The following is a 203507-nucleotide window of genomic DNA, read 5'->3' as shown; positions in this document are numbered from 1 at the left end:
CACCAGGGCCATCCTCATGGCCAAATCCAAGAGCGGCTCCACACACCTGGCCTTATACAACCTCTCTGCTGCTTTCAACACTGTGGACCACCCCGCTGACCTGTTATTTTAAATCAAAACACTTAACGGGGGCCCGGGTGGCTGTCAGTTAAGCGTCCAACTTCAGCTCAGGTCATGATCTCACAGTTGGTGGGTTTGAGCCCCACACCGGGCTCTGTGCTGACAGCTCAGAGCCTGGAGCCTGCTTTAGATTCTGTCTCCCTCTCTCTGCCCCTCCCCTGCTCATTCTCTCTCTCTCTCTCTCTCTCTCAAAAATAAATAAACCTCAAAAGAAATAATAATAAAGCAAAACATTTGGGACCACCTCCTCTTGAAACTCTTCTCCCTTAGGTTGTAAAACTTGGTCCAAGTGTTTGAAGTCTTTCCAGCTCTTTCCTTAGTCTCTGCTCATGGGTTCAAAGACAGGATCCTGCCCAGGCCCGCATGCCCTCCACCTACTGCTATCCCAGAGTGTCCACAGCTATACCTGTGACTACCATCTTGCTAAGCACCAGGCACACACAGTTATTCATCTGTGAGGTAAATGGCATGCATGTTATTTGGATACGTTCGGTGGGAACTCAGAAAATGCTGTGATTCACCAAGCATTGGCTGAGTCTATCTACTTCAGTAGACTGAGTCTACTTCTCAAAGTGTGGTCCAGGAAAGCTCGGGGAGTGGGGGTGGCCCAAGACCCTTTCAGGTGGTCTTCAAAGTTAGAACTATTTTCATAATAACACTAAAGTGTAACATGCTTTCTTCCTCTCTCACCCTCGTGAGTGTGTCACGAAGTATTCCAGAGTATTCCAGAGATGGCGTGTCGTGGGATAACCCCTAGCTGACCTCTGTTAACCCAGATATTAATTAGACACTTGCAAAATCTAAGTCAGTGCCAGTTTTCCTACAAATTTTTTGTTTGGGGAAAAATATAGTTATTTTGCATAAAAATACATTATTTATATTGATGTAATGGTTTATTATTATTCAAAATAAATAAATAGTTTTAATTTCTTAATTTTCATTTCTAACCAGGTGCTTATCAGTGGATGGATAGAACTCACGTAAACGAAAGCTCTTCGGCATCCTTAATAGTTATAAAAAGGAGTTCTGAAACCAAAAAGTTTCTTCTTCTTCTTCTTTTAATGTTTATTTATTTTTGAGAGAGAGAGAGAGAGAGAGACAGAGCATGAGCAGGGGAGGGGCAGAGAGAGAGGGAGACACAGAATCTGAAGCAGGCTCCAGGCTCTGAGCTGTCAGCAAAAAGCCTGATGCAGGGCTCAAACCCATGAAGTGGATTGTGAGGTCACGACCCAAGCTGAAGTCGGCTGTCCAACCAACTGAGCCACCCCAAAAGTTTCTTCTTAAATCCAGAGCTTTCCAGTAGGTATTTCCAAGAAGATGGTCCTCTGTAGGACAATGTACAGACATGTCACCCGGGGCCCCAGGACAGAGGCCCAGGATCTTTTCCTCCTTCAAATTTGACTTTTCTCACACCATCCGCCCACCTGCTGCACCCACACCTTTTTCATCCCACAGCTAACTCACTGCTACAGCCTTCTTACAGGCCTCCCTCAGCAACCCCATTAGCCCAGCCTCCGTTTGCAGCCAACGGGATATTTCTAGAACAAGTATGACCATGTCACCCCCTTCCTTAGAAATATCCTCAGAATGTGGTGTCTGGGAGGTTCAGTCGTGTGGGCCTCCGATTCTTGGTTTTGGCCCACAGTTCGTGGGTTCGAGACCGGCGTGGGGCTCTGTGCTGATTGCACAGAACCCGCTTGGGATTCTCTCTCTCCCCCTCTTCTTATGCCCCTCCCCTACTTATGCTCTCCTTCTCGAGAGAGACAGAGAGAGAGAGAGAGAGGAAGGAGGAAGGAAGAAAGGAAGGAGGGAGGGAGGGAGGGAGGAAGGAAGGAAGGAAGGAAGCTCCTCAGACCCCTTGTTGACTACAAGAAAGACACCGAATTCCTAAGCAGCCTGCTGAGCGTCACCATGCAGGGCTGACCCCTGTGCACTCACCACCCTCCCTGGCCCACCTGGCCCTTTCTCTTGAGCCATGATGCAGCTCTCTGGGCTCCCCAGCCACTCCAGGAGGTTCTCATCGCTGTGCTTCTGCATACACCTTCCTCGAACTACTCGGAATGCACTTTTTGGTTTGGCAAACTTCAAGATTCAGCACAAATGCCACTCAAAGCAGTCACACCTGAGTCCACAAACAGAGGGGCTTGGTCATCCCATCTACCAGGCACTGTGCTCACACCTCTGTAATGACACGTTGGATTCTCACTTATCCATCTCAAGACACTGTGGACTGTGTTCCCACCTCTTTGCCTCAGAAGCATCAGCACCCGACAGGGTGCTAGTATATCCGAGGACTTTAATAGATCTTTCTTCAATAGATGCCCAAAGCTAAAAATAATCTTCCCTCCTCAAATATTCTTTCTTGGGTTCCCATCTCAGTGAATGACGTGCCCCAGACCCCAGGAAGAAGTCTCAAGGTCATGTGTCACTCTTCCCTTTCCCTCATTCTATGTCCAACAATCTGTACTCCCTGGACATCTTCCATAAGCACCTGTCTCCTTTACACTCACACCAGCACCCTAGTTCATTTGTTCATTCATTCATTCATGTAATAACCACTGATCACCTACTAGGCACCAGGCACTGAGCTGGGACCCAGTTCCATAAAAACTAATAGCCCAATTTCAATTTGCTTACAACCTACTCAGGAAAACAGACCAAACAAATAAATAGCACGCCGTAAATCATGACAGTAAGCACAATGCTTGCAATTAGAAAAAAATGTGCTTTCAAAACTCAGGGAAGGAGTGACTTATCTTCCTTTGAGGGGAAAGGGAAGGCCAGAAAGTTTCTCACAAAACTGGGCAAAAAAGGATGAGCTGGCTTTTCCCAGCAGGGGAAGGGCCCTGGCCTCTCTCCCGGGGGGTTCTGGGAGGGCCTCCTCACCACACTCCCACCCACCACAGCACCCATCTAGCTAGTCCACTGACAAAGATTTCTGTCACTCCACCCTGTACAGAGGAAACGTCACAACTCATGAGCAGAAGAGAGAAGGCCCTGGCAAACCAGGCCTGGCCCACTCTCCTGTCCCCTCCGCCATGATCTCCTAGCCCAGCTTCACCTTCTACTCCTTGACTGGTGTCCAGTCCTTCTCCATGGGATGGTTATTCTCTCAGGCTGGGGTCCAGCTTTGGGCCAGTCTCCGTGGAGGAAGAGGACACCCACCCAGCCAGACAGGCCCGCCTCACACCAGGAGCGGCTCACTGTCCCTGAAAGACCCGTGGGCTGGCTCTCAGGCCTGCAGACCTTCATCCGGGCTCTTCCCTCTGCCTGGAGGCCTGTCCCTCCTGCCCCAGGCCTGATCCCTCGGTCACCCCCAAGTCTAGCTACACCCCCACCTCCACCCCTCTTTTGTTAACACATACAAGTGGCTCTTGTTTTAATTTGAAAGAAAGAGGAGAAGGGAAGAGAGGCGAGGGGTGTGAGAAAGACAAGGGAGAGGGAATGAAGGTGAGAGAGAAGGAAAAAGAAGAGAGACTGTAACAGACGGCATGAATGTTCCCGTTGGTGCTCACATAGCTCCTCACTGTTTCCACATCACGTTCACTGAGAGCCTCTTCCCTGAACGTGCTTTACCCTCGGTGGGTAGACTGTGGATAAAGGTAGTCCCTTTTCACAGGTGACGAAGCTCAGACTCAGAATGGCACAGAGGAAAGGTTACTACTGAGTTAGTAAGTGGCAGAGGCCGGCAAAAAGTAGATGCCAGAAATAACGCGTTGCTTTGAGTTGTGCTCGAGATGGAGGTAGCATCTTGTTTTTGCAGAAATGGAAAAACCAAAATACAACCGGGCCGGGTGACTTCTCTTTCGTCCCAAAGTAACAGGCTATGAGGAGAGCCTGTGTCTGTGTTCTAACAGTGCAGTCTGAAATGTGCACACAGAATCAGAGAGATTTGCACAATGAAGAAACTTGGGGCTTCGGCCTGGGGCAGGGCAAGGAGAGCCGCCCCGTGAGGCCTGTTCCAAAAGAGCTGCCTTTCTTTTCTTTTTATTCTTTTTTAAGTTTATTTACTTATTTTGAGAGAGGGAGGGAGGGGCAGAGAGAGAGGGAAAGAGAGAATCCCAAGCCAGCTCCACATCATCAGTGCAGAGCCCAGCGCAGGGCCGCATCTCATGAACCGTGAGATCACGCCCTGAGCCAGAGTCAAGAGCCAGAAGCTTAACCGACTGAGCCACCCCGGTGCCCCAGAGCTCCCTTTCTGAGGAAACTTTTGAAAGGTTATGCGTGGGACCAGAGAGCTGTTTTTACACAAAATTTACTGAAAGAATTCACCCACTTCAGAGGCTCTCTTTTGCCCCCCACCCCCTTGAGACTTCAAAATCAACTTCATTTCCTTTTAAAAGTTCTAAATAAGGGAGGAACCTGAGGTGGGGGCCTGTCCTCAGGAGCCTCCCCCCGGCCCTCAGGCCAAAACCCTCCCCTCGACATGCGATGGTCTTTGAGCTGCAACATTGCCAACAGTTTCTCACTGCTTTCTATTTTTAAGTCCTGAAAGTACGAACTATTTCATTTTAGTTTTCTTCCTCAAGCTTGACTGGAAGTCACAAATAACACAGATGACTAGTAACACTTTAAAAATCTTCAGTCTCCTCAGGAGCTCTTACAACTGTCAGCCTTGCAACACTCCCCATAGTCAATAGTCAAGGGGGCCGTGGAGAGGTGTTCAGGTAGAATCCAAAGTGGGAGGTGGCCTAACAAAGCAGCAGGAAAGGAAGGGAGAACGGGGGAGGGAGGAAAGGCAGAACTTTATTAACAATGAGCATTAGGGGAGCCTGGGTGGCTCAGGCAGTTAAGCATCTGTCTTCGGCTCAGGTCATAATCTCAACATTTCATGAGGTTGAGCCCCCCATGGGGCTCTGTGCTTGTCAGCATGGAGCCCGCTTTGGATCCTCTGTCTGCCCTCCTCTCTCTGCACCCCCCCCAACTCTCTTTCTCTCTCTCAAAAATAAATAAACATTTAAAAAAAGGAAAAAAACAATGAGAATTGGATCAGACCGGTGCCTCCTGGAATCAGCCAGTCGAGGTTGAGGGCCTCTGGGCCCGAGGTCTGTAATCTCTGACTGGAAAATCCCCTGAGGAAAAGAATACGAGGTTAACTGAAGAAGGAGAAAAAGAGGAGACCTTAGAGGGATAAGCAGAGAAGCCAGAGCTCACACGCGCCCAGTATTTCACTGGTGAGCCCTTCCATATTGCCTTTGAAGATACTAACATCTGTGGGAAGTGGAAAAGAGCTTATTACTCATTACTCATGTTACAAGTAAGAAACCTGAAGAAAAGAGAGGATTTGCCGACTTACCCAGGGTCCCACAGCTAATCAATGGGAGGGACTAGACTCCCAAGGAGTTTCTCCTACCGTCTGGCCCAGAGGGTGCTGCCCAGGGCTGCTGAGGGGGCCACAGAGCCAGGTGAGCCCAAGCCTCAGTCCCAGGAAGAGTGCAAGCATCACGCTGCCCTTGACCCTTAAGTCTGTTCCTGGTCACCTCCGCCAGTTCCAGAGCAATCCACCACATTAGGACAGCCAGACGTCGCCCCCATGATGAGGAGACAAGTTCTCACAAACACAGTCTGTGCAGTTTTCTGGCTCAGCTCAGCCCAGCGGGGTTGTCAGTTAGATTTTGGGGAAGTCACAGACAGGCAGCGACTTCAGCCCACGAGATTTGTGTTTTGGGGCCTGGCTTCAGGGGAATTTTTTTTTAAAGGAATTATAATTTTTAAAAAATTGTGGTAAGTCATACATAACATAAAATGGACCATTTTAACTATTTAAGAGAGCAGTTCAGTGGTGTTAAGCAATCATTACCTCCATCCATTTCCAGAAATTTTTCATCTTGTAAAACTGAAACCCGGTCCCCATTAAACGCCAACTCCCCACCCTCTCCCCCTCACCCACCCCGGGTAACCATACTTCTACCGGCCACACCTATGAATTCGACTACTCTAGGTACTTTCTAGAAGGGCAATCAGAGAGCACTTGTCCTTCTCTGAGTGGCTTCTTTCACGTAGCATAATGTTTTCAAGTTTCACCCTGTTGCAAGCATTTGTCAGAATTTTCTTTGTTTTTAAGTCTGTGTAATAGTTCTGTATATGGGCCACCCTCTGTCGGCCCATCCACCTGCTGATAGACACTTGGGACGCTGCTCCCTTTAGGCTATTGTAAATAGTGCTGCTGTGAGCATGGGTGGCCTGGTCTTTGGTTTTCTCCTTGAACTTGTCCTTTGCTCTTCTGTATTGCTATAGGTTACTTCGGATACACACACAAGTATATATACACAAGCCCTGACCCATACCCCAAGGCAACTCTGAGTTTAAAAAAACAAAAAACAAAAAACAAAATCAGGGGCGCCTGGGTGGCTCAGTCAGTTAAGTGTCCGACTTTAGCTCAGGTCATGATCTCACAGTGCATGGGTTCAAGCCCCACGTCAGGCTCTGTGCTGAGTGCTAGCTCAGAGCCTGGGGCCTGCTTTGATTCTGTGTCTCCTTCTCTCTCTGCCCCTCCCCTGCTTAGGCTCTGTCTCTCTCTGTCTCTCAAAAATAAATAAATGTAAAACAAAAACCAATCCTCCACTATCTTCTACACCCAACCCATTCACGCGTCAGCTATCGGCTTTCCTGGCTTGGCATCAGCCGGCCTCGCAGAGAAGTTCATTATCCTGGAGGCGTGGCCGAGGTTTCTTACAACCAAGGGGAATGAGCTAAAATTGTCTCATTGCCTCCGATTAAGACTTATTTCCAGGTCTTCCTGGGCCTCCTTGACGCGTGCGGAGCCATCCTTTAGGAGGGACGGGGTTTAGGACTGCTGCCGAGTGTTCCTGATCTGCCAGGAAACTAGACACCCCCAAGTCAACATCTAGTCTAAAAGGTACACTTTCGAGAGCGTGGAGACAGGTTGAAAATGTGCCCAAGCGCATTTCATAAAATAAAGATCTTCAAAAACCACAGGAGGAGTTTTTCCTTAAACTGAAGAGTTCCCCTGATGAATCTTTCTCCCACCAAAGCCCTCTTGAAATTAAATACAATTGTGCTACAGGAAGCAAGGATTTCACCGTTTTTTAAAATCTGTGCACTTAAAATCCTGTGAGGTGCCGGAAATCAGATTGCCCCGAATAATGCTAATCCAAGAACGTCTCCCCAAGCTGCTCCCCACCCTTGAGTCTTTGTCTCCCTCCTCCAGCCCTGGACCCAAGTCTGCCCAGCGCCTGTGATACTGAGCGATGGCCAGAGCCAGGCACTCACCAGCAGGGCGCGTCGCTCCGGCCTCCACAGTGGACACCAGGGCTCCCCCTGGGCACCCCCAGCTCCTGCCACAGCCAGCCGGGTGTCACCCAGCCTGGGGGAGCCCAGCCGGGCTGGGCCACGCAGCCATGAGGAGGCCCTTCATGCCAAAGCTCCCCTTCCTGGATGCCACGGTCACATTCAGCTGCCAAGGTAGTTTTGCTCTGAGTTGTTTTTTTGTGTTTTTTTTTTTAAAGGAAAGGAAGAAAGCAATCAAATGAGGGAGGCAGACTTGAAGGCTTCGCCCCAGTATGAGTCACCGAATCAAAGTTTAACAACCACATGCAAAACAGACTCTCTGGGGGCATGGGCTGGCGGCACAGCAAAGCCAGGAGAGACTCAGAGAACAAAAGTAGTCACAGTAAGAGGAGGAAACTTCCGTTCCAAGTTTCCACTCATGCCTTCGGCTGAGAAGAGCATCTGATCCAAGGGGCTCCCAACTTCACAAACAAAATGAAAGCGTGCAGGAGCGAGGAGTGTCCGGAGAGAGGAAGAATCGAAATGCCCACTAGATAAGGGGGCGCAGGGGCCCCGGCATGGAGGAGGCCCTGTCTCTTCCATCGCAGAGTCCCAAATGAGTCCCAGAGGCCTTCGGGCTAGGGGAACTGGCCTCTGTCAGTAACAGGACGCTGAGCTGTCCTCACTGCAGCTCTGGGGGCGGCGGGCGGCTGCTTGTCTCGCTCTGGCAGGTGGAGCCTGACCCCAGGCCCACCTGACCATGGCATTCTGCAGCCGGCTAGCTGCCAGCGACAGCGGACATGGGCGGCAGACCCTGAACCCTGTCGTCTGTTTCCTGCATCGCAGACCTCCCCATCGGGGGTCAGAGTAGGGGGAGAGAACACCAAACCACAGCAGCCCACCTCCCAACAATGACAGGGCTCTAAAGTGACTTGCCCAAGGACACAGTGAGCCAGCAGGTACAACTGGGTTTAGTTTAGGAAACTGGACTTTGCTGCTCTTTGCTGCTCTTCTTGATTTTCCCCATCTGTCTCCTACAGAAGATGGGAGGCAGTCTAGAATATTAAGATGCAACAGAATGGGATCGTTGAAATAAAAGTACAGACAGAAATGATTAGAACAACGACAACAAAAAAAGCAGATGGTACTAGAACCCAGATTAAAATAGTCATTTCTGGGACGCCTGGGTGGGTTAGTCAGTTGAGTGGCTGACTTTGGCTCAGGTCATGATCTTGCGGTTCGTGGGTTTGAGCCCAGCCTCGGGCTCAATGCTGACTGCCAGCTCAGAGCCTGGAGCCTGCTTCGGATTCTGTGTCCCCCTCTCTCTCTGACCCTCCCTCGCTTACACTCTGTCTCTCTCTCTCAAAAATAAACATTAAAATTTTTTTTTCTTTAATAGTAACTTCATCCAAGCACTAATTCTAGCATTTTCCAGCACAATGGGCTTTCTAAGAACAAGTGGGATTTGTGTAGCACCTCCAAGTGTAATCAGTGGCTTCCATCAGAGCGTCCTATCCCCACGACGCCTCTATGGCCCTGAAATTGTTAACCTCACTTTTGAGATATGATCATGGGTAACTAAACTCTGAGTTCCCTCAGCAAGTGGTTGGCTCAGGACCGAAACCCAGGGCCACAGCTCTAAAGTATACGCTCTACACGTGGCCTCTCAGTTCCCAAATCTTGAATGAAGCACACAGGGTTTCCAAACGAAATAAACATTCCCCGGTATTAAATTTTAGGGGAAACTGAAATGCTTATGCTGAGTAACACAACAGACACCATCTTCAATTCAAGTCCTATAGAAGCTCAGAGGCCGGTGGAGGCGAAGGGTAGCAACCAGCCAAGGAGGGAATTCTCTGAGGATATTGCCCAGTGCCACGCTGCTGTGCACTTAACACGACATGGGGCTGGGCCATGAAGCTAAGACCCCTGATCTGTGTCCCTCCCCCGGCGAATAGCGCCTCTGCACACGAGGGACCACCATGGCCGGCACCCAGCAGTTCTGCAGAAAAGACATTTGAATGTGCTCACCTATCAGACAGGTAAATGCTTGCCAGAGGCCCCAGAATGCTGTGGCTGAAGACTCAGAGACATTATTTAGGCCAGAAAAATTGTGACTCGGCCATGTCTCTAAGACAAAGACCACTATATGGGCGCCATCGTAGTATCTGATCTAGAGAAACCCCAGCTGATTCCTCCACAGCTAAAATGACTTAGGGGCACCCGGGTGGCTCAGTCGCTTAAGCATCTGACTCTTGGTTTCTGCTCAGGTCATGATCTCACGGATCCGTGGCTTCAAGCCCCGCACACTGTCAGTGCGTTGCCTGCTTGGGATTCTCCTTCTCCCTCTCGCTCTGCCCCTCCCCCACTCCTCTCTCAAAATAAATAAATACACTTAAAAAATTATTAAAATGACTTAGTTGCCATGACTTTGAGAAGCCAAAAGAATTAAGCCACGATTTAGGCTATTTATTCCCAACTGAATGAGAAATAAGGTCTCCCAGGGGTAACAATTTGAGCTATGATATCACTGACCCAAAACTAGCCTCTACCCACGAGAGACCTAAGAGAAGGCAGAGGCCTTCCATTTGGTGCCTGCATCTCTTCAAAGCTGTTAGAGGAGCGCCCGGGCGGCTCCTTCCATTGAGCGTCTGACTTCCGCTCAGGTCGTGCATGATCTCGCGGTTTGTGGGTTCAAGCCCCGCGCTGGGCCCTGTGCTGATGTCTGGGAGCCTGGAGCCTGCTTCGGATTCTGCGTCGCTCCCTCCCTCTCTGTCTGTTCTTCCCTCGCTCATTCTCTCTCTCTCTCTCAAAAATAGATAAATATTAAAAAAAAATTTTTTTTTTAATAAAGCCGTTAGAGCACTGGCAGGCCGAGCATACTTCCCCCTTCTCCTCCGCTTACAGCTGGCGTGGGATCTGCCCACTCGGGGCCTGAGNCATCTGCGTTTCCTCAGGGAGCTAACGCGGCGCACGCGAAGGCCCCGCCCCCAGCGACACGGCGGCCCCGCCCACTCGCCACCAGCAGCGCGTGGGGGCTCTGTCCCCGGCTCCGCGCCAGCGTTTGGGAGGGTGAGGCATTTTGCTTTTTCCCTGTCCGATGTGTGAGAAACGGTACATCACTTCCCATGGTTATTTTGACTTTCATTTCCCCCATTACCAGGGAATGTGGGGAATCTCTGTATGTTTCCTGTATGTTTCCTGGCCGGGCAAGTTCGCTTCATTCCCCTCCCCGCCACCGTCCTCTCCTAGAGCCTTGTTTTTATTAATCGCTACCAACCTTCACATGGTCTTCGTGTTAACCCTTTACTGGGGCCCCTGGGTGGCTCAGCTGGTTAAGGGTTCGACTTCGGCTCAGGTCATGATCTCACGGTTCATGGGTTCGAGCCCCGCGTCTCAGGTCATGATCTCACGGTTCATGGGTTCGAGCCCCGCGTCTCAGGTCATGATCTCACGGTTCATGGGTTCGAGCCCCGCGTCGGTCCCTGTACTGACAGCCAGCTCAGAGCCTGGAGCATGTTAACCCTTTACCTTTCGTGTATGCTGCAATTGTTCCTAGTCTAACGCTTGTCTTTGAGTTTCGTTTATGACATTTTAGGGGCCCGAAAATGTTTTGATTTTTGCATAGTCAAAATTATAGGCTTTTCCTTCTTCATTTGTGCTTTCTGAATCTAGTTTCAGAAATCCTTCCCTGTCCTAAAAATAAATAAATACATAAAAGTAAGAAAAGAAAGAAGGAAATCCTTCCCTACCCTGAAATTGTATATCTTCGCTGAAGTTGTAACATTTTGTTTTTTAGAATCAGGTCTTGAATCATGATCTGGAATTTGTTCTGATACCTAAGGTTATATCAAAGTTTGGTGTCATACTCAGAGTCAGACTGCCCTGTCCCTTATTAGCGGTGTAAGTAAATTTGAACAAACTGTTTCATCTCTCTGTGCCTCAGTTTCTTCATATGTAAAATGGGGATAATAATCATATCTATCTCATGGGACATTATGAGAATTAAATTAGTGCATGCATGAAAAGTGCTTAGAACAGTGCTTGTATTAATTGCCAACAGACGGCTGTTGTTATTTTGAGCACAAACTCTAATGAAGAATAGGATTACTAGAAGGAATGATGGCAAAGTCTAGCACCCAGGAAGCACTGAGCCACCGTCAGAGGGCTACAAAGACAAGGGAAACACTCTTCTTGGTCTCTGAGAGGAATGAGTGTACCCACAGCACACCCAGAAGCAAGGGGAGAGGAAGTTGTCGTTGTTCTGGCTTAGCCAATAATCTTTTTTTAAAAAAACATATTTTTTTCTTTTTGAGAGAGAGAGAGAGAGAGAGAGACAGAGCATGAGCAAGGGTGGAGGAGGGGCAGAGAGAGGAAGACACAGAACTTGAAGTGGGCTTTAGGCTTCATGCTTTCAGCACAGAGCCCAATGTTGGGCTCGAACTCATGGACCGTGAGATCATGACCTGAGCTAAGTCAGACGCCCAACCCACTGAGCAACCCAGGCGCCCCACTGGCTTAGCCAATAATCTAATTCAAAACAACTGTGCATTTAAAACAATTTTAGTTTAGGGACACCTGGGTGGCTCAGTCAGTTGAGCATCTGACTTTGGCTCAGATCATGATCTCAAGGTTCGTGACTTTGAGCCCCCTGTTGGGCTCTGTGCTGACAGCACGAAGCCCACTTTGGATCCTCTGTCCCCCTAGCTCTCTGCCTCCTCCCTGGCTCTTTCTTTCTTTCTCTCTCTCTCTCAAAAAACAAAAACAAAAAAACAATTTTAGTTTAGGGGACCCTCAGTGGCTCCGTTGGTTAAACATCTGACTCTTGATTTTGACTCAGGTCATGCTCTCATAGTCATAGGATCAAGCCCCATGTCAGGCTCTGCACTGGGCTTGGAACCTGCTTGGGATTCTCTCCCCCTCTCTCTCTCTGCCCCTCCCCCACTTGCACACATGTGCTCTCTCCAAATAAATGAATAAATAATTTGGGTTTATTAAATAATTATGCATCACTCCTCTGAGTTCCACTTGAGATGTTATATCTTCACTACAGGGACAGAGGCAATTAAAACCGTTAAGTACCTCCCAATTTCATTGCACACCATGCACCGGGCCGAGAATCTAAGCACCAGCTGACTGAACTTTCTGGCCCTGAGTGAATGGATGCCTGTAACCAGAGAGTTAGAGCCACATGGTAAATGCTAGACTAGAGCAGGGTTTTTCTCCATCTTGGCACTACTGACATTTGGGGCTGGCAAGTTCTTGGTTGTGGGGCCTGTCCTGTGTTCACCGGCTTCTCTGGTCTCTAGTCACTAGACAGCAATGGCACAGCCCATCACGTTGGGACAACTAAAAATATTCCCAGACATTGTCAAGTGTCCCCTTGGGGGCAAAAGCACCCCAGACTGAGCACCGCGGGACTAAGTTCCATCAAAGAGGGAATTCCCACTTTGTGTGAGGAGGCGGAGGAGGCTTTGTAGAGGAAACAAGGGCTCAGCTGACTTTAAAGGACAGTCTGAGGGCGCCTGGCTGGCTCAGTCAGTAGAGCATGCACCTCTCAGTCTTGGGGTTGTGAGTTCAAGCCCCACATTGGGTGTAGAGATTACTTAAAAATAAAATCTTTAAAAAATAATAATCATAAATAAAGTACATGCTGGAGTTCCCAGGAGAAGTCTGGGTTCTCTGGGACGTTCCAGGTGGAGGGAAAATCTAGGCCAATGCTCAGAGGCACAAGGAAGCTTGACAAGATCTGTGTGGTCGGCACTTAGCCTCAAGGTGAAATAACTTAGCTCAGGAAAATCTTTAAAAATTTCTTTAAGAAGCATTTTCAGGGCGCCTGTGTGGTTCAATCAGTGGAGCGTACGACTTTGGCTCAGGTCATGATCTCACGGTTTGTGAGTTCGGGCCCCGCGTCGGGCTCTGTGCTGACAGCTCATAGCCTGGAGCCTGTTTCAGATTCTGTGTCTCCCTCTCTCTCTGCCCCTTCCATGGTTATGCTCTGTCTCTGTCTCTAAATGATAAATAAATGTTAAAAAAAATAATTTAAAAAAAGAATAATTTCATTGTAAAAGTAAGAGTAACTGAATCATTAATATGTCCTCATACAGGATGTTTTGTTGTTTTGTTTTGTTTTTTTAAGCAAAATGATTTTCATTTCTGGGCCATCGTGAAGCTACTGGGTTGGGAAAACCAACACTACTCAGAGCGTTCAAGGTTGAAATACAAGCGCCATCATCAAGGGCTTGGCTTCCAAAGGTTGTCTAAGCTCTGAGGGATCTCAGACCTTCTTATCAACCAACGGCAAGGAGAGTAACGATCTTCCAGCCACTCTCAGATTTCCATTATTCGTACTCCAACCTTGGCTGCTGAATTCATTGCCCTGTTGTTTGGTGCCTGGTTTGCTAACCCAGGGTTCCGGTGCTTCTGTGTTTGGTCCTGGAGATGCTCTCTACTTAGACAGCGAGACTGTTTCTATATAGCCTAAGTGCGTCGGCATGCCGGGAAAGCTCCCGAAAGCCGCAGCAGCACGTAGCTCCTATGGGTGTGAGCTGACTCTGGGGAGCCCTGCTTTTCTGGAGGCTGCGGTTCTCTCACAAAAGCCCTGAGGGAGATGTGAGATGGTCTACCCCTCTCTCCATTGCCAGAAAGAGAGATTGAACCAAAAGGTGTGAGGTTTCTGAGAATCGGGTAGAGGATCATAGGCTGAGGACAAAGAATGAGTGATAAGACTTATGGTAAACTGAGGCACCTTCTCCTGGGCTGATGCTCAGGGATTGTTTAAGTGGCCACATTTGAACACTTGGAATGCTCTGTGTCTGGAAACTCAGGCCCTGAGGCTCAGCTTGGTATCATCTCAACAGCATCATTGCTGGTCTCTGGCCAGGCTTTTCTTGAACTTTGCAAATACCTCACCCCTCATAGCAGGTTGAATGTGCGCCCCCAAAGATAAGCTCAAGTCCCGACCTCCAATATCTGTGAATGTGGCTTTATTTGGAAACAGGGCCTTCACAGATGTAATCGAGGTGAGTTGTTATCCCGGATTAGGGTGGGCCCTAAATCCAAAGTCTTTGTGAGAGAAGGGACAGGGCGAGTTGGATGCAGAGACACAGAGAAGCCATAGGGAAGGCTGGATGAAGAGAAGCAGAGATCAGAGGGACGTGACCACGAGCCAGGGAACACCAGCAGAAGCTAGGAAGTGGCAAGGAACGACTTGTGCCCGGAGCCTTCAGAGGGAGCGCAGCCCTGCCAACACGGTGGTTCTGGATTTCTCCAGAACTGTGAGGATGCATTTCTGTTGTTTTAAGCCACCCAGTTTGTGGTAATTTGTAGTGGCAGCTCTAGGAAACGAATATACTCCTCAGTCCCCAAACCACCTTCCTTCAGAGCTCTTTGGTGTGGCAACCATTTACCCAGGTGAGCACGCGTCTCCATAATGGGAAGCCAGGCAGAGGGGCCACAGGGGGGCTACAAGGGGAATCCTTGTGCCCGAGGGTGGGCTGGCAAGCCGAGACGCACCTGTGCTCCCTGGTACAGCATCTCCTGTGTCCGCACACCTAGGGCAGACCCGAAAACCAGCGAGCTCTACGGTGAGGCCCTTCACATTATTTCCCATAAGCATATGTGAGGGGGAAAGGCCACAGATGTGTGCCTTGGGTTTGTTCTCAGAGAACAAGTCGTAGATAATTATCAACAGAATAATGAAACAACACTTATGATAAAGTTCAAAATAATAACTGCCGTCTGCTGAGATTGCAGAATTTGTGAGGCTGCTTTCCCACTCGATGTGAGGCACTCTTCTGCTCGCCAGATGTGCCAAGATGAATCAGACAAAGTGCCCATTCTCAGGACGGCTCCGTGCACCCCACCAACGCAGCACGAGGGGAACCCCCGTCAGCCAGGCGGTCCCCATTCTGGCCCTGCACCATACTGAAGTTTTACTTAAGCCTGTCCAGCCCTGACCATCCTAAGGATATCAGAGATATTACCCATAATGCCAAACGAGTGGCTAAGTAGCAAGGATGGTGTGACTTACAAAAACAATGTTTATAGTTGTGATGCCCATTCCATGTTCTAGTGCTATATGCCAAGTGGATATCGGATGCAGGTTCTGGCTTATACCTCACCTCCCCTGGGAAGCCCACTTGGATGGGAATCTGGATTAGGGACTATGTGTCCAACAGATGTTGAATGAATCATAGGAATCTGGGGCCAACCCCCATGGAAGATCCTCTGCCCGGCTCCCAGAGTGACTTTCCTCCAAGACCCCAGTGCCACTGCCTTTCTCAGGAATCAGATCTGATTTTCCACCGCGTGGCAAATCAAAGCCTAGCTTCTCAGTTTTACATTCAGTGCCCTTCGTGTCCTGGTTCCTCCTCCCTTTCCACGCTCCTTTTCCCTTCAGGGTCTTCTGCTTCACACACTGTCACGTTGCTCTCCCCTCCCAGCCCACCCCTGCTCTCAAGTGTTCTAGCTCGGAATCCCCAGCTCTCTCTCCAAAAGACCAAGCTGCCTTTGGAGGAAACAGCACAAAGGAGCCCGAGGTCACTGTGGTCTTGCTCTCGGTTCACAACAGGCACACCTTGTCTCACTTTCCGTTTCGTACAAGCTCTCTTGTGTAAAATAGTCCCGTGTGTGTCTCGAGCTTCCTAGTGTCCTTGGAAAAATAACTAACAGCGATATAGCCTTTTTAGTGCACACGAAACACCTCTCAAAAACCCTGTCCATCTGCCCATTTGGAACACAAGGCAGAGGAGAGGAGGCAAATACAAAATTGAACCTAGTGAGCAGTCCCATGTGGGTAAGATAAGGTGAGAATGAAGATTGTTCCATTAGCAAGAATAACTGAGATTATTTGCTTAAAAAAAAAGACAATTTTGAAAATGAAGGGGATCTCCATATTCTATCACTTAACAACAGGAAGCACAAGCTTCTCTAAAATTTCCCAGCAAAACAATTTCATAGCAACAGCCACTGAAAGGTAAGACTTCTGTGATTTCGATTTTACTTATCTATTATTCATTCTTTGTGACTCAATCTAGATGGGTAAGAAATGTCAAACTTGAGATTAGAAATTTCTTATGATGAGTGGAAAACCTAGATATGAAATCTCTCAGTGACTAAAAAACAACCAATTTATTGAAAGGCACTTGTGAAAATATAAGCCTATTTAAAGTTTCTTTCTTTTGCTGTAATTTTCTTTAATTTTAGCCTTTAATGGTTCTCATTGAAATCTTTGAAAATTCAATAGGTAAGGCAGATCAACCTGAAACTTGACAGCAAAGTTATAATGAGTGAGCAATTTTAGCCTCAAAATAACTTTTTTCTTCCTGTTAATGAAAAACAATCTGACTACTACATCTTGCTCAATTTTTCCCCTCTGGTTTTAAGCAAAAGCGAGTAAGATATCTAACTGGAGCCTGGTTTTGAGTTCACCTAAAGCCTAGAGAAGCAAAACAGAAGAAACAGGGACACGGTCACTTCATCCTAGATGTTAGTGGTAGTAACGTAGCACCACGACCCTCCTGCATCTAGTCAAGGATACTTGATGGATCCACTGTCCGGAGAGATCGCCACTATTGAAACCACATTCTGACTAACAGAACTCTGTGTTTCGGTACACACATCTTTGTTACAACTAGTTTTTCACACCTAAAATATCAGCTTCTGCAATTAAGGACAGTCTTTCCTTGAAATGCTAGGTTCAGAAATTTGAACTGAACCTACTGAATTCAAGATTTACGTGCCCGTAAGTTATTTCTTCTTATGACTCCTATCATAGTCAACCATTATTTTTCTCTTGTCCATTCATTCTTTCAGATATTTTAGAATCTTCTGTATGGAAAACATTTAGTTTTCTATATTAGGAGTGATAGTTTCTTCTGTAAGGGCATTACCATGTTTTCTATTGATGGCTAAGAATTATGAACGATAGTGGAGAGATATCTGCGCTTAGCGTTATGGTGGACCGGATACTCTGAATTATGACCCCCTATACCATCCTCCCCTCGCCCCCCCCCACATCAGCCTTCTGTAAAACATCCACATGCCAGATAAATTATAGCAGTCATACTCTAAATACACTGATGAGATTGGAAGAGAGGGATTTCCTCAAGACCCAAAAATATATTAGCAAGTAGGTAAACCACCAGTCTTCACATAGAGCTTGGGGAGTAAAGGCCTCGGGCCACAGGGATGTGGCATGCCAATGAGGACCAGCCTTTGGACTCTAGGAGAGTTGGAAACCTGAGTCTAAGATCTTCACCTAAAGCCAGGGGCTAGAAACACTCCCTATTGGACAAAATGTAGGCTACAAGAGAATATATGCAGGCATCTTCCCAGGTCTGTAATGATGGGAGATAGCAATAGACAGTAAAATAGATTCCTTTCCCTCATATCTTGTTCTACAAATATTATGGTCATCACTATGCATGCACATGGAAACTATAAGCCAAGAAATCAAAGTGGCTCCAAGTGATGTGATTTGCCTGAAAGGCAAATATAAATTCTCTTTGGAGAAAAGTATTCTCAAGTCAGGTTTCTTAGGAGTCCCAAATTATGTATTCCCAATTTTAAAAAAACAACAACAACAACTGAAAACATACAAGGAAAAAAAGCCACTATGCACAGAGTTAGCAGGAGAAAAAAAAAGATTTAAATTCTCAATAAATTAAGATATTGGAATTGTCAAAAAAAAAAAAAAAACATAAAGTAACCATGTAGGTGCGCTTGGGTGGCTCAGTCAGTTAAGCGTCAAGCGTCCAACTCCAGCTCAGGTCATGATCTTACAGTTCGTGAGTTTGAGCCCCACGTTGGGCTCTGTGCTGATGGCTCAGAACCTGGAGCCTGCTTCAGATTCTGTGTCTCCCTCTTTCTCTGACCCTTTGCTGCTCACACTCTGTCTTTCTCTCTCAAAAATAAATAAAATTTTAAAAGATTAAAGTAACAATGTAAATAAAAGAGTGGAAATAAATGATCAAAGAAATAAAGGGAATAAAAAATAACCATGTGAACTTGAAAAAAACCGAACAGAACTTGTAAAAATGAATCACTGAAATTGAAAATTCAGTGAATGGAAAAAAATTCAGTGATTGGGTTAAATAGCAGATTTGGCCAATTTGAAGAAATAATGGGTGCCCTGGGATACAGATATGAAGATATTATTCAGAATGTACCATATGGAAAACATAAAAGTTAAGATACAAAAAACAGAAATAAGGAGGTCTAACAAAACTGACTGAGGTGGCAAAAGAATAGAACAGGGGAGAGGCAATATTTGAAGAGAAAATGGCAGAGAAGTTTCCAGAATGAAAAGTATCTGAAGCCATTAGACACAATATACAAGACAGGCATAATAATCATAAGACAAATGACATACTAAGAAAGCTAAGTAAATCTGTATGTAGACATATCATACTGAAACTCTTATTACACCAAAGAAAAACCAAAACTTTTTTTTTTAATGTTTTTTATTTATTTCTAGGAGAGAGAGAGAGAGAGAGACAGCGTGAGCAGGGGAGGGTCAGAGAGAGAGGGAGTCACAGACTGAAACAGGTTCCAGGCTCTGAGCTGGCAGTCAGCACAGAGCCCAACGCGGGGCCTGAACCCACGAACTGCGAGATCATGACCTAAGCGAAAGTCGGACACTTAACCGACTAAGCCACCCAGGCGCCCCAGAAAAACCAAAACTCTTAAGAGCAGCCAGAGAGCTTTCAAGAGCTGCTCCTAGAGCAAGTGGATGTCCATAAGGACAAAAACCCAAAACCTTGACCTACATATTACCTCTTACTCAAAATTAACTCAAAATGGATCACAGACTTAAATGTAAGACTCTGAGACTTTTAGAAAAAAAAAAAGCAGGAAAACCCCAGGATCTAGGGCTAGACAAAGAATTCTTACTCTTGACACCAAAAGCATAGTCCATTAAAGAAAAAACTGATGCACTCAGCTTAAATAAAATTCAGATCTTTTGCTCTGCAAAGACCCTGTAAGAGAATGAAGAGACGAGCACATAAGCTACACACTGGGAGAAAATATTTGCAAACAATAAATCCAACAAGAACTAATATCTAGAATATATAAAGGACTCTCAGGGCACCTGGGTGGCACCAACTCTTGATTTCAGCTGTCGTGACCTCCGCATTGCGAGATCAAACCCTACATCAGGCTCTGTACTGAACATGGAGCCTGCTTAAGATTCTCTCTCTCCCTCTCCCTCTGCCCCTCCTCCCCTGCTCATGCTCTTGCTCTCTCAAATATATATATATTTCACCAGGATACGAAGATAGAGAAGTGAATACATGAAAAGATGCCCAACATCATTAGCATTCAGGGTAACAGAATTAAAACCACAATCAGATACCACAATACATCTATCAGAAGGCCAGAATTGGAGCGCCTGGGTTGCTCAGTTGGTTGAGTGTCCAGCTCTTGATTTGGGCTCAGATCGTGATCTCAGGGCCGTGGGATCAAGCACCATGTCAAGCATGAAGGCATGAAGCCTGCTTGAGATTCTCTGTTTCCTTCTGCCCCTCGTCCACTCAGGTACTCACACGTGCTCACTCTCTCTCTCAAATTAAAAAAAAATTTTTTAATAAAATAAAATAATCTGACTACATGCTTCAAAGACACACTAAAACATAAGGTGTAAGATAAAAAAGGAAGGATAGTAAAAACTCTACCAGATATATTATGAACAACTTCATGTCAATAAATTGAAAACTTCAAAGAAAATAAATTCCTAGAAAAATGTAATAACAAAAATAAGCACTTGCAAGAAACATAAAGGCTAGTAATTCCATAATCATTGAAATCTAATCAGCAGTTAAGAACTTTTTTTCACAAAGGAAATACAAAGTTCAGATAATTTCACAGGCAAGCTCTATCCAGTTTTCAAGGAATGGATAATCTAAATCATTTTCTTCTCTTTGAAGATAATAGGAAAAAAGAGAGAGAGAGAACACTCACTAACTTATTCTATAACCTGGACATCAAAGCCAGACAAGAGCAACACAAAAAAAGAAAATTATAGGCCAACTTCATCACTGTACTAGAAATTCTATTTTCTTTTAAGTTTGTATTTATTTATTTAGAGAGAGAGAGAGAGACAGATAGAGAGAGAAAATCCCAAGCAGGCTCTGCACTGTCAGCATGAGCCTGTGGCTGGGCTCGAACTCATGTAGCGTGAGATCATGACGTGAACCAAAATCAAGAGATGGACACTCAACTGACTGAGCCACCCCGGTGCCCCTGTACTAGAAATTTTAGCCAGCAAACACTAAGAGAACACCACCACTACAACTAAGAGAACACCACCACTACAAGTAAGTATACAGTAAAGCTTTGGTTTGCAAGCATAATTCATTCTGGAAACATGCTCATAATCCAAAGCACTTGTTTATCAAAGAGAATTCAAGAACTATTGGCTCAGTGATCATGTGACGTTTGGCATCACGTACTGCTTGTATTGCAAGACATCGCTCCTTTATCAAGTTAGAATTCAGTAACTTGCCAACAAGTTACTTGCAATCCAAGGTTTTCCTGCATACATATTTTTTAAAATAATTTTAAAAACAGGAAGGCGGAAAGGAAAAACAATGTATTAGCAGGTAACATCATTGTCTACATTAAAGACCCCCCCAAAAAAAACCCTGGAGATAAATTTTATATATAAGCCTTTAGTAAAACGACTGGATAGAAGAGCAGTAATCAAAAACATAACTTGTATGCTCACTTAAGAAGCACATATGCTGGAATTGGAACTACACAGATCAGCATGTCCCCTGCACAGGGATGATATGAAAATTAGCAGTATTCCATATTTTCCTTTTTGCACTATTTCTGTAAATCTAAAATGATCTCAAAAGTCGAGTGATATGTGTGAGTTCTTAGCTCAGGAAACAAATTTATAATAGAACAGAATAGAATAAAATCTTATAAAATATATGGAAACTAAGTTTAAAACTAACAAAAGAAGTACAAAAGCTTTATAAGGAAAAATTCTAAGAGGTTCAAGAGGTTCAAGAACTAACCGGAGAGATATGCTATTTTATTAATAGGAAAATTCAACATTATGATATTGTTTTTTTCCACAAAAGTTCCTATCATTTGAATGCAAATGCAATTAAAATCCCAACAGTATTCTTTGGGAAACCAGGTAAATTGATTCCATAATTGCACAAAACAAAAGGCAGAGGCATATTTAATAAAACAGACGGGGGGACCTGCTTAAATAAAGACTTACTACAGTCATAGAAATGTAGATGTTTGGTATTGGTGGCCGGATAAACAGTAAACCAATGGAAGAGAGAGCCCATGAAACAAAATCCACACATATATGGAAACTTACAGACAGAAAATCAACAGGGAATATACATGATCCATTCACTAATGTTTTGGACAACTGGTTATATCCATGTTTTAAAAAGTGATTTTTTTTTTTTAGCTATATCACACCATATACATACACACATACAATGTGGATTAAAGATTTAAATGTAAAAAACAAAGCTTTATTTACAACTTTTAGAATATTGGGGGGTATCTTTATTAAGGATTTCTTAAAATATAAAAAACACAAAAACACAGAGAAAGGTTAATAAATTTGACATTCAACTTAAACATTTCTGCCCAAAATATATAACCTAATTCTAATCAAACATTTAGACCTAACTTCTAGTTTATGGGAAATAGAGAAGAGTTAGAAGACACCATGAAGATACCGTCAACTTCCAGCATCTGAAACACTCTAAGAAATATTCTGGCCTAAACACTTCAAAAAGTCAACGTCATCTGAAGTGGGAAGGATGGATAAGAAACTCTTCTAGATTAAGAGAATAAAATGACAAGAACAAGATGCAATGCATGAACTTTGGGTTTGGGATTAAAAACAAATCAACACCTAAAAATGACATTCTTGAGATACTCAGGGAAGTTCAAATGTAGACTATATATTATTTACTATGGGATTATTGTTACTTTTATCTTCTCTATACCCAACATGGGGCTCCAACTCACAGCTCCGAGATTAAGAGTCTCATGCTCTATAGAATGGGCCAGTCAAGTGCCCTTATTCTTAACTTTCTTAAATGTGGTAATAATATCATTGTTATATAGGACACTTGGTTTTTAAGAAATGCATGGTGAAATACTGAAAGGTTAAAGTTCATCATGTTTTCAATTTACTTTCAAATTGATCAACAAGTTATTGTTAAATCTGGATGGAAGGTATATAGATGTTCATTGTTTTTGTGTTTATATGAATGAAAAAAATTTTAATCTTTTAAATGTTTATTTTTGAGAGATGGTGTGCTAGTGGGGGAGGGGCAGAGAGAGAGAGAGAGTATCCAAAGTAGGCTCTGTGCTGACAACAGAGATCCCGATGCAGAGCTTGAACTCACAAACCACAAGATCATGACCTGAGTCAAAGTCGGATGAACCAACTGAGCCATCCAGGTGCCCCTGAAATTTTTTATATTTCAAAGTTGAAGGACTTTATAACTTGTGCTCTTCCAAGCGCATCAATAAAAACGTGAGGAAATAAGCCACAAACTGAGAAAAAAATGTTTACAACATCAAATAGTAAGCATGGATTAGTATCCATAGTCCATAAGAAAAACTCCTCAAAGAAATCTGTAATAAAAACACAACTTCACATAAGATGGGCAAAAGACAGGTGAAACTTTTCACAGCAAGCAATCAAGAATGAATAGAACACATATGAAAAGATAACTCAACCTTTCGCATTTAGGAAACACAAATTTAAACAGTGAGATTTCCACTCTGGCCAAAAAAAAGTGACGGGAGCAGAATTTACCTTCCCCCATCTTAATTAAAACAACTAAAAACTTGTACAAAAAGTATACTACAAAGTTTTTCAGGCGCCGGACAACAGCCAGTGCAGCACAGGGACTCTTGAGAGAAGCACAAACAAGGCAAGTCCAACAACTGTCTGAGGTCCCCGCACAGTGTCCACGCTGTGGCATGATGACAAAGTCTCCGTGGATAGAGCACGCAGGGGGGCCAAGATACAGTGTGTAGGGCAGAGGACTGGAAAGGGGGGAAACTACAGACGGAGAGTTCCAGATCTGCAGAGGGTCTGCCCGAGTCTTCAGCTGAATGCTAATCAGTGTATGCCTATGAGGAAACTACCCAAAGGTGGCAAAGAACCACCAGAAAAGAACAAGCAGCACAATTTGGGAGTTCATGTAGAGCTCAAAATAGCTCTTGTTCCCATCGGCAGACGGGAGACATCTCATAAAAGACAGAGCACAGATGGGGCGCCTGGGTGGCTTAGTCGGTTAAGCGTCCGACTTTCGCTTAGGTCATGATCTCGCGGTTCGTGGGTTCGAGCCCCGCGACGGGCTCTGTGCTGACTGCCAGCTCAGAGCCTGGAGCCTGTTTCAGTCTGTGACTCCCTCTCTCTCTGACCCTCCCCTGCTCACACTGTCTCTCTCTCTCTCTCTCTCTCCTAGAAATAAAAATTTTAAAAAATTAAATAAAAAAAAAAGAGACAGAGCACAGAGGAGATCCTTCAGAAGGGTCTACTCCCGTAATGGCCAAATTAGCCCCAAAGGCTATTCTGGTCCTATCTTATTAAGCTTAAAAGCAAGCTATGAAAGGATCAGACTGTTCCCAAGTAACTTCATTATGTTTCAGAAAAAGCTCAACATATTTAAAGGAATACAAAAACTCTAGTACACAACAATGTAAAATCCAAAAATTACCAGATATACAAAGTAAATTACAATTCAATGGTGGGTGGGGGGAAAAATCAATCAATAGAAACAGACCAGAAATGATACAGATGATAGAATGGTCAAGTACATTAGAACAGATATTATTAATGTACTCTGGGTGTTTAAAAAAAAGGGGGTGGGGAGCATAAGCATGTTAAGGAGGGGCATGGAGGATATAAAAAAGATCCAAATGGAACTTCTAAATTAGAAAATAATGTCTGAGGTGAAAAATACACTGGATGGGATTAACAGAAGATTAAATACTTCAGAAGAAACGATTGAATGAATGTAATGTATGTGAGGACACAACAACGGAAACTATTCAATATGAACAGAGAAAAAGACGTAACCCAAATGGAGCATCAGTATAACGTGCGACAACTTCAAATGGCCTAACATACAAGTAATCGGGAGTCTTAGGAGAGGGCTGAGAGGAGGGGAAACAGAAAGAAGTTACTGAATAAATAACAGCCCCAAATTTTCCAAATCTGGTGAAAACCGTAAACCCACAGGTAAACAGCCCAAGCAGAAGAAACATGAAAAGAACTACACCGAGCACATCATAATCACATTTCTTAACAGCGGTGAGGAAAATCTTAAAAGCAGCCAGAGAAAAAGAACAAGTTACACACAGAATAAACAGAAGAATACCAGGAGTCTTCTTGCTGGATAGCATAGGAAGGTACCACTAAGCACCCACTAAATTGACAAAACTGGAAAGTGTGAAAGTAAGAAGTGTTGGAGAGAACGTCCCAGAACGCGAGTCGGGGAATACGCCGGTTCGGCCACCGCAGAACCCAATTTGGCATAATCTGGTAAAGATGAGGATTTCCACACCGGCCGGGAAAGCAGTAGCACTCTGAGACACAGAATGGTCACAGCAGCACTGCTGGCAATGGCAACAGCAAAAACAAAAACCAACCAACCAACCCCAAATGTCCGTAACAGAAGAATGGGTAAATTGTGGTCTGTTCATACGACACTATAATGCAATAAAAATGAATGACTCTCAAAATATACTAAGCTGAAAAAAGCAAGTCACAGAAAGTAAACATACATTATGCTATTTATATAAAATTGAAAAACATACAAAATTTAACATTTTATTTAGGAATACATACATATGTTGTAAAACTATAACAAGCAGGAGAATGCCAACTATAAAATTCAGAATACTCCTCACTTGGGGAGCGAGCACACAGAGGGTTTCTAAAACGCAGGTGATACTCTATTTCTTGAGCTGGCTCACGGTACACAAATATTTACTATTCTTTGTACCTTATACATACACATCTGTGAATTTCTGTAGGTATGAAAGACTTCATTTAAAAAAGAGAACAGTGGAAAATGTGAAAGACTTGAAAAATGAAGACTACTGTTTATGTTGAACAATAAAATTAGTGTACAAAAAGTATACAAAGAAAATGTTCAATTTTTTATTGTCTTTCTGTGCCCTATACAATCGGTATTAATTGAAAAGGGTCATAACCCTAGTGTGAAAAAAATAACAAGCAGAGTCCTTGACACAGTATCTTAGTACCTGGTGCTCTAAGTTAGACAACAGTAAATACGTTAGCCACCCATGTCTGACTCTTTGTCTTTCATCTGTACTTAGATTTTTCTTTATCTTTGGATTTCCTGGGACTCCTACTTCGGTCTCTCTTTTTACTCCGTTCTCTTTCGTAGGGGTCTGCTTGGTATTTGGCTTTGTGACTATTACTGTAGTGGCCATCCCTTTCTCGAGATCGGCTACGACTTCGGTTTTGAGGTCGGTCTCTCTTTTCACACTTTTGTTTCTCCCAACAGCTTTCTTCTTCTTCATAGTGACCAAACCCCATTTCCCTGTAGATATCCTGTCAAAGGAATGGGGAGAGAGTTAGAGGTGAATGGGTAAAAGAACCATTTTGCAGGCACTGACAATTAATAAAACTCAGCAAGCAGCCATACCAGCTCAGACTGGAAGACTACCACTAATGCCAAGAATCTTGTAAATCAGAAAGCAAAAATAATTCAGAAAAAGCCTTAACCATTTTTCTTATCGATCTCATTGCTTTGTATCTACTCTTTCAGCTGAACTAAAGGATCAGATCCAAAATCAAGGAACTGAAATCACCCAACTGAAATCAGAACAAGTCTTTAGAGAAAATCGTGACACCTAGAATTCTGGTTGTGGCTGGTCACCTTTTCTACCTCCCCCTTCCTCATTCCCCAACTGATCTGCAATGGAATTACTAAAATTCCCCTAAAAACCCTACAAAGAAGAGATAGCCAGGAGAGGTTTTAGACAAGTCAATCAGTCTAAAAGGAAAATAGATACTGCATCCTTTGGTCTGATTATTTTTCAGGTGTTTATCACAGCTCCTCTCAAAATCTTCAAATAAATTTTCCTTGTTTACACTAGACTGATACATATTTTTACTAAAATCATTTACTTACATCTATCTTTAAAAGGAGTTAAGAAATAATGGAAAACTCCATTGCTCTTAAGAGTAGGTACATTAAATTCTATTCTTAGTAATTAACAGTAGTAATTTTCACATATAGAAGAGGGCTACTTAACAATTCTATTTTTACTTGTATTCTAGCCCTAATTAAAATGACTATCTTGGCAAGTAGCTGAATCTAGAGACGAGAGCCAGTGCTCTTTCAAGAGAGAAGTTCATAAAATTCAACTTCCTTAACAGATTTCTCTCAGAGGAAAGGTAAAATCCTAAGGATTGAGCTCCCAAGGGTCCTAACTCGATCACCACAGAGATTATAATAAATGCAAACATCAAGGCTTAAAATCTAGAATGATGAATGCCCATGTTAAGGACTGGGTTTTAAGCAAAGATTCATAATTATTGCATACACTGTCCAGATACTATACCTTACACCAGCATGGAGATTGTCGTATGTGAAAACAGTTCAATATCTATTACAACCAGTTACTGGTTACCAGTTACAACCAGTGTTTGAGGAATACAATATTATACACTGATTCGTGATTTCTCACACAATCCCAATAGTTCTTGTTCCAGAGGTAGAAAAATGACTATGTGGCTTAACCCTTTACCAACTATTTTCTAGCAAAACATGAAAGCCTCAGATATAAGAATTTTTGGGCTTCTTGTAACATATACAAAATGTAAGTATCTATGTGTTATTCTGTCTGTACACTCAATTCCTGTATTGGTTGAGACAACCAACTTTTAAAATGGAGAGACTGCTTAGCTGATGCATAACTCTTTTAAGTCCTCAGCACATTATTATACAAATAGGCACTTAAGTGCTTTGAGTGTTTAAAAGAACAGAGAAAGAGATAAAAGATTACACAGTACTTAATTCTTTGAAAAAACTGAGGAAGCTGAAAACGTGAAATGGACAGAAGCCTTAAGCCCTCTCCTACCTGAAGAAGTTTGCAAAGCTACACAAGCTTTGAAGTCAGGCAGCTCTAGGTTCAAATGGTCTTTGCCATTGAGGAGATGTGTCAAACAAAAATCTTGAGGTGAGATTTATCAGGGAAGGTTTCACAGAGAAGTTAGGACTGGAGGTGAACCTCAAAGAGTGAGTGGGTTTGGCTGTGGATTGGCTGCAGGAAGACTAATGAGTGGAAGTGAAAACCGAAAAGCAAGGAATAATCAGCACTGTGTGCATGAAAGAGAAAAGTTCAGGTGGCTGGAAGAAGCCACATTAGAACAGATCCTTTAAGTATGAGCTAGCACAGTGCCAAGCACTTTAGGGGTACAATATTATCCTCATTCTAGAAATAGAGAAACTGAGATTCAAGAGATCTATACAGGCTGGAGATCATTATTTAATTGATCAGTAAAACTTCACATGTAAAATTGAAAAGGGGGTGGAACAGAATAATGAAAAACAACTCATACCTAACTGAATCAAAGTAATGTTAAAGTTCTAGCTCCCTCATTAAACGCTGAAGGCTCACAGGCCTGTGGGGTCAGGAGCTTTACACCTAAAGTGAGAGAAACTAATTCGATGAACTCTAAGTCTTTCCAGTACAGACTGTAAAAAATTCAATCATTTTAGGGGCACCTGGGTGGCTCAGCTGGTTAAGCATCCAACTTCAGCTCAGGTCAAGATCTCACGGTTCCTAAATTTGAGCCCCGCGTTGGGCTCTCTGCTGTCAGCACAGAGCCTGCTTCGGAATCCTCTGTCGCCCTCTCTCTCTGCCCCTTCCCTACTCTCTCTGTCAAAAATACATAAACATTAAAAAAAAATCTTAAGAAAACATCCTATCATTTTATACACTTAAGACACAAGACAAAATGATTAAACTGGCATGTGGCTAAAAAGGAAAGAAAAAACACCATAAAATGACCTATTTATGTGTTTGTTTTTTAAGTGGCCAATTTAAAGCAATCCTCTTAACCTGGCAAATGATTTCATGTAAAGCAGTCCAAAAAAAATTCTAAACTAAGAGCCATTCTTGCTCAGGTCTCTAGAACTCAATCAAAGATTTAGTTAAATCTAAATCACTAAAATAATATTAAATGATTAAAATGACAGTAAAAATGGAGTCCCAAATTATAAGAATAATAAACACCTTGAAAGCCACCGAGGACTGACAGCCAGTATGAATACTTCTCAGCAAAGGCAAACCCACAGCTGAGAACTCACTTCCTGGAACCCCAGTAAAACTCAGACCTCAACGACACAGTAACCACTTTGGAATAAAGACATGAGGTAAAATAATTAAACAGAAGTTTTCGAATTCAATAGTAAGTCTGTCACTCAATAAAAAACAAAGAACTTCAGAAAATACGTTAAAACATTCTTGGAGCGCCTGGGTGGCTCAGTCAGTTGAGCATCCGACTTCAGCTCAGGTCATGATCTCACAGTTCATGGGTTCAAGCTCTGCGTCAGGCTCTGTGCTGACAGCTAGCTCAGAACCTGGAGCCTGCTTCAGATTCTGTATCTCCCTCTCTCTCTGACCCTCCCTGCTCATGCTGCCTCTCTCTCTCTCTCAGAAATAAATAAAACATTTTTTAAAAAATTAAGACATTCTTAGGGAACTAGGCTTACCAAGCAAAATACCAGTAAATAGGAAGATCTAAGCTATACCTGAAAATAACCTAGTACTGAAAATGCCCTTTAGTGATTATATGAAATCAAAAGGATAAAAATCAGAATAATACAAAAAATTCTGGCCCACTAAAATCTTTTTTTTTAATGTTTTATTTATTTCTGAGAGACGGTGTGAGCAGGGGAGGGTCAGAGAAAGAGGGAGATACAGAATCTGAAGCAGGCTCCAGGCTCTGAGCTGTCAGCACAGAGCCTGACGCGGGGTTCGAACCCACGAACCATGAGATCATGACCTGAGCCGAAGTCGGACGCTTAACCAACTGAGACATCCAGGCACCCTTCTGGCCCACTAAAATCTTAAATACAGATGCTATTTAACTGGAAAAGAGAAAGTAATAAGAGGAATTAGTGTAGTTTTTTACTAAATCAAAGTGCAAAATCAGGGGCACCTGGGTGGCTCTGCGTTTAAGCGTCCGACCCTTGGGCGCGGCTTGGGTTGTAGTCTCAGCGTTCGTGAGACAGAGCCCTGTGTCAGGCTCTGCACTGACAGTGTAGGGTCTGTTTGGGTTCTCTCTTTCCCCCTCTCTCTGCCCGTCCTGTGTTCTCTCTCTAAATAAACCAATAAATACACTTAAAAAAAATAACAAAGTACAAAATCCAAAAAACATTTGCTTTAATATACTTTGAGGGGAGAAATAAAGTTAGGAGATTATTATTTAGAATTTAACAATTTTATAATTGCCAAGTGACTTAAAATTATTTGAAAGATACTAACAGTATTCCCCTCGAAACTATTTGATGTCTTTTACTCCCTGACAAAAAAGAAAAATATTTGCTATTGTAAGTTTTAAGTAATCAAAAAGATGATAAAAAAGATTCACAAAAAGAGGAGGGAATCACGGACTTAATTAAAACGTGGCCAAATTCTGGATTTTTTAGACCTCTGATTATTTCAAACACGCGCACGTGTATCTCGAGCCTAAATTCACTGAAGATTCCATGTCCAAGTGCAGGGTGAGAAACTGCAGCGAAGAGGCACGCATGGTGCGTGCAGTGGGAGGAGGAAGCGGGACAGAGACCAACGAGTGTTAGTGGTAAATATGCTAAATATTCGCAGAAATGTGACATGGCCACCATTTTAAAAGACTGGGCTGGTCTGAGGCTAAACTAATAGAGTACAGAAATGGGTAAGAGGGAGACGTGCCATTCGACCACACTGGCTTATTATACTAGAGGACACACTAGATCAGCATGGCAACAGAATTTAGGAGAGGAAACGGCCAGGAATAGATTCCAGGTAAGAGAAGCAGCAGAGTGGTTAGGAGTGCGCGTCCAGATTTACACTGTGCTTCTGTTACTTATCAGCAGTATAAAACCAGGGCAGGCGCTAAACCTCTTCAGTTCTCACTTTCTCTGTTGTGAAATGGGGAAAATCGTATCCACCACACACTGTCAGCACACAAGAGATGTTAGCTATTACTGATTCATGTGCCTGTTATTTGGAGGACTGAGCAACAGAGTGAAGGTATAACTTAAAGTGAGGGCAGGGCATGAATGATGGCAAACTTTAAACAGAGGAGAGGCTATGGAAAAAGATATATGAGATGACAGCAAGAAGCAGGAATATATGCTATCTAGAATATAGGAAACTAAGAATATATATAAAATATGTATCTGCTGAAATTTTTTAAAAATGAAGAATCCATGAAACACATTAAATGGTTACCTTGGGGGCAGAAGAGAAGGGGAAGGGGGCAGGGAGAGAAACTAGGTTCTCTATGTACTACATCGTAGATCTTACTCTGGAACCATACAAGAAATTTTTAAAACTACAAAACATACAAAAAAAATATTTAAGCAATCCCTACACATCAAAAAGAAACAAACTGAAATACGAATCCGGTTAATGGCCTTACCACAGAAACTATTGCAAGTGACTTTGAAAACAAAGTAATTTGACTGTAACGGTAAAAGTGGTAATACCCTGTGTAGAAAATGTGTGCACACACGGTTTCCTTCACTTAATCTCAACAACACACCTGTGAGGTGAGCACAATCTCAATTTCACAGAGGAGGAACCTGTAGCTCAGAACTTGAGCTCACTAACTTGTGGAGGCCACATCAACAGCCATACAGAAATGTACACCTAGCTTCTCTGAAGACAATCCTTGACTTTGCCAACTGTACACATCTCTCCTTCTCTGTGTCTTTGCTTGACATTCTCACCAGCTTGAATTTTCTCCCTTTTCACCTCTGCCTAAAATCTCTGCATCAACTACGACCTGGCTTAAGGCTTCACGTGGTTAATTATGAGAGCTATTTTTATTTCAGGTATACAAAATGGAAACACCTAAATGTTCCACAGGCCTGAAAACCTCAAGAGCTATCAGTACTATACATAACGCTTAGTAATAAATGAAAATGATAAATGAGCACTTTTTCAGCATAACCACACCAACGGGAATTAGCATCCACAGGTATGGAAATCACACTGGTTTTGTAATATGGAACTAAATGATATACTAACTTACTTTGAAAACAATCTTTTATCATTTGTGATATATGTTCTTAAAAATTAAAGTTCGTTAACCCCAGTGAAACCATTCTGTGTTCTAGAGTTAGGAACATATCCACCCTGTGCAGAACTATACCCTTGGTCCCTAAATTATGTTGCTAAGATGTAATTTATTACAAAGAGATAAAGTATATATCCCTCTACAGCGAAGGCTGGATGGTAGAAATACCTGATTAGTATTTTTGATCGGCACGTAGTCCTCATCTTCTTTTTCTTCAGAGCAGTGACGAGTTTTCTTCTTGTGTTTTTTACTTGTGTGTGAGTGACTTGATTTTGAATCTTCTGCTTGCTCATCCAGTACAAGATCGTATTTTGCACTGCAGGAGCTAGTTAAGGACAGATGTGAGAACTGACACGGATAATACATCCAAACAGAAGAATCTGGGAAACAAAGGGAGGCCAAGAGGCTAAAGGTAACTTTTTAAAACAAAAAGTGTCTCACAAGCACAGGGTTTATTTCTAAAACTCACTCCTAATTTCTTTCATCACATAGTCAGGAAAAATGGAAAGAACCCTGACCTTAAATAAGCAATTAACAATTGGCAAGTAAGTGGGCCAAAAACATGGAGGGCAAAAAAACCGTATCCACAAATGAAAATATAAGCAGCCACAAAAAATAAGGAAACCTATTTGTCAATAATAAAAAAAACTTAAACTTAGAAACTGAGGTACATGATTCATTGGAAAAAAAAGAAGGTATTACAAACCCCAAAGGCCCAGGAGCTATATAAGATGAAAGGTACATTCATGAGACTCTTCCTTTGAAGTACTAATTAGTTCAATCCTGTAGGAGGAAATTTAGCAATGCAGAGCAGCAACTACCAAATTTTATTATTTTTTTTTTAATGTCTATTTATTTTTGAGAGAGAGACAGGGTACGAGCAGGGGAGGGGCAGAGAGAGACGGAGACACAGAATCCGAAGAGGCTCCAGGCTCTGAGCTGGTCTGCAGGGCTCGAACCCACAAAACGTGAGACTGTGACTAGAGCTTAACCGGATGCTTCAATGACTGAACCACCCAGGTACCCACAACTACCATCTTAAATGATAATAAGAATTTATAAAAAATTAAAATACGTTAAATGAACCAAGGCATATATAACTATTTTTAATAACTGTGAGCGACATAAAGCCTAGTAAATGAAAACAGTCTTCAATATATTGTAGAACTTCACCATGACAGATTACTGCAAAGAAAGATACTAGCAATGACAAATGACTGCAATGAAAACACCAGGAAAGGTGTTTATGAAAAATTAAAAGTAAAAAGAGCTGGAAACAAAAACTGTCTATACCATATGGTAATCATTAACCTACAAAGCATAAAAGATGAAGACTTGAAAGGAACAATGAGAGAAGGGATCATTTTTCTAGGTGGTAAACTGTGAGTGAATCTTTTCTTTTTTCTAATTGAAGTGCAGGTGACATACAATATTGCATGAGCTGCAGGTGTACAACACGGTGACTCAACATATACGTGAATGAACCTTGTTTTAATTTCACATAAACATGTTATCAAAATTATGATAATGTATTTTAATTCAGAGATAAGTATGTTTTCTAATAATGTACTATCACATCTTAGAATAAGAGAAAATATAAAACCATTACAATCTCTACTGAAAGTCTATTTTAGAATTTGAGGAAGGCTAGCAAGTGCCAGAATAGTGGTTTTAAAAAAAAAAAGCGTCTGAGGAAGGCCCACACGCAGAGCTATTTCAGTGGCGTGTGGGACTAGAGCAAATCACAGACACACTTCCCTCAGGACGGGAGTTTCAGGTCTGCCTTCACGCTGCCGCAGCTCCGTGCTTTCCTCAGCGAGGTCGCTCTTCTACAGAAGACTGAACAGGAAAACGCTCATGCCCTGGCTTTTCACAAGATGGCTGCTCAGCGGGCAGCAGATACTATTGCTACTCCACTACCCCTAACTTCTTTTCTCCTTTAAAGTATGTCACACTGTTTCCAGAGTAGCTTCTGGAGCTTCTCCTTTTTCAGGAGGCCTTGCCCAGCATTTCACCTTACTGTGCTGCTTTACACATGCTACTCCCTCCGTCCAAAATGCTTGAAGCAGCAGTTTTCAAACTGCTGACTGTACGCAGTCAATGGGGTGCAAAATCTACTTAGTGGGTCGCAGCCAGCACTTTGTAATAATGTAGAAAAGAAAAGAGTATGTGGTACCTCGTACAAATACTATTGCATTTCTGTTTCAATTATGTGTGCTTGCGAATGGCTACACTTGGACTGTGGTGGGTCAAGAGGTAAACTGTATTTCTGAAATGATGGATCAAGTTAGAGTGAACAGCATGCCACGTCCTCTCCTCATATTCAGGTTGCAGCTTTTACGTCACTTCTCTTAGTGTTACCCGAGGGTGTTCCCTCACTCCTTGCCTCCACACGTCCCACATCCCACAAACACAGTGCTTAGCAACACTCTAGACATATTTATATTCGATCCACGGTAATTATTTAAAGTCTGCTCATCCCCCCTCTCCAACAATAAAACATAAGGTCTATAAGGGCAGGGGCTAGGTCTTACTGCTAAGTATATATATAACAGATGCCAAATAAGCATTTGTGGATTATTTATTAGACCACCAGATGTGACACGTGTCACATCTCTTCTCCCTCACTCAGCTACTATCTTCTACTCACTACTATAGTCAATGCCGGTAGATGTCAAATCTTTCCAATTAAACACAAATTTGAGATCTCCCTGTCTTCCTTTTCAGTTACTTCCCCGAGGTTTACCCTGGCCAAGTTAAACTTGCCTTTCCTTTTGTTCTATTTTTTATCTTATTAGTAGTCTAATTTACAGCAATTTCTCTCTCTCAAGATTCATAAAAGTGTATCTCCACCATGACTTTTTAACTTAAAACTTATTATTATAAAAAAAAGTTACCTGATTATTATATTGTCCTCTAAATCTCCTTTCCTTGCCATAGTAACAAAGTAACATGTAATACACAATGATGGAAAAATATGTCTCTTACACATTATACTTTTTGCTTTTTATCTCTTACATCTTATAAACACATGTGCTACCAATCTAATATTGTACCTGAGATTATAAATACCTTGCTGAATTGAAATCTATCAATTACCAACAACATAAAGACCACCATATTTGGTCAGACTCAAGAATTTCCTTTTTCTTGCTCAATACTCTGAGAGTGATTAACAATGGTTTATATCAGGACATGTCTGTCTTCTCCATTAATTTCAGAAGACGGAGGCAAGCACTTTTCAATACTGGCCACATGTGGTTGTATGAATTAATTAAAATTCAACAAACTTTAAAGTTCAGTTCCTCAGTCCATTTCACATGCTCAAAAACCACACGTGGTTAGTAGCTGTACTGGATGGTGGAGATATTTTCCAGCACTGTAGAAAGTTCTACTGGACAGCCTGGGGCTACAGATTTATTCTAAAACATGCATGATTTCCTTTCTTAACTTTCAGTAATTTATCACCTAAAATTTAAAACATTTTAATATTACATATTCTTTCTTTGCAGCCTGACCTACTTACCTCTATGAGGGAAAAGACACTTTCCTGTTTTTTATACTCTATGCCTAGACTTCCTCTTCTTTGTCCCACACACTTCCCTTCTTCCAGCTGCAGTTACTAGCAGGGAAGCCTAAATTTAATTTAAAGATTTGTTAAATAAACCTCAAGTGTATTCAGGGGTGCCTGGGTGGCTAAGTCTGTTAAGCACCCAACTTCGGCTCGGGTCATGATTTCATGGTTAGTGGGTTCGAGCCCTGCATCGGGCTCTGTGCTGACAGCTCAGAGTCGGGAGCCTGGTTCAGATTCTGTGTCTTCCTCTCTGTCTGCCACTCACCTGCTCACATTCTCTCTCTCTCTCTCAAAATAAACACATAAACGTTAAAAAAAGTGTATTCCATCCATACCTTTTACGATTTTAATATTTCAATCAAATCCCTCTAGTGTTCATCTTTTTAGACTGGATCTTAGCTTACTGTTTGGTGTGTTTGCATGTGAAAGCCTCCTCATGTTGATTATGTCAGTATATTTCAGCTTTATCCAGTTCTTACACCTTACAATGTTTTATGTATTATAGATAGTCAACACATTTTTTAAAATGAGTATATAACAAGTCAACCTGATATTCATCTTTCTTTGATGAATACTTGGAAAAGAAATGTCTAAGGCAGTGTGGGAAAAGAGAATCCCTAAACCACTAACAGAAACTAGAAAACAAAGAAACCATTTACCAGAAAGAATCGCAAAAGAAATAACTTTTGCAATGTGTAGAGTGATAGATTTATAATGAGAATATCAATGAACAAATTAAAATGACATAATGTAAGTAGTATGTTCCACTGATTTTTACTTGTCTCAACCTACAACCTCAAAAAAAACTTAAATGGTCGAGTCAATGGATTTCTTTTTAATCCTATAAAAGTCAACTCTTGGGGCGCCTGGGTAGCTCAGTCGGTTAAGCATCCGACTTCGGCTCAGGTCATCTCGCGGTTCATGGGTTCGAGCCCCGCGTCGGGCTCTGTGCTGACAGCTAGCTCAGGGCCTGGAGCCTGCTTCCGATTCTGTGTCTCCCTCTCTCTATGACCCTCCCCTGCTCACGCTGCCCCTCTCTCTCAGAAATAAATAAAACGTTAAAAATTAAAAAAAAAAGTCAACTCTTGCTTACAGTATAAGCCAAATAAATATTTGTTGCTAGACTGACAATGTACTAAGCAGAAAGAAGCAACCTAAAATAAAAGGATTTTGTTAATCTACACACTTACCATCTCTAAAGAAGTTAAACATTACAAGGAAGGTTAACACCAAGAATTTAGCTAAACTATCTGAAGAAAATTTCTGACTCTGGGGAACTGAAAACATTACAATTATATACAGAAAATACAAATCTTACCTGAAGATTTCAGAATAAGTGTTAACCTTAACCTAAGAGTAAGGAGGGAAAAGAATTTGGCTACAGATTTCTTTGAACTGTAAACTCCATACAACAGAGAAAATACCAAAAAAGGAAAAGTGTATGTAAGATGGTAAAAAAAAAGATTAACAATAAAATGAGGTCTTCACAAACCATCTGGATTCATGAACCTTGTCTTCTATGGACTTTGTGACCTTTTACAACATCACACAGTACTCTACACAGAGCGGACGGTCTCTACATATCGACCAATTGGTTCTTGTGAAGGATACTCCTGCTTGGGCTTTACTTTATCTTTCAAAACTAAATTAGATGGTTTATCCTGTTCCTTTTCATACTCCTTGAAATCACTCTTGGTGTATTTCCCACCTATTTATTTAAAAAAAGAAAAAAAAGAATTTAGTAAGAAAACTCACCTAATTTATCCAAGAACAAAAATTATCTTATAAGAGGTATAATATATGAGCTATTTTATGAGTAGCATATATATACTGAGGGACAGAAAACGGCTGAAGATTAGTCATTCATTCTCCTCCATTACTATTGCAAATGAAATCTGATACCCATTTTCTAGGCAGTCCTACGCTGCCACCTAACAACAAATGAGAGTATTACAACATCAAACTTTAAAATCCTAAAGTACACTGGGAATACTTTCACTGGGAAATGACGCAGTGTTTAAGGAGAGCCATTAAATCCATAGTAAATTAGGTCCAAAGGAAATTGAGGGCTTGAGACTGGAGTCTGAGATCTGAGAGACTTAATGTGGAAGAACTTAGGCTTTAAGGATCTCTGACTTGTCAAGAGACAACAGACTAAAATCTCAACAGAGCACCAAGCAGATAGGACACAGCAGGATGTACACAGAAGTTCACTAAAGGGTGTGAGAGGGGAGGGTTGGCAAGAACACCAAAGACAAATGGTCTCTGCTTTGAACTTCTTGCTTAAGAGCACCTTTATTCCTCCAAAGGGCCAAATATGAAATCAACAATCCCTTCAGAAATACAGGACCTACTCTTCTATCATGACCGGCCTTCAGTGGCAGGGCAGGGAAAGAGCATCATCCTCTGCAGCCCCTCGACTCCCAAGCCTACTCTCCTATCAGAGGAAGTTCAGTCCCAGACCGGCTGACCGACCTGCCTTTCCTATCCCCTCAACTGTCATGACAAAGTGCTTCTAGTGGGAGGGCTTCCCACACAAGGGTCAAGTCTGAACGTACAAGTAAAGCAGACCACAGGTACACAGAGGTGCTGTGATTGCAAATCCTACATACACCTTGACTATTATCGGGTTCTTTAAATGAAGGAGAAAATAGGAATAAAAAAAGTAGGTAAGCATCAAAAGCAAGATGAATCTATCTGGTAATTCCAGAAGCTCCTGAAACAAAACTGGCGAATAGACAATATTTCACGTGAATATGAAATAGACAACTGCACATGTTAAAACACTGATAACTGTAACAAACAGGTACCATTTCATCACTGACAGAAGATTCTGTGCTTGTCAGGAGTTTCACTATGGATGAGGCAGTTCTGGTATAATGGAAAGAGCAACGGATTAAAGTGAGAAGCTCTGTGGTCAAATCCTGACTCCAGTGCGAGGCCCTAGGTCAGCCACTTCTTTGAAATTCATTTATATTCTCTTCATTTGTAAGTTTAAAATAATAACTACATTTCACAGAGCTATAAGACCAAGTACTTAGCACTGTGAATAGCAATATAGTATATATTCAGTTTATTTAATATGAATCCATAATATATACAACTATCTTAAAACTATGATTAACAAATAAGCATATTTATGATGGCATATGTGAAGCTAAAGTATCTGTCTCCTATATGACATTTTATTTTCTTTTTTTAAAGATTTTATTTTAGGAGCATCTAGGTGGCTCAGCCAGTTAAGCATTCAACTTCAGCTCTGGTCATGATCTCATTGGTTGTGGGTTCAAGCTCAGAACCTAGANCTGTATCTCCCTCTTTCTCTGACCCTCCCCTGCTGACACTGTCTCTCTCTCTCTCATAAATAAATAAAACATTAAGAAAAACAAAAATAAGAAAATAAAAGAAAGTAAAATATTTTTTTAAAAAAGAAGAAAAAGATTTTATTTTAAATAATCTGTACACCCAATGTGGGGCTTGATCTCATGACCCCAAAATCAAGAGTTGCATATTTTACTGACTGAGCCAGCCAGGAGCCCCTCCTATATAACATTTTATTTTATTTTAATTTTTTAAGTTTATTTATTTATTTTGAGAGAGAGAGAGAACAAGCAAACAGGAGAGGGGCAGAGAGAGAGATAGAGTAAGAAAGAGAAACCCAAGCAGGCTCCACACTGTCAACACAGAACTTGATGCCAGGGCTGAACTCACAAACCAGGAGATCATGACCTGAGCTGAAACCAAGAGTTGGATGTTTAACTGACTGAGCCACCTAGGCGCTCCTTAGAGAGGACTTTTCAGTGAACTTCTTATTTTTTTCTAAAACATTATACAGGAGTGGGTGGCTCAACTGGTTAAGCATCCAACTTTTGGTTTCAGCTCAGATCATGATCTCACGACTTAGTGGGCTTGAGCCCCACATCAGGCTCTGCGCTGGCAGTGCAGAGCCTGCTTGGGATTCTCACTCTCTTCCTCTCTGCCCCTCCCCCACTTGCACTGTCTCTGTCTCTCAAAATAAATAAATAAATTTTTTTAAAAAAAAGTCCTCTGTAAATAAACTACATTGAAACTACTTAGGAAGGCAGTATCATTTTTTCAGTGGATGGATAGGTTAGGAAGAAGAATCAAGAAAAAAAACAAAAACTAAATTAAGTCCTATTTATATCATCCGTTTATGTGACCCTGGATAAATCACTTCACAAGATTCTGCCTCAAGTTCCTTCTCCATGATGAGGGACTGTAATTGTACTGCTTTCATATATATCGGGAATGAGAAAATTAAATCAGCTCTTTGGGGAGAAAGCCCCACAGAAGAGCTCCCTGGCAGCACCACTGGACCAGAACCACAGCGCACTAGGCCACCAGCTCCCCTCGGGTTCTTGAATATACTTGATTCTTTTGTTTACAAAGCTGCAATTACCACATGGGAAAAACACACCATCTTAGTGCCTTAATTTAAGTCTTCTCAAGTCCCTGAAAATAGACAGCAGTGTGAAAATCCAGTCATGCCATCCAGGACAGTCTCATGGGAGAACCAACACTATAAGGAACTCCGGCCCGACACTCTCCCACCATGGAGAACACGGCTTCCGGTGGGCATTCCTCGCCTATTCCGGCCATTTATAATTCCTCCCTTTTCTGAACTCCCACANGGGGGGGGGGGGGTGTGGGTGAAGAATTCATAAAAATCATGAAAATGAAAAAAATCCTGGAATTCCTAGTAAAATTTAGCATTACATGGTAAATGACTATCAAAGAAAATCTTTTAAAAATACTGCATCAAAAATCAAAAACTTGCATTATCTAAAAAATGTTTTTAACATTTATTTTGAGAGATAGAGAGAGAGCATGAGTTGGGGAGGGGCAAAGAGAGAGGGAGACACAGAATCCAAAGCAGGCTCCAGGCGAAAGCCTGTCAGCACAGAGTCTGACGCAGGGCTCGAACCCAGTGACCATGAGATCATGACCTGGGCTAACGTTGGCCGCTTAACCAACTGAACCGCCGGGTGCCCCAAAAACTGACATTATTTTAGCACGCAGATATTCAACCTTAATGCCACTACCAGAACTTCAGTTGACATATATATATATGCATATGTAGACAATGTCATAGACACAGGGACAGTATAACAGAAGAATAAAAGGTTAGAAACTTCACTGTCCAGGGGCGCCTGGNAAACTTCACTGTCCATTAATAGGACTAGTCCAATAAATTACGATGTATACATTCAGGCTGCTGCTGAGAATAAAATGTCATTTTATATACTGATATGACTTGCTCTCTTACATGTATTATTAAATGAAAAATGCAAGATACGAAAGCAGTATGTACAGCCTGCATCCATTTGTCTTATCGTTTCCTAAAGTTAAAAACAATATATATATATAATATATATGCTTCCTTTTTTAAAGGAGAAAACTATAAATATACATAAAATACATATGTGGAAAAACACGTTGAGCGGAAATTCTCACCATAAACACATATGCATGTATATTCAAAGAATGTATGTGGAAAATAAACAAACAGGTAAGAGTAGGCACCTCTCAGAAGGGAAATGGGAGAGATGAGGGGCAGAAGTGGGAGAGTTTTTTACACCACCTTTTCATGGACCTTTCAAACTTCATACCATATGACAACGAAAACAAATTTCAAAAAAACTGTTCAGTTTTGCATCTAGAAGAACCAAGCCACCACAGCCATCATTTTACAAATATGTCATTATCTGCAATGGGTTAAAAGTAATTTATTACAGTCAAAGATAGTAAATACATTGACCATCAGCTTAAAATACACATACACGCATACACACACTCCCCTTCATCTTAGATTCTTGACAGCAGCTACCTGAAACTATAAATGGCAGAAGTTACATCGATGAACATTTCTCCTAATGAGCAGCACTAAGTCAAGGGAGATACATACGCAAGCACGCACACACACCAGCACGCACAGTGAACAGAAACAAAGGAAGATAAACCAACATACCTTTTCCTTTCCATTTAACCTTTGCAACAGACTGGCTAAAATCCACATGTATTCTTCTGTCATCTATAAGGACATTGTCCATTTTGAAGAATGCTTTCTCACAATCTTCTTCCTGACAGTAATTATAAAAACTCAAGTATAAATATTTATGGAAAAAATTTCTGCAGCTTTAACAAATACTAAAAATACAAAAAGGTTTTTGTTACCCAAACCAACATTTGAATGCTTATTACACACGAAATGCCGTCAAATGTTTTGTATCTAACACCCCATTTAACTCTGATAACAAGGGTATGAGGTACTACTACCTGTTATCATCTCTATTTTCTCAAAGAGAAAACCTCAGTTTAGAAAGGCCTAGAAGTTGCCAAAGGTCAGCTGGCAAAGGTGTGAGAGCCAGGACGTGAGCTGAGGCAGTCTGTCTACGGTGGACATACATATGCTTACAAACTGTATTCTGCGAGTCCATAACCGCTTTTACTCAAAGCCCCCAAATACCCCAAAAGTTGTTTTTATAAACTTGGTGTTAAAATCCATTTGACAACAAAAGAGTCTAACAGGAGACTGTGGCCTTAATTTATTCCACTTAGTATGAATATGCTTCAGTGCAGAAACTGTGATCGATTACGGAATGCTGACCCACAGGAGTACAACACAGTCCACAGATGTGTGCGTACACACACACACACACACACACACGCACGCACACTATTACCTTTCTAAGTTCTGAAAAAGCCTGAAATCAGAAACAAAGCTATTCCTAAGGGTATGGATAATGGACCGTGGCCTGAGATACCAAGGTCCTTGTTACATAAGGTTCTTTCTGTCAGCAACTTTGAAACTCCGTATCTCCATTTCTGACGTCTGGAGACTAGAAATGATGCATTTCAACCCAGCACTGCTCAATTATCTCCTATATTCCTGGAAGTATTCTTTGGTCTACTGACAACTTACTTGAGACAATTCAGAGAAGCAGATTTAAAAACCCTAGTTAGAATTATATTTATTTACCATGTAGGTCAAGAATTCAATGGATTATATGCTCCAGGAGGATACAAAGCTTTAGTCATCTTTGTATCTACATCATTTAGAACATCATCTGGCACAGGGTTCGCAATCACTGGGGACATGATTTTAATCAAGTCACGTGACCACTATGTGTCTCCAATTACTTATTTGGAAAAGGAGGACAGTACCTATTCTCACAGAATTCTAAGGATTAAATGCTTGTCAAGTAGTGTAAACCTGGCTTAAAGAAAGCTATTTGAGTAACATAAACTATTGTTATTATAGATCTAGAAGGTACCATCTAATGGAAAATTCAGGTTTTATTTATAAGGAGAGTAATGTCTAGAAATAAGAGTTCTAGATAAACTGCCAAATATCATATAATAGCTAGTCAGTGACAGAGCTCAGATTAACACCTAGAACTTTATACTCAGTCTAGTTCTCTATTACTCAATTACAGACCTATGTAAATAATGATGAAAAATCATTTATACAACACGAAAGACTTAACCTAAAACTTTAAAGTTTTAAAGATACACTAACTCAGACTATACCTGAATCTAAAGTAAAGGTACATATATTAACACCAACAGATGTTGTATTTAACCTCTATTTAAGTATAATAAAATTATTTTTCTTGGGTGCCTAAAGAAAGGGCAAATTAATTTTCTAACCTCAGAGACTAGAAAAATGTTATAATTTTTCAAAATGTAATAATGTAAGAACAAAACACATATAAACCTAAATGTATCTATACAATGACCTACCTTTTCAAATTCAATAAAAGCATAACAAAGGGATTCTCCTGTTTTCCAATCCCGGATAACTTCACAACTGAAAGGAAGTTTGGGAAAAGTGATTATATTTACTTTTTTAAAGTGACTTCAAAGAAAAAGGCTTTACTCTTACTCTTCAAAAGTGAAGAACAAAATAAGCCATTTATTAAAAGGCAAAGTTAAACTAACGGAACTATATTTCTCCAAATTTCTTCGGTAACAATTCAAAAATAGTTCACCAGTGTAGTAACTAATTATCTAAATTCTACTGTGAATGCCCAATTTTGGCCTACAGTCCTCAATTCCTAATGCACTGAAGAAAAAATAAAAGTGCTTACTTTACCGCACCAAAGGTAAACTAAAAAATTCTTTAAGTCATTATTCACTTCTAGCCCAAATATAAGTGAATTATAGAGAATACAATGTTACTGTAGAATAATGTATGCACATTCATACATATACACGTTTAATAAGTTCATGCTTTGTACAGTTTTATTTTTTATTTTTTTTAAGAAAGAGAGGGAGCATGTTGTGTGTGGGGGGTGGGGCAAAGGACAGAGAGAATCCCAAGTGGGCTCCATGCTCAGCACAGAGGCCAACAGGCTTGATCTCGTGACTGTGAGATCATGACCTGAGCGGAAATCAAGAGTCAGATGCTTAATCAAAGGAGCCACCCAGGCGTCCCCTTGAATTTTAATATAAACCAAGCTCAAATTTAGCTTCCTAAGTATAGCTACCAAACAGAACTAATCCATCTTAAAAATCAAGTAAAAGGGCCAATAAGATGGAGTTGAAATCACCTGGCTTGTCCATTTCCTCACATGTCTCATTTTAAAAATATGAAACGAACAGGGAAATAGAACACTGTGAGACAAAGGAAAAGTAATCACATTATAGCATATGGATCAGCTATCACAACATTTACATATATTAAAATGTAAATACGGAATAATGATCTAACCAAAACTACGACACAATCAAAGTAGTAAGAGGTAAGAATGAAGATGGAGACGATAGGAATAGAGGTAAATCCTCACATTCCTCAGCAGGAAGTCAGTATAGAACACCTAAAATCCAAAAATAAAAAGTAGCAACATAGGAGTGCTTTTTATAAATATGATTTACTATAAGTGAGTGGAGGAATAAAGTTGAATAGCCATTTATGGAAAGATTTTTCTTTCAACAGAAAGAATAAAGAATGATTTCATAGGCAAAAAACAAACAAAAAAAACCTCAAAACATAACCTAAAAGGAAATTCTAAACATAAAATAATACTTTTTAATCAATTACAGTTGACCCTTGAACAACATGGTGGTTAGGAGTCCTGACTCCCTCCCCTGCAGTAAAAAATAAGCATATAATTCTTTTTTAATGTTTTTATTTATTTTTGAGAGAGAGAGAGAGAGACAGCGTGAACAGGGGAGGGTCAGAGAAAGAAGGAGACACAGAATCCGAAACAGGCTCCAGATTCTGAGCTGGCTGTCAGCACAGAGCCCGATGCGGGCCTTCAAACCCACAAACCGTGAGATCATGACCTGAGCCCAAGTCAGACACTCAACTGACTGAGCCACCCAGGCGCCCCACAATTTTTTACTCTCTCAGAACTTAACTACTAATAACACAGTCAATTAACATATATTATATATGTAACATATATTACATACTGCATTCTTAGAATAATGTAAGCTAAAGAAAAAAATGTTAAGAAAATAATAAGGAAGAGAATATACATTTATAATACTATACTGTGTTTATCAAAAGAAATCTGTGTATAAGTGGACCCATGTAGTTCAAACCTCCAGTTGACCATGCAGGTCAACTGCATAACTGACCTTCCTCAAGAATATTTCCCTTTCTAACAGAAATACTAGCTTCATAGACTTTTGCATTAATAATATAGGGGAAGAGGGACGCCTGGGTGGCTCAGTCAGTTAAACGTCTGACTTTGGCTCAGGTCATGATCTCACAGCTCATGGGTTCAAGCCCTGCATCAGGCTCTGTGCTGTCAGCTCAGAGCCTGGAACCTGTTTCAGTTTCTGTATCTCCCTCTCTCTCTGACCCTTCCCTGCTCACTCGGTCTCTCTCTCTCTCAGAAATAAAAAAAATAATAAAATAAAATAAAATAAGTATTCTTGGGGCACCTGGGTGCCTCAGTCGGTTAACCATCAGACTTCGGCTCAGGNGTCTCTCTCTACTAGAAATAAATAAAAAACATTAATAAAAAATAAATAAATAAAACAGGTAAAAAAATTTTTTAATAAGTATTCTTTTTTTTAATTTTTTTCTTATGTTTCTATTTTATTTTGAGAGAGAGACAGAAATAGAGAATGAGTGGGGGACGGGCAGAGACAGAGGGAGACACAGAATCCAAAGCAGGCTCCAGGCTCTGTCAGCACAGAGCCCGACGCAGGGCTCGAACCCACGGACTGTGAGATCATGACCTGAGCCGAAGTCAGATGCTTAACCAAATGCGCCACTCAGGTGCCTCTAAAATAAGTATTCTAAATATTAAAGAAGATTACTGAGAATACTACAGAACTAGACTTAAGCTATTCCATTCAGTTCCTGTTTTAGAGTGAAAATGTATGTGTGTTGGAAGTGGGAGAATCATTTGATTATGTGTGTGTGTGTTTTATGTATACATATTTGGGTGTATTTATATATATATGTATAAATATATGTTTTTCTCCCCTGCTGTGCAAAAGACTCAACTGTAAAATTCACTAGAATAAAATTCTAGAGTTCACATCAATACCTAGTTTTTCTAAACTCTTTCACTAATTCTAGAGATTACCTTCTTATTGGCCCAAATCTTGAGAATATTATCTCCAGATCTTCATCTGTGGTCACTGGATTCAATTTACACACAAAGAGCACATTTTCTGGAGGTTTAATATCTGCATCAGGTAGGTCTCCCACCTAAATTGTAAGTAAACAGAAATATAAATCAATTCCTTTGTTGTTTCTATTCTAAATACCCTACCTATGCCCCAAATGCTGATTTCCCTAAACAACTAAATTTATATTAGAAACTATGTGTTCAGGGGCACCTGGGTGGCTTGTGAGATCAAGCCCCACTTTAGGTTCTGTGTTGTCAGATTCTCTGTGCTTGGGATTCTCTCTTTCTCCCCCTCTCTCTGCCCCTTCCCTGCTTGCATGCTCTCTCTCTCTCTCTCAAAATAAATAAACTTAGAGAGAGAAAGGAAGGAAGGAAGGAAGGAAGGAAGGAAGGAAGGAAGGAAGGAAGGAAGGAAGAAAAAGAAAGAGAGAGAGAAAGAGAGAGGGAGGGAGGGAGGGAGGAAGGAAGGAAGAAAGAAAGAAACTATAGGTTCAGGAAATCTAAATAAGACGGCAAAATCTGAAACTATACTGCTCCTGGTAGTAACACTAATAGTCAATACTTGTCTGACTCTGACTTTGTGTGAATACCATGCTTCACACTCCATATACACTACTGCCAATTCTTAAAACAACTGCGTGGTTTCCATTTTAAAAATGAATAAAATAAAATTCAAGAACTTTATATAATTAACTGAAGGTCACACAGTAATCATCAACAGAATTGGGATTTGAGCTGAGATCTATCTGGCTTCAAAGCCCCAATTTTATCTCTGTTTTTCTTTTTTCAAGTATTTGATATATTTAAAAAATTATATAAAGTATATCTAAGTTATGGAGCATGAAAATAAAAACACCCGCAATGCCAACTAGCTTAAGAACTAAAATGTCCCGGGGGAGGGGGGAGATGGGCATGGAGGAAGGCACTTGTGGGGATGAGCACTGAGTGTTATATGGAAACCAACTTGACAATAAACTATTTGTTAAAAAAAAAAAAAAAAAGAAATAAAATGTCCCTTGGGGCACCTTGGTGGCTCAGTCAGTTGGGAGTCTGACTTTTGATTTCAGCTCAGGTCATGATCTCACAGTTCATGGGATTGAGCCCTAAAGGGCTCTGTGCTGGCGCCTGAAACCTGCTTGGAATTCTCTCTCCTCTCTCTCCGTCTCTGCCCCTCCCCTGCTTGCATTCTCTCTCTCAAAATAAATAAACATTAAAAAAAAAAACTAAAATGCCCCCTGATCCCATTACTCTGCCTGTCTCACCAAAATAACAAATACCCTGCTTTTTGGTTTTCTTTTTTGGCCATTCCCCTGTATTTTTAGAGTTTTCCCACATAAATACGTATCCCCAAGCAATATAGTTTAGTTTTGCTTGTTTTTAAACTTTGAAAACTATTATCATTCTGACTCCAGCCTTCTGCATTAGCAATGCTGCATTCTCTCCACACTGCTGCTCAGTATCAGCAACAGTCCCTGGGCAGTGTTCCTCACTTTCTACTCTCACCCTCACCATCATCTTCTACTTCAACCAAAATGAAGTTGACTTCTCAGCCAACTACTGCACTGGGTAGAGCATCCCAGGTCTACTAAAGAACCAGGGAGGGTACCTGTGGGAGAGAACGTGACGGAAACGGTTTCACTGTGGGGACACCGTATTTCCCATGGACCTTTAGATGCGCAAACAATACTCCTTTATACATACATTTGAAAGCGCTCAGAAACGAATTCTGTTAACACTGTCATGTGAAGTGTCTCCTCTTGGATAAACACACTTAAAAAATTTTTTTTTAATCACAAACAGTAACAAGTAACAGAGCCAGTTAGATCTGCTCAGTGCTTCTAAAGCCTCACAAAAGACAACAATCCAGAGCACCTGGCTGGCTTAGTTGGTAGAACATGCCTGATCTCAGGGTTGTGAGTTCAAACCCCACACTGGGTGTAGAGTTTACTTAAAAAAACAAACAAACAAACAAACAAAAAAACATGAAACCTGTTAATAGTGAGAAGCAAAACAACACACAATCACATATAGAATGGCTAAAATCCAAACCACTGACAATACCAAATGTTGATAAGGATCTAGAGCAATAGAAACTCTCAATCATTACTGGCGGGAATGCAAAATGGACAGCTAGTTTGGCAGTTTTTTAGAGATAAACATAATTTTACCATAAATTCCAGTCATTGCATCTTTAGGTGTTCGCTCAAATGAATTAAAAGTTTCTGTCTACACAAAAATCTGTACTCAAATGTTTATAGCAGATTTGTTCATACTTGCCAAAGGTTGGAAGCAATCAAGACATTTTTTTTGAAAGAGAGTATGCACACGCACAAGTGGGAAGGAGAGCATCTTAAGCAGGCTCCCTGCCCAATTAAGAGCCCAGTGCTTGATTTCAATGACCTGAGCCGAAATCAAGATCATGACCTTAGTCGAAATCAAGAGTTGGACACTTAACCAACTCAGCCAGCCAGGTGCCCCAAGACATTTTTTAATAGGTGAATGTATAAACGAACTGTGGTACATTCCATACAATGGAATGTTATTTTGTGATCAAAAGAAAGGAGCTATCAAGCCACAAAAATACATGGAGGAATCTTAAATGCATATGACTAAGTGGAAGAAGGCAATCTTAAAAGGATATGTACTGTATGATTCTGACATTCTGGAAAACACACAACTATGCAGATAGTAAAAAAGATCAGTGGCTGCCAAGGGAGGGGGGCAGAGAGGGATGAGTATGTGGAGCACAGGGGATTTTTAGGGCAGTGAAACTATTATGTATGATACTGTAATGGTAGATACATGTTGTTACACATTTCTCAAAGCTGACAGGATGTACAACTCAAACAGTGAAACCTAATGTAAATTATGGGCTTTAGTTAATAATAATTTATCAATATTGGCTCACCAAGGGTAATATATGTACCACACTAATAATATAAGAGGTTAATAATAAGAGAAACTGTCGGGGACAGGGATGAGTGTACACAGGGAATTTTCTGTAACTTTCTATTCAATTTTTCTATAAAGCTAAGACAGCCCTAAAAAATAAAATCTATTTAAAGGCACCTGGCTGGCTCAGTCATAGAGCATGTGACTCTTGATCTCGGGGTCGTGGGTTTGAGCCCCTGTTCGATGTAAAGATTACTTAAAAAAATAAAATCTTGGGGCAACTGGGTGGCTCAGTCAGTTAAGCCTCTGACTTCGGCTCAGGTCATGATCTTGTGGGTTTGTGGGTTCAAGCCCCACATCAGCCTCTGTGCTGACTGCTCAGAGCCTGGAGCCTGCTTCAGATTCTGTGTCTCCCTCTCTCTCTGGCCCTCCCCCACTTGTGCTCGGTCTCTCAGTCTCTCAAAAATAAATAAAATGTAAAAAAAAATTTCTAAAAAAAATAAAATAAAATCTTAAAAAATAAACTCTACATTTATTAAAATCGAAACAAAAAAGAATCCATGAGTCTTTACTAAAAATGAACATATAATAAAAAGATAAAAGAGGAGGGCCAATTCTTTACAGAAGAAGGCGGGCTGACAAGTGTGAAAGGAGTCATGGAGTTAGAAAATCACCACTTCGCACTCTTCAAAGTCAAGACCGGTTGAGGCGAGAATCGTGAACAGCTGAGAACACCACAGGGACAATTGGATAAGGGACAAGATATTTGAAAGGGGAAAATAAAGTATGCAATGGAGACAGTGGATTACCTTGAGCAAGTGATCAAAACGACCACTTTCCAATGAAGGGCAGATGGATATTGTGCCCCTGTTACTGCAAATGTAACATCTGAGGAGGTCACCTACGTAGTTACTCTGACTGTGTGCAAAATCTGAACCTAACCACAAGGCAACAGTTGCATATTCTACATAACAGATGGCTTGTATTCCTCAAAATTCTTAATAGCATAAAAAATAAAGACAAAGACAGGTTAAGGAATTCTTTAGAGGTTAGAAGAAATATAACTAAATGCAACAGATGATCAATTATGTGCTGGGTTCTAGACTGAATGGGAAAAGCTATAAAGGATAATACTGAAATAACTGACAAAACTGAAACATGGGTTTAATTTTTATCAATTTTAAATTTCCTGATTTTGGGGCACCTGGGTGGCTCCGTTGGTTTGGCGTCCGACTTCAGCTCACGTCAAGATCTCACAGTTCGTGGGTTCGAGCCCCGCGTCGGGCTCTGTGCTGACAGCTAGCTCAGAGCCTGGAACCTGTTTCGGATTCTGTGTCTCCCTCTCTCTGACCCTCCCCTGCTCACTCTGTCTCTGTCTCTGTCTCTGTCTCTCTCTCTCAGGAAAAAAAATATTAACAAATTTCCTGGTTTTGATAACTACACTGTGAATATGTATGATAATATTGTTGCTCTTAGGAAATACACCCTGATGTAAGAGGTAAAAAGAAATGATGTTTATGATTTATTTTCACGTGGTCCAGAAAAAAATAATATGTGTATGTGCATGAATAACTGGGGAGGGGGAAGGACACGCAGAGAGAAAGAGAATGACTAATCAAGCAGATGTGGCAAAAATGTTAAAAATTGGTGAATCTGAGTAAAAGCACAGAGAAGTTCTCTGCACTTGTTAAACTTTCTCATAAATTTGAAATTATCTGAAAAATAAAAGGTTTTGTTATGCTAACCCAACATCTTTCTGGCATAAACTGCCTGTACTTTTGCTTTTGAAATTGTAATGATAATCTAATGTCCTTTCACTTTATAAGTCACATACTCTTGCTGCCCAGTTGTTCAAAAGATTTTTCTTTCAAGTGCAGTAATTTTCTTAGAATTTGTCATGCTGTTGGTTGTTCTGGGTCAATAGTCTCAGATACACAGTGTGCTAATTAAAATGTGTATTTTCAGGGGCGCCTGGGTGGCTTAGTCGGTTAAGCGTCCGACTTTCGCTTACGTCATGATCTCACGGTTCGTGGGTTCGAGCCCCGCATCGGGCTCTGTACTGACTGCCAGCTCAGAGCCTGGGGCCTGTTTCAGTCTGTGACTCCCTCTCTCTCTGACCCTCCCCTGCTCATGCTGTCTCTCTCTCTCTCTCTCTCTCCTAGAAATAAATAAAACATTAAAAAAAAAAATTTTTAAAAATGTGTATTTTCAAAATGTTTTAATTCAGTAAAGTTTTCTTGAATTGTAGCCTTTAATATTTATTCCTGCAGACTTGAGATGAGAATATGAATTTTGAAACAGAGTAAGAATCTGAAAGCTCTACTATATAAAACAATGATAATGGTAAAAACTGAATTATTCATTCAAATATTTATTGATGATCTACTGTGTGACAGGTATGCCTAATCCACAATACATTAACAAATGGAAAAAATGTCTACTAGGTCAATTAATCACTACTGAGGAACGGTTCCCCAAAGGACTTGATACTGTTAGTAATACAAAGGAGTATGTTTCAGAGTGCTCAATTCCTACACAGGTTCCTTTTATCCTGTAACTACTTAACCTCAATACATGAATTGTACGAAGAATTATTATTTAATATACATAAAATTCAGTCCAAAAAACACTTTTTAATAATGAGATAAATAGGGGTGCCTGGGTAGTTCAGTCAATTAAGCATCCAACTCTTGATTTTGGTTCAGGTCATGATCCCAGGGTCATGGGATTAAGCCCTGTACTGGGCTCAGTGATGAACTTGGAGCCTGCTTGGAATTCTCCCTGTCTCTCCCTCTCCCTCTGTCCCTCTCAACAGCTCACATGTACAACACACACTCTCTCTAATATAAAATAAATAATGGTGCCTGGGTGGCTCAGTCGGTTAAGCGTCCAACTTCGGCTCAGGTCATAATCTTACGGTTTGTGGGTTTGAGCCCCGTGTCGGACTCTATGCTGACAGCTCGCTCAGAGACTGGAGTCTATTTCAGATTCTGTGTCTCCCTCTCTCTCTGACCCTTCCCTGCTCATGCTGTGTCTCTCTCTCAGAAATAAATAAAACATTAAAAAAATTTAAAAATTAAATTAAATTAAATAAATAAATAATGAGATGAACATAAACAACTGAAATTCAATCCATATTTCGAAGTAGTATATCCACTGCCCATTTCTGAAAAAGGCACTTAGCACTACATTGATAATGGAACCAAAATGTGTTTACCTTTCACGTGTTATGTCCTATAAAATTTAATCCAGAAAAAAATTCATAGCTAAATTTTTAATATTTTGACTATCAAATAGCCAAAAATAAACTTACAATGAGTTATACATTAAATAAACTGCAGAAAACTATATGACCAAAGATAATTATCTTACCATTTCTAATAGAATAGCTTGAGTTTTGGCTTCTTTTTCTGCCTTTATTTCTTCTACTTCTTCAGCTGATCTTCCTTTAAAATCATCAATTTCTTCATCTGCTCCTATTCGACCACTCTGTAAGGCAGAAGTCACTTAAAACTATACTGAAAGAATTAAAAAATCTGAGAAAAATGGAAGACATGACCTTTATCCTTAGTTCCATCAAATATATTAGAACAGAAACTCAAAAAGAAACTTACAAGCCTCTGAAAATTATTTTAAATTAATTTGATAATATTAGCCAGATGAAGCTTCTAATGTATTGTTAAATCAAGATAAACACTTATAAAGAAACTATCTGGTATCCAACTTAGTGCTGAATGCAGAAGATAAATGATCTTAAAAGTTAAGCACCAAATCCCAACTGTAAAGATCAATTCAGCTTTGAGAAAGCTTTGTAAACAGAAACTTATACCTTAAAATATAAGAGGAAAAAGTCTGCATTATTCCACAAAAATTTCTAGGTTCCAGTATGTAGCTCCAGAGTGTCCCCAGTTGAAAAGCTCCCATACAAGATGCTTAATTTAGCCTTAAAACTATGATCCTACATAGAGTTAGGAGATAAGAAAAACATTTTCACAAAGTGTTCATGTAAACTTCTAGAGCTCAGGCTCCTCTGGTGGAACAGAAATTGAAGAAATAAAATTAGGGAAATGACAAGAAATTAGGGAGAGGAAAAAAGAATTCTAAACTTGGCCTAGTATAATTGATCAAGCAAGTCAGTCATTCCGAAGAAGTAAGTTTTAACAGACTAAAAAGCAAAATCTACGCAAAGCATTAATACGCACATACATTCAGTCACAAGAAGACTCCACTTACATCGAGCTGTTCCCTTGTAGGTTCTGGTGATCGATCAGGAATTAATAAATCAGGAGGGTCATCAAACGGATCATCTAAAATCACTGTGTGATTTATCCTTACAAAATAAACCCAAGTCAAATGTTACATTTACATTATTCTAGAATCCATGTTTTACTTTTTATAAAGATTACTACAAATGTCTTACATATCTCTAATGACCAAAAAACCACAGGCACTTAATTCTAATGCATATTTTAATGCAAATTTTTTATTACTAGTGTATCATTTATCTTTTTTTCATTGTTTGTCTTAGATTTATTACTCTGCATTACTCTAATATGTCTAATAGAAATGTCTAAATCTTAGTAGTTTTGCTGTATTTCTCAATAATACAGCAATTTCTCAATATTCATTTTTCAAAAAACTAAAGGATTAATAATTCTTCCCAACATAAGCAACTATAATTAATTAGTACAAGTTTAAAAATACAAAGAAAAAACTTTTTTACTTTATGGATTTTTAATTAATTCATATTTTGGAGTTATCAAAAAAACAGTCCCGTGCTTGCTATCTCCACTACATGTCAAACATTACAGTATTAAAACATTCTAGAACATTGAGACAGCAAATGTACCTGATATCCTGATATGGTACAAAGTCCTTGTCAACAAAGGTCTCATTAATTTTCTTAATTATGTCCATGCCTTCTGTCACCTCACCAAACACTGTATGAACACCATCAAGGTAATCTAGATTATCTCCTGTAGTAATAAGAAACTGCATAGAAAGACACAGCAAAATATAAATATATATCTATAATTCTAACAAATCAGTTACAGACTGAAAAAAAAAATACACAAAAGTAATACTCTACATTAACTGCATGGATTCTAACCCACCTGTTACTTTTAAAAAGTATTCCCTGATTGTTTAGGATACTTGGAGAAACAAAGCTCAGTTTCTTCACATGTGAACTGTGAGGAAAAAAAAAACATCTACCCCAAAATGGGTTGTTGTAAGGATTAAACGAGACGATGAATGAAAGGTTCTCAGCACGATCTGTGTTGAAGTAAGTAACAAATATCAAAAGGACACAGACCACAATGTCAACAGTGAGGACCCATGGATAGTGGGATTGTGGATGCTGTTTTCTCCCACGTACTGTTCTATAGTTTCTCATCTCCTCACAATGAACATGCCTTACGTTTAAAAGAGCAAAATAAATATTTTTAAAAGATTTTTAAGTAATCTCTACACCCAACAGGAAGCTCAAACTCATAACCCTGAGATTAAGAGTCGCACGCTCTACCGACTGAGCCAGCCAGGCACCCCTCAATTTTTTTTTTAAATTTTTTTGTGTTTATTTATATTTGAGGGGTGGAGAGAGAGACAGAGACAGAATCTGAAGCAGGCTCCAGGCTCTGAGCTGTCAGCAAGCACAGAGCCTGACGTGGGACTTGAACTCACGAGCTATGAGATCAAGACCTGAGCTGAAGTCAGCCACTCAACTGACTGAGCCACCCAGGTGACCTCCCGTATTTTTATATAGAAAAAAAATATAGTGTAATATTTTCCTTCTAACAAATATCTTTGCAATTCTCTTCTTGTTGGATAGTTTCAAAAGATAACTCTGTGTCTCTTTCTAGTCCTTCATTTTAAAATAAAATTCATCTTCTCACTCATTTCCTAACCTGAGACCCATGTTGATCACTGCCATTGTTCACCATGGACACAGTGCCTTTCTTCTTGTGCTTAATTCTTGGTACTTTTTCAGCCTCGAAGAAACTTGCTTGATCACCATACAGTTGACTGAAAAAATATACAGTAAAGTTTTAAAATATAAGTACTCTCAACTATGAAATACAGAAGTACTAGTAACAAATAGGACTGCCATTTCTTTATGGAAATACCATTATGATTCAGGATACTCTTTTTTTTTTTGGCTACAGACATTTAGGGAACTTAAGGAAAAAAATCTATATTTGAACCATATTTTAAAAAGCAGATTGAAATATGATAGCTAACACTGTTAAGAGGCAATTCTATTTTTTCTCATTTAAAAGTAAAAGAACTCACCCAAAAACAGACTCTCCTCCACGGCCAGTCCCTGTAGGATCACCAGTTTGTATAATAAAATCTCTCTATAATAAATAGGATATATTATTAATTCACAGAGTTTGCTAAGTGGTTCTAGTAATAAAGGACATGACTAAAAATATCTACCAACTTACCTGTACATTGTGAATAAGACAATAATTGTAATATTTTATTTTGCACAACTTCAGGAAATTCAAGCAGGCTGAAAAAAAGTAAATATTAAATTTATCACAGTAGTTCACAAATATATTTTTAAGCAAGTATATGCCCAGTTGATATAATTTAATTTCTAAATTACCATATAAATACCTCCCCCATGCTCAAATGTCCAAAGTCATAAAAAAGGAAGTCAGCCTGGAAAAAAGCAATATATTTTAAATTATCTTTGTATTCTCTTTTTCTTAGGACTTCTTGATCATCTGAGCTAATGCAGAAAACTAACATTTGGGATAAGCAATCATTTATTAATAAATTAGTTTTGCAAGAGAAAAAAGGAACAAAGAGTATACTATAATGGGAAGGAATCCAGCAGAATACCTGTAAATAAGGATACAACTTATATAAATTAGAGAAAATCCAGTATCTGAGACCAATTTTTTTCAGAGATTTTATTTTAAGTAATCGCCATACCCAACGTGGGACTCAAACTCACAACCCCAAGGTCAAGAGTCACATATTCCACCAACTGAGCCTGCATGGCATCCAAGACCAATTTTTTTCAACGAGGATTAAATAGTCCTTCACAAAAATCCATACACTGATCACGTACCAGCCTTATCATATAAATTCATTCACTTATTCAGTAAACATTTACTGAGTACTTTTTAGGTGCTTGGCACCACTGTCACAAATGCCATGACACCACGGTACCTGTCCTCAACAAGTCCACAGTCTAACTGTGGAGAGATACACTAACAAGCTCTCAGAACATTAAGCTAGAAACCAGACAGAAAGGCATATGAGGCTGTCTAGAGTGCTTGTACTCAAACAAAAACAGTTACAATACTGGATAAACCCGATAATATCGTCTGTGCCACTTAAATAGTAAATTAGTAAAACGTGGTTTTAAAAAAGCCACAAGAGTTCAAAAGAGAGATTGTTTCTAGCCAGGAAAATTAGAAGACTGCATGGAGGTTTAAGGTGGACATTAAAAGAACCAGACAGGCAAAGAGAAGACCGAGTAAGCATTTCAAGCTGAGAAGACATTATGAGTAAGTCTGGAAGTGCAAATTTAAATGTTTTCTGAAGGATCCGAAAGACCAGCTGAAGTTCTCTGACACCCTGGTAGATCTAGAGTGAGAGAGGGTAGAGAGACTGAAGGGGTAGGATGGGGCTAGTCTATAAAGGTCTTGAATACCAGGCTTTTGATAGTTTTTCTGGAAAAAATAGATTTCTGGGATTACTGTTAAATACAGTGCTACATAGTACATGAGGTACAAATGTACAACGAAGCTACCACTTTGGCAGGCGATACTGAAAATGGGAGAGGTACATACGTGAGGGTAGTGGGTATATGGGAAATCTCTCTCTATACCTTTCCCTCAGTTGTACTATGAACCTTATATTAAATCTTAAAAGATGTAAGAGAGGGGTGCCTGGCTGGCTCAGTCGGTAGAGTATGGGACTCGAGCTCAGGGTTGTGAGTTCAAGCCCCACGTTGGGTGTGTAAAGATTACTTAAAAATAAAATCTTCAGGGGTGCCTGAGTGGCTCAGTCACTTAAGTGTCCGACTCTGGCTCAGGTCATAATCTCAGAGTTCATGAGTGTGAGCCTGCACTGGGCTTTGTGCAGACAGCTCAGTGCCTGGAACCTGCTTCAGATTCTGTGTGTGTGTGTCTCTCTCTCTCTTTCTCAAAAATAAACATTGAAAAAAAATTTTTTAAATAAAAATGAAATCTTTAAAAATTCTTTAAAAAAAGCATTTAAGAGCTGTATCAACCAATATAATAATGGACCTTGTATGGATCCTTATTTAAATTACCAAATATTTTTTTAAAATTTTTTTAATGTTTTTATTTATATTTGAGAGAAACAGAGAGAGAGAGACAGAGTTTCATGGGGTAGGGACAGAGAGATGGAGACAGAATCTGAAGTCTGCTCCAGGCTCCGAGCTATAAGCTGTCAGCACGGAACCCAATGCGGGGCTCGAACCCACAAGCAGTGGGATCATGACCTGAGCCAAAGTTGGACGCTTANTAGATGTTTATGAGGTCATAATAAAATATGAATGAAATTAAAACATTACTGCTAATTTTTTCAGCTATGATAATGATTTGGGGTTATGTTTTTTAAATAATTTTTTATTTTTTTTTAATTTTTATATGTTTTATTTATTTCTGACAGAGAGAGAGAGAAAGAGAGAGACAGCGTGAGCAGGGGAAGGCCAGAGAGAGAGGGAGACACAGAATCCGCAACAGGCTCTAGGCTCTCACCTAGCTGTCAGCACAGAGCCCGACATGGGGCTCGAACCCACAAACTGTAACATCATGACCTGAGCTGAAGTCAGACGCTTAACCGACTGAGCCACCCAGGTGCCCCTTAAATAGTTTTTTAGAAATACAAAATGAGGGGCATCTGGGTGCTCAGTCAGTTAAGCGTCTGACTTCAGCTCAGTTCATGATCTCGCTGTTCCCAAGTTGAGCCCTGCGCCTGGCTCTGTGCTGACCTCTTGGACCCCGGAGCCCTGGGCCTGTTTCGGATTCCGTGTCTCCCTCTCTCTCTCTGCCCTTCCTCTGCTTGTGTTCTGTTTCTCTCTCAAAAATAAATAAACATTAGGGGTGCCTGGGTGGCTTAGTTGGTTAAGCGTCCGACTTTCGCTTAGGTCATGATCTTGCGGTTCGTGGGTTCGAGCCCCGCGTCGGGCTCTGTGCCGACTGCCAGCTCAGAGCCTGGAGCCGGTTTCAGTCTGTGACTCCCTCTCTCTCTGACCCTCCCCTGTTCATGCTGTCTCTCTCTCTCCTAGAAATAAATAAAACATTAAAAAAAAAGTTTTAAAAAAATAAACATTAAAAAAAATACAAAATGAAGTAATTACAGATTAAATAAATCTGATGTAATGGATTTATGACAAAAAATCCAGTACAAATGAAACAATATTGGTTATGTGTTGACGACTATTCATTATAGCTGGTCACTGGCACATGAAGGTTTATTTACATGACTCTTCTACTTCTGTATATGTTTCAAGTTTTCTATAACAAAAAGTAAAAAAAAATGAAAGAAATAGAAGGGAGAGAGGGAGGGAGGAAGGAAAATAAGCCTGGAGAGGTTTACTATAAATCGATAAGTGAGAAGCTTGGGTGGCTCAGTCAGTTAAGCGTCCGACTTCAGCTCAGGTCATGATCTCACAGTTCATGGGTTTGAGCCCCACATCAGGCTCTGTGCTGACAGCTCAGAGCCTGAAGCCTGCTTCAGATTCTGTATCTCCCTCTCTCTCTGACCCTCCCCTGCTCACACTGTCTCTCTCTCTCTCTCTCAGAAATAAATAAAACATTTAAAAAATAAAAAATAAAATAAATAAATCAATAAGTAGTTATACACATAAGTAAATATCCAATCACATGCTTGCAAATACAAATGGGGTGAGCTTATGTTTAGTGTTCCAAACTACCCTTACAGAATCACTGCTAGTCTATTCTGTCGGTGCTCACTAGGTGGGCTAACCCTTCTCCCTCTGCAGCTCCTCACAATCCTGGAGAAAGAGGCCCCACTCATTTGCCAGGTGCTGCCCCACATGAAGAAACAAACTCAAAGGAAAGCAAAACCAAGAGATGAAAAACACAATTCCCTATAACATCATTTGAACCCCTGGATCCCACCATCCTTAAAGCCAAGCTTACCCCAGTAAAGGAGGCACTCAATTCTTTTTCCTGTTTAAGCCAGCTTGAGTTGAGTTTCTATCATCCGCACGGAGAATCCTAACTAATAAACACATCTATATACATTAGTCACTACATGAGCCTTTAGCGTGTGCAAGGGGCAGGCACTGCACCAAGCGCTTAGGATAGAAAGACAAGGAAGGCACAGTCCCTGGTCTCCTGGAGTTTACATTCATGAGAGGAGACAAGATTTGCAAACGGTTACAGGATAACAGGTAAATGAGATAACACAATGTTACATGCTTTTTAAAAAGATCTCAGACAAACAGATCTAACTCTGCTTAGGGACGAGGGAGAGCTTCCCAGAAGAAATCGTGTTTAGATCCCAGGAGTGAGTAATAAGCGGGAAGTCGGGAACAGGACAACAGGAGAGGGAAACGCGGGGTAGAGGCGACAGTATGAGACAGGCACAGACGGATGATGGAGAGTGTAGTGCTGCGGGGCGGGGGCGGGCGGTGGGCTACTGCGCCAAGGCAGGAAAGCACTTGCTGTACCTACTCTGGCTTGTTTCATCCTCTTTGATAGACTCCCGCATTCCAAGGGGGCAGGATCCTAATTGTAACTAATCTCCCTGCTCTGAAATATCCTCCGCTGCTGCCTGTTATCTTCCTAAAACAAGTTTGCCAGTGCCTCAGTGCTGCTTTTAAAACCTTCCAAGACCCTCATCAGTAGAGCACACAAGACTATGCACATCTGGGGGCGCCTGGGTGGCTCAGTCGGTTAAGCGTCCGACTTCGGCTCAGGTCATGATCTCATGGTTCTTGGGTTCGAGCCCCACATCGGGCTCTGTGCTGATAGCTCAGAGCCTGGAGGCTGTTTCAGATTCTGTGTCTCCCTCTCTCTGCCCCTCCCCTGCTCACGCTGTCTCTCTCTCAGAAATAAATAAAACATAAAAAAAAGACTATGCACATCTGACCTAACCAATTTAACCTATACGACCAGACACTGGGTCTGCCATCCCATGGCACATATCATTCTTTCAAGTCATGTCAAACTACTTACTGTTTCCAGAAAGTTTCCAGCAAACTTCAAAAAAAAAAAAAAAACCACCCTCATTCCCACTCATCTCTGAAAGAGCTACTTAAGTGTTCTGCTTTCTTTGCAGCCTTCGCTTCTCCCCGCCCCCAACCAGGAAGAATTACTCCTCCCTCTGGTTTCCATGGCAACTCACACACTCTTCAACTCCACCGCTTACAATGGGTTTGTAAGACTTAACAGCACTTAAAGGGGCTCCCACGTCTATTTCTCTCAGAGGCAAATCAGAGCCTCAAGGACAAGACGCCGATCCCAGAGCTTGGCACGGTCTACACAGCAGGCGATCAATGAGGGTTTGCTATGGCACACCGTGCACACCTCGGGACAGCCCTTCCCCCGCCCACACTGGATGCCCACACTCTCTGCTCCGAACACATCCCTCCTACTTCCATCAGGACTTACAGGTTACACACCAAGGCACACTGCTTGTGTTCCTCTCACAAGTAAAGCTCAGTACAGCCGCAAAACCTAGAGGCATGGTATATGCAGCCCGCACGCACGCACGCGCGCACACACGGGCATTTAATGCCACAAGCACCCGCCACCAGACTGGCCAGCACCAGACACCAGAGAAAGGCCGCTCCTCACAGAAACTTTTCCAATCGCGGCCCGAGAGTCAAACAGCCCAGCCGTGGGCGCCAGGAGCCCAGAAGCTCGAACCCGGTCAAGAGGACCGGGCAGCGAAGCGACAGTGGGGAAAGGAGCTTGCGGCCCCGGCGAAACGTGAGCGGGGCCCGGGCCTCACCGCGCGGCCGCTCCTCGGTGTACAGATCGATGACGACGTCGCCCAAAGTGGTCTCCAGCAGAACCGCCATGGCGCCCGCTGCTCCACCGCAACCAGGCGCGGGTGTGACAGGCGCAGCCCGCCGCGTTCTACGCCACGCGTCACTCTCGGCGCGACGCCTTCCTACGTCATTCTTCCGGCGACCCCGCCCCCGTCCCAGCGGGCCCCGGCAGCGCTTAACAGGCGGGCGCTGTGCTGTGCTCCTGGGTCCCGCCCCTGGCGCGGTCCTTCTGAAGATCCTGGCTCGCCCCGGGCGACTGGCACGGAAGCCTGTCGCCCGAAAGGACAACTGTAAAGGGTATTGGGCCTCTGTTGTGTCCATCTCGAGAACGAGGCGGACCTTCGAGCAGCCGTTTCTTTGCTCCTCGGGCCGCCTGGAGGGCGCCAGTGGCGCCAGCTTCGCCTGTGCTGTGGGTACTACTCCTGATCAGTGTCTTCCCGTCTCCCTAAATCAAAACCTTTAGCCTTAAATGTACGGTTTGTTACCCAGAAAGACAGTTCGCAGGGAGTTCCTCCCTGGCTAGTGGTGCCCAGGCCAGAGCTCTGTTACGGCAGCAGATAGCGACTGATTCTTAGTGCGACAAGCTAAAAACTTTAGCCCCAAGTTTCTAGTGGTTTTAGCCATAATCTTTAACTTTGAAGACTTACAAAATGACTTTTGGTCTCTGTTAAGGGTTTCTATTGCAGTTTATTCTCCTAAATCTGTTCAAGCAGATCACTCACTTTTATTCTCATTTTATATATACTTATAGCTTCCAACTGCTTCACATCTAACTAAAAGCCGACATGGTCTACAAGGCCATACCTGATAACTCTGCTGCCGTATCTACCTGCCTTGTCTCTTATTCTGAACACACACTAGACTCTTGTCCTTTGAACACTGTTGGCCATTCTTCTGCCTGAGGTGTTTGGGCTTGCTGCGCGTTCAGGTTAGAACCCTCTAGATACTTGGCCTGGGTCTCCTTCACCTCGAAGACGTCTCTTGCTCATATGCCGTCTCTCAGTGAACCCTTCCCTGGTCGCCGTAATTAAAATTAACCCCACACACATGCATTTTTGTTTTTTTACCAGACAGCTTTTTCTCCATGGCACTTCTTACTATCTAAATTGCTATTTATGAATTTATTTATATTTTTATATTGTTCCTAAAATGTAAGCTCTAGGGGCGCCTAGGTGGTTCAGTCGGTTAAGCATTCAATTCTTGATTTCAGCTCAGGTCATGATCTCACAGTTCCTGAGTTGGAGCCCTGCATCCGGCTCTCTGTTCTCAGCCCAGAGCCTGGTTCAGATCCTTTGTCCCCGTCTCTGCCCCTCCCCTCATTGCACGCCCTCTCTCTTTCAAAAATAAACATTTAAACATAATAAAATAAAATATAAGAAAGCTATAGCCAATTTTGCCTGACTTATTTACTGCTGTATCCCTAGTGCCTGTGACAGCCTGCCACTTAATGGGTGAATAAATATTAGCTGAGTGAATTAATGAATTTTGGCAATTAATTGTTGTGCCCGATTCGCGAGTCCCCTGAGACCCCCAAGGAGCCGACACCGATGCAAGTACAAAAGGGTCTTTATTACAAGCTCCAGCAGGGGCTCACCCGCCTACCGGTGTAGTGGCAGAAGAGTGAAGCCAAGAACAATAGCGAACAGGGTTTTTATGGGGTAAGGGATGGGGGTGTTACAGTATACACGTTGTACGTATGGCATCATCACATAAGCACTAATTAAAATTGTACAGCAGCACCCATGGTAATAGCTTTGACCATTGAGTATCTGTGAAGCATTCATTACTTTTGGTGGGACCCAATCATGACTTTCGAAAATCCTTTGAAAATGACCAATTGTGAGGTGAGTTCTAAGGGCCCACGTGGGGTTCAGGCAAGCGGTGAGAAATTGGCTAGTTTGTACAGAATAACTGTCTACAGTTCCCAGCCTTGACTCAGACCACAGGAATGTTTTTGATTAGTTGATCTGAGGGCGGTCCGAGGATGGCTTTAACCTTGAGCAATCTGAGGAACTGGGGCTACGTGCAGCCCGAGGTTGCTCTTAATGGAGGCCTTAATTTCAAAATGACATTACGTAGGCTCTTCAATTAAAGAAATGCAGATGAAAATAACAATGAAATTGTTGATGGGAATGTAAAATGGTACAGCTATTTTGGACACTGTATAGGACTCCTCTAATCTTTTCCCAATATAGTAAGACTAGGGATTACAGGGTAATATTTGGTAAAATTCTGTGTCTGCTTAAAAGAAATTTTACAGATCAAGGGGGAAAAAAGAGGATTTGGAAAAATTAAATAATTTTTAATGACAAATTTGGACTATTACAAAAAGAATTAGAAATGGACATAATAAATATGAGGAATCATTTCACATATAAAGTGATTCACTAATGACCATAAATGATGTTGCCAGGCTCTTTCGCAGATTCCAGGCCCACGTGTGTATATCTTACACCCAAGATAGAATACTTACTTATTACTCAGTGTATAATTTGCTAGATCTTTAAATTATGCTATACTGAATACACACACACACACACACACACACACTGACATATCATTAAATATCAAATATTCTACCTTCATGGGAAAAATACCATTTCATGACATTATATACTTTATGCTTGTCATCATATTACACTTGGAATTTCCAATGGTGTAAGTATTTAAGTGGTTTATATAGTAGATACATAGGTGAAAAGAAACAAGATACATCCTTCACAATTCTACCAAAAATAAATACTCGAGTAGATTTAATTTAGAGAAAAGATTAGTAAATTTGTATTGCCTTCCAAATATCAGTATCACCAACCATCATGACTAATTTCTCTGTTGAAATCTTTTCATATGCCTAACCTGAACAACCACATTCAAAAGTCTTTAGCCTGGGGCACCTGGGTGGCTCAGTAGGTTAAGTGTCCGACTTTGGCTCAGGTCAAAATCTCACAGTTCATGGGTTGGGGCCCCGCATTGAGCTCTGTGTTGATAGCTCAGAGCCTGGAGCCTGCCTTGAACTCTCTGTCTCTCTCTCTCTCTGCGCATTTCCCCACTTGTGTTCTCTCTCTCTCTCAAAAATAAATAAATGTTAAAAAAAGTTTTTAAGTCTTTAGCCTTACTAAAATTGTCAAAAGTAAAGTCCTGTTATTAAATGACTAAATATATGAACACCAAAAACACATAGAGTGCCCCGGTTCCTCGGTCAAACATCTGACTGTTGATCCCAGCTCAGATGTTGATCTCAGGGTCATGAGTTCAAGCCCCACATTGGGCTCCATGCTGGGCGTGAAGCCTATTTAAAATACACACACACACACACACACACCACTATTTATGATCATATATGTTGTAGAAGTATTCACATGTTTGACAAGTCCAGCATGATTTCCTTTATTCAACTTCTGTTCCTTTTCCTGCTTTTCTCCCCTCACACACTAAGAAATCTCAGTTTGGTGAACTGAGATTCATCCTAGTCACTTCTGTCATAACATTGACAGTAAGATATCGGGAACAGTGGCAGTCCAGGGGCTTCAGGACAATTTTAGCTGGCTGAAAAGCCTGCTTCTTCATCTGCCTGTCCTTGTCAAGAGCTTTAGCTGCCGTTTCTTTGTTGTGATTATTTTAGCATTGATCTTTTCAGTAGACATTAGTATGGTGGGGGGTTTTTTTAATTTTTTTATTTATTTTTGAGAGAGAGAGAGGCAGAGGATGAGCTGGGCAGGGGCAGAGAGAGAGGGAGACACAGAATCTGAAGCAGGCTCCAGGTTTTGAGTTGTCAGCACAGAGGCTGACGTGGGGCTCCAACTTGAACTGTGAGATCATGACCTGAGCCGAAGTCAGATGCTTAACCAACTGAGCCACCCAGGCACATCTGGTATGGTGTTTTAAAATGCAGGTTTTGGGTCACGTGGGTAGCTCAGTTGGTTAAGCGTCCAACTCTTAATTTCGGCTCAGGTCATGATCTCAGGGTTCATGAGACTGAGTCCTGGGTTAGGCTCTGTGCTGACAGCTTGGCATTTTCTCTTTCTGTCTCTCTCTGCCCATTTCTCGCACCCTCTCTCTTTCTCGCAAAATAAAGAAGTAAACTTAAAAAAAAAAGACCTTTAAAAAAGTAGAATGTAGGTTTTATTATTATTCATGTATGATGAAGCCAAAGGTCAGGAGATGAATGCCATTGAAAAAATAGTTTTGGGGGGCATCTGGGTGGCTCAGTGGGTTGAGCATCCAGCTTCGACTCAGGTCATGATCTCATGGTTCATGGGTTTGAGCCTCGCATCAGGCTTTGTGCTGACAGCTCAGAGCCTGGAGCCTGTTTTCGGATTCTGTGTCTCCCCCTCTCTCTGACCCTCCCCTGCTCATGCTGTCTCTCTCTCCCTCTCTCTCAAAAATAAATAAAAACACATTAAAAGTTGAAAAAGAAAGAAAGAAAAAATAGTTTTGGGGATACCTGGGTGGCTCCATCTGACTCCTGATTTCAGCTCGGGTCTGATCTTGCAGTTTGTGAGATCAAGCCACCATTCAGCTCCATGCTGACAGCGAGGAGCCTACTTGCGATTCTCTCTCTCTCTCTCTCTCTCTCTCTCTCTCTCTCAATCTCTCTCTCTCTCTCCCCTTCCACTGCTCTCTCTCTTGCTCTCTCTCAGAATAAATAAATAAACTTAAGAGAAAAAAAAATGGTTACTCACAGTTCCCAAGGCAGGCAGGAGCACACATGCCATGCAGGGCTGAATAGAAAGATACCAGAGTTGGTCAGGAGGTGGAAGGAGCCAAGAGGAAACTATAGGCAAGAGTTCATATTGTGGTTTCTATGGGGAAAGCGAGACAAGGTGGGATAAACAGACTGAGTTGGCTAGTTTGAATAATTGCAGCGGGCTCTGGGGTATATAGGTTATCTCTAATTGTCTGGTATCTGGCTCTGGGATGATTAGGACAGAGGAATATTGCCTCCTGAACCTTAACAGACCTGGTAAAGGAGGGGACTCAGAATATGGGCTCTGGATTGATTGTTTTGCATATAAAAGGCATGCTGTGAATTAACAGAAAATACGCATTGGTCTCTGCCCCCAGTTCCTGGCATGGAGCCCCGGAAAACTGTGTAATTTCCTAAGTGATAAGAATAGTAGGAGCATCTCTTGTTCTAATATTGGCATTTTTTTTTCTTTTTTAAGTAAGCTCTAGACCCAGTGTAGGTCTTGAATTCATAACCCCAAGATCAGGAGTCACATGCTCCACCAACTAAGTCAGCCAGGCACGTCTAATATTGGTCTTTGACTCTGTTCCTGACAAGAGCTTCTGAAACCATTGTGATTTCCTGGGTGACTGGAGTGTCTTTTGTTCTAATGAAGTAACTCTTAGTGGGCTCCTGGCTGGCTCCTGGCTGAGGGCTGGTCACCAGAATGACCACGATGTGACTAGACACTTGGAATTTTCAGCCCTACCCCTGATTCTCTTCAGATGCCCCAACAGCTGAAAATGGAGTTAGTGATTGACGATGCCTCCCTTAAAAGCCCATAAGTATAGGGTTTGGAGAGCTTCAAGCCTGGTGAACAGGGGGACATGTATGGCATGCTTGGAAAGGGCACGGGAACTCTGCCCCTACCCGCATGCCTTACCCTATGCATCTCCTTCCATCCGGCTGTTCATCTGTACCTTCTATTATATCCTTTAATAAACTGATCAACATAAGTGTTTCCCCGAGTTCTGCTCCAGCATATTAATCTAGTCCATGGAGGGAGTCTTTGGAACCTCTGCTCTGTAGCTGATTGGTCAGAAGTACAGGTAATAACCTGGGCTTGCAACTGGCATCTGAAGTGTGTGTGGGTGAAGGTAGGTGTGGGCTGTCTCATGGGACTGAGCCTTTACCCTGTGGGATTGGATGCCATCTCTAAGCAGATGCTGTCAGAATTAAATTGTAGGACATAGCTGGTGTGGCAGAGAATTGGTTATTGGTGTGTGCCGAAGCCTCCAACAAACGCCTAAGCGAGCAGGGTTTTTTTTACTGTGTTTGGCCAAAGCCTTCCCGGAGCTCAGACCTAGCTATGGAGACAGACAAGTGGAAGAATAATGGATGGTCAGACTATGGGGAGGGCTCTGTTCAAAACCACAGACTACTGCATCTTCCCCATCCACTTTTTCATGTGAAGGTACTTTATAATCTTATACATATGTTACCAGTTAAAATTATGCAAATCTACATGTCATATGTGCTAATCTCTTTTTAATCCTGGCAGTCTGAAATAGAGTGAAAACCCCAGTGGTTGTAGTTGGAATCCAAGAGTGGGTAGGACTTCATTGCAGAAACCACTTGCAAGCTAATAATGTCCTTGCGTATCTCATAGTAGGCAAGGAGTTAGTGGAATGATTTTGTAGTATACCACAAAGATTTTAAAATTTACCCCAGCTAGAAAAGCAGGCATGGGGAGAGGGGTTGATAATAGAAGGGCTAAGAGAGAAAAGTGGCTTGGGTTCTTTCCAAGTCAAAAGTTTTACTTTGGAAAAAAGGCTAAACATTTCTTATTCTGCCTTGAATGGCAATGTCTCCAAGTTTTTCTCAATCAATATGCAAACCTATTAATCTGAAACGCCTGACTTTCTTGGCACTCTCTGCTTTGGAGAGTTGCATAAAATATGTTTTAGTAATACATAAGGGGGAAGACATCATCTTAATTTTGTAGATTAAGAAACTGACTAGAAAGGCCCCCAGAGCCCCTGTAGACTGGTTTCCTGCGGAGAATGTTGTTCCTGTGCGGTCTTCCGTGATACGCTGAATGTTGAACATTCGATGTGTGGTTGATCCTCAACCCTGTCACAATAAATCACTTAGGGAACTTGTTAACAACTACCAACGCCTGAGCAGCAGCCCAGACTAATTAAATCAGAATCTCGTGTGCCCCGGAAGACCCCAGAGTCAGTAATTTTTAAAACTGTCCAGGCAATTCCCAGGTGCAGCCAAGGGTGAGAACTACCGAGCTAATAAAATTTCCCCTCTAAACGTGACATACTGTTTATAATGCACAAGTCTTTACCTACATTACCATTATTTTCATTTTATTTATGCAAAATACATACACACAGCTACAGCTTTGTACATACATATATATACTAATTTTGCTAGAATATACTAATTTTAAAATCACGGCATCGAAAAGCTTTTCACTCCGTTGTCTTATTAGCTCCCTCCAACCCACACCTCCACTCTAAGGACGAATCGGACCTTCCCGGGCTTCACTCCGCCCCTCGACGNGTCCAAGATGGAGGGCTCTCCGCCGACGCCGTGTGCCCTCCGGCTGCTCCTCCTCGCGGCGCTGCCGGCCGCCGGGTGGCTGACGACCGTTACCCATGAGCTGCCCCTGCCGCCCCGAGCCCCGAAGGTAGGGCAGGGCGGGCGCGACTCGGCCGCTCCTCCGCCCGGACCCTCCGGCGAGGCCCGGGCCAGAGCCTTGGGATTGCGGCGGCGTCGTCGATGCCTCCTCAAACCCCCGCCCGACGGGCCAGGGGCGGGGGTCCGGGCGCTTAAGAGAGTTGTGGGGCGAAGCACCCAAGGAAATGGGGGCGGCCCGGGAGGAAGCGAGAGAGCGAAAAGGGCTCTTTAATGTGCGGTTCAGCCTTCTGCAGCGACACTTAGGGATTCTTAACAACAGCCCCAGCCGTTGCCAGCCCGAGGGGGGTTTTGCCGTCGAAAGTACCCGACCACAAGTGCTCTCAGCCTTTTGTAACGGCGCCTTCCCGGGGTAGAGTAGGACTGGGCAAGGCGGTGTTTTTGCCTTATGTGCACGGGAAAGGTAGAAGTGGCTCGGTGAGAAAACGAGAACGATTCCAGGCCACCTGTCTGCCCCGGCGGGCAGGGCCCCGGGGTGCGCCTGCGCCGGGCCGACGGGGCGGGAGAAGGGCTGGAGACCTGACGTCGTCCCTTTGGTGGGTGTTAGGAGGAGTGGATCTTCGAGCGTGGCGGGACCGGCCGCACCAGCATCCCCTGGGAACCTGCTGGAAACGCACTAGTCCCATGCTCTGGGGGTGAGGCCCACCAGTGTCTCTCAGTAAGCCCTCCAGGTGAAGCCGGGGCCGGCCGAGTCGGAGAACCACTGCATCCTTGTACTAGAGGGTGGCTCGTTCTTGCCGTTTCTGCCAGGGGGTCATGCTGAAATAAACCAGCGTTTGCCGTTCATCAAGTGCGTGTTTGGTTGGGAAAAGTTTGGATTTTAAAATGGGAGTTTTCCGGGGCGCCTGGGGGGCTCAGTCGGTTAAATGTTCGACTTTGGCTCAGGTCATGATCTACAGTTCCTGGGTTCGAGCCCCGCGTCGGGCTCTGTGCTGACGGCTCGCTTAGAGCCTGGAGCCTGTCTTCAGATTCTGTGTCCCCCTCTCTCTCTGACCCTCCCCTACTCATGCTGTCTCTCTCTCTTTCTCACTCTCTCAAAAATAAATAAAACATTAAAAAAAATAAATAAAATGGGAGTTTTCCCAAAATGAAAAGAAACAATATAGCTATACCTTTTCTTACTGGGCAAGACTTGAATACTCCACGTCCAGGGGTGACTTACACCATAATTGTCACTTTTTTTTTTTTTTTTGAATTTTCAATGACATTACTCTCCCTGGGAACAAAAATAACGAGTGTATGTCAGTTTCAGTTCTGCTGGGGCATTTCAAGAAGCCACAACAATGCAAGCCCTAAAAACCACTTGTATCTGAAATTGTATGTGGACCACAGTTACAACTGGTCACAATGTGAATGTGATTGGCAAGCACCAAGAGACCAAGTACAAATGAAATGACTCCTGAGATTCCGGAAATACACTGTTTTCCAAATTTTAAAGATTCATCATAATCACTTCTAAGCCCCAAGACGTTTGAGTCCCTATAGTCTGAGAAAAATACATTTTGACTGCGAGCTGAAAGTACACTGCACTGTGGGGCCAGTGAGTTCATTTCAGTTCTCCCTTTTTATGATGATTTCCTTCCACTTTTGGAAAGTCCAGATCTAAACTCAGAATTTCATAGATGAAAGTGCTGAACCGCGAGAGGGAGAGTCTCAATCTTGGGAAAGGAAGCCTTTGCAAGAGCTTTTCAAGAGTTGGAGCTTCTTGGGGTGCCTGGGTGGCTCAGTCGGTTGAGAGTCCGACTTCAACTCAGGTCATGATCTCACAGTTCGTGGGTTTGAGCCTTGTGTGCGGCTCAGTGCTGACAGCTACCTTGGAGTCTGCTTCGGATTCTGTGTCTCCCTCTCTTTCTGACCCTCCCCTGCTCACACTGTCTCTCTCTCCTTCTCAGAAATAAATAAAACATTAAAAAAATTAAAAAGAGGGGCGCCTGGGTGGCTTAGTAGGTTAAGCGTCCGACTTTCGCTTAGGTCATGATCTCGCGGTTCGTGGGTTCGAGCCCCGCGTCGGGCTCTGTGCTGACTGCCAGCTCAGATCCTGGAGCCTGTTTCAGTCTGTGACTCCCTCTCTCTCTGACCCTCCGCTGCTCACGCTGTCTCTCTCTCTCTCCTAGAAATAAATAAAACATAAAAAAAAAGTTAAAAAGAGTTGAAGCTTCTTCAGCTAACTTATTCAGAGTTTCATTGTGAAAATTTTCAAATGTACAGACCATTTTACAGTGGACCCCACATTAGATCAGTGCTGTCCAGTAGACCACTGTGGAGTGATGGTGTTTGCTCTCTGCGTTACAGTAGCCACTGTAACTTACTGTCCTTAATGAGTGTTTGAAATGTGGCTGACCAGGATGACTGAGGAACTTTTATTTGTTTAATTTTAGTGAGTTTAAATGTAATTTAAAGCCACATGTGGTTAGTGGGTACCGTATTGAATAGTGCAAACTTAGACTGACATTAATGTTTCACTATACTTGCTTTTTTTTTTTAATGTTTGTTTATTTTGTGAGTGAAAGAAGGTGGGCTGGGAGGAGACGGATAGGGAGAGAATCCCAAGCAGGCTCTGCCCTGTTAGGGCACCAGTCCCACAAACTGTGAGATCATGACCTGAGCTGAAATCAAGAGTCCCGTGCTTAACCTACTGAGCCACCCAGGCATCCCGGGACTTACTTTACGACATATCGGTTCATCTGTTCGTTTTTGTAGCTAACCTCATTTGAATGTAAGAAAACTGGTTGAAGTGAGGGAAATTTTTGTCATAGCCCCTCTGTGGCTCAGATCTACTGGAGTATAATCATTTTCTGTTTTGTGTACATCTCCAATTGTTAGAACTTGAGGCTACCCAGATTGTAAAATAATACAAATTTTAAAGTACATTCTTCTAATATTAAAGTTACTTGGTTACCAAAGGGAGGCATCCAGAGGACACTTCCTTTTTTTTTTTTTTAATTTTTAACGTTTATTTATTTTTGAGACAGTGACAGAATGTGAGTGGGGAAGAGGCAGAGAGAAAGGGAGACAGAATTCGAAGCAGGCTTCAGGCTCTGAGCTGTCCGTACAGAGCCCAACCCAGGGCTTGAACTCAAGGACCGCAAGATCATGACCTGAGCCAAAGTCAGACACCCAACTGCCTGAGCCACCAAGGCGCCCCTGCACTTATTTTCTTATATGTGTAAATATTTATTTCATGTACTTCCCTCAGACATAATTCATTTATTTTAAGCCAAGTATCTATTATCTTTTGTCCTTAGGAGGCCATTGTGTACCAGNTTCGAAGCAGGCTTCAGGCTCTGAGCTGTCCGTACAGAGCCCAACCCAGGGCTTGAACTCAAGGACCGCAAGATCATGACCTGAGCCAAAGTCAGACACCCAACTGCCTGAGCCACCAAGGCGCCCCTGCACTTATTTTCTTATATGTGTAAATATTTATTTCATGTACTTCCCTCAGACATAATTCATTTATTTTAAGCCAAGTATTATTATCTTTTTGGGCACTTCCTGGGCACCTTGTGAGTGAAGGAATTAGAGGAAGAATTGAAAATGGGTGGGTAGAAACTTCAATTCTGCCACCCACTTTTTAAGTATCTGCCACCCTTGCTCACAAGCTTGAACTTCCAGTTCAGTTAGAGGCTCTCAGGGAGAGCAAGAAATATGACCTATCTCTGAATTTAGGCCCAGGAGGTAGTAAGGGATTAGAATCTCTTCTGAAATGAAATCATTCCGGAGGACTAAAAAATTTAATTGAATTTGGTTCTTTGCAAAATACAACATGATAGCATCTGTTAATTGTCTTTTACAAATCCCAGATTTTATGAGGCAAGTGATATATGTAAGTGCAGTAAATTACAAGTTATATAGTGTATGTTCACTGCTGAAAGGCAGAAGCTATAAAAAGGTTTCTTAGAATACCATCATTGGAGGGTTTTCTCTGGGCTCTTAGAAGAAACAATAGTCTATAGTTAACGGATCCTCTAGTTTGAAAAGAAGAATTCTTGGCTGGAATTAGAACACAAAAAAATATAACCACCAGTTTGATGACTTACTGAATGTTGGTTTGTTCTAAGGATGAGTGTGTTGGTTTTAGCCCTTGCTTAATTCTAGAAAAGCGTGGGCCAGGAGAAAGCCAGGGTGCTTCCGAAGCTTCATAGGCCCCTACGTAAGTTGGCAGGTGTATCACAGTGAGCCTCAATGTTCAGTATAGAATCCTGTTCTTTGGGTAGAATTACCTCAACCTCATAAAATCACTTCAGTTTTATTCTCTCTTTTGTTGGAAATATATAAAGTATTGGAAGTAGTCACAGTGCCAAGAGATTCACTTACATATTATTTTGTGTATGAATAATTTTCAAAGTTAAGAATACCCCACAAAATATTTTTTTATTCTAGATTAACAGATTCTATCTGTGGATAAATTTAGGGGAAGGATTTGTTTTACAAATGACACATTGTAATTCCTTTGAGTATTGGTGAATTAATACTGCTTTCTTCTTTATAGAAAGCATGTCGTTAATAAACTTAAATATTTGGGGCACCTGGGTGGCCCAGTCAGTTGAGTATCTGATTTTTGATTTCGGCTCAGGTCCTGATCTCACAGTTTGTGAGTTCGAGCCCCATATAAGGCTCTGCACTGATGCTGCAGAGTCGGCTTGGGATTCTCTCTCCCTTTCTTTCTCTGCTCTCTCCCTCTCTCTCAAAATAAATAAATGAACTTAAAAAAATAAATAAACTTGGGACACCTGGGTGGCTCAGTCAGTTAAACGTCTGCCTTAGGCTCGGGTCATGATGTCACCGTTGGTGAGTTCGAGCCCCATACCGGGCTCTGTGCTGACACCTTGGAGCCTAGAGCCTGCTTTGGATTCTGTATTTCCCCCTCTGCCCTTCCCCTGCTTACATTCTTTCTCTCAAAAATAAATAAAAACATATAAAAAATTAAAAATTTTTACAAAATAAAAGTAAATAAAAAAATATTTGAGTAACTGCTTTTGAGCATGCCTTGAGAGGCACTAAAACTGTGCACAATACACACTTGTCCATGGGCACTCGGGGACACATTTAAGTAGGGTTAGAGCAATTTTGTTTATGAAAACAAAAAAGTTGGAAACAACTCAAATGCCCATTGATAGTGGAACAAATAATTGGTAATCATTTGATGGGCTTTTTATACAGTACTGTAAATAAATGTTCACAGCTGAATGCATCAACAGTTTTAAATAAAAGAATTTCCAGAAGAATACATACAGAATTGTTCCACTTACATAAAGCTCAGAAACAGATGAAACTTGGGGCGCCTGGGTGGCTTAGTCGGTTGAGCGTCCGACTTTCACTTAGGTCATGGTCTCGCGGTTCGTGGGTTCAAGCCCCGCGTCGGGCTCTGTGCTGACAGCCAGCTCAGAGCCTGGAGCTTGTTTCAGAGTCCGTGATTCCCTCTCTCTCTGACCCTCCCCTGCTCACGCTCTCTCTCTCTCTCTCTCTCTCCTAGAAATAAATAAAAATAAAAAATAAAATAAAACATAAAACATAAAAAAAAAGAAACAGATGAAACTAAACAATATATCGTTTAGAGAGAGAGAGAGACAGTAAAACTATAAAGATAAGCAAAAGAGGCGCCTGGGTGTCAGTACTCTTGATTTTGGCTCAGGTCATGATCTCGGGGTCGCGTCATGGAGCCCTACATCAGGCTCCATGTTCAGTGTGGAGATTCTCTCTTTCCCTCTGCCCCTCTCCCCCACCGCTTGTGAGCTCCCATGCTCTCATTCTCTCTCCAAAAAAAAAGAAAAAAAAGATTAATATGGAAGGCAGTCTAGGGATTCCTTCTGAGAATAGGAGAACATGATTGAGAGGGGGCACTTTATAAGGTGTGGACAGTACTCTAGTTTTTAACCTAGGTAGTAGGTATATGTGTGTTAATCTTTTCTTTTAAAGTTTACATTTGCATATTATAGGCTCTTAAAGGTGATATAGTTCACAGTTAAGTAGAAGAAATACAGATTATGAAAAGTTGGAATTGTGAATAAGGGCATAAAAAATGCTGGGTTTTAAAAAATGTTGATGTTATAAGTGATTATACAATAAATAAAATAGAAGGGAAAAGAAAAAGAATTGAGTTATTCTCATTTTGTGAAATGCATACCTATCCAATTTATACGTATTTTGCAGGACAGCCTCAGAATTAATGTAACTACCTTGAAAGATGATGGGGAGGTGTCTACAGAACAGGTTTGTCTCCTGATTATGTTTTTAATATGTCACTTAGCTAAGGATTAGGTTGCCTCTGTTATTTTTGTCTGCACATCTAGTTTAGTTAGATCATGTATTCTTTACACGAAGAATTTGTCATCATTTATAAACAATTGGAATTAATGTCTGTGCTGCTTTATTTTAAGGTTATTCTTAACGTAACCTACGAGGGTGGACAGGTATATGTAAATGACTTGCCTGTCAATAGTGGTGTCACCCGAATAAGCTGTCAGACTTCGATAGGTGAGTACCACTAAATTATTTCCATAATTGTTCCAGTTTTAGTAATTCTAAAACCAACCCACCCAGGCGCCCTGCGTTTCTTCTACTTTTAAGTCCAGATAACATTTTTCTTTTTAACCTTTTAAAATCTTGAGTTGTGAGGCGCCTGGGTGGCTAAGTCCATTAAGCAGCCGACTTCAGCTCAGGTCATGATCTCACGGTTCGTGGGTTCAAGCCCCACATCAAGCTCTGTGCTGACAGCTCAGAGCCTGGAGCCTGTTTCGGATTCTGTGTCTCCCTCACTCACTGACCCTCCCCTGCTCTCTCTCTCTCTCTCAGAAATAAATAAAACATTAAAAAAATTTAAATCTTGAATTGTTTAAAGACAAGCAGATATGTTACATTGTACTGTAGTATGTGAAGGAAATAAAGAATATGAGAAATATGTATAGCATTACTACCTGTTTTAATATATGCATTTAAAGCAGTAATTTTTTTCCAAACAATTGTATTCTACACTTGATTTATTATGTACTTTCATTGTCGATTCAATTCATAGTGTTTTCAAATTATTTGTTGTGATATTCCCTTGTCCCTGTGGTTCATTTAGAAGTTATAGTACTTAATTTCCAAACATTTTGGAACTTTTGTCTTTACTGTTTCCACCTCTATCATTAGAGTTATACTGTGTATAATTTTTTTTTTAATGTTTATTTACTTATTTGGAGAGAGAGAGAGAGAAAGTGTGCACTGCAAGCAGGGCAGAGGGAGAGGGAGAGAATCCCAAGCAAGACTCCACCCTCAGCACAGAGCCCAATGTGGGATCAATCTCACAAACCATGAGATCGTGATCTGAGCTGAAATCAAGAGCCTCAGCTGACTGAGTCGCCCAGGCGCCCCTATACTGTGTGTAATTTTAACCCTTTGCAATTGGAGACTTGCTTTGTGGCTTGACAGATGGTCAGTGTTAGTAAGTGGTGATGTCCATGTGTCCTTTAAAAGAAAGTCCATCGGGGGACCTGGGTGGCTCAGTCAGTTAAGCATCCAGCTTCGGCTCAGGTCATGATCTCAGGGTTCGTGAGTTTGAGCTCCGCATTGGGCTCGCTGCTGGAGCCACTTCAGATCCTCTGTCCCCCTCTCTCCCTGCGCCTCTCCTGCTCACCTGGGCGCTTTTTTCTCTCTCTCTCAAAAATAAATGCTAAAACATTAAAAAAAAAAAAAAAGGAGGTACAGCACATAATTACTTGGATATGATCTGTGTATGTCAGAGTAAAATTTGGCCAAGCATGTTGTTCATATGTTATGGAATTACATATTTGTTTTGATTGGTTTGCTTGCTTGCCTGGGCAGTTGCTGAAAATGGTATGTTACAATCTCCACTGTGTAGATTTGTCTGTTGTCTTAGCCTTTGTTAATTACTGCTTTTCTATATTTTGGCACAATATTACTAAATTCATACAGATTTACTGTTATGTCTTCCTTTAGATCAACTTTTTTATCATTATACGGGGTTCTTTATCTCTGATATTTTTGTGTTAAAATCAGCTTTACCACTGTTATCTTGACAATAATTGGGTTTTGGCCTGGTGGATAGGAGAGAGGTGGTATCTTTCCATTTTCTTTCAGTCTTTCTTAGTCATTACAATTAAGGTGAATCTCTTATAAGCAGCATACACTGATGTTTTGTTTTCTTAAAATCAGTCTGTCAGTTTGTCTTTTAATTGGGATTTTAATTTATTTACATTAATGTAATAACTAATATATTGGATTTAAATCTTTCATCTTAATTATTTGTTTCCTATTTGTGTCCTACCTGTTCTTTGTTCCTTTTTCTCCTTCTGTCCTCTTCTGGTTAATTTATTTTTGGTTTCATCATTCCCCTCTATCATATTGGTTTTTATCTTATTTTACTATTCTTTTAATGGTTACCCTTAAAACCAGTAAACTAGTATTTTTATCATTTCCCAAACAATATAAGAACCTTAGAACACATAAACTCCATTTATTCCCTTTCTGCTTTTGTGTCGTTATTGTCATACATTTTAACTCTTTGTGTGTGTGTTTTCTTTTTCTTTTTCTTTTTTAATTGTAGAGAGAGAGTTGGGGCAGGAGGAGCAGAGGGAGAGAAAGAGAGAATCTTAAACAGGCTCCAGGCTCAGCACGGAGCCCAGTGCAAGGGCTCGATCCCATAACCCTGGGATCATGGCCTGAGCCAAAATCAAGTGTCAGATGCTCAACCAACTGAGCCACCCAGGGGCTCCAACTCTGTGTTCTCAAGCCCTAATATTATACAGCACACCCATAATTCTGCAGCATAATTGTTCTTATTATTTTGTGTAGTCCAGAACTCATTTATTTTTACCTTAATGGTTACCCTTTCCCTCGCTCTTCATTCCTTTCTGAGTATCTGTGTTCCTCTCTGAGGTCACTTTCCCTTTGCCTAAAGAATTCCCCTTAGAAGGGGATTATGAAATCCCTTAATGCAGATTTGTTAGCAGTGAATTATGTGAGCTATTGTTTGGAAACATCTTTATTTTGCCTTCATTTTAAGAGGATCTTTTTACTGGGTATGGAAATATAAGTTAGTACTTCATAAGTTAGCATTTGAAAGGCTGATTTCATGGTCTTCTTACTTCTGTAGTTTCTGTTGTGAGTCTGTGTCGGGCTCATTCCTCTGTTGGGGATGATATGGGCCTTTTTTCTGGTTGTCCTTGGTACTTTTTTCTGAGTCTTTGGTTTTCAGTAGTTTTACTGTGACATGCCCAGGTGTGTGGTTCTTTAATCTGTGACTTGATACCTTTTGTCAGCTTGGGAAAATTTGGGGCCATTATCTTTTGAACAAGTGCTACTTCCTCATCCTTTTTCTTATTCTCTTCTTGCTTCATATTTACACGTATGTTTGAAACTTTCACAGGGTTCCATGTATATTTTACACTTTTTTCACTATCCTTTTTTCCTTTCCATTCTCCCCACACAAATGCGTCAGCTCTGTCTAATTGAGTTAATTTTATTTACTGAACTTTGCTTCTAGGATTTCCATTTTCTTTCTTCTTCTTTTTTTTTGTTTTTTGCTTTTTCATCTCCCACTTGGGCCCCGGATATGGGCCCACCCTTTATTTATTTTTTATTTTAATTCTTTTTCAATTTTAATTTTTATTGTAATAGCATAGACTAGTCTGGTGAAATTCTCCATCTTACCTTAGATTCTCTCGAACCTATTACTTTCAGTAACTGTATTTTTTTTTATTATTTTAAAAAATAATCTCTTATGTCCAGTGCGGGGTTCTAAGTCACAAGCCCAAGATCAAGTATTGCATTCTCTGCTGACTGAGCCAGCCAGGCACCCCTACTTTCAGTAACTTTGAAGTTCATGTCTGACCAGTCTAATTTCTTTAGTCCCTCTGGATTTGTTCCCCCCCCCTTTTTTTTAAATGTTTATTTATTTATTTTGAGAGAGAGAGAGCACAAGCAGGGGAGGGCGGCAGAGAGAATCCCAAGTGGGCTCCATGCTATATAGGACTCTATCTCACAAACTGTGAGATCATGACCGAAGCCGAAATTAAGAGTTGGACACTTAACTGACTGGGCCACCCAGGCACCAGGGGTTTTTTTCCCTCTTGATGCTTCTTTTCCAGTATGTGTTGTTATTTTTGATACTAAGTAGGAAAAGTTATAAAGGCTCTGGATAATATTATTTTACTCCAAAGAGGATTTACTTTAGTCCCTGGCAGTGATGATATTAAGAAGCAGAGTACCTTAATTTTTAAATTGAGGAGTAGACTGTTTGAAGGCTGGATTCTCATCTTTGTGAGGCTTCGTCTGTTTCTCATTAACTGTTGTTCCTCAGATGTAGCTCATCATAGGTCCCACGTGATAACTTGGGGTGTTTATGAGGGCCCCTCCCTGTGTGGGTGCCGAACACCTGTTTGTGAGTGCTGTTCTGAGCCTTCAAGAAGTTCTCCTCAGTGTCTCAGGTGTGTGCTTGGCTCCTCAACCAGCCCCACTTACTAAGCAGCAAATGTTTCCATGGGGAAACTGCATGGAATGTTGGCTTACTTCCGTGCTTCCCTTCTCTCTAGGGTCTTGTCCCAAGTCCTGGATACCTTTGGAGCCATAATCTTATTTTATAGCCCCTCTACATGAGACTGCCGAGGTCGTCCGGTGTACCTTCTCTGTCACTGCTTTCTATTGAGCTTTCCAGCTCCTCTGCCTGTTCAGCTCAGCCATCAGCAATGCCTTGTGGGGTCACTGGCCATCTTTTTAAAAGCTCTCTGGTGCCTCTGGACAGATTTGAGTTATGGGTGTATATGTATGCCCTTGGGGGGGTGGGGTAGGGATAGAGGATCTCAAGTGGGCTCTGCACTGACAGCAGTGAGCTTGATGAGGGCCTCGAACTCATGAACCATGAGATCATGACCTGAGCCAAAGTCAGATGCTCAACCAACTGAGCCACCCAGGCACCCAGTGTGTTTATTCTTTTTTACACCATTTTTAGTGGCTCTCAGTGAGAAAGTTGGTGTACAACAAGCGAATTGCTCCTAGCTAGGAAAAAAAGTGCTATTACTGGTTTAAGTAATCATTCTATTGATGTTATATCCATTATGGAATTTGCTACAGAGTATGGCCTGGTGCTGTCTCTCTTCCAGCCACCTTGCTGGTCGTCCCAGTCATTGCAGTGAGTTTCTTTGATAGCTGAAGTAAATGCCCATCTTAGCAGTTACAAGAATCTTCCAAACATTAAATACAGCAATAAAAAGTCTTCTTTCCTTAACTCTTTTAATTCTTTAAAAAAAAGTCTTCTTTAGTAGTTGTATTGGTTACTGCTGTGTAACAATGTAATCCTAAACTNATGTTTTATTTATTTCTAGGAGAGAGAGAGAGAGACAGCGTGAGCAGGGGAGGGTCAGAGAGAGAGGGAGTCACAGACTGAAACAGGCTCGAGGCTCTGAGCTGGCAGTCAGCACAAAGCCCGATGCGGGGCTCGAACCCACGAACCGCGAGATCATGACCTAAGCGAAAGTCGGACGCTTAACCGACTAAGCCACCCAGGCGCCCCCTCATTGATCCTTTTGGTCAAGAATCTGAGCTTGGCTTAGCTGGGGCCTCCGGCTCTGGCACTGTCGTAAGGACGCGGTCATCTCAGGGCTCCGCTGGGGAAGATCTGCTCCCTGGCTCGTCCCTGGTGTTGACAGGACATCGTTTTTGTGAACCATTAGACTGAGGCCTCACAGGAGGTTGGCTGGAGGCCTGCGTCATTCCCTTGCCACGTGGACCTCTGTAGGGCATCTCGCAACATGGTGGCTGGCTTTATCAGTGAGAGGACAAGGGAGACTGTCGGCAAGAGTACCAGCAAGACAGAAGTCCTAGCCTTCTATAATCGCAGAAGTGACATTCCATCACTGTTACTGTGAAACAAGTCACCAGGTCCAGCCCACACTTAGTGGGAGGGAATTACACAGGGACATGAATTATCGGGGTCAAGGGTCCTTGAGAGCTGTTTTTGAAAGCTGCCTACCACAGTAGGGAAAGTCAGAATATCAAGGGCTTTTGTCGTTTTTTCTTTAATTGTATTCTGCAGCACAGTTACCAGATTTGGGGACTGAAGACTCACCACTCTGATGTATTTATAAGACTGCGTTTTCTCATCCGTTGACTCCCCTGCGCCCTAGCGCACCAGCCTTTGGACGTACAGATATGCTAACAGGGAGCCTGCTCTTCTCTGAGAAGGCCGATGGGCAAACAGGCAAACAGGGAAGACGCGGAGATGCACCACAAGAGGGGAAGGTTTACAGTTAGGAGCCTTAGAGGATAGGAGGGAGGTGGGCAGACCAGAGAGAAGGGAGCAACGAGTGCCCCCTTACGGAGCCTACAGAAGGACCGTTCAGCGAACTACCAAAAAACTCACAGGGATGCTGCTGGGGAGGCATTTGAGCAAGGAGGCTGTGTAATCAAAACTCTATTACAGAAGGTTAAGCTGGCAGTGTTGTATGAACGGCTTAAAGGGGCAAAGATTAAGGAAGCAAATAGCTCAGGAAGTATTATAACAGTAAGTAGTTCATGAACTACATGTTGGGTGGTGGGGGAGGGGCGATGGAAAGGACAGATATGAGAGAAACTGGATCTGGAATGACCAGAAGGAAGCAACGAGCCGGATACAGAAAATGAGGGTTAAGAAATCAAATGTAACCTAGTAACTTTTGTCTTTGCTGGTTTGGAGATGGGTGAATTTATTCATGGAAACAGCAAAGTCTAGGAGAACCAGTTTTGTGAACGCTTGGGCTGAACTAAAGGGGTAGGTCACTTGGTTCTCAATGGAAATGTCTGTACTATTTAAAAAGTTAGAAATGTTAGTCCGTACCTCTGAGAGATTTTGATTTATTGAGATTAGGATGAGGCTCTGGCTGTCTGTACTGCTTTCCAGTTGATTCTGGTGCATAGTTAGGATTGACAGCCACTTGACCAGGTATTTGAACAGTATTGATAACTTATGAGGGCATATCTAGTTTAAATTACGTATTAGTAATTCTGGGTGGAATCAAAGCTGAACAAAAGCCATAGAACAGTAAACTTAATGCGTTCTGTCAAGGAACATTGCCTAGTTGGGGCGCCTGGGTGGCTCAGTCGGTTAGGCGTACGACTTTGGCTCAGGTCATGATCTCACGGTTCGTGGGTTCGAGCCCCACGTCGGGCTCTGTCCTGACAACTAGCTCAGAGCCTAGAGCCTGTCTTCGGATTCTGCGTCTCCCTCTCTCTCTGACCCTCCCTTGTTCTCTCTCTCTCTCTCAGAAATAAAGAAAAAACATTAAAAAAAAAAAAAAGGAACATTGCCTAGTTGAGGAGACAGGCTGATAAATGAAGGGCTACACTGCGAGAAAGTGCTTTAAAAAAAGGCATGAGGGGTACTTGAATGGCTCAGTCTACTGAACATCTGACTTTGGCTCAGGTCATGATCTCACAGTTTGTGAGTTTGAGCCCCGTGTCAGGGTCTGTGCTGATGGCGCAGAGCCTGCTCTGGCTTCTGTGTCTCCCTCTCTCTCTCTCTGTCCTCTCCCACCCAGGTGCGTACGTGTACGCACACTCTTTTCTCTCAAAAAGAGAAACACAGCACAAACTCTGCAATGTAGGGATACAGGAGCTAGAACTACCTCAGTAGTTTATCAAAAATGGATGAGGAGAGAGGGAGTAGTAGAGAACATTCCAGATAAAGGGAATAGCCCTGTACAAGCACTGAATCGATTTAAAGAGCTAGATTTGCGTGTAGAATATCCTTCTTGGTTCCTTTTATTCTAACAATCCTCATATGATAACATTTGAGGGACTAACAGTTGAGAAACTCAGTGCTCCTTTTGCACTAGTTTCATTGAATTATATTGATTTGTCGTTTTCTGTAGTGTTTTCTGCCTTACTAGGGTACCTGCTGGTTCTGTAGACCAGCTCAATGGTCACACCACACCTCCACTGGTGTGGACTGGGGAGATCTTAGCTCAAGGGGACCATAGCCAGTAGCTAATCCTACCCCATCGTCCATTGGTGGAGAGTAATCGCAGGGCTCTCCCCTCCTCCTCCCCATGCCTGCCCTCTCCAGTAGCAACAGCTCACTTACTGGAGAAAGAATTGAGAAAAAAACTCAGTGTCTTTACCGCCTGGGCCCCTTATATCCCTGGATTTTGTGAATGAGTGAATGGATGGATGAAGGTACTTCCCCCACTAAAACAGGGATTGGCTGTGTCTTCCGGCTGCTTTCGAAGTAGTTATGCCTTGTTCGCTCCTCCTTGACGAGCTCCGTACAGGAAGAGTGATGTTGCTACTGCGGTGGGGTCTATAGACCACCAGGCGCTTTTCCCTTTCCCCGTGACTGTGAACATTGTGAGGATTTGTCAAGTTGTCTTTGTTTTCTTAAATTCTGTAACATCAGTGAAGTTGGAGAGGAAGAAAGGCAAAGAAACTGTTACACAACTGTCTTGTTCCATGCACATGTCCTCAAAGTAATCAAATTCAGTGACAGGTTTGGTGGAATTTTTGTTCAAAGCTGTCACTACTTCTTTTTTTTTATAGTGAAGAATGAAAATCTGGAAAATTTGCAGGAAAAAGAATATTTTGGAATTGTCAGTGTAAGGATTTTAGTTCACGAGTGGCCTATGACGTCTGGTTCCAGTTTGCAACTAATTGTCATTCAAGAAGAGGTAGTAGAGATTGATGGAAAACAAGTAAGAGAGTACGATTATTAATTGGGAATTAAATTGTAAAGATTTGTGCTAAGTGTTATGCCTGTGTTCCATTATTTTATCATTTACATCGACTTGATAAGGAAGAACTGTACCCTAATGTTGCCTGTAGCCAGTCACTTAGAATTTTTTTTTACTTGGTTTAGCATTTATTCACCATTTGAAGTATTCATTTTTAAAACACTGATTATATTTGTACATATTTATATCACTTTAAAATATTGTAAACATTAGTAAACAGAAAAGTGAATGAAAAGATTGAATTTGGTTCATGGCTCTGCTACCTTTGTCCTCTGGCCAAGTCTAAGTAAACGAAGTAGAATGGAGAGCAAGCCTTGTAATTCTGAGGGCTAACACACTCCGATTAAAGCTGCTGGTTAAATGCCTCCAAGTGAGGGGAATACAGCGTGATTGTGAGGGTAAGCGTTTTAGTTAACGAGATCAAGGAGGAAAAGTTAGTTTTAGAGTCTTACGGGGTTGTGCCATTATTGCAAACAAAGAGTCATTGCTCACTTTTTCTTTCCTAGGCTCAACAGAAGGAAGTTACTGAAATTGACATTTTAGTTAAGAACCAGGGAATTCTCAGGCACTCGAGCTACACCCTACCTTTGGAAGAAAGCATGCTGTTTTCTCTTTCCCGAGACAGTGACGTTTTATTTACCCTGCCTAACCTCTCCAGAAAAGGTACTTTAAAAGACTGTTACTTAAAGTATTAAGGAAATTATTATTTTTTTAAGTGGGTAGCTTTTTAATTGTAGTTAATATCTTTGGAAGTAGGCTTCTTTCAGAAATGTTTTACAACGCCTATTACTTTATATGTCCTTCTAAGAACGTTAGGAACCTGTTTTGGGTCTTAATAGTAAGTGATCACAAAAAAGTGATCAGCGATGACTGCTTAGTGACATTTTATGATAATTATCTACTCTTCCTCTGGGCGGTCATCACAAAATACACAATAAGAAAATTGATTATGGGGTGCCTGGGTGGCTCGGTTGGTTAAGCATCCGACTCTTGATTTCGGCTCAGGTCATGATCTCACAGTCCGTGAGTTCAGACCCCATGTTGACCTCTGCATTGGCAGCATGGAGCCTGCGTGGGCTTCTCTCCCTCTCTCTCTGCCCCTTTTCTACTCGCGCTCGTGCGTGCTCGCTCGCTCTCAAAATAAATAAACATTTTAAAAAAAAGAATATTGTTTAGGTTCATTTAGAGAAAGAAGTGTTCATTCTTCCCATTGAAACATGGAACTTTTTGGAGCTTTGACTTTCTGGATAATAGAATCGTAACTGGTGTGGCTCCTCATAGCTGTTTTGGTGTAGGGCTCCTATCTGGCATTTAAATCTGGACAATCAAATGTCCTGTTTTTTCTCCCGGGGCAAAACACGTGCTCTTAGTGTCCCACAAATTTCCGGACTGGTAAGGTTAGAACTGGTAGGAGAGACACCGGCGTGCGCCCGGCGTTCTGGTGACTCGGCTCTGCCTCCTCAGGCGAGAGCGTCAGTGCGCTGCAGACCGCCAGCCAGTACCTCACTGGGGGTGTGGAGACCACCGCGGACGAAGGCGCTTTGCCGGGCAAGTTGCCTGAGACCCCTCTCCGAGCAGAGCCTCCGTCTTCATATAAGGTAGGCCGGGGATTTGGGGTTCTCTGTATATGATAAGCATTTTTGGAAGAAATAGCCTTGCAAGTGAGGCGGAAACCACAAGGGTTGGAAGTATGAAACGTTAATCACGGGCTCATCGCTGTTTTGGTGTGATATTTTTAGGTATCCCTGTTTCCTTTCAAGTTTCATTTAATAATATAGTTACGTGATTATCAAGTCATTGGATTTCATTCTGGGGGGGGGGCTTTTCACATCCAGAGTCATTCCCACGTTCCCATGTATTCTCTGACCGCCACCTCACACGCACGCACACACGCACACACACACGGTGCCCTCGGGATCCTGAACAGTGACGGAGCACGCTTGGTTCAGAGTACACGCCAGGAGTCAGATGGCATGGGGCTGGGTCCTGGTCCTGCCCCTGACTCGTGGTGTGATCTTGGACAAGTTCCTGGTCTCTCTAACCCCACTTTATCTGTACAGTGGGGCATCTCCTTAAATCTGTAAAACCATGCAGTCGTTACTCGGATTAAATAAACTGGGTACAAACACAGTGTGTATTTGTTCCTATTAAGGATTCCTGGATCACTAAGACATTATAAGGCTGCCTGAGTATATATGTACGGTTCATGCTGAGTATCTTGATTTCTCCATATGTATGAGCTAGGTCTCTCTCTTTCTTTTTTTTCTTTTGTTTATTTTTGAGAGAGAAGACAGAGTGTGGGCAAGGGAGGGGCAGAGAGAGAGGGAGACGCAGAATCTGAAGCAGGCTCCAGGCTCTGAGCTGTCAGCACAGAGCCCGACGTGGGGCTCAAACCCACGAACCGTGAGATCACGACCCGAGCCAAAGTTGGACACTTAACTGACTGGGTCCCCCAGGCGCCCCTGAGCTAGGTCTTAGATTCATAATAATTTCAATTTAAGTGAGCAAGGTCTGTGGTTAGTCTCAACAGATTCCAGAGACTTCTTTGAAGTTCCCACTGAAGGTTGAGATTGCTTATTTGGGGTTGCTAGAAAGGGTCAGGTTGCTTTTTGCTGCCTGAATGCCAACACCCTGACCCTGTCTACCTCCCTTCCTCACGGCAAGGCAGCCCACACCATCCACGTGCACCTTAGTGTCGACTCTGACTCTAAGCAAAGTCACTGTATTTGTGCACAGCGAACTCCCATTCTGGGCCAAAGGCTACTTGGGCCAAAGGCTACTAACACGTCTGCCTTTCTCTCCTGCTCTTGTCCTCCGAGTACTGGAAACATAGCTGCCTCTGGTCTGTTTTGCGTAGACTAACCAAGCAATTACTTTCACTTAATTTATAGTATAAATAATTGTAAAGGATAATAAAATAATATTCCTGGGGCACCTAGGTGGCTTAGTGGGTTAAGCGTCCAACTTCAGCTCAGGTCANCTTTATCAAGATACATTTTAAAATAAAATGCACCCATTTAAAATGTACAGTAAAATAAGATTTGATAAATGTAGACACCCATGTAACCAGCATCACCATCAGAATACAGAATTTTATCATCAACCTACACTAGACCGTAATTTTTTTTTAAATTTCTGAGAGAGAGAGAGAGACGGCGTGAGCAGAGGAGGGTCAGAGAGAGAGGGAGACACAGAATCTGAGGACGGGCTCCAGGCTCCGAGCTGTCAGCACAGAGCCCAAAGCGGGCTCGAACCCACAAACCGTGAGATCATGACCTGAGCCGAAGCCGGATGTTTAACCGACTGAGCCACCCAGGGGCCCCAAACTAGACCATAATTTTTAAAGTTTCTTAGATCAGATGATACTTGGCTCATCTAATGAAAACTCCTTTCTTAGGTGATGTGTCAGTGGATGGAAAAGTTCAGAAAAGATCTGTGTAGATTCTGGAGCAGTGTTTTTCCTGTGTTCTTCATGTTTCTGAACGTCATGGTGGTTGGAATTCTAGGAGCAGCTGTGGTAATAACCGTATTAAAGGTGCTTTTCCCAGTTTGTGAATACAAGTAAGTATTTCTTATTTTTGAAACATTAGTATTTTTACTAATTAAAAAGCAAGTTGTCTTTACTGTGTTTTAAAGTAGGAAATCTGTAACTATAAGGAAGGCTGTAAGGCAAGCAGGAGGGAAATAATGTCCGCTTTTGTTTTAGCTCGTCTCCCGCCTGTCGCACGATTAAGGTGCTTACTGGGTATCGACCATGAACAAGACACTGGCCTTGGGCGTGCAGACGTGAACAAGACAGACTGCTCTCTAAGAACTGAGTGTGAGAGAGAGTGGAAGCCTGTGTCTGTACTGGAAAGTGCAGCGTTAGGTTAGCAACCGGAATGAGGGCTCCCTGTGTGTTCCCTACCTCACACCACCAGTCTAAACTGATGTGGATTTGAGAGGACTGGCGCGGTGGCTGGGGCAGCGCCGCCCCTAACAGAACGCGGGAGAGGAGGCGTCCGAACCGTTGATCTGTGGGGAGTCACTAACCAGTGGTTGACACACGCAGCGGGATTCTGTGCAGCTGAGATGCAAACAGCCCCAAGCCTAGTAGGTGGGGAAAAGCGTTGTATAACGGGTCTGATTTCATTTGCATAAAACAAAAGTATTGTGTATATAAAAGCACAGAACATTTCTGAGATGCCAAAGTAATCTCTAATGCCTAAGGATGAGAGCAGGGATCGAGAGAATGACTTTCACTTCTTCCCTTTCTGTACGGCTTGATGTTTTTAACCGTAAGAACTTATCTTGTAAATTTAAAAGTGAATTTGTTGTTAGCATTTTTGCAAGTTAAACAGGGTTGCCTGGCCGGCTCAGTCGGTTGAAGCCTGCAGCTTTGCTTGATTTTAAGGTGTGAGTTGGAATCCCTCGTTGAGGGGAGAGTTTAAATAAAAAAAAGAGAGAGAAAGAAGAAACAAAGAAAGATTACATAGTCATTTTAGTTGTCTTGGTAGAGGTAAATCTCAGTAGATTAGAGACAACCACAATTTTTGGCTTAAATTATATTGTACTATGTTGGAAAGACCATAGGGTTTATAGAAAAAAAAAAGACCCAATTTAAACATTCACTTTCCCACTTGCTTGTCTTAAGGTCTTCAAAGCTCCCATTTCTTTTGTGTAACATTGAACTAATGCCTCCTTTAAAAGGGTTGTTAAGAGGCCGTATTGCAAGCGAAGTGCCTGCTAAGTAAAGAAATGTTAGTACCCCTCCCACATTTTAGTTTGGTTTCCCCTGAAGAATTCACATTTCCCATTTCTTTCTAAAACTGTAAATTCTGGAACTTCATCATTTCTTTCTATTTCCTTTGACTGCTAGGAAGCTCAGGACTTTTTTTGAACGTTATTAGGCAAACCTGCACAGAAAACTGTGTTATAGTTCTTTTTATTGTTCTTTTACCAAATGTTTTGTTATGGGCTTCTCTGTGGGAAAAAGAATGTAAATTAAAAACCAGGTTTGCAGTATACTGTTTTTTTTTTTTTTAAAAAAAAAAGTTTATTTATTTTGAGAGAAAGGGGACGAGAGAGCAGGGAATGGGCAGGGAGACAGAGAGAATCCCAAGCACACTCTGCTCTGTCAGTGCAGAGCCCGACGTGGGGCTCGAACTCACAAATGTGAGAACATTTCCTGAGCCTAAACCAAGGGGACGCTCAGCCGACTGAGCCACCCAGGCACCCTTGCAGTGGTACTTTTTATCAATGGCCGATGTACTAAGGATACTTTCTAGTAGTAAAAGATTTCATCGATGCAGAAATATAGAGAGCAGTTAAAATACCTCTTTCTTTTCCCTGTTCTTTAGTTCTTGTCACTAGGGGGAATCATTGGTAACTTTTAGGGTGTGCATCTTTTATCCAAATTCTTTGTATGTATGAACGTATGCTATGTAATTATATATGTATAATTTGTATGTATAAATGTATGCTAAGGTCATTGTAACTGTTGATCATCCTATCCTAGAGCCGTAACTGCCCCACAAATTGCCTTATTCACTTAATGACAGAAGTTCCTAAACCTTCTTGTTACACAGCACTCTTAGTGTGCCAGTAATCTTTTCCTGGTGCCCCGATCTAGGCCAGAAGAAAAATTAAAAGAAAAATGTCTATTTAATTCTTAATTACATACACACATATACATGTACATTTTCCAGTGAGACGTATGCGCCTGTAGGCCGCTACACAAACCTCTAAGAATCAGACTGGACGCTTCCACCCTATTTCCTGTTCAACACTAGCTTTCGTACAGTATTTGTCTCTTACCACAGTAACTGCCAGCACCCAGCTTTGCGAAGATCTGACTTCACTGAAAGGACAGCGTAGCACAGTCTCACGTCGGAACTGGGAACTACCCCCCGAGGTGGCAGTGCCGCCCCAGGATTGTCTGTGCGTCGGGGCACGTGGGCTTCAGAGCTCTCGTGCCCACACCTAGGGATGCTTCTTGACTCCCCCCGGGGCTGCATAGTGTTCTACGGGATGGATATGCTGCCACCTACCCACCCTTCCACTAGACACTCAGGGAAGCTCCAGTTTCACGTTCTCTCCAGGGCCGCTCTGGTGTCCATCTTAAATGCACACGCATCTCTTTGCACAAGGGTGTTGAATGTAGAATAGATCCCTAGAAGTGAATTTGCTGGGTCGAAGAATGTACGTATTTAAAATCTATGTATTTAATATCTTGTCGGCACCTGACAGCAATCTGCTCTGCTTTTGCTACTGGAGACAGAAGTATCTCATTTCAGTTACTTTGCATTTTCTTCCCACTTGCCGGCCGCGGCCTGGCCGAGTCGAGCATCCCCGGGGAGCGGGCTGGGTGTTTCTCCCGTGACATGCGTGCTTATCGCCTTGGTCATTTTCCGGTTGTGCTGCCCTTTGTAATCATTGGAGCTCCTTTATTTGTTATACACACTTAGTATCTATTCCAATTTTTTTTTTTCTATCTTAGACTGCGATTTATCTTTTGCTCTAAATTCTAGTATCATACAGAAATTTTAAGTTTGGGGGGTGCCTGGGTGGCTCAGTCAGTTAAGTGTCTGACTCTTGATCTCAGCTCAGGTCTTGATCTCGGGATCGTGAGCCAAAGCCCTCAATGGGCTCTGTGCTGGGTGTGAGGCCTCCTTAGAAAAAAAAGGAAAAGGACAAAGTTTAAGTTTGGGGTTAGAGCAATCCATGCCTTTCCTTTGTGGCTCTTAAGGGTTTTACATTTTTCTTAAGTAGACCTTTCCCTTCTTAAAATTATTTGTCATCTTAAAACATTTTTACCATCACTTGTGTATAGATTAAGCTAGAATTCTGAGTTTTTGTTTTCCAGAGAGGCTGTTGTTCCGGCTATAATGTGCCCACTGAGTCGGAACGTTACCCTGTTATGAACTGGATTCCTGCTTACATTACTCTTCTCTCTGGACCCTCTTCTCCCACCGCTTCGTCTAGTACCTTCGTCTAGTACCGTGCCAGCGGCGCACTCCTAAGTACTCTTCTGCCTTCATAAAACCAGCAGCCGTCCCCCCTCACCCCTCCCCGTCCTTCTTTTTCAAAACATGGTTACAACTGTTCTTACAGTTTCTCCTTGTGAACTTGTAGATTCAGCTTGATGAGCTCCATAAACAACTACCTTCTGCTGCCATCTCGGTTGGGATGACACTGAACTTGCCAAAGAGGGTCTAGGATACAATCCAGAGATCTCCTCCCTGGTCAGGCACTTGAGGAGAAAAAGGGAAAATGCGGTCTAAATAGCTAAGGTTGCATCCCAGTGGTACCAGTTACAAAGCTGCTGGGCCTGGTCTTTTAGACCAACTTGCGCACATCTGGGGTGTGTCTGCCCTGGAGACCTGTACTTCCCGGCCCTGTCCCCACCTGCCGTGTAAGTGAGGAACCTCCCCTAACACCTTTCTGTTCGCTCAGTCAGTTCGGCTAAAGCGAGCTTTGGACTCAGAGCTTGCCCAGCTATTATAAACTAAATAAAATGAAGCAAAAGCACTTAACCCCAGGTATACATTTAATTATAACCTTGAAGTAGGTAGGCCTTTCTTACTACCAAACTATAGACAGAGGAAATGGTTAATTTTTATCTTTGTATTTCAGAGGAATTCTTCAATTGGATAAAGCAAATACTGTATCTGTGACAGCTATCAACTTATTTCCAGATGATACTGAGAAAAGAGCAAAAAACCTTGAAGATAAAACATGTGTCTAAAACACCATCTCAAATCATGGACTCTGAATTAGTCATTTGGCTCTAAATTTGCCACCTGAATTTTGTTTAAATCGTTAAGAATCTGCTTATACACCAGGGAAATTGCTAAGCTCCTAAAACTGCCTAAAACTTGACCTTTAAAGTGACATGTTAAAGTTCACCTTATTCTAGAACAGGGCTGGCTATTCAGATGATGAATTGTTAAGAAAAATCTAAATGAAGTGGAAGAGAAGACGTGAAGAAACTTCCAAATTACCAAAAAGAAACAAAAGGGCAAGACGAAACGCCACGTGCCAATACTTTTCAAGGTGCCTTTGTAAAGGATTTATATCCACTTAATTACTAGAACATGAGACTTTATGAAAAGCACTTTATGAAATTCTAATTTAAAAGCTCAAGAATTTAACACTTATTTTTTTATTCAGTAAAATGTGCCTTTATAGTAAGTATGTGACTCCGTATAAAATCACTGAAACCTATCATGATTTGATTGTATCCTGTACCAAGACTACTTAGACCTTGAATGCACGAGGATTTAAAAATAGTGACGTGTTCTCACCCCAAAATAAACTTTTTTTGAGGAAAACAGTATAGAGTTTTGATATAAAAGCATTTCCCAGGCAAGAAGTAACTTCTTGGTAAGAGCTCCTTTCACTGGCTGAAACCAGGGCTCAAGTCGGTGAGTGAGCCCCTCAGCGTGCTGGAACTAGGCGGTGCCCTGGTCCTGGCTCGTGTCGTTCTGAGTGCTGTTGACCCTTCAACAGTGTTTGGTCTCTTTTTTTAAAAAAAAACATCTCTTATATTGACATCTATTTATAATGTGATCTGGAATAGATAGTACCTTTGCTCCATGGGATTGATGTTTCCTATTCTGTTATTTTTTATTGCAACCCATATTTTAAACACTTTAAGAAAGTAATGACTGGTTTTTTTTTGTTTTTTTTTTTTAATTTTTTTTTTTAATGTTTTTATTTATTTATAGGAGAGAGAGAGAGAGACAGCGTGAGCAGGGGAGGGTCAGAGAGAGAGGGAGTCACAGACTGAAACAGGCTCCAGGCTCTGAGCTGGCAGTCAGCACAGAGCCCGACGCGGGGCTCGAACCCACGAACCGCGAGATCATGACCTAAGTGAAAGTCGGACGCTTAACCGACTAAGCCACCCAGGCGCCCCTAGAAAGTAATGACTGGTTTTTAAGACCACCTCAGGGAAGAGGAGGTAAAAGATAAAACCCTAGATTAGGCCAAATAGAGCTGTATGTTGGGGGGAAGGATGACAGGTGGCAGAGTGAAGGCGTGAGGTTTCACTTTGCCTAGCTGTTTTTAATAAAGACTAACCGCCTTGTGAAAATACATGTTCTCCATATTACAGAAGAATAATAACCTGTCATTTAGTTTGATCCTAAAGTCACCCAGCTTAGAGTAACTATGTCCTTCCTCAAAGCTGCTAGAAATTACCAGTTCCACCTCCAAATAATGGAGTCTTCCTGCACCCATTAAGCATTAGTGCCTATAGACTCTAGTAAGGAGAACACTATAGAACGTCACATGGCCATTTGGCGAGTGTAGGCATTGCAGTTAGCAGAGCCCTGTGCTGCCTCCTTACCAGTGACACCTGGGACCATGGAGTGGCACTGAGTCTTTTTTGATTTATGTTTTTGAGAGAGGGAGACACAGAATCTGAAGCAGACACCAGGCTCTGAGCTGTCAGCACAGAACCCGATGTGGGCTTGAACCCACAAACCACGAGATCATGACCTGAGCCAATGCTGGCCACGTAATCGACCACCCAGGCACCCCAGCGCTCAGTGTCCTTGAGGCTCTGTTTTCTATGGTTGAGATGATACAATAAGTTGTCTTTTTAAAAGCAATCCTTGGGGCGCCTGGGGGCCTCAGTCAGTTAAGCATCCCACTCTTGATTTTGGCTCAGGTCATGATCTCATGGTTCATGAGTTCAAGCCCCGCCTCGGGCTCTGCGCTGGCAGCTAGGAGCCTGCTTGGGACTCTCTCTCCGCCCATCCCCTACAGTCTGTCTCTCTCAAAATAAATAAATAATAATTAAACATTAAAAAAAGTAATCCTAAATGAATATCTTACCTAAGATTGTATGCCATTAATTTTTATTTCATTTATTAACTTATAGTTGTACCATTAACTGTTACCTTTTAAAAAATTTTTGAGAGACAGGGAGAGAGAGAACCCCAGACAGGATCCGTGCCACCAACACAGGAGCCCAACTCGGGGCTTGATCCTATAAACTGTGAGATCATGGCCTGAGCCAAAACCAAGAGTCAAGACGTGTAACCAACTCAGCCACCCAAGTGCCCCCATAAACTGCTATTTTAATTGTGCGTGGTATCCATGAGTGAATGGGTTAATGAGTGTCACTCATTAGGGCACACCGAGCAGCACAGGCTTACAAGCATTGACTTTCGCCTATAGGGCAGCCTCATGGGCAGAATAAAGTCAAGCAAGAGTATATATGGAGGCACCTGGGTGGCTCAGCTGGTCAAGTGTCCAACTCCTGATTTCTACTCAGGTCGCTATCTCACAGTTTGTGGGGCTGAGCGCTGTGTCGGCCCCTGCAGTGACAGTGTGGAGCCTGTCTGGGATCTGTCTTCTCTCTCTCTGCCCCACCCTACCCCTCTCTCACACGCGCTTTCTTAAAAGTAAATTTAAAGAAAATGAACATTGAAAGAATTATACGTAGATCTATATTTCTTCCTTTTAAGCGCAGTGTAAAATGAAGGGGCTTTATAGGCTCCCAGGACAGGGAGGGAAGCTACTGGAACAGCATATAGGAAGGAAGGCGCACAATGCGTGGTTCATGTGTCAACTGGCTACTTACGTAAAAATGTTAGGGAACTTCCCGTTACCTGCTGGCGCCCACGGTGCTGCAGCCTGTCTTCTAGAAGGAGGAGCGGCAGCCGGACAGGGCAGATCAGATGCTGTGCCTAGAAGTGCGTGTAAAGACACCTTTCCAAGCTATGTAATCACACTGGTGCTGCCCGCATGGTCAGTGAAAGAGAAATTGGGTAACACTAAAACAAATTTGCGTGCAGCTTTAAAAAATTGCCTTTATTCAGAATCGTATTTTTTTTAAATCTTACCATCATGAAAGTTTAAAAAAATATAGCACTCGGTGCAATGAAATACTACATTTAATTATTATTCAAACACTTAAGGCAGGTTTCTCAACATTTTACATGTGAGAGCTTAGCATGATCCAAACTCAAATATCCATTTCTCGTATCTTTCAATGTCTGCAGCGGAAACTGACTTGGAAACTTTCTTTAAGGCCATTTCGAAGTCCTCCATAGTTGTAGGCATGTGCATTTCCTCTTTTGAAAGATTTCTGATTTCTTCTGGGGTCAGACCTTCAATACGCCTTCTCATTGCCATTAAGGATGCATCCCTAGTTTTTAAATGAAAACACACACACACACACACACACACAAAGCATTATTTTGACTGAATATAAACCTGTGAAAAGAAAATTTTTTCAGTATGTGGTACTCTGTTATCATCCATACTACATGTATGCAGCATTCATAGAATCTTGTATCAGAATACATGGGCTGGTTCTGAGTTGCTCTGTAGCAGTTAAATCCTCCATGATGAAAATAAGGATATTGGTTAAATGAGTGATACTGAGCAGGAAGCCCAAGAAAAAGTAAAAGGATATAACAAAGAAGCTAGCAACTGAACTTCTTTGTAAGTATCCAGTAAAATAAACATTAGAGAGGAGGGAACCTGTTAGCTGAAAAATATTTTTTTCTACCTGTTTTCTAGGAAAAACTAAATGATCAAATTAAGGTGTTTTTTCCTCCTCTGTACTGGTTTGGTCTGTTTGTCTTTTGAGTTTTTGTGTTTTTGTCTTTAAAGAAACTTCAGATTCAAGGACCTCTGCTTTCACCAAGTTTCATCTCTGAAAACAGCCACCATTTATGCAAAGGGACAGCAACAAACAGCTGCTTCACACACACACACACACACACACACACACACACACACGTTCTCACAATCCCCACAACCACCTGCGTGGGGTGCTTGCTTTACGAGTCCTTTGCTAATAAACATATGAACTAGTGCTTAGATTAGAACAAAACCTACTTGAGTCAACTGGATTAGAGGCTGTCTTTTTTCTTTTCTACTGCCATTCCTATCATATTCGGGACACCTGCACTGACAGGGAGACTGTCCTCTCCCTGAGTATGCCCAACCAGTCCCATGGCTCTATTTCTTACAAGTACATGGAAAAGGCACATCAACATGTTTTTCATCCCAGATAATTGCTGATTTTCCATCTTATACCAGTTGTTCTAAAATAGTAAATTCTCAAACTTTTTTCAAATGCACCAGACTATTCAGTGCCATGCGAGACACTCCGATTCTTACCAGTACCTTACCACAAGCTTCATACCAAAGCTGGTGTCTCTGACTAGAAACTATCATGTAGGTCTTTAATCTTCACCTATCTTATTAATTCGGCATAAAAGCTTCATAACATAGGTTAATACCCACAAAAACCTATGCTTTCAAGATAATTCATACCTGCATACGTTGGTAATGTCTGCACCTGAATAGCCTTCCATATTTTCTGCTATACTCGCAAGGTCAACATCATCAGCCAGTTCCAGCTCACGCAGACTTATTCGTAACAGCTCCTCCCTGCCTTTCGCTAATGATGGAAACAAATTTTAAAATGTAAGCCTTCAACATAAACGTAATCAAGTCTACTTTGTATGAGAAGGTGGTTTTCCAATTCTTAGAGCTCCTTTGTTTAAAAATTTAAGTGTCATTCCTCACTACATTTAAAATTTTCTGGTATCAAGGCATTCAAGTTCTAGAGAGAGCCAAACCTATTAATACAAGGAAAGACATCCTACATTTGTCCTTTAAAGGAAAGTCAATTAATACCGTATTTTATTTTTAAAAAAATATTTTTTAATGTTTTATTTATTTCTGAGAGAGAGAGAGAGAGAGACAGCGTGAGCAGGGGAGGGTCAGAGAGAGAGGGAGACAGAATCCCAAGAGGGCTCCAGGCTCCGAACTGTCAGCACAGAGCCCGACGCGGGGCACGACCCCATGAACCGTGAGATCATGACCTGAGCTGAAGTCGGACACTTAACCGACTGAGCCACTCAGGCACCCCAATTAATACCAAATTTTTAAAATCTCTAAGCCAAATGACCTAACAGTTAACATGGCTTTCTGGCAAGAGTTGAATGAAGATACCTGATGGCAATGGAATATAGATTCTTTTTTCAAGGCGGCGTCTTAATGCCTCGTCAATATCCCAGGGAAAGTTGGTGGCTGCAAGAACCATAACCATCTTGGAAGGGTCATCATTTTCAGAAGCACCTCCAACACCTAAGAAGGGCGAGGAGAACGTAAAAAAGATATTAAGTCAGTAAACAAACTAAAGCTCAACTACTTAAAGATCATCACATATTTGGCACTAAATTACGAGGTAGTGTAATTGTTAAGCATCCCTAAGACTTCTAAAGCTAACTGGTACATATATGAATTTGGGGCCCGAGAACACGAAGTTTTAATATACAAAAACAAAAGACAACAATAGCAACAAAATAGGACTCAAAATAGATTTAATCAAAGATAGCTCGGCTTAACAATATACCAATTTCTAAAATTTTTCAAAACATCCATATCCCTGAGGCAATTTATTTGCATTTATTTCAATCTCATTGCTAAAAATAAGAAATCCAGGCATATGCCCATGCGTACTCTGAATAGCGTTTTCTGGAATGTCCCCCTAGTCAGTGTACCCAATACATCGTCAGCCTCCAGGACTGAGTGCCAGCCCCTTCCTGCCGTCNNNNGGGCAGGGAGCCCCCTCCAGCCGTCCTGGGCGGGCACCCGGGGCAGGGAGCCCCCTCCAGCCGTCCTGGGCGGGCACCCGGGGCAGGGAGCCCCCTCCAGCCGTCCTGGGCGGGCACCCGGGGCAGGGAGCCCCCTCCCGCCGTCCTGGGGCGGCACCCGGCAGAGAACCCAGGCAGGGCACAGACGCGTGCATACCATCCATCTGAACCAGCAGCTCGGCTTTCACCCTCCTGCTTGCCTCATGCTCTTCGGAAGTTCCTCTGCGACTACAAATGGAATCGATCTCATCGATAAATATAGTGGCCGGAGAGTAAAATCGAGCCTAAATAAAGAAACCAGGTAACACCAGGCTTTTATTTCATTTAAAAATAATCTAGAGCAATTAGGAAAGAGCTGTGCCGTTTGCCACAATGCGTCTCTCTCGTCCTAATTCTGTGGGGGAGAGGGTAACCTGGAGCAGCTAGCCACAAGATAGCTTCTGATACAAGCTTAGCATATACTTAAACCCTACATGGCAATTTTTGTAACACTCAGTACTTAAGCTGGCAATTTGATTTACTGGTGGGTGAGAGACGTACAGAATTAACTTGTATGTTACAGCAGTAAGGACAACAATGACGGGAAAACATTTACAGATATTCGTAAATGTTCTCAAGTTCTAGAAAAAAAACTGGTTACAGTGAACCGTTACCTTAAATAAAATCATATAGACTTCCTCTAAAAATCCTCATTAAATTGCCATTTTTTATTTGGCAATACACTTACTACAGTAACTAAAGAAGTTCATTGTTAATCTTTTTTTTTTTTTTTTTTTTTCTAGGAGAGAGAGAGAGAGAGACAGCGTGAGCAGGGGAGGGTCAGAGAGAGAGGGAATCACAGACTCTGAAACAGGCTCCAGGCTCTGAGCTGGCAGTCAGCACAGAGCCCGAGGCGGGGCTCGAACCCACGAACCGTGAGATCATGACCTAAGCGAAAGTCAGACGCTTAACCGACTAAGCCACCCAGGCGCCCCCATTGTTAATCATTTTTAAATGAAATATCCAAACTTGGAGAATCAATGTACAAGATGGTTTGAAGCTAAATGATGACAAAGATTTCTCAAAACATGGCTTAGTGAACACACAGCACTTTTCAAAGTTTTTCCAAAAATAAAAGTCTGTAACGGCAAGTGAACATTATGGACTTGAACATGCAGTTACACTGGGTCTATGAATTCCCTCGGACCAGGAGTCACGATCTAGCATCCTCTACGAGGCAGTTCACTGGGTTGGAAGGGCTGTGCCTCCAAAGGATGGATTCAGTTTTAGTCTGTCTGCCTGGAAAATCCTTACTTAAACCTCTGTTTCTCTTCTAGTTGAAAGTCTGAATTCTAAGTCATCAGTTCCCGTCACAGGAACAATTTAATTNTCAGGAACCCTGGGATCATGACCTGAATGGAAATCAAGAGTCAGATGCTCAACCAACTGAGCCATCCAGGCACCCTGGATAATTTAATTTTTAATAAGGTGTCCTTATTTGGATTTTAGGTAGTATGTCCAAAACTTTTTGTACTCTTTTCAAAAAATAGAAAAAGAAAAAAAATGGACAGCAGAGTAAACAAGGAGGGAAAAAAGCACCCAAGAAAATTTTCAATTGAAATTCTATCAAGAAGCCATCTGTCAACAGAGCCTACACTGACAAAAATTAAATTTCAATCTACTTATTTCCATACCAAGAAAAAACCTAGTAGAGTCTTCCCAACTACTGAGGGTCTGCCGAATGGTCTTAGAGCAGAGGCTACATGGCACGTGTAAAATTGGCTTTGGAGGACATGGAATATACTACAGAAAGATTCAAATGCTTTGGCCTGCACAGCATCCCTTCTGGTAAGAGAAATGCGCCTTTTATTCATTAACCATCCCTTTACATTCTAGTTCCGCTACTTCAAGAGACGCCAACTCTTCTGAAGTTCTAGGGGTATGGTTCAGATCTGGCCAACCAGATCACTCCAATTCCCTGACCAAAATGATGGATTCAAGCATGGGCATTTGACTCAAATAGGCCAAACATTAATCCCTGGGATTTTTCTGTAAGAACTGAGAAATGAGGGCTAATTCCTCTGGGATTACCATAAAGAAAATAAAAACAAGGCTTAAGGCTCTGATGGCTATCTTGACCACCACACAGGCCTACCCCAAATCAAAGCCAACCTACAGGTAAACCCAGAGGCAAAGGTCAGAGAGACATTCCTCAAAACATCTGAGTTGCTAGATCCTGGCAGGCCTAAAAAATCTAAAACATAACCTCCCCAAATTCCTAGTTACATGACCTAATATATTATTCTTTTGGTTTAAGCTCATTTGATTAGGTTTCTGACACTTGAAAGTTCTTGACAATGCAACAAAAATTATACCATTAAGTTTTTGTATGTGTTTGTTACCATGTCGTGAGAAAATTCCTGGACAGACTTAAATTTAAGTGACATTATTTAAAACACAAGCCTTGAGGCATGTTTGCTTTGAGAGATTTCCGGGGGGGGTGGGGTGGGCCGTCACGGAGAGGCAAGTCCTCTGTGGAGCAGTCAAATCAAGATATGAGAGATAGGATCACTTTACTCCATGAGAGTCCACATGGTGAACAGGGGAAAAAAACAAAAACAAACAAAAAACCCTTAAGCTAGTTTTAGATCTGAGCCCTAATCACAAGTCACAAGGGCAAAAGCTCCAAACAGGCAGGCGCCGGCTGGAAGTGAGCCCCACTCAAGCAGGCAACTCAAAGCAGCGCACTGCAGATAAGCAGGCATTTATTTAAGGATGGTAAACACCAGCGAAGCCAGTAAAAAACAAGCCATGTGATATGCCTTCATAAACCTCACTATAAAAAATAATGTAAATTAGTACTTTATAAGAGGCTTCCCTACACAGATGAAAATGGTCAGTTTCCACAAATATAAACGCTCCAACAGAAAATATATCAAATAATTCTTATACAGAACAGCTGAGTTCTATTTGCCCCTGTGAATCAGGCTCTGTGTTAAACACTACATGCATTAGCTCGTTTCACAGAGGTAACTCCTGTATATAATGGTCCTCTTTTTATTCTATTTTTTTAAATTTTAATGTTTTCTATTTATTTTGGGGGGGGGGGCAAAGAGAGAGGGAGACACAGAATCTGAAGCTGGCTCCAGGCTCTGAGCTGTCAGCACAGAGCCCCACACGGGGCTTGAACTCACATGGGACTCGAGCTCACACACTGTGAGCTCCTGACCTGAGCTCACTGAGCCATGGAGGCGCCCCAAGGGTCCTCTTTTTAAAGATCAAGCAACTGAGGATGAGGAGCGGAATTTGCCCACAGGTAGCCAGCTAGGACAGTGAGAGAGGAGGGGCTGAACCCAGGCTATCTGGCTCTAAAGACTCCATACTTAGCCAGTCACGCTACTTAGCTTACATTTTTAAAAAGCCTAGTTATTCTAGAATCTTGACAGTATAATCTTTTTCCCCTGAAGCAAATAAATGATCTAAGAGGTTCTCCACTAGATTCCTCTTGTGGTATACATTACTGATAAGCTATTAAGAACCTGTTAGAATTTGCATCCTGCCTTATAAATTATTGAACTTGAAGGACAAAATGGGAATTGAAACAGGAAGAAGACTTCACAGAAAATGGATAACCTGGGGTGCCTGGGGGGCTCAGTCGGTTGAACATCCAACTTAGGCCTAGGTCATGACCTCATGGTCCATGAGTTCAAACCCCACATTGGGCTCTGTGATAACAGCTCAGAGCCTGGAGCCTGCTTCAGATTCTGTGTCTCCCTCTCTCTCTGCCCCTCCCCCACTCATGCTGTCTTTCTCTTTCTCGCTCTCTCTCTCTCTCTCAAAAAGAAATAAACATTTAAAAAATTTTTTTTTTAAAGACAATGGATAACCTGCAATTATAAGGGTTTTCATTTGCTTGTTTTTATTCTGAGCCTAAGGAAGTAAGATCTAGTGTCATATTAACACAGTCAGATATCTAAGATTTCATCTATGATGGACACTTTAGAGTTAAGAATGCAAGTTATTCTCTATATAATAAGTGTATCTCTTTCCTAATACATGTAACTACACAATTGCTTTTTTTTTTTTTTTAAGTTATTTTTGAGAAAGAGAGAAACAGAGTGCAAGCAGAGAAAGGGAGACACAGAATCTGAAGCAGGCTCCGGGCTCTGAGCTGTCAGCATAGAACCTGACACCGGGCTCGAATTCATGAACTATGAGACCCTGACATGAGCTGAAGTTGGACTCTTAACTGACTGAGCCCAGGCACCCCTCCTTTTCAAAAAAAAATTTTTTTTAAGGTTTATTTTTGAGAGAAACAAAACGTGAGCAGGGGAGATGCAAGACATAGATCTGAAGCCGGCTGCAGGCTCTGAGCTGTCACAGAGCCTGACACAGGGCTTGAAGTCACAAACTGCGAGATCATGACCTGATCTGAAGTCAGACACTTAAGCAACTGAGGCACCCAGGTGCCCCTAAACTACACAATGTCTTAGAAAAGGCAAAACTGAAATAATCAGTGAAGCTTACAGCTGGAAGTCTAAAAAGTTGTCAAATTCAATCTAAACACTCTACTAGAATTTGTTGAATTACATTCCTTCTGATATTCAGATTAGTGGGGGTGGAAGAAGGAAAAAGGAAACTCAAAGTAACAAGTGCAGAAGTAACGTTCCAAAGACTGGGGCATTAAACTCAAAGTATTTAGTATATAGTTAATAGATTGGAGATGATCTAAGTTCCATAACTACTTGATTTTCACTGTTCTGCATTACTGTTATAACACTGCATTTACCATATTACAACTGAGCCTACTGATTTAGAAAACAATTTCAAACCCCTACTATAGTAGATTGGTAAGGCAGACCCCATAATGTGAGCATGCCCATAAGCCATCAGAGATGCTCTGCCTCTAGAGGAAAGGAGACACAGAATAAGTCGATTTACTCATGTGATTAAAGGATTCTAGCTTTGAGGGCCCAGAATTATACTCTGGGCACATCTCCCTGACTCACTAGTCTATTATACACTGGAGATAGCTACGACTCACTTTCTCCCCTTTTAGAGGTAAAGAATCTTTACAGTTGGCTCAAACATTCACCATTTCGAACAGAAGACGAACAAGCTTCTCAGACTCTCCTCTGTACTTGGAAGTCAGAGTTGATGAGGACACATTGAAGAATGTTGTCTTGCATTCCGTAGCTACTGCTTTAGCAAGGAGGGTCTTTCCCGTGCCCGGCGGCCCAACCATCAACACTCCCTGTTGGGGAGATAAGGACATAAGTCAAAGGTTTCTCTGCTACTGTTCTAATTCACAAGGATTCCATGACTAAGAATTTTCAACTAATATATAATAGTAAGACAAATAAAAGACAAACAAAAGGATACTTTATCACAAATTTAAATTTTTCATGATAAAAGAGAACTATGTTATTAAAATTTGGAACTCAGAAATGAGAAAAATATAATCAATATTATAATACTGATATTATAATAATCCTACTCTAATACAAATACCAATAATATCTGGATATATTTCCTTCTAGGCTTTTGGTTGGACAAATTAGTTTTTTTGTTACACATTTGTATTCAAAGTAGGTCTAGAACTTTGTAGCTTATCACTTCATATTTCAAGAATTCTTAATAATAAATGCAGCAGAGGGGCGCCTGGGTGGCTTAGTCGGTTGAGCGTCCGACTTTCGCTTAGGTCATGATCTCGCGGTTCATGGGCTCGAGCCCCGCGTCGGGCTCTGTGCTGACTGCCAGCTCAGAGCCTGAAGCCTGTTTCAGAGTCTGTGACTCCCTCTCTCTCTGACACTCCCCTGCTCACGCTGTCTCTCTCTCTCTCTCTCTCCTAGAAATAAATAAAACATTAAAAAAAAAAAGTGCAGCAGAGTTAGCCATTAGCACATTTTCCAAATCTAAGAAAGTTTTTTTCAGTGTCTTTTCAGATCAGCTCATGACTCTTAAGAAAGTACCTACTAGAAGTGGGCGTCTCAGTTTCTTAAAGACAAATGCAAGAAGTAGACAAGTTCCGTAGCATGATATATAAAACAGAGTTTTTCTGCATTAGGCAACTTGTTCATATCTGAAAATACAAGCTCATCTGAAATCAACTCTCCAAAGGTCACACGGTACCTATATTCTGAGAACCTTGCAATAGCTTTTGATCTAAACAAAATCCTGAATAACATACCTTTTAATTAAAAATTTTCCTTACCTACTCTTACTCCCCACTCTTCCCTGAATAAGATAAATACTAGTTTTCTACAGCAGTGTACGTGCCGTTCACTTTGACAATGCCGTGATGGTAAGGCACTTACCTTCCATGGTCGCCTGATGCCCTTAAAGAATTCTGGCATCCACATTGGTAACACCACAGCTTCCTTAAGCAACTTCTTAGCTTCTACTAAATCAGCAATATCATCCCTGAAAGAGGAGATACTTTATCACCGACGTCACAGGTTATGTTTCCGGCTCTATGGGACCTGGAGAGCCGCTGAAGCACACGGCCCCACGGCGCCCACGCAGGGCCGGATGGGCCGCAGGCCCCGGGGAGCCAGTGTGCCGCCAGGAGGCCGCCATGCTATGCAGCCTCAACCGTCAGCTCCTGGCAGGAAAGACCGTCTGCTCAGGGAAGCAGGGTCTACAGGCCCACTCTTAAGATCAGGCCATCTCACTTTAAATTCCTGCTCTGGTGATGCTCATGTCATAAACCCTGTAGTTTAGAAACAACGAACCCGTTAAAAAAAAAAAATCCATAAAGAATAAGAAGGGCAGTAAGGAGACACAGGCTGCAACACTGCTGTCTTGCCTCCAACCCAGAGACAGTATCATAGAGACTGCCACGTAGTCATCTCCAACCACCAGACAGCTCTGCTGCTGCCGCCGCTGCCACATGCGGCACAGTCATGAAAATACACGCTCACTGTATAAATATCAAACACCAAAGATTATTTTTAAAATATCCCCAAAACCATACCTAAAAATCATTAAGGGAGCTTTTAGAACTCAGTGTGATAATTACAGTTCTCTGATTCAACATAATATTAAACAAGCTGAGAACCACTGCTAAAAGTCATAGAAAATAAAAGAAACACCCACGGGATAAACCTGTATGTAACAAGCAACGCGGGCTGCTGGAAAGCTCAGTCAGTAGAATGGGAGGCCCTTCACCTCGGGGTTGTAAGTCCAAGCCCCACTTGGGCACAGAGCTCCCGTAAAGACAAAAACAAGCAACACACATGCAATAAGCGTCACTGCCGTTTCCCCACTGGAGGACGTGCCAAAAGAAGATGGAAATTTCTGTGATCTTCCTCCTGCTCTGTATGGAAGATTTTTTTAATCTAACAAATAATCATTTGTTATTTTATGAAGTTAAAAAAAAAAAAAAATCTCAGACAGAAACTTGGTATAGCCTGAACCAAGTGTTGGGTTCACACCGTGTGTACACTGGGTCCATCCCCAAGGACTAATCTTCAGTGCACGCCCGCACTGGTTCCGTTCTCTTTTCCTAAAAGCCTTATCCCATTATCTTGTTGTGATACAACTTACCATCGAACGTTGGGATTCTGAGAAATTATATCTCTTTCCAAAGCTTCTACTAAGTCCTTATCATATCCAGTGCTATCGAATTTACTGGTCTCCGGTTCCGTAACTGCAGCAGGTGATTTGTTCTGAGTTGGGAGAAAAAAAAAAAGAGCTTCTGATTGCCTCAAAAATTGTATTCTGTTTCTGCAAGTCAGACACAAAGACTGGACTCCAGTGATATTTGTAAAGAGCTAATATAATAGTACAAGTAATAAAGAGAGAATCAGACTGTGACATCGTCCTGCTACACCAACATCAGTGTTATCAGAGTTTCAAATTCAACCTCTACTTTTACATAAAAAGTATGACAAAAGTGTTCAAGAGAAACAAAAATATTATGTATACGAACTGGCAAGAATTAAGAAATCAATACTGAGATGAACTGTGCTTACTACTGATATGTGTGACATTTATCTCAAAGCTTTAGAGGAGATAAGGTTAAAGACAGACAGACGGTGTATGTAGCTACGATTACAGCTCACTCATAAGCACCTCCTCAGCCCTCACCGAGGCTCCAAACACATTCCTTTTCACAGTTCCCACCCCACTCAAGAGACACCGTGGTCCCTAGGTGCGGTCCCCGCCCCTCGTCTGTGCCGCCAGGCCTCGGGGCGCAGCTCCTTAAGCCGTGTACTGTGTCCTGCAGGGCACACGGCAAACTCACAGAGCACTGCAGGGCAGTTTACATTTTTATGGGAAACCCAGCAGTATCTGGTGAACACTGGGTGAACTACCAGTATGGATATTACTTTGTAAATTAAATTTTTAAAAGTACTTTCTTTTATTTTTTTTTTTTAAATTTAAATGTTTATTTGTTTTTGAGAGAGCATGATGGGAGAGGAGCGGAGAAAGAGAGACACAGAATCTGAGAAAGGCTCCAGGCTCTGACCTGTCAGCACAGAGCCCGATGCGGGGCTCAAACCCATGAACCATGAGATCATGACCTGAGCCAAAGTAGGGCGCTTAACTGACTGAGCCACCTAGGCGGCCCTAGAAAGTACTTTCTAGCTGCCTGCTTTCCTCCCACAGAACACAGTGCTGAGGGCAATGTTTGCAGACAAAGCCAAATGAATTTAAGCTAGGCATAAAGGAGAAATAATTCAATAAGAGTCAAACCGAATAAAAGTAAAAAATACTCAAACAGAGAGAATTTCAAATGTTGACATCTCTGATAGGACTTTACTTAGCTGAAACAGCACGATTTCCTTTAAGCACATATGGATTCAATAACTTGCTCTGAGTAAAAGTGCTAGCAACTACTAGGAGGTGAAAGGGGGCAGGAGAGAGACTAAACAGAACATAGCCTCCTTTTTGATGCTCAAAATAAAACTGAAGAGGAACCAATTAACCAGGAGATAAATACCTAGTCAGGTTGAAAATCGGTTAGTTAAAAAAAATTTTTTTAATGTTTATTTATTTTTGAGAGAGAGCGAGAGAGAGAGACAAAGTGCAAGTAGGGAAGCGGCAGAGAGGGAGACACGCACAGAATCTGAGCTGTCAGCACAGAGCCCGACGCGGGACTAGAACTCAGAAACAGAGAGATCATGACCTGAGCCGAAGTCGGACGCTCAACCGACTTAGCTACCCAGGCATCCCAAAACCAGTTAGTGTAAAAGCTGGCAACATTATCAACACAAAATCCAAATCCACTGTCTCAATCAAAAGAGTTAATTAGAAATGACAGCTAGGCTTTCACTCACAGGAAGACAGAGCAGATGTACTTTTCGTTATTCTGCTACAGAGAACTAAAAAACCTGGCATTATACATTAAAAAAGACAGGGCTTTGGAAAGTACAAAGAAAGGCAAACTAGGGAACCTGGACAAAGTGATGCATTCTCCAGGTTTTTTTCCCCTCCTTCATAAATCCAGTCAAGGTCAAAGAAGCCGGAAACCCAGAAACAACAACACGGGCACACAAAAAAACCCCAACAGAAGCTTGCTCTCTCTAGCCAGTACTCCAAGAAAGAGGTAGGCTAGCAAGACGAAACTTCTAGACCCCTATACTCTACTCCAGTCAAGCACCTCAGATAAGGCTGAGCATCACCCCTACGCAGGCAAGCAAAAGCCCAGTGGGGAGCCTAGACTTCCACCCTGGGGAGGCTGTAATGACATACTCTACACCCCCATCACGGTGGTAGCAGAAGCCAATCAGGTAGCTGGAATTTTCATCCCTGCCAACCAGGAACAAGACTCTTCACTCAGTCAGTGGAGATCACAGAGGGAACCTGGACTACATCCACACTGGACAGTATGGGGCACTGGGGTGGTGTCAGAGGAAGATTCGCAGAAAGTCAAGACAAGGTCACTCCCACTACAGTGTCACCGGAGTTCATAAGCAGAACTTGCACCACAGCTCAGCAGTAATGAGAAGACGCCCTCCTCAACTCAGGTGTTAAAAAGAGGCTGGGGTGGGAACCTAGACTTCGCCTTTCACCTGATATTGAGTGATGGCCCCCTGGCTTTCCTGCCACAGCAGTGTTAGAAAACGTCAGTTAAAACAGTAGGTTTAAATAAGATCTAAGAGCCTCATAACATAATATGAAAATGTCCAGATTTCAATCTAAAACTGTCATATCAAGTACCACAAAGATCTCAAACTTCAGGGCCTGGGTGGCTCAGTCAATTAAGTGTCCAACTTCGGCTCAGGTCATGATCTTGCAGTTTGTGAGTTTGAACCCCACACTGAACTCTGTGCTGTCAGTGCTGAGTCCACTTCTGATCCTCTCTATCTCTCCTCTGCTTATGCTCTCTCTCTCAAAAATAAATCAACTTAAAAAAAAAAAGATCTCAAGCTTAACAAAACGAGAATCAACACATGACAAGACCGTGAAGAAAGGATGTCCTGATGGATTTTGAGACCACTATGATAAAATGCTTCAAACAAGCAATTATGAACATGTTTGAAACAAACCAAAAAACAGAAAACTTCAGAAAGACCTCAAATTAATCCATTCCAACACATATCATAATTAAACTTCAGAAAACTAATGACAAAGAAAAACTGAGAGCAATGAGCAAAAACAACACCCTGCTGATAGGGAAAAACTATTCAAATGAAAGCAGAGTTCTCCTCAGAAAAGGAGGCCGGCCACAGGAGATGGCATGAAATTTTCCAAGCGCTAAAAGAAAAGAACTGTCAATCCAGAATCCTCTATCAAGCAAAAATGTCCTTCAGGAATGAAAGGAAAATCAAAACATTCTTAGATGAAGGAAAAGTAAGAGAATTCTGTTGCCAGAAGACCAACCCTAAAAGAATGATTAAAAGAAGTTCTCTAGGGGCGCGTGGGTGGCTTAGTTGGTTAAGCGTCCGACTTTCGCTTAGGTCATGATTTCGCGGTTCGTGGGTTCGAGCCCCGCGTCGGGCTCTGTGCTGACTGCCAGCTCGGAGCCTGGAGCCTGTTTCGGTCTGTGACTCCCTCTCTCTCTGACCCTCCCCTGCTCACCCTGTCTCTCTCTCTCTCTCCTAGAAATAAATAAAAACATTAAAAAAAAAAAAAAAAGAAGTTCTCTAAACAGAAAAACAGTGGGAAGGAGGAAAAAACACAGTACGTAAAAATATGGGTAACTACAACAGACTTTCTTTCTCTTTTTGAGTTTTCTAATTTATTTAACAGGTGAAGCAAAAATTTTAACACTATGTGATGAGATTCTAAATGAATGGAAATATTTAAAATAATTGTAAACAGGGGAAGTTAAAGGGATATAAAAAGATAAGACTTCTACACTTCATTCAAACTGGTAAAATGACAATACCAGTCAACCTGTACAAGTTCTTTTTTTTTTTTTTACAAATAGTTTATTGTCAAATTAGTTTCCACATAACACTCAGTGCTCATCCCCATAAGTGTCCTCCTCTATGCCCATCCCCCCTCCCCCCACATCCATCAGTCCTCAGTTTTTGTCAGCATTCAAGAGTCTCTCATGGTTTGCCTCTCTCCCTTTCCCCCACCATTTCCCCCCTTCTTCTCCCCCTTGTTCCTCCGTCAAGTTCCTCCTAATCCTCCTATACGTGCAAACATATGATATTTGTCCTTCTCTGCCTGACTTATTTCGCTCAGCATAACACCCTCAAGGTCCATCCATGTTGCTACACATGGCCAGATTTCATTCTTTCTCATTGCCATGTAGTATTCCATGGTATAGATAAACCACATCATCTTGATCCATTCATCTGTTGATGGACACTTAGGCTCTTTCCATGTTTTAGCTATTGTGGAGAGTGCTGCTATGAACCAACCTGTACAAGTTCTGTATACGTAATATCTAGAGCAACCATTGAAAAAGCTAATACAAAGGGATATATGCAAAACACTATAGAACATCAAAACATAATTCTAAAACAAAAACAAAAACAAAAACCCTCAGAACAATCAGAAAACGAAAAATAAAATGGCAGGCTTAAACCCTAACATAACAAAATACATTAACTGTATATGGACCATATACACCAATTAAATGACAAAACTTGGCAAAATTAAAAATATGACTCAATTATATGCAGTCACCGAGAAACTTGTTCATATACAGTGATAACAGGTAGGCTGAAAGTAAAAGAATGGAAAAAGGTTTAATATGCAAACATTCATCAAGGGAAAACAGCCATGCCTATTAATATCAGATAAAGTAAATTTCAAACCAAAACCAAAAAAACCCCACAAAACTATGAGAGACAGAGAGGGATATTACATAATGATAAACAGTTCAATCCTTCTAAGAGAAAGCAACCCTAAATGCACCAAACAACAAAGCTACAATATAGGAAGCAGAAACTAATAAGCACATCTTTAGACATACTTGGAGAATTCAGCAACTCTCTCCAACTATTGACAGAATCACCAGAAATAAAATCAGCAAGGATATAGAAAAACTCAATAGTACCATCATCCAGCAAAATCAAACTGACATTATGATAGTTCCACCCAATAAGGGCAAAATACATATTATATTATTTTAAATGCTCAAAGAATATATTTCAAGTACTCATAGAACATAACAAGACAGACATAACCAGGGCCATAAAACAAACTTCAACAACTTTAAAAGAGTTGACATCAAATGGAATATATTCTCAAAGCACAAAGGATTCAAACTAGAAATCAGTAACAGAAAAGCAAGACAATCTCTGTACAACCAGAACTAAATAACACACTGCTAAATAATCATAGGGTCAAAGAGGAAGTCTAAGAAATTTTAAAAATAAAATGAATTAAATGAAAAGGAAGATACAACATAACCACTGGAACACAGCTAAATCAGTACTGAGAGGCAAACTTATAGCACTAAATGCATATATTAGGGGGAAAGTCTTAAACTAATAATCTAAAGTGAGCAAAACAGGGGCTCCTGACTGGCTCAGTGGGTGGAGCGTGCAACTCTTGATCTTAGGGTTGTTAAGTTCAAGCCCCACATTGGGCATGGAATCTACTTATGAAAAAACTTAAAGAAACATAAGGGGCACGTGGGTGGCTCAGTTGGTTATGTATATGACTTCAGCTCAGGTCATGATCTCATAGTTCATGAGTTAAAGCCCCACATTGGGTTCTCTGCTGTCAGAGCAGAGGATACTTCTGATCCTCTGCCTCCCTCTCTCTGTCCCTCCCTCGCCTGTGCTCTTTCTCAAAAATATAAAAACATTTAAAAAATTAAAAAAAAAAAATGGGGTGCCTGGGTGGCTCAGTTGGTTAAGTGTCCAACTTTGGCTGAGGTCATGATCTCATGGTTTGTGGGTTCGAGCCCCACGTCAGGCTCTGTGCTGTCAGCTAGCTCAGAGCCTGGAGCCTGCTTCAGATTCTGTGTCTCCCTCTCTCTCTAACTCTCCCCTGCTCACGCTCTCTTGGAAATTTAGGGGGAAAAAAAATTTTTTTTAATTTTTTTTAAATAAGAGGAAAATTAAAGGAGGAAACAAGAAATAACAGTGATAACAGCAAAAGCTAATGAAATAAAAACATAGGGAAAAATCAATAAAACAAAGAACTGGTTCTTTGAAAAGGTAAATAAAACTGAAAAACCTCTAGCAACACTGAAAATGAAAAAAAAGACAGGGAACATGTATTATCAATGTCAAGAATGACCTCAAGACTTGCAGATACCCAAAGAGTAATAGGGAATCTTACAAAAACTCTACATACATAAGTTAGATAACTTAGACAAAAGGGATCACTACCTTGAAAAACACAAACCACCACAACTCATCTGAAAAAGATTCTTTGAACAGCCTTATAACTACCAAGGAAACTGAACGCATAACTTTAAAACCAAAAAAGAAATATCCAAAGCCTAGGTGTTTCACTGGAGAATTACATCAAACATAGTCTCTTCCAGAAAACAGAAGGAATGCTCTCAATTCATTTTATGAAGCTAATGTTGTGATACCAAATCAAAAACAGTTCAAAAAAACAAGTATAGACCAACATCCCTCATAAATATATTTGCAAAAATCCTTAACAAAATATTACCAAACAGAATATAGCAAGAAAAAGAATTGTATACCATAACCAAGTGATGTTTATTCCAGAGATGCAAGGCTAGTTCAATACATAAATATATATGTGTGTGTGTACATATATATATATATATATCAATGTAATCTACATATTAACACACTAAAGAAGGAAAACTATAGCATCATACAATAGATGCTAAAAAAGCACCTGGCATAATTCAACATCTAGAATAAAAACTCTCAGAAAACCAGGATTCAAGAGGAACTTCTTCAATACACAACAAACCTAGCATTAATGTTTCATTTAATAAAGAAACACTGAATGGTTTCCCCCTAAGACTGAAAACAAGCTAGCATGTCCACTTTCATCACACTTAATTCAACATAGTGCTAGAAGTTTCAGCCAGTGTAACAGAGAAAGAAAAAGGATGAAAGCATCTAAATCTAAAAGGAAGAAATAAAACTGTCCTGTTTGCAGATGACATGATGTCTGCTCAGAAAATGGTAAGGAATCTAGAAAAATTCTCCAAAAATTAATAAATGACTTCAGCAAGGTGGCAGGACACAAGAGTGACATACAAAAATCAATTTTATCACTACAGAAATGCAAATCAAAACCTCAATGAGATACCAGTTCATACTATCATGATGGCTATTAAAAAACACAGAAAATAACAAGTGTTGGCAAAAATGTAGAGAAATTGGAACCTGTGGGCATCATTGATGGAGATGTAAAAATGGTGCAACCACTGTGAAAGTTTGGTAGTTCCTCAAAAAATTAAAAATAGAATTATACATGACTCAACAATTCCATTTCTGGATGAATATATATATATATATCCATATATCTCCAAAAGACTCGAAAATAGGGTCTCGAGATTTTTATACACCAATGATATGGAATCATTATTCACAACAGCCAAAAAGATGGAGGCAACCCAGTGTCCATTAATGGATGACTGGATAAACACCAAGGGAGTTGGTGAAATTCTGATGGACCTTATACGAAGCAGAATAAGCTAAAAGACTGTATGATTCCACTCATAGGAGGTACTTAAAGCAATCAAATTCAGAGACAGAAAGTAAAATAATGGTTGCCAGGGGCAGGGGGAAAGGGGGGGAACAGGGAGTGTGATTTGTAGCAGGCATATATTCAGTCTAACTCCTATTCCTGGCAAACAACTACTACAACTCTTGCAATTTCTTTTTTATTTAAAAAAAAAATTTTTAATATTTATTTTTGTGAGACAAAGTGAGACAGAGTGTGAGCGGGGGAGGGGCAGAGGGAGAAGGAGACACAGAATCCAAAGCAGGCTCCAGGCTCTGAGCAAGGGTTCAGCACAGGGCCTGACACGGGGCTCGACCCCACAAACCATGAGATCATGACCTGAACCGAAGTCGGACACTTAACCAACTGAGCCACCCAGGTGCCCCAACCATTGCAATTTCTTAAGTGATAAGAGCAATGGGAAGATCTTTTGCTATAATATTTAGTTTCTGTTTCCAGCTCCTAAAATTGCTCCAGAGTAGTAAAGATGAAAGAGGTGTCCTTTGTTATTCTTAACAGGCCCCTCACAACCATACTGAGCTTATGTTAACACCGTGAATTTTGGAAAGCCCCTAGAAACCACATGATGGGGCTATTGCCAAGGGAACCAAGCATGTGATTCAAGTGTTGGAACTTCAGCCTCACTCCACCAACCTCTGGCAAGGGAAGAGGGCTGGAGGTTCAATTAATCACTGATGGACAATGATTCAATCAATGTTTTAATCAAATACGAAGGCTGAATAACCCAAAAGGATGTGGTTCGGAGACCTTCTAGTTTGTGAACACGTGAAGGTGCCAGGAATGTGGCATGCCCGGCGAACACACAGAAGCTCCCATATACCTTGCCCTATGCTACTCTTCTTGCTGTTCCTGAGTTGTATCCTTTGTAATAAACTGGTAATCTGGAATAAGCTGTTATTTCTTTTAGTTAGCTGCTCTAGATAATTACTGAAACAAGGAGGGGGTCATGGTAACCTCTGATTTATACCAGTTGGTCAGAAGCACAGGTGACATCCCAAATTGTAACTGGTACTGATGTGGAAGCGATCTTGTGGGACTGAGCCCTTACCTGTGAGATCTGATGCTAACTCCAGATAGATAAGTGTCAGACTTAAGTTGTAGAATACTCAGCTGGTGTTGGACAGCTGGTTGGGGTGTGGAGGAAAAACCCTATATACTTGGAATTCAGAAGTGTTCTGTGAGTAGGGAGTAGGCAGAAGACAGAGTTTTTCCTTTTCAGGGAACTATTGTTTAATGGGTAGAGTTTCAGTTTTGCAAAACTGCAATTATTCCGTGATGGATGGTGGAGATGGTACAACAATATAAATGTACTTAAGTTCACTAAACTGCACACTTAAAAATGTTTATTTAAAATGGGAGGAGACTGGTTGGCTTAGTCAGTTAAGGGTCTGACTCTTGATTCTGGCTCAGGTCATGATCTCAGGGTTGTGAGACTGAGCCCCATGCTTAAGATTCTCTCCCTCTGCTCCTCCCCAGCTCCCTCTCTCTCTAAAATATATATATGTATTTATATTTAAATAAAATATTTTAATTGTTTTTATAATTATATGATTATATAATTATAATTGATAAATTATTTAAGAAATTTTAAAAATTTAAATAAAAAATATATACATACATAAAGGCTTTATATATACATACATATATACATATATACATATACATATATGTATGTATATATAAAGGTTAAAATAGTAAATTTGGTCACATTGTATTCATTTTTTTAATGTTTATCTTTATTTTTGAGAGAAAGAGACACAGACACACACACAGACACACACACACAGTGTAAGCAGGGGAGGTGCAGAGAGAGAGGGAGACACAGAATCCAAAGCAGGCTCCAGGCTCTGAGGTGTCAGCACAGAGCCCGATGAGGGGCTTGAACCCACAAATAGTGAACCGACTGAGCCACCCATGCACCCCTATGTTACATTATATTAAAATCACAATTGGGGCGCCTGGGTGGCTTAGTCAGTTAAGCGTCCGACTTTCGCTTAGGTCATGATCTCACGGTTCGTGGGTTCGAGCCCCACGTCGGGCTCTGTGCTGACAGCCAGCTCAGAGCCTGGAGCCTGTTTCAGTCTGTGACTCCCTCTCTCTCTGACCCTCCCCTGCTCACGCTGTCTCTCTCTCTCTCTCTCTCTCCTAGAAATAAATGAAACATTAAAAAAAAATAAAAAAACAAAAACCACAATTAAAAAAATTTTTTTAGAAAGTTGATTGTTTCCATATACAGTGCTAGCAATGCATATGTAGACACTGATATTAGAAATACAATACCACTTACAATCACTTAAAAAAAGTGAAACAGATGTAAAATCTAACAGAACATCTGCAAGACTTGTATTCTGAAAACTATGCATTGATGACAAAAGAAATTTAAAAATCTAAATAAAAGTAGATAAGTAACATGTTCATGGATTGGAAGACGACATAATAAAGATGTAAACTTTTCCCAAGCTGTATACAGATTTAATGTAACTCCTATCAAAACCTGAGCAAGATTCTTTGTAGATGTAGAAAGCTGATTCTAAATTTTATATGAAAACAGAAAGGAACTAGAATAGCTAACACAATTTTGAAAAGAAAGAATGAAATGGGATGAATCAGTCTACCCAATTTGAAGACTTACTCTACAGTTATAGTAACCAAGACTGGGTAATACTGGTTGAGAGACAGATAAAAGTATCAATGAAACACAACAGAACCCAGAACTAAAGACATACATATATGTCCAACTCATTTTTGTAAAAAAGGTGTAAAGGTAATTCAGTAAAATAGAGCCTTTCCAACAAATGATGCTGGAGCAATTACACATGTATAGTAACAGGCAAAAACTGAACCTCAACCTAAGCCTCACACCTTACACAAAAATCAGCTCACAACAGATCATAAATGTAAATGTAAAACATACAATTATAAAACTTTTAGGGAAAAAAAATATTTAGGATCTAGGGCTAGACAAAGAGTTAAAAAATCGATACCAAAAGTACAACTTGTAAACTGGAATACTGGACTTCATCACAATTACAATCTTTTGCCTTGTAAAAGATGCAGTTAAAAGGATGAACAGACAAGCTGCACAGTGAAAGGAAATAGTTGCAGAAGACATTACTGACAAATGGCCAGTACCTAGAATATATAAAGAACTCTCACAGCAAAACTAAAAGGCAGCCAACGGAATGGGAGAAGATATTTGTAAATGACACACAGATAAAGGGTTAGTATCCAAAGTCTATAAAGAACTTAACAAACACCCAAAAAACAAATAACCCAGTGAAGAAACGGGCAAAAGATATGAAAAGACACTTTTCCAAAGACGACACCCAGATGGCTAACAGACACATGAAAAAATGCTCAACATCACTCATCATCAGGGAAATACAAATCAAAACCACAATGAGATACCACCTCACACCTGTCAGAATGGCCAGCGTTAACAACTCAGGCAACAACAGACATTGGCGAGTATGCAGAGAAAATGGATCTCTTTTGCACTGCTGGTGGGAATGCAAACTGGTGCAGCCACTCTGGAAAACAGTATGGAGGTTCCCCCCAAAATTAAAAATAGAACTACCCTATAACCCAGCAATTGCACTAACTAGGTATTTATCCAAAGGCTACAGACGTGCTGTTTTGAAAGGACACATGCACCCCGATGTTGATAGCAGCACTATCAACAATAGCCAAAGTATGGGAGGAGCTCAAAGGTCCATCAATGGATGAATGGATAAAGATGTGGTGTATACAGTCAATGGAGTATTAGTCGGCAATCAAAAAGAATGAAAACCTGCCATTTGCATACACCATGAATAAAACTAAAGTATGTTATCCTAAGCAAAATTAGTCAGGCAGAGAAAGACAAATATCATATGACTTCACTCACATGTGGAATTTTTTTTTTAATATTTTTATTTATTTCTAGGAGAGAGAGAGAGAGTGTGAGCAGGGGAGGGTCAGAGAGAGAGGGAGATACAGACTCCGAAACAGGCTCCAGGCTCTGAGCTGACAGTCAGCACAGAGCCCGACGCGGGGCTCGAACCCACGAACCGCGAGATCATGACCTAAGCGAAAGTCAGACACTTAACCGACTAAGCCACCCAGGCGCCCCTCATATGTGGAATTTAAGATACAAAACAGATGAACATAAGCAAAAGGAAGGGAAGCAAAAATAATATAAAAACAGGGGGGGACAATAAATAAGAAACTCTTAAATACAGAGAACTGAGGGTTGCTGGAGGGGTTGTGGGTGGGCGGATGGGCTAAATGGGCAAAGGGCATTAAGGAGGATACCTGCTGGGCTGAGCACTGGGTATTTTATACAGGGGATGAACCACCGAATTCTACTCCTGAAACCATTATATGCTAACTTGGATGTAAATTAAAAAAATAAAAAATAATAATAATAAAGAGCTCTCAAACCCCAACACTAAAACAACAATCCATTTTGAAAATAGGCAAAAGACCTGAAGAGAAACACTGTGGGGCGCCTGGGTGGCTCAGGTGATTAAGTGTGCAACTTCAGCTCAGGTCACGATCTCTCAGTCCATGGGTTCGAGCCCCCTGTCAGGTTCTGTAATGAGAGGTCAGTGCCTGGAGCCTGCTTTGGATTCTGTGTCTCCTTCTCTCTCTGCTCCTCCCCCCCCCCATATGCACTCTCTCTCTCTCTGTGTCTCAAAAATAAATAAACGTTAAAAAAATGTAAAAATATTTTAAATTAAAATAAAAAAAACAGCACTGAAGAGCACATGTCTGTGTGCTTTTATCTCCTTCCCTCTATCATTTGTACAGCTACTATTTAGAACAGACCAACTCAATACAGAAAGATTGTCAGAATACACTGATTGCTGAAAAGAACAGATTACTTCATGATTTCACTTATGGCCAAAAAGAATCATGTATATAGAAAAGGATATTCGATGGGATTAACAGATCTCAGGAGGAGTAGGAGCATTAGTTTCTGGGGGTTTTTTTACTTACTCTATTTTCTGATTTTCTAAAATGAATATATAGTAAAAGATTTTAAATAGGATAAAAGTCTATTCACCTTTTATGGCTTAATAGTTTTATTCCACATTTTCTGATTATAATCATCTTCTTCTTCTAAGAAGTCTGTTTTTTTTATTTTTTTAAGCTTATTTATTTTGACAGAGAGAGTGAAAGCAGGGGTAGGGCAGATAGAATCCCAAGCAGGTTGTGCAGGGCCAGCGCAGAGCTCAACACGGGGCTTAAACTCACAAAACCGTGAGATCATGACCAGAGCGGAAGTCAGACACTTGACTGAGCCACCCAGCCACCCAAAAGTTTGTTCTTTTCAGTCACTAGTTACTACCACTATTCAGCATCTAATTACAGTAAACCCTTAGACTGCAAGTAACTTGTTCTGCGAGTGCCGCAAGATTGGCAAACATTTCTAATAAATTTTAAGTTGATAAATGAGCGATGTCTTGCAACATGAGTAGTATGTGACGCTGAATGTCACAAGATCACAAGTGAGCCAATGGTTCTTCTCTCTCTCTTTCTCTGCGGAATTGTGGGTGATCGTCTCCCATGCTTAGATCCTTGGCTGTGGTGTTTGGCAGAAATCAGTGATTTTTCAGAACACTGGAAGGTACCCACAACTGGCACTAGTGTATTTTTGTCACTTGGGCAGCACCTATGGACAAAGCACCTGTGGACAGTCCTTTGCTTTTCCAAACAAGAGTAAGTTTAGGAGTGCTCCGCTTCATTCTAGGTCAGGCTGCCCACAGATATAGACCCTTTCCTCTGCTGCCTTATTGCCAGTTACATTAAATACAGTATATGACAAGAATCTATTAATACTGTATGGTTAACGTTGGTGTGAGCGTATTACAATGGCCCCCGTGCAGAAAAAGATTCCGCTGAGCCAATAGGTAGCAGGGATTCCATTAGTGATAGTGACAGTCATCCTACACAATAACCCTCCCCACCTCATCTCCCTCACACCAGCCACAAAGGTTTTCAAAGGCAAGTGCAGGTTAATTTGTTTATTCTTCTTTATATATTGTATTTTATTATTTTGTATTATATGACAGTATTGTAATCATTTTTATATGAATATTTTTGGGTTGTAGAATTGAATCATCTGAGTTTCCATTATTTTGCGTTGGAAATTTGGAAATTTGCGTTGATATACAAGCACTTTGGATTATAAACATGTTTCTGGAACAAATTACGCTTGCAAACCAAGGTTTTACTAGATCAGAAAATCATGATTTTTCAATTATCATAGGAATAATTGATTTAGGCAAGCATCACTGGATGCTAAAACAAGTAGATGAAATTTTGATGAGAAAGAGGATATTTACTTACTCCTCAAGGTCTCTCCCCCCAAATTATTATAAAGGGAAAAAGAATAACTCTGTAGTGGAGAGTCTGGCAGATGTCACAAAACTCTCCAATCTATCACAAGTCACAGAACAAATAAGCACCCTGTGCCTCTTTACATAATATACTGCGAAGAACAAAACTTGCCTTCCATGGCATTCCTGTACGAAATGCACAACCTTAATCTACTCACAAGAAAACATCAGAAGGCGCTTTACAAACCGAGAGGCACTTTACAAAATAACTGGCCTGTACTCTTCAAAAATGCCAGGTCAAAAAGAGCAAGCTGCGAACATTTTCACATTAACGAGACTAAAGAAACATGACGACCAAATGCAGCATGTGCTTCTCTTGCTGCCCAGGGGTAACTGGCTAAATTTTATGAGCGCCTACAAAAAAATACCCAAAAATATCTGTAATAGTGAGTGGGAAAAATCCTAGGTGGAATATGATTAAGGTTTTGTTATACAGTTTGGCAGTTTTAATGACTAAAAATTATTAAAATTTATATAGTCTTCATTTGTAAAGTTAATAAATATTTTGTTTATGAAAATCAGTAACATTTACCTTTTCCTCTCTTCCTTTATTCTGTTCTTTCTTTTCCCGACAGCGAACAGCTTTCCCTCTGTCGTTGTGAAGACTGTGTGTGGATGAACGGTGGACTCTGGCAGTTGTACCTGGTCGATTACCGTGTGGTTTAGGGTCACTGTACTGAGGAGACTGGCGTTTTCTAGGTCCCGGCGAGGGTCTAATTAGACACAAGATTGTGAAAAATCATAATGAACTTCTGGAGGAGGTCCAAATATACACGAACACATTATCATGTGTAAGTTAAGAGTTTATGAACTAAAGAAACCAAGGCAATAATGGAACACAAGACAGGACTGAATAAACCTAAGTCACTGAAATCTAAGATCTAAGGTATAAATCTGACACAGCTGTCTGTGGTGATTTAGTGAGAATGGACTGCAGTATGGTTATATAGCAAACATAACAGAAGTGATCATCACCTCTCCTTTGACAGGGAATAACTGGTGGACATCAAGTACTAGTGTACTAATGAGAAATTAGTCTGATTCTTGGAAACTGACAAGACAGCAATTAACAAAGAGTTTTATAAAAAGAACCAGAACATAGCAAGTACAGAATTCACATTTATCCATCGGTACGTGTGCAAGTTGACACTATTTTTTTTTTCCTCAGAGAAAGAGAGGAAGGAAAGGGCAGTGAGAGAGGGAGAGAATCTGCTGTCAGCACAGACCCCGATGGAGGGCTCGATTCCTCACTGTGAGATCATGACCTGAGCTGAAAGCAGGAGTTGGACACTTAACTGACCAAACCACCCACATGTCCCAGGCTGATACTATTTTATTTACAATATATCATAGTTCTTATTTTTTAATTAATAAAATTTAATCATTTTCCCATTTAAAAAACTGATATAGGGGCGCCTGGGTGGCTTAGTCGGTTAAGCGTCCGACTTTCCCTTAGGTCATGATCTCGCGGTTTGTGGGTTCGTGCCCCGTGTCGGGCTCTGTGCTGACTGCCAGCTCAGAGCCTGGAGCCTGTTTCGGTCTGTGACTCCCTCTCTCTCTGACCCTCCCCTGCTCATGCTGTGTCTCTCTCTCTCTCCTAGAAATAAATAAAAATATAAAAAAAAAAAAAATTAAAAACTGATATAAACACTAGCTACGGACAGTTATGAGAACTGATGTATAGTGTTTTAGGTTCACATACATTGTCTCATGTCACCTTTATTTCTGTGGCAGGATTTGGACCTCACAAATATTTCTCAGGCTCTTACACTGGGTTGGGGCCACTAAAATAAGCAATAATAAAGGGAAGAGAGGCCAATCCTCAAATACCTCAAGTATAGGTAAGAAAGAAGATATGTAAACCTAGGCAAGAAAGTGTAAAAGAGATCTAGTGCTATCAATGACCTCAAGAAGACTGAAAATAAACTGGGCCCAGAAACACAAGAGATGAACTAAACAAGACGTATAACTGCAGACAAGAAAATCAGTGTAGAAAAGGAAAAAAATCAAAATGAGCATAATCTACGTAAAGGATTATAAAGACCCTAACTATAAAAATAATGGTGAGCATTCAGAGATGGTACTGAACAGAGAAGGTGGTTCAGTAAGTAGAAAATCTGAATACTAGTTCAAGAGGCTTGGCTTTTAGCTAAATGCTGTTGAAAAGGTTTTAGAGCAGTAAATCCAGTGCGGTATGAGATACACTGATAAAGGAAACAGAAAGCAGGGAGATACTGGCAGGTTCAAATGTTATCGAGGCATGAGATGAAGGCCTAGCTTAAGGCAGTAGGCAAGAAGAGTCTAGGAGATACACTTGGATACTCCTGGACGTGGAAGTTGAGAATGAGGATTTGCCAGGATAAAAAAGCCAAACCAATGTGGAAGGAATGGTGGGGGTTCAATTTTGGAATTAGACATCTGGATGGCCAAGTAGAGATATTTCTTTACAATATGTATTTATTCCTCCCTTACTAAATAAACAACTGAGATATAATCAACTATAAAGAATAAAGGTCAGCTGTAACCCTATTATCCAAAATTAGCCACTTCACATTTTACCTTCTTATAGCTGCCTTTTATTTAAACAAAATAGGAACCATTGTACACACATGCACTCATATTTTCTCTACTCATATCATAAGGCATTTCCTGTATCATCACCTCATAAACAGCTTTTAATGACTAGTTGGCAATTACATATAAAGTGTGCCGCATTTATCCACTTCTTACTGGTAACTATTCGTTCATCCAAAATATAATTTACTGAACCATTACTATTGATAGGCACTACTCTATGCATTAGGGATAAAACATTTTTATGTAAGTTTAATAAAACCTTTACTTTTACAGACTTAAATACATGTGTGTATGTGTGTGTGAATAGGGGGCTTCAATGAAGATACAAACGGTACATCAGATGATGCTAAGTGCTGTCAAGAAAAATAAAGAAGGGTAGGGGCTATGATTGCGGGGATGAAATTTCAGATAGGGTAGTCAGAGACCCTTCTGAGGTGGCATTTAAGTCAAGACCCGAAGGAAATGAAGAACAAGTCACCAAACACCTGACCTGAAAAAAAGGCAAGTGCAAAAAACTGAAGCATCTGTGTGTTTGATTTGCTCATAGAGGAAGAGAGTTCTGAGAACTGAGATCCTAGAGGTAGGGCAAAACCAGGCTCATGTGCTGTTGAAGGATATGATGAAGACTTTGGGTTTTATTGTGAGATAAGAAGGTATTTGAGGGATACTATCTAGCTTTAAAAGGTTTTAAATTATTTTTTAAAGTCTATTTATATTGAGAGAGAGAGTAAAGAAGGCACAGAGAGTAGGAGACAGAGAATCCCAAGCAGGCTCCATGTGGTCAGTGCAGAAACTGATGCTGGGCTCAATCCCACAAACTGAGATCATGACCTGAGCCCAAATCAAGAGTCAGACACTTAACGGACTGAGTCACTCAGGTGCCCCTATTTTTTTTAAAGAGAGAGTGCACGAGCTAGGGAGAGGGGTAGAGGGAGAGAGACAAAAAATCTTAAGCAGGCACCACACTCGGTGTGGAAGCCCCACATGGGGCTGGATCCCACAATCCTGGGATCATGACCTGAGCCAAAATCAAGAGTCAGATGCTCAACCAACAGAGCAACCCAGGTGGCTCTATTAGCTGGCTTTTAAAAGATTAAAAAAAAAATTTTTTTTTAATGTTTTATTTATTTCTGAGAGAGACAGAGACAGCGTGAGCACGGGAAGGTCAGAGAGAAAGGGAGACACAGAATCCAAAACAGGCTCCAGGCTCTGAGCTAGCCATCAGCACAGAGCCCGAGGTGGGGCTCGAACCAACGAACCGTGAGATCATGACCTGAGCCGAAGTCGGAAGCTTAACTGACTGAGCCACCCAGGTGCCCCTAAAAGATATTTTTTAAAAATCACATTTAATAGCTTTGAACCTATTTTTAATCTTTGCTCTAAAAGGCTCAGTGAAGCTCCCTGTGTAAACATTTCTGTGCACAACCATAGACAAGAACACTGAACCTGTTCTTAAATGAACTAAAATCTAACTGATGACAAGGTCAGAAATCACCAACAGAGTTCAAGAAAGAATAAGCTCTCTTAAGCATAAGTACAAATGAAGACTAACAAAAAACAGATTTGAGGGATATTCAGTTGAGGGAGTGAGTAAAATAAACTACAAGAAGAAACAAAGATGCAGCAAATTAAGTCAAAGAAGAGAACTTTACAGTAAATAGGAATCCATCCAGGGCATTTAAAATCAGGGACAGAAAAAGATAGAGAAGAAAGCAAGAAGCAATGAGGAAAACTAGGGCTCATCATTATAGAATTTTCTAGATGAAGAGGCTTACCTAATTCAACTTCCCACTACTCCCAAGAGAGAATCCTCCTGCCTCTGCTTGTTAGATTCAGGTGACCAAATAATTCATTAAATCTGAAATCAACTTGGGGCGCCTGGGTGGCTCAGTCGGTTTTAAGCATCTGACTCTTGATCTCAACTCAGGTATCATTTAGAGTACAGAGTTAATTAAAGTTAGGGGTGCGTGGCTGGCTCATTAAGTAGAGCATGTGACTCTTGATCTCAGAATTGTGAGTTTAAGCCCCATACTGGGTGTGGAGCCTACTCAAAAATAAATAAATAAAGTTAAATAAGGCCTTGATCTGAGGACAGTGTCCTTGTAAGAGACTCCAGAGAGTTGCTCATCCCCTCTGCCATGTAAGGGCAGAGAGAAGGCAGGTCTCTGCTTGGGAAGAGTCTTCACCAGGAACCAAACTGGCTAGCACTTTGATCTTGGACTTTTTAGCCTCTAGAACTCTGAAAAATAAAGAAATCTATTTCTGCTGCTTAAGCCACCCAGTCTGAGATATTCTATTATGGCAACAGGAACAGACTAATAATACATGGGACAAATGATGATTCTCCAAAAAGAGGAAGGTAAATAGACATAAAACATATTTATAGGCAAGAAAAAATAAAAATTCAACTTGACTCATCTATTATTTGTTCTACTGAAATTAAGAAAAAGGTAGTGGTGCCTGGGTGGCTCAGTCGGTTAAGTGTCCAGCTTCAGCTCAGCTCATGATCTCACGGTTCATGGGTTCAAGCCCCAATCAGGCTCTGTGCTGACAGCTAGCTCAGAGCCTGGAGCTTGTTTTTGGATTCTCCCGCTCTCTCTGACCCTCCCCTGCTCATGCTGTCTCTCTCTCTCAAAAATAAATAAAAGACATTAAAAAAAAATTTTTTTAAAGAAAAACGTAATCATAAATGCAGAAAAAGACTGACCCACAAATACTGATTTTAAAGTAACAAAAAGGGAGACACAGCCAATAAGAGCATGGTTAACCACTTAGATTACACATGACCCTTTAAAACCAAAATATAACAGAAAAAACAGTAAAGTGCTTACGAGCAAAGGAAAAGTTTAGTAAATATTCAAAAGGTATGAGTCAATAACAGAATACTAGTACTTGTACCCAGAGCTGAGGAAAATGAAAGTGGCAGTACCTGTTAGCTGCTCACGAGGTGGAAAGGGAGCACTTGGTACGGTGCTTCTCAAAGTGTGATCCGTGGACCACGAGCATGAGAATCGGCCGCGGGCTCTAAGCACCACCTGCCAGCTCCAGGCATACTTTGCTTTACTCTGCTTCACTTTGTGGTGCTTTGCAGACACTGTATGTGTTTTTACAAACTGAGGTTGGTGGCAACCTATCAAGTCCGTTGGTGCCATTTTTCCTACTGCATTTGCTCCTTTTGTGTCTCTGCATCACATTTTGGTGATTCTCGTAATGATTTAAACTTTCTCATTATTATTACATTTGTTATGGTGATCTGTGATCAGAGATTACAACTTGTTGAAAGCTCAGATGATGGTTACCATTTTTTAGCAATAGCATGTTTTTATTTTATTTTTTAAGTTTATTTATTTTGAGAGGGAGACCATGTGGAATGGACAGAGACAGACAGAGAGAGAGGGAGAGAGAGAGAATCTCAAGCAGGTTTTGCAGAGCCCGATGCGGGACTTGAACTCACAAACTGCGAGATCATGCCCTGAGCCAAAACCAAGAGTCAGATGCTTAACCAACTGAGCCACCCAGGCGCCGCAGCAATAAAGTTATTTTTCAATTAAGGTATGCACATTGTTTTTTAAAGACATAGTGCTATTGCACACCTAACAGATTACAGTATAGTGTAAACGTAACTTTTATATGCACTGGGAAACCAAAACATTTACATGACTTTGTTGAACCCACAATCATTTCCTACATATGCCCGTATTTTATCATATTCCCAGGAGTGAACACCTAGAATCTACATTTTAATGAGCTCCCCAAGAGATCTTTGGGATACTAGAGTTTGAGAATAACTGGTATGGTAGAGAATTCCAGCTTTCTAATCAAATATATCTGGGTTCAGATTCTAGCTCCACCAATTATTAGCTTTTGGTAATAGGGAAAAGTTACTTAACTTCACAATACTTCAAGCTATCTTATTTGATATATAAAAAAAGAACATGGCTTATTTGAAAGGCTAATTGTGAATAAATGAAATGACACGTGTAGCCTCTAATAGTGGTTAGGACAGGTGGGCACTCAATATCTAGCACCTATCACAAAATACAATCAAGAATTAAGAATTAGAGGGGCGCCTGGGTGGCTCAGTCGGTTAAGCGTCCAATTTCGGCTCAGGTCATGATCTCATGGTTCATGGGTTTGGGCCCCACGTCGGGTTCTGTGCTGACGGCTAGCTCAGAGCCTGGAGCCTGTTTCGGATTCTGTGTCTCCCTCTCTCTCTGACCCTCCTCTGTTCATGCTGTCTCTCTCTCAGAAATGGAGAAGGGAGGGGAGGGGAGGGGAGGGGAGGGGAGAAAGGGAAGGAGGAAGGGAAGGAGGAAGGGAAGGAGGAAGGGAAGGAGGAAGGGAAGGAGGAAGGGAAGGGAAGGAAGGAAGAAAGAAAAAAGAATTAGAACGACACCGTGAAACTGAAAAACACCTGAACAATGTCTTAGTGCAAGGTTCTCAAACTGAGTAGGTGGCAAAGAACCCGCAAGTCAGTGTTCTTTACAGAATGCTAGGATCTATTTGCACATTTAAACCCACAATACAAACTAGGAAATCTATTATGTGAGTGAAACAGACAAGTGACATCCATTTGACACTTGCCAGTTAAAAAAATATGTAGTGAAACTAAGCACAACTGGTTGTGTAGAGCATTTCCAGAAATACCACCTTCATTTAAGTCCTATTTGCCAGCTCCAGGTAATAGGAACCTGGGGGGAAAATGTCAAAGAGAAACTGAAAATAGAGGACATTTAATCTCTTTTTTTTTTTCTTTCTGTGAATTAAAAAGCCCATTTGGGGGCATCTGGGTGGCTCAGCTGATTGGTGTCCAACTTTGGCTCAGGTCATGATCTCATGGTTCATGAGTCTGAGCCTGCACTGGGCTCGCTGGTGTCAGCACAGAGCCCCCTTAGGATCCTCTGCCCCCTCTCTCCTCTTGCACTCTCTCTCAAAATTAAATATATCTTAAAAAAAAAGAAAAAAGCCCATTTTTCAAGGTGCCTGGGTGGCTCAGTCCATTAAGCATCTGACCCTTGACTTTGGCTCAGATCATGACCTCACAGTTCATGAGATCAAGCTCTGTGCTGACAGCGTGGAGGCAGCTTGGGATTCTCTCTCTCTCCCTCTCTCTGCCCCTCCCCAACTCATATGGGCTCTCTTGTGCACACGTGCTCTCTCAAAATAAATAAACAGAACTTTAAAAAAATAGAAAATAGAGGGGCACCTGGGTAGCTTAGTCAGTTAAGCGTCTGACTTCAGCTCAGGCCATAATCTCATCGTTCATGAGTTCCAGCCCTGCATCGGGCTGTCTGCTGTTAGGCACAGAGCCCATTTTGGATCCTCTGTCTCCCTCTCTCTCTGCCCCTCCCCCACTTGCATTCTCTCTCAAACATATATAAACATTTAAAATAAACAAATAAATAAAATAAAAAATAGGGGTGTCTGGGCGGCTCAATTGGTTCAGCATCCAACTCTTGATTTCAGCTTGGGTCATGATCTCATGGTTCATGAGCTCAAGTCCTGATTCAGGCTCTGCACTGACTGCATGGAGCCTCTTGGGATTCATTCATTCATTCATTCATTCTCTCTCTCTCTTTTTTCTCAAAATAAATAAACTTTAAAAAATAAACTTTTTTTTTTAATGTTTTTTATTTATTTCTAGGAGAGAGACAGAGAGACAGCATGAGCAGGGGACGGTCAGAGAGAGAGGGAGTCACAGACTGAAACAGGCTCCAGGCTCTGAGCTGGCAGTCAGCACAGAGCCCGACGCGGGGCTCGAACCCACGAACCGCGAGATCATGACCTAAGCAAAAGTCGGACGCTTAACCGACTAAGCCACCCAGGTGCCCCAAAAATAAACTATTTTTTTAAAAAGCCCATTTTTCATTTTAGCAATTCTGATGAACACCAGTATTCTGTGATAGCCTGTTTGAGAACCACTGTTTTAGCCTAATTTCCTCACTTAACGTAAGAAAAATCTGAGGCCTAGAAAAGATTACATACATGCTTCTCCCAAAGCTACAGATAGTGGAAAAGATATACTGAAAGCCCAGATATTTCAGTTCCTAACCCCATGCTCCTTCCCTAAGATAATGTCTCCACTATTGTAAGCTCATTCACAAAAGGATATTTTGGCTTATTTCCACCTAAGATTAATTTATTGACATAGGTCATAGTTACATGATCCATAGTATAAGTGCTGTAAAGGGCATTCAGTAAAAAACTCTCTCCCGGTCCTGTCTCTGCCACCCGGTTCTCCTAGATATGACGAATGGTATCAGTTTCCTGTGCTAATTTGTTTCTTAAAAGGCCTCTACTTACCTTCGTTCAACAGGTACAGGCAAGGACCAAACCTCCCCCTCGGAAGCCGGAAGCTCATGTTGGGCAGCTTTCAGTGGAGTATTGTCTAGTTTAAAGCTTTCCAGTGTTTTCATGATATCTTTGACATGCTTAGCTTCCACATTTATTTCCTGCCAAACCTGGTTTCAGAGGAGAATAGGACTCTTTAAATATCTGTAACTGATGAATCACTGCCAAGATTAAACTAGGGCCATTTACTACAGACATTAGAAACCTCTATTTTGACATCAGCTATCATGTAAATCACACCCAAATATTCTGTCAAAATTTTAAGAATGGCTCATTTTTTGTTTTCAACTGCAAGACAAAGTGAATTAAATATTCTGAATAATTAAACCACGTTACTGAATTATGATTCATATTCAAACTGCATGATAAACTGAAATTAGCTATAACTTTCTTTTTAGAAAGTTTGATAAAAATAATGCTTTTCTAAGCTGATTCTCGAATGGTTTTTATAGTATGTAATTTAGTTTTAAAATTGTGAAAAGAATGCACTAATTTCATAACTCATAAATGGCCTGCAGCCCACGGTTTGAGAAATATGGCTTCAGATGAAAATGGCCCAATTCACACACAACCAAGATTTTTTTTAAGCATTCCTGATTCAATTTTAAAAATATATATATAATATACTGAAAAAAGTTGGTAATGTTTTGTTTTAAAACTAAAGAGGGGTGCCAAGCTGGCTCAGTGTGACTCTTGATTTCGGGGTTATGAGTTTGGGCCCCATGTTGGGTATAGAGATTATGTAAAAATAAAAAATCTTTAAAAAAAATAAAAAATAAAAATAAATGATTTAGTATGTTTATAAAAAAGGCTTAGGCTTTTAAAATAAGTCTCCAGCCTTCAAACAAAAAATTCTTTCAGTGACAAACTTAAGACTCTCTATGAAATAAAATATTTCCCTCTTCTGGTAATGTAAGGGACATGCAGAGGCAGATTTAGGGGAAAAGGTTTAAGTTTAAAGAGGATATTTCTCTTTTAAAGAAATTAAGTACAAATATGGAATACTATCAAAAAAGCAGTTTAGTAGACTCTTAGGGAAATATTCGATCTAGAAGACAAGCTCAAAAGACTTAAATTCTGTCGTATTTCTTTCCTTTGTGATATACTTGAACCATGTTAGAAATGCCACCTTCAACTGGACTTATAACTTCTACACTTTCCACCTGTAAACTTCTATTGGTCCTCAGTGACTAACGTTCCTCAAATGGGATTCAAATATAGTCTGCTTCGTAACGGTCTAGAGAAAGTCCAGAACCCATGAGATTCAGGTGTCACAGGCAGTTTCAACAACAGCTTAATAAAGTCCATTCTAATTTTACCAGGTAAAAGGTAAAAAAAAAAAATGTCAAAAATTTTTTTTCATCTCTTAGATTCCAACAACTATAATTGAGTAGAACTCATAATACTGATGATAGTGAATATAGACTATTACTAATATAATATATAAAATTTCAAGTAACATTATAAACAAACCCATGAAACAAAGCATACACTCTTCATGTCTAACTGCAAAAAGCACTGACAATCTCCACATCTCCTCTTCTGAGTACTCACACCATTAAAACACGGAGCAGCCAAGGTTCTCACCTGTTGCCATTTCTGCTGGAGATATGTATCTTTGACCGAATACAGATACTTGTTCATCTGGTCAAGAACTCCCTGATAATAGACCATCGCAGAGTCATAGTTCCCCAGCAATGCATATTCACGAGCCAATTTTACATTCTCACTAATCATAAGAAGACTCATGCTCAACTGTAAGCTAAAAAAAAAAAAAAAAGGAAAAAGACAAGAAAGAAATATTTTCATATTATAGGTCTCCTAAAAATAGGTTGTAATACAAAGAGTATTTTCCGAGTATACTTTCCAGGGCTCCTTCAAGATGCTCGCAATCACACACACTGCACTCTCCATCTCTGTATTTGCTTATGCCATTTCCACCTCTTCAGAGAACTTTCTTAGTTCTCACAGGGAAACCCTGATGTGTCAAATCCCAGCTTAGAGGGAAGCTCCCCCAGTATGTCTACCCTCTGAACTTCTCAGTTTGAAATAAACTCTCCACCTTCTAATGCCCCCTGGCACTTTAATGGGACCTTTCATATCAAGACACGTGTCTACTCTGAATTACAGTTACTGATATAGGTCTTATCTTTACTTGGAGAGCAGGATTTATATGTGAAAGATGTGAGACTGTACCCTCAGTGCATGACACACAAGTCTTACTGAACATCTGCAGAACAAATGCACATTGTCAGATAGTTCTGGAAGGCAGTGTGGAACAGCAGAAGGCACATGTGTTTTGAAGTTAGAACAATCTTGGTTAGAATTGTAATTCTGCCACCTCGGTCAAATCCCTTAACATTTCTAAGCTTCAGTTTTTAAATATTTAAAAGTGAGATAGTAACTACTTCCAAGACTTGCACTGTAAGGAATAAATGACTATTCAAAATACCTAGCATACTACATGATAAATAATAGGATGTCAACCTTCCCTGCATCTTCCCTGAAACTATCTCTACATGAAAACCAAGCACAGTCTGTATTAGTACGATATGGATATATGGATGTGGATATAAAGCATCAGAAATAGGCACTTGATGAACATCAGCTTCTTTAATGCTGACAATTATTACTATTCCTAACTGTACAGACCATGGTGTAGTTCAAAGTCTGAAAGATCTGCATTCTTTTAAGAGGGCAAGAAGTTACGGTAGTAGCTTTCAAAAAAAAAAAATTCGAAACACAGTGAAAGAACTGCTCAGAGTTCAAATGAATGAAGTTTCCAGGCTGTGGAACTAGAAAACACAGGAAAGCTGAGAAGAGACAGGTGTGTGAAGGACACAAGATCATTTTTTCTGGCTCCTTCTGACAGTGGGATACTCAAATAGATGTGTCTCACAGATGAACAGAGACAACTTCAATGTGGGGCCCTCTCTAGCTTAATCTAGCCAGAGGCGCTACCTAAAATTGTAGTTTTTGACCCTCTCTCCCTCCCCCACCCTGTCTATGGTTAAGGTCAAGTGATGCAACAGAGCTTAAGTCTGATAGAGACCACTATGGCTCTTATGTTCTTTATTATTTAAATTCTCTGTTCAGGGATGAGGTTTTCTGTGAAAAAGCATGCCAAGCAAAATTCTTGAGTTTAGTTGTAGATTGTTGAGCTAGTGTGCAGAGCAAAGAAAGTAATGGCAGACCAACCAGGAACAGCTAACAAACACTATGTGTTACATACAGAACCAGAAAGATTTTCTACCAAACAGACAAGAGAAGGTAATCAAATCTACACAGCCCCGAATTAGAGGACTGTATAAAGCAAGATTAACAGGAAACGCTGGTGGGCAGATAAGTTAAAAAACAGTACTGCTATCTATAGCAGAGCGGGAAAGGGAGGGCACTGTGCTCCCTGGGACAGAGATTACAGGGAGATGGGGTCACCTCGGCAGAGAAGCAGGGTTGCCAAAGTCACACCAAGAGCCTCAGGCTTCCATCCTCTGTCAGTCTTTGGCAGTTCTCATTCTCTAACCAGCCAAAGGCACAACTGCTGGGGCGCCTGGGTGGCTCAGTCGGTTAACCAACCACTTCAGCTCAGGTCATGAGCTCACAGTTCATGAGTTCGAGCCCCACACAGGGCTTTCTGCTCTCAGCACAGAGCCTGCTTGGGACCCTTGGTCTCCCTCTCTCTCTGCCCATCCCCCATTCGCGTGTGTGCACTCTCAAAAATAAAAAAATAAATATTAAATAAAGGCATAACTGCTGCGCCTCTACCCAGTTAGGCTTGAATAATACATTTCATGTATTATTTACTAAATCTTTACTTTTTTATAGACTTTTTATTTTAAATTTTAAATGTTTATTTATTTTTGAGAGAGAGAGAGGAGAGAGAGCCCAAGTGGGGAAAGGGCATAAAGAGAGGGAGACACAGAAGCGGAAGCAGGCTCCAGGCTCCAGCTATCAGCCCAGAGCCTGATGTGGGGCTCGAACTCATGAACTGCGAAATCATGCCCTGAGCTGAAGTTGGTTGGTAAACTGACTGAGCCACCCAGGCACAACTAGACTTCTTTTTAAATGTTTTTTTGTTTTTTTTTTTTTTTTGAGAAACAGACAGAGAGAGAGAGAGAGAGAGAGAGACAGAATGAGGGACAGAGAGAGAAGGAGAGAGAGAATCCCAAGCAGACTCCAAACTGTCAGTGCAGAGCCCGGTGCAGGGCTCAAACTCAGGAACCATGAGATCATGACCTGAGACGAAATCAAGTGTCGGATGTTAAGTGACTGAGCCACCCAGGTGCCCCTTATTAGGATCTTTAAACCCAAACATCTCTAATCTCAGTATCAGGTTCAATTCCTAAGCAGGGGGCAAATGAAGAAGTCAAGACAGCAACTAGACCCCTTCCTGAAAACCAATCCTAGAAGAGCCACAGTTACTTTGTAGAAGGTTGATGGATCCTAGAACTGAATATAAAATTCTGAAAAAACACTGAGATACCAGATGGTGAGTTCGGTCCCACTGTGTGGGAAGGTACAAGGCAGCTTGGTGGGAAATAGGGCCAGGTTAGATTCTTCTGTCTGTGCCTTTCTGAGGTCTGTTCTCCTGGCTCACCCTTGCTGACCCTACCCACACTTACTGCTGCAGGTCAGAAGAGCAGCAATGCAAGCCTGGTCCCAGATGGAAACATCACGACAAACCTAGGCCTGGATAGACAGGGGAGCTGATAAAAACAGAGGTCAACAGGACAGGTCTGTGAGTGGTCTCTTGCTGCCACTCTTCCATTCAGATTAGGCTAGATGGTAACAAGAAAGAGTTCTTAGGAAAATCAGCTTCCAGGCTGAGCATCCCTAAAGGCAGGATTGGGACAGCCCGCAGTTGGGACATCAGGAAATGATGAGGGGTGGTTGGCTAAGACAGCAGAGACTGAGCACACCCCATCACCGTAAGAAAGTAAACATAACAGAGCTAAGCCACCAATTCAAGGAGCTAGATAAAGACTAACAGAGCAGACCAAAAAGTACAAGAAGGGAGAAGATAAAGGGCCAAATTTAAATAAAAACAAACAAAGGGGCACCTGGCTGGCTCAGTCCGTGGAGCTGGAGCTGCTCCTAGGACTCTAGAGCTCAAGGATGTGCACTCAAACCCCTCACTGGGTATGGAGATTCCTTACAAATAAAATTTCTAGATAGGAAGGAAGGAAGGGAGGGAGGGAGGGAAGGAAGGAAGGAAAGGAAGGAAGGAAAGGGAGGGAGGGAGAGAGAGAGAGAGAAAGAAAGAAAGAAAAAGAAAGAGAAAACCTGAAACACTGGAAAATACTTAAAAAAAAACAAAATATGAGTCATTAAAAACTTGAGAAGCAAATCTTGGCAAAACTGATAAAGGAAAAGAAAAAAGAACATGAAAATAAATGAAATACAAAATGAAAAAGAGGAAATAACTAGACAGATACGAGTTGAAAGAAAATCGAATTTTTTTCTCCTTTAAAAATGTTTATTTCCTAGAAAATGAAGTTTTAATGAAAGACCTCTACCTTTAAAAAGATTCAGGCCCAGAGGATTTTTTATAGGTGGGTTTTACCTACCTTCTAAACAGAAAGTAATTCTAATCACATAAAAGTTGACTGAGAAAACAAGGGAAAAATTAACCTACTCTTTTAGGTAGTTGGGATCACCTCAATTTCAAAACTGAGCAAGAAAAATATAAAGCCCATTTTGCTTATTGAACAGAAATACAGAAATCCTGGGACGCCTGGGTGGCTCAGTCGGTTAAGCGTCCGACTTCGGCTCAGGTCATGATCTCACGGTTCATGGGTTCGAGCCCCGTGTCGGGCTCTGTGTTGACAGCTAGCTCAGAGCCTGGAGCCTGTTTCAGATTCTGTGTCTCCCTCTCTCTGACCCTCCCCTGCTCACACTGCCTCTCTCTCTCTCTCAGAAATTAAAAAAAAAAAAAAAAAAGGAAATACAGAAATCCAAAATTCCAAAACATTGAAAACAATGTTTCAAAACACACACACACCATCTCTGATCAAAAAGAATTATCCCAGGGCGGGGGAACGCTCCTGGCTGCTGGCTCAGCAGGAAGACCATGCAACTCTTGATCCTGGGGTGAGTTTGAGCCCCATGTTGGGTAGGGAGATTACTTAAATAAATAAAACTTAAAAAAAAAAAAAGATTTATCACAGGAAAGCAAAGATAATTTAAGATCAGAAAACCTATCCTTGGGGCAACCGGGTGGTGGCTCAAGTCAGTTAAGTTGACTTGATTTTGGCTCAGGTCATGATCTGAGCCCTGAGTTGGGCTCTGCTGTGTGTGGTGCCAGTTTAAGATTATCTCTCCCCTTCCCTCTGCTCCTCCTCCTGCTCCATGCAGTTCTCTCTCCCTGTCTCAGTCTCTCTCTCTGTCTCTGTCTCTCTCTCAAAAAAAGGAAAAAAGAAAATCCATTCTGATAATTCCTTATAATAATAGACAAAAGGACTTCATACAAAAACAAAGAGAATAAAGGACAATTCATGCATAGAAGGGAAAATCCAAATGGCTAAAAGTACAGATACTATTAACAGATGGAATGCAAATGAAAGCAATCAGAGACCCCTTTTACATTCACTGGATTAAAAACAAAATAGTAGCTTGGCTCCAGTGGCGCAATCGGTTATCGTGCAGTACTTATATAAACATAACAGTAAATCTAATAATACTAAGTAGTGTCAAGGTTTGGGAAAAAAGAAACCCTCGTATATAATGCGTAGACATAAACTGGTATAGTCATTTTGGAGAGCAATCTGGCTATAAGTAGAGAAATTACATATGCAAATATCCTATGACCCAGAAATCCCACTCTTCTGTAAATATTCCAGAGACTTGTTTTAGTATGTTTGACAGAACTGTCTGGGAAATCAAGGAGTTGGAGGCAATCAACCTATTATTCCCTGCTAGAGAAACGAGTAGGAAAATGTGGTGGATGCATACTATGGAATACCACGTAGAAGAATTTAAAAATAGCAACATGAATAGATCATCAAAGTACAGGGCTGCGTGATAAAAAACTTAAGACACAGAACAAGATCTAGATCACAATAGCATTTTATAAATTCGAAGTACATATACTATATAAAACACTCTTTTGTCAGGAATATAAACACATCCAAAAACATATATTAAATATATTAGAGTATCTTTGGAGGGTAAGATACAGAATATAAGTGGAGAAAGATGATGAGGGCTCAGGAAGAAACAAATAATACACACTACAAAATAAGAGTCCTGTATCAACACAGAACCACAGACAGCCTCTAAGATGCCCCCTGGTATCCATACCCTTGTGTAATCACCTTCACTTGAACATGAGCTTGTTAATAAACAGAATAAGCAAAAATTATGGAATGTCACTTCTGAGCACTGACTGTGACTTCCATCTTGCTCATGACCTCTTGCTGGCAGCTCTAAGCTGTCCTGCACAGAGCCTCACGTGGCCATGAACGGAGGGAGACCCCAGGCCAACAGCCAGCAAGATGCTGAGGCCCTCAGAGCCACAGCGAGGGAGGAGCGGAATCCTGCAGTAACAACGTAGGGGGCCTGGAAGCCGATCCTTCCTCACTTAAGTCTTGTTTGAGCTGATTGCAGCCGTGACTGACACCTTGATTACAGCCTGGGAAAGACTCTGAATCACAAGCACCCAGCTAAGCCATGCCCACAGCCTAATGAAACAAACTGTGAGATAGCAGTTTCTTGTTTCAAGCGACTCAGTTTTGGAGTAATTTGTTATGAAGCAATATAGCCATGAACTGACTCAAGCTTGAGCATCTGAGGTCCAAAAGAATAAGAAGTTCAATGATCTAAAGAGTGTTTCCACAGAGTCATGACCACTGTTCATATTTCATCTTGACAAGAGCCCCAGGCCTGGAGACCACAGCTCTGCTATGTACTGACAGATCACCAGTACCCAGAGCCAGCTCTGGCACACGGCAGTCAGCCAATCTTTGAGTGAATGAACACTGCCAGGTTTTTGTTATAACTACTAAGATTTCTTATTTTTGTCCAGTTCCTGACCCTCAGCACTCTCACATTCCTCGATCCTCAATTCTTCTGGCCCAGAGCTGTGTGATAGCTCCTGCCCTGAAGCTATAAATGCCCCACGGTGACACCCAGTCTGGGAAAATGTGAGGAGAGTACATCTGGGGCAGGTGTTGGCAGTAAAGAGTGGCTCTAGAGCAGCTACATATCAAGCCTCATGTCTTTTCCTTAACTGACTCCCTCCAGATCTTTCTTCATGTCCCCCTACTAAAAAAAAATCTAAATCAAGTTGTTACTTATATATAGGTGCCTTCCCGTACTTTTTTTATTTTTAAGGGCCATGATTCAATGTCCCAAAACTCTTAGAATTCACTCCAGGCCTTCAGTGAAGGTTCTGTGTTATAGATACTTCTAGTCAGATAAAATTCCTTAGCATCCAATGAATTGACATTTTCTAACAAACAGATGTAAAAGTCAATCCAAGGCCACATTAAAAATGACCTGAAAAATTCTTGATTATCAAAGAAACAATGTGTTTACTGAAAATAATATCAGAGGTGCCTGTGTGGCTCAGTTGGTTGAGCATCTGACTTTGGCTCAGGTCGTGATCTCACGGTTTGTGAGTTCGAGCCCCACATCAGGCTCTGTGCTGACAGCGCAGAATCCTGTTTGGATCCTCTGTCCCTCCCTCTCTCTCTGCCCCTCCTCCACCTGCACACTCTCCCTCTCAAATATAAATAAACAGGGGTGCTTGGGAGGCTCAGTTGGTTGCACCCCCGACTTCAGCTCAGGTCATGATCTCACAGTTCATGGGTTTGAGCTCCACATAGGGCTCTGTGCTGACAGCTTGGAGCCTGATGCTTGCTTCAGATTCTGTATCTCCTCACTGTCCCTCCCCTCTTGTGCTCTGTTTCTCTCTCTCAAAAATAAATATTTATTTTTTTAATGTTTTATTTATTTCTGAGAGAGAGAGAGAGAGACAGTGTGAGCAAAGAAGGGTCAGAAAGAGAGGGAAACACAGAATCCGAAGCAGGCTCCAGGCTCTGAGCTGTCAGCATAGAGCCTGACACGGGGCTCGATTCCACAAACTGTTAGATCATGACCTAAGCCAAAGTCAGACGCTAAACCGACTGAGCCACCCAGGCACCCCTCAAAAATAAATATTTAAAAAATTAAACAAATAAACATTTAAAAAATGTCTTTAGTTGACTAAATGTGAGACAAAAATAAAATTTCCTATTCTTCTAGTAGTCTCTAAGACAGCCTTCTCAATTGAATGTCAACACTGCAAATTTATGAGATTCTCAAATTTCCAAGAATATTACCTTATCATTGCTAAAACTACTCTATAGGAGTACAGAGATGGGTCTACCTAGCACAGTAGCTAGTAATTTTTTTTTATTTTTTAATGTTTATTTATCTTTGAGAGAGAGAGAGAGAGTGTGCATGAGCAGGGGAGGGGCAGAGAGAGAGGGAGACACAGAATAAGAAACAGGTTCCAGGCTCTGCGCCGTTAGCACGGAGGGCTCAGACCCATAGACCACGCACGAGATCATGACCTGAGCTAAAGTCAGATGCTTAACCAACTCTGCCACCCAGGCACCCCAATATCTGGCAATTTTTGAAGAAATTAATATATTTGAAGAAAAGCCTACAGACCAAATTTTAACCACCATGAGCAGTAAAGACTATCTACTGGTTCAAGTAATAGAACACTTATAAAAATGAGATCGTCCATGGGGCACCTGGGTGGCTCAGTCAGTTACACATTCAACTCTGAGTTTGGGCTCAGGTCACGATATCACAGTTTGTGCGCTCTGCACCAACAGTATGGAGCCTGCTTAAGATTCTCTCTCTCTGTCCTTCTGCTCCTCCTGCATGCTCGCTCTCTCTCTCAAAATAAATAAACTTTAAAAAATGTTTTAAAATTTTAAAAAATGACATTGTCCAGAAACTCAGATTCTTGAGTACACATCATCAAAGAGAAAAATAATCGTAGGTGATGCCTACTTATCTCACAAGCTTTTCCTTTACATTATCCTATCAGAAACAACCTCTTCTTACATGGCTTGTGCATTTACTTTAGCCGATGACTCAATCAATTTATTTAAACTAAGTAAGATGCAACGTAAAATTTTAATTCAAGTAACAGTCAAAACTTTTATTTTATTTTTAAAGTTTATTTCTTTATTTTGAGAGACAGAGAGAGAGGGAGAGAGAGAGACTCTCAAGCAGGCTCCGCACTATTGGCACAGGGCCCAACTTGGAGCTCAAACCCATGAACTGTGAGATCATGACCTGAGCTAAGATCAAGAGTCAGACGCTTAACCAACTGAGTCACCCAGGTGCCCCCAGAGTCAAAAACTTTAAAAAATAAAAAACAGTACAAAATTTCTAGCAAACTTAATTTTGCTGTGGGTGTGGTATCTCCACATAGAGACTTAGAGTATCTTTTTCTCCTCCAGGATTAGGGAAAAGAAGCGATCAAAGAGACAGAAAAAGAATAGGGAACAGATGCAAACATCTGAGTTCTAAGATTCCTCCTCCCTTCCAAAACAACAAGTATGGGGACTTCCCTATTCCACACCTAAAAAGAGGAGACCATATCCACTTGTTTTTAAGTTAGACTGGGCTCCACTAATAATTGCAGTTTTTACTGTAATGTGCATAGGTCAGTCATTCAAGAGATATTTACAGGGGACCTACTCAGTTGCAAGGAATTGCACAGAAGACCCCCCCCCCCAAAAAAAAGAAAGAATTAAATCAGGGCTACCAGGTGGCTCAGTCAGTTAAGCATCTAACTCTTTTTCTCACAGTTTGTGGGCTCAGGCCCTGCATCAGGCTCTGTACTGACAGCACTGAGCCTGCTTGGGATTCTCTCCCTCTCTCTGCCTGTCCCATGCTCGTGCTCTCTCAAAAATAAATAAATAAACTTAAAAAAAAAAAGAATTAAACCTTTAAAACCATGAAGTTTAGTAGAAGGGACATCATCTGATCTATCCTAGGTGTTTTTCTTTACTTAAGAGAAGGAAACAAGCATAGCACAGGCTAAAAATTCAACATCAATGTTAAAAATATTTACCTGTAAAACTGATGTCCTAAAAGAAAAACAGATTGTCAATCATACATTTTCTTAAAGGCATTTCAGTAAATCAAGTGTGTGTAACTTTAAAAGTGACAACACACTATTAGGCAACATTCAGAATGTTCATCTCTGAGATATAAGAACAACTATAATGCTAATTGACAGTCACTAATGATTATGAAAAAATACAATAAATGAGTGACCCATGACCAATTACAGCATGGTATACATTTTTCTTACCTTTACAATCATCATATGATTAACACTCAAGACACATGAGAAAGTTATCAAAAGAGTGCCATAAAAAAACTGCTCAGGAAAAAATAATACATATGTATGTATTTGGTAAACTTTCTCCCAGTTTACCCTGAATAAAACAAAAAATAAATGAATGAGTATAAAAATTAAAATGTAACTTAAAAGCTATATTCAAGTTGTGGCAATAAAAAACCACAAGCAAAATCTATTTAGCATGTTACCGACACTGACCATATAGATTTGATACACTATCTTCTTAACCAGGCAGTAGTTAAAAAGGACCCAAAGCACTGTTGTAAAGGGAAATTCAACAATGTTAGTACAGTAAATTCTACAAGATCCTCTAACCCTTAGTATTTGTCAGAACCATGACACCAGTTTCAAAAAATATGATGCAGATAGGTGCACATCTACCCCAATGTTCATAGCAGCACTCTCCACAATAGCTAAAACATGGAAAGAGCCTAAGTGTCCATCAGCGGACGAATGGATCAAGAAGATGTGGTTTATCTATACCATGGAATACTACATGGCAATGAAAAACAATGAAATCTGGCCATGTGTAGCAACATGGATGGACCTTGAGGGTGTTATGCTGAGTGAAATAAGTCAGGCAGAGAAGGACAAATATCATATGTTTGCACGTATAGGAGGATTAGGAGGAACTTAACGGAGGAACAAGGGGGAGAAGAAGGGCGGAAATGGTGGGGGAAAGGGAGAGAGGCAAACCATGAGAGACTCTTGAATGCTGACAAAAACTGAGGACTGATGGATGTGGGGGGAGGGGGGGATGGGCATGGAGGAGGACACTTGTGGGGATGAGCACTGGGTGTTATGTGGAAACTAATTTGAGAATAAACTATTTGTAAATAAATAAATAAAATTTAAAAAAAGAAGCCAATAAAAAAATATGATGCAGAATCTGTTGTATAACATGCCTACTATTGAATCTGTAAAATGTAAAAGCTTCTCGAGTAACCAAAGCCACAGAGGAGCTTAGCTTTCCACAGTCTAGGAATGTTGGAAATAGATCAGTACTCCCCCCACACCACCCCCGCCCTTTTTTAAGGCATGATTCAGGCCACAAGTTAATAGCAATAAAAATAAAGCGTCCTGCCACTATTTCTGTGTGAGAACTTAGTGATTACAAAAATCAGCTCCTTTGGAAAAGATAATAGGGCTGTACAATGAGACTTTTAGGCCTCTGAACTTTACAAGATTCTTTCTCACCACCGGGGTGTTCTATCATTGTGGCAAAGATCTATCGCACACATTCTAAAACATTAGGAATGTTTCCAGCAGTAACTAAAGGTCTGATTTCAAAGAGAAACACATAAATGAATGCTTTGAAGAGAGAAAGATGCAACATTGTGCTGCTGGAATTTAGTAACTGATATAAAAATGGCACTTGGCAGGGGCGCCTGGGTGGCTCAGTCGGTTAAGCAGGCGACTTCAGCTCAGGTCATGATCTCACGGCTTGTGGGTTCGAGCCCCACATCAGGCTCTGTGCTGACAGCTCAGAGGCTGGAACCTGCTTCGGATTCTTTGTGTCCCTCTCTCTCTGCTCCTCCCCCACTCCTACTCTGTCACTGTCTCTCAAAATTAAATAAACATTAAAAAAATGTTTTTAAATGGCACTTGGCAGTTAAAAGAGAAAATTATTTTTTATTAAATCAGGGCTGAGACTATCCACTGTTAGCCACTTAAGTATCCACGTTTATCTCTAACTCCGTCACCATATAATATCCTATATGAAACAAATGTTTAGAGGGATGCCTTTCCTGAAAGGTATCAACTCTAAACAAAAAGGGCCAAAAGCCTCCCAGAGCACGGCTGGCCCCGGAATAAATAAGAAAGAATATCCTCAACAATATCACACCAACCTAATAAAATATAAGAAAAGAAGCTGCATCCCCATGTCACGGCTTTCGAGGTTTTTCAGGGGTTAGAGTTTGGGGACGGGGGCGCGTGTTATGGATTCGGGAGAAATCGGCTCAAAAAAGCGAAGAAAGAAAATCAGACGATTTTTCTTTCCGGCCAGAGGCTTCTCTCATGACACAGGCCTAGAAACGGGATGGCCCAGCGCCCCCCAAAGTCCTCGGCTGGACAAGATTCCTCAGGCAGGGGAACCGTCACCTGAGCCACAGGTGTCAGCGACAACACCACAGACCTCAGACGTCGGCGCAGGCAAGGGCAGGCTCCTGCAGGATGCGCGGCGGGCTCCCATCGTCCGCCCTGAGTCCTCGCCGAGCTGGCCCCGGGAGTCGGGGGTCCGCAGAGCGCCGGGCGGGAGAGGGAACACTCACCTGGGGCTGCCGAGGCTCCTCGGGAAACCGCCCACCGCCAGGCGGAGGGGAAGGGCCGTGCGTGGCTCAAGGCGGCGAGGAAGCAGNTAGACCGGGGCGCGCCTGCGCAGTGAGCGCCGCCTCGTGGAGGCCGTCGGGGTGGGGGGAAGGGGCGGTGAAAGTTGAAAAGGTTGAAACTGGTAGCACGTATCCTACTTCGGTATTTTTTTCGAGGTTCGCTTTTCCTCCCATTTGGTTTTCTCCACACGCCTCAGAAGTCAGAGTATCACTTTACAGGTGAGTGTCTAGGGCCAAATGCTTTGCTTATGACAAAGCCAGTTTTAGAACCAAATACCCAGAATTCGACTTGAGGCGCTTGTCATGACATAAGATGAATAACATAGGGACTCAGTAAAGAAAGATATTCGGACTTGGCTGCTAGTGGAATTTTATTCTCCTGAATTATTTTTTTTGGTCATCGTTTTAATACCACCAGGTAACACATGATACTGTGATGTTCCACTCCCTCCACAAGGTGGAATGAGGCCCTAGATACGTTTTCCAGTAGGAGTGCATGGGAATTAAGATTATAATCTTAAAACATCGAAGTAATTTAACACAGATTTATATGAAGGCAATTCAAGGGAAATATATCCATTTAGTCCATAAATATTTATTGAGCAATTACTATGCTATTGACACTGTTGTAGGCATTTGAGTAAACAGTGATCAAAAAACCAGAATGTCTTACGGAGCTTAAAGTCTTGTAAAATTCTCAACTGAGTAGAAAATAATCGTTTTTGCTGTGGTGGGTGGGGACGCCCTTGTAAGGGAGCACAGGGAAGATACATATCCTAGTTAGGCTGAATCGACCTTCCCTCACCTTTTATGTGTGCAAAGTTATGTTGAATTAGAAAGTCCATTTGTACTTTTAAAACTTCTCAAAACAAAATGAATACATATTATATGATTCTGTTTATATGAAATTCTAGAACAGGCAAAACTGATCTATAGTAATAAAAAGCTGATCAGTGTTTACCTGAAGCTGCTTGAGGGTGGGAGGAGGGAGAAGAAAGGATTAGAGTTCGTTATGGTTCCACAGATGTATATACTTATTAAAACTCATCAAAGAATACGCAAAAAATGGATACATTTTATTTTATTTTTTAACTAAGCTTTGTGTCTGGCAAGATCCTCTGGGATCCAGAGTGTATGCCCCACCACCGACTGAGCTAGTCAGGTGCTCCAAAATGGATGCATTTTATTGTACAAAATCATACCTCAATGAAGTTGATTTTTTAAATGCTTATTTTATTTATTTTTGAGAGAGAAAGAGAGAGTGCAAGCAAGGGAGTGGCAGAGAGAGAGGGAGACAGAGAATCTGAAGCGGGCTCTGCACTGCCAGCACAGAGCCTGACATGTGGCTTGAACTCAACAAACCGTGAGATCATGACTTGAGCGGAGGTCAGCTGCTTAACCAGCTGAGCCACCTGATTTGTAAGGTAAAAAATAAATAAGTACATAAACTTCCAGACTGGCTTACATTCACTAGTTCCGTTTCTTCACTAGTTGTACTAGTTAGGGAAGACGAGGCTAAGCTGTAGTAGCCGCTAAATCAGAGGTTTCAAACAATAGGATTTGTTCTTTTAAAGTATAAACATTTACCCTTATACCAAAAAAAGGGTTTGGTTCCAGGAGAAACTAGTTTGTTGGTGTATCTAGATGATCCAAAAGGCTGGAGAATCTGGAAGTAAAAAAAGAAAAAAATGTACTTGAAAGCACTGTCCTTTGGGGGCTCATTCTCCTTAGGGCAGCAAAATGTTGAAAAAATTTACTAGCTCAGGGGCACCTGAGTGGCTCAGTCGGTTGCGTGTCCGACTTCAGCTCAGGTCATGACTTCACGGATCATGGGTTCAAGCCCCGCATCTGGCTCTGTGCTAACAGAGCCTGGACCCTGCTTCAGATTCTGTGTCCTCCTTGTTCTCTGACCCTCCCCTGCTCATACTCTCTCTCTCTCAGAAAAAAAAAAAAGTTAAAAAAAAAATTTACTGGCTCAAAAATTATATTGAGAGATCAACAAGAGGAGCCATTATAGGTTGGGGAAAACAATTTGAGAACAGATGACACTAAATGTGGCTAGATTAATAATTCTGAAGTTTCCTTCGGATTATAATAGAACTCTGAGTTTACCAAAGGGGCTATAAACTTATGCTCCTTTTAACATGATTTTTTTTCTCATTTACTCTGTATATTCATAGAAGAGTGGATGCAGGCACTGGGACCCTTAGCGGTGGGGAAAAAAATGAGATAATTTGCACAACTTCTGCCTGGATATGACAGCTGCTACTTCTGCCCATATCTCATTGGTCAGAGCAAGTCATGTGACCAAGCCTGACTTCAAAGGGATGGAGATGTGCAACTCTGCAGTGCGCTCTGAAGGAGAAAAAGAGAATTTGTGTTCCACAGTCATGACTACTACACTAGCCATTTCTTCTTTTACAGGGTGGCTTCTACAACCACCAGCCTTCTATAGTGATTGTGTCCAAACTGAGACTCAGAAAACTATTTATTATTATCACTCATATAATAATAATGAATAATATATATTATGTATCATATAATAACATGTGATACTATATATCATATAATAATAATAAATGTTCAATAGGCAAAAGAGCCATTGAAAGTTTTCAAATGAAGGCAAAAGTCATAAAGCAAATAGGAAGATTAATTTGGCGCTATGAGTAGGAAGGTTTGGAGGGAGGAAGAAGATTGGGAGACTTACAAGAAGTGAGGTGACCTAGAATTACACTGGAAGATAGTTCTAGAAGAAATAAATACATTAAATCGTTTTTTAATTAAAATTCTTATTACATATTATTTTATCTATTAAATTGAAATTTAAAACAATTTCCATGTCATCAGAGAAATCTAAAAGGACGTTTCGGACCACTTTATTAATTGTATTCACCTTGTCAATTGCATCTGGTAGTCCTTCTCCACATCAAAAATTTGAGCCATCTCTTAGAATACAGAGTATACATATGAGAAAATTCTTTTTTTTTAATGTTTACTTTTCAGAGAGAGAGCATAAAAGCAGGAGATGGACAGAGAGAAAGAGAGGGAGACGCAGAATCCAAAGCAGCCTCCAGGCTCTGAGAGGTCCGCTCAGAGCCCGAGGCAGGGCCCGAACTCACAAACTGTGATCGTGACCTGAACTGAAGTCGGACGCTTAACCAAATGAGCCACCCAGGCCCCCAGAGAAAATTCTGACCATGAGTAAGAATACTGAATTTTTAGATTCCGTCACAGTATTTATAGTAACAAATGGGAGCAGATCCCCAATGGTGTTCATTAACTTTATTATACACATTCTTCCTAAATGATCGCTTCCATCACAGTCCTGCTACTCCGAGACTGCTGGATGCTACAGGGAAAGGAAAAAAAAGCACACCACCATGAAGACTGATGCACAACTTTGTAACCTCCAACCCAGCTGAAACATTTTTCTGCATGTTTCACCTCAGTTCTCTCTGTTACTTTTGACATTGGTTATTTCAAACTTTCACCACTTTCCTCAAGCCAGCCACCTCCCCATTTCTGCCCTTTCAACAAATCACTACATCTCCACCCCGAGAGACAGTAGAAACTTTTGGGTTAAAATTCCCTCAACTTCTACCCGAGGCCGAGAATGCCATCTGGCCACCAAATACTCATTTTCCTTAGTAACAGAACCAACCTTGATGAAATTGGGCCATCTGGAATAAGAACTATATTTGCAGACTCTCGTGCAGCTGGGTGTGGCCATGGATCTAACGTCTGGCCAGTAGAAGTGTCATGTAGAACTTTGAGGAGAGCACCTTAAAGGGAGGGCCCCTGAGACTCCCCCTGACTCCCTCTCACCATCCCCTCTTTTTGTCAGATTAGAACAGGGAAAAGATGGCAGAGAGTATGTATAAGTAACCTTTAGGACAGAAGCCCTAGGATGAAGGTAGCAGAATTGAACAGAGGAAGTGTGGGCTGATAGTGGGAACGTCATACCTGCTGAGGACTGCCAACTCAGATACTGTATTTCTAAGCAGTGATTGTTCGGATTTTATGTGCAGCTAAACCCAATCCCAGTACTTTTACCCTCCAATTCACGCATGTCTCTACTTCATACTTGCCCTTTGGTTTTTGTCTCCCATTTCAGTGAAAGTGAATCTTCCTTTGTCTATGCCCACCCAGGTCCCTCACTTGAACATAAAAGATTGTTTTTTATTCCACTTTGTGTTTGTATTTATATGGCTTGAAACTCAAATAATACAAAAAATTACATAATGAGAAGTCTTCTTACTATTCTTGCCACCCTAGAAATCCAGTTCCCATCCCCAGGGATAATCAATGATATCAAATTCATTTATTACCTTCCAGAGATCCTTTTATTATACATGCAATTAAATAATACAATTTATTGGCCCTCTCATGAGCTTTCTCATCTCTGCCAGTTTATGTCTTTAAAGGACATTCTCTTTTTATTATTTCTTTTTTTTAATGTTTATTTATTTTCGAGAGACAGAGACAGAGCACTAGCAGGGGTGGGGCAGAGAGAGAGGGAGACACAGAATCTGAAGCAGGCTCCAGACTCTGAGCTGTCAGCACAAAGCCCGATGCGGGGCCCAAACTCACCAACTGTGAAATCAATACCTGAGCCAAAGTCGGATGCCTAACCACCTGAGCCACTCAGGCGCCCCTCTTTTGGTTGTTTCTTATAGCTTCTATTTTCTTGTTGGGATTTCCTATCTTTGTATTTGTTATGAGAATATTTTTCTTTAGATCATTGTGCATAGTTATAAGAGCCACTGTACTGTTTGCCACTTCCAGAAATTGGAATAGGATCTCGGGGCTGACCTCCACTGTTTGTGTTTTCTTTTGAGACTAGGTCATATTTTTTATTTCTTTGTAGGTCAGGTAATTTTGAAGTGTATCCTGGATATTGGATATGTTATGTTTTTTATATATATATATTTAATGTTTTATTTTAGGGAGAGAGAGACCGTGTGAGCAGGGGAGGTTCAAAGAGAGAAGGGGATACAGAATCTGAAACAGGCTTCAGGCTCTGAGCTAGCGGTCAGCACAGAGCCCAATGTGGGGCTCGAACCTACAAACTGTGAGATCACGACCTGAGCCGAAGTCAGACACTCAACCGACTGAGCCACCCAGGCGCCCCGGATATGTTATAGATACTCCAGTTTAAATCTGTGATGTATCTCTGGAGGTAGTGTTATGTTGGGTGATTGTTGTTAAGCAGACAATTAATTTGACTTGATCCACTTTCTGTTGGGCAGCACCTCCAATACCAGTTTAGTCCTTTTGTTCTTGGATTCTTTCCCACAGATGTGTGGCTAATGATTCAGCTAGAGATTTGGGCCTTTCTCAGGCAATGTATCTTGAAAATTAGATACTCATCTGGTGCCATTCCTCTCTGCCAAGGGGTGAGTTCGATCCAGAATCTGCCTGCTCTTGGTTCCACTCAGTATCTTTGGGTGGGTGTTTTTGTACACCCAGAGTTTAAAGTAGTCATAATGGTATAAAGTAAGTCCAGTAGGAGCTTACTTGGGCCATACGAGAAGCAGAATCCACTTATCTTTCAAATAAGTCATTTGAATGCTAGTTTAGCTAATACACTTAAAGGACCTGAAGTCAAAGAATAGTTAGAAAGTTATTGCAATAATTCAGGCAAGAGCTGATGAGGGCCTCAGTCCGAGTAGTAACAGTGGGGCTGAAGATGATAAATAGGAGAGAAATGCATGAGGTAAAGTAATGGAGTTTCATGACTGATTGCATGGGTGATCAAAGTACAAAATGACCTCCTTAAATTGTTTTGCAAATCAGATTATACACTAATATAAATTCTATACTATATTAATCTCTCTCTCTCTCACACACACACACACACACACACACACAGAGTATTGTTTTCCTTTTCTCTAACATTCTGTAGTTTATCAGTCCAGGCTGGACAGACAGCCCCACATCAGTCATTCAGGTAACCAGGTTCTATTAATTTCGTTGATCCACCGCTAAGGTGTTTTCCTAGTGCTCACGATCAGTATAGTCACCAGTCTGTCCATGTTCCCTACTGTGGGAAAAAGGGAAAGAGCAAGTGGAAGGCAAGCAACATCAGCTTTAAGTGTAGGACCTTTAAGTGTTATCACGTATGCTTATATCCCAAGGGCCAGTCCTGTAGCCACACCTGATTACAAGGGAATATGAAAAACATGTGGTCTCTTACAATTCGGACAGGGATGGCAGCTCTATTCACAGCAGACAGAATGAGAGAATGGATGGTGGGGGGTGGGGGAACAAGAGAAGCAGGTGTCATTAGTCAGCCACTCTGGGAGCTAAGTACCCATGAGAACCCCTTTTCCACCACAGAGCAAATGTAACCCCTCTCCTGGGGAAACAACTCGAAGTTCCACCCAGATTCTGAATCCAGCAATATGTTTCAGAACTCTGGATCTTCTAAGTAGGAAGGAGAGAGTAGATATTAAGGGGGACAATAACTGCCTATATTTCAGACATAAATTTGGTATCTTTTCTCTGCCCTTCCCACACATAAGCAGATAGGATTTGTGTGTGTTTGGCTTTGGCATAACAAAGTAGAGTCACAAGCATGCCAAACAAGGGTCTACAGGGTAGTATAATGGATCAGAGGAATAATCCAATTTACATCAACTATACAACAGCCTCATGTAGACCAAATACAATTTTATAAAGAAGTGCAAACATGAGGATAAAGGACACTAAGAGTGATGGTAATGCTTGAAAAAGGAAAAACAAAAATTAAAACTGTGTTCATCTGTATGAAGTTGATTTAAGATATAGTATCAACATATATGTATTTTCTCTGGTAGGCAATCATGAGATAAAGGACTGTAAATAAAGGAAGACAGATTAGCCAACAACTACATATTGAAAAAACTTTTAAGTGGACTCAAATGATACTGAGGAATTTAATTAATTACAAATGTATAAATCCGTGCAGATCTTTTTTTAATTTTTTAAAATGTTTTATTTCTGAGAGAGCGAGAGAGAGACAGCATGAGCAGGGGAGGATCAGAGAGAGTGGGAGACACAGAATCTGAAACAGGCTCCAGGCTCTGAGCTGGCAGTCAGCACAGAGCCCAACAAGGGGCTCAAACCCACAAACCGTGAGATCATGAGGTGAGCCGAAGTCGGATGCTTAACCAACTGAGCCACTCAGGTGCCCCATATCTGTGCAGATCTAAAGGAAGCCTTTAACATGAAATATTTATTGTACTTGTGTTAGACAAAATGAAAACATTTTACTGGGTTACTTTACTCAGTTTACCTTAACCTAACTAGGCATTATCATTAGTGATATATTTATTCTAAAACATCAAATTTTTAATCACAAATTTTCTCTGAGAATAAAGATTAAAATAATTTTTGAAAACAAAAATCAAAATACATAAGTGGTTGGGGCGCCTGGGTGGCTCAGTCGGTTAAGCATTCGACTTCGGCTCAGGTCATGATCTCACAGTTCGTGGGTTCGAGCCCTGCGTTGGGCTCTGGGCTGACAGCTCAGAGCCTGGAGCCTGCTTCAGATTCTGTCTCTCCCTCTCTCTCTGACCCTTCCCTGGTCATGCTGTCTCTCTCTCTCGTTCTCTCTCAGAAATAAAACATTAAAAAAATTAAAAAAAAAATACATAAGTGGCTTAAAAGTCAGCTTTCCACACATAATTGAAAGATTTGAATTCTTTTATTATTATCCCAGAGATACACTAGAGAAAATGATTGAGAAAATACAAATAGTCATTAAAAACACAGGCTGATTACTCATATCTACTACATTCAGAAGTGTGTGAAACAATTTAGTTATATTGCAAAGTTGTATTTCCTTTTCCTACCAAAGCATTATTTTATAAAACTGTAGTACTGTACTGATTCAATTTTAATACAAAATACTTATATACACAGTACAATATAAAAGTTAACTGTGGTATAGTGCCTTCCACAAAGGGATATATTAAGGCGCTTTACAAACATACCAATATGTTGACACAAATTACTTTTTGCTTTAGATTAAAACAAACAGGCTAAATAAATGTTTCACTTTAAATACCAAAGGGATTTTTGTTTATTTTTTGTTTATTAAAGAAAAAATTTCTAAAGTACCTTAGGTAACAGCAGCAGCAATATCTAAAAATCCTCCCACTGTATTCTCTAATTTCTAACATTAAGTCAGAATAAAATATCTCCACTCACAGTTTTGCACTTCGCAACAGCAGAAGGTAATAGCTTTTTTAAAAAGTCAATTTCAAAGTGACTTCTTAGTCATACATTCTATAGTTCCTATTACAAATAAGGTAGAAAAGATACAGCAATAAGGCCTGCCTTAGGATGTCACTGGACAATACATAATAGTATCTACAATTACATAATTATAGAACACATTTTATAAATACTATTAATATACATAAAAAGGTAAGTATAGGAAAGACAGCAAGTTTTCAAATGAGTGGGAAAATGATTTTAAAAAGAAAACATGTATAACCAATGTTTTCACTCTATTTCAATTGAAAGCATATAGGGGTTTTTTTTATGTTGTTCTCATATTTTTGGTCAGGAAGCACCAGATTCTATGCTAGAAGAACTGGATATAGTTTGGGAATAGGAGAGCTAATGAGTATATCCAAACTGTTAAATCTGCAGATACTAAATAAAGGCTTGCTTTAGATGAAAACAGAAAGTTTGTATCGTCAGAGGAAATTTTAAAAGAACACACAATTTGTAGTGTCGACACAGATTTTGTGGGGAGGAATGGGGAGAAGACAGCACCTTAATTTTCCTATAACATACAGATAACAAAGTTGTTTTTTTACTGCATTGTACCACAATCCAGAAGTAAAACAACCAAGTCGAAATTTCAACAAATCTAAGAAAACCCAAAGAGCCAAAGGGATATCTTAAAATTTGAGTAGTGAGCTAAAAATTCTTGAACTCATTTGTTTTGCACAGGTTTGTACAGGACTAATCAAATGTTCCATGAAGACGGCCAACTCAGTCTACTGCCTATTCTGACAATTCTCTGATTAGAAGTCCTTCAGGAATAGTTCCGTATCAAGCCTGTAACAAGCCAAACGTGTATTTCAATGCCCTTAAGAATATCTTCGTGCTGTACCAGCGAGAGAAAGGCATTCCTAGGGATATATTATCACACGATACAGACTTTTTCCATCACAAATTATCACTGTTTATACAAGATGTGCTAATCTGAGTACTAATCAGCACATTTAAAGCAAAGTTCTGAGTTTAATATATTAGTGTTCTCATAGGACAGTGGTCCTCAACCAAGTCTGTGACAGTTTTCAATATGTCCAGAATCCTTAAGACTGCATGCAGCATTTTGTGTGTGTGTGTGTGTGTGTGTGTGTGTGTGTCTGTGTGAAGAGAGTCCACAATTTTCTGGGAAGAGAGTCCACAACTTTCATCAGATTCTCAAAAAAACCAATGAGCCCCAAAGACCCACCACTACACAGTGGGTCATGCGGTGGTTTTACAAGCTGGACTCTGAGAGTGCCACCTATGGAAAGGTGGCAAGTGTGAACTACTAAATCTTCTCTGCCCTCCCCAATTCCACTGGAACAGCTCTGCGTTTACTTCTACTCACATACAGGATTTCCGTTAGCTTGTTTGCATTAGTTTGAAAATCACTAAAATTATGCTTCTTCTTATCCACACATATACAGTTTTGATAAGACAATTCCCTATCAGAGGAGCTTAAAGGAAAGGAACTAAAATACAAATTTTACTAATGTCAGAATACAGCCCTTTTCCCCTTCCTAAAAAATAAGCTAAATGTATTTTGGTATGAAACCACAAGTGTCCTTAAAACCTAAGCATTATATATATATACATATATATAATAGGCATGCTGAAAAACATATTTAACCTTAAATTAAGAGGATTTGAATTTTGTACTAAGTGCACCATGTAACTTTTTCTAATTATTAATGGCCACCTTAAGAGTTAAATAACTGTTTCACCAATCAATCTGCCCATAGGTAAAATACTGCCAAATAGCCAGATTTCCTTTGCCAATAACAACTCGTGTACACAGCGCTGTTCTGAAAGAGGGAACCTGTAACATCACCGATGACATCATCCAAACTGTCCCTATGCAGAAAAAGTACTTTTCTAGTGAGTACCCACAAAGAACTTTTCTACCTCAAGTTTCTTACGAAACTGAAAATAGTCTCTCTGCTTAGGATGGTGCAAACTTTAAAAAAATTTTCAAAGTAAAACTATGAAAGATCTTAGCATTCACTATTATAAATTTTGACTTATGGCATCTTTTTTCCCTTTTAAAACTAGAAGCAGCATTAAAAATACCAGTATAGAAAGAAAAATGGTAGTGCTTCACTTCTTTTAAAGCCAGTAATTCTTGAGAAATAAATGCTAGAAGATTAAATATTACAGAGGGGAAAAATTTTTAAAAATACATTATTTTTTCTTCTGATGAGCATAGTGTTACAACCCTGTATTTCTTAGTTCCAAGATGTAAATTATCAGATTATCATTAGCCTAGGAACACTCATCATCATAAGGGCTTAATTTCTATAGCTTATTATCAAAAACCAGGATATGGGGTAAAAAAGAATTCTGTAAAGGTGGAGTATATTTCATATTTGGTTAAAGCAAGATAAAACTAAAACTGTCTTTCAAAAAAATTTCAAATGCTCTTGTCTTTTAAAATTATTTAGTGTATGTACAAATAGATACCAGGCTTCTCCTTTTAAACAAAGCACTATTTTTTTTTATTTTACGTACTTTAAGTACCAAGAACTGACTATAATATTCAGTTCATAATTTACTCTTTATAACAATTTTTTTTCTAAATTACTGATTAAAAAGGCTGGAATAAATTAACATTTTAAAAAGATTTTCCATAATTTAGGAACATAAAATATTGTACACAAGAGCACTCATACATAGCTCTGTCACATTTGCATAATTTCACTCTCGGAGCCTCAAAAAACTCTGCGTTTCAGGTCTTTTTGCAAATCCTCATTACAACGATTTCCTAGTGTGTTAAACATACACTAGATCACGATTTTTGATCTCTGAGCCTGTGTGCTGATCATCTTCATCTGACTGTTGCTCTGAGCCTTGTGAATTAATATATTCATATTCGATAGGCTTTGGATAATTATACGGGTAGCCATTGTCATCAAAAAACCTCCGAAAGGTAAATTCATAGAAAGCATGTTCAGGGTGTTTTCCATTTTTATACCATCCGTTGAGAGTGTCGTTTACATTTTCTTCCTCATTATCATCACTCCATAACTTATCAGGATCGACGGGGTCAAAATTTGATGTATCTGTTGGGTGTGTGATTTTAGGGATGTATGAAGCAGATTGCTGCCTCAGGTCACTGGAGAAATCAATTGTTTTGAAAAATGGATGAGCTTTTATTTCATCGGCTCCATTCTTGCCTAAGCGATCTTCTGGTCCTCGGCAAAGTTTAATAATAAGATCAGAGGCTTCGGGACTCAGTTTAGCTTGAGGTGGAATGTGAAGAGATGTTTGCCAGTTGATAACCTTTAAAGAGGATTTTGTAGAAATTAGGAGGGAAGAGACAAATAAGAAAAACAAAAATTTCCTCCAAGTTTTACACCAAAGTCTTACCAGACTACCTGCATCTTTAAAAATAAACTACACAGTATTCTGTCTTCCTTACCTTTAATAATGAATGAATCACTGATGGGAAATAACCTTTCTTCCCATTCCCTCCTCTCCAACAACGTACTCTCATTAAGACTCACTGTGAGTTTTAACTCCCCTGTTAAGCTCTTCGACCTATGGCAGAGATGACAATTTCTGTTGTGCCACCCCGTTCTATGTATTTACTGCTATCATAGTACAGACCTCGTGGTACCTGTTATGTCTGTGTCCTTCTACCACAGATAAAATTCCATAAGGCTACAGACGATGTTTTGTCTTTATATTTCTCAGTGCTTCGTAAGTTGCCTGGCACATAGTTAATAGATGTTCAATAAATATTCTAGCTTTGAATAAACCAGAATGGGGGAGGGAGGGAGGGAGGAAGGAAGAGAAGGAAGAACAGAAGAAAAGTAGTAGGTAATCAAGAAATATTTGTTACTGTTGAGTTTTGAAAGTTCTGTTTATAGTCTAGATACAAGCCCTTTGTGGGAAATGTGATCTGCAAATATCTTCCCCCAAACTGTATCTTGTCTTCATTGTCTTAACTGTGTCTTTTGTATATTGAAAGTCTTAAATTTTGATGAATTCCAATTTCTCAACTTTTTCTTTTATCGATCATGATTTTGGTATCATTTCTAGAACTCTTCACCTCTAACTCTAAGCCATAAAGATTTTATAGTATTATAAAAGTATTACAGTATTTATATATTATCTCTAGATTGACGAACCATTTTGAGTTAATCTTTGTGTATAGATGAAGTTTACATTAAGTTTCAGTACTTTCTGTATATGGCTGACCAATTTTTCCTACAACATTTGTTGAAATACTATTCCTCCATTTGTACCTTTGTCAAAGATCAAATGGCAATATTTGTGTGCTTCTATTTCTCTATTCTCTATCCTGTTCCATTGATCCATGTTTGTGTCCTTTTGCTAATATCCCCGGTACAGATTACTGTAACTTCATAGTAATTCTTAAAAGTAATAGATTCCTCTTTGTTCTTCTTTTAAAAAATTGTTTTCATTATTATAGTTCCTCTGTCTACCCATATACATTTTATTTATTTTTAAATGTTTATTTATTTTGAGAGAGAGTGTGTATGCATGTGTGTACATGCGAGCAAGCAGAGGAGTGGTAGACAGAAGGAGAGAGGAAATACCAAGCAGGCTCCAGTAAAAAGGCCAATGCAGTACTCGAACTCATAAACCATGAGATCATGACCTGAGCCGAAACTGAGTCAGATGCTTAACTGACTGAGCCAGCCAGGTGCCCTATGCATATAAATTTTTAAAAAAAATTTTTTTTAATGTTTTATTTATTTCTGAGAGAGAGACACACACAGCGTGAGTAGGGGAGGGTCAAAGAGAGAGGGAGACACAGAATCAGAAACAGGCTCCAGGCTCTGAGCTGGCTGTCAGCACAGAGCCCAACGTGGGGCTCGAACCCACAAACCGTGAGATCATAACCTGAGCCAAAATCGGACGCTTAACCAACTGAGCCACCCAGGCGCCCCTGCATATGCATTTTAAAACTAACTCATCTGTATCTACAAAACTTAGAATGGAAACAAATCTATAGATTAATTTGGAGATAAGTGATAGCTTTGCTATGTTGAGTACTCCAATCTATCAACACAGTATATATGTCTTCACTTATGAAGATCTTACTTGATTTCTTTCATCAGTTTGTAGCTTTCAGCACAGAGATCTTGTTCATTTTTTATTAGACTTATATCTGCATATTTCAATTGCAGGAAAGTTCTACTTCTACTGTTTTTATTATTTTAATTTTTTAAATGTTTGTTTATTTTTGAGAGAGAGACAGAGAGAGCACAAGCAGGGAAGGGGCAGAGAGAGAGGGAGACACAGAATCTGAAGCAGGCTCCAGGTTTTGAACTGTCATCACAGAGCCTGACACGGGGCTCGAACCCATGAACCATGAGATCATGACCTGGGCTGACGTCAGAGACTTAACCGACTGAGCCACCCAGACACCCCTGAATGGTACTGCTTTTAAATTTCATTTTCTGGTCATTTATTGCTTGAATTTAGAAATACAATAGATTTTTATGTATTACTCTTATAGTCTACAACCTTGCTAAACTCACTGATTATTTCTTCTGAGTTTTTTCATAAATTTTCTGAGATTTTCTGTATTGAAAGTTACGTTGTCATCTCTGAATAGAAGTTTTTACTTTGCCTTTTATTTATTTATTTATTTATTTTTGTTGCTATATTACACTGGCTAAGACTTTAAGAACTATGTCTAATAAGACTGGTAAAAACAGATATCCTTGCTGTGTTCTTGATTTTAAGGAGAAAGCATTCGGACAAACTAATATGAACCAAACTTGAGAGAATGCATTATCCACACACCTATACTAAAAGAAATTTTAAAGGAAGTTTTAAATATATTTTAAAAAACCTTTTTTAATGTACTTATATTTGAGAGAGAGACAGAGCACTAGCAGGGGAAGGTCAGAGTAAGAGACACAGAATATGAGCTGTCAGCACAGAACCTGACATGGGGCTCGAACTCACAAACCATAAGATCATGACCTGAGCTGAAGTCAGACACTTAACCAACTGAGCCACCCAGGTACTCCAAGAAGTTTTAAATATATTAAATTCTTCTGAAAGAGAGCACAAGCAGGGGAAGAGGAGAGAGAGGGAGGGAGACACAGAATCCGAAGCAGGCTCCAGGCTCTGAGCTGTCAGCACAGAGCCCGACACGGGGCTCTCAAACCCACGAACCATGAGATCATAAACTGACTTGAAGTCGGACGCTTAACCGACTGAGCCACCCAGATGCCCCAAGAAGTTTTAAATATATTAAATTTTTTTTTAATGTTTATTCATTTCCGAGAGAGAGAGAGAGAGCACAAGCAGGGGAAGAGCAGGGAGAGACAGACAGACACAGAATCCAGAGCAGGCTCCAGGCTCTAAGCTGTCAGTACAAAGCCCAATGCGGGGCACAAACTCATGAACCATGAGATCATGATCTGAGCCAAAGTTGGGAGCTTAACTGAATGAGCCACCCAAGGGCCCCTTAAATATATTAAATGCAATGAAAGAAGTAGTTACAACTTAGGGGGAACATCACAGAAGAGGTATCTTAAGAATGATTAGGAATGAGTTAGTTCAGGAGGTAAGCAGGTTTAAGAAAGTAGGGAGGGTTGTGGAAGATGGGAAAGAAGGAAGAACATTCCAGACAGAGGGAATGGTATGAACAGGGAAGGGAGCACAAATTTGGACTTTAATCCATGCACATGGGAAACACTGAAGGGTTTTTAATGGAACTGTTTACGACCAAAATTGTGGGCAGCTTCTCATTTAAGTGCCATAAGTAATTTCAAGTGGAGATACAGATATATGTTTGTAGTCTGGGGGTACACTGTGCAAGGAAGGAAACAGCCAGGAGCCAGAAGGTGACAAAAAGTAAATTAATAAATCTGCACATAGCACTAAACACTTCCATGAGAACAGAATGAGTTTATGAGCACATGAGTGACAGAGAATCTAACAGAGTGATGACAGTGGGCTGACGGACATTAGGGTTCACTCCTGGAATTTTAGTGGCTTCCTTTAACCTTGCAAGTTCATTCTTTTTTTTTTTTTTCCCCCTAAAGTAAACTCCATCCCCAAGGTGGGGCTTGAACTCACAACCCCAAGATCAAGAGTCACTCTACTGAATGTGCCAGCCAGGTGCCTCCTTACAAGCTCATTCTTTTTTTTTTTTTTAATCAGGTTTTGTTGTTTGAGAGAGAGAAAGAGAGAGAGATATGGAGAGAGAATCTTAAGCAGACTCTACGTTCAGTGTAGAGCCCGATGCAGGGCTTGATCACATGACCCTGGGATCATGACCTGAGCCAAAATCAAGAGTCAGATGCTCAACCAACTGAGCCACCTTACAAATTCATTCTTAAATTCCAGATTACGATGCTCTTGCTAAAGGTCTATGATACAGAGGACCTGGTGACAATTCTTCAGTATAGATGCTGTATCTTACCTTCATTTGTGTTTCTAATGGTGTTTGTGCCAAGAAAGGAGGCTGTCCCACCAACATTTCAAAAAGAATTACACCAACACTCCACCAATCACATAACTGTGTATAGCCTAAAATAAGATACCAAAGTTATAGTTATTCATAAACTTTTTAAAAAGTGCTCAGAATCAATACAATCAAAATATTAAAGCACCAACATGCTGTATTGTTGAATGAACAATCAGGTTTTTTGTTATAAACCTGAAAAATAAGCCACATGCTAATTAAGTTACAGCTTGTCTAACAGCCTATTGAGATCATCATGAAACTAATGTATTTACCTGTTCGTAACAACACTTCAGGTGCAATATAATTGGGCGTCCCCACCAACGAATGTGCAAGACAACGTTGGTGCTGGCGTGCAGCTCTCCGTTCTAGTGGCTTCAATCTATCTCCACATCGACAGTTAGAGGGGTCACCCCATTCATTACTGAAATCCATACTATCTTGCCGTGGATGGTCACCTGTGTAGTAAGTGAGTAAATAAATAAATAAAAGCCACAAGAACAAAAGTAAACCTAAAGACTGTTTAATCTTTTGACATCACAGATTAGAGTCAATGATACTCTTCCCTGGGACAAACTAAGACACGCTGTATGCCATATCACTGATGGTGTTTATTACTAATTACAGCCTGTGCTCCGAGATACTAATAGGACAAGTTTTACTCTAAGAAAAATTAGTGTAAGTTTCAGTAATTTACTCAATGCTAAATGATGATAATGAAAGTCATGAGTTCATAGGATCAGGAATTTGTTATGCAGACTGCTTCCCCTTACTCTTCTGAACAAAGTATCAAACAAATTAGATCAGTGTTTTGTTCATTCAACAAATGACAACGATAAATAAGAAAGACAGAGATCTTCTCTCAGGTAGCTTCTCTGTATGGGACAAACACAACAAACAGATATATATATATAGGTATAAATAAGAAAGTAGTGATGCATCCCATTCAGAGAATCAACGTGGGGTAGTATGACAAATGTACTAGGGTGGCTCAGGAAGACCAACTGATGTGACATTTGTAAAAAACAGAGGGACTCAACCATCTGCAAACCAGGGCAAGACATTCCACAGAGAAACAACAGTAACAAGAGAGAAGACCAATGGGGTTGGTGAATGAGGAGAGAATGGTGGACAATAGGAGCGGGAGCCAGTGCAACTGGGTTTAATAAGTAAAAGAAATGGTTTGCCTTTTACTGCAAGTACAGTGGGAAGATCCTGGAGAGTTTGAAGAGAATGGCAAGGTCTGATTTATGTATGTTTCAGAAAGAACACATAACTGCCGTGTAGAGCACAGACTGCAGGGAGGACAAGCGTGAAGGGCGAACAGTTTGGAAGCTACTGCAGTAAAGCTTGGACTCTGGCAGTAGCAGTGGATATGGAGAAAAGTGAACAGATCAAGGGTATTTTTAGAGGTGGAATAAGCAGGATTTATTGATGGATTAGATGTGGAGGGCGTGAGGGAAAAAAGAATGAAGGGTAACTCGGTGGGTGGTGGTACTGCGATTTACGAAAATGGGGAAGACTGGAGGGCGAGAAATTGAGAGCCATTTATTGGCAATGTTAATTGGCAATGTTAAGTTTAAAAGGCCTATTAGAAACACACGTGAATGGAAGGGGCAATTTCTAGAGAGAGATTTGGAAGTCACTGATATGAAATGGCATTTAAAGCCATGACAGGATGAAATCACCTAGAAAAATACAGTTCATATTTAAACGGACTGTAATAATCATCTAGGATGTCTGATGCAATACAATTTCTCAGGGCGCCTGCTGGCTCAGATCAACTCTTGATCTCAGGGTCGTGAATTCAAGCCCCACCTGGGGGTGGAGCCTACTTTAAAAAGTAAAAAAATAAAAAGCAAATTAATAAAAAAAATACAATTTCTCCCCTCCAGTGAAGAATTTAAAGAAGACTGGAATACAGCCTACAATCATATTTTTAAGAAGAACCCCAAATAATTTGGGTGAATCTGAGGAGACAGGTTCAAGTGTCTCAGTTCTATCCATTTAACGGTCAATCTACTTGGCTTCACAGAGGCACAGGAGGCTAATAATAGTTACCTCAGAAGATTGCTGTGACCCGTCAATCAGAATATAGGTCAAGAACCTAGTCATAGTAAGTATTCAAGAATTGTGAGATTGACTTACACTTCCATTAGCGCTTTGAAGGGGTCTTGGTGAGGCAGTGTGGTGTAGTAGAAATAACATGGGCCCTATAATCAGACAAACCTGGGCTCAAAGCCTAGCCCTTACACTTCTTTTCTGTCTGACCTTGGGCAAATTACTTCATCTAACTAAGCCTCAGTTTCTTTATCCTGCCTCATGGTGATGTGAGGATTGAACAAAATCATGTACATAAAGTGTTTAAGGTTAAATAAGTTGTGTAATAGTCATACAATGGAATCCTAAATAACAGTGAAAATAAATGTCATTGCAATAACACAGATCAACCTCAAACACATAAAAGAAGTGAACATAAAAGAATACATATATAGAATGATTACATTTAAATAAAGGTTCAAGAGTAGACAAAATAACATTGTTTAGGGTTATAAACATTGGAAAAAGTATAGAGAAAAGTAAAGAACTGATTACAAAGTTCTGAAATAATGGTTACCTCTGTGGAAGAAAAAGGGGAAACAATCACTTAAGGGCTTCAAAAACACTGATGATAATCTAGTGTTTAAGCTGAATGGTGGGTGTGGGGCTTCATTTAAAAAAATTTTGGGGGTGCCTGGGTGGCTCAGTTGGTTAAGTGTCTGACTCCTGATTTAGGCTTGATCATGAGGTCCCGCTTAGCATGGAGCCTGCTTGAGATTTTTCTCTCCTCTCTCTGCCCCTCCCCCATTCATTCTTGTTCTCTCTCTCTCTCTCTCAAGATAAACATTTAAACATTATTTTTTAAATGTTATTTGTCTGACATATTTCAAAAAAGTATGAAGAGGTTAAATAAAAAATGTTAATGATATTCAGAAATAACTGAATCTAACACACTCATTTTAAAAGTCTATAGGTGTCTCAAGGATTCACTCACATTTATCCAACAAGCAAGACTGAATCCAGGACTTTACGGCTCCCATCCAGTGAGAACACCTTTTACTTTATTACATTGACAAATCATATTAATACATACAAATATTATGGTTTTACTCACCACTCTGATAGTACTTAGAATCATGTGTCCATCTGAAGCCAGTGCAGAGGCCGAAGTCAGTCAATTTAATATGACCATCACGATCAATCAAAATATTATCAGGCTTAATATCTCTATGAATAAAACCCATTTTATGAACACTTTCAACAGCACAGGTAAGTTCTGCTATGTAGAATCGTGCCAGATTTTCTGGAAAGATGCCCATTCTTATTAATAGGCTCATCATATCTCCCCCAGGAATATAGTCCATTACAAAGTATAAATTGTCTTTATCTTGGAATGAATAATATAGACGAACTACCCATTCATTGTCAGCTTCGGCCAGGATATCTCTCTCAGCTTTAACGTGAGCGACTTGATTTCGAAGGAGAACATCTTTCTTTCGAAGAGTTTTTGTTGCATACAAAGCCTTCGTATCTACTTTTCTTGCTAGACAGACTTCACCAAATGCTCCTATTCCTAGTGTCTTTATCTTGACAAACATAGACTTGTCCATTTTAGCCCTCTTAAGTCGGATATAATTAGACTCTTTTTGGCAAAGCATCTTTCTCATTTGATCCTGGGCATCTTGAGATAATCCAACCTAGGCAAATAAACTCAAGGTTAAATGAGGAATTATTTTCTGTACCAAATATTTAAAAAGTTTGGAAACATTCAGGCATATATTTAAAGGTTAAATGCATAATAATTTTTAATGAAGCATGTTAGAAGTCTAGAATATACTTCAGAGAAAATTAACAAAAGTGCAGCTTAAGGGATAGTTAACAGGATACACAAAGGTGAGTTTTTATGCAGATTCTGCTGTGGAGAGCAAGATGATACCAATGGCAGCTTTCTACTGTTTTCTAATGCACCCCCAAAAAGTCCCCACTGTGCAACCACCAAACCTCTGTTAACATGCATCCTCATCCATCGCTCCATGCATATTCACCCCGAATTATGGGATTAGACTGCCTTCATTATATATGCTGCTCTTGTGGAATGCCTACAATGAAAATATTCTTCCTATTTTCTTTCATGAAAAGAAATTCTTCCCCTCCAGATTCATTTATTGTAAAAACAAAACAAAACAAAACAAAACTGATGTATTAAAAACAAAAGAATGTCTTCTCTAACTTAACCACTTATTAACATTCCTTTCTTTTCATCTTTCTTTTCTTTTTCTCAGGCACTAGAGTAAGGGTAGGGTGTACAGCCACCACTAACACAAAATGCAAAAGGCTTCTCCTACCTTATTTAAAAAGGACTTGTTTGATTACAAGGTAATTTGTAGATATTTTGGAACGTTTCAGAGAATAGTCAGTGTGACTTATGAAGACACCAAAACACAGATTAAAAACAAAAGCCAACTTCTGAGTAGACATGGACTATCTGGATTTAGAAGGAAGTTTATTTTTGGCTAGTTTAATAGAGAAATAATTTACGGGTTAAAATAGAATAGGAATTTAAGAAGTAGAGTCTAATTCTAGAAATGCAAGCCTAATTAAAATATAGCAACCTCATGCTTCTGTTAGGATGCGCGCATTTGCATGCAATATCTTTTAAGAAGGGTGGCATGCCAGACTTAGTATAGAACTGTTTCTCTTAAAATCTTACTTGCCTACACAGTAATGGAGGCTACAGAAGTCAGCAAAGCTTCCAACACCATAAAAGTTTAAATCAGCTATTAGTGAAAGTAAAGAGGAAAAAGGAAAAATAAACTAAGAAAATACATACAGACAGACTTTAGTAAGAAATCCTAAGAGCTAAAATATAGACAGGTCATATAGATTATCATGGTGTTTCTCATCTGAGAAAGTTCAATTTATAGCAGGAATAACAATAATGTGAAATCAGATTTAGAAAAATAATTTTAAAAGAATGGCTCTCGGGGAGCCTGGGTGGCTCAGTGGGTTAGGCGTCTGACTTTGGCTCAGGTCATGATCTGACAGTTAGTGGGTTTTAGCCCCACGTCAAGCTCCAGGCTGACAGCTCAGAACCTAGGACATGGAGCCTGCTTCAGATTCTGTGTCTCCCTCTCTCTCTCTGCCCCTCACCCACTCGCACTCTGTCTCTCTCTCTCTCTCAAAAATAAATAAAAACATTTAAAAAAATCTTAAATTTAAAAGAATGGCTCTCAGGTTATGTGAGGAAGTTTTATCACAAATTTAAGCCTCTTGAATTCTGAGTGAAAGTTTAAATTTGTTTGAACTGTAAAATGTGACAAAAATAGTAACAATGATAGCATCACCATATCTTAGTGAAGTTATGTACATAGAATCACAACAGATTCATTTAAAATGAGTGGGCACTTACTCTGATCTCTTTTTTAGTGGTTTAACAATTTCAGAATATTTTTCTAGTACATTATTAAAAAAATGAAATTAGAAGAGAAAATAACTGAAGAGATACTTTTTAATAAGACCAACCAGATGAATAAACCTGACAAATAAGGCCCCAAAACTACTATACATTAAAAAAAAAATGTTTCCTATTAAGAGATGGTACCCAGATATTTCTAACTTAAACAGTTGTAAAATAATGTCTAAAACCTAGAATATAACCTTTGCTTCTATTTCCAAATAAAATGATTATATACACCTAAATAGCATTCCATAAAGTATATTTTTCTTAATTTATTACAGCTTTATTACAAGAAATTCTGAGTAAATCTTAAAATACTAAAATAAAACAGTATAATTAAAAGTATTTTAAAGTTTACTGACTTTTAAATAATTGGTAATTATTTAGCTATCAAAGAAGGAAAAATACTGGACCAATAGTTTAAAATAAACCCTAAGCAAAGAGATAATCAAGTATAAAAATGTGCATTTTAAAAGGTTTTACCCGCATCATTTCATTCTCTAATTGTTTTTTCCGATGTAGCCGCTGCTGATGAGATTTGAGTACATTTTCTACATGTTGCTCCATAAAGAATTTAAACGCCTGAGGAGAGTAACTTTGAATACGAGACTCTCTTCGCTCTTCATCTTTCTTGTTTTTCCTAACGGTGATAGGTGAGGTTGTAATCTGTTTCTTTTCTTTATCTCCACCATCAATATTTTCATAACTTTTCTCACTCTCATCTTCCTTGGGCAAGCTCGGTTGATCCTCTTTGCTGGATTTACTGATTGGTTCATATGGGGGAACAGACGGGTTTTGGTGTAGCAGATGTTTTGGGTAAGGTGGAGGTGGACCTTGATAGTTTGGAGCTTCAGCAACAGGAGGCATAACAGTCATGTTTGAAGTGGTGCCCTCAGAAAAAGGGCTAGGTTGCACTGCTTGAATGGGCTGGGGTATCCAAGAAGGGTGCGTAGGTGCTAATGCAGTCTGTAGCTCTGGTTTTAATACACGAATACTTTTCACAGGCTGTTGAATAGGAGCTGGTGTAATAGCAGTGACCGTTGTAGCTGAAGGCTGAGAATTAGCAGAATGACTTGTTCTATTTCCTAATGGGTTATTAAAGGAATTTGACCTCACTGGTATGTTAGGTTGCCATGTGGGCAGTTCATGCCCACTGCTTGGGGACGACTGGGCTGGAGCAGAAGAGGACTGAGGCCAAGTAGTTTGCAGTCCAGGTGCGCTAATGTTATAAAGGTCCATGTTATGACTGTTTCTGTTTGGCACCATCAGAGACTGGGGCATGTTCCCATTTGCATATGCGGAAGGAGCAGCAGGTCCCCCTGTCTGTAGAGCAGAGGGGCTCTGTCCATTAGCTGGGGTCAGGGGATACGGAGGGGGTGGCTGCCGATTCACAGTGCCAGCAGGGACATTTTGGTGTATCATAAAATCCGTCTGACCACTACCATTCTGAATTCCAGGTCTTCCTGGTGGAAAGTTAAATTTGTTGGAACTCTGCATGATGATTGGTTGTCTGCCAACGGGAACAGAACTAATGCCTCTCTGTCCCTGATTAGGAGGATTCACTGGGGACGCGTTCAGAGGCGGTGGAGGGTAGCCCTCCTGCCAGGCTCCAGGTGGAACTGGAGAGATCCGGGAGATCACATATTCCATGTTTCCGGAATAGCGCTTTGTTTGAGAGTTTGGTTCCCAAGAAGGGGGAGGTGGAGTTGTACCTCTTGGAGGGGGAGTCTGGCCTCTGGGAGGTGGGGGAGGAGTGACACTCCTTACTTGAGGAGGTGGTGGGGGGTTCACCCTCTGTCCGTTGCTTGGGTGAGCTTGAGCAAACGCTGTTATACCAGATCCTGACAAAGGTCTTCCTACATCTGTCTGCGAGCTGGGACTTTCGGAACGATAGGCCACGCTTTCGCCTAGTGACGGGCCATGTCTCTGAGGAACTAAGGATTCTTTGGAACCTTTCCAGCTTTGTTTGCGGTTAACTGGTTGTTGCACACTCCCTATAGTCATAAAACAGAGGGGAAAAATGGGTTTTTAACCTTTTGGTTTTTTTTTCAATTTAGCTTGGAATTGACACAGCTAAGTGATAATTCTCTTTCAAGAATTATAAAAATAAAATTTTAGTTCAGTAGTTTTATTTTACCTTTCAAATTTTTATTTATTTTGACTAGGTAATACACTTTCATAGCTAAAAATTCTCAAAGACAAAAGAACACCCACCTCTGTCCTAAGGGACAACCAGATTCCTTCCTTGAAGGAAGGATTCCTTGTCATCAGTAAGACATTTTAGGGATGCACAAGTAAAGAGCATATCTGCTATTTATCTTATTATGCCTGCTCTTATTAAAGTGCTGTGAAAATTCTGTATATAAGGTGTTTTCTTACTTTTAAAAAAATGTCACCACAGTTTTTTACTGTATGGATATACCCAAATTTATTTAATCAGTTTTCCTACTGAAGGATATTAAGGTTGTTTGTAACCTTTTGCTATTCAAAAACAAAACAAAACAAAACAAAATTGAAGAATTTTGTAAAGATATTTCATATATATGTTAGATAGAAAAATTATCAGAAGTGGCAGTATTGAGCCAAAGGTTTTGTCCATTTAAAATTTTAATAGATACATACAACAACTAATTTTAAATATATTTCAAAGACACTGGGGGATAACTAGCTGAACACTAAAGTATAGATTTTACAGAGTTTCTCTGTACTAGACTTTCCAGATAAATGAAATAGGCAAGAAAATATATGATACTCAACCCCCTCCCCACAATGAAGTATTTAAAATAGTGTGGCTACTTGGAAAAAGATCTTTAATATATTTAAAAATATATAAAATACATTTGAATAAAATGTAATACATATAAAGAGTACATTCCAGAAAGATTAAGCATTTAAGTGTTAAAGATGAAATCATGTAAGCACTAGGAAAAACAAGTGAACATCCAATAATATTGGGGCACCTGTTTTGTACCTCTTGGGAAGGTCTTCCCAGGTATGGCAAAGATAGAGAACATACAGCAAAGACTGACAGATCTAAGTACATAAAACATGTAACAACATTCAAAACAAAACAAATAAGAAACATCTACAGATCTGAAAGGTCAATATCATCCTGGGAGAAAATACATTTAATAACACATATGGGAACAAAAAGGAAATGTTCCAAATGTACAGGTTAGGGGCACCTGGTGGCTCAGTGGCTTAAGCGTCTGGCTCTGGATTTTGGCTCAGGTCATGATCTCAGTTGGTGGGACTGAACCCCACATCGGGTTCCACGCTGGCAGCAAGAAGCCTGCTTGAGATTCTCTCTTTGCCCCCCGCCCCCAAATAAACATTAAAAAAAAAAAAAAAGAATGTACAGTATACTGGTCTATTTCATCTAGACTGGGCAGCGTACTGGGTCTATGCCTTTAGGAAAATCATCACTCTGGGCAACCTAGGCAAGTCCTCTGGCCACCAAGCTCAGTCTCACCTTCTTCAGATGGTCAGCTGTGGCTAAATACAACATGTATTCACTCACTGACTCAGCTCTTACCAGTTAAATTATAAGTCTCCACAACCCTAAGTAAACTGCCATCTCTGTTCTGCGCCTTCCATAAAGCTCTCTATGTTCTCCCACTTACCAAACCCTCCCACTATCGCCCTCCAACAAATGCTCCTATATCATTAACCTCTGCCCCAAGCTTTCCCACCACCTCCTTAAAGCTGGGTGTCTTCTGCTGACATTACTTTCTTGTCAGGTTTTCTTTAAAACTGAACAGAGCTAAAGATGGGATTCTACCTCTTATTTTTCCTTCATCCTCTTTGGACGGTCCTCTCACTTCATGAACTACTTGCTCATCCTCATTCACTCATAGTTTTGATATTTGGTCTCCCCTAAGCCCTGCCATCATTCTGTAACTTCAATATCCACAAGGATGGACCATCCATCACTGTCACCTCTCAGTTTCTTGGTCTCCTCCCTTCAACTCTACCTCAAGTATCACTCTTAAGATCACAATTCTAATTTTGATATCATCCATATCTGCTTTTTTCAAAATCACTTCTTTAAGGTCTACACTCTGGGACTACAACTCTCCTTTCCTATTTAACCACTACTACAAGCATTCTTCAAACCCATCAAGACCTCCATATTAATCCCTACTTCATTAATCCTCTGCTTTCTTTATCACACCCTTTAGCTATTTTATTTTTATTATTTTTTAAAGTTTATTTTTGAGAGAGAGCGCATGAGCATGAGTGGGGGGACAAACGATCTGAAGTGGGCTCTGTGCTGACATCAGACAGCCCTATGCAGGGCTCGAACCTATGAACTGTGAGATCATGACCTGAGCCAAAGTCAGACACTTAACTGAATGAACCACCTAGGCACCCCGCCCCCACTTTAGCTAACTTAAATCCATGGTCCACTACTTCTTACTTCCCTCTGTATTCCTTTTTTTTTCTTCTCATTTCTATTCATTCATTAAATTTTTATTGAGCATCTAAGTAATTTAGGTACAGTGGTGAACAAATAATGTCCCTGGCCCCATGAAACCTCCATTCTTGGGGGAGAAGATTCACAATGATAATAAACAAATAAATAAATAAAAGAGGTAGGGACACCTGGGTGGCTCAGTCAGTTAAGCGTCTGAATCTTGGTTTTAGCTCAGGTCATGATCTTGCGGTTTTGTGAGTTTAAGCCCCACATCAGGCTCTGCGAGGGCAGTCTCTCTCTCTCTCTCTCTCTTTCTCTCTCTCTCTCTCTCTGCCCCTTCCCCACTTACACTCTCTGTTTCTCTCAAAATAAATAAATATACTTAAAAAAATAAACAAGGTAATATCTAGGTACTGATAAATCCAATGAAGGAACCATAAATGGTGTCAAATAGTAACAGGACAGAAAGGGATGAGATTCAGGACAGAAAAGGCTCCACCAAGCAGATGAACTAAGACTAGGCAAAGTCCTGAGATGGGAGCTTGATATTTTCCAAGAACAAAAAGAAACCCACTATGACTGGAGAGAAGTAAATGAAGGGAAGTGGATACTGGATGAAGTCTGAGAGCATCAAGGCCATCAGGAGGAGTCTGGAAGGAATGAAAAGCTACTAATGCAGAGGAGGAATATGCTCTGATTAAGGATTTTTTTTTTTTTTTTAATTTATTTCTAGGAGAGAGAGAGAGAGAGACAGCATGAGCAGGGGAGGGTCAGAGAGAGAGGGAGTCACAGACTCCGAAACAGGCTCCAGGCTCTGAGCTGGCAGTCAGCACAGAGCCCGACGCGGGGCTCGAACCCACGAACCGCGAGATCATGACCTAAGCGAAAGTCGACGCTTAACCGACTAAGCCACCCAGGCGCCCCTCTGATTAAGGATTTAAATTATAAACTACCCTTTTAGCAACATTTCAAACTCCCTTTATCTTATTTTGTACCTGTTTAGTAGAACTCTAGTCACAGATGATTCCAGTCACCCACTTTTTTCTCATCCCTGCTAGAAAAGGCGGAGTAAAGTGCAGATTGATTCCACTATAAATTCAATGATCAGCATCATCAAATGCCTTTAGCATTGTCAGGAAAGTCTACTGTTCCTTTTAGTCTTCACTACAATTCTCCCCTGTTCTGAGTCTCCTCAAATCATCTGTCCCATTCCTTACACACCACTCTTCACAGATGACCTGATTTTACACTTTGGAGAGAACTAAAGGCATCAGAAAGGAACTCCCTTATCTTCCCTACATCACCTAAGTCTGTTTGTTCTTGTTAGAACAAAATGGTTGTTTCTCTTCCTCTGTAATACGCTAATAATCTCTCATCCTATGCTTTGGTTCCTTTCTTCTCCTGGCTTCTCAGGAACCTTACTTGATCCTTTTCTCTTGAATATTTCATTTCTTCCGCTTTTTAAAAAAAAATTTAACTTTTTAAAAAAGTATATTTACTTATTTAGAAAGAGATAAATAGTGTGAGTAGAGGAGGGGCAGAGAAAGAGGGAGACAGAGAATCCCAAGGAGGCTCTGTGCTAAGGGCACAGAGCCTGATGCAGGGTTCAAACTCACAAACTCTGGGATCATGACCTGAGCTAAAATCAAGGGTCAGAGGCTTAACTCACCATGACTGACCCACCCAGGTGCCCCTAATTTCTTTTATTAACTAGAGTCTTAAATTATCTTTTAAAAATGCTATCAAACAACAACAACAACAAGGCCCTCCATTCCCATACAGAGCACTGCCTCAAAGTGTCGTTTGGTACCGGTCCACTGTGAGAGAAGTGTGGAAGTTGAAAGTAAAAACAGAAATTATTTTACAGATTTCTAGCAGAGTAATCTTATATCTGTTAAATATGGTAAGAAAATATTTGGACTTATATTCTGTATGTCATTTTAAATTTACATTTTTTAATAATTCATCTTTGTATTTTACAAAATTGTTAATATGTAAGGAATTGGAAATTTAAAAAATAAAAGATCGTCACCACAGAAGAAGCATACTCTTGCTCGGGCACCTTCAAGGCTCTGTTGGTTACGTGTCCTACTTCAGCTCGGGTCATGATCTCATGGTTCATGGGCTGGAGCCCCGCACTGGGTGCTGCATTACCAGTGTGGAACCTACTTGCACTCTCTCTCTGTCCCTCCCCCACTTGAGCAGGCACGCGTGCTCCCTCTCTCAAAATAAATAAAAAAGAAGCATACTCTTGCTAATGTCCTCACGCTCCCCTCATAGAAAAACTTCTCAAAGTGTTTTTTATACCTGAGTTCTTTACCTCACATCCATCTATTTTTCAACCCCCCCCAACCAAAATTATGCTCCCATGACTGAATAGAGAAAAGTTACTCTATGTGTTATGTCCTCCCCGCATCAAATTCAGGAAGTCCTAACTCCCAGTACCTCAGAATGTGACTGTATTTGGAGACAGGTCTTTTTTTTTTTTTAAGTTTTTATCTATTTATTTTGAGAGGGAGACAGAGCAAGCAGGGGAGGGCAGAGAGAGAGAGAGAGAGAGAGAGAGAGAGAGAGAGAGAATCTCAAGCAAGCTCTGCACTGCCAGCGTAGTGCCCAATGCAGGGCCCAAACCCATGAACCCTGAGATCATGACCTAGGCTGATCATGACCTAACAGTCAGATGCTTAGCTAGTTGCCTTAAAGAGACAGGGTCTTTAAGAAGGCAATTAAAGTTAAAGAAGGTCACTTAGAATGGGCCCTAACTGAATGTGAGTGACAAGAGGAGGAAATCTGGACCAGAGGGACACCAGACATATGTGCATGGAGGAGGATGTGAGGACCCAGTGAAGAAGTGGCCATCTGCAGGCCATAGAGAAAGGCCTTAGGAGAAACCACAACTGCTGTCTTCTTGACCTCAGACTTCTAGCCTCCCAAACTGTGAGAGAACAAATCTGTTATTTAAGCCGCCCAGTCTGTAGTATTTTGTTATGGCAGCCCTAGCAAACTACTTGAGCCACGTCACTCAAGCCAGCAAGATATTTCTAGTTCTCACCTACATTAATCTCTCTTAGTGGTATTTGTAGACTATTTCCTCCCTTTCTTGAAACATTTTCACCCCTGGCTTTTAAGACACAGTTGTTTTTTTCCTTCCTCTCTACCTAATTCTTCAGTCTTTGCAGGCTTAACCTTTGCTGCCAGCTACTAAGTAACAGACTTGGTTCTAGGTCATCCTGTCATTTTGTCTACGTTATCTCCCACAGGTGGCCTATTTCATACACGTGGCTAGTCATATATATCCAGCTCCCTACTTGACTCTTGAAATAACTCACTGAACCTAACTCAACCTGATGTCAGAAAGCAGACTTCTGTTTCTCCCCAATGGAAGACCTGCTAATGCAAATTTGCTTCTAAATGGTTCCAAATTATTTTTATTGTTTTCATTAAATACTGGTATTTCAGTTCATAGATAATTTACAAAGAGTTGAGTTTCTGAGTTATTAAGAAGTGAATTTCATGTGTAGAAAGGGAATATATTAAATATATTTATTAAAATATCTTTGGGGCTCTTGGGTGGCTTGGTTGAATGTCTTTTTTTGTATAATTTTTTTAATGTTTATTTTTAAGAGAAAGACAGAGCATGAGCAGGGGAAGGGCAGAGAGAGGGAGACACAGGATCCAAAGCAGACCTCAGGCTCCAAGCTGTCAGCACAGAGCCCGATGTGGGGTTCGAACTCACGAACGGTGAGATCATGACATGAGCCGAAGTCAGACACTTAACCGACTGAGGCACCCAGGTGCCCTGAGTGTCTGTTTCTTGATTTTGGCTCAGGTCATGATCTTGTGGTTCATGGTATCAAGCCCCAAATCGGACTCTGCACTTGACACCACAGAGCCTACTTGGGATTCTGTCTCTCTCTCTTACCCTCCCCTACTCACTCCCTCTCAAAACATAAACATAAAATTTTTTAAAAATAATAGAATACCTTTGATACATTAAAAAAACAGATATATGATCTTTCTCCACCAAATCTTGTTCTCTCTTAGCACTGGCTTTTATAACGTGGGGTATCGCCACACTGCATCTAGTTTTCTACACCAAAAGCCTAAAGATTCATGACTCTCCATCATCACCCACTTATGTAATCTATCATCTCTCTTAGTTCATTCACTTTTCTCCACTGCCATATCCTGGTCCAAACTACTCTCCTTTCCTGGGAACTACTGTATATCTTATCTAGACTATGCTGATACCCACCCCCAATCCAGGCTTATCCACTGCAGCCATCCTTTGGAAACAAAAATCTAATCATGTCATTATCCTGCCTGAAATGCTTCCCTAACTCCCTGCTGCTCTTAGGACCAAATCAGTAGGCAGTCCTGCATAGCCAGGCCCAAAGTACTTCTCTAGTCCTGTCGCACACTCTTGTTTTCAGTGCCCCAGCCACTTGTGGTTCTTCCAGTGGCACCAAAACCTGCCCAACAGGCCATGCACAGGAACACTCTTCCTTACTAAACTTACCCGTTAACCTTTGTCTTTAAAAAAAATTTTTTTAATGTGTATCTGTTTTTTAGTGGAGGGGGGAGGGGTAGAGAGAGGGAGACACAGAACCCAAAGCAGGTTCTAGGCTCTGACCTGTCAGCACAGAGATCAATAACCCATGAACCAAACCGAAGTCGGACGCCCAGCAGACTGAGCCACCCAGGTGCCCCTAACCTTAGTCTTTCTTCGGGTATCAGCTCTACTATCAGTTTCACAAGAAGGTTGTCTCTGTTTTCCTTGATTAGGTCAAACCCCCCTCTATGATATGAGTCCACAGTACCATATATCTCACCCTTCTTTATTAACATGTGTGCAGTTCTAATCCTACATGTATTCATTTGACAGAGTGTTTGTTCTCCCTTATTAGACCATCAGCTTGACAAAAGGCTAAGAACTTTATGTTTTTGGCTAAGAACTTTTTAACACAATGCTGAGCAAAGGGCCCGAAACAGTGGGTGATCAATACAAATTTGCTGAGTGAATGGAAGAATAAATAAATCTTATAAATCAATAACAAAAGATGGACACAAGAGTAACAAAGAATAAAAATGCTAATTTTAAAATAACCGACTGCGGTGCCTGGGTGGCTCAGTCAGTTAAGCGTCTGATTTTGGCTCAGGTCATGATCTCACAGGTCGTGGGTTCAAGCCCCATGTCGGGCTCTGTGCTGACTGTCAGCTCAGAACCTGGAGCCTGTTTCAGATTCTGTGTCTCCCTCTCTCTCTGACCCTCCCCTGCTCACAATGTTCTCTCTCTCTCAGAAATAAATAAAACATTAAAAATATATATTTCTTTAAAAAATAACCGATAAACAGGGGCACCTGGGTGGCTCAGTTGGTTGGGGATCCAAGTCTTGATTTTGGCTCAGGTCATGATCTCATGGTTCATGAGTTCGAGCCCCACGTCAGAATCTGTGCTGACTGTGAGGACCCCGCTTGGGATTCTTTCCCTTCCCTCCCGTCCCTGTTTCTCTCTCTCAAAATAAATAATAAGTAACTTTAAAAAAAATTAAAAAATAAAAATAACTGATAAACAGCTGTTCAACACCAGTGATCAAAGAAATGTGAATATAAGAATAAGAGAATATTGGGGTGCCTAGGTGTCTTAGTTGAGCATCTGACTCTTGATTTTGGCTCAGGTTATGATCTCACAGTTTGTGAGACTGAGCCACACGTCAGGCTCTGTGCTGATAGCACAGAGCTTGCTTGGGATTCTCTCTCTGCCCCTCTCCTACTCATGCTCTCTAAATAAACTTTTTAAAAAATGAGACATTATTTCCACAGCAATTAAATATACAAAAATCATAATACCTAAGATTTACAAATATAGACACTCTCATTAATTTTATTTTAAGGTTTATTTATTTTTCAGAGAGAGACAGAGTGCAAGTATAGGAAGAGCGGAGAGAGAGGGAGGCACAGAATCCGAAGCAGGCTCCAGGCTCTGAGCTGTCAGCACAGAGCCCGACGTGGGTCTCAAATTCATGGACCGAGAGATCATGACCTAAGCCAAAGTCGTCTGCTAAACTGACTGAGCCACCCAAGTGTCCCTAGGCATTCTCATATTAAATTGATCAGGAGCATATAAGTTGGGGACACCTTTTTGAACAGCAATATCTAAGAAAAACCTTAAAGTTTTATAGGACTTTGACATTTTCCTTTACAAAATCATCAGGAGTGTACAAAGATTTAGGTATAAAGGGATTTACTGCAGTACTGTCTATAATGGCAAAAAAAAAAAAACAACAAGGAAACAAGGCAAATGTCAAAAAATGAGAGACTTTACATAAAGTAGGTGATAAGTCTAACTTAATGTAGTTAATAACAAAAAGTTATGCATAGTACATTAAGTGAATCACATAGGTTTTAGTATGACCCCATTTTTTGTTTATAAGAATCAAAATACACACATATAAACCCATTTAGGTTTTTCATAGGAAAAAAGAATGAGAAACAAAACACACTAAAATCTCATGTATACTAATAGTGGGGTCTTCTTTTTGCTTATTTGCTTTTTAAATATTCTGTGATGAGCATCTTCCACTATTATAATAAAATAAGATTATAAAAAGAAAAAAAGAATAGTTTGAATATGATAATTGTGGTTAAAAAGAAATATTTCAGATTCACTATAACCAAGTGGTTTTCAACCACAGCTGCTGCTTATCAAAATTACCTATGCACCTTTAAGGGCCCTGTCCTCAAATTCATTTTGATACAACACTATCATGCCATTTCCCTAACTTGAGACTCATTTACTGTAAAGCTTCTAACAATTCTAAGACTAAAGAGTTTATTTATTTATTAAAAAACATTTTTTAAGTTTATTATTTATTTTGAGAGATGCAGAGACAGCACAAGTGGGGCAGGGACAGAGGGAGAGGGAGAAAGAATCCCAAGTAGGCTCCGCACTGTCAGCACAGTGCCTGACGTGGGGCTCAAACTCACAAACCGCCAGATCATGACCTGAGCAGGAACCAAGAGTCAGACGCTTAATCGAATGAGCCACCCAGGTACTCCATATATTTATTTTTTAAGGTTTATTTATTTTGGGGTTTTTTTTGTTGTTGTTTTTAATTTTTTTTTTTTTAACGTTTGTTTATTTTTGAGAGACAGAGAAGCAGAGCATGAGCAGGGTTGGGGCAGAGAGAGAGGGAAACACAGAATCCAAAGCAGGCTCCAGGCTCTGAGCTGTCAGCACAGAGCCTGATGCGGGGCTTGAACTCACGAATGGTGAGATCATGACCTGGGCCGAAGTGGAACTCTTAACCGACTGCGCCACCCAGGCGCCCCACGGATTATTTATTTTTGAAAGAGAGAGAGAGAGAGAGCAAGGCGTGGAGGGGCAGTGAGAGACAGGGACAGAGGATCTGATGTGGGCTCCGCACTGATGGCAGCAAGCCTGATGTGGGGCTCAAACTCACGAACTGCAAGATCATGACCTGAGCCAACGTCGGATACTCAACTGACTGACCCAGGTGCCCCTATAGTTGATATATTTAAGTAACTTTAAAACAATACTGTTAAGAAATGAGGAGAAACTGATTAGTCACCTGGCTTCAAGCTGGCATTGATGGGTCTGGCAGCAGCAGCCATCTGCTCCCGGCGAGGGTCCTGGTAACTCATCTTACTAATGCATTCAATTGCTGCCTCTATACTTCTGTTGTTAGTTTTCTGAAGATCCTGTATAACCATATCCTGGTATGAAGTTAAAAAAAAGAAACAAAGTTTGAATCTGATAATTAAGAAGCAAAGAGCACCAAGAACTCCACTAGAGAAATTTATAATTATGAAGAACAGGGCCCCAAACCATTATATTAATGTCCTGTTTGTAAAACTACTACAGACACCCATACAATATCAAAGTAAAAAAGAAAATAAATCCTCAAATCTTTCACACGTTTAATATGAAAACTTTCACCTTTATATATGTAACATATTACTGTTTTCTCTTATACAATTAACTTCTGGGACAATCCTAACAGCATCACTCTGATTATTTCTCATTCTTAACTTCATCCATACACAAAGAAGACTATCAGATTGTTAAAAAGGTAGCAAACAAAATACTGGAAACCACTCTTTTGTATCATTAAAGCATTTTAGTAACCATCTCTGTTACTATCTTTACTAGTAAAAGAGCTATATGGTTTTTGTTTCTATTCTTAGAACTTACATTTCCAGAGAACCTTATTTACAAGGACATAAATATAGGACAAATGGTAGAAGAAAAACACTTAGCCTGTACATAATTATGTGATGAAGACTTTAGGAAGCTACATGGTATGACAAAAAGGCAGAGAGTTTGGAATCAAACAGAAGTAAGCCTGAGTTCCAGCAGCCTCACATTACTATGCTTTTGTTTTTATGATTAGAAGCAAAAATACATTCCAGGGACTGCAGATTTATTTCAGTGGTCCACTTTAGAACTGTATCAACTTTGGAAAATTATTGAACATTTCAAAGCTCAATTTCTTCATATGCAATACACTCAGAGAGGTGATGGGGGGACTAAATAAGAAAACATGTACGGTGCCTGGGTAGCTCAGTCGGTTGATCATCCAACTTCGGCTTAGGTCATAAACTCACAGTTCATGAGTTTGAGCCCCACATAGGGCTGACTAGCTGCTGTCGGCGCAGAGCCTGCTTTGGATTCTCTACCCTTCCCTTGCTCGTGCTCTTTCTCTCTCAAAGATAAACAATCATTAAAAAGAAGAAGACGGAAACCTGTAAAAGCACCTAGGCACAGGAGCTGGAGAGCCTCCTGCCTTGCTCCTTGTCCTTTATATAGAAACCTAAATTACCCACTAACATGCAGAATGTATATAGGCAGGCTTTTTGCAAGAGGGAGGCACCCATTTACTTGTCCTAGAGGAGCTAGTATTTCAAATGATATTTGAAAATGAGAAATGGCTAAGACTAACAGGTGAATAGGCTGCTGACAGACGACCCTCCTAATGAAATGACTAGGATGAGACCAGACCAAAAAAAAAAAAAAAAAGGCGGTGGCAGAGCCTTGCCGCCTACTCAAGATTCATTCTCCCTTTCTTGGAAAGAGTTACTGATTGTGTTGGGAGAATTCTTCCTTATAGCTACAGCGGCCACATGACAATTCTGACGAGGAAACAAAAGCAAGGATTTCTGGAAGAATGTTGCCATCCCTGATTTTAGGTCCTGGTATTTCCTGCATCCTGTTTTGTAGACAAGATATGACATCTGTGCTAGAGCATGATGCCACCAAGAAGGAAAATTCAAGAAACTCCTAAGAATCCTATGTGCTGATATCTTACAGAGACTGAATCAATGCTAGCTATATATAAACTGAGTCATTATTTTGTTTAAAACATTATTTGGATTTTTGTTAAAAGCAACCAAACTCAACCCTTAACTAAAACAAAAGTTACAGTGTGATCACATTTTATGCTAATCAGACTTCTGCAAATTTGTAGTGAGATACAAAAGAATTAACAAGTTTCACTTTATGTGTAACTTTAATACAAATCACCCCAAATTAAAATTCAGCAGGGAGTGTTTGACTTGTAGTTAAGCCATACATAAAAATAAATTCAAAATGGGTGAAAGACCTAAATGTGAGCCAAAAAACTATAAAAATCTTAGAGGAGAAACACAGGCAGCAACCTCTTTGACCTCTGCTGGAGCGACTTCTTACTAGACACGTTGCCGTTGCCCGAGGCAAGGGAAACAAAAGTAAATATGAACTATTGGGACTTCATCAAGATAAATAGCTTCTGTACAGCAAAGGAAACAATCAACAAAACTAAAAGGCAGACTATGTAATGGGAGAAGATATCTGCAAATGATGTATCTCATAAGGGGTTAGTATCCACAACCTATATCAACTCAACAGCCAAAAAACAAATAATCCGGTGAAGAAATGGGCAAAAGACATGAATAGCCACTTTTCCAAAGAAGACATCAAGATGAATAACAGACACATGAAAAAATGCTTGGTATCGCTCATCATCAGGGAAATACAAATCAAAACCACAATGAGATATCACCTCATACCAGTCAGAATGGCTAAAATTAACAACACAAGAAACAACAGGTGTTGGTGTGGCTGTGGAGAAAGAGGAACCCTCTGGTGTTGTCGGTGGGAATGCAAACTTGGGCAGTCACTCTAGAGAACAATATGGAAGTTCCTAGGGGCGCCTAGGTAGCTGGCTCAATTGGATAAGCATTGGACTTTGGCTCAGGTCATGATCTCACAGTCTGTGAGTTCGTGCCTCATGTCAGGCTGTGTGCTGACAGCTCAAAGCCAGAGCCTGCTTCAGATTCTGTGTCTCCTTTTCTTTCTGCCCCTCCCCTGCTTGCTCTCTCAAAATAAACAAACATTAAAAAGAAAAAAATTATTAAAAAAAACAGTATGGAAGTTCCTCAAAAAGTTAAAAATAGAATTACCTTATGATCCAGCATTTGCACTAGGAGGTATTTACCCAGAGGATACAAAAATACAGATTCGAAGTGGTACATGCACCCCAATGTTTATAGCAGAATTATCAACAACAGCCAAACTATGGGGAGGGCCCAAATGTCCACCAACTGATGAATGGGTAAAGAAGATGTGGTATATGTATACAATGAAATATTAGCCACCAAAATAATGAAATCTTGCCATTTGCAAGGGCATAGATGGAACCAGAGTATATCATGCTAGGCAAAATAAGTCAGTCAGAGAAAGACAAATACCATATGATTTCACTCATACATGGAGTTTTAGAAACAAAACAGATAAACATATGCGGGGGGGGAGAGGAAACAAACCATGAGACCCCCCCCCATAAGAAACACTTAAAGAAGTGAGGGTTGATGGATGGAGGTGGATGGGGGGTGGGCTAGATGGGGGATGAAGAAGGGCACCTGTTATGATGAGCACTAGGTACTGCATGTAAGTGATGAATCACTGAATTCCACCCCTGAAACCAACACTGCACTGTATGTTAACTAACTAGAATTTAAATAAAAATTTGAAAAGAAAAATAAGTAAATAAAACTAGTTAAGCCAAATGAACTGTATTCATGCCACTATCACACAGCAGTGTCATCCTATGTCGTAAGAAAAAACTAGCACTCACCATCCTTTTCCAATACTGTGGGAACCATATTCTTATTAAATGCACTAGAATTTCAGCTGGTGATTAGTATGCTGGCTTTTATTTTTGAAAAGTTATTGCTATACACCAAAATATTTTTTATATATCTGTTAACAATACAGACCAAAGTTCCGTAAGTGGAGTGTTAGTACCAGTGTAAAACAAAACCCCCTCATATCATTAACTTTTGAAGTTTTACATAAGAAACATTGTGTCCACATTACTGTGGTTTTTTTTAGGCTAAGAAACAAAAGTACACTCCAGTGATTGTAGATTTATGTGCCCCAAGAATGCATCAATCCTGTTTAACATTTATTCCTACAAAGAACTTAATCTCAAAACATTTGAGGTTTTAATTTGTTTTATTTATATGAGAGAGAGAGAGAGGAAAATGAGTGGGGAAGGGGCAGAGAGAGAGGGAGGCAGGGAATCTGAAGCAGACTCTGTGCTGGCAGGAGAGAGCTCGATGTGGGGTTCTAACTCACTAACTGTGAGATAGTGACCTGAGTCAAAGTCAGACATTTAACTGACTAAGCCACCCAGGCACCCCTGAGGTTTTAATCTTATAGACTACTAGCAACATATTCTCAGAAAATTGCAACAGCTTTGAACCTGGTGTAAAGGAACAGACAGGATTTATGAAATAATAAAATAATGAAGTGAAAACTGGATAAAAATGTTAAAGCACCAAGTTAGGATCTTAAACAAATTCTTCAATCTAGTGAAAAGCTATCAGAATGAGTGATTCACAGAGGCAGCAGATATAAATTGCCATATCATTTTCTTTGTATCACCATGGAGATAAATACTACCCTGACTTCATTATTTGGCCAAATGAGGATTGACAAATGCCTATATGCTTTTAGTAAAGCAACTTTGCTTAAGAGGTTATTAATGTCATAAGGTGACAATTTTGAAGTGTGTGGTGGTAATAAAGCTAACATGTCTTTGTAATATGAAGTAATTATTATTATTGCCAACAGATAAAGAATAGCCATTGACCTAAATGAAAAGTCAAAGAAAGACTAATACCATATGATTTCACTTATATGTGGAATCTAAGAAACAAAATAAATGAACAAAGAAAGAAAAAAACAGACTCTTAAATACAGAAAACAAACTGGTGGTTGCTAGGGGGGAGGTATTTAGGGGAATGAGCAAAATAGATAAAGAGTATCAAGAGATACACACTTCCAGTTATAAAATAAGTAAATCATGAAGACGAAAAGTATAGCACAGGAATATACTCAATAGTGTTCTAATAACACTGTATGATGACATAGTGACTACATTTACCATGGTGAACAATGCACAATGTATAGAATTGTCAAATCAACATGTTACATATTTGAAACTAATATAACACCATAATGCCAATTACACACACACACACACACACACACACACACACACACACACACAGAACAGAACATTAACTAATGCTTTAGATTTCTTAAAACTGTCTATATTATAGAAATAATTTTTAAGTTCCTTAAAGGAATAGACCATGTTTCATGACTGATTGAAGAGTTCAAACACAGTAAGAAATACATAGCTACTGAAGTGACTTCTCTGACAAAAGTCATTACCACTTAAGAGTCTTTATCGCCATGTGATTTTCTAAATGCTCTTTTCCTAGCAATATGTAAAAGGAAAGAGTAAGATCAATGATTCACTCCTTTCTTTATTCTTTGCCTTCTGGCTAAGGGATTAGGGAAAAAGTACTCTGAAGAAACTCCATATGAGCCATTTCCTTAATTCTCCAACTACTGACCAGGAAAACATCACAGGTCTTCTCTTCCCCTCTCTCTATATATATTTTTTCAGGTAAAATTCTAGTATTTTTAGAACACTTAAGCATAAAAATGATAGTAAATAATATTTATCAAATGGATGCACAGAGTAGGCGAGAAAGATTCATCTTTTTTCTCCTTGGTTTAGGTAGAATCTCCCTTTTCAAATTCTCTACTATAATGCATACTTAAGTTCTGAACATAAGAGATATCTGAAAATGTGGCCACCAATATTAACAATAAAGGAAGAATTTTAAAGGTAATTATCTTTATGTAGTGGAGCTAAAGGTAATTTTTGTTTCTTTCTTTACATTTTTAAATTTTTAACAGAAAAAGATACTTTTATAATCAGTAAAAAAAAAAAATCACTATGGGGCGCCTGGGTGGCTCAGTCGGTTAAGTGCCCGGCTTTGGCTCAGGTCATGATCTCACGGTTCGTGGGTTCAAGCCCCGTGTCGGGCTCTGTGCTGACAGCTAGCTCAGAGCCTGGAGCCTGTTTCACATTGTGTCTCCCTCTCTCTCTCTGACCCTCCCTTGCTCACGCTGTCTCTCTCTCTCAGAAATAAATAAAACATTAAAAAAAATTTTTTTAAATGACTATATATTTAAAGGAAAACATTAATATTTGTTCATTCACATTTACATTTTCCATGGCCAATGCGTATCCAAAATGATTTCTGCCACCTAAAATACTCACAGAAAGTGTGTAATGGCAAATAAATTTCATTAACAACCTAAACAAAATATTATTATAAATAAATAAATAAATGCTATGAAAAAATTTCAATATGAATTCTAAAGGTATATTTTAAAAATTGGCCTAATTAACATGAACTGAAATTTCATTAGAATAAAACTTCAGTGGGGCGCCTGGGTGGCTTAGTCAGTTAAGCGTCTGACTTTCGCTTAAGTCATGATCTCGCGGTTCGTGGGTTCGAGCCCTGCATTGGGCTCTGTGCTGACTGCCAGCTCAGAGCCTGGAGCCTATTTCAGAGTCTGTATCTCCCTCTCTCTCTGATCCTCCCCTGCTCACGCTGTCTCTCTCTCTCTCTCTCTCTCTCCTAGAAATAAATAAAAAACATTTAAAAAATAAAATAAAACTTCAGAGAGAACTCAGTGTCTCATTTAAAAGGAATAACATAGGAATCATAGGAGTCCCAGAGGATGAAGAAAGATAAAAAGGGGTAGAAGGCTTATATAAGCAAATCATAGCAGAAAACTTTCCTAACCTGGGGAAAGACAGACATCAAAATCCAGGAAGCACAGAGAACTCCCACTAGATTCAATAAAATCTGATCATCAATAAGGCATATCATAGTCAAATTCACAAAATACACAGACCGGGAAAGAATCATGATAGTAGCAAGGGAAAAAGAAGTTCTTAGCCTACAAGGGAAGACAGATCAGGTTCGCAGCAGATCTATCCACAGAAACTTGGCAGGCCAGAAAGGAGTGGCAGGATATATTCAATGTGCTGAATCAGAAAAATATGCAGCCAAGAATTCTTTATCCAGCAAGGCTATCATTCAAAATAGAAGGAGAGATCATGAGTTTCCCAAACAAAAACTAAAGGAGTTTGTCACCACTAAACCAGCCCTACAAGAAATTTTAAGGGGCACTATCTGAGGGGAGAATAGATGACACAAAATAAAAAAGACCAAAAGCAACAAAGATGAAAAAGGACCAGAGAACTCCACCATAAACTCCAACTCTACAGGCAACACAATGGCAATAAATGTATCTCTCTCAGTATTCACTCTAAATGTCAATGGTCTAAATGCTCCAATCAAAAGACATGGGGTAACAGAAAGGATGAGAAAACAAGATCCATTTATATGCTGTTTACAAGAGGCCCATTGTAGATCCAAACACACCTTCAGATTCGAAGTAAAGAGATGGAGAAGCATCTGTCATGCTAATGGTCACTAAAAGAAAGTCGTAGTAGCCATACTTATATCAGACAATCTAGATTTTAAAAATAAAGACTATAACAAGAGATAAAGAAGAGCATTATATCATAATTAAGGAGTCTACTCACAAAGAAGACCTAACAATTGTAAACATTTATGTCCCCAATGTGAAATACCCAAATATATAAAACAATCACAAACATAAATAATCACAAACAATAATACCATAATAGTAGGGGACTTCAAAACCTCACTTACAGCAATGGACAGATCATCTAAGCAGAAAATCAACAAGGAAACAATGGCTTTGAAGGACAAAGTGGACCGGATGGCCTTAACAGATATATTCAGGACATTGTATCCTAAAGCAGAATACACATTCTTCTCGAGTACACATGGAACATTCTCCAGATTAGATCACATACTGGGACACTAATCAGCCCTCAACTAGTACAAAAAGATCGATATCATACCATGCATATTTTCAAACCACAACACTATGAAACTCGAAATCAACCACAAGAAAAAATTTGGAAAGACAACAAATACTTGGAGACTAAGGAACATCCTACAGTGAATGGGCTAACCAAGAAATTAAAGAGGAAATGAAAAAGTACACAGAAGCCAATGAAAATGATAGCACCACAGCCCAAAACCTCTGGGATGCAGCAAAGGTGATATAAGAGGGAAGTATATAGCAACCCAGGCTTCCCTAAAGAAGGAAGAAAGAAAGGTCTCAGATACACAACCTAACCTTACACCTTAAAGAGCTGGAAAAAGAATAGCAAATAAAACCCAAAACCAACAAAAGATGGGAAATAATAAAAGATTAGAGCAGAAATCAATGCTATCAAAATAAAAAAAAAAAAACAAAACCAGAATAGATCAATGAAACCAGCAGTTGGTCTTTGAAAGAATTGATAATCCCCTAGCCAGTTTGATCAAAAAGAAAAAGGGAAGGACCCAAATAAATAAAATCAAGAATGAAAGAAGAGAGATCACAACCAACACTGCAGAAATACAAATAAGAGAATATCATGAGCAATTATATGCCAATTAAATTGGGCAATCTGGAAGAAATGGACAAATTCCTACAAACATATAAACTACCAAAACTGAAACAAGAATAGAAATTTTGAACAGACCCATAACTAGCAAAGAAATTGAATTAGTAATCAAAAATCTCCCAAAGCACAAGAGTCCAGGACCAGAGAGCTAACATCTTTGTAATATGAAGTAATTATATTACTTCAGATATTTAAAGAAGATTTAACACTTATTCTTTTGAAGCTGATCCAAAAAGCAGAAATAGAAGGAAAATTGACAAACCCATTCTATGAAGCCAGCATTACTTTGATTCCAAAACCAGACAAAGAACTAAAAAGGAGAACTATAGACCAATTTCCCTGATGAACATGGATGCAAAAATCCTCATCAAGATACTAGCCAACCTGATCCAACAATACATTAAAAAAATTATTCACCACGACCAAGTGGGATTTATACCTGGGATGCAGGGCTGATTCAATATCCACAAAACAATCAATGTGATACATCACATCAATAAAGAAAGGACAAAAACCACAAGAACCTCTCAATAGATGCAGAGAAAGCATTTGACAAAATACTGCATCCTTTCTTGATAAAAACCCTCAAGAAAGTAGGGATAGAAGGATCATCCCTCAAGATCATAAAAGCCATATATGAAAGACCCAACACTAATATCCTCAATGGGGAAAAACTGAGCGCTTTCTCCCTAAGGTCAGGAACACAACAGGGATGTCCACTCTCATGACTGTTATTCAATGTATTGGAAGTCCTCGCCTCAGCAATAAACAAAAAGGAGTAAAAGGCAACCAAATCGGCAAGAAGTCAAACTTTCAACTCTTTGCAGATGACATGATACTCTATATGGAAAACCCAAAAGAGTCCATCAAAACACTGCTAGAACTGACCCATGAATTCAGCAAAGTTGCAGGATATAAAATCAATGTACGGAAATCAGTTACATTTCTATACACCAATAATGAAGACACAGAGAAATCAAGGAATCGATCCCATTTACAACTGTACCAAAAACCATAAAATACCTAGGAATAAACCTAACCAAAGAGATGAAAAATCTATACACTGAAAACTATAGAAAGCTTATGAAAGAAATTGAAAAAGACACAAAAAATGGAAAAATATTCCACGCTCATCAACAGGAAGAACAAATATTGTTAAAATGTCGATAATACTCAAAGCAATCTATATATTCAATGCAATCCCTATCAAAATAACACCAGCATTCTTCACAGAGCTAGAACAAACAATCCTAAAATTTGTATGGAGCCAGAAAAGACCACGAGTAACCAAAGTAATCCTGAAAAAGAAAACCAAAGCTGGAAGCATCATAATCCTGGACTTCAAGATGTAGTACAATGCTGTAATCACCAAGACAGTATGGTACTGGAACAAAAACAAGACACTTAGATCAATGGAACAGAATAGAGAACCCAGAAATGGACCCACAAACATACGGCCAACTCATCTTTGACAAAGCAGGAAAGAATATCCAACGGAATAAAGGCAGTCTCTTCAGCAAATGATGTTGGGAAAACTGGACAGTGACATGCAGAAGAATGAACCTGGACCACTTTCTTACACTATAAACAAAAATAAATTAAAAATGAATTAAAGACCCTAATGTAAGAAAGAGAGCCATCAAAATCCTAGAGGAGGAAGCTGGCAAAGACCACTCTGACCTTGGCTGCAGCAACTTCTTAGTCAACACATCTCTGGAGGCATGGGAAACAAAGCAAAAATGGACTACTGGGACTTCATCAAGATAAAAAGTTTCTGTACAGCAAAAGAAACATCCAACAAAACTAAAAGGCAACCAATGGAATGAGAGAAGATATTTGCAAATGACCTATCAGATAAAGGGTTAGTATCTAAAATCTATAAAGAACTTATCAAACTCAACATCCAAAAAACAAATAATCCAGTAAAGAAATGGGCAAAAAACATGAATAGATACATTTCCAAAGAAGCCACCCAGATGGCTAACAGACACATGAAAAATGCTCAACATCACTCATCAGCAGGGAAATACAAATCAAAACTACAATGAGATACCACCTCATACTAGTCAGAATGGCTAAAATTAACAACATAAGAAACAACAGATGTTGTCCAGGATGTAGAGAAAGAGGACTTCTTTTCCACTGTTGGTGGGAATGCACACTGGTGCTGCGGCTCTGGAAAACAATATGGAAGTTCCTCAAAAAGTTAAAGATAGAACTACCCTATGACCCAGCAATTGCCCTACTATTTATGCAAGGGATACAGGTGTGCTGTTTCGAAGGGGCACACGCACCCCAATGTTTATAGCAACGCTGTTGACAATAGCAAAAGTATGAAAAGAGCCCAAATGCCCATCAACAGATGAATGGATAGAGAAGATGTGGTATGTATATATACAATGGAATATTACTCGGCAATTAAAAAGAATGAAATTTTGCCCTTCACAACAATGTAGATAGAACTAGAGGGTATTATGCTAAGTGAAATCAGTCAGAGAAAGACAAATATCATATGACTTCATTCATATGTATAATTTAATGAACATAAGGGAAGAGAAGCAAAAATAATATAAAAACAGGGAGGGGGAGGGACAAGAGACTCTTAAATATAGAGAACAAACTGAGGGTTGCTGGAGGGCTTGTAGCGGGGGACGGGCTAAATGAGTGAGGGGCATTAAGGAAGACATTTGCTGGGACGAGCACTGGGTTATATACGTAGGGGATGAGTCACTGGAATCTACTCCTGAAATCATTATTGCACTATATGCTAACTAACTTGGATGTAAATTAAAAAATAAAATAAAATAAAACTTCTAAATTCTAGCAGATTGAGCAACATGTAAATTTTTAGTTTTGTGAATCTGAGATTTGGGCTGAGAGTGATGTGAACATTGCTGCTTAATGAAATCCTAATTATACTTCTTTCTCTGTAGTATAAACTTAAACTTCACATGCTTCGAGTTGTCATTTCTACACAGCTCCCCAGAGCTCCTCCTGCAAGCAAACAGAGAAATCCCTACCTGTTCTGCCTTGCCCCGTGGCTTTCTTCAATAGCACTTCATCCTGACTTCATGACTTGGCCTTTTAAATCCCAGAAATCACATAAAAAACTAAAGAATTATTTTATTTTGTTTTACTAATTAAAGGAACTGTAAACAACATTCTTTGCTGATAGAATATACAAAATTGTATACACAGTTAAATTGTCTCAAAGGAATTATTTTGGCAGAAGATCACCTAAAAAGTGTTAGGTAGTGTGAGATAAAAAAAATTATTTCTTTTGTCTTTAAAAATTCCTACCTCATCAAATCCAGCAGCTTGCAAGTCTTGAAGCATTTGTGGATTAACTTCTGAAGTACTCCGACTTGTTTCATTTGCAAATGGTTGTAGAGAATTTCGAATTTCCAGTAAGGCTTTATGATGCATCCCAAATTTGGGTGGATTTCTGACTTGTCGGGGATCTTCAGTTGACACTTTATTCATGTTATGCTCAGCCTTAGCAGCATCCGATGGTTTGGATAAATTCCTAAGGGATTCCCGAATTTCTTGCAACATTTGCCGGCTACTGCCAGAGTAGTTACTGGCAGGAAAGGTCTTAGGCCTCATTTGTCTATATCCTTCTGGCTTTTCACTCCTCTTCATGAAAACATCTATATTTATAACCCACACAAAGGACTTCTTTAAGGGCTACTTGATAGGTTCAGAGCTTTCTCTTGAGCAAAACTGAAAAAGATCCTTTGCAGAAGTCCCCAGGAATGCTGAACTTCTTTACAATCTAAATAATTAACCCTATAAAAGAAAAATAAGTAAATAAAAGCTATAAAGTGATTAATAAAGCAGTATCACATGTTTGGGGGGAAAAACACTAATTTAGTAGTTAGAGACCTGTGTTATAGTTCTGGCTCCATTAAGAATTACTATATGGATGCAACAAGTTAGTTAACTTTTGTGCCTATTTCCTAACCTATAAAATTACCTCAAGTACTTGTTATGGTGATAAAATATAATTTTAAGAGTACACAGTGAGCTGGGGTGCCTGGCTGGCTCAGAAGAGCATGTCATTGATCGCAGGGTCATTGAATTTGGGCCGCATGTTTGGTATAGAGAGTACTTAAATAAATAAAAAACTTAAGGGGCGCCTGGGTGGCTCAGTCTGTTAAGCATCCAACTTTGGCTCAGGTCATGATCTCATAGTTCGTGGGTTCGAGCCCTGCGTCGGGCTCTGTGCTGACTGCCAGCTCAGAGCCTGGAGCCTGTTTCAGATTCTGTATCTCCCTCTCTCTGACCCTCTCCTGCTCATACTGTCTCTCTCTCTCTCTCTCAGAAGTAAATAAAACATTAAAAAAAATTTTTTTAAATACATAAAAAACTTTTAAAAAAGGGTGCTTAGTAAGCATATAAATTATATACAAACGGGGCATCTGGGTAGTTTAGTGGTTAAGCGTCCAACTTCAGCTCATGATCTCATGGTTCACAAGTTCGAGCCCCACACTGGAGCCTGCTTTGGATTCTGTGTCTCCCCCTCTCTCTCTACTCCTCCCCCACTCACGCTCTGTCTGTCTCTGTCTCTCTCTCTCAAAAATAAACATTAAAAAAAAGTATATACAGATGTTAAGGGATTACTAAGTGAACAACACGATGGACAACCTCTCATCAACTAACTTCACCTTGCAGCTATGATTCTAGACTGTACAAATTAGACTTCAAGTCTTCAAGTATAAGATTCTTTAGAAGAAAGGGTATTGTTGCTTTAAAAAAGTTTTTAAGCCACTAGTCCAAAAGATACCTTTACACTTCAAAAACAGATACTTGAGTGTATTTTCCAAACTGTGGGCTGGGACTCTAGAGACAGTAAGATTATTAACGATGGGATGGGGGAAAGGACCTTTGGTGACAATTTGTCTTATCCTCACTTATTGGATGAATGTCTTCTAAAACACACTGAAAGAATAGTCATGTAAGTCTACTTAAATGTCCTCACTGATAGGGAAATCACTAATGCAAGAGAGCCATTCCATTTGTGACCTGCACCAAGCGTGAGAGGTTTTCTTTCTGTGGAGCATCATGAAATCCCACTCAGTGCATACTGAGAGCCTGTAATGGGCCAGTCCGAAACAACTTTGCCTACATCCTTATTTAACCATCCTCACAGGCCTGTGAAGCAGGTTCACCACCTTTACTTTGTATATGAGGAAATTGAGGTTTCATAAAGTTTGGGTAAAACAGTTTGTAAGTGGTACCACGAATGAGATGTGAAACATTGCTAATTATCATATATTAGGAATCTATTTCTATTCTTCTATTTTTTAAAGTAATCTCTATACCCAACACGGGGCTCGAATTTACAACCCAAGATCGGGAGTCACATGCTCCACCAAGCCGGCTGGGTACCCCATTTCCATTCTTTTAAATGTAATCACCAGTCATGTTACACAAAAAGTCTACAGACAGATACAGATACATCCTTCTAGTCATTTGGGGCTCAACCGTATGTTACCTTTTCACCAACTCTTTCTCTGGTAACCTACTGAAAAATTTAAATATTATAGAATTAATATAAAGTAGAAGTCCCTCATCACCCACCTCCCTCAATGTAAGAATCACTATAATAGGCTGAATAATGGCATCCTAAAAGATACCTACTTCCTAATCCTTATAAGCTGTAAATATTATCTTACTTGGAAAAAAGGGCTTTGCAGATGTCATTAATGATTTTGAGATGGGAGGATTATCAGAGATTACCAGCAGTATGCACAATTATAAGTGTTCTCCTGAGCAGAAAGGGGAGATCTGATACAAACAAAAGGGGAAGAGCTAATGTGTCCATGGGGACAGAGAGAGGTGGACTGGTGTGGCCAGAAGCCAAGGAATGCTGGCAGCCAAAGTGGCAAGGAACAGCTTTTCTCCTAGAGCCTCTGAAAGGAGAATGGCCTTGTCAACACCTTGATTTTGGGCCAGTAATACTGATTTTGGATTTCTGGCCTTTAGAACTGTGAGAGAATTGGGGCGCCTGGGTGGCTTAGTCGGTTAAGCGTCCGACTTTCGCTTAGGTCATNAAAAAAAAAAGAACTGAAAAAAGAATAAACGTGTGTGTGTGTGTGTGTGTGTTTAAGTCCTTGATATTGTAGTAATTTGCTATAAGCCTCAGGAAACTAATACAATCACTATTAATACTGCATATGGCCAAAAGATACATGAAAAGATGTTCAACATCATTCATCATCAGGGAAATGCAAATCAAAACCACAATGAGATATCAACTTACACCTGTCAGAATGGCTAGAATCAAAACACAAGAAATAACAAATGTTGATGAGGATGTGGGCACATGAGAGTTCATTATACTATTCTAACTTTTGTGTGTGCTTGAAATTTTCCGAAACAGAAATGCTCTGGATCTTGAAATGGTTCTGCTGCAATTTACTCATTCGTATACAAAACACACAGGACTTCTTTAAAGGAACCATTTGGGGCACTTGGGTGGCTCAGTTGATTTAGGCTCAACTGACTCTTGATTTAGGCTCAGGTCATGATCCCAGGGTCATGGAATAAGCCCTGCATCAGGCTCTGCACAGAGTGTGGGGCCTGCTTAATATTCTCTCTCTCTGGGGCGCCTGGGTGGCTTAGTCGGTTAAGCGTCCGACTTTCACTTAGGTCATGATCTCGCGGTTCATGGGTTCGAGCCCCGCGTCGGGCTCTGTGCTGACTGCCAGCTCAGAGCCTGGAGCCTGTTTCAGTCTGTGACTCCCTCTCTCTCTGACCCTCCCCTGCTCACGCTGTCTCTCTCTCTCTCTCTCCTAGAAATAAATAAAAATATTTTAAAAAATAAAAAGATTCTCTCTGTCTCTCCCCCGTCCCTATCCCACACTGGAGCGCGCTCTCTCTCTAAAAAAAAAAATAAATAAATAAATAAATAAGGAGACATTAATAACATGCAACAACATCATTTCTTTCTTTCTTTCTTTCTTTCTTTCTTTCTTTCTTTCTTTCTTCCTTCCTTCCTTCCTTCCTTCCTTCCTTTTAACAACATCATTTCAACATTAGCTTTTCAGGGAAAATAACAAACATTACATTTAAATACTCAACAAGTCAGAAGTCAGATAATCCATACTACATGATTTTCAATTCATGATAGAATGGAGGAAATGTGGCATATCTTTATCCAACTGCTGTTGATAAAAATCCTTGTGCCAGAGTCTACTTTCACATAGTGCCCTCTACTTCCCAAATTAGTTCTCGTCAAAGCCCTGTGAGCAGACGTAACTAACGCGTCAATTCTGGGCTGAGGCAGTTAAAAGCCAGTCCTTCTCCACCTCTCTCTTTCTGCTTCGATGACAATACTAGTCACCTTTTGAGATGGTAGCTTCACAATACGTAGTGAATGTGGGTCCCTAAGCCACTACTTCAGCTTACTCTTGAAGTCCACTGGGGTTTGTGTGGGCAAGACAGGAATCTGCTGTTACCCCATTGATATTTTGCAAATTTACCACAAAACCATCTAATACTATTGTGGAAATAAAGACCACCTAAAACAAGCAGAGTCTATTAAGGGCTTGCCATAGCAAGGGAGTCAGCCACAGTCTCTGCGGCAGACACTCAAAGGCAGGCAAGGGAGTGGAAAAGATTTAAATTGAATAAAAGGGAAGATGCCAGGTATGCTCTGGTTGTAGGCTGTTGCCACAAGGAGGCTGGAGGCCAGCTAACCTGAAGCAGGACGTCCTATGTGATTGGTTGGGGGAACTAGGTCTTTCTCTGACTAGTTCTGGGTCACAAGTTGGCAGTTACTGACCAACACCTGGCTGTTTGGACCTACTGCTACTGAGACTCTGGGTCACAGTTCTCTTTTCATAGATGATCTGGCCATTATCTATCTGTATATTTAGTCTCATTCTCCTAATACAGAAATTGGACCTAGAAGTGAGGTGCTATTGTAACAAATACCTAATAGAGTATTGACTTAGTTGTCAGGCTGAGGGCTTCAAGGAAAAGGATACTGGAGGCTGGAAAAATGAAAACCATGTTTTACAGTGGCAAAATATTTGATAAAGCTGTTGCCTGTTATAACTTGTGAAGTGACAGTCTATCGAATTTGCAGTTCTATAAAAAGAGTTCGAAAAGGAGAAACTTAGAAGTGTACTTTGGCTGCTATTGGCTATTTGGCAAAGTATTGTAAATAAATGATAAAGTCAGGAAAGAAGCAGCTGATCTGCAAGCAGAAATAGGAAGGAATAGTAGGAGTTTAAAAATTTAATGTCTTGCAGTGTCGGAAAGCACTTTGCTTCTAGACTCCAAACAAGAAGAGATGGAAGTTAAAGGCTGAGCACAGATGCCCACTGGAATCTCTCAGCTGACTAAAGTACTTCAGTGGTAAAAAAAAAAAAAAAAATCACATCAAGGGGATGGCCTCCCCTTAAATAACCAAATGAGAAGAGACATGAGAGCTCTCAAATCTTTGGATGAGGTTACTAACACATGTGAACTTTGGTTATGGTTACGGACATATGGAATTGACTGGAACTAAACACATCAGAGGTTTACTAACTTTGAGGAAGCTTACGTTAAAGTTTTTTTTTTCTTTTATAGAAACCATTCAAGCTCAGACTAAAATAGCCTTTCACTATTCACCATTTTTTAAACCCCTTGGGTTCCCAATTTCCATGAACTGGAAACTAGATGAGAAAGATTTGCACTTTCCTAAGAAGGACTATCCCCCCAAAGCTCACACTTCATATGTGGCCAAAGATGATAATGAAAAAAGAACTCCAAGGAGGTTCTAGAAGAACAATGGCCAAGAGTAACAGAGAACAATGAATGAGGGAGTTCTTTCCATATAATTGAATTAACGCCCAATTGAGGAATCTCCCCTACCTACAAGACCTGCCTACAGAGATTTCAAAATTATTATAGATCAGCAATTGCTATTTCCTATTCTTCTCCTTTTCTAACAGTACATTTATTACAGCTCTGCCATTCTTGCCATACTACTGTGTACTGTGGTGAGTAAATCAGTGAGAGACGGACAGAGAAAAGGGCAGACAAAGAGTGAGAGCAAAGGTAATCGAACAGGTCTCTTGAGCAAAAAAAAACCATTTTTGGACCCAAAGGGGACATAACTGAACATATGGACCACAGGGCCCATGAATCTAGCTACTGATACTTAGGGCCCAATATACTAGCAAAAGAATAACATAATACAATAAACATCTTTCAACAATAAGTACAATATTTTCTTGATCCTAAGAGACAGGCTTTTCCATGTTCTGATATTTCTGAAATTATGAATATATCTTAACATCTTTCTTTATTTCTTCAAAAGATTTTATTTTTAGTAATCTCTACATTCAACATGGGGCTCGAACTTACAACCCCAAGATAAAGAGTTGCACACTCTACTGACTGAGCCAGTCAGGCACTCGCTGTCAGTGCAGAGCCTGGAGCCACTTCAAGCTCTGTGTCTCACCTCTCTCTCTGCCCCTCCCTGCTCATGCTCTGTCTCTCTCAAAAATAAACATTAATCTCACATATATATATATGTTTTAAAGAAATTTTGCCAGTTCCAAAGCAGAAAAGTTCTAGAAAAGCTGACAGTCCACATAGCTAACTTGATCATAAACAAAAAGTGAAATTTCCTTGTCACTTCAACTGTGTTATTTTCATTGGCAGCACCACATATGGTTGAATCTGGACCCTTAATTAATCGCTCAAAATGTCTTCAAAAAGATTCCACTATGACATAATTATATACTCAGATATTATCACCCAATAGACAATGCGATTAAAGATATACACAACTGCCAAATTTAGACGAGGTCACAAAATTTTCAGAGATTCAAGTACAAACACTTAACCATGAAACAACTGTCAAAGCCTTTTGAGTTATCAGACGATGATTCATCTCCAGTGGTAACTCACTCAACTAAGAAAAAAACCAGTTTAAGCAAAAAGAAAAGACAAAACCTCGGAATTTCTCAAAATGCAGCAAAATTATATATTCAATCATAAAAACTAAAGCAGCATGCCACCGTATTATATGTTAACTATCCCAAAGCCCAAAGAAATTCAGAAGAATCCTAGATTCTGAATGTGAATAAGGCAGAGATTCAAACTTCATCATGACCAAGAACTAAAAAAAGGCTATACACTTGACAGGACAAATGTATGCTGCTGAAGGTTAACAAAAACTATGTTTAGGAGCACCTAGCTGCCTCGGTTAGTGGAACATGCGACTCTTTTCTTGGGGTTGTAAGTCTGAGCCCCAAAATGGGCACACAGATTACTTATGAAAAATTATTTTTTAAGAAATAGTATTGAAAAATTAATTATAAAGAAAACCTACGGGGGCGCCTGGGTGGCTTAGTTGGTTAGGCGTCCGACTTCAGCTCAGGTCATGATCTCATGGTGCATGAGCTCAAGCCCCACGTTGGGCTCTGAGCTGACAGCTTAGAGCCTGGAGCCTGCTTCAGATTCTGTGTCTCCCTCTCTCTGCCCCTCCCCCACTCGTATAAATGCCAAAAAAAGGTAAAAGTAAAACAATAAAAACTATGTAGGGTACCTGGGTGGCTCAGTCAGTTGAGCGGCAAACTCTTGATTTTGGTTCAGGTCATGATCTCATGGTTTTATGAGTTCAGGGCCCTCATGGGCTTTGACTGGGCTCTGTGTGAGCTCTGTGTTAGCAGGGGTTCTCTCTCTCTGTTCCTTCCCCCCTTATGCTCTGCTTCTCTCAAAAGCAAACAAACAAACCCTATGTTTATTTTCCTTTCCCTGAACGACTATTACTAAACAGATAGCTTTTCACTTACTATTTAGAATTTCTCAAAACAGAAAACATGACAATTCAACCTCATCCTTTTTCATAATTATATATTGAATTATATCATGTAGATGTACCATAATTTATCTATCCCCTACTCATGGGCATTTAGGGTCTTTCCAATTTTTGCTATTATGTTTCAAATACTAATAATTTCAATAGTATTAGTAATATTTTAGTTCTGAGGATGGGTGGTGAGTTCATGAATGTTCCTTTTTTATGATCATAGCTTACATATATATAACATATTCCTTGTAAATATTGAAATTAGCTCATAAAAAATGTGACAGTAAAACTGTTGTGCATTGTTAAGCATTTCCCATTTTTTTAAACATGTATTTATTACTGAGAAACAGAGCAAGACAGAACATGAACAGAAGAGGGGCAGAGAGAAGGGGAGACACAGACTCTAAACCAGGCTCCAGGCTCTGAGCTGTCAGCATAGAGCCTGACATGAGACTCGAACCCACAAACTACAAGATTATGACCTGAGCTGAAGTTGGACGCTTAACCAACTGAGCCACTCAGGTGCCCCACATTTCCCTTTTCAAAAAAAAGGTTCATTTATTTTTGAGAGAGAGAAAGCACGCACATAAACAGAGAGGGGTGAAGAGAGAGGGAGAAACAGAATCTGAGCAAGCTCCAGGCTCTTAGCTGTCAGCACAGAGCCCGATGCAGGGCTTGAAGCCACCAACCCTGAGATCATGACCTGGGCTGAAGCTGGATGCTTAACTGACTGAGCCAACCAGGTGGCCCAATAGCATTTCCCTTGAGATAAATTCCCAGAACTGGAATTACTGAATCAAAGAGAATGCATATAGCCATACCTAGTTTTATTTGGCTTCACTTTGTTGCGCTTCACCGATACTTCATTTTTTTTTTTTTTTTAACAAATTGAAGGTTTCTGGCAACCTTGCCTTGAACAAGTCTATCATTACCATTTTCCCAACACCATTTGCTCCCTTCATGTCTCTGTGCTATGTTTTGGTAATTCTTGCAGTATCTGAAAACTTTTCATTATTATTATTACACTTGTTATGGTGATCTGTGATCAGTGATCTCTGATGTTACTACTGTAACTGAGTCAATGCACCACGAACCACACCCATATAAGACCGCAAACTTGATAAATGTTGCCATGTGTTCTAATTGCTCCACCGACCAGCCATTCCCCGATCTCCTCAGGCACCCCTACTGCCTGAGACACAACAATATTTATATCAGGCCAAATAATAACCCTATAATGGCTTCTAAGTGTTCAAATGAAAGGATTTAGCTTTAAATCATAAGCCAAAAATGACTAGGGTGCCTAGATGGCTCAGTTGCTTAAGCATCCAACCTCTACTCAGGTCATGATCTCATGGTTCGTGAGCTTGAGCCCCATATTGGACTCTGTACTGACACCTTGGAGCCTTCTTGGAATTCTTGCTCTCCCTCTTTCTCTCTCTCTGCCCCTCCCCTGCTTGTGCTCTCCCCAAATAAATAAACTTAAAAAAAAAATGCTAAAAATGATTAACCTTAGTGAGGAAAGCAGGTCAAAAGCTAACAGGCCAAAAGCTAGGCCTCTTGCATCAAACAGTTAGCGAAGCTGTGAATGCAAAAGAAAAGTTTTTAGGGGCGCCTGGGTGGCTTAGTCGGTTAAGCGTCCGACTTTCACTTAGGTCATGATCTCGCGGTTCATGGGTTCGAGCCCCGCGTCGGGCTCTATGCTGACTGCCAGCTCAGAGCCTGGAGCCTGTTTCGGATTCTGTGACTCCCTCTCTCTGTGACCCTCCCCTGCTCACGCTGTCTCTCTCTCTCCTAGAAATAAATAAAACATTAAAAAAAAAAAAAGAAAGAAAAGTTTTTAAAGGAAATGAAAAGTGCTATTCCAAGGGAAGCTGGCTGGCTCAGTTGGCAGAGCATGTGACTCTTGATCTCAGGGTTGTAAGTTCAAGCCCCACATTGAGTATAGAGATTACTTGAAAATAAAAATCTTTAAAATAAACAAATAAAATAAAAGTGCAACTCCAGTGACTGCATGAATGATAAGAAAGCAAGGGGAGCCTGAAGCCTGCTTCGGATTCTGTGTCTCTCTCTCTTTCTCTACCACTCGGTCTCTGTCTCTCAAAAATAAATAAACATTAAGAAAAAAAAAAGAAGAAGAAAGCAAAATACCCTTATTGCTGATATGGAGAAAGTTTTGGTGGTCTGTACAGCAGATCAAGTTAGTGACATTTTAAGCCAAAGCCTAATCCAGAGCAAGGCCCTCAGTCTCTTCAATTCTGTGAAGGCTGAGAGGTAAAGAAGGTGCAGAAGAAAAGTTTGAAGCTAGTAGAGGTAGGTTCATGAGATTTAAGCAAAGAAGCCACCTCCATAACATAAAAGTGCAAGGTGAAGCAGCAAGTACCGATGTAAAAGGTGCATCAAGTTATCCAGAGAATCTAGCTAAGATACTCAAAGTGGCTACACGGAATAACAGATTTTTATTGGAGATGAAACAACTTTCTGTTGGAAAAAGATGCCATCTAGGCCTTTCACAGCTAGAGAGAAGTCAATGCCTGGCTTCGAAGCTTCAAAAAACAGGCTAATTCTCTTGTTAGAGACCAATGCAGCTGGTGACTTTAAGGTGAGGCCAATGTTCATTAACCATTCCAAAAGTCCCAGAGCCCTTCATTATGCTAATTCTACTCTCCCTGTGCTCTATGAATAGAACAAAGACTGGATGACAGAACATCTGTTTACAACATGGTTTACTGAATATTTTAAGCCCATTGTTGAGACCTACTGCTCAGAAAAAAAGATTCCTTTCAAAATATTCCTGTACACTGACAATGTACCTGATCACCCAAGAGCTCTTATGGAGACGGACAATGAGATTCATCTTATTTTTTTTAAATATTTTTATTTATTTCTAGGAGAGAGAGAGACGGCGTAGCAGGGGAGGGGCAGAGAGAGAGGGAGACACAGACTCCGAAATAGGCTCCAGGCTCTGAGCTGGCAGTCAGCACAGAGCCGGACGCGGGGCTCGAACCCACGAACCGTGAAATCATGACCTAAGCAAAAGTCGGAGGCTTAACTGACTAAGCCACCCAGGCGCCCCAAGATTCATCTTATATTTATGGCTGCTAACACAACATCCATTCTGCAGCCAAGGAGTCATTTCAACTTTCAAGTCTCATCACTTAAGAAACAGATTTCATAAGGCTATAGCTGCCACAAACTGTGATTCCTCTGATAGATCCAGGCAAAGTACTGGAAATGATTTACCGCTCTAGATGTCATTAAGGACATTTGTAATTCATGAAAAGGGCTCAAAATAACAACAGTAACAGGAGTATGGAAAAAGTTGATTCCAACACTTATGGGTGATTGTGAGAGGTTCAAGACTTCAGTGGAGGAAGTATCTATAGATGTGGTGGAAACAGCAAGAGAACTAGACTTGAAGTGGAGCCTGAAGGGGCACAAGGGTCACTCAGTCAGTTGAATATCCGACTCCTGGTTTCAGCTCAGGTCATGAGCCCCATGCTGGGCTCTGCAAGGGGAGCATGGGAGCTTGCTTGGGATTCTCTCTCTGTCCCTGTCTGCCCCTCCCTAGCTCACTCTCTTTCTCTCCCTCTCAAAATTAACAAACTTAAAAAAAAATGTAGAGCCTGAAGATGTGACTGAATGGCTACAATCTCATGATAAAACTTTAATGGATAAGGGGTTGCTTCTTACGGATAAGCAAGGAAAGTAGTCTCTTGAGATGGAATCTACTGCTGGTGAAAATGCTATGAAGATTATTGAAATGACAACAAAGGATTTTTAGAATATTAAACTTAACTGAGTTTCTTAGTTGAGAAAGCAGTGGCAAGCATGGAGAGGATTGACTCCAATACTGAAACAAGTTCAACAATGGGTAAAATGCTATCAATAGCTTCACATGCTACAGAGAAATTGATTATGAAAGGAAGAATCAATTGGTACAACAAACTTCACTACTGTCGTATTGTAAGAAATTGCCACAGCCACCCCAGGCTTCAGCAACCACCACCGTGATCAGCAGCCATCGACATCAAGGCAAGACCTTCCACCAGCAAAGTTTAGGACTTGCTAAAAGCTCAGATGATGGTCAACACTTTTCAGCAATAATGTATTTTTTAATTAAGGTCTGTACATTGTCTTTGTGGACATACTGCTACTGCATTATCAGCAGACTACAATATAGTATAAACGTGACTTATATGCGTGCACTGGGAAACCAAAATTCATTTGGCTCATTTTATTATAATGGCTTAGAACTGAACCCACATATCTCCAAGGTAGGCACGTATTTAAAGTCCTGACATTTGGGGGTACCTCAGTTGGCTAAGTGTCCAACTCTTGCTTTCAGCTCAGGTCATGATCTCACATTTGTGAGATCAAGCCCCGAGTTGGGCTCTGCACTGGATGTGGAGCTTGCTTAAGATTTTCTCTCTCTCCCTCTGCCCCTCCTCCATGTACACTCTCTCTCAAAAATAAATAAATAAAGCCTGATATTTGAATAGCTAAAACCAAAAACACAATTAACAACAAGTATTGGCAAGGACGGGGGAAAAAAGAAACCCTCTTGCACTATTGGTGGGAATACAAACTGGTGCAGCCACTCTAGAGAACAGTTCCTCAAAAAGTTAAAAATAGAACTGCCCTTAGATCCAGTAAATGCACTACTGGGTATTTACCCCCAAAATACAAAAACACTAATTCAAAGGGATACATGTACCTCTATGTTTACTGCAGTATTATTTACAATAGCCAAATTGGAAGCAGCCCAAGTGTCCATCAACTGTCCATCAACAGATGAATGGATAAAGGTGTGGTACATATGTGTACATACAACACACACACACACACACACAGAGGAACATTATTCAGCCATAAAAAAGAATGCAATCTTTAATTTAAAAGGACATGAATGTAGGTAGACAGTATAATGCTAAGTGAAATAAGCCAGTCAGTGAAAAACAAATACCATATTTCACTTATACGTGAAATTTAAGAAACTAAAACAAGCAAAAGGAACAACAAAAGGGTGAGACAAACCAAGAAACAGACTCTTAACCATAGAGAACAAACTGATGGTTATTAGAGCGGAGGGGATTGGGGGGGGGTGAGTAAAATAAGCAATGGGATTAAGTAAAATCACAGTGCACTTGCTGTGATGAGCACTGGCTGATGTATGGAACTGTTGAATCACTATACTGTTATTTATAACAACACTATATGTTAATGATACTGGAGTTTAAAATAAAAATTTCTTTAAATTTATTTATTTATTTTGAGAGAGGGAGAGAGCGAGCGAGGAAGAGAGAAAATCCCAAGCAGCCACTGTGCTGTTGGTGCTGTTGGCACAGAGCTGGATGCGGAGGCTTGAACCCACCAACCATGAGATTATGACCTGAGCCAAAACCCAGAGCTGGATGCTTAATGATAGAGCCACCCAGGTGCCTCTGAAATAAAATTTTTAAAAAAGGAAAAAAAATAATAAAGGAAAAGATATGCCAAAAAAAAAAAATAGAATAAAATCCTGACATTGTCAGATTGCCTTCCATAAAGGTGTACTAATTTACAATTCCTCCAACCAACAAGGTATGGGCAACAAATTTTAGTGATCTTTGCTAATAGCATATGTGAAAATTCAGATTAACAATCGGCAAAGAGAATTTTTTAAGTTTATTTGAAAGAGAGAAAAAGATAGTGAGTGGAGGAGGGGCAGAGGAAGAGAAGCCCAATTACAGATAGTGCAGAGCCTAATGAGGGGCTCAAATTCACAAACCGTGAGATCATGACCTGAGCTGAAATCAAGAGTTGGATGCTTAACTTACCGAGCCACCCCGGTGCCCTGGTAAAGAGAATTTTTAAGAGAACTCTTCAAAGCAAAAAGCTTGCCACTAACTCGTATTACACTAGTAGATTAATCTCCCTAATAGTTCTGATCATGTCACTTCCCTACTCCAGAACCTTCAACGATTCCCTCTAACTTCGTGATTAAAAAGCGCTGGAGGAGTGCCTGGGAAGCTCAGTGAGTTGAGCACCAGACTCTTGATTACAGCTCAGGTCGTGATCCCATGGTCCTGGGATCAAGCCCCGAGTCAGGCCTGACTCCATGCTGAGTGTGGAGCCTGCCTGGGATATTCATTCATTCTCATTTTCATTCTTGTTCTCATTCCCCACCTTCTGCCTCCCCCTCTCTCTCCCCTCCCCCCTCTCCACTAGTCTCTCAAAAAAAAAAAAAAAAAAAAGAAAGGAAAAAAAAAAGATAGTTGGAGTCAAACTGCAGGGTACAAATCCCAGTTCTACCACTAACTGGTTGTGTGATCTTGGCAAGCCGTGCCTCAGTTCTGCATCTTCAAATGTGAGCAATAATGGTCCTACCTAACAGAATTATTTTGAGCACTATGTAATGTTCAAAATACAGTTTAACCAGTTGACCCTTAAACATCGCAGGGGGTTATGTGTACCAACTCCCTATGCAGTGAGAAATCTGAATATAACTTTTGACTCTCCCCAAAAGGCTACTAACTCTTAGTAGCCTACTGTTGACCAGATACCTGATAACATAAACACAGTTAACATATATTTTGTATAAGCATTGTACTCTGTATTCTCACCTAGCTTTTTCTTAGTTTTTTCTTCAGCATTGCTAGGTTATATAATTCATCTGTAAGTTTTTTCAAATTGTTGTAAAGATCCAAAAAATTTTCCAATATATTTGTTGAAAAAAATCTGTAAGTGGACCCACACAATTCAAATCTGTATTGTTCAAGGGTCAACTGTGCACGTCAAATGTTTCGAATAAGTGCCCAACTCAATAAATGTCAGTTATCTTATCTCCACTAACCTACCCAGACTCTCCCCAGCGTATCTTATACTCTAACTTGAGCCAATCTTATACTCTAACTGAGCCAAATTACCTGCTCTCAGCTCTTTATCCCTTGTGCTTTTCTACTTTCATGTCCTTACTTACACTGTTTATTCTTCTTGGGAAAGTCCCTGCCATATTTCTTCTTGTTGAAATTATACCCAACTTTTAAGGTGTCAAATGACTTCTTCACCAAGATTTCATTAAGCCGCCCATTTCTTATGCTTCTCTGAACTCTCCATGGTCAAACAAAACGTTTTTGTCCTAGTCTTGTATTTGTCTAATTTTCCTATGAGATCACAAATTCACAGAGAATAGGGTATCTTAAATATGCATACATACATACATACATATATGTATATATGTTTCCCCTCAACATATATACTTCAGATAAGGAAATGGATCCAGAGAGATAACCTAGCCCAAGTTCATGCAGCCAGCTGGAGGTCATGCTAGAAATGGAATCCACACATCCTCAACTGGCCCAGAGCTCTTTTCATCAGAACCAGCATCTTGAGTTTCCTAAGGGCAGGGATCATGACTCACTCATTCTTTTAAGGAACATTTAAATCGGATAGAGTGAACAGACAAAACCCCCATTTCTTTGAAACTTCAGACCTTCATCAAACATGCAAATGTCAGCAAACCCAAACAAATATTGTTGACAGCCTGTCCAACCTAGGGAAAACCAGGTACCATACATAATAAGATTTCAAAGCATTACCTTGGGTTGAATTAGGTTTATAAAAAAGATGACCTGTCTCAATGCTTTGACTAAGTCAGTTATGAGAAATGCAACAGTAATATGTACTGTTTCTTTCTTAGCGGCACATCGTCTCATTTGTTTAGACAGCAATGTTTAAGAATCTCTTACATACTGATGACATTTTCTTCGATTTGCTTTCTGTAAATCAGCTGAACAAAAGTGAAAACTATCACTATACTACCTTATACTGAAAAATGAATGCCATTTCTACTCAGTAAAAATGTTGTTCAATGGCTACATAACTTTGTGGTCTACAAAAATCCACTAATCTAAATATAACATCTAGAATGAAAACTAAATAACCATAGTTGGATATGCTCCAGGGCTATATTTATATAGAATAACAAGGACTAGCATTAAAAACAAAAACTCAACCTACATAAGAAAACACAGATTATCATACAAAAAAAAAAAGAGTAAAAGCATGTTTTTATTTGCTTTTGGAAAGTGGCAGGGGGTAGTCAATGAATATTCAGGCATAGAAAGAATGCGCCTTCCCCAGCTAGTGCCTTGATCTAGTTTCCTGAAGTAGCAGCTGACCAGAGGAACACAATGCTACTTCTTTTAGGTTTAAATCAGTCAAATTCCTCCACTGCCTTAGGGAATCAACTAGCTCATTTTACCTACTTATCAGCTTATTAGAGGAAAGAAATAACCTTACTTAAATCACAAATGTAACTATCTTAGTAGAGAACACTCATTCCAATTATAATGTCCTACCTTTTCTTTTTCATGAAGGAAATCTGAGAAAGAATTTTAATCTTAAATAAATAATCCATAAAGGCCTGACAAGCTTCATGATTCCGGGTGAAGTGACACAATATATCTGTGCAAGACTCTATTTGTTTACTTCTTTCTCACCAGATATAGGAATAACATCTACAAAATGATATATATGTTTAGTCGTATTACCATATGGATCGACAAACATTAAACTCTGATCCCTTAGAAAATAACTTTCAATTGGAGAAGTCAGAGAAGGGTTAAGTCAAATCACCTGAGAGCCATTCTTTGCGATCCACATTCTTTTTGAAGTTATAACAGCGTTCCTTTGATTTTCTTTCCTTCATTTTAATTACGCACATTCCTACTCCATAAAGATCCCTCCACCCCTCCCACCCCTTCCAACTATGAACAGTAAGCTAACATTACAGTGGACTGGAAACAGAAATTCCCAGGCTTTCTTCAAGGCAGAGCCAGGATCGAGTCCCTCCGGGATGCAAAGAACTGCAGCTCTTTCATTGCAATTTTCTTTCAGAGCCACCTTTCACTTTTCCTTTCTTCCTAAACACTGACCAGTCCGTGCTGGGGGCAGGGGTGGACGTGGGAGACGGTCCGCCCAAGGCCTCCAGCAAATCAGGCTCTCCCGCACCTAACCTGCACGTCCAAGGCCGCAGTGCCTGCGGCTCTTCCGCCAGCCCCGGGCGCGGCCAACCCTCGCTTCCCCAGGNCCTCGTCCGCAGCGGCCCCTGGACCCCCGCCAGCAGGACTGGGCGTGGGCGCCGGCGGCCACCGCCCCGCCAACTCGGGCTCGGGAGGAAGGAGTGCGCCTCACCCGCTACGCCAGCCCCAGACCTACCTGCAGGGGAAAGCGAGGCTCCTGGACAGCGGCCACGGGCCCGAGGGCTGGCGCCCGGGCGGCCGGAGCCCGTCCCAGGGACCCCAAATATCCCTGGGGGTGCAGGGCGAGGACAGATGCCGGGGGGCTGCCGCGGGCCAGCGCGGCCCGTCGCGGGGGTCGCGGGGACCTGGCTCTCCCCTCAGCACCAGTCCGCCGCCGCCGCCGCCATTTTGCCTTCCACTCGGTGTCGCCGCCGCCGCACTCCGCCGCAGGTTTCCCGGATGTGGGCATTTCCCGGCGTCGCTTGCGCGGGGGCCGAGGACTGGGGGCTTCTGTCCGCCCCGCCGCCAGCGGCCGGCGNCCTGTCTTCCTGTCTTCAGCTGGCTGGCGAGCGTCTCCCCGCGTCGCCCCCGCCTGGCGCTGGCCCGGTGACTCGCCCGGGCTCGTGGGACCAGGCTCGTCGTCTCCGAAGTCCACTCATTTATTTCAGTCTCTCTTTTCCAATTGAGCTCTTTCTGTGCACGGATCTAGAGTCAAGACGCGCGTCTCAAGAAGTTTAATTCTCAGATGGAAGCAGCAACGAGATGCCCTGAAACCTCGTTGTGGACACTAGGAATTGGGATTCCTGGAGGCTTTGAACCAAATTGATTTGTGCTTAGCACTCTTTCTTTCCCCGAGTAAGTCCGTGTTTAAGTACCTGCTGAATCAGCCAGATTCATATATTAGCGAACCCGAACAGAGTCACAGAGTTTGGAGATTTTTAACCTGTCCATTGAATCGGTGGATGAGAAAAGTCATTCTTGCTAAAGTTGGAAAAACGTGACTGCGAGAAGAGGTTTTGTTAAATTGAATTGGAAGTTTGGGATGAGATCGTTGGGTTTGTGATGTTTGAAGGGTACCATCCACCCTTTGTAAAGAGTGCTTTTGTCAAATCAGCCTCCAGAAAATAGTATTTTCAAACATCTTAAGATTTTATTTTTTAAGTAATCTCTACACCCAATATGGAGCTGAAACTCACAACCCTGGAAGTCAAGAACTCTTGACTCCACTGACTGATCTGCCAGGCATCCCACAACTTTCGTTTTTCTACTAGAGACTATCAAAATTTTCTTAAAATTAAAGAATTATCTTTCTGATGTTAAATTAGTTACTGGCTAAAAAAAAAAAAATTAGTTACTGGCTACTGTATCCAAAGGTTCAAATGTGAAAACTTATAAGATTCCAGGGCACCTTGGTGGCTCAGGTGGTTAAGTGTCAGACTCTTGGTTTCAGCTCAAGGGGTTGGTGAGATCTAGACCCGCATCAGACTCTGCTGACAGCTCTGAGCTGGCTTGGGATTCTCTCTCTCTCCCTCTTTCTCTGCCCCTCGTCTGCTCACACTCATGCTCTCCCTCTTTCTCTCAAAAGAAATTAAAAAAAAAAAAAAAAAA

The 203507-nt window shown here is 40.7% G+C and overlaps 5 protein-coding genes and 1 pseudogene across 7 annotated transcripts in view; 2 read left to right on the top strand and 4 right to left on the bottom strand.

Annotated features, from left to right (window-relative positions):
• The window catches only part of ZC3H12D (zinc finger CCCH-type containing 12D), a 31168-nt gene extending 23634 nt beyond the window's left edge, over positions 1-7534 (bottom strand). Inside the window, exon 1 of the mRNA XM_077776156.1 lies at positions 7354-7534. The gene's annotated coding sequence lies outside the window, so the exon portion shown is untranslated. The remainder of the gene's footprint in view (positions 1-7353) is intronic.
• A 13537-nt stretch (positions 7535-21071) lies between these two features.
• On the top strand, positions 21072-21171 carry LOC144241618 (U6 spliceosomal RNA; annotated as a pseudogene).
• A 4001-nt stretch (positions 21172-25172) lies between these two features.
• On the bottom strand, positions 25173-60844 carry PPIL4 (peptidylprolyl isomerase like 4). The gene is made up of 13 exons (XM_077776021.1): positions 60734-60844; positions 55210-55277; positions 55055-55119; positions 54670-54787; positions 53613-53755; positions 52997-53093; positions 52136-52252; positions 45827-45951; positions 43023-43089; positions 41248-41359; positions 36870-36966; positions 31853-32000; positions 25173-25936 (listed from the first exon to the last, which is right to left on the bottom strand). Exons 1-13 carry the CDS (start codon positions 60801-60803, stop codon positions 25685-25687), a joined length of 1479 nt encoding a protein of 492 aa, XP_077632147.1. The 5' UTR covers positions 60804-60844; the 3' UTR covers positions 25173-25684.
• A 7175-nt stretch (positions 60845-68019) lies between these two features.
• Positions 68020-91161, top strand: GINM1 (glycosylated integral membrane protein 1). Its single transcript, XM_077776036.1, has 8 exons — positions 68020-68140; positions 74299-74358; positions 74526-74622; positions 82657-82808; positions 83354-83510; positions 84312-84445; positions 86245-86408; positions 90462-91161. The coding sequence occupies exons 1-8, from the start codon at positions 68021-68023 to the stop codon at positions 90571-90573; spliced, it is 996 nt and encodes a 331-aa protein (XP_077632162.1). The 5' UTR covers position 68020; the 3' UTR covers positions 90574-91161.
• Positions 91162-93626: 2465 nt separating this feature from the next.
• KATNA1 (katanin catalytic subunit A1) lies at positions 93627-140561 on the bottom strand. Its single transcript, XM_077775996.1, has 11 exons — positions 140482-140561; positions 128425-128599; positions 126790-126947; positions 118442-118622; positions 103979-104100; positions 102748-102853; positions 101526-101684; positions 96609-96735; positions 95808-95942; positions 95124-95250; positions 93627-93984 (listed from the first exon to the last, which is right to left on the bottom strand). Exons 2-11 carry the CDS (start codon positions 128584-128586, stop codon positions 93786-93788), a joined length of 1476 nt encoding a protein of 491 aa, XP_077632122.1. The 5' UTR covers positions 128587-128599; positions 140482-140561; the 3' UTR covers positions 93627-93785.
• Positions 140562-148206: 7645 nt separating this feature from the next.
• On the bottom strand, positions 148207-202340 carry LATS1 (large tumor suppressor kinase 1). Of its 3 annotated transcripts, none has more exons than XM_077775978.1 (8): positions 202096-202340; positions 185379-185867; positions 173748-173892; positions 162222-163732; positions 159396-159978; positions 156517-156699; positions 156200-156306; positions 148207-152067 (listed from the first exon to the last, which is right to left on the bottom strand). In XM_077775978.1, exons 2-8 carry the CDS (start codon positions 185718-185720, stop codon positions 151558-151560), a joined length of 3381 nt encoding a protein of 1126 aa, XP_077632104.1. In that variant the 5' UTR covers positions 185721-185867; positions 202096-202340; the 3' UTR covers positions 148207-151557. The 3 variants fall into 3 exon arrangements, with proteins under 3 accessions (XP_077632104.1, XP_077632106.1, XP_077632105.1); XM_077775980.1 differs by lacking the exon at positions 202096-202340 and adding an exon at positions 201669-201687; XM_077775979.1 differs by lacking the exon at positions 202096-202340 and adding an exon at positions 201514-201611.
• Positions 202341-203507: the final 1167 nt, after the last annotated feature.

Source organism: Crocuta crocuta, unplaced genomic scaffold (assembly GCF_008692635.1).
Source record: "Crocuta crocuta isolate KB4526 unplaced genomic scaffold, BGI_CrCroc_1.0 scaffold25, whole genome shotgun sequence".
Lineage (NCBI taxonomy): Eukaryota > Metazoa > Chordata > Mammalia > Carnivora > Hyaenidae > Crocuta > Crocuta crocuta.
Note: the sequence above shows the minus strand (reverse complement) of the source record. Positions and strands in the feature narration are given on the sequence as shown.

What these genes read in the sequence shown, in the direction of transcription:
- KATNA1 (XM_077775996.1), bottom strand. Translation starts at nt 128,586, where the DNA reads ATGAGTCTTCTTATGATTAGTGAGAATGTAAAATTGGCTCGTGAATAT. An exon ending in CCTGTACCTGTTGAACGAAG is followed by an intron (nt 118,623 to 126,789) that starts GTAAGTAGAGGC and finishes GTGTCTAATTAG; the next exon opens with ACCCTCGCCGGGACCTAGAA. An exon ending in GACATTACCAACGTATGCAG is followed by an intron (nt 93,985 to 95,123) that starts GTATGAATTATC and finishes TTTAAAAACTAG; the next exon opens with GGATGCATCCTTAATGGCAA.
- GINM1 (XM_077776036.1), top strand. Translation starts at nt 68,021, where the DNA reads ATGGAGGGCTCTCCGCCGACGCCGTGTGCCCTCCGGCTGCTCCTCCTC. An exon ending in TGCCGCCCCGAGCCCCGAAG is followed by an intron (nt 68,141 to 74,298) that starts GTAGGGCAGGGC and finishes CGTATTTTGCAG; the next exon opens with GACAGCCTCAGAATTAATGT. An exon ending in AGCCTCCGTCTTCATATAAG is followed by an intron (nt 84,446 to 86,244) that starts GTAGGCCGGGGA and finishes CTCCTTTCTTAG; the next exon opens with GTGATGTGTCAGTGGATGGA.
- PPIL4 (XM_077776021.1), bottom strand. Translation starts at nt 60,803, where the DNA reads ATGGCGGTTCTGCTGGAGACCACTTTGGGCGACGTCGTCATCGATCTG. An exon ending in GGAGGAGAGTCTGTTTTTGG is followed by an intron (nt 54,788 to 55,054) that starts GTGAGTTCTTTT and finishes ATATTTTTTCAG; the next exon opens with TCAACTGTATGGTGATCAAG. An exon ending in CTACAAGGGAACAGCTCGAT is followed by an intron (nt 52,253 to 52,996) that starts GTAAGTGGAGTC and finishes TCTGCCTTACAG; the next exon opens with AGTGGTCGAATAGGAGCAGA.
- LATS1 (XM_077775978.1), bottom strand. Translation starts at nt 185,720, where the DNA reads ATGAAGAGGAGTGAAAAGCCAGAAGGATATAGACAAATGAGGCCTAAG. An exon ending in AAGCTGCTGGATTTGATGAG is followed by an intron (nt 173,893 to 185,378) that starts GTAGGAATTTTT and finishes ACTTCATACCAG; the next exon opens with GATATGGTTATACAGGATCT. An exon ending in TAGAGAATGAAATGATGCGG is followed by an intron (nt 159,979 to 162,221) that starts GTAAAACCTTTT and finishes TTATTTGCCTAG; the next exon opens with GTTGGATTATCTCAAGATGC.